Raw genomic sequence first — 288,358 nt, forward strand, 5'->3', positions numbered from 1 at the left:
AGGAACAAAAAGAAATAATTATGTTCCCAGAACACATTCATAACAGAGAGACTCAAAGAGGGCAGGGGACTCCTTCCAATTAGGCCACTAAAATTCTAATGCGATTCAACCCTGGAAGCATTTGACCCTCTTTCATACTCCCTCCCACCCTCACCAGGCCTGACATCATATATTTCCTTGGAGCTTTGGCCTCATGCTCTTCCCTGAAAAAGTTGAAGTCAGAGACGTTTGAGCTTAGAGCTAAATGGCTCAATGACTCAGTTAATGATTCCTTTCTTCACTACACTTCCTGATGGGCATGGAAGTCCTCCCAATATTCATTTGTGGAAACACAGAAAAAGCATCCAAGTTATTGATAACTCTCCTGGTAATGCTCTTAAACTTGATCACAGAAACTATGGAATCTAGATCTGAAGCTGAAGGACCAGCCTATTGCTCACTCACCTGGTGAAGAACGGAGATCAAATTTAAACATTTCCCCAGTGGTGGTCACCTTCCAAAAAGCAACTTTAAAAATATGATTTTCAACATATGCCCATTCACCCCTCACCCTCAGGTAAGAACTGAAGGAGCTAATGACTGCTGACTGGTGAAGGCTTTATGAGTATGAGTTAGAATATTATCCAGAAGGAAAATGTTTGGCTTTGGTTAGACACGACAGGAATCAAGAGAGCTCTGGGAAGTACAGACCTGCACTCGAGTTTGGAGTTATGTGCCTCCTAAATCAGAAGGAGGTTTTTTCCTGGAGCCATCTTCCTCTTCCTCATAACATTGTCCCATACATTCACACACACAAAATGTACACGTCAACATTTCACAAGGCAACTGTGCTAGTCCGGGTGGACTAGAGAAACAAATCCAGGGAGACACGCATATGGGTATGAGAGAGGGGGTTAGATACAAGAGCAAGTGAATATTGAGAAGACATCCCAGCCCAATCCAGAGCAAGTCCAAAAATCCAATATTAGCCCATATGTCTGATACCAATTTATGAAGTCCTCGTCAGACTCACGAGACACATGCAGTGACACCGAATGCAGGAAGATCACAGGCCAAAGCAGTGGGAGTCTCTGGATCCAGTGGTGGTGGAAGCATCTCAGCTCTGGCAGCTCCAACACTGACTGCCTCAGGGTAGCTTCATGTGGCTTCTCCTCAGAAAAGTCGCCCAGGGAGTGAGCAAAAAGAGAGAGTCTCCTGCCTTCAAGGAGGAAACACCGCAGTTCCCAGAATCCTCAGGACAAAGCCATGCCACACAGAGGCCTCACTGGCTGTATCCTGATTGACTGGCCAGACCCCCACCCCTTCATTCTCAATCCTCAAATTGACTCCAGATTATGTAACTACCACAGCAACCAAAAATCTAACTGAGACTGACAGCAAACTGAGACAAATTATTCTTTAAAAAGTGGGGATGGGGAAAAATTGGGAACAAATAAAACAGTATGCTTGGATGCATGTGCCTTATGTAGACTTTTCTCTAAAAGTACACACTTTTAAGTAGATGCTTTTTTTTTTTTCTTCTCATGGATCCGGCCTGTGGAAACAGGAGAGAAGGAAAATGGCTCACTGAGGGAGGCTGTGTGCTGGGAATGGTTCGTGGATCCCTGGCATAGCCGGCCTTCTCCCAACCCTCAACAGAAACCGCACATGCTTTCCTCTTAGCACAGAGTCTAAGATTGCCCACCAATCTATCTGAGACACAAATGAGATTCTAGAGTTCTTGAGATATCCTAATTTTCTGATTAAATTCAAGAGTAATAAATGATTCAGGCCTACACTTGGATCTGGTAGATTTTCACCATGATGGATTAAATTATGTAATTACTTCAGGTGAATTGAAGGTGTATATTACTTAACAGTTTTGCCTAAATCCAATTCCATAAACCTTCAATGTATTTTAAATTTTCCAGTGATTTTTTTCTGAAAAAAATTATACAAATTGCCACTGTCTTACTTAATTTGCCCCCTCATCTCATTACCATATCTGTTCATATAAGTAGTATAAATAAAAATCAGAAAAGAGGGACAATTTCATCCACTGCTTAATTTTTTTTAAGTTTTTATTTCAGCGTGTCTAATTAATAGCCATTGAAGTATGAATATGCTATACATTTCTTATGGTAAAACATAATTTCCTTTTAAACTCTTCAAACTGTTAAATAGGGTATGTGGCAGCTTCTAGTCCAAGTTTCTTTTATAATTATTATGATGGATAACATAATAATTAACCACCTTCAATTCTTGAATAGGCAATACTTGTTCTTTTTTCCATGAATAGTGATGATGTGGGTAATAATTAGCCATATTGACTTCCTTTCTCCATCAGCAGTGATAAAATCAGTATTCCGCACAAGCTGAGAAGGAGATATTTTCCCCAAGATTAGGCATGACATCACTTTAAAACCAACATTTAATGTTGAGTGTGAAAAGGCTTTCATCAAGCAAAGCCCTGGACCAGAAGACGAGAGTATGAAATACCTAGATGAACTATTACTCAGTGAATAAGTACATTGGACGCTTTTCATACTTCCTTAGTTAATGAATAAAAGTATTAGCATTCTAAAGGAAACAGACAAAACAGAATTATGTGAGAAAAATTCGCACAAGGCTTCAGATGCCATTTCCTTGTTAGTGGGTCTGAGAAGAATAAAAAAATCATTAAAGACTAATGTACATAAACTTCATACCATTAAGTGAGACATTAGACAGCAGAGCTTTAAAAAATCTTCTATATAACAACCTATACAACAGAGTAGAACTGACTCATAGGCTTTTCAAGAATAATAATATTTATTAAAGTAGACTGTGACATCTTTCTCCTATGGGTTGAGCCAGTGAATTCGAACTTCTGACCTTTCGTTAACAACCAAGTGCCTTAGTGGCAAATCAATCTAATTCTCCAAAATTAGGTTGTCTCCATTTATGTAGAATATAATCTCTTCAATCCATTGTAATTTCCTCAACCATTTGTTGTTGGTAGTGGTTAGAATTCTTCTTTTGACAAATAACTGAAACCAGGTTAAATTAAGGAAAAACAAGTTGTTTGTTGAAACTGACAGATGGCACCAAACCAACAAATCATGTTGAAAATGATGTTAGATTAATTAAAGCCAGAGAGCGCCACACAATCAGAAGTTCCTGTCTCTCAATCTTTCTTACTCACACATGCTCATTTGTTATCCTTTTCTCACTTCAATGGCAAAAACTTAGGTATTAAAAACTCCCATACTTGATATCAAATATGGATAATTATAGAGATGAATTGTCTGTAGGACTACATCCAAGAAGTCCCGGGCTTGTCTGCTTTCACATTTTGAAAATACTATCTTTGTGATCTAACGCCTTTCTGATTATTCTATTCTGAGTGTGATGTATGTTTTCTCCTGTGAACTTGCTTGATGTTAGCATGCAATCAAGTGTCATTAGAGATGATAAACAGCAAAGTCACAAAAGAGGGAAAAATAATTTCAACAAAGAGAATCATTTATATATCAGGCAAATGTAATTGGCATATCAAGGAAAGTAGGCCTTTAAAATATTTCCTTTAATACCTGTGCAAAAATATTGCATTCTTTCAAAAAATTAAGTAAGGGAATCTTTTGCTTGCAGATATGATGGGATAGCATTCATCTGTCAATCCCTTTTGACATGAATAATTATAAAACTGGATAAAATAAGATTATTGGTTTTAGACATGGTTAACAGGTAGTAATACATTGAAAGCCTTAAGGGAGGAAACCCCATGCTATGAAGCCCCCTCACAGTCTCGTTTCTGACTGAGGGCATTTCCTAATCATAGCCCACGAGGGTGGGATGCAGAGCAAATACAGCAAGCTTGATGAGCTCATCATGTACACATTACTATTTAGGATAACTGGAGCACCTGGAATCCGAGGTCAAAGTCCAAGAAAAACCAAACAGACAAAAACATACAAGAGGTAAGCAAGTCACTGGGGGGAGGGGCGGGGGACTGAAAACATTTCCCCTGAGAATGGGGACATGAAAAGGAAGCCCTCACTCACTACTCATAGTCAACATTCTATAGGAAGCCTTAGCCAGAATTATTGGATGAAAGAAAGAAATTAAAGGAACACAATTGGGCAAAGAAGCAACACTCTTGCTATTTACTGTCGACATGAATTCATTTATAGAGAACCATAAGGATCTACATAAAGGCGCTTGAAACAGTGAAGGGATTTGGTAAAGTATCAGGATACATGATTGATAGTCAATTGGATTCCTATATACTAGTAAAGAGAGCTGCATCCTAAAAAGTCATCAAGAGAATAATGCCAATTATAATAGCCACACGAAAGAGGAAATACTTAGAATAAACCTAACCAAAGGCACAAAAGACCTATACAAAGAAAATTAATGAACATCGTTACAAGAAACCAAAAGAGATCTACACAAATGAAAAAAAATATCCCATATCCCTGGATAGGAAAACTTAGTATTGTGAACATGTCAATACTACCTAAGGCAATCTACATATACAAATTCATTCTTTAAAGACAAGGAAAAAGTACCGTACATACGCGTGTATAAGACGAGTTTTTCAGCACATTTTAAAGAAGTTTTTGTAGTAAAATTGGGTGCCTTGTCTGATACTCGGTTTGCCTTATACTTGAATGTGTACGGTAATGACCATCTTAATATAGAGAGGGAAGGGGCCCCCGGATGAGCTAAGGACCCTCCAAAACAGTAACAAAGTAGGAGGGCTTTCACTCAATAAACAACAAACTTATTGACGTCAAGTAGATTCCTACTCATGGTAACCCTTTAGGACAGAATAGAATTATCCCTGTGGATTTACAAAATTGTCACTCTTTAAAGAGCAGGAAGCCTTGCCTTTTCCCCCTTGAGCCACTGGTAGTTTCAAACTAGTGACTTTGTGATTAGCAATCGACAGCACAAAGTACTATGCCGCCAGGCTCCTCACTCCCCTATCTCAAACCCTGGGACCGGTACAACGATAAATAGACCAATGAAACAGAGTAGAAAACCCACACAATAGGCATCCATAAAGGCAATTGATCTTTGACAAAGGACCAAAAAAGATATTTAACTGGGAAAAGGACATCCTCTTCAAAAACTAGTGTTGAAAAAATTATATCTTCTTTTGCAGGATAATGAAACAGGACCCATAACTTGCCCTATGCACAAAAACAAAGTCGAGATGGATTAGAGATCTAAATAGAAACCCCAGGGCTATAAGGATCATCCGTGAAAGAATGGGAACAAACCAAAGAGCCCCAATGCAGGGCACACATAGACGACCAAGTATATTACAGGAAGCACCTACTATGGAAGATAAAATAGAGGACTGAAACCTATTTAAAGTAAAACATGCACATCAAAAGACTTCAAATGAGAGCCCACGGCTGGGGGGAAAACCCTTTAGCAATGACACCATGGACAAAGGACTAATTACTAAAATCTATAGAATTCGGCAACACTTCAATGAGAGAAAAGCAAATAATCCGAATTAAACACGAGCACACAAAAGGCTAACAAACACATGAGGAGAGACACACATGAGAATTTGAAAATTTCTAATAAATCTCAGATGCACTTAGAAAATAAACCTGTAGCTGTTGCTTCCCACTCACAGCAACTTTATAGGGCAGAGTAAAGCCACCCCACAGGGTTTGCAAGGCTGCCCATCTTTAGAAGGAAAACTGCAACATCATTTTCTCCTGAAGCAGATGGGGCTTCAACTACGTGCCACCAGGAATTCATATTGAAAGACAACCAGCCTCTTAAAAATATTGCTAACACCCTAAGAACCCCAGCTACCTACTACAGTACAAACTATTCCAGGCTCTTCTAACAAAACCAGAAACCGAGTTCTAGTAAGAACTTTATGGAAGATTGAATTTGAAGAAAATTGAACTTTCTAAAGTTAGAGGAGTTTTGGAAATGCCCAGTTCTTTTGTCAAATCTGCACTAACCAAGTGGAACTAACACTTATACAGGTTAAAATTGCTTAATGAATAATTAAACTTCTTACTAGAACTAATATCCAGGTTCTTAGAGGAAGGTTAAAAAAAATCAAGATTTTTTTTACAAGACATTACTCAAAATCTTCATTATGCAATAAAAATTTATGAGCCATACAAAGAAATACGAAAATTTGACCCATGGAAAAATAAGGAAGCAGTCAATAGAAACACACTCTATTGACATTTACAGATAAAGACATTAAAAGAATTATTTTAAATTTGCTATAAGAATTCAGGGAAAAGAAATTCACTGAACTAAAAGAAAACATAAAACTGACTGCAAAACTGAAAGCGATCCTCTGAGGGAAAATGAAAACTCAAAAACAAAAATGGTGACATGGAAATCCTATTACTGAAAAGCGTAACAAGAGATTCTTTTTTCTCTGCATGGGCTTACTAGTATGTTGGTAAGGACCTAGTAAACTTAATGATGAATCATTAGAAATAATCCAGTCTGCCATACAGCCAGTAAAATGATTAAACAAAATGAGCAGAGCAAGAGTTACCTATGAAATAATATAGATTTGCCTAAGAAATATAATCAGTGTCCCGATAGTCAATAAAACAACCAATTAGATGGATGTTATCTGATTTTAATTAAACATTGGGGTCCTAGAACTGCCTTCTAACTACTTGTGACCATGACTCAAGGGGACATGATCCTGACATATACCAAAATCAACAAACAGCTGGGTAATTAAAAGATCAGCACTAATCTTAGAATCTTTTAATTTTACAATTATACACATATTTCAATAATGGCCCCACTCATATTCTCACCTATGAGAGTAATGACTTGTCACCAATCAGGATCCTAAGATGATTTTAATTCTTCTCTACCATGGATAGTGAATGTCCTAACTGCTTCTGCAGATTCCATCGCCTTCTGTAGGAGGGAAATACTGAGTTTCCCTTCTTTGGATGATTGTCTTTGTGTTTTGTCTGTTTGGGGTGATGATATAGTGGCTAACCGTTGGACTGCTAATACAAGGTCAGCAGTTTGAAACCACTAGTTGATCCAAGTGAAGATGAGATGTTATGCTGCCCTAAAGATTTACCAAACCCCCCCCCCCACCTACCCAGGGCAGTTCTAAAGTCCTAGGGCAACACTATCAGTCAGAATCAACTCAATGGCAGTGAAGTTTGAGTTCTATAATTTTTTAAAGTTTTAAACCAAAATATAGAAATGAACACCATCACTTTATAAAGAAGACCTCCTAAAACTCATCAGCTAATATCAAATCTAAGAGAAGACTAAATACCCAGCCTTTAAGATTGAGAAGAAAGTAAGGATGTAACCCTCGTGATGTTAATTTAATTTAATTAGTAGTTTTAACGATGCATTAAGGCATGTGAAAAGAAGGATCTGTATATTATAAACCAAGAAGTAAGACTGCAATCTTTATTTGCAGACAACACAGAGCATTCTGTTGTGGTTGTTGGTGAGTGTGTCAACTCTGATGCAGAGCAATCCTATGGACAACAGATATAAACACCATCTGACCATGCACTGTTCTCACAGATGTCCTTATGTCTGAGTGCCTTGTTGCCACCACTATGTCAATCCATCTTCTCAAGGGCCTTCCTCTCTTCCGTTGCCCTTCACTTAACCAAACCACGCATCTTTTTCCAGAGACTGGTCTCTCCTAATAACATGTCCAAAGAACATGAAATGCAGTCTTTGAAATACCATCCTTGCCTTTAAGGAGCATTCTGGTTGTACTTTTTCATAGACAGAACTGTGTGTTCTTCTGGCAGTCCATGGTGTTCCAGTATTCTTCTCCAAGACTACCATTCAGTGGCATGATTTTTTCTTTAGACTTCCTCACTCAATGTTCAACTTTCACATGCCTGTGAGTCAGTTGACTTCCAGAGACACTGAGAAGTATTACCCTCTTAAATTTAGGAAGCTTGAAATATAGCTGGTTAATATTAAAGATACAGACCACCAATGAACATCTAAAATAGCATCAAAAAATGAAATAATTAGGGATGCTTATTTATTTGAAAGATATTTAGGGCCTTGTGGCAGTTACATAATCTGATGTCAATTTGATACTATTAAGATGAAGAGGTACAGTTTAACCTGTCAATCAGGTCACAGCTTGATGACCTCATTTGGAGGTACTAAGGAGATAAATAACTCACTAGAGGCCAGATACACACATCCCCCCTGTGAGACATTCCTGTTGACAAGCCACATGGAGCTAAGCTGATGGAGCCACATGGAACTGGAGAAGCCTCATGGAGACCCAGCCAGCACTGAGATGTTTCCACCACCGCTGGATCCATGAGACTTTCCACCCACTGGCCTGTGATCCAGGGAGACTGGATTTGTTTCTCTAGTCTACCTGGACTGACACCAACCTCAACAATGAAAACTTACAACTTAGCAGAAAGTAATGAAAATAGGAATTAAATAAGAATGTAACGCATTCATGGATTGCTGCTGAGAAGCACTGAATTATTGCTGACTCATAATTACCAAGCATAGCAGAGCAGAACGATTCCTTCACAGTCAGTAATCTTCTCCCATGGACCATCTTGTGGGGTCCGAACACCACGTGCTCAATGTTTAGCTCCAGGCTTAACCCTTATGCCACCAGGACTTCTGTTCGGGCATTCGTAGACTCAATAGTGTTAAGATATTCATTCTCCCTAAAATGATCTATAGATTCCATGAGATTTAAACATAAGCTGATAAGACTTTCTTGTAGAAATTAACAAATTGACCCTAAACTAGAGAGAGATATGCAAAATCCTAGAAAAGGCCAAATAATTTTGGAAAAACAGAGCTAACAGATTTATAATATTTATTTTTTAAATTAAAAAATCAAGAATAATATTTCTGCATGTGTGAGGGGACTTTGAAAAGTTCATGGGAAAATTGAATTAGAAGATAATTGTATTTTTACAGGAACTATTTGAAGTCTCTTCATATTCACACAACTATATCCATGAATACAGTAGAGCAAAATTGTGAAAACTTCCTAACTTTACCCCAACACAGAGTTTGGAGGTCCAGGACCATAGTCTAAGGGACATCAATGTAATTGGCACAGTATTGTCCACACAAACACTGTTCTACATACAATTTTGAGGCATCCTTGTGGCATAGGGGTTATGTATTGGGTTTCTAACTGCAAGGTCAGTAGTTCAAAACCACCAGTCACTCTGCTGGAGAAAGACAGAGCATTCTACTCCTATAAAGAACTAGAGGCTCAGAAAATCACAGGGATTGTTCTACCCCCTTATATAGGGTCCCAATGAGTTGACATCATCTTGATGTGGGTAAATTTGGTTTGGTTTTGGCACCCTATTTAAGTGAGTTGTGACTAGAGTTCTAAAAGGCTGAATGACTCTGCAAGTGCAACTATTGATCTCTACCCTGCAAGCAAAGAAAAATGGGGAAAAACCAAGGCTTTATTGAAACAGTTCCAAGGATGCATGGACCATATAAACCTTGGACTCATGACTCTGACTAAAAGAATTAGACGATGCCCCAAAACCAATTCAAATTCACTGTCATCTGGTCCACTCTGACTCCTAGTGGGTCAAACTACTTCATGAGTTTCTGTGGCAAACTCTTTGGAGGAGTAGAAAGCCTCCTCTTTTTCATGTGGAGCAGCTGGCAGTTTTGGACCACCGACTTTGGGGTTAGCAGTCCCACAGGTAACCGCTATGAACCAGGGGCCCTACGAATGGGGGTAGCAAGAGGAGATACTGCATAAAGTGGGCAAAACACGTGGAACGAACTTAAAATCATAGAAAAGATCAGGCTTATTTATCTGAAAGAAAGTGCTAAAACCCCCAAGATTATGACTCTGGTTCATCCTTTAAGCCCAGAACTGACTTCATCTCCATGGGTCAGCTTTCAGCAAAGTCTCAGGTCTCTAAAGGGATCAGTAACACCAAAAGTGCGACCTTTGTACTATAGCCAACCATATTAAATCAAAGACAGCCTTTGCCATGGGATAAAGTCAGAGGAAGAAAGGGGTAGTAAAGAATAGAGGATGGAAAAGGTAAACGCGGAGAAGTGGGAAAGGTGCTGCTATGTTGTGGGGATTGCAATCAGTGGACAGAATAAACAGAGGGATGAATTGTTGAATGGGAACCAATCTTCTCTGTAAACCTATACCCAAATCATGCTAGGTTTCTCTTTTTCTTCTTCATTTTTTCAGATAAAATGTATCAGAATACAGATAGGCATATTGATAAATGGAAAAGAATCATCAGCCAATAAATATGCCTATATGCATAAGAGTAATTGACTTTCATCAAACATGGCCAATACTATAATGTAATTTATATCGTGGTTTTCTGCTATAGAGCTGTTCTCAACTCATGACTTCCGGACACAATAGACTGCTGCACAGCCCTGTACCATCTACGTGATGAGTTGCGAATCCAATTAGCTTTATGATTAGTTTTTAAGGATAATTTTCATAAATATATCACCAGTCTTTTCTTCCTAGTTCCTCTTAACCTGAACTAAAAATATCCCCAAAACAAAACAAAACAAAAAACCACAAGCCCATTAGTATTGAGTCCATTCCCATTAAGAGTGACCCAGTCATGGAAACTCTAAATCCTTTCCAGAGCAGCGAGTGCCACATGTTCCCAGTGCTTTCCAACAGCTGCCTTTGTGGTTAGCAGCCCACCTGTGGATCCACTGCCACCCCGGGGCTCTTCCTTTCAGCAGCATAGCACCATGGAAGTCTCCACTGACACATGGCGGTAGCTGCACACAGAGTGAATTTGCTCAGCACCAAGCCTGGTTTCTCCCGTGTTGTGTTGCTCAGATGCCATAGAGCTGGTTCCAATTCACGGGGACCTCGGATGCAACAGAATGAGCACTGCCCAGTCCTGCACCACCCTCGCATTCGTTCCTATCTCTGAGCCCCTTGTCGCAGCTGCTGCATCAGTCCACCTTGTGCAGGGCTGCCCCTGGACGCACTGAGAGCATGCCGGACTTCTCCACGGATGAGTCTGAGAATGCCTGTCCTGCGCATCTTGCCTCTCTGGTTGTTCTTGTCCCAAGACAGATTTATTTGTTCTTTTGGCCGTCCATGGTACTTTCCATGTTCTTCCCTAGCACCGTAATTCAAATGCACCAGTTCTTCTAAGTCACCTCTTCAGTATCAAACGTTCACATGACTATTAGGTGATGGAAAAAAGCATGACTTGCATTAGGCACAGACCTCTAAGTAACATCCTTCGGTTCAATACTCTACAGAGGTCATGTGCAGCAGTTTTCCCCAACATCATGCATTGCTTGATCTCTTGACCACTGCTTGCATGTGTATTGATTCGGGATTCCAGTAAGACAAAATCTCTGACTGCTTTAATCTATAGCTACACTTGGGGGGGATTTTTCTTTTCTTTACATTGAGTTGTAATCCATTCCTCACTTTAAGCAAGCACAGTTCTGTCATCTGTATATCACTTGTTATTAATACATTTTCCTCTATTCCTGATGCCATATTCTTCTTCAGACAAGTCAGCTTCTCTGATGATTTGCTCAGCCTCCAGACTGAATACATATAGTGGGAGTATACATCCCCAATGCACATTTTTCCTGATTTTAAACCATAAAATATTCTGTTCTGCTTACACAACTGCATCTTGATCCATATACAGATTCTGAATGAGCACAAGAAGTGTTCTGGAATTCTCATTCTTCTCAAGGCTACCCATAGTTGTTTATGCTTCATGCAATTGAATGCCTTGGCATAGTCAATAAAACAAAACACCTTTCTGGTATTTCTTGCTTTCAGCCAAGATTTACCTGGTATCAGTCCTGCACTATCCTCAAAGTCCTCGTCTAAATCCAGTTTGAACCAGTGGCAGCCCCCTGTCAGTGAACGGCTGAAATCATTGTTGGATGATCTTCAGCAAAATTTTACTTGCTTGTGACATTAGTGATATTGGTCAATAATTTGTGCTCCTGTTGGGTCACCTTTTTCTCTCACATGGAAGGTGAGAATTCTGCCCAGGGACCACTAATAACTCTCTTAACAAAAGATATTCCAATTTTGGATTTGACATACTTTTCCAAGCAGACAGGGTTGGAGGTGGGAGGTACAAGAATGACCTTCATAGAATGGCATATTCTGCCACAAGAACAGATGTAACTGGTAAGTGGTCATGACATAGATAAGTGTGGAAAGAGCACATTGGTATTATGATTTCCCAGTCTCTGTCCTTGATTTAGTCCACTGAGCTATGCTGTGCCTGAATTTGATTTAAAGATCGCATTAAGGTGTCTCTAATTGGCTTTGAACTGTGGTTCTGGAGTAGAATATTGGAAGTACCATGGATTACTAAGACAAAAAACAGATCTGTCTTGGAAAACGTAAGGCCACGGTGCTCATTAGAGGCAAGGATGGCAAGACTCCGTCTTACATACGGTGGCCATATTGCCAGGAGAGACCAGGCCCTGGGAAAGGACATCATGGATGATGCAGAGGGGCAATGAAAAAGAGGAAGACCCTCGATGAAACGCTTTGCCACAGAGGCTGCCTCGGTGGGCTCAGGCATGGGAGCAGTTGTGAGAATGGCACGAGACGGTGCAGTGTTTCCTTGTGTTGTACATAGAGCCACTCGAGGCCAGACCGACTAGATGGGCCCGCACAGTTGTCTTGCAGATAGTTGGCAGCCAACTTAGAGTTAACAGATAAAGTATGGGTATGTCTATGAAAAAAGCAACACAGAAGAGGAGGGAATTCCTTGTTCTTTCAATCGACTGGATTTAGATTTCACTTATTTACTTCTTATTTGATGATAGAAGACTTTAATAGAAACAATACATATTCCACTAATTACATCGAACATTTTTGAGTTTTGAAGGAAGGACCTTTAACAGAACTTGATTATTTTATACAATAAATAAGTATAATAACATAATGGTTTTTCTTTTAATCAAATGGAGTCTCTCTAAGCTGAGTTATATTTCATTGCAGAAGCTTATTTTGGTGGAATCATTTCTTAATGCGAGCTAGCTTGATTTGAGTGTGAAAAAATAAATAACTGCATAAATGTCTCATTTGTTCCTTTTCGTTTGAATACCAGACAACGTAGTACTGTCTCTAAGAAGATATTTTTCCTAATGTAATGTATGCACTAATAAGTTATCGATGCTAACATTTCCAGTCATAATTACTACAATGTTCAATGTCACTGAAATCCATTCATTTCTATTTGATTCACAAGAATGTGGTCAAGGTTGGCAGCCTGCATATCGAGCATATTACATTTGCCCTTTATTTCATCAGAATGTCTGATCAATTTCATTTTATCATATCCTTGTTTGAGCGTGTTAGTATTATAAACAACCTTCTTCCAAAAGAACTAAGAGAAATAAAATCATGCTGTCACTATTCTTGCTAGGTTTGACCAACAACCAAAAAAAAAAGTGATTTTTTTACTCAAAGCCACCACCTGTGACACAGTAGAATTGCCTCCTAGGACTCTCTGGACTATAATCTTTGTGAAAAACAATAGCCAGGTCTTTCTTCTGCAGAATAAGGGAGTAAGTTTGAACCGTTGTGGCCAGTGAAGTTTTCATTCTGGAGACCTTCAACCTTTGTTGTCTCTTGCTAATAATACAAAACTAAGTGGAACTACAGGAGTTAACTATTCCAGAGAATTGGGACTGTGGAAAGAGCCAATTTGGAACCTGGCTCATTGAATATGAGCGATTAAAGTTGATGCTTTAGACTTAACTGTCTGTGTGAATTCTTTACACAGCCATTTCATGAGACAATTGTCAATCCTCCCATAGCTCACATCCTCTCAACTTTCCAGAATTCTTGCTTTCTCCCTGCCATCATTTTGATTCTGACTCATAGCAACCCTGAAGGGCTGAATTGAACTGCCCACCCATCCCCTGTGCCTTTCCCAGAAAATGTCATTACTCCAGCCCAGAGACTGGTGGGTTGAATGGCTAACATTTCTGTTAGTAAGTCAGTGCTTAAGCCATCTTGCCACCAGGGCCCTAACGTGTGAGGAACATTTTAATCTATTGTCTCCTTGAGCATTTTAATTTTTAAGGATCCTATTGTATGCAAATGGCACCATTCCCATTGTTTTACTTTATAAAGGGGCAGCAATTCAGGAAGGACATGGAATGTGGACATGATACACATGTATTTAAGCTTATTGGTATTTTATGTAAAATCATCTATGGGAATCAAGGCATTGTGGAACCATGTCTCCTAGCCTGTTTCGCTCTCACAGTCAACACATAAGGGCTTCGGTGACCTTAATGTAATGATCCAAGGGCGAGGCATGAGGTACTGGCCCTCAGAAAAAGAAGTCAACTTGTGAAGTCACTGAATTCCAAGTTTCAAATAATGTAAATGTGCATGGGTATATCAATGGCTTCATCACCCAGGAGTTTTTCTCTGATGTAAGTAGATTTTACTGGCCATTGCATCCTGGGAACTTTTTAAAGAGAGGGAACCTATTTTAAGAGAACATTAGTGAAAATCACACACGTATTTCAGGGGGAAATTCTCTGCCAGAGCTCAATTTTAAAAATAATAAACCACCAGGATCTGGAATTCATCTTTTGCCATGATAATAAAAACCACCCACTGAGATGCTGAAGAGTTCTTCTCTACAGTGAAGTCAATCATTTCAGCTGCCAATCTTCTCCCCTTTAATCCATCTCTGTGTCCTTCCAGCTTAGAAACCAGGAGTCATACTGTAGTCTATCACTGCAGCAGATTCCCTCGCTCCTGCCAGATTTCTTCCCTTTATGCATGCTTGATAATTGTAAAGAGAACCACCCCCCTCGCCTTAGAGAATTTAATTCCTAACTTAGTTATTCATCACGCAATATATTATGAAGATAGTTTTATCTTTTATGACATCATCGAGGGTTCTGGAAATTCTTCAACTTCCAAATGACTGTTCTAAACTTCAAATATTTTGTAAATACACTGCCGAGGGACTTTAAAAAATACATCATGTCATGTCGACAGAAATCCCTCAGGACCACTACCTGTTGAGCACAAGCTTGGGGAAAAGCCCGAACTGTGCTCAGGAATGGGCATTAATGGAAATAAAGGGAACTTACCTTGTCAAAACCAAGAGAAGAGTTCTAGTTTCTCCTAATAAGGAGTCAGGTTGGGCCCAAGATTCCCTCGGGTCTGTAGTGTCCGTCCACATTCCAGTGGATGAATTCTTCTCTCATGGAGTTTTCCCTTTTTAGAGGGATGATTTGAGAGTAACCGTGTCAGGATTACACAATTTATTCACGGGCAATTGCATTTGAGTACCATCTACATACAGAAGCTGTCAGAGGAAGACAACAACCCAGACAAGAAACAATGGCCAGAGTTAGGCATCACTAGTCCCAGGGGAAGCTAAACTGAGATGCAGCTGCTTGCCCCAGGAGCAGAGGGGAAGCCCAGGTGTCCCTGCCGCCCTATTGTGCAGGCAGCACCGATACAGCCACGGCATCCGCTCCCCACAGCTACGCTTACTGTGCCACACATGCTCCTCCGCACAGTCCTTAAAGCACGGTAGCAGGTGTCCAAAACCCAAGGTTGATATGAAAGTTTATTTCAGGAATTGATATTAAGACTCAATTATTACTAGAACTTCAGCAGTAAAATGAATGCTCTGATTATCCCCGAAATAGAGACCGAAAGGTCTCAAACTATCAGTGTCTTTATGTTGATTTTTCTCTACCTGTTGGCAGTTATAAAACACAACATATCCCCTTCTCCCCAAAATACATCTAATTAAATTCTATACCATTTAATTCTTAAACAAATGATTACCTTTGAGAAATGGGTATTCAGTCCGTTTTACATGATTACCCTTCTAATCCAAGGACCAGAGCCCTAACAGATCTGGCATGATAGCTGTGTCTTCATTTTTGCTTGTTTTATTGCAATTTCTTGTTTGTACACTATTACACATCTTTCTACCATTTGTTGACAGTTTGAGTAATGTAAGATTTTTTTTAAAGCAGGAATTCTAAATAGACATTGCTTTTCATTTCCTGGAACCTTCCTGGCTGGAAAATGGCTACTTTGAGTATTTTTATACAAGGGTAAGTAGAAAAGTACTGCTACAAAATCATTTTTTAAAACTCAGCTTTGATGTTCTTAATGAGGTGCCACAGAGTGGACTCCGATGTGTACCATCCTTTGGCACCAAAGCAACAAATAATACTCAATTCTGTGCCATCCTCACAAAAGTTCTCACGTTTGGGCTCATCACTGGGGCCACTATGACAATGCATCTTGTCATGGTCTTCTTCTTATACATTGACTACTTCATCGAGAATGTTGCTGTCCCTGCCCAAGGACCTCTTGACTACACATGCAAATTACATGTGACAAAGTCTCACCAGCCATTCTTTGAAGAAGCATTTTGGCCGTACTTTTCCCAAAACATATTAATGCCTTGATGGGATTAACCGTTACCATCAGTTGATGCTAAGTAAAGGAGATTCCATTGGATAATATAAATAAACCTGATGCAATTGATTTTAGAGCCAACACTGGGGTTTAAATTAAGAGAACCATTCTGATTCAAGACAGTAAGATCCAAATCTTGCCTCAGATTCCAGCTAATCTGGATTTTTTGGATTTGCCAACCTCTGTAATCATGTGAGCCAGTTTCTCAAAAACAGCCTCTCTGTGTCTCTTTCCATGGTTATCTTGCAAGTCTGACTTCTCTGGAGAACCTTACTCATCCAGTCTCCAAAGCAAATTTGATCCCTCCAAGTAATTCTTGCTCCACACAAATCATTGTAAGTACGTTCAAAAATAACTACGGCATGCTTATTGGTTTACAAATCTGAGATCGGAGGATAGTATCTCCTGCCTCATATTATATAGGACGTAGGTCATCTCTTTCCAAAGGGGTGTGCCTGCTTTTAAAATAGCATTTGCAAAATTGCTACACGGATAAGGCTGAAAGAGAGTGCATCACATTAGCGTTTCTGACTGAGAGTCACATTCTTTGTATTGATGCTTGAGCTGTTCAGCCCCTAAACCAGGATGTCTCTGTTTCGATAGACCATCGCATGAGTCAGTGCTAAATGGATGCTACAGTATGTAATGTTCCCAGATTGACTGAGGCATCATATTACGAGAGTGATTAGGTTTTCTATTCAAAATGCTATGGTGTCAACGATGTTGATGTTGGCTCAGAAGCCATTGAAATGACCATTTCTCGGGGGTGTTTCCTTTTAATATATCAAGATGTTGCTCATAATGGCAATATTGAAGAAAATACTTCTTTAGTAGGTGTCACAGGACATTCCAACCGTCAGAGGAACTGATTAAGCAGAATTTAAAGGCGGTTTGTGAAAAACAAAAGGATGAGGCTTTAGGAATTATGTGATCATTTACCAGTGACTGTTTCCAAATTCTCACGTTTATATCTTTACTGTAATTTTAGGCAGTGTTTACGTTATGAAGATATAACTCCTTTAATGCTCTTGGATTTTGTAGAAGCTTCTTTAGGCACTTGCATTAGGAATTCAGTCTTGAAATGTAACTCATACCAAATTAGTCTGATGCTATTTATTAAAATGAAATTCATGCCCAAACCCCCAAATGTCTCTGAAGGTAATTAACTAAAATTGACGACGGGAATCCTGTAATTTTTAAAACCAAACTGACAATCAATTTTTAAGAAGATACAATCACTGAATATTGATCAGACTTTAATGCATTTACTTAGTCAGCCATCATTTTAAGCCATGCTGGTACTTGGCTGCTACCCAAAACGTCAGTGGTTCAAACCCACCAGCTGCTCCTAGAGGAAAAACGTTAGGCGATCTTCTCTGGTCACGATTTACAGCCTCAGTTTGGGGGCACTTTTACTCTGTCGTACAGGGCATCATTTCAAGAGCTTTGTCAAACATGTCCTAGATTCCCCTGTGGAAAAACACATTAAAAGCAAGTTTGATACATCTTTGCTGAAACATATATCCAGTCGGGCTTTTTTATATTAGTTCTTCGCTTCCAAAATCTCATTGCATTTCATAATATAATCTAATTTTCATAAACACAATGCGTCTGTGGCATTTGAGTAAATGGAAAACATCACACCAGTTTCTATTGAAAGATAGGATAAGTTGCTTTTTTACAGCCACTCAAACAAACAAGAGAGGGCATAAGTATATGAACAGAATTACCGTGTATATTCATCTATAAGCCAAGTTTTTCTGCACATTTTAATGCAGTTTTTGTGCCAAAATTTGTTGTCTCGGCTGATAGTCTGGTCGGCTTATACTCGAGTATAATACGGTAATAGATAAAGAGCCTGAAATTTCTAGAACATGCCTCACAATTCCACGGATTTTTCCTTTCACAAGTTGTGAGTGGATAAAATGCCGGTCATTCCATAGCACTTTATAGTTCACCAGGCACTTTAACAAATAACACATTACACAAAACCCTCACAACCCTGTGAATGTGGGCATTTCTATGTCTTGCTCATGAGGAAAAGAAAAACTTTAAAAGAGAGACTTTGGCTTTCCCAATTATCATACAGACAATCATTGACAAAGCTGAGAAGAGGCCAGCTGGATTTTATGAATAGAATTGTCCTTCTTTCTCATAGTAACATTTGCTTCTCCCATCTATCTTATCTTTCAGTATCCCTCTCAATGTCACCGACTATTCAACATTTCCAAGTCCCAACTATCCCCACACAGCGTATTGCATGGACATCTTGCACACAATTTTCATATGTGTCTTATCTCTTTTTCTGGAAGTAGACAGTAAAGGGAAAGGACACACAAGAGCCATGCTATTAATTCCCTGCTACAAAGTCAATTCCAACCAATGGCGACCTTGTAGAATAGGGTAGACTTTGCAGAATAGGGTAGACTGCCTTTGTGAGTTTCCAGGACTTTCAACTCTCTATGGGAGTAGAAACGCTTGGGTTTTTTCTGTGGAGCAACCAGTGGTTAAGAACTGTTTCCACCTTGTGGTTAAGCCACTGATTCACCTCTATGTCACCCTTAGCAGTTATTGAATGAACATTGATTGTGAAAATCACAGATGAAAAATGGAATAACTACAGAATTATAGTCAACAGTCATCATAATAGGTGATGATCTGTTTTGAATAATATCTGATCTCCACTTCAAGAAAAAGTGTACTCCAGCCAGTATATCTTGGAGCCTGCTAATATTCTCTATTGATAGATTTGTTCATTTACTTAAATTCTGTGTTAATATATTGAACAAGATAACCTGCAGATCTTACAGGATCAGAGTTTGCCTTTTGGATTTGTTGTTGTTGTTATTGTTGTTTATTTATTTGGTCTTTTTAATTTTTTGCATATATCAGTTGTATTGACATTAAAATTTAACTCTCACGGGAGGGAGGACGATTCTATTTTCCATTTCAGATTATTTTTGGTTGTCCCTCTGGATCTCATTATGTATAAGCACAACTAGATATAGAACAATTAATAAGGAAAGGAAAAAGAGTTCCAGGGAATTCTAGGAAATTAATCTCTCATGGTCAAGAGAAGCTGTTGAGTCCTGTGTGGTCTTGGGTCCTTCTCTAAATTCACAGATGGTGCCAATGAACACAACTGTCAAGCAGACAGCTCACACAGGTCTATTATTATAGGAGAAATGGGTTGTTGCCTATCATTCTGTAGTTTAATGTAATTTACATGTTGTCCATCATCGCTGTACTTTTACTACAATACAGCAATTAACATATGACCCTGGTTAGAGGCTAAGCCCATGCCACATTAGCCAGCAGTGGACACTAATTTTTTGAGAGAGTCTATTTCCAGTTCTGGTCTAACAGGATGTACTATAAAGCGATGCTACCAGTTATTCTGCATGTGAAAGCTGGACCTGGGAAAAGGGAGACTGAAGAAGAATTCTGCTTCTGACAAAGAATATTGAGAGTATCACGGACTGCTCAAAGAACAAACAAATCTGTTTTGGGGGAAGCACAGCTGGGATGATCCCTAGAGACAAGGGTTGTGAGACTTCTCTCAGTTGTTTCGGACATATTGTAAGAAGAGACCAGTCCCTGGAGAGGGACATCATACTTGGTAAAGTGGAGGGGCAACGAAAAAGAGGAAGGCCCCCAAAGAGGTGGAGAGACACAGTGGCTGCAACAATGGGCTCAAAGATTGCAATGATTATTAGGATGGCATAGGACCTCGTAGTATTTCCCTCTGCTGTGCATTGGGTGACTTGGCATTAGAACCAGCTTGATGGCAATTAAAAACAACAACAATAAGAATCGGTGATACAGGGTGTCATCAATTGAAGTTCAAGTAGAAAACATGTCCCATTCCAACTAGGATAATTCCATACACATAGGATAAACTAGATTAATAAAAGTAAACTTTAAAATGCTTGGAAAAGATGTAGGGAAATCAAGAGAGGCTTTTTATATATATAAATATGGGGAATTGATGAGTTACTGAAATTTGAGCGATAAAGAGGGATGGATAGAAAGTAAGACCTGTAGAAAAAGGTTCCAACTGGGGATAAGGGAAGGTGGAGAGAGAAATATCTTGACCTCATTCTTTTCTCTCCTCTAATGGCCTCTTAAGGAGAACTGGTGACTGGAGGAATATTGGCATATGATTTTGACCACAAGGTCAGCAGCAGCTGGAAACCACAGGCCACTCTGCAGGGGAAAGACAAGGCTTTCCACTCCCATAGAGCGAGAATCCCACAAACCCACAGGGAAACTTCTGCCCTGTTCAATAGGATCACTACGAGTAGGAATCAACTCGATGACAGTGAATTTTTGTTTATTTGTTTGTTTGATTGGTCTTGGTTTTGAATCCCTTCTTTGAGTAAATCCCCTTAGGGCAAAGGAAGGTGGAGAGTTGGGTGCAGAGAGGATCTAAGCGGTTAGTCGGACCCGTGTGGAACACCAAACAAAGCTGCAACCAAGAACCGTGATCTCAGTCAAGTCCATTGCTAAACCTCACTTTTCTTCATGGTAGAACGGGATTAGCAATCAATATCAGCAAAATTACTGCAATAATTAACTGAACAAGTTGATGTAATACCAAAGATGCTTACCTGTGTTTTAGTGACTAGACAAAAGTACTTGATCGTGTGGGCCATAACGAATTATGAAGAACACTTCAAACAATGTGAATTCCAGGGTATTTAATTGTGCTTAAGCAAAGGTCTCTCCTATAGATAGATCAAAGAGTAGTCTTTCACACAGAACAAGGGGATGCTGAATGGTTTAAAATCAGGGAATATGTGCAATCAGGGAATATGATTGCCTCTCTTCACCATATATACTCAGTGTGCATGCTGTGCAAATAATCTGAGAAACTGGGCCATATGAAGGAGGAGCTATCAGTATGGGAGGAAGGTTCATTAACAACTTGTATTATGTAGTTCACACAATCTAGCTTGCTGAAAACAGCGAGGACTAGAAACACTTACTAATGAATATCAAAGAACATAGCCTTCAGGGTGGGTTACAACTCAATGTGAGGAAAAAATAATCCCTCACAGATATCATGATCAACTAAGAAGAGATTGAAGCGAAGACTTTCAATTTACTTGTATTCTCACTCAAAGATCATGGAAGCAGCAAGCCAGAACTCAAGGGATTAATCTGCAGCAGAAGACTTCTCTAGATTAATAAAGAGAAAAGATGTCTCTGGGAGAGCAAATGTGTACCTGATAGGCCTCATGATATATTTAATAATTTAATATGCATATGAAAACTAGACAATGAAGAAAGAAGACAAAAAAAGAATTGATACATTTTAATTATGTGCTCTACCTACAGGAACGATTTTGAGGATGGTGCAGGGCCAGGCGATGTTTTGCTCTGTTGTGTATAAAATCACTGTGTGTCAGAACTGACTTGGAACCTAACAACAAGAACTAACTTGTTAGTAAGTAATATTGAAATCATGATGAACTGTCAGAAGAAGTAACACATAATTTAGGGAAGTCCAGCAAAATTCTCCTTAGTAGCAAGGATTCTATGACTTCATGTCACCTGCTTGGACATGTTCTCGGGAGGAACCAGGCTTTGGAGAAGGACATCATGCTTGCTAACGTGACAAGGAGGAAGACTCTCAATGAGGTGGAATTATACAGTGGCTGCAACCGTGCGTTCAAACGCAGCGATGATTGTGACGGTGGCACAGCACGGAGTGTGTTTTGTTCAGTTGTGCATTGCATTTCTGAGGCAGAACCAGCTGTACAGTGCCTAACAATATCACAGTTCATGTCACAACATTTTGCAGAGGAGCAAGTATATATTACGAGCTTTAAGTATGCCATCTATAATTATTGCTTTTTTTTTTTTTACAAACACTACCCTCGGCTGCACCTTTGCCCTGACTAGGTTGAGGTTCCTGTGCACGAGCCCTGGCCGATGATCAACACTGCTTACTTGGTGATACAAATACTCCATCCCCCGGTCTTGAGTAGGAGCCTCTGGACTTTAGTAACCTTGATTTCATCTTTCACTCTCCTGATCACAATCGCTTTACTCAACTAGTATTTTACAAACAGTGTCCCTTCTATTGGATACCTCGAGAGTTAGGGATAGAACTCCGCCCTAGGTTTGAAATTTTCTAATTCCATATCATTGTTCTTACAGGATATCATTGAGATATTTAAATCTATGACAAGGAAAGGGATTTTATTTTTATCATAATATTATTCAGAACCCAAAGCATTACCGTAGCCGTTAAGAGTGACATTTAGCGAATGAGAGGAGGCAACATTAGGAATGATGGGTGTATACAAATGGATTCAAATGCAAGCTCAAGATGCCTCGGTTGTTCTGGTTTCCTTCCTAACTCAGTGGTATATGCGTGAAAGCTTCATTGGCCACACAAACATTTTGGAAGGATCGTTACCAATTGCATAAAAGTTTTACAGTAAAAACATATTAGAAGGTTGTTGGCCATAACTTACTGAAAATAAAGGGCAAAAGTAAGGCAGAGCTGAGACCAGGTCTGAGGTTCAGAATACTGACAATAGATCTGAATATAGAAATTATCTGTTACTGATTTCGTATGATTTGATGGAGCACCTAAATTTCAATTTCTATGGCTGGCTAACATGGTCATTTCATGGCTGAGGGAGTTTTGTCTTATTTTTCTAAATAAATATATATATATACTTTCCCCTTGTCAACAAGATTCTATTTGTTTATTTCCTTCTCCAAACTCTCTAGTACCTAGCTTAAGATGGTAAGGAATAAGTGGAAATTTATTTCACCTTTATTCTAGAATTATGTCCAAAGAATGAGGCAGAAAGGCTTGTTTTGTTTCCTCAGCAATCAAAAGTCCAAGAGAATGCTCAGCTTTTGACAGAGAAAAGGGTGGAAGTGGGAGTATGGCATGTATCGCTTGAACTGGGTACCTTCAATATGCCTAAATGGACATAATTTACACCCCAGGATTTTTCAACAAGATTTAATTTCTTGTCCTCTAAATTGCTAGCTCAGTGTGATAAATTGGAAATATTCCCTATGGAAGGGAACATTGTAGGAATGTAATTGGAGAGACATAAATAATCATATCTGTAATTATGGGTAATCAGAAGATGTGAAGTCCTCAGACAGTGCTGCTGGTTCCTAAGGTAAGGTTTGCGTGTGTCTTTTAAAAGTATATGTTTATGTTTTAAGATCAACTTCTTTGGAAAGTGTAAAATGATGCTATAATTTAAGGTCGATCTTAGTTTATGTAAAAAACCCAAGGGATGCATGGATTTAAGTGTTGAGTTTGACAGGAAATTGCCAGTTCAGCTATATGTTTGTAACATGAACAATTTCCATTACCTTTCCTTGTCTGCTAATTAGAAGTTGTGAGTAAGGTAACAATCACTTGGCATGGGGCGGATGCATACAGCACGCAACTCGTAACGTTCCAGTGAAAGCACAGCATCTAGAAAACCCTTGTCTCCCTACACTACAAGATGGTCCCTCGTGATGTGATGCAGGATCTAGACACTACATGGTTGTGATCTTAGACGATTTACTAAGCTTTATCCTTCTATTTTGAAATAAGAAATTTAGAGAAGATGGGCTTACATTTCCCTACAGTTATTATTATATTCTAGGGTGCATCTGTTACCTTTGTGATGTAGTACCTTGGTGATGTAGTGAGTTATGCATTGGGCTTCTACCTTCATAGTTTATAGTTCAAAATCGCCAGTCTCTCTGTGTGAGAGAAAGAAGAAGCGTTCTAGTCCCATGAAAAGTCGCAGCCTCAGAAATCCAGAGGGCCTTTTCTACCCTGTCCTGTAGGGTCACTACGAGTCAGCATTGACACATTAGCAGTGGGTCGGTTTGGGTCTTTGTTAAAGTACATTTACTGGCTGTCTCTAGCATGGCAGGGAAGATAAAGGGCAAGAGTGTGTTGGTAATGTAAATGCAGTTCTAATGTTAACAATCACACATTTTATTCTCTCTAACATCTAATTTCTTCAAGAATCAATGAAAGAATATGCCTATAAATTTGTATTTATCAATGTCAGTGTAAAACAAAATATAAAATGAGTACGAAGCTTTAATTTTGCAAACCTTTCTGAAACTACTTATTCCTCCTTCTCTCACCTTTCTTTCAAACCACTCTTCATTAATTTCCTGGAATCTGCTACAACAGAAAATTATAAATAAATAAAAGTAGTCTCTAATTAATGACGGCATTATTCTGTATGTTTGGCATACTGTAGTTGTTTGAACATGTGATAGCACCAATATTTCAGATTCCAGCAGGGACATAAATTTCAGGAAAGCCTCTAGAGTAAGACAGTCTATGGAGAATTTACTTCCAAACATTAGCCAATAAAAAGCCTATGGATCACAACAGAATATTACCTGGCATAGGTGTGAAGATGAGTACTTCAAAGTGAAAGGCACTCAAAATCCACAGCGGGTGCAACCATGTACTTGCTCCTACCCATGATCATGAAGATGTCAGAGGACTGGAATACTTTCTATTTGTTGTACATGAGACGACGGTGAGTAACAACCAACTGGATAGCAACAACAGCAGCAATAGCATGTAACTGAATATGCTCAAATCTAATGCATCTATTACTATACTTTGGATCATGTAACCCAGGAGACCTGTTAAAATTGATCACTAAGCAGAAGGCAGTCATTCTTAAAATGACTTACATAGCCAGTGAGATACCTTGGACTTGAACACCTTAATGAGTGTAGACCATGAGTTTCTAATTGGAATCTTGAAAAATGTACATTGGAGACTCAAAAGATACATCGAAGAAGAGACACATGCAGAGTTTGGCCTAAACAGAAGTCGTGAAGCAGGAGGAACCATGGCAAATATAAACCAGAAGGTATCCAGAGTCGTTGTATTAGTCTGGGTAGACCAGAAAAACAAATCCATGTACGCATATGTGTAGAAGAATGATTCATATACAAGAGCCATTGAACATCCCAGTCCAGATCAAGTCCATAAGCCTGATATTAGCCCATATGTCCAATACCAATCTATAAAGTCCTCTTCAGACTCACGAAACACATGCAATGACGCTGAATGTAGAAGATCACAGGCCAGAGGGTAGAAAGTCTTTGGATCCAGCATCATTGGAAACATCTCAGCACTGGCAGAGGTCTCTGCATCAGGGTGGGTCCATGTGTCTTGTCAGCTGCTATGTCTCCCAGAGTGTGAGAAGAGAGTCTCCCACCTCCAAGGAGGAGATGCCAGATTTCCCAGAATTCCCAGGAGAAGGTCACACCCACACAGAAGCCTCATTGGCTATGATCCGATTGACAAACTAGCCTCTACCCCTACGCTCATATTCTCTCAAATTGACAATTATATAACTACCACAGTCATCAACCAAAAGCGGCCATGGAAATAGAAGAATGATCAGAGAACAAGAGAAATGGAGTTGAGGAATAGTTTGTTACTCACTTGATCCGGGGGCCCATAGAGCACCTTGGAGTCTTACTGAAGTCCCCGGCTAACCTAAAGCTTAGTTGTGCATCCTGACTCCCCTGGACTTATCCTGTGGAAAACCTCATGATCTGAAAAAAAGAGGAAAGAAAGAAAGAAAAAGCTGCATATCTTTCTGCTCTTTGCTATTTGAAAGATATATATATATATGACATATATATGACATATATATATGATAGATATATATATATGTCAATTCAACTGGTCCAAGACGGGCTTATGCCTTAATATACAAAATGTATGACCATAAGTGGTAGAATTCTCACTTTCGATGCAGGACATCAAGTTAAATTCCCAGTCCATTCACCTCAGGTCCAGCCACCACCCTCTGTCAGTGAAAGCTCACACATTGCTATGATAAGCAGATTTTAGCTGAACTTCCAGAGTAGAAAGAAAATAATTTGCTCCCCAAAATTAGTAAATGAAACTCTTATGGCTCAGAAAAGTGTGATCTGCAGCTTATCATGGAGGGGATGCTATAAGACTGGGCAGCATATAGTTCTGCTGTTCAGGGGAGCAAATGAGTCAGGGGCCCACCAGATGGCAATCAACAACAAACACCGTTCATGAGCATACTCTAAACAGTAGGCAGGAGAGGGTGACAGTAAAGCTTACATCGGTCTGTTATATTTTATAGTTCATATTTCAATTAAGGAATCAACAGTCACCAAATTCCAACTAAAAGTTTAGATGAGATGAGAATCTATAAATTGCATTTATAGAAAGATGCCTGTTTCTCATTTATAGGGATAATCAAGATTGTGGTGTCATGAGATTATTTTGTGAATAGAGTTTAGTTAATATTATTAGCACTTTAATGAATCCTGGTATCAGCAGTATGGTTTATCATTCTCTACCAGAGAATGTCAGAATTGTATAAATTATCCACAGAATGCTTCCTCTGTCTGTTGGTTGTTGAAGTATTTATCAGTGTGTTGATTAGAGACCTGTTTATGAAGCTGAAGAGCTCAGGGCCAATTTCTCACATAGCTGATGTTGGTCGGCATAGATTCCAGAAAAGGACGGATACATCTGGTGTGTACTCTGTACATCAGCACTGATATTTTATTCATTTTTCAGCGAGCAGCAGTTGTGCAGACAATGTCTTTCTGAAGCAGTGGATTCAGGACAAATAGCAATGTAGCAAGGGTACAATTCTATCAGATGGAAAACCTGTGTGATTTGAATACCCGTGTAAACGGTGCTTAATGCCCCTTTAAATTAAAGGAGAAGAAGCGATCGCAGAAACAAAAGCACTCAATAAGTCCTTCTCTCATCATCTGATGCAAAGTGAAAGCCATGTGGTATCAATAGAATAAGAACCATAAAGCCAAGCCCATTGCAGAGCTAGAGACCAAAACAACATTTTGACATATAAGAGAGAGACAGAGACAGAGACATGAGGGGCTATATTTTCTCAGCTCTGATTTAGCTTACCAGTCAGGCTACCCATTTATTATTCCTAGCATAATAGTTAGCTTGAGGAAGAATACACTTTCTTTGTTTTAATTAAGAATACATATTCTTTGTTTTAATTAAGATCCCAAATAAGAGGGATTAAGATACTGTATCCCTAGGAGGAAAAAAAATGACTCATTTTATTTTCCATTTTCTAGGTGAGTTGAAATAGATGGCTCTGACTGATTTTTGAAAGCACTAAAGGGATAGTCCTATTTTCCCCTTTATCCTATTTATCCCATGAAATATATGTAAAACATGTTAACAGTAGCATCTTGGTACTACGCATGGGCACTGCGGTCTCTGGTAATCATTTCCACTGCATCAGTCATATAGTTCTCAGTGAAGTCCTGTCACTTACAGGAAAGATGAAAGCGGATTTGAGAATCCGGAAGAAGTCCCCGGGGTGCTATCTGACAGATGTGGGAGACATGAATAACCCTACACCTAGATGGTGTTGAAGACCAACCTTCAGCATTTCCTCAGAGAAATCATTCCCTGATAAAGAGAACCAGAAATTATTAGGCTAGAGAAGCCAGCTAGAAAACAAGGAAACAAACAAGCAATCACTGCGAAAAAAATGGCATTTTGTTCAATGGTAAATTTTTGTCTTACTCTACCTAGCTAATTACAATACAGGTGGTTATCAAATAAAAGGGGAAAAAACAAGAGGGTTACAAATGTACATTTTAATTTTTTTAGCTCATGACAGTAGAGATTGTCGTGGGTCCTTGTGATAATTTGAGAACAAAGACTTGGGTCTCTAGCGAACCTTTTGGCTTGGGAGGAACTGTGGTTTTCCCTCCATATTTTCTCTCTGATCCTATCTACCATTTTCACCCTCTTGAGTGCTGGTTCAGATAAATATCAAAAGGCTGTGCAGCTAACATGAGACATTAAAAGTGAAGTGCGCATCAAAGCCAGTCTCCGTCCCCTTTGGATGTGAAGATTTTTGTGGGTCCAATGATCGCTTTGTCTTTTGTCCCTTTCTTCCTTCATCGCAGCTTAGTGTTAGCAATTACATCTGTAGGAAAAAGATATGTCTTCTCCCGATGATTTAGCATTCTGCATGGGAAAATATTTTGCTAGACATTGTGAAAAGTTCAGGAAGCATGACAACCCAATCTCTGCTTTCCAGGCTCTCAGACTATGTGTGTGTGGCAAGCGGAGGTGAAAGGAAGTTGTGATATAATCTAGAAAAAGAAAAATGGGGAGGGAGATGCTCATTCCAACCTGGCTGCTCTGGGACACGTCTTTGATTCGTAAGGTTTCTGTCACAAAATACCATAAAACGGGAGGCTTTAAAAAATAGAACTTACTGCAGCTAGCTCTGGGGCTTAGAAGTCCAACTCCAAGCATAGGCTCCTTTAATTCCTTCAGAAACCTCTGAGGGAAGAACTATTCCATCTCTCTCTCCAATTGCTACTTTCTGTCAGCAACACTTTGCTGCTTATAAATGTCCTTGTCAAAAATGTAAATTGCTTAGAGAATCATCTCATATCAGTCTAGCAGAATACACTTCGGGTGTGTAAATAGGATTTGGTAATGCCATCCAGCATGTTGGATCCTGTCACTCCAGGTTGGAGAGGTGCCCCAATGAGGGCATCGTGAAAGTGGGTTCCATAGGCCATCATTATGTTAATTCATCACATCACAGGCGTGCCACAGATCCTAAAATCTCTAATCAGACCCTGGAGTTCCCGCCTCCAGAAGCTGGCTGCTTTTCCGAAAGACTAATCGATTATTCAACCTTAAGGTGACTCTAAGGAAAAAGTGCCATTGGGTTTAAACAGAAACCTATGGGCAGATGACCTGGAGGGTTACCCAAGTTCCATGACTCTAGGTGCCAAGAAAATCTAAACCGTTTTGTCCTTCACATGGTGTTTCTTCCCTGGTGTGTGACTGACTCTGGGTCTGTTCTCTTGTTTTATGTGAACTCTTACAGAAGGTAGGAGGGCCCACTCTACTCGGGAATGATCACATTTACAAATCAATACTCTCACTTTTAAGCAAGAAAATAGATATAGAAGTTAAGAAGTACAAATTTGAAGGGATATAATTGCATTCCTAAACAGAAGCTGCAGAATTTATGTAGTGTTTTATAGGATTGTAATCTGAACAGTGGAATAAGAAGTAGGTCACTTGATACAGAGAGTAGGTGTATGAAAACCTCTCAGTCAATATTTGCCTATTAGTCAAATGGATAATTAATATACGAAGCAAGAGACATCCAAAGAAATTCAGGAAGGAAAAGGATGTTTGGAAACTGATTGTGGTAACAATTGTACAATGCCGATAGGCATTATTGAACTAAGGAGTGATATGATATAGGCATTCACTCCCAATTCATAATAAATTTAAAAAAAGAAGAAATTCAGAGAAGAGCATCTTGATGAGGTATTAAATAACAAGGTGTTGTAGCAGATATATAAATTATATATATAATTTAATGCAATTATGTGGTACGACTCTTCTAACCTTGGTTTTGTTCACCTCACCAAAGGTCTGGGCAGGATCCTGTAAATAAGGCACAGATGACTAACTTGGGGGTCAATCAGTTGTGACATTCTGCTGGCTTTGACCGTGAGCCATCTTAAAAGCAGGAACAGAGGAATCCCACAGCCATCAGGAAAGAAGAGCCACTAGTGAAACTCCTGCAAGATCCCTGTCTGAATTAGTGGGAGGCCACAGGGGCGTCAGAGGCCACAGCACCCAGACCCTGAAACAGAGCAGAGAACACAGTGAACCAGAGCAGCAGGTCAACGTCCTGGACCACAGAATGAGCAGAGGACAAGGAGCTAGAAGGTTGAGTGGTCAAGAGACATGCCTGACAACAGAACTATGGAGGCACTGTAGACAAAAGAATGATACCCTTATCATGTTATAACGTGTTACCTTCGCTACCAAACCCCATAATTCTGAGTGTCACCGGCGAGTTTTGTGTGGCCATTGCTACAAATGATCAAGCCCATCATAGAAGTAAAGTGTCTGATGTCAGAACAGGATAAAGAAGGTTGGAGAGCAGAGAGGCTTGAGTTCCTTCCACCTCACAGGAATCATCCTGGGGCAGATGTGGAGTAGGATTCTCCTTGCTCCTGGTGTAGTGGGAGGAAGTGGTCCCCATGCCACGTTCTCACGTGGAAAGGGACATCGTGGAAGATAGGGTTTCAGAGTGAGACAATAATCGTGTTCCATAAAGCATTATCTATCAGCTGCTTTTGAGGAAAAGAGTAAGCCAGACAAACATGGTTTCCAGCTTAACATGCCTGGCAGCACTGCTAAAACTAGTGCTTATGTCAGTGGGGAGAAAACCTTAGAAAAGGAGAGTGGGATGGCCACTTGAAGAATGTCATCCTGCCACTGAATTGTCTAGGAATTGAAGGAATTGGTGTCTGTTTTACTGGATGTATTCTCAAGAACAGTATAATTGTTTTTAACAAAAGAATCACTTTTCATTTGGCTCTGGTTAAGTTTCAAGAAAATGTTACTATTGATGATTCTACCGTCCTGGGGTTCACAATTTGCTCTCACATACCCATTCCATATAAATGGAGACTGGAAATTAAGCACAGGTGTAAGGCATATGGCAGAGGGTGAACTGAAGGATCAGACTGTTAATATTGGCCATGAGAGAGTGCAGGCAGGATTTGTGTCTCAGTGGAGAGTGACTCATCATAACCACCACAGACATTTAGTGGATACCAAATGTTACATCTCTCGCTGAGCAGTTATATCAGGTGATTACATTTAATGCTCATGACAACTGTGTGAGGTCACCTCCATTTTTAAATGAGGATACCCAGGTTTTGAGATTATAAGATCTCCTAGCTAACTAATAACTGGCAGAGCCAAGATTTGTCTTAATCTGAAACTGTCAATCATATAGTCTTCTATAATACTGGCTTTGGGTGGATCTAGAGCAATCTCTCTATTTATGTCCACATGTGCTTTTATGAGATATAAAGATCCTGTAAAAATTAATTTGATTTTTTCTATTACTCAGTAGTTGATTCCTGTTAGACAATACCCTCTTTCAAAGTATGAGGTACAGACCTGTCAGATTTGATTAGAACGGTAACAAATCCTATTTAAAGGAACTTGGCAACCGCTTGCCACACTTGATTTTCATTATGATTGTCGGTAAATAACGGAAACAGTTCCGCAAAGATTCTGCAGCATCATGATAGGGTCACCTTGAATCTTAGACATTTGTTACATCCAGATATCCTTAAGCCTCCAATGACAAACATCTTTTTCTCCTAATACTCATTCATATGGGACAGAATTTGCATGACATAGTTATTTTATGAAGCCAAAAGTCATCTCCAGCATTCCTGATTCCTCTTCCTCTTAGCTAAACAATTGTGGATTTCTTTTGGAGACTAACTTAAATATTTCAAGCCACTGGGACCACGTGTAAAGGTGACTGCTTCAGTGCACTAAGTGGGCCCTGGTGTCATGAAGCAATTAATGAAATGTCAAACCATGCCTGTGAGCAGCTGAAATAAAGAGAATGAGGCCTGCCTTCACTACTCTTCCACATGTATTTTTATGCAACATACATGCACATATTTCAGATGAATTCTCTATGATTTCTACGAGGTGCTTGAACCATAGTACCACGAGTGAGGACTTCTTATACTCCATGGCACGTCACTTAATTGTGCAATTATATGCTCTAGAGAAAGGTGGCATTTGAAATGACCTACAAATGGAAAGGAATAATTCAATGTGCAGAGCATTATTATCATGGGGATTTAGGACTTCTGCTGGAAATGATAAAGCCACTAAGGACAAGTGTTAACGAGAAGGATAAGCATCTTTCTCAGCACACGCTGTGCTTTCTTTGCGATCACTCTTGTTTCTCTCCATGGCTTTCCGTGGTGCTCATGTCTCACCTTATTCCCATGTTTGTCCTGAAGTCGAAGAGGAAATAAACAGCAGGCTTGCAAGGCAACAGGGAAAGTCTATTTAAGAATATTGTCTCTTTGGTAAAGCAGGATATAAATCTGTGTGAACCCTCTTTGATAGAATAGAAGGTAATTAAAATCTAATGTAGGATCTAATCATTTAAATTGCAATTTAAATTGGTCAAGTAGGATTGAAATCAGAATACTTGACAACCTTAACATGGGACTATAAGAGATACACTGTGTGCATATGAAAGGTTTGACTTACTCTGGATTGAAATAAGCATTGCATGAATGAAATGAAATAGTTTCTAAATTTATATGACTTTTCAGTAGTATAAAAAGATAGCGGTGGGTGAGGATTTGCATCTTATCAAATATAATGACAAAGAGAACAACTGGCATAAAATTAAATGCTTTCAACAGCAAACAAAAGATGGTTAGGGGCGGGGAAAGATGTTAGGTATTTCCTGTTTATGAGATCTTGTTATTCCAGCATGTTTAGTTTATTATATAAATCTGAAGATTGGTATTTTAATGTATCAAATAATATTTATTGCTTATGTAACATATAAGAAATCAACACAAGATTAGGTTTAGTAGTTAGTCTCTTCCCAAGTGTGGAAAATGTAAAGATGTAATGCACATGTTTTCACTCATAATTATGTTGTTCTTATTAACATATTAGCTTATCACCATAGCTCATACACAAAGTAGAAGAAATGCTCTTTGTCATGCATTGTTGAAGCATGGCAAAAAAGATTTAATATAAATGTATAGAGACTAGGATTTACCAAAGTGAATGGTTTTCCAATTTTTTTCCCCTGAACATTCTTTTTAGTATATTGCTCATTTCTACTAATCTTCAGGTAACCTGAGGTCTCAGGTAAAACTATATTAAATACCAAAGAACAGATGTCTAATTCTGTTGAGGATGCAATCCACTATGTAGATCTGTCAGGGTCTACCTTTTTCTAGGTTACTCAGAAAAAGACTTTCAGGCCACCTTGCCTAAAAAAAAAGTTGTGAATCAAAATACATAGATTTTTTAAATGGCTAATTAAAGCTTTTATAAAAAAAGACAGATACGGGTGCAATTAGGTTTTTTCCTGGTTATGTCAGTATTTTTTAATTAAACCTATCTTGCAGTTAGAAGATTTGACTATAACACAATTATGCATAAAACATACTGAACCTCTCTACGTCGTGTACATGAGTACCTATAGTACTAAATTATGTTAGACTATGCACCATTTTTATGGATGGAACTATGCACACACACAGATACACACACACACAGAGAATACATGTTAATCTCTGTGCCTGTGGTTATAATTACATTTGGAAAGTGTAATTCCACTAGGAAACTGATCTTGAGTCAGTTCCCACTTTTTTTTTTCTTTAGATTTTTAAAATCATTTTATTGGGGGCTCGTACAACTCTTATCACAATCCATACATCCATCCATTGTGTCAAGCACATATGTACATTTGTTGCCATCATCATTCTCAAAACATTTGCTTCCTACTTGAGTCCTTGGTATCAGCTTCTCAATTTTCCCTTCCCTCCCACTTCACAAACCCTTGATAATTTATAAATTATTATTATTTTGTCATGTCTTATACTGTCTGACTTCTCCCACGTTTCTGTTGTCCATCCTCCAGGGAGGGGCTTATATGTAGATCTTATAATTGGTTCCTCTTTTCTACCCCACCCTCCTGGTATCGCCACTCTCACCACTGGTCCTGAGGGGTTCCTCTGTCCTGTTTGAATCAGTTTCTTATGAGATGTATAAAAGAGGTTAAGCAAGCAAGCCAACAAGCAGGTGTGAGGAAACATATAAATACCATACAACAGGAAGATTACCAAAGAGCTAAGGAACAAGACCCTTCCCCAAACACTGACACAGAGAAAGCCTTAGCTTAGAGCAGGGACACGGATTTTGGACTTCTAGACTCATAAACCATGAGAAAATAATTTTTGTTTGGTTAAGTTAACCACTTTGTAGTATTTCGGCTTTAGCAGTACTAGATAACAAAGATGGTAACAAAACTTTCATCAATTCAACAACTGTCACACATACAATTGAATGACATTGATTAAATTCTTTGTGCTATATAATTATTCTCATTATATTTTTCCAAGTAATCATTCTATTATTATAACTCAATGTACCACTTCCGTTTTCACTCCTGTTCTTAACCCTTCCGATCTCTCTCTTTGTTGGCATTGTTGAGTGCAGACCAATCTGTCCAACTCACACAGCCCGTGAGCACAACAGAACCAAGCTCTACGAGCCTGTCCCCACACGAGCCTCGTAATCTGTCTTCTGTCTGAGCCCACGGTTGTAGTCCAGCTGTCAGTCCATCTTGCCAGGGGTTTCCTCTTTTCCACTGTCCTTCTAGTTTACGATATCTGTTTTCAAGGACTGACCTCTCCTGATAAAACGCCAAAAGCACATTGTATTCTCACTTCTATGAAGCGGTTGGGCTGTATTTATTCCAAGATCAATCTGCTTGGTTTGTTTTGTTTGTTTATGTTTGACAGTGCATGGTACTTTTAATATCCTTTTCCATCACTATAATTGCAATACATCAATTATTTTACAGTCTTACTTATTTAATGACCAACTTTCACATGCAATTGAAAATGCCATGACTTGGGTCAGGTGCACCTGAGTCCTCCAAGTAACACCTTTGATTTTCAACACTTTAAAGTGGTCTTGTGCAGCAGATTTACTTAATGCAACGCATCATTTGATTTCTTGATTCTGCGTCTGTGCCCATTGATTGTGGATTCAAGCAAGAAACAAACCTTGACAATGTCGATCTTTTACCCACTTACCGTGATGCTGCCTGTTGGGTTAGTTGTGAGGAGTTTAGTCTTTGCGTTGAGTTGTGATCTCTCCCGAGGACTGCAACCCTGATGTCCATCAGCAAGTGCTTCAGCCCTCTTCATCTTCAGCAAGCAAGCTTGTCGTCTGCATACCAAAGCTTGTCCATTGTCTTCCTCCAAATCCTGATACCATATTCTGGTTCATAGAATCTAGCATCTCTGACGATTTTATCAGCACACAGATTGAAAAAGTGTGCCAAGAGGATATCACCCTCCTGCACACTTTTATTGATTGTAAGTCATGCAATATTCCATCATTCTCTTCACACAACTGCCTCTTGTCATAAAAAGGTTCTGCGTGGGCACTATTAAGTGTTCTGGAATTCCCCAACTTCTCAAGGATGTGCATAGTGTGTTATGATGCAAACAGTATTTATGTCTGTGTTATGTGTGGAGTCATATGGTATTTGTTGGGTTTTTTTTGTAACTGACTTCTTTCACTCACCATAATAGTTTCTACGTCCATTCATGCGATGGCATGCATGAGGGCTTTGTTTCTCTCTACTTGCATAATTATCAATTGTGTGTATTTGCAACGTGTTGATTATGCATTTATCTGTCTATGGACATTCTAGTTGCTTCAACCTTTGGGATATTGTGAAATGTGCTGTTAAAAATATTTATGTACAGGTTTCTGTTTGCATGGCTCATTTAATTTCTTTTGGGCATATAGCTAGCATGGGATTACTGCATTGTACACGTACTTTTTAAGAAATTCCGTTTCCTGAAAAATCTGTATCTAAAAAAAAATTGTGTGCTTAAATTGCACTAAGTGATTCAACCACGACTCGGCAGCAGTAAATATAACCCCAGAGAAAAATCAAATTTCTACAAGTAAAATAGAATGGAAAGAACTACTGATGTGACAAGAAAATCTAAGTCTCCATCCTTTAGCTTCATCGCGGTACAGAAAGCCGATGTTTGCGAGAGCCAACATACAACAGGCTTCAAAACGTTTGCGGAAACAAAAAATTTTTAAATAATGGAATTTTTTCCATGAACTTGTTGAATTTCCCTGGAATTTATGTATTTTCCCACAGGCACAATGTTATAATTGAGAGCTGTGTTCTCAACAAGAGATTTGGGCATAAAACTAAACCTAGCGGAGTCCAACAGTGTCATAAAATTAATCATAAAATTCTTCCATATATTTAATAGTAAAATTGTGCTCTGAGTCCAATAAAATGTGCATAAATATCATACACGCATTGACTATATGACAGGGCCCTCTATGCTATAAAGTATACATGCTGCACATAAATAAAATTGTATTATATTATAAATTAAAGCTACTTAAAATTAATATGCTACTTGTAATAAAGATTAAACATTTAATTAATAATACTTTTTGCTTGCCTTCTTAGAATTTTTACGATTTAAAGGTCTGGTACTTTTAAATTGCTTCCTAGGGAAGTTTGAATTTATTTTCTTTTTTTTCCAGTTTGGAAGATACTTGCCTGAAACCACTGTAAATGATCCTGAGACTCCTCAGCAGAACATCACTCAAACTCACTGCCACCACGCCGGTGCCCATCAATAGCCACTTTTTAAGACAGGGTAGAAATGCCCCGTGTGAGTTGTCTGGACTGTAGCTCTTCAAGAGAAACCTGACAAGGGCCCTAACTAATGGACAGGGGGGTTCGATCCACTGACTTTGCCGAAAGCAGCCTAATATGTAACCGTTACACCACCAGGCCTCTATAGTGAAGGGTCAGTGAGCCGATTAGGGCTCATTTGCTTTGGAGAAGGAAACACTAGGTTTGGCTCCATTGATCCCACACCCAGATCTGCAGTAAGCTTCGGTTTGGCATCCCGGACCATTAAAGAGATGCTCAATTATCTATCGGTGACTCTAGCAAGGGGTGTTATCACAGTGTAATCTAAATACCGCGTAAACATTCTTGCCAACAAGGAAATACAGTTACAAAACTCACTTCCATCGCGTTGGTTCTGACTCATAGTAGCCGCAGAGTATAACTGCCTCTTTGAGTTTCTCCGTCTCTACATCGGAAGCGGGCAGAAAGCCTCAATTTTCTCCCTCGCATTGATTAGTGGTTTCCAGCTGCTGAACTTGTAAGCCACCACACTACTGACTTGGTAAGTCGCTGAACCTGTAAGCCGCTGCTCCACCAGGGCTCCGTATTTAATTACAAATATATGCAACATATGTAAATTATGGTCAGAAGGTGGAATTTATCCTTTGGAAGAAAAGAGAGATCTTATTAATTTGGTCCTTGTTTCCATTTTTTAACCTGTCACTTGGCCTTCTCCATCGTCGCATTCAAATAAGAGGGTAGAGAAAGCACACGGACGGAATGGGGAGCTGGGGACACAAGCTCTCCTCCACTGACTTGATGATACCACGTTCAATCTGTGGAAACATGAATGGTTTGGGCACTTGTATGTAGCCTTGAAGTTTTTAATTTTAGTTTTTGAAGTCGTGCGTTTTTATCTCATTTTATTTCCAACACTCTAGCCGAGTGTCCCAGTGGGTGAAAGCAGTTAACACACTGAACTTCCCCTGAAAGGTTGGAAGTTCAAATTCAAGCAGCAGCATCTTGAAAGAAATACCTGGCCAGCTAATTATGAAAGAAAAAAAATCTGACATTGAAAACCCTACAGTGCAGTTCTGCTGCGATGCACATGGGGTTATCATGAGTTGAACATGATTGGACAGCAACTTGTATTGGTAATAGAGGTAGAAAAGGAAATATTATAGAGTATAGATGACAGATTACAGGTGAGGAGACCAACTAGATATAGTAAGCGATAAATGCAAACATGTGCTTCAAAATCATGAGGAAAGAGCTCTGTCCATGTGGAAGTCCGTTCACAGAGCAAATGCTCCAAAATATTTGTGCAATAAGTGAATGAATAAATATATAAATGCATGATTTTTTTCCAACAAAAGAATTACTTGCCAGGGTACAAACAATATGAGGGAGAAAAATGAAGCTGCAAAAGACGGAGGCTATGGTAAAAGTAAGTATAACTAGCAGTCACTTTATGTCAGCCCTTTGATAATCACCTCATCTCATTAGATAAAGGAGCAGTACTCCCCCGCTTTTCAGATGAGGACACTGCCCCGTGCGGTCCAGCACTGTGATTAACCCCTGGACACGACAACGCATGCATGCAACTGGCTACCACGGTCACTGGGGACAAACCGAGAAAGCAGGGATCCCAATAATAACAAAGAGGAGTTGCCTTCACCCTTTCGTGATGGCATGATTTTCTGCTTTAAATTTTTGGTGACACAGTGTATTTTCAATAAAGGGAGGCATGCTGAAATCAATGGCGGGGAGTGAGATAACATCAATTTTGACACAATTGTGTGGAACACATATATTCTAAGTATACATTGGTGGTAGGAAAATGGGATAACCTCAGTTTCTTTAGACTCGGGTCCTTATACAGATGCCCATCGGGCAGTAGCATGCCCAATAATTAGGAAAGAAGCTTCCCGCAAGGAACTGTAGAAACTAAAAGTGTGTGTGGGGGGGGGGGGACCACATATATCACCTTGGTCACAATAAAGGATTCAGCTAGATACTGTGCCTGTATTGTTGCCAGTCCTCCAGTTAACCCCACAGATTGGTATAACTCTCTTCACTTCTAAAGAAGGGAACAGAAGATCAAAGATGTGAAATGATTTCCAAGGTCAATTAGCTAACAAATGACAGCACTTTGAATCAAATCACGTCCAATTCCAGAATATGTACGCTTTTGTGTTATATACTAGGGTCAGAGACACAGCGCACACAATCTACACACAGACATTGTCTGTGTTTGGGAGCATTCATTGTCCATAAAGGGGTGAATTGAGATAGTTAAGGTTTATTGTGCCAACCTGGCCAATAAACACATGTGGGATTCATTGAAGGGCAGAGAGATAAATGGCTTGGTGAGCCTCGCCTTTCTAGTTATTCAGTCTCTTGCTTTATGATGGTCAGACCAGGGTGCAGCTGCCTTAGCCAGTTCCTTGCTTCAGCTGGCAAGGCTCCCTTCCTGTAAGACATCCCTGAGGAGAAGCCACATGGACCTGCTCTGATGCAGCCCTAGGTGCTGGAGCATTCGTGTAGAGACCCCTGCCAGCGCTGAGATGCTTTACACGTTCACTGACTCAGCTTTCCTCCTGCATCATTTTGTGTGTTTTGTGAGATTGAGGAGGATTTCGTAGCTTGGTGTCTGACATATGGACTAATGTTGGGCTTATGGGCTTGTCCAGCACTGAGTTGGGATGCTTTCTTAATGCACACTTGCCCTTTATATAAATCTCTCTCTTATACATGAGTTTCTATGAATTTGTTTCCCTAGTTTACCTAGACTAACACAGGTACGGTCAAAACCACAGAGGAATTCAGGCTTTTTTTTTTTTTTACCAAAACACAGTCTGTCTAGATATAGAAAGACCACTTCCCTTTAACTGCGCATATGAATTACTACCTTCAGAGAATAAACAAGGAGTGATGAGGGAACAAATGTATACCTGCCTACCCAGATCAGCCTTGTTCTTAAAGAACAGGTAAAGTGCCATCTGTTTAGATTAACATGCTTTATGAAACAGAAAAAAAGTGATTCCAGAATGAAGGTGTATTACCAGATCTAGCCCTGTGATAATGTGGAAATGACCAGTCTTCTATGCATTTCAACGGAGAGGAATTTTCTTTAATCTGACTTGAGAGAAGTTATTCGCAAACATCAGCATACTAGAATCACACAGAGGATCTGTTAAACACAATAGGAGCACCACCTCCCTGTTTTTTGGTATTGAGTTAAATTAGACTTGGTCCTAATACACGGAATTTTTAACAAGGTCCCAGGTAAGGCTGATGGTGTTAGTCCATGGATTATTTTTCCAAGGATCACAGTTTGAGAAGCATTACAAATGCCCAATTTCATTTCTCTTACACCAGCCAAGGTTGGTCAATATATAAGTGGTAGGAAAAATGATGTAGCACACATACCAAGAACTTGAAAGACTGGTGGGACAGAGAACAAGGCCCTGGCATGCTCACCAAAATGTTGAGGCTGAACCCATCAACTGATCCACAGGAAAAATGATGAGGCCATCTGCCTTCACGAACATTTACAGACTCAGAAAGCCTGTGGAGCAAAGTCTTTTCTGTCCTGGCATGGCTGTATAAGGTAGAATCAACATCTTCCCTAAGTATAGAATTTATATATGCATACCTAAAATGAATGGAGATATATACTATAGAATATATGTACACATGGCAAATAAGGTAAACGTTTTCAAAGAGAATGCGTATAACTTTGCAATGTGTGCACCGGCAATCAGACTTCATTTTTGCTTCCTCTTGTATGGTTCAGATTCCTTGGGTTCTCCCTGCATAATTGATATAACCTTGAAAGATTCACCTGATCAATATTGTAGAACTTGTTCGTTTTTTCTGCTGATAAGCAGATAGAAATAAGGTTTTGATCATGCTGTGCAAATGATTTAAAAAGTAAAACAAAACATTACATAGCTTCCGTGTAAGCCTTCCCCGTGCAGAGTTGCAGAGCTAAGGAACGCCTGCTTCATGGTGACAGTTTCCCTACGACAGTGATTCCATGTGAGCATTAGTTAAATGTGAAAGTGAAAGGAATAGATCCTGGTGGCTTAATCCTTTTTTCATCTCAACACCTTATCTTCCATCTACATTCAAAATAGCACATTATTCGCTGCTTCCTGCTTTCCATTTAGAGTTATCAAGGGGATTAGGTATTGGGGAAGTGATTGCAAATGAAGGAAAAGATGCGCATGGATGTGCTGTCCTTGGCTCAATTGTGCTCTGTGATAGGTAGCTTTATTGTGCTAACCTGGCCAAGAAGCACATGTGGTGTTAATAAGTTCACAGTTTAATTGAAGGGCAAAGAGATAAATGCCTCTGCAAGCCTCATCTTTCTGTCTCTTGCTCACTGATGGCTGGACCAGTGTGTAGCTGCCTTAGCTAGTGCTCTGCCACAACGTGCAAGCTACACTGCCTGTGGGACACCCAACCCATGTGCTTTAGCTAGGTCTCTGCCACAACGTGTGAGCTACACTGCTTGTGGGACACCCAGCCCATGGACTGTGTCACTATACTTTAAGGTTCCTTCTAGACATGCTTCACCACACTGCGAAGTGTATACATCACTTGAACTGGGGACTGTCAGACCCTGTCAGCTGGCTGACTATTGATGACCTACCCTGCTGTCTGTTTTCTCTGCCCAGACTGCCTGTACAGCTCTACAGAAGACTCAGCTGTCTACTTCCTTGACTTGTACCCAGCAGCCCTCATGAGTTGAAGGACTGCCAGTGTATTAACTCTCTCATGGAAGTGAGTTGTACTGAGCCCTCTGTACTGCTCTGTGGATTAATTATCTGTTTGGTTTTTTTGTGTTGCATGTGTGTGTATACATATATAAAATCATAAGTGTCCTGGTTTTGTTTCTCTAGCAAATCCGGTCTAACAAGGAAACATGTTGATTTTAAATCAAAGCAAAAAGGGTAACTTTTGACTGTACCATTTACTATTTAAGAAACCCACGCAGTACTCGGGGCATTGTTCCAGAGCCTGGGTGTTTGAAAGGTACTTCCTCTTGTTGCCATTTTGAGGAATGATCCTGGTAGGAAGAAGCTAATGAAAAAGAAAGAAAAAGGGAAAAAAAGGAAAAAAGAAAAGAAGAAAAAAAAAGAAAATGATTAGGGCAAAGAATGTACAGATGTGCTTTATACAATTGATGTATGTATATGTATGGATTGTGATAAGAGTTGTATGAGCCCCTAATAAAATGTTTTTTTTAAAAAGAAAAAATATGGCTGTAGCCTTTCTCCTCAGACTGGTTGGAATTCAGGCCCTGTAAATGGCACAAATAGTTACACTGCACTAACCAGGAGGTTGGGGGCTCAAGTCCATTCAGTGGCACCATAGAAGCGCCTGCTGACCTAGTTCTGAGAATTCAGCCATCGAGAGCCCTACAGAGAACATAGTTCTTTCTACTTTGGCACACAGGACTGCCAAGAGTCAATGTACAGTACACAGGTTTTCCTTTTTTCAATTATGTTTATAATAGGAATCCTCGTCACCTGGTGCAAGAAATATTTCATTGGCCGTGGATGAAATTTAGAGAGTCGATGAAACAATTATCATTTTTCTGGTGGGAATAATCATAGAACACGATTATTCGTATACTTTTAAAATAATACAGGCAATATTCAACGGAAAGGGATAATCTAGAGTTTCCATCTCTCTTTCACAGGCGAGTCCTCTCAAGAAGAGCAGGCAGTAAACTTCTCATTCTGATAATTGCCTGTGCGTACAAATCGCATCCATCATACGCAGCCTTTTCAGCTGAAAGGGGCAAAGGGAAAGCAAGATTATTTCCAAAAATAAAAATGATGACATGGATGCATACCATAGCTGTGTGTGTGTGTGTGTGTGTGTGTGTTTTCCTCAGAGTAAGAGAGGAAATGTCTAACTACTATTTTCAAGCATTCTAGCAATCGATTCCAGGGAGCGTGGACAAACATAGTTTTCACTGTTGACGCAACAAAGATGAGGATGCTTTCCAAGCCTGTCCCGGAGCAGACACTTACGGTTTGAGTTTGGCTGTGTGCCCCTACTGATGTAAGCCATGTCAAAGGTGACCAGACGCCCCGCTTTGGGCGGGACAGTCCCGATTTTGAACAATTTGTCCCGAGTCCCGCGGCATTTTTGTAAAAAGCCCCGATTTTTGGAAAGAATACACGACAAGCTAGGGATACGGTGTTCGGCTGCCATGTGGCTATTTCACCAGGATATGAGTTTTATCAATGGTGTCCCGCTTTACCAGTGTTAAAATACTCGCTGCAAAACAAGGAGAGAGCATTCAGTGCAGCCAAGAGGAACCAGAGCCCCCAGTCTGCTAATGCGCTGCCACTGTGTACTCAGCAGTGCAGCGAAGACGACGGGAAAATATTAAAATAGCTTAGGAATAAACAGAGCAGTTGCCTTTTCACTATCTCTCAGAACATTTTGTTTTCACTTTACTTGTATATTTTATTGGATTAGAGACGAAGGTGTTGTTGTTTTTGCTTTAATAGATGAAAATAAAAGTAGTAGAGAACTGATGTGATTAATTCAATAATGTATTCAAGGTCATTTTTTCAAATTTTGATTTATCAGATAACCAAAATTATTTTTCTGGTTTAAATTGGTTTTTAATCATGTATTTTATTTGAAAATTTTAAAAATTAACCGTAGAGATTAGTACAAGAAGACTGGTATCAAAGTGAATTTTTCCCTATAACTAACGCTTCTGCAGATTTCCTTCCTGTTCTTTCTTTCGATGTGAGTTCACATTACATATGCAATCCCTTATCCCGCTTCTTCTCATTTTACAGCACGAGCATTTCTCATTTGATAAAGGTTATTAAAAATGTTTTCAGTGTTCACCTAACATGATTTCGCAGAAAAGTACAAGGCATTTAAATATTTCTGTATTCGTAAAGGATCTCTTGTGGTGTAGAGAATTCTTCACTGGCCTGCTAACCGCAAGGCCAGGAGTTCAAAAATACCAACTGTCCTGCTGGATAAAGAGGAGGCTTTCTATTCCTATAAAGAGTCACAGTCTTAGAAACCCACAGGGGCAATTCTACCCTTTTCTATAGGATCTCGATAATTTAGATTTGACTAGAGAATAATGAATTTATATTTGGAAATGTAAACATCTATTATGTGGGGGTTTCAAAAAGTTCGTGGAATAACAAAATAGAAAGGTAATGAAATTTTCCATGAATTTTATAAACCCCCTCCAATTTTTTATATAAAAATATATATATAGTGGCAATCAGTTTCCCCTAAAAATCAGTGTAGCATTCAACCATTCAACACTGTGAATAAATAATCATATCATTTGAGTAGCATAAAATTATATTGAGCTCTCTGATGCTTAATTGGGCACCACAATAAAGCCTACCTTTTCCAAATACCCTTGCACGTAGTGCAATTATATGACAAGAAAATGTAAGCAAAAGTGCTCTGAAAATATAAGAGAAAGTTTCTAAGGACCTTTCTTAAGCTATCGATAGTGTATGCTTTTTGCTTATATATCTGGATACTGCCTCCATTTTGGGCTACGAGAATGCATTTACAGAGCAGGGAAGGAGGGGCAGGGGAGTAGAAGGACCATGGACCTCTGTGGACTTTCCAGAGGAGAGGCTTGAACCCACAAGCTGCTCAGCAGAAGATGGTTTATTCCCTGTCTCATAAAAAGATCACAACCCAAGAACCCTCGAGGGCAGTTCTGCGCTATTATATTGCGATGGGACAGATTTGAACTGAAGGAACCTTGAAACACTCCTATTTTGTGCCTTATTACTTGCAACCAAATGTAACTTTACCCTTCCTTTTGAGTGTTTGTGGTGGGGGGGGGGCACCTACTTTTATTTGTTATTCAAGTTAGGGTTTAGAAGTCATCTGTGCTTGCTTGTGGGTATTTTTTCAAATTTTGTTTATTTTTAGTCAAATATTATTTGTTTGGGTGGTCATATAGTAGTTAGATTAACCCACAACAATTTCTACCCAAATTGTTCAGTGATATTGGTTGCACTCTTTACAATGCATGAACATTCTTATTATTTCTGCCCTGGTTGTTCCAATTCCACTAATATAGATTCCCCAGCCCGCTTACATTCTTATCTTTAATTTAACATAATTGCTGACTGTTTAGTCTCATATAGGTGAATTATCTTATTTTTTAATTAAACAAGACTAGCCTAAGAGTAATGTAGAACATGGTAATATTATATATAATCATTGTAATTTTATTATAGACAAATAAAATTTTTAGTTTGCTTTGTTGACTATTAATGATCCAATATTTATAAAACCATATCCGTGTTAAAAATTTCCCTGTAACTCATAGCAATTCTTGATCTTTCATTGTTATCGCTTACTAAGATACAGCAAATAATATTTAAGAAACCATGTTCAACTACATAAAATCTGAAATTCTTTATTCACTTCATTATTTCTCTATCCCATGGGACCAATCAAAATATGGTCAAGAATGTGACTTCACAAGGTAAATTAACTAATTAATCAAAGTTCAGATATATTCAAATAAAAACATGACTGAACCTCCTCCAAATGTTTTTTTAGGAAAATGACATTTGTATCAGGTTATTTTGTGTGTTGCTGTGATGCTGGAAGGTATGTCATTGACATTTCAAATGCAACAGGGCCCCTCAAATGAACAGGTTTCAGCAGAGTTTCCAGACTAAGAGTAGACAACCAAAAAGGACTTGGGTCCCACTTCTGAGGAAGAAACCTTTAAAAATCTTGTGCATAGTTTCAAGCACTGCCAGAGAGTGTGCACCTACGCAGAGGAAAGAGAACACCGCCAAAGGTACTGCCAGAGGAGGGTGAATGCCTCCATTCTGAGCCACTGGAAATGTGAGTGAAGAGGAGGTAATTTCTTGGGGCAATGTTACCATGGTGACTGAGCGTTCAAGCCTTCAAGGTCTTCATTTGCTGATGGGATGTGACTGCAGGTAAAGAGAAAAATCTGCAGGGAAATCTAATGATTGGAACCTGAAGGTGAAAAGTATGAATGTAGAAAAATTGGAAGTGATCAAAAATGAAACAGAATGAATGACAATCAATAGAGTAGGCATTGATGAGCTGGAATGGACTGATATTGGCTATTTTGAATCAGAAAATTATATAATTTACTCTTCGTAGAATAACACATAAAAAGCAATGGTGTGGCATTCCCTGTCAGAAAGGATCTTGCTAAGACCATCATAAAGTACAATGCTATCTGTGATAGGATTATATCTATTTACTTCAAATAAATCAAATCAATGGAACTATTATTCATATTTGTGCAACTACAAAAGCTAGTGTTGAAGAAATTGAAAATTGTACAGATGACTTCAGTCAGAAGTGGATCACACATGCAATCAAGATGCAATGATAATTATTGGTGATTGGAATGCAGAAGCTGGAAAATAAGAGGAAGAAACAGTAGTCGGAAAATATAACCTGGTTATAGAAATAAAGCTAGAGATTATATGATAAAGTTTTGCAAAGCCAATGACATTCATATAAAATATTTTTCCAGCAACACAAATGATGACTTTACATGTGTACTCCAGATGGAATACATAGAAATAAAATTGATGACATCAGTGAGAAGACACGATGGAGAAGCTAAACATCAGCAGCTTTAACCAGATCAAGGTTCAACTTTGGAGCACACCATCAATTGCTCATAGGTAAGCTGAAGAAAATTGAAACAAGTCCACAAGAGCCAAAATACAACCTTGAGTTGATCATATATGAATTTTGAGGACATCTCAAGAACAGATTTCATGCATTGAACACTAATGACAGACAACCTAATGAATTGTTGGAGAACATCAAGATCATTATCCATGGAGAAAGCAAAAGGAAGAGCCAGTTAGAGTGTAGTGTAGAAACTATGAAACACAACTTTCCTCTAGTTTCTAAATGCTTCCTCCTCCCCCACTATCATGATTCCAATTCTACCTTACAAATATGACTAGATGGAGGATGTACACTGGTACAGATAGGAACTGGCAGCATAGGGAATCCAGGGTGGATGATCCCTTCCAGCACCAGTAGTGTGAGTGGCGATACTGGGAGGGTGGAGGGAGAGTGGGTTGGAAAGGTGGATCCGATTATAAGGATCTACATGTGACCTCCACCCTGGGGGATGGAGAACAGAAAAGTGGGTGAAGGGAGACATCCGACAGTGCAAGATATAACAAAATAAGGATTTATAAATTATCAGGGGTTCATGAGGGAGGGGGGAATGGGGAGGGAGGGGAAAAATGAGGAGTTGATGCCAGGGCCTTAGATGGGGAGCAAATGTTTTGAGAATGGTGAGGGCAATGAATGTACAAGTGTGCTTTACACAATTGATGCATGTATGGATGTGATAAGAGTTGTATGAGCCCCTAATAAAACAATTTTTAAAAGACAAAAAAGAAAGAAAAGTCAGTGTGGATATCAGAAGAGACTCTGAAACTTGTTCTTAATCATAGAGTAGATAGAGCAAAGATGAAGTCCAAGAACTGAATATAAAACTTCAAAGGGCAGTTGGAGAAGACAAAGCCAAATATGATGAAATGTTCAAAAACCTAGAGTGAGAAAACCAACAACGGGGAATGTGATCAGTAGATCTTAAACTAAAGGAACTGAAGAAAAATCCAAGTCTTGAGTCTCAATATTGAAAGATTCTGTAGAGAAAATATTGAATGATGGAGCCTCAAAAGAATTTGGAAAGAATATAGAGTCACTGTATCAAAATTAACTAGTTGATATTCCACCATCTCAAGAAGTAGCAAATGAGCGATAAGTAATGGTACTGAAGGAAAAAGTGCAAACTTCACTGAAAGCATTAGCCAAAAGCAAGGCTCCAGGAATGGATGGAATACTGATTGAAAGGTTTCAGCATGATGAAGAAGCACTAGAAACACTCACTGATTTGTGTCAGGGAATTTGAAAGATGATAACTTGGCTGACCGGAAGAGGTCCATACTTGTACCCATTCCAAAGAAAGGTGCGCCAACAGACTGCCCAAACTACAGAACAGTATCCATGAAGAAGGGTAAGGTCCAGAACAAGATGGATTGACACAGTAGCTGCATCAATGGGCTCAGACACAGGTATAATTCAAGGAATGGCACAGGACTGTGCTGGTGCTTCTGTGATGCGTGTGGCTGCTAGGGCTTGTCGCTGATCCTTAACACCTTATAAACATGATTGTTCAAGCTACACACACACATACCAATAAACAAATAAAACTCGGGGGGGGGGGGGGAGAAGCCTTTGTAAATAACTGTTTGCCACTCTTAACCACCATTGACCTGTCTTTTGTTGTTCTATGGTGGCTTACTCGGATCCTGGAAACTATCCCACTGATATTTTTCAGCAGGATCATTCACAAAGAGCTAAGAGTATAGGATGCAGAAAGAATAGGATATCCACTTCAGAAGGAGTAGTGAGTGGAAATCTTACGAATTACAGTGGAACACTGTCAGAGAAAATACAAGGAGATGAGTCCTCAAATTGGGATCAACCTTGGCGATCTTTGTGGGAGAAAGATATGCTATCTTGGCAGCATAGTTTGCATCTCCGTGACCCAAGGTTTCTTCCACTCACTCTCCTCACTGCATCCATCCTGCTAGTAACCTGGTTCTGCTGGCTCTGCTGCGGCCACTTCTGACCATATTTTGCCATCCCCAAGGCCACACCTCTCTGTCTCTTTAATGATCAAAGGTCAGCTCGGGGATTTCAGATCTAAGGAATTAGCCTCACTCTCAGCTCTTCATTCTTGATGGTAGTGAGGTCTCTTGTATGCCTCTAGGATAACTCATTCTAGGCCTGACCAATCCCTATCCCATGCACTTTATTCACTTTATTAGCAAGCTACCCAATGACCTTGATGGGTGACAGGAACCTCACATTTACAATTTCACCCAGTCACTTAGCAAGGCTTACAAAGACTATTGGAAGAAGGGTTATGCTAAAGAATTCACAGCACCACACAGACATATATAGGTATATCAATTTTACACACCCTCTTTTCTTCTTCTTCTTTTCTTAGCTAATACAATTTCTATTGTTCAAGATGCACAGTTAGTTGGACCTGCTCATGCATCTCCACCGGCTGCTAGATGCCTCCACCCTTGGTGTCCCTGGTGAAAGTTACTTGAGCCCTGGGTTTGGAAACCAGCTTGATAAATCCTTTTCAGCAGCTCCTGGAGTGCTGCCCTGGCCTGGGAACCTCCAATCTTCAGTCTTCTCTCAGAGACACCAGCTGGGTGATAATCTTATAGCTGGGAGCTTCTTTACAGAGCTTGTCATGTGTGGCTTTGTCAACCAAGACCAGGTTATTGAGCTCATCCTGAACTTTGCCTTTGGACCACTTCTTCTTCTTCGTTCACTGGGTATTTTTCCTTCTTGGTCAACTTCCCAGCCTCCGTCTTCTTCTTGTCATCTTTGGGCGGCATCCCGAAGCTCGGAAAGCAGCTACCACCACAGCAGCCTCGCGAAGATACCGAACAAAAAAGCACATCCCTTATTTCAATAACATCAATAGCAACTATTCATGTATACTTCATCAGATGGAATGCACAGGAATTGAATTACTTCACTATGGGAAGAGATAATAGAAATGTCCAATATCACTAGCCAAAATAAGGTCAGTGGCTGACTGTGAAACAGACCATCAATTGTTCAAGTGGAATTTGAAGAAAATTAAAACAAGCTCGCAAGAATGAAAATAGGACCTTGAGTGTAGCTTACAAAGTTTTCAAGGCCATATCCAGAACAGACTTGACACACTGAGAAGTAACAGCAGAAGACCTGACAAGCTGTTAGGAGGGTATCAGAACATCATATATGAAAACAAAAGGTCATTACAAATACAGGAAAAAATGAGGAGCTGATACCAAGGGCGTAAGTAGAAAGAAAATGTTTTGAGAGCGATGATGGCAACAAATGTACAAATATGCTTGACCCAATGGATGGATGTTTGGATTGTGATAAGAGATGTATGAGCCCCCAATAAAATGATTTTTAAAAGAAAACAATGCAAGAACGAAAAGATCAAAGTGGAAAGATCAAAGTGGATGTCATAAGAGACTCTGGAACGTGCTCCTGAATGCAGAGCAGCTAAAACAAATGGAAGAAATGATTTTGCTGAAGTTAACTAAGCAATGGTTGCAGCAGGATATTGAAAGGCAATTGCCTTAAATTCAAGAAAAAGGACATGGAATGGAAATATGGCTGACATCAGATGTAACCTAACTGAAAGCAGAGAAAACCAGAAACACGTTTACTAAGCAGACATCGACTCTGGATCACAACAAACTGTGGATCGCATGAAGAGCAAGGGAATTCCAGAAGGCTTTATTGTGCTCATGTGGAACCTGTAACTCGAATAAGAGGTAGGTGCTCAAAAGAACGACAACACTGTCTGGTTTAAAATCAGAAAAGGGGTGTGTTGGCGCTGCATTGTTTCAGCATATGCTGAGCAAATAAGCTGAGCCTCTGGCCAATATAAAGAGCAATGTGGCAGCCCAGGACATGCAGTTGTCACCATCTGCTTGTTGAAAGGGAGGACTTGATGTTCTTGTTGACGCAGATCAAGACCAGCGTCTCAAGGAGGGATATTGACGTTGATTGGCACAGCATAGTGCCAAGGAACACTGTTGCACACTCTATGTTAGTGAGTAGGGATAGCGCTTAAGCAGCTTGTGGGTTGGCATCTAAAGAGCAACTATTGATCTCTCCTAGTTGGGAGCTAAGAAGATTAATTATTTCAATGCATATGAGAAGTTAAAAGTCAATTAAAAGAAAATTAAAGATACTTGGAAAAAGTGGTCCCAGAAGACTAAAGAACAAGCGCACCTCAGTCTCCATGACCCCAAATTAGATTATGTGAGCTGTCTCTGCTGACTATTCTGAGAGGCTTTACAATAGAAGTACCTAGATCGAGTCAAAGAAAAATGTGTAACAAACCTCAAAATCGAATAAAAAATAAAACCACCATCCTTTACAATGATATGATTCTTAGATCTTTGATGCCTGATACCTGGTCCCGTCTACACCTCGTGGTCACACAGGCTGGTGTGTTTCTTCCATGTGGGCTTTGATGTTTCTGAGCTAGATGGCCACTTGTTTACCTTCAAGCCTTTAAGACCCCAGATACTATATCTTTTAATAGCTGGCACCATCGGCTTTCATCACCACATTTGCTTATGCACCCATTTGTCTTCAACAATCGTGTTGGGAAGGTGTGCATCATGGAATACCAATTTAATAGAACAAAGTATTCTTGAATTGAGGAAGTACTTGAGTGGAGGTCCAATGTCCATCTACTGCCTTAACACTAAACCTATAAATATATGTACGTAGATATATTTCCCCACCATCCTCTAAAAATATATTTACATATGTACATACCTGTATTTATACCTGTATAAATACCCTTTGCCTCCTAGTTCTTTTCTCTATTCCCCTTTTCTTTCCTCTTGCCTCACTGTCATGCTCAGCCTTCATTTTGGTTTTAATAATTTCTCTCGGTTACATTGCCCTTGCTGAATCCCTACCAGGCCTCTCACACCCTCTTTTCCACAGTAAACCTACTATTGGGGAGAGGATCCAGTCTTCCAAGTCCACAGAGAAGTAAAAAGAGAGAGAGAGAGGGACTAGACCCCACACTGGCACACTAGGCACACTAAGCCCAAAGGATGACATTCCTTCATGGAGCTGCTAAGGCACAGAGAGGACGATAGGGCTGAAAATAGTCCCCTTACTGGGGTTTACTGCAACAGATAGCAATGCTGGGGGCACAAGGCAGGGATTGTGTCTGTTCTGATCACCCCACAATGGAGCGAACCAAGAAGGGAACATACCAGACCAGAAATGGGAGCAAAGCAAAGCCACAACACCCCTAAGAAGTCTCAAAAATAGACTTCTGGCTAGGAGGGGCAGTTCCCAGAACCCTGCAGGACCAGTGGGGAAATGGTCATAAAGGTCAGCAAACTGACCGGGAATTGTGTATGGTTTTTAATTTTGTTTTGTTTTGAATTTTTTAGCTATTATTTGTCTTTTTTTTAATTCTCTTTTTTTCAATCTTTTGTTTCTTTTTGTTTGGTCTCTGTTATTGTTTCACCTACCAATATAAGATAGGCATGGGAAGCAAGCCTGAGGAGAGTACCATGGGACTGAAGTTTCCAGAGGGATTTGGAGTAAAAGGAGGCAGGGAAAGGAGCAGGCAGCAAACAAGGCCATAGACAGGAGGACAACTAGGGAATGAAAAGCAACAACAAAGAGCCCATAAAGATTCCGGTGGAGTTGGAGCAACAGCAATCTAGCTGAGAGGAATTACTACGAGGCAAAAGAAGGGCGAGTGTGATGGTGGGGCAGGAGGAAACTGAGCAAAGATCTAGGAAGCAGAGATCTGTGGGGGGAGATGGCAGCCACCCACATCTAACCATGGGTTAGATAGGTGCAATTGTCTGGTTAATATATATAAAGATTAGAGTAAAGTCCTAGAGACCATGAGAGATAGAAGAGAGATTGAAATGATGGAGTTAGACACATTTCATAGTAGCATGCTCACCTCAGTCCCCCTTGGTGGTGCACATGGAGAGCGGGGAGGGGAAGGAGGACAAGGGGAGAAGGAAAAGGGGAAGGAGGATGGGAGAGGAGAGGGGAAACGGATGAGAGGCCAAGAGGGGAGCCTGAGAGAGCTCTTTATTGCCTACATAACTTTGGAGGGGCATACAAGCCCACTAATTACAGGTAAAGACATACATCCCAGGAAGGGGTTGCACTATAGGCTATACAGCAATGAGAGGGGACGATCTAGGGAGATACACTCAATAGGAAGAGGAGGGATTGGGGGCACGCATGTGACAAGAAGGGAGGATCTTAGATTCAGGATGGCAGCCTAAATTTGGATGTAACTGAGCAGATTTTACCTGTTCTCTGGATCTCCATAGAAATCATTATTAGTGGGGTGTAAACCCTACCTACAGAAACCAAGCTAATGCTGCCAAGCCTTTAGAGAGAAGTAGCCCATTTTCCTTAAAAGCAGTGAGTGGACCTACCTGTGGTGGGACCAGACAGTAGTCTGGCAACTGACTGCCTCAGGGAGGATGTCTCTAAGCATCTGACCTCCCACCATATGCTGGCAAATAGCCTCTAATGTTTGACATGTCTTTGTGGGAGACAAAACTGGGGAAAGTCTCTTTATAATCCCACAGATCCCCCTTTTGTTTTATATATAAAATTTAAAAGAGCCACATGGGTGAAATAGTTTATTGTGCCAGGCTAGCCGATAAACACAAGTGGGATTAATTGAAGGGCAGAGAGATAAATGGCTTGGTGAACCTCGTCATTCTTGTCTCTCTCTCTTTGATCATCGGACCAGTGTGCGGCTGCCTTGCTTATTCAGTGCCTCAATTTACAGGCTACACTACCTGTGGGAAGCCTAACCTGTGGACTGTGTTACTGTAAGTTGAAGTCCCTTTGAGAGACTACACAATTGGAATTTACATCCCTTGAGCTGGGGACTGACTGTTGGTAACCTGGCTGACAGTTGGGCACCTGCCTTTGCTGCCTGTGCTGGAATAGCCTAGCTCTCTCTACAGAGGACTACCTGACGGCCCTCAATACTTAAAGGACTGACAGTGTCTCAGAACTCTCTGGAGTGAGTTGCACTGAGCCATTTGTACTGCTTTATAATATAACTGTTCATTTCTTGTATTATGTCTCTATCTGTTTATAATTTAACAGTTCATTTCTTGTGTTATCTATCTATCTATAATTATTAGCCATCTGGTTTTATCTTTCTAGAGAACCCTGTCTAACACAATGGGTGACATGGTTATTTTCCACACATTAAAAGCCAACAAGGCAAAACATCATGATCCAATTAATATAGCCAAAAATTCAGGCTTATGGTAAACATTTTGAATCCAGGTACAGGGATAAAGTCCCACTATGCACATCTGCTATTGGAGGAAGGTATGAGAGGGGCTGGATGCCGTGGTGGGAGAAAATGGAGCCAATAGTGTCTGCTTTTGTAGGGAGAATGAATCAACCATGTGCTCACTTTTAGGGAGCACAGCTTTAGAGGGACAAACTGTGGAAAAGATAGATTACTGCAGGAACATGTTCTCAGACTATATGTTCAACTGCCAGCGTGACAGTCTTCCTGCCATGGAACACTAGTCTTCCAGATTCCCTCCATACCAGTCAGGGAATTAGTCCCAGTTCTATTTCCCTCAGTGCTAGTACCCACATTTCCCCTTTCTGCATTACATTTAAGATTTGATAGTGTCATGGAGGCAACATGGTCTCTCTTCATCTCTTGGCTTCCTATAGAAGTGACACGAGACTGGAAGCATCAAAGTTATGATGATAAGCAAAACAGTCAAACTGGAACTTAAGCTATGTGACATGCTTTTAACCCAAGCACATGGGATCCAGCCCCTTACTATGCCAACCACCATTTGTTTACTTACCTCAGCTAGTGGAATGCCTTAAATCCACCCTTGAATGGATAGAAAATATCCTTTTAGCTAAATCACAAATAATGAAATGCTTCCCTTAAACCCTTGCAAATGTTTTTTTTAATCAAATCCCAATCATGTAATATCTTATTATATGGGTAAGGGGTTATTCAAAAATCAGTTACATTCCAAACACATTTTAGCATTAATTGACAAGTCCAAAATATTGATCTTCCAGCAAAAGAACAGTCTGTTGTAATAGTCCAGTCACTGTTGTATGAAGTGTTAAGTTATAATAGCGTCCCAGAGTGTCCCTTAGACAGCATCAGCAATGGAAGGAATATCTCAGCGGTCAGTGATCGCCATTCTCTGGAATCTGCGAGATCTTCTTGATATTTTGAATAACTTCAGTAAGTAGGACAAGGTCAGGTCACGCATCAGTTTCCCTGCTTTCTTCTGGGCCTTGCTGGATGAAGAGAAAGCCACCTATTCCCTTTGTTTGTGAAAACATAAGCAAATAGCCCCTCTCTTCGGCGTGTCATTGATCTGGAAAAATAATTATGATTAAGATTTGATGGATTCTTCATTTCTTTCTTGTCCATCTTTCTCTAAACATGATTATATCCTTCTAAGGGGAGTCCATCAGCTTATTCTCCAAAAACATAAATGTATAGCCCTTTCTCCAGGTGACAAATGGACCTGGATCCCAAATGCGATTCCCATCTTCCTGGGACTCCTTAGGGTCAGCTTTCTCTGTAGAAGTGAGAATGAGTTGATCTGCCCTAATTTTGTTACAATCTTTTAGTCGGGAGAAAGGGTTTTTTTCTTAAAATGACTAGATGAAATTTGTCACACATATGATTCCTCTTCTCCCCTTTCTGTTTTAACAATTCAGATTTCAAAGCATTGCTAACAGTCTCAGTAACTTGCTTGGTTTTGAGCCAGTAAAACTACTAGTTAGATCGCCCGCCTTCGTTATTATGGAAATGCTGGCTGCCAGCTCTCAGAGGAGCAAGCGAGCTGACTAATTGGGAGAACTTCTTACCATACTTGGAAAGACTGAAAAAATTCTTAATAAATTTGTTCTGCTGTTCTTGAAGCAACTTACCAAACAGACATTTTTTTCTCCAAGTTTACCAATAAGGTTACAGGTTCATTTAAGCCCTATTGCTCTTTAGGTTTCTTACACTGTAGGATTTTACAATCTTGCAACATTCTGATCTGGTTGCCTTCTTGCATTCCCTCCAAATTGGATTTAAGGGGAAGTTAATGGGCGGGTCTTCGGCTCTCCTGGATGTGTTTAGGAAATAACCCCATATCCAGAGCTTAAAAACCTATTTCCTCCAGTTTCTAATTCCATGTGAGGGCGCTGTCGTTTCCCTAACACAGCATTCCAAAAGACCCCTTGATTTAAAGGGTGGTCAGGTTTCTCATGTACTCTTTCCTGATAGACATACAATTTTACTCTAGAAATGCAGGGAAGCAAAAATTGGCTTAAGCGATCTTCCTTCCTTATAAAACCACGGTATATCAGATTTCATCACGACCTTAATTTCTCCTTCATAATCCTGATCAATAATTCCAGCAACAATCAGAACACCTTGAGAATTTAGATTAGACTTTCCTATTAAACGCCCCATAGTCTTTTAGATAGCGGACCCAATTACCGCTCTTAATAATTTCTGATTTAATTACAGCTATTGGCTTTTCCTCACAACTCTGATCAACTCCAGTATCAATTTGAATTCCTTGAGTACTTAACGTTATATCGTCCTGATAGAAACTCTACTGCAGTCAGAACAAAGGCTGGGGTTTTGTAGGTTTGGCCTGGTCTGTTGTGAGATTGGGGGAAACCTGCAATTTCTGCCATTCAAAGATTCTTTTGCTGGATTAGGAAGATGCTTTGCCTTCTGAGCTCTGTTGGGCAGGACTTGGATCAAGTTCCTTCCTCTATTTTCCTGCCAGGAAGCCTTTGCTAATGGCAACCCTTTACCGTTGAATCTTGAGCGACATTGACTCGCCCAATGAGTCCCTTTCCCGCAGTGGGGCAAAGCTCAGGGTCTTTTAAACCCGAACGTGGAGGCCCTGACCCATTCTCTGGTGCAGGCCACAGCTCGATCATTGGCCTGCGCTGCCTACACTCTCTTTGAAGATGACTTGACTTCCAGCAACTAAAGCACGTTCTTCTTGGTCTGGTGCAATTTGCCAAGACAGCTGCCATGAGGTCTGCCTGTCTCTACATTCCTGCATATCCTGAGATAATCTAGCAGTGTGCCCTGCTCCCTGTAGGGACACAAGGCATTTTTACAGTGCTCATTAGAGAAATCAAAAGATAGCTTATGCAGTAGGCCTCTGACTGCCGGGACATTCTTCACATATTTGGAAATAGAGTCTTCCAGTCGGGACACAAAGTCAGCTCAGGATACATCATTCCTCTGTCTTATAGCCGTGTAACTCGGCTGTCTCTCTTCTGATGGAACTGCCTTTTCCCAGACACTTACGCAAACCTCACGTATCTGTCCTATCGTCTGTTCAGTAAACTGCAGTTGAGACTCAACTACATTCTCATCCCCTAGCAATTGGTAACTTCCTATATGGACCCCGTCCTGGGCATTCTTCTGAGCTTGGGAATGGGCTATAAAACCCCACCACAGACCATCTTGTAAAAATTCTGAAAGGTAAAGACAAATTTTCACTAGGACCCTCGAGTCAGTAGGGGTCCAGCTCTCAGAATCTGCTAAAACCCTTATCATGCTAATTACATAATGCGAATCTGGGCCATAATCATTGACTGCCTGCTTGAGATCTTTTAGCAACTGAAAGGGGAAGGCACTGTGAATTCCTTGTCTGTATTCCCCCCCCCCCCTCGCAAGGCTGTCTGCTAACAACTCTGACAGGATAAGACATTCTAAATTCTAAATCTCCTTCTGCAATCCCTCTTTCTACTCTTGAAAGTAAAGGTGCTTTCCTACACTTTGCCTCTCTGCTTTGATTTTCTGAGCTGGTCTTCTCCACTGGTATATCTTGAAGCTTCACTCCCTGAACCTTGTCTTCTGTGCTAGCTCTTCTCGTCAGCATTTCTTTGGAGCTAATCTCTCTACTTCGAGGGCTGGCTGGTTTACTTGTTTTCAATCTCTGGTCTTCTTACACTAAATTCCAGCAGGGGAGCAGATGCTTTTACTATGTCCCCTTCTGACTCAGGCTAATTTTTTTTCCAGCTCCGTCTAAAATCTTCTCATCTGCCTCATACCCATTTTGCCTGCCTCTCACCTGATTTAAGTTTGCGTAGCTTAGATGCTTCCCACTATTTTGCTGGTCTTGTTCCTTTGCTTTCCCTGCCTTTGAAAACAAGGGAGCTTCTTGGGATTGCTTAGTAGCTACACTTTGGGTCTTGGAATTCACTTCCTTTAGTGCTTTATCACCTTTAAATCTTCAGAGGCTGCAGGCCTCTGAGGGCATGTAGGCTTTGGCCACCAGGTTTCTGTTAGAATTGCGGGATCCTTGTTTACAACTGCCAACACCAGCACCGTGACAGGCTGTATAAAACCAAAGTCTGGGGAAGGCTTCAGCTTTAATTTCAGATTCCTGAACACTGAGGTAATTCTGTCAGAGAAGGCATCATCTGTCCCTGACTGACCAGTAGGGTGCAGCGCCCACAACCCCTGTTGACCAGTCAAGGAGATACGTGCGAAACTGCTCACCAACCACCACTGGACAATGCTGGCACCAGAAGTTTTCTCCAATAAATTTAAAAAATAGCAACACTGGACTGCCCCTGGTCCCCCTGGCCCATAAAAGCCCAGGGAACAAAGAACTCGGGGCTGATGCCCTTTTGGACGCTGGGTCCCCGCTGCTCTGGGCAGTGGAGGGAGGGAAGCCCTAGCTCGAGCTAGCAAATAAACTCCTTTTGCATCTCAACTGGTCATAATTCTTCCCTGCGCCCAAGGTGAGCTCGCGTTCCCTTCCCAAATCTAACAGAATCAGAGGCCTTAGATAACAAATCAATCCCTGCTTCTTCAGTTTTACCTAAAGTTTGATCACCTAAAGTTTGCTCATTCAAAGACATTTGAGCTTGCTTTTCTAGATTTGGATAGCTCACACAAGACTTCTCACTAGACTAATAATCCTCACTCTCTTCCTCCTGTAAAGATACTAAGACCATCTTAACTTGAACCTACAGAGACCATGTCTCCATGGGGATATTCTCTTCATCTCTGTGTGCTTCCTTTAAGTTTACAGTGACTTCCTCCCAGGTCTCTAGACCAAAAGTTTCTTCCTCTGGGAACCATGGATTATACCTTTTTACTACTTTTAGAAAGCATTGCATCTTTTTCTTCATTACTTTTAAACCTTGTCTTTTCAGAAAGAGGAGCGTAGTATCCTAAGTTTCAGATTTACTTGTACCTTGCCCAATTGTTATCTTTAAAATACTCACTCACTATTTCTACTACTTATCTGCCAATCACCATACTGGATTCTCGCGTCACCCAATTTTCAGACTCACTCTATTCTAGTGGGGCCGTACAATTATTACATGGAGTGTAACTCACAAGAGTTCTTTTCGTACTGCCACATGATGGGCACCATTTGTGGGGGAAAGTGCCAGGCCTCCACAACTAATTGCGGGTTTGATAGGTGCAATTGTATGGTTAATATATACAAAGATTATAGTAAAGCTCTGGAGAGCATGAGAGATAGAAGAGAGATTGAAATAACGGAGTCAGACACATTTCATGGTAGCATGCATGCTCACCTCAGCCCTGCTTGGTGTTCCATGTGGAGAGAGGGGGAAGGGAAGGAGGACAAGGAGAAAGGGGACAGGGGAGTGAGATTGGAGAGCAGAGGGGGAATCAATGAGAGGCCAAAAAGGGAGCCTGAGAGAGCCCTTTATTGCTAACCCAGGCCTAAATATCTTTGGGGGACATGCAAGCCCACTAATGATAGGTAAACACATACGTCACAGGAAGGGGTTGCACTATAGGTTATACAGCAATGAGAGGGAACAATCTAGGGATATACACTCAATAGGAAGAGGAGGGAATGGGGACACACTTGACAAGAAGGGCAGATCCTACATTCAGGATGGCAGCCTAACTTTGGATGTAATTGAACAGGTTTGACCTGTTCTCTGGATCTCCATAGAAACCATTATCAGTAGGGTGCAAACCCCACCTACAGGAACCAAGCTAATGGTCCCAAGCCTTTAGGGAGAAGTAGCCCATTGTCCTTAACAGCAGGGAGTAGGCCTACCTGTGGTGGGACCAGACAGTAGTCTGGCAACTGACTGCCTTCAGGGAGGATGTCTCTAAGCATGTGATCTCCCACCATATGTTGGAAAAAAGCCTCTAATGTTTGACATGTCTTTGTGGGAGACAAAACTGGGGCAGACTCTCTTTATAATCTCACATTTATGTAAATATATTAATTCATTAAAATAGAGGTATTGGCCCATGTACCTCTATTTATATGGCAATCATTGAGGAAGTGGATAGACTTTGGGCCTCCGTATATGCCTTCCCTGAATGCAAGAAGCCTCTGTCCTGACAACCTGGCATTCTGCCATGCTCACCCTCCTGACACAATTGCTGAAGACAAAATGGCTGCGTAAACAAATGTGGTGAAGATAGCAAATGGTGACCAGCAACCAAAAGATACAGTGTCAGGGGTCTTAAAGGCTCGAAGTTAAACAAGTGGCCATCGAGTGAAAGGAAACAAACCCACACGTGAGAAGCACACCAACCTGTGACAGCATGAGATGCTGACAGAATCAGGCAACAGACCCAAGAAGACCCAAAGCAAAACATGTTTTTAAAAAATACATGATTTTGAGAATGAGGGGGTCAGAGCAGAGGCCCCAAACCCATCTGTGCACAATAGGACATCCCCTCAGAGAAGAGTCAACAAAGAGTGGATGAGTCAACCAGGTTGCAGTACTTCACCGATAAAACACAAAATATTCCTCTGGTTCTTTGAGGGTTCCTTTACCCCCATTATCATGACCCTACTCCCACCTTTTAGCTCTGGCTAGACCAGAGCATGTACACAGGCACAGATAAGGGCTCATGACATTTGGAATTCAGGTCAGATAAACCCCTCAGGGACAGATACGGGAATAGTGATATCAGGAGAGCAGTGAAAGGTGTGTGTGTGGGGGGGGAGGGGGGAAATCCATCTCAATGATTGTCACATAACCGCCCCCACCCCAGCCCCTGGCATGAACAACAGAAATGTGGGTGAAGGAGACAGCGGTTGCTGTAACATATGAAAATAATAATTTATCATGGGGTCATGAGGGGGGGAGGGGAAGAGGAGCTGATACCAAGAACTCAAATAGAAAGTAAATGTTTAGAAAATGATGATGGCAACATATGTACAAATGTGCTTGATATAATTGATGTATGGATTGTTGTAAGAGGCCCCATAAAATGATTTTTTAAAGAAAAATATGCACAGAAGTGGTTAACTTGTGAATAAGCAAATCTCCCCTTATACATCCATTGGCAAACTTCAATTTAATCATTTACATTTTGACGGGTTTCTTAATGCAAGATATGAATTACTTTTGCTGTATGTTGTGTTTAGAGCATGCAGTGGATGCAAACGTATTATCTTGATTAATTCATTTTTATAAAGGCCAAGAGGGGATCCAATTCAAATTCCAATCATTTCTCACACAAAGGGCACTTGGATCATCCTCTGTCATCTCATTTTGTCAGCAATGAAATATATACTCGCAAAACTACAGCTCTTTAAAAATAGTCAGTTGTTTTGCTTTCAATATCCCTATTTCCAAATAGGGCATACTTTCTGAAACCAACTACAGCTAGTTCTTATAGGGTAATTTTCCATTTTAGTTCATTGTCATGCCTGTAAAAACTAAGAAAGAAAGAGAAAACTCGCGGAACCACATAGTCAAGGGGAAATATCTTTAGGTTTCAAATATGCAGCTTTGAGTTAGCACTGCAGTGACATTTTCCGACCTTAAGTCTTGCAAAATCTGTAACCAAGGCTGTATTAAGGCATCTGAGCACCCTAAATACTGATAATCTGCAGTAAACCCTTAGGTGTGTACTCATACATTTGAAAAAGATATGAGTTCTCTATGTATAACTATACGTGTATGTTAGCTATCTGACATAATTTGTTTTAAAACAAGAATATTATATTAGTGATTAATTACAGAATTGGAGTGTGCCATTTTAGAGGATTAGAAACGCTGAATTAGGAATTGATTAGTTAGTACAGAGTATGAAAATTTTTACTCTAAGTCACATTTTCTTGGCATGGTGGGATCCATGTTGGGTTTCCAACTGCAAGGTCAGCCGTTCAAACCCACCAGCTTCTTCTCAAGAGAAAGATGAGTCTTTCTGCTCCTATAAAACTTTACAGTCTTGGAAAAACACAGGGGCAGGTTTACTCCACCCTGAAGGGTTGCTGGGGAATGAAATTGGCTTGATTAAAGTAAGGGTTTTGTTGTTGCTCTTAGACCATATTTTCTATAGAACGAGTATTCCACATATCTTACAACAAAGGAAATGAGTCAGTGAACTTAGTTGTTTCAACAATTGATGTAAACTTCTGATGATCTCAAACAGGAGAAGTTGACATTCACCAATTTTGTTTTAAAGGGTTCATGTTTTCATTCTTGTTTTGTAATAAATGCTATAATAATAAATGAACCAATGAAAATTTCATGAAAGGAAATTTAATAATCAGAAAACAATATTATAATAAATATTTTATTTTTAAATAGATTTTTATCTCTAACATGTTATTTAAAACATTTCTTTCTATGCTTTCTTCTTAAAAATTCTTCAATGATTTTGTCATAATTTATTTTCCAAACAATATCTACTTCCATGCATAATAACCATGATAAATCTGATCTTCTTGAATCATTGTTGTATGCTAAGCATTTGTTAGTCTCTCTATGGCTGAAATAAGAATTCTAGTATGCAGTTTTGATCATTAAAGTTAGGAATATGCATAAAATCATTCCAACATTAGGAAATAAACATTATATTTTATCTTTTAATATCACATCATGCCATATTTATGAGTGAAATGTATCCTTCCTGAATCTCCAAACTTCATTTCATGTAAGGATTAAATTGCTGCACATCACCATAAAGGTGGGCATTTACATCATTGAGATAAGCCCGCGCTAATGTCCTGGGTGGCTTCTTCAGGTATACCTGATCACGTTTGAGGAAGAAAATCCATTGGAAACAAAGCCATACAGTTTTGCCTTTCTTTAGCATAAGATTCAAGTGTTGCTGATGGGATGTAGTATGTGGTTATGTAAAACCTCTGACACTCAATACTTGTGGCCCATTACCATCATTCACTTTTTCTTTCCAATGTGGCTGAGATGGTATTTGACAGTTTGTTTTTGTAACTGCTCTAATAGATTGTGTCAATACTCTGTTAATGACTGGCCAAGATCTAGTCACATCTTTAAATTCACTTCTGAACCTTGGTGATATGGACTCGTCTACCAAACAGAACCGCACTAATTACTATAAATACACTCTCTGGTGTTTGCCTGTGGGGCTGTATGTTCAGCTTCTCTTTGGTCTCTTTTTCCACCTCTAGTTTTTAGCAAGGTTATCTAAGATATCTAGAATTTGAGGACTATAATCAGTACAGTATGTACTTCCCACCGTGTATTAGAATGGCATTTTCACACTCCCTCATAGCCTAAATGTTTTCAGAGCTGTTCATGGAGGGGAAGAGGTAGTAAGAAATGTCTAGATTAAATCAAAAAAGAAAAATACTTGCTTTCCTATAACAATCTGTCATACTACATCCTATAGGCTTCAGTGGGTGCAAACATACCGTAGGACACGGGCATATTCATGACATTCTAACATGTTCTCTTGTATCTCTTGATAAGGCTCTGAGCTATTGATAGCATTTGGTGCACAAGTGACCTCTGGAGTCAGGAAAAATCAATTCTATTAACTCCATATATAAAGGGAAGCACTTGATTTACGATTGCTTCACTGTTTTGGTTGTTGTTGGGTGTCTTCGAGAAGACTCCGGCCCATAACAACCCTCGGCCCAACAGAACAAACACGGCATGATCCTGCAGGCAGCCACTGTGTTAACCCAATTCCATGAGAACCTTCTTCTTTTTTCCCTACCTTTCCCCGTCTGCCAGACATGATGTCCTTCCCTGGAGATTGGCCTCTCCTGACAACATGTCCAAAGTCTGTAAGACCAAGTCTCCTCATTATTGTCTCTGAGAAGCCTTCTGACTTTATTTTTTCAAATACAGATCTGTTTGTCCTTTTAGCAGTCCTTGGTATTTTTAATATTATTCTCCAGCACCATAATTCAAATGAATTGATTCTTCTAAGAACTTCCTTATTCAATATCCAATTTTTATAGGCATACTATGGCTTGGGCCAGGCACAGCTAAATGCTCAAAGTGACATCCTTGCTCTACAATACTAATCCAACACATCTTTTGATAGCTTGACTGCTGCATCCTTGAGCACCGATTGTGGATCCAAGCATGACAAAACCCTTGACAACTTGTACCTTTTCTCCATTTATCACATTACCTATTTGTCCAGTTGTGAGAATTTTGATCTTCCTTACATTGTTGGGATGTGAGCCACATGGTTGGAAGTTCGAAACCACCAGCAGTTCTGTGGGAGAAGGACTCAGTGTTCCAATCCTGTAAATAGTAACAGTCTTGAAAAACCCACAGGACCTCACTTAGGGTCAGAATTGAATGGATGGAAATGAGTTACACGGAGATAGAATCCGGACTAAAAGCTACAATCCTTGATCTCCATCACAAGTGAGTCAAATTATCCTCATTTTCAGGAAGCATAACTGTGTCATCTGCATACCGCAGGTTGTTAATAAACCCCCCTTCAATCCTATACCATACCCTTCTTCATAATCCAGCTTCTCGATGATGTGCTCAGCATGCAGATTGAAAAAGTATGGTGAGAGAATACAACGTTGATGTGCATTTTTTTTCTCATTTTTAACCATGCAGAAGTCCCTTGTTCTCTTTGCTTAACTGCCCCTTGATCCATATACAAATTCCGAATAAGCACCATGAAATGTTCCATAATTCCCATTGTTCTCAAAGTTATCCACAGTTTATTCTGGTCCACACCGTGGAATGCCTTGACCTAGTTTATGAAGCACAAATAAACATCTTTCTGGTATGTTCTGCTTTCCAGCAAGATCCATCTGACTTCAGCCATGATATACTTTGTTCCATGTCCTCTCCGGAATCTGGCCAAAACTTCTGGCAGTTCCCTGTCAATATACTGCAGGAACCTTTGTTGGATGATCTTAAGCAAAATTGTACTTGACTGTGATATCAGTGATATTGTTCCATAATTGTAGCATTCTGCTGTATAATCTTTTTTTGAATAGGTACAAATATGGATCTCTGCTAGTCATTTGGTCAAGTCGTTGTCTTCCAAATTTCCTGCCACAGATGATTGATTGCTTCCAGTGCTTCTTCAGCTTTCTGAAACATTTCAACGAGAATTCCACCAATTCCCTAAACCTTATTTTTGGCTAGTGCATTCAGTGGAGTTTGAACTTCTTTCTTCAGCACCATTGATTCTTGGTCATATGCTACCTCCTGAAATGATGGAATGTCAAATCCTGAAGTGATTCAGTGTGTTCTTTCCAACTTCTCTTGGTACTTCTTCTTGTATCACTCAATATTTTGTCTACAGAATTTTTCAAAATTGCAACTCGAGGCATGACTGTTTTTAGTTTTTCGGTTTCAGATATGCTGAGACTGTTCTTCCCTTTTGGTTTTCTAATTGTAGATCCTTATGTATTTTGTTGTCTTCTCAATATGCCTTTGAAATGTTCTATTACACTCTTTGACTTCATCCTTTCTTCCATTTTTTTAAGTTATTCTATGATGAAGACCAACTTTAGAGTCTCTCCTGACATCACTTTGACCTCTTCTTTCTTTCCTGTATTTTCAGTGACCATTTGCTTTCTTCCTGTATGAGTATCTTGATGTCCTACCACCGCTCATCAGGGCTTCTGCCTTTACTGTTCAGTATTTCAAATCTGTGCTTGAGATGGTCTCAAAATGTAGATGGAATAGACCCAATGACATATTTTGGTTCATATGGAATTGTTTTCACTTTCTTCAGCTTTACTCTGAACTTTTATATGAGCAATGGATGGTCTAGTCCCCAGTCAGTCCTTAGTCTGGTTTTAGCTGCTGACATTGAACCTCCCCTTTGTTTCCTTCTACACATGTAGTCAGCTTAATTTCTGTGTATTGCATCTGGGGAAATCCATGTTTAACATATGTCTTGTTTTTGTTGAAAAGGTATTTGCTAGAACAAGTCATTGGTTTTGCCAAATTATGTCATGCGATCTCCAGCTTCATTTCTATCAACAAGTCCATAATTTCCATATACGGTTTCTTCCTCTCTGTTTGCATCTTTTGCATTACAGTCACCAATAACTCCCAGGATATCTGGATCACATGTTTGACTGATTTTTGACTGAACTCATTAGCAGAATTTTTCAATTTTTCTTCAACTCCATCTTTCATGGTTGGTGCATAAAGTAAAATTATAGTTGAATTGACTTTGATGATTGTAGATATAATCTGATCACTGAGAGCACTCGTACCTCATGATGGATTTAGCAAGATCCTTTTTGTCAATGAATGCCCTGCCACTCCTCTTGCTTCTGTTATTCCAGCACAGTAAATCGGGATTTTCTGATTTCAAAATAGCCAATACCAACCAATTTCAGCTCACTAATGCTTGGGATAGCAACCTTGATGCATTCCATTTAGTTATTGACCATTTCCAGTTTACCTAAATTCAAACATTGCATATTCCAAGTTTTAACCATGAGAAGATTTTTTTCCCCCAGTCATTTCTGTTTATCTCGAGTCAATTCCCATCAGCAAATGAAGATCCTGAAGCCTCCTATCCGACAGGCTCTACCCGACTCGTGTCGCCATGTCAACTCCCTTCCAAGAAATCATCTCCTCTGTGGTCACATTTCAAGTGCCAACAGATGTGAGGGGCCTGTTCTGCAGCAGCGTCTCTGCCATTGTCCTGGACAGTGCTTGGAAGCGATGCATATGGTTTTTAGCACCTTCACTAATTCCTTAGCTAGTAACTTGTTAAGCTAACAAATGTAATAAATCACTCAATAGTCTTTTATCTGCTGGAATTTCATGTCTTAAAGCAATACCGAGGTGATTTGCATGAGAAAGAAAAGGGATAGAATTTCAGAGACATGGAAATTCATATTTAGCACTAAATATTTCTGGAGCCCTTTCAAGATTTGCGTGTTTCTTTCTAACGCATCTGAGATGAGGAACCATCTGATAGTATCTGGAAATATGTATCTTATTGAAAATAGTTGATTAAACTTTATCACTTGTAAGTTTATCAGTTCTGCACACATTGTTTTAAATATAGATGATCTGTCGATTGTTTCTGTGTTACTATACATTTATATGTGACTTACTAAACAGACATCAAACTTAGCAGGAAATTAAAGTAATCCTTGAAATTTTCCATTTTGTCAAGATCCAAATACAGGCTTTCTTCCTTTGAAATAGATACAACATTCAGTGTTTCTTTAATAATGGCAACAATGGATTGCAAATCAAATTTTTAACTATAAAATCTTCAATTAATTTATGTTTCCAGTTTGTGTTAAGGCAAAACTATGTCTTTGACTTAAGTATGACAAATTACACTGTGTATTCAATGACCTGTTTTCATGTTTATCGATTATATGCAAATTGCAACACTCATTAAGTTGATAGAAATTTTAAAATGATAGCAAGTTGAGAATTCCATTATTTACAAACAATACACGAAGCCAGTGAGTGGCGAATGCAGCGGCCACCCCTCTGCTAATTTTCACCCTTAGCTTTGCGCCCTAGAAATATGTTCTGCCGACCGAAGTGGAAGCATGTTTTGACCATCCAGAACTTTTCAACGCAAATTTTCAAATGGTCCCCTCTGACCTTCTTTCAACCCATTAATTCACATCATTTGCAGAAATACTATTCTACAAAGCAGGATCTGTATTCCTGCTATTTATGAAGACTTCAGATAGAACAATTTCAAATTATTTCAAATCGTTTCAATTTCTACACCATTATTAGTATTTATTAAAGCATGGAAAGTTTGAAGAATTTAGGGAAAATCCCATTACATTATAATTGCTGTTAGTAATTTCAGCACTAGCTGAAATAGGAAAACAACTTACACCCATTAAATTCCAATGTTCAAAGTGAGAAGTCTCTTCTGGTTCACTTAGTTTTAAAAGCAAGCCAATTTTGATACTGTCATTAGGGATTCACAAATTATTTTCTTTATATCTTTTGTGAGCATTTATTTTTCACTGCACTTATTTGTTATGATTTAATTTTACCTGTCTATAAAATTTTGACAATTTAAAAAATTCATTCTACTGGAGCAAATAACGTTGATTGGTAACAAATAAAACTTATAAAAACAGAAAAATTATAACATAAAATTACTTTTAACTTGTATATAAGCACAAAAATATTATTCGAAAATGTTGCTGTGAGGTGTCATCCGGTCGGTTCTGATCTGTGGTGACCCAGTACACAACAGAATGAAGCACTGTCCGGTCCTCCAACATTCCCACCATTGTTCCTACACCCGAAACCATTGTTGCAGCCATTGTGCCAGTCCATCATGCTTTCATTTCCACTGTGCCTCCTCTTTTCCAAGGAGGATGTCCTACTCCAGGGACTGCTCTCTCCGGACAATATGTGCAAAATACATGAGATGAAGTCTTGCCATCCTTGCCTCTAAGGAGCACTCTGGCCAAATGTCTTCAAATACCAATTTGTTTGTGCTCTGAGCAGTCCACAACAGTCTCCATGGAGAATATTCACCTCCAGCACCCCCATTCAAATGCACTGATTGTTCTTCAGTCTTCCTTATTCAATCTCAAAATTTCACATCATGTGAGGCAATGGAAAATACCACGGCTTGGATCAGATGCACCGTAGTCCTCAAAGAAGTATCCTTGCTCTTCAACAGCTGAGGTCTTTTGCAGCAGATTTGCTTACTGGAACACGTCTTTTGATCTCTTGACTGCAACTCCGATGAGCGTTGATTTTTGTATGTGAAAATTAGAAAGTCAAAAAAGTTGGCTTATAAGAAGCAATCTTTTTTTTTCAGATATCAATGTCATGCGCTTGTTGTTCAATGTGTACATTAGTGGGCCCTTCACAGATTTCCAGGGATGCTATTTCATCTGGAAATAAAACAGAATAAACTCACCCACACACTTTCTTGCCTTTGAGGTTGCATTCTCATGTCTTCGGTGAACTGTTGCTGATACCCATGAGGGACAGAGGCAGCACAAAAAGAATACTAGAAGAGTATACTACATATACTCAAGAATACACTCAACCTGACATGTAATTTGGGTTCTGCTTTACTCAGTGGAAGTCCAAATAGATCATGAGCCACTTGATTAAAGTGTTGCTGAAAGCGCTTATATGATTGATGAAACAGAAGTGAATTTGAGGATGCTTTATTATCCAAAATGAAAAGAGAATAATAATTGTTCTCATACACATAATTTATAAAATGTATGCTTCGTTTCCTGTGGTATTGTTTAACTCCTGATATCTGGAGATTCAAACATAAATGATGTAGTATTAGCACTAATTTTTGATGAGCTATATTTTATGGGTCATAAAAATAGCAATCAGTTTCTTAAAATCAATTGGAAGGAAAATAGAAAATAAGTTTCTACATAATTTTAATCTATTTTTTAAGAACTGATGCATTTTGATGATGTGATTTTATATATTGAGAACCCCAAAGGCTCCACAATAGGAGTGCTGGAAGAGAGAGAGGAATATGGTAGGGTTTCAGGATGCAAGGTCAACAAGATGTCAATTGGATTGCCATAGACAACTGATGGAATTACAGAAAAAGAGATCAAGAAAACATCACTCTTCACAACAGCCAAGAATAAACAGAGCTATCTATGAATATACCTAATCTCCCCACCCCCAAAACAACCAAAACAATCTGTACAGAACATTAAGAAATCAAAAGGAGCCTACACAAATGGAATAATATCCCATACTTGTGGATCAGAAGATTCAATGTTGCAAAGATGTCAATTCTACCTAAGGCACTAGATAAGTTTAATGCAATCTTGATGCAAAGACCAAAATCTTTTTTCAAAGAAATGGAAAAATGACTACAACCTTCATATGGCAATGGAAGAAGCCCAGAATTGGCAAGAAGCTCAAAAAGAAAAATACAGTGCGAGGACTTGCATTATCTGACCGTAAAACTTATTATGCAAACAAGTTGTTGAAGCAGCATAGTGCTGGTATAATGGTGGATACATAGACCAATGGGTAGAAACAGAAAATGCAGAATTAAAATCAGCGGCATACAGACAACTGATCTTCGATAAGGGCCCCAAAAATATCAAGGGAGAAGTGGATGCCCTTTTAACAAAATGTGCTGGAAAACCTGGATATCTACCTACAGACAAATGAAACAAGACCCTTCCCTCACTTCATACAGAAGAACAAATCTGAGGATCATCTATGAGAAAATGGGGACAAAGCTAAAACCATCAGGAAGAGAATACATGAGCTATCAAAAATAAGGAAGGATGCACACACAGAGGAAGTTAAAATAGACAACTGGGACATACTAAAGATAAAACACTTGTGTACATCAAAAGACTTCATCAAGAGAGTAATAACAGAGCTCATAAACTGGGAACAGATAATTAGCAATGACATATTTGACAAAGGGCTTATTACTAAAATCTACAGAAGTCTGCAAACTTACAATAAGAAAAAAAAAAGAATTGCTCACTGAGGAAGTGGGAAAAATACTTGAACAGAAGATTCACAAGGGAGGAAACCAAATGGCCAATAAACGCATGAGAAAATATTCCTGATTATTAACCATCCAGAAAATGCAAATTAAAACAACTGTGAGATATCACCTAATACCCACAAAATAGCCCCATTCAAAACATTAGGAAGCAACCAATCTTGGAGTGGGTGTAGTGAGCTAGGGAGGCTCTCAGTCACTGCTGGTGGTCTGGTAGATATGTGCAGTCACTGTGGAAAGCGATTTGGTGATGCCTAATACAGATAGAAATTGAGTTAGCTTATGATCCAGCAATCCCACTACTAGACATATACCCAGAAGAATTAAGAAACAGACCCTAAGCAGACATCTGTGCTCTCATGTTCATCGCTGCACAGTTCACAATCACAAAGAATTGAAAACAGCCTAAATTCCCATCAATAGACAAATAGAATAAAAATCTCTTGGTATATATACACAATGGAGTTCTATGGATCCCTAAAAAATAGTGATGAAAAGATGAAACACCTCACCTCGTGGAAAGAGTTGGAGGATATCATGCTGAGTGAATTTAGTCAAACACAAAGGACAAGTACAACATGAGTCCACGGAGGTAAGTGGACTCTTAAGCAGCAGAACGAGCTTAGAGGAAGATGCACACACCATACAGTTCCCATACTAGGAAGAGCCAGAACAAACCCAATGATACATATGTCATAAAAAAAAAAAAACAGAAGGAAGGATATGCAGATAGCACCTCTGCTGAAAGACATCCTCCCCACACACATACACTCTCCATAGGACCTCACAGCCCACAGAGGGTGGGGGAAGAAAGAAGACAGCAATGAGGAACAGGGCACTAATCCACCCAGCGGGGGAGGGGATATTGTTTATGTCTCTACAGGAAAGGGAGAGACTAGAATTCATTCCAGTGTTACACTCCTTGAGTGTGATGGTCTGCTCAGAGCAGCTCATTCACACAGAGGACTGCAGTGCTGTCCTCAGTTCTAGACACGAAGTCCCCTCCCTAGATGACATCTCAATGGAGGTGCTGAGGATGCAGTTCTGGGAAGACTGCTGGTCTGACCCGCCGACATAGCGGCAAACCAAGAGGAGAGTGCAGCCAACCAGCAATGAGAGCAAAGCCAGGAAGCCCCTGAGGGATCCCAGTTGTAGTCTCCTGACTTGGGGTGGGGGACCATTAGCCCACTCCATCATGACTACTGCAGGAATAGCAATGAGGAGTTGTAGGATGCGCACCTTTCAGACATGAATGCTGAGGTCTAAAAGGACGTAACTGCTGCTAAGTAAGCAAACCTAAGGATATGAATGTCCACAGGAAAAGGAGATTGGGCTGAAGGATTATAACTGGTCCTGTTCGTTATTTAACAGAGAGATATTCATCTACTCTGGGTAAGGATACCAGTTAGACTTGGAACTATTTGTTCTCGTTCTCTCTCTCTCTCTCTCTCTCTCTCTCTCTCTCTCTCTCTCTCTCTCAACTGTGTATGTGTGTGTTTGTTGATATAAAAAGGAAGGATTAAAAATCCTAAAGACACAGTGTCTCCAGAGGGACCAGTGTCTCCAGAGGCCCATGAGAAGGGAGGAGGCAGGGGGAAGTGAGCTGTGAGCCAATAAAGAGAGGGACAAGGGAATAGCAAGGGTTTTAAAATTGACTGTGAGGAGGGTGTAGCATTCTGGGTTGTGTTTGATCAATCAAATGTGTCTTAGAGGAATTACTAAGAGGTGAATGATTAGTAAAGATGATAGTGGGGCAGGAGAAAAGAAAAAAGATAAAGAGGAAAGAAGAAGAAAGTAAAAATTATATATAGTTATAAATATAGATAGTGTAATTAAAATATTTAAATATAGGTATATTATTACATATGTATATGTATGTGCATGTATGTGTGTATGTATGTATATACATACATACACACATACATTGTGCATATATATATACATACACACATACATGCACAACAGGAAGCAGATGGACATTGGGTCTCTACTTAAACATTACCTAAGTACAAGACCGGTTTGTTCAAACAATGTGACACTCTATGGTACTCACCTTCCTGACATGATCACTGAAGACAAAAAGGGTGCATAAGCAACTGTGGTGAAGAAAGCTAATGGTGCCCAGCTATTAAAATATATGCTTTATGGGGTCTTAAAGACTTAAAGTTAAACATGTGGCCATCCAGCAGGGAAGCAATAAAGTCCACACAGAAGAAGTACACTAGCCTGTGTGATCATGAGGTGTGGCAGGAATAGGTATCAGAAGTGCAGAAACAAGCAACAAAATTGATGTGAAGTGGCAAGGGTGTAATGGAGACCCCAAACCCACCTGTACATAATAATTCGGCAGTCCCTCACAGAAAGGCCACATGGAAGGGATGATAAATCCAGGGTGAAATGTAGCACTGATGAAACACATAACTATCCTTTAGTTATTTCATTTTTCTTCCCCTTATTATTATGGACTTAGTTTTATCTCCTTAATCTGGTTAGACCTGCATATGTTCATTTGTATAATTAAGATCAATCAATTCATGAAAGCCAAGATAGATAACCCTAAAGGAATAGTAATGGGAGTACTGATTCCCAGAGAATACAGGAAGAGGGGGGAGGAGGGAAGAGGAGGAAGAGGGAGCAGATAGAAAGGATGACTGTATAACTCGAGGGGAGCAGATAACAGAATTGTAGGTGAATGGATATATTGGATGATGTAAGATACAACAAAACAACAAGCAAAATAAAGTTTAAAAAGAATATATAATAACAAGAATAAGGGTTCCTGGGAGGTAGGGTAAGAGAGGGAGGTGATAAAGGAGAGCTGATATCAAAGCATTCAAGAATGTAGAAAATGTTTTGAAACTGAGGGTGGCAGCAATTGTATGTTTGATCTAACTGAATTATGAAATGTTATGACATCTGTAAGAGCTCCCAATAAAATGATTTTTTTAAAAAAGAATTGATGCATTTGAATTCTGGTGGTTTTGAAAAACATTGAAAACATAATAGACGTCCAGAAAAATGAATGATATAAATGTAATGCTCAGATAAATACTATTTGTTATTTTCTTGGAAGAAGAAACAATCAACACACTTTTTAATGCCCAAGAGGCATTAATTAAATTCTGTGTCCTATCAATGTGGCCAATATCTCATTTATTAGCATACATAAAATAATATCAGGCACTGTGTTCTATGTAACAAACAATAAAGAATGATATTCAATACACAAATTAAAACTTTTTTCATATAAATATTACTATTTTTATACTTTGCATATCTGCTCATTAGCATTTTCTTAAATTGTTACCATCTTAGTATATTGACTATAAGCTAGATTGCATATGTGTAGATGTCAAATAATTAAAGTTATACAGGCAAAACTTAGGAAATAACTATATAAATGCTATATGGTTAAAATTAACTTTATTAAATTCATTGCAATGTTTAATTTGTTGGAGTTCTTTCACTTGCGTGCCTCATTTGAGACTGGAATTCTCATTGGCTGTCTACCAGGAGGGGTGCCAGAGCACACCCTTAAACTTACGCCATGCTGTGCCTCTGAGCATTGCTGATCTTCCTGGACGGATTTGCTGGATCAGCAACTGTGGGTGTGCAAAATGGCTCTCTTAAGATGAATCATGGACTTGATGTCAGTATATTCCATTCTTGCCTAGTAACCACTCCATTGGATCCAATTGCATTCTGGTTGAATACTGCTAGAGTTGTCACATGTAAACCAGGTTCATGAATAAAGTCCTAGTTCTTACAATGGACTACAGGGAGATTTTTAATGAAAATAACAAATTTCTGTTGAAACACTGCACAAAAATATTAACAGGCAGTCATTTTGGTCTCACCCACTCTGATTATATCACCCGGTGTGGTATCCACTTCCCACAACCCATTCCTGGAGACTGTCTCCATTCTTAATTTCACTTGGCCAAGTGTTCAAAGAACATTATAAATAAATTTTACTAAGCTAAGACCTTCAAATATCATGTGTAGTTCATATGCATCAAAAAATCTCAGCAAAAAGTGGCATTAACCAAGGTCATTTTAATTCTGCTGTACAATTCCAATGTTCAGAAACTGCTCTGTTTTGCCATACACTGAGAGCCAATACAGCCCATAGCATGAAAATGCACCTTTTAGTTATTCAGTTTCCACTTACCTCGGACCTTCCTCTGGAGAGATGGAGCTGTCTGCCTGAAGATTGTGGTTGACAGTTAGCAAAGGCTTAAGCCCTGGTCTCCTAATTAGTTAACGAGATCTCTTCAATAGGCGTTCTTCTTCTCATGGTCCAGCTCTTATGGCTGCCCTGTAGAAACTCTGCTATCCATTGCTAAGTCTGGCACGGCTCCTAGCCTGTTACCACTGCCGCTGTTCCCACTCCTTGATTAGTAGCACACACAAGGGCCGTCCTGTAGGACGTGTGTCTGTCCAGGGGTTCTTCCTGTACTGTATCATCTTCTGCCTTCTTGTTCTTGAAGAGATCGAGCACTCCGCCTGACTGTAGAGCTCATCATTGCCCACCCCATCCTGACCCATTTCATCCCTTCCATTTCATCTGTTTTGTTCAGCTAATGTGAAAGAGGGTCCCCCGCTGGAGAACACTTCTCTAGACACTAAATGCTCTGTAACCATCTCAGTTGTTTACTCTCAACATTTTCAACACCTTCATTGATTCGTTCACTCAGTTTACATGTCTTGATTAGGAATGTTTACATTTCAGCAGCGTGATACATGTGGACGGTGCTTTTTACAAGTTTGTCATGTCTTAAAACGGTTGTTTTTCTCACTATTTAAGTCTCCCCACCCTACATTGCAGATTGTATTTTTCAATATTCAACGTCTCCCCATCAATAGTTGATAGAGGAAATGAACTATCAAAACAGCTGACTTAAGAGCAGCTTGATCGCTTTCTTACCTATGTCAACGACAGTCTGTATTTCTACTCACTCCTAAAACATGACTATCTGTGAGGATATGGAAAGTAGCCTTATTTTTCCCCCATCTGACAACACCCTCCCGGAAGCACCGTGGATCCTGTGGTTCTCAAAGCTAATTGGCAACCCTTGAGTCCTTCCAGTTCAGTTCTGTAAGCCTGGATTCTCCGCAAACAAGACGTTGTTCTCTGTCAACCTTCCTACCAAAACCTGACGGAGCCCCACAGGAGACATTATGAAATTTCATGTAGAATCTGAACTGTCTAATTTTTTTCATTTTTAAAAAATTGTCAGTTTCAAGCTTTAGTCAGAGCTTAAATTCAGCTCTGCCATCTAACATATCTCATGGATATGTCTCCTACTCAATGTCTCAACTGGAAAGGCCCACACTGAGAGGACAGAGTCCATTCTGCGACAGCACCTTCCAAGATCATTGCCCTTTCCCTGTAGAAGGTGTAGGAGGACAACTTATTGTTGAAGTGACATTCTTTTCCATATTTATGAAAGGAAGAAGAGACTGGTGAGAGTAGGAAGTGTAAATATCTTGGGGGGAAAAATCAGATCAATATTTTAAAGAGGTTCATTTGCAATTATTTTATTAAACAATCATCTTTTACATATCATTAAACCTTACCCCTGAAGTACAAAATTTTTTTGAGGTATTGAAACTGAAGGAACATTTGCACATATTTTGTAAGGTTTTCACACTGCGGTTTCTCAACTATCAACTATATGTAGTTGATAGAACTCTAGATTTAAAAGAAAAAGCTACATGAAACAAATAGGTGTGTCTCAATATGATTCTTGTTCTCTCATTATGATGAAAAAGTGGCAAAAGTAGTATAAATCCTAAATTGCCTGTAAAAAGGTCTTTACTTGTAAAATAAAGTACATTCTTAAAATATAAAAATCAAACTTGCTTCAAGGGTATGAACCAAATTCAAATTTTGACTTACATTTGGGGTCAATGTCAGTTCATTCAAATGTCTTAAATACCTTAATCAAAATATTTTAATACTATCCATGTACAATACAGGGTCATAAAATTGAATGTTGCCTTTTCTGTATGATTGTGTTCTCTTAATTTGAAAGAAAGCTTTTACAGGAGATGAACTCAAAACAGCCTCTTGAAAATCATTTTAAAATAAAATAGGTAAATTGACTTTCTCATTGATTTCAATTTTTCTATGTTAAAGAAATTTTCCTGTAAATTTACAGATTCAATTTCCATTTAGCTATGCCTACACCATAAAATAGTATGTTGAGGCAAGTTCTCCTGAAATATTAGGGAAAAGTGAAGAAAACTTTGTTTAATTTGTTGATTGATTTAATTATTAACTGAAGAATTTGGTATCTCATTTTAAGAAGAGCTAAAATTGCATAGTGATTTGCATGTGGTGGTATAAATTTAGTCTTCCTAATGTGTCACAAATATTTCATCAAAATTTGTTTTTATAGCAACTTTTACAATTATTGTGGAACTTCTAGTAGCTGTAAATGGTAATAGTTAATGTTTCAAATTGAGTTGTTTTAATTATTCAATTGTGTGATCATGGTTTGGCTGGATTACAGAAAGTTGTGGGGGTTGTGTGTGCATGTTGAAGAACATGGGCTCGTTAAAATTTGACTTACTTTGCTTTGCAAAACTGAACAAGGATGGAAAGCTCTTGGAGCTTAGTACTATAGGGAAATACTGTTTATTACATGACAGTTATGACACCTTGATTTTCCTCTTTGTCCTAAAGGGAAGAGGAAGCAGGTTGTTGCGCACACACACACACACACACACTCACACACACACGGATACGGTGCTTAAGTGGTGATGACAATGTCCTTTCCCCCAGCCACAGTTTGTTTTCCACATAATGATTCCTGAATTAAGCATAATCTTTGCACAGTTGCCTCACTGTAGGAAGCACAGCTGTGAAAGCAACTGAATTGTTTACCTGGGAGGAGAGTTAACATGTTGGTGATGTTTTAACAGGAGCCAGAGGAGAAAACTCGTCAGAGCCATTTTTATCCAAATGAATAATGATGTAGGGTTCACTTAGTAGTTTTCAAAGGTAACATTTATTTCTGCCCAAATAGATGTTCCAGGTTAAAAACATTTCCCAAGAGTTTATTTCAAAATGAACGTCATCAGACATGGGAATCAGCCCAAACCACAGGAGGTCATTGAATAATTAATGAAATCTCAGCTGTCCAAAATGGCCAATCCAATTAAAACAAATTCCCAACTTCGAATTAGCTGGAATAAAACAGAAAACTACTTTTATTTAAGGACGACGTATGCAAATCAAAATGCCTTCCCATTGGGCTTTAATGCTTGGGGGAAGGTAGTACTTTTCTCCTAACCCACCTGTTATCTCTTTAACCAAACATCAAAAGGAAATTCAAACAAAAGGAAATACAACTGATCCTGGAAGATCTAAGCACGGAATATCTTTTTTTAAAAAAATTTCTTGTTAGTATTACCCATTTGGTGCCATATTAATGGGTCCGACCCCCTACCCAAGTGATAATAGCAATACTATCAAAATTCCTTCACTATTCTCATGCTCATGAGACACTGCAAAATCTAACAAGTACACACATATGAAGACTGGCTGGCATTCAGATGAAACACCGACTGAGTCACATACAAAATAGTCAGGGAAAGCTGCCCTGGAGAGCGAGAGCATGGCACAATCATTCAAAGACCGGGTTTCTTATACCATTCAATACCAAGCTGGTGGGCCCCTTCCTGTGTAGAAGGGCCAAGGAGCAGAGAAGAAGTGAAAAGCTCATGACTCCCATGATGACCATCCCCGATATCAGGGCACTGGTGATGGGGTTCAGCTGGAAAGCAGTCTCCCTTGGGGAACCTGCAAATATAAAATAAGTGCGATAAAGGCCCAATCTTCCCTTTCTCTCACCTCGTCACAATGTGTAGGTGCCACTTGAACATCATTTTAAAATAAAGTGGTTACATTGACTTTCTAATGGATTTAAATGTGTCTAGGTTAAAGACATTTCCCTGTGACATTTTCATCTGCCATCCCTATTTCCTAGAATTAGGCCCGCCCCCATGTCTGAGATATCTTATTGGAATGCGGTCTTCTGACAAACTGGGTGGGTTAACCCTTTGTATGGTTTACAGCTATGATGGTCCATGGATGTCATATAAATAATAAACAAACAAACAAATAAAATGCATATGCATAGAATGCTATAAAAATCGACCAAGGGACCACATGCGAATTTTTTAAATTACCTGTCAACTGTTATTCCAGTGTACCATACCAAATGTGTACCTCTAGGGCCCATTATGTACACTTGATTATAACTTTGTAACTGATCAACCCAAAATACTTTGAATAAACAGAAAATGATGTTGAATTTAACAATGTGTAAATTATCTTACCAAGTTGTGAATTGTTGGTTGGAGTTTCTTCTGTGTGGGGTGAAAAGGGGAGAAAAATGAACATGACATGGATTCTCCAAATATTTATCTTTGTTGATTCGGTCTCTATGATTGCATTTACCTAAATGTCCCCTCCGTCCCCTCCCCCACAAAGGTCACAGGGAAGTCAATAATGAAGGCCCTCTTCAACCATTCTATTTTCCCGTCCTCTGTTTTGCGGGTCCTGGGCTCATCGCCCCGCTGCTGTTCTGGGCATCCAAATGCACACAGTCTCTAAAGACACTGTCCGGTGTTCTTCCCTGCCATGTCCTGCTTCAGTGTGCTCTCTCCAGTCAGGTTAGTGGGGGTAGTGACTGTTAACAGCTATTACATTTTTATGGGTCCATAACATGCCATTTGTTAGTCTGTTACAGGGAAATATTCATTAGTCAGTGCCACCCGAGTTTAAGTGTTGCCAATTTGCCCATCCTCATCTGCAAAAGCATCGTTTTAAGTTCCAAGAAGATGAATTTACACTTAATAAGTAACTGGGATGAAAACGTGACTCCTGAGCTAGGTTTCTCGTGCTATTTGTCCGTGTAAGGGAAGAGATGAAGCAGTTGATTATTTTTGTGTTTTCCTAGCAACATAAAAACGAATACAATGAACACGTTAATTTGGTTTCTTGAATTGTGTTGCCCATTTTGTAACTTATAGTTATTAATCCTTTAGCTTGTAGAGCAGTGGATTTCATATTTATGGATTTGTGCTTGAATATTAGTGTGAATATTGTTGACGAAACCATAAAATGTGTACAGTCCACTAATTGGTTTGGAATATAAACATTTTTATAATTAATGTGTGTATGCGATTGTACAATTTAGAAAGTATGCACATATTATCACATGGGATCCTTACAGTAACCATATGGCTCTTATATTATTGCTACCCCTATTTTACAGGTAAAAGAACTTCTTTTGGTCACAATGTCCATGATAATGTATACATCTGTGTAAACCAAATAGTTTCAGATATTTTTCTAAATAAAAATAGTCTAAGTTTAGGAAATGCTTTGATCATAGATATGAATCTCTCAAGCTATACAAATTCACAATTAATATTCGATCCAAGTGCCCCATTTGTAAAATGCTCAGTGCATTTTTTTCTAGTTATATGTATCTTGGCAGAAATGTTGGTTCTGTTGTCTGACTCTGAAGGACAAAGCACCAAATTAACAATCAAAGAATGATTTAGAATGGTGCTGTGCATTACTATAATACAAAACGAAGACTAGTGTGAAGTGTTTTAGGAAACAGCCATAGGCATGCCCGAATCCCCAATCATCATTACTTAATAAGGAAATGTCTTTCTTATGAAACGAGAATGGGCCGAATGAACTGCGGCCCATCCATCCAGAAGATGGGCGAGCCCTTTCTCAAGACAGGCTGCCTCCCCAGAGCCTGGATGGAAAACTGGTATTGCTCTAAAATTAATCTTTTAAAGTTATTATTTGTTTGGGAAGAATATTTATTTGCATTTTAAAAATTATTCTATTACAGAAAGCCATCAGGATGTGGTACTCTGGATGGACACCCCACTATCAAATAAATGAGGTTACCTACAGAAACGTTTCTGTAGGGCTAGACATGCGTGGAAAAAATTACCAACAGTAATGAAAAGGTATATGCAGAATGTTTTCCCCCTTTTTTAACACAAATAAACTATTAAAAATATACTCTTATGTACTAAAGTGGTTGGGAATAGCCTGGTTTCCGACAAAGAGAATTAGAGAGACCATTATAGTAGATTAAAATGATAAATCTGACTTGAATGGTTAAAATCTTGTCATTTGATTTCCCTCTGGATACACTTTGAGTTTATTTTTAATATCTTCTGTGTCTTGTTTTCATATTAGGGCTTATCTCTGGGTTTTATTATCATTGATAGCATTCTTGATTCGTGGTTATGTATCTTCCTATGCTTGTCAGTATAGGAAACAGAGGTTGAGTGAATCTATAGAGACAATAACTGGAATAAGGGTTCCCGGGGGCTATGGCGGGAAGGGAATGAGTAACAGGGAACTGGTGTCAAAGAGTACAGGAAGGAAGAAAATGTTTTGAAAATGATTGTGGTATTGATTATACAACACTATTTGCTATGACTGACCTATGGAATGATATATGTCTGGATTATATCCTAATAAAATCATTTGGTGACATATATATATACACATACATGCATATTATATGTAGATAGATGTGTGTATATATACATAATATATGTATATATGTATGTGTATATATGTATATACATGATATATGTATATATATGAATATCTCCAACCATTCTACTTTCTATTTGCATTTGTTATGTTTGTTAATAGTCTCTCTTTTTCACTGAACTCTAAGATCTCTGAGCAAGAACCATGACCTTTCCCACTAGTGGAATGTCTCTCTCCAGAGGGGCTGAATAAATATGTTCAATGCATTGCTAATTATTCATAAAGTTCAATGATGTTGGCATGGGGTTGGGTTTCTCCATAGGATGCAAACAAAATAATCCTGTGCCATTGGTTTTTCAGTGTTTGCACATTTAAATTTCCAGAATTGTACCCCATGATAAGCATTTCCCAACCAAGTGGTTTTAGCACTCCCTTTAGCATTTTGAAGTCTTAATTCAGAATATTTGGGGAATATTGAGGGTTTCAGACTGGGTTAATTTCAGGCTTGATTTGTTTTTGCCTCAAAGCTCTGTGATATGTGGAAACTTTGCTCTCTTTCCTCATTGACCCAACTCTTTGCCCATAAACACCTGACTTATGTTAAGTCCTTTAAGTAGTTTAACCTAGAAAACATATTTTGTCTTTGCTATTGTTGTTGCTGTGTGTGTTTAATGAACTTAAGTCTACTGTGGTTATATTTGTCAGTATTCTTTTAATCTTCTTGTTAATTTTGATATACTTCTCACATCCCAAAATTCAAAATCTTGGATTTGGATATATGAAAATTTTCACTACCATTGAATCATTTTCAACTCATATAGACCCTATATGAGCTAAAATTGCTCCTATTGGTTTTTAAGATTGTAACTCATTAGGACAGTAGAATTCATCTCTCTCCTGAGCAGCAGCTGGAGGTTTCGAACTGCTGACCTTGCAGTTAGCAGCCCTGTATGTAACCACTACGCCACAGGCTCCACTATTTTGAATGTGTAGATATAAAATGTATCTCAAAATTAATTAACAAAAGGATTAAGAATGTTGGGGGAAATAACCACAATAGATTTAATTTCATTAAACACACAATGCAACTATAATAACAAAAACAAAACTTAACCAAAAAACATATTTCTAAGTTGAATAATTTATTGGATTTTACTCAAACCCGATGTTCACAGGAAAAAAAGGTGGGTCAATGAGTAAATAGAGCAAAGTTTCCAAATATCACAGAGCTTTGAGGCGAAAGCAAATCAAGCCTGAAATTAAACTCGTCTCTATGAAATTGCCCATGTCCACTCAGGGACAGACCTTCTAGCTGACCTGAGGCAAAAGCAAAGTGAAAATAAGGAAAGAGTGTAGTTCTGGCTATCAATTTGGACATACGTTCACATGACACTTGCTTGTGATATGATTTAACCAAATTCTGGAATTTTCATATTGCATTAGGTTGAACCAAATGAACTTGCCTGTTCTGTAGGTCATAGCTGGTTAAATATTGGCAGTTTCCTTTGATTTTACATAGTAGCATTTGTCATTGAACTCTATCCTTTCTATTACACTTGGGAACACTTGAATTAAATAATAATTTGATTAATGGTCAATATTAAGTACTATTCAAGACTGGGAGCCGTTGCAAATGCGCTACAGATTATTTTCCTTTTAACCCTAAAAGAGCGTGTAGATATTACAACTGCTATTGTTCTCCTTTTACAGGACAAGGAAATGAGGCATGTGAAGCTCTGGAAGTTGACACAATTCATACCAATCATAAGTGGCATTTGGGAAATTGAGCCAAGAAGACCACTCAGTGTCAGCGAAATTTACCACTACACTACACAGCTCCATCGCTGTCTAACCGCGTGGCCTCCAGCCTGTCACTAAGTTTCACCGAGACTGCTTGTTCGTCTGTGAAATGGAGGAAAATGTCATATTGCTAGGAAAAAGAACGTGGATGTGGAAGGGGTTCATAAGTATTATCAGCGCTTGGTTTATAACCAAACAATTGGTGATTGGAATCTACCAGCCACTCCTTGAAGCAACAATGTAGTCGTCTGTTTCTGTACAGCCTTACAAACTCGGAACCTCTAGGGAACAGTGCTATTGTGTCCCACAGGGCTGCTAAGAGGTGGATTCAACTTGATAGCCATGAGCTTCAGTTTGGTGCGTCTAACAACAGGGTATTGCCACAGTCAAATGCTTTCAGAAAAATGTAAGTTCAAAAAGGATAAACTGACTTTTATTAAAAACTTCAAGAATTCTCAGGACTACCTTTAACATAACTATACACAGAAAATCGTTGTCATATCTGTTTTATGGAATCTTTTTTAAGAACATCTCACAGAATTATTATATAGTAATATGGCTGTTTGTTGCACTGCTTGCCTTGTTTCCAGTTTTGTATGGTTGTTGCTTGTATGTAAAGACAAAGAAAAAAAAGATTCAAGTCCTCTCTGATGAAGAAGAATTTCTTTATTGACCTGTGAGTATAGGAGTTACTTTCACACATGCAGAGAGAAACTGTCCCTGTGTTTTAGTTGATATTTTAAACATCTTGCTGTATTTATTTTTGCTGTGTGTTTTTCAGTGTATGAAACCCAGAATTGATGAACCTCTAGGGACAGCAAGCAGAATAAGGGCTTCTGAGGGGTACAGGGGTGGGGTGGTGGGATAAAAGGGAGATGACATTAAGGATTTCAAGAAGGAACATAATGTTTTGAAACTGATTCGGTAGCAATGGTATGCTACTATTTGTGATTGAACTATGGAATGATATGTTATCTGTAACAGAACCCAAAAAAATGGTTTTGGAAAAAAAGATTTTTGTGTGTGGGTGGGTGGAACAGTAAAAGGAAATGAAGGAGTTTGCTTGATTTCATAGCTAAGCATTTGGTGGCTAACCAGAAGGTTGGACGTTTGAAGACACTTAGTAGCTTTTCAGGGGACAGTCCGGCAATTTAATTCTGTAAAGGTTACAGTGAAAGAAACTCAATGAGGGAGTTTTACGCGGACACAACGAATGGCTAGGAGGAATTGGAATCCCCCTTGATAGCACTCAGTCAACAAACAGCAAAAACACCCTAATTTCCACCAAGGGAGGTTCTCCTACTGCTGCCTAACAAAAAAGTTTTTTAAAACAAATCCACTGGAAGAGAGAGCAAAATCCAGCAGGTCTGGAAGGTTTTAGCATAATCAGTTGAGGATTTGACTGTTTTAGAGGTTGAAATAAGTAAAGTACATTATCAGTATATTGAGGAATTAGGTGCCATTTTGGGGTAGGAACAAACCAAAAATTGGAAAGGAAGAAAAGCAAGCATGATGTCATATACGTGTATTCATTGTTTTTAGTGTGGGTAATTGATCACGGTGTGGGTGAATCATAAGAACCTACCCCACTATCCAGTACTGATAGCATTGGAATTTTCTACTTGGAAATTACTTTCTATGAGTCAGGTGGTAAAAGAAAGACTTGCATAACCATGTGGAATTTTAGTGTTTACCTCATTTCAATTTCTAAAGTCCAGGAACAAAATTGCTGCTTTTATTTTGTTTATCTTAAAGTAAAACTTAAAAGTGGTATGTGATCAGGGCATGTTTATATATATCTAAAGCATTTCTTGACATTTGTATAAAATAGTTTATGTTGCTAAGATTTTCTCTATAAAATGTATTCCCCTCCATCCCCAATCTGTCTGCATTGTTCTGAATGACTTCTGAATCCTGAGCACTACGTCCAGTCTGAAGATGGGATTGCAGTCACAGCCACGCAATGATCAATGATAAAAGCCACTGGTAGCAATAAAAACATTGTCCTTAGCCAAAAAAAACCCCAAAAGTTCTACTGTATAACCTTCACTGGATTTGAAGCTCTACTTCAACAGTTTCCATTGAAACTGCTCGGGATCACAGTTCTGCTCGGGCACACCTGAGACCGCTGTGAGTTAGGGGATGTACAAAGATGCTGGGAACTCACAAGAGGAAGATTAGCGGTCTACATTAAAAGCATGACAATCCAAGGCCATCAAAAGAGGAGTGCCACCGGGAACTGTCTGGGAAGAGCAGTGTAGACAGCATTAGCTGGTGCTTCCCAGTCCCGGATTGTCACCCACTGACCAAACTCAAACCACGAAATGATGGCCAGGGAGAGAGCTGATCTACAGAAATCAGCTGATAGAGATAGGAAAGAGCAACTGTTGGCTCTAGGGCTGCAATGAAATATATTTCTTACTGTGAGTGTGTGTGTGTGTGTGTGTGTGTGTGTGTGTGTGTGTGTAGTAAATATTGGCTTAAACAAGAGTTGCCTTCATGTCGAATTTGACTCAATAGGAGACTACTGTGAAATTAAAGTTGCTTAGACTTTTATCTGGTCGCACACTTAGTTTGTGCTCTGTAGAAGTGACTCGAGGATCCCGTTAGAAGCCGAGTTGCAAGCCATTTTGGAAATGTCTATCCCTGAACACATCAGGAGACACCCTCTTACCGCTCCGTGTGATGATGGGACCCGCGGAGAGGACAGCATTCCCAGAGGCGCTCCCAGGGCTCCCCGTGGCCCTTCCGTCCGCACCCCTCCTTTTTCGGTGGCCGCAAATCTGAAATGTTAATGAAAACAAATGAAATTCCACACCGGCGCAAAATTGTTTCTTTATGGCCATTTGGAAAGCAGATTGTTTTGGAAGAGACGCCACATGTTTAATTTTATTCATTTCCTTCTGTGCATTTATTTAATTACTCTGCATACAAGTGCTACTGGGCTTCTTATCCTGGTGTGGGCTCCGTCTCTTATATCCTCCTGCTGTAATTGTGCTGCACCTCATTAATTTGCATCGCTCAATGGCTCTTCTGAAAAAGAGCTGTGTTTATCAAACTTTCCTACTTTTATTTCTCTCAAGCCTTTAATAAATCCTTCCCTGAAATGTTAGTCAGCACAAGCCATGGTAATGTGGGCTCCCTGTTTAGCCAAATGTGCAATGCTGGGTTAGAACTGAAGTAGTCAGTGAACGTGAAGACACGGGGCCCCGTTTAGGCATGAATCAAGAATGGATATAAACATAGAACTCTTTTCAACTTTACAGTATGTCTGCATTTTTCTCAGGTTATTATTGAGGGGACGCCCAAGGGGACCTGTCACAAGCATAACTGGTTTGTTGACTAATAAATGGACGTAGGCCTCAATGGTGGGTCTGTGCAATTGGCTACTGCTCTAACCCACCCAGCTGTCTGCTGATTGAATCTGTTAAGACGACACGATGGGGCGGTGTTGCTGCTGAGCCCAGGGAGTTCCTCTGTTGGCGTCACCTCAGTGACAAAGTGCTTTGTGTTGGGCTTTGGTTTCCAGTGGAGACTCACATCTTTCATACCTTTAAAATCAAAGCAACTTGAATGGGTTCCTGGATTGTTTGGCTGTCATCTACTTTGCAGGAGTCAGCCCGAAACCCTATCCAGATCTTCCCATTACTCCCTACTGTGCCGAGACTTACCAAAGGCCTGGAAGTTCACCAATCATCTGTGTGTGAGTGTGTCTTTGATAACAGGATCTCTCTCATACTCTTAAATGTGACCCTGTGGGAGTCTCTATCTTCAAAGTCATGGCTCAAGGTTATTCCATCTAGTAAACCTCCCAAACTCTCCTCCTGTCCCTCTAGCAATGTGATGTGATTTGGGTGCCTTTACACCACACCTTAATTCTTTCTTTTTCTTCCCATGACCATCTCAAGACCCTAAAGTGTAAGTGTATTGATTCAGAATCCATGCGCATATCCCCAGAGAACTGATTGGTATACAATAGACATTCAACAGCTATTTACTTGACTAGTGAGTAAATCTTTCCAATTGTTCACATTTGTCAAGCCACCAGGTGACATCACGTCCACAATTGAGAACAACGTTGTGGAAGCCTACCGGCATTAGCGAGGGGCAGTCATCGGCTCTGCAGAGCTTCGTCACACAGTGCAGGAAGACGGTGGACATTTTCTGGTTCTTGTGTTTCACAAACCGGAACACTTCGAATGAAAACCGCCCGTGCTGGCTCCTGCCGTTTTCAATGACGGTGGTCTGAGGATCTTTGTCACAGCTACGGGATAGGGATGTGAAAAGAGAACATCACAGGAGAGGGTCACACTTCGGAACCGGGAAAGCCATTTCTGTGGTATTACAGGAACTCCAGTATATTCTTGATGAACAAGCCATACCATGCTACACATATTTATAAGACCCCACGTTAATAGAACAGCAAAAGCAACAAACTGTACAGTATAAACAGAATTGTTTCTGATGATAATATTCCTATAAAACTTCATGGATATTACACGTTAAAATGGTTGAAAATCTGTTGTAAGGTGTCATCGAGTTTGTTCCAACTCAGCAATACTAAAAATCTAAACTCTGAAATCCAAAACCAAAAACCCAACTCACTGCCATCAAATCAATTCTGATTAATAACAACCTATAACTCAGGGTAGATGTGGGAATTTCCAAGGCTGAACCTGTTTACGGGAAAAGAAAGCCTCATCTTCCTCTTGAAAAGCACGTGTGTGTATGTGTATTAAAAGCCTCAGTCAGTCTTATCTTTGTCCTCGTTCACATCATTTGGAATAACCATACAATTCCTATCACGGGTGATCACATGGATTCTGTATCCTCCTAGGGAATATGCAATTATAAGCAGAGCAAATATGTTTTTATGGTCAACCCGAGCTTAAAAATATTTGCATATTATGTATACTATTTCATATCTTGCCTTGTTTACTGTGTATGCTATATCTTATCACTCTCTCCAATTAAGTATTAGAGATTTTCTTCATTCTTTTCCACAGCTGCATAATATTCCATTGTACAAATGTTCCCCAATTAGGTTTCCTTGAGTTGCTTGAGCACTTTGCTTTTTATTTTTTTTTTTACATGTTATTAGGGGCTCATACAACTCATCACAATCCATACATATACATACATCAATTGTATAAAGCACATCTGTACATTCTTTTCCCTAATCATTTTCAAAGCATTTGCTTTCCACTTAAGCCCTTGGCATCAAGTCCTCTTTTTCCCCCTCCCTCCCCGCTTACCCCTCCCTCATGAGCCCTTGATAATTTATAGATTATTATTTTGTCATATCTTGCCCTATCCGGCATCTCCCTTCACCCCTTCTCTGTTGTCCATCCCCCAGGGAAGAGGTCACATGTAGATCCTTGTAATCGGTTCCCCCTTTCTAAACCACTCACCCTCTACTCTCCCAGTATCACCTCTCACACCCCTGGTCCTGAAGGTATCATCCACCCTGGATTCCCTGTGCCTCCAGCTCCTATCTGCACCAGTGCACAACCTCTGCCCCATCCAGTCCTGCAAGGTAGAATTTGGATCATGGTAGTTGGGGGGAGGAAGCATCCAGGATCTGGGGGAAAGCTATATTCTTCATCAGTGCTATGTCGCACCCTGACTGACTCATCTCCTCCTCTAGACCCCTCTGTGAGGGGATCTCCAGTGGGCACTTTGCTTTTTAAATAAGTGATTCAATAACAAATAACTTTGTATATAAATTATATTTAAATCATGCAGGGTTAACTGTAGGATCTACTAAGAAACACAAAACTAAAACTCAATGCCATTGAGTCCATTCTGACTCACAGAACCCTTAGTCCCCTGGTGGCATCGTGGGTTTTAGTTGTTGTCGTTGTTGGTGTGCTAGCTGCAAGGTCTGCAGGCACAAACCACCAGCTACTCCATGGGAGAAATATGAGAGTATTGACTCCTGTGAAGAGTGACAGGCTTCGAATCCACAGTGGCAGTTCTACTCTGCCCTATGGGGCGACTATGATAATATCTAATCCATATTGCTATATTGCCCTCCTTAATGATTGTTCTCTTTTGAATCTATGTCGACAAAGCTGTCAAGTTGTTGTTGGACTGACTGTCAGGGACAGCAGTTCCAACCAAAATCCACTCTGTAGGGAAAGATGAGGCTCTTTGTTCCTATAAAGATTTACAGCACTGTCAACCCAACTCACTGTGAGTCCAAATACATTTTATGGCAGTGAGTTTGGTTTTAGTAGGGAGCAATGTATGAGAAAAACATCTGTATTGACCCCAGAGATAACAAAGTTATCTTTAACATTAACAAAGTTGAAGAGCTACTTTCTGCTGATCTTTCTTTTCTTTTTTTTTTAAATAAACATTCACATATACCTTGGAAATTCTAGGTCTTCTCTTTATTCCAGTTCTACTGAAAACGGAGCTTGGGGAAATTTCCAGTTTCCTTTTTTACTCTCTGATTTTTCAATAAGAAAAATTAAAAGATTCACAAGTAGGTTGTCCACATATTTATACCAGCATTATCAATATGCAATTTTTTAGAAACTTTAGGCAATAGGGAAAAAAACAAATGTCCCACAGTGCTACATAAATAACCACTGTGGATCTGTCAATATATTTCCTTATAGCCATTTATGTCTATCTATTGTATAAGTATTATAAATACAATTTTGCATGCTTATTCTATTTGTTTCTTAATGACAGTTTTATTCCCCATTTTTGTGATCACTTTATACACCTGTAGCACCTGTGATCCCTTAACTTACTGGCACGCGATAATTCTCTTCGCCATTTACTTATTACTGAGCCCCCACCGTGTTTCCGAGTCACTGACAGACCAGAGCATTATGAGTATGTTAGACTTGGCTTTCCAATTTGTAAATACAGATTCAGAGAATATGATAACTTGTAAGTGGTACTTCCTGACATTTTTCCCAGAAATTCTGCCAAAATTAACACTTCCAGCAAGAGGATCTGAGTGTCAGCTGGACTGTAACCTCAGGATATCATCTTAACCTTGATTAGCCAATGAAACATATTCTTTTGCTTTCCCATCATATTACTCCCATCATGTGTCAATAAGCCGCAGACAACTGAGCCAAGTGCATTTGATAAGCATGATTAGAAGCCGTTGTCTGACTCTCCCGTCTGTTCTACCGTCAGATAAAAATGCTCAAAAAGCACTGCGATGACTGAACGTTTTTCTGATCAACGTCTCCTTTCCCCCAAATGTAGATTACATTCATTCTATCATTGTCCTTTGGCGAATGAAGTTGGAGTTATTGGCTCTGATAGAAAAGGAGTACTAGGCTGTATTATCATTCCCTATGAAATACTGAGAAATGAACAAAAGCATTTTGGAGTCTGAATTACTCAGATCATTAATTTACTCTCCTCTTGACATGTGAGGAGATGGTCTGGCTGCAGATAAATGGTGACCTTCGACTGCCTTGCTTTTACTGACAATAATATCCAAACCACGTTCTTCCTGACAGAAAACATATTCCCATTTCTCCAAGACATGAATAAAACGTCTTGGATGGGTTTAACCAACTTGAACCACTCACTCAACAATAGCTTAATCATTATTTTAGGTAAGAAAATTGTTCGTAACTTTTACGCCTCCACCTTTATAAGTGCTCATAGTTAAACATGTAAAATCTTAAATTCAGAAGCTAGAAGAGTGCTGTCATTTGTTTGCTTGCTTTAGATTTTCCATTTTGATTAATTACAATAGAGTCTTTGATACAAATAGGAGACTAAGACACGTACCTAAGGAAGAGATCATATCGTGTGTCATCATTTGGATTCCCGGATGGAGTGGTATAGCAATAATCCATTAAGACATTCCATCTGCAGGAGAAAGTAAACATCAGCTAGGTCAGAATCTACTTCTCTCTAATAGTCAATAATCTAAGGAAATAAATAATGACAAGCCTCTTATAACATGAACTACGTATAGTTTTATATTAGCTGCTATTGACAGATGCTTCTCATTTATTAGAAATTTTATAACCTCAAGATCTTTAAAAGTCTCTAAGAGAGAAATGTCATCTATATCCAGCGGAATTAAGGTTAATGACCCAAAGATATTTGTGTTAACAGAATTAAGATCTTTTGTTGTGTACTAAGTAACTGAATTGTCAAATTTGGAAAGACATAAAACCCCAAAATGAAATCAATTGATGGTTATGGACACTGAAAACAACTCTTTTTTTCTAAAAGCCACTGTCTCTAATGGAAGACAGACAACAGTATAATATAGCAACGGTTTGGGGATATAATTGTACCATCAAAGTAACCAAATTGTCTGAAGCAAGAGTGGAAGGAATGTAGGAGTAGGATACAGACAATGTGCTTGGGTGGAAGAAACCTCTGAGGCAAACAAGCAACTTTCATCCACAAGACCAAGAGTGCCTAGACAGATACATCCAAGATATAAGCTAACTCTTGGAATAAAAAACATATTATCTAGCCAAAATGAAGTAATAACCCCCAAATAAGGAAATTTTTCCAGATTTATTTTTTAAATTAAGTAATCACATATTTCTAAGGAAAAAATGGAAGAGAAAATAGGACTAAATTTCTAGAACACACCGATTTTTTCAGAGTACAAAGTTTAAGTAATAAGGTACAAAAAATATTTTTTGAAGTTTTAACAATTTTTAGGACAGTTTTCAATTCCCTTTCAATTCTGACAATCTAGAATTTTCAAGTGTGACATGCATTTTTGTTTTTTGAAGATATGTTAAATGGAATTGATTTTAATAATTTTGACCCAGGCCCTTTTGCAGAGATCTATTTAACTTTTACTAAATATATTTTAAAAGGTACCATTTACACAGAGGGCTTTGCAAATCAGAAGTGCTCACGAAGTGACTACTGTCTGTTCTCCACCTCTCATGTAAAGAAGTAGGACATTCCTGTGTCCTAGATCTACCCATCTTGCCTCCTAATCACCACTCCTTATTGATGGGAAGAAATATTATCTCCAAATTATGAAATAAAATTCATGTTATCCATTAACATTTATAATTTGATGATTTTTTTCCCCTAGTTATTCTACACTAATTGCTATCAAATTGCTCTGGGCTCAATGGAAGCAGACATTTCGCATTGGTGCTCCTGGTGGATTCAAACTTCTGACATTCTAGTTTGTAGCTCACTGTGCAGCTCATTATATCACCAGGGCTCATTAGGATGTCTAAATTGTGTGGCCATGGTAGCACTTTTAAAACTGTAATCATAAAATAAATTTATGATTCATGAAGCTTTGTTTAACCAACACAAAATAAGTGTATAGAAATACCTGCCGTCCAGATTGGTGGCTTGTACAGATGCGAAAACTTTTGTTTTCAAAGGCAATCCTATGCTTGGGATAATTAACTGCTCTCGGTAGGTTGAATCCTAATTTTAAAAAAACAACATTTTATCATCTTCTCTAGCAAAAGCACATTTACACTTAGACCAACTGTGGTAGTCGGGGGTGGGGTGGTAAGTCAACACATAAATCCACAAACCAACAGCAAAATGGACAGTTAATCTTCTAGATCTCCGACAAGATGGCCCCCGTAACTATAACTCTTAAATGATTTAATATTCATGCACAAACCTTTTTCCTTGCTATAACTTTGCTTTATAATGTGGTTGATATGTATTTTCCTTAGATGACATGCAGTTATTAATAATATATTTGCGATATAATTTTGAGTAATCATTGCTATATTTATTTAATTAATCTTTCAGTTATCCAATTACACTCAGCAATTAATATTCAATATATTTAGATTGATATTACATTTACATAAATTATATTCATGCTTAGTATACAGCTTATTTTAATTACGTCTACTTTAGTTTAAATATTTTATGGTTGCAGTTCTAGGTCCTTATACATTTGATAATTGTACACTAGAAAAGATCATTTCTATGATAAAAATTACCACAACTGATCCAAAAGGTAATATCCATGATAAACGGAGAAAGGTTGACGTCGTCAAGGATTTTGTCTTGCTTGGAGCCACAATCAATGCTCACAGAAGTGATTAAAATGCTAGTTGTAGTAAATAAATCTGGTGCACAAGACCTCTCTAGAGTATTGAAGAGAAGGGATGCTCCTTTGTGGAATAAGGTGTGCATGACCCAAGCCATGATCTTTTTTCCATAGCCTCACATACATGTAAACGTTTAACACTGCATAAGGAAGACCAAAAAGAATTGATGCATTTGAATGGTGGCCCTGGTGAAGAATGTTGTAAGTACCGTGGGTTACTTAAAAGATAAATCTATCTGTCTTGGAAGAAGTACGACCAGAGTGCTCCTTTGAGGCAAGGACGGCAGGACTTGGTCTCACATCCTTGGACATGTTTTCAGGTGAGACCGGTCCCTGGAGAAGGACATCAAGCTCGGTAAAGTGGAGGGTGGAGGTAAAGAGGAAAGCCCTGCACGAGATTGACTGACACAGTGGCTGCACAAGGAGTTCACACTAGGAACAATGGTGAGGATGGTGCAGGCGCAGGCATTATTTGGTCACGTTGTGCATAAGGTCACTGTGTGTTGGAAAGGACTCTACTGCACCTAACTGAACCAACGAAAATTGTTTGGTGAGGAATAGAGGTGGGGGCATAATAGAAAACATGTTCACTTGGGTGAAGCGGAAGGCAATATTCAATGAGGGAGATTGGGAACTAATAAGGGCGGAAAGGAAAGACCTTGAGAGGTTGGCAAAACCTCAAGGCAATACAAAAAAAAGATACTATTATACACACAATCCTACAAAAGTGGCAATCTACTACCAGTAGATGCTTGGATAAAGACACAGGTTGTACAGGTGTGGGAGAGAGAATGAGAACATTCCCATGACTGTAGATAAGTCTGACAGAGGACATTTATATATGTGTGTGTGTGTGTACATACCTTTGCTGCAACTAGATCCATCAGGAGTTGGAACATACAGGGGGTAAAGGTAGGAAAGCATAAACGAATTCCTTGAGCAAATGGATTGACGGGTCTGAGGATGGGGAACAGAATTTGAGGGGACACCAGGTTCACTTGGCATCACAGAGTTCAAAAGACAACATTCTACACCCCACTGTGATGAGCAGAGATGGGGTTCCCAAAAGCTAGTGAGCAATTATCTGAATAGAAACTATTGATTTCCCCCATTTGCAAGTAAGAGAAATGATAAAAACAGATGAAATAATCTACTAGTCCATGAAAACAGTAGTCTATGAGACCCCAAAAAAACTAGATGCTACCTGGCTACACTACCAATGCCTTTGAAAGGGTCTAGAGTAGATGGAAGAAAAATGTGGGGGGAAACCATCACAGTAAAGAGAGAGGAGGTTTCCAGTCAGATAGAGACTGATTGGTTCCCAAGGTTATGGCTCTTAATCATCCTTCAAGGCAGGAAATGAAGTCATCCCTGTGAAATCAGAGGTTGGAGATCAAAAGGGCAGCATTTTCCAAGGATAAGTTTAGGAGGTTAGGAAAGAATGAGGGATGGAAAGGGAGACAAAGAGGGAAAATGGGATAAGTCCCGGTACAGTGAGGGAATGTAATGGATGATTAAAAAATATATGAAAGGCTGAATGTAAAGTTCAATACCTACTCTGTAAATTCACAGTAAAGAGTTTTAAAATGTACTGATAGCCTTCATAACTGTTTTAGATTTTCTGGTATAGTAACCACTCGGAAGATATTAATATTTTGATTCAACTCAAATATACAGAGACATCTTTCCTTTCAATTTCCACACAGAATAAAATCTGCTATATTTATATTACACAGAACTAAGGATACAGTTCAGCTTGAGCTAACTTGTACAAATAAGGAGCCCTCAAAATGTTAATGGAAATGTAATGAGAAGATAAAAAATAAAATATCAAAACGTTATCAATATACATTCCATCAATGTCAAGACCTCTTTTGTAAATTGACGTTTAATCCATCCCAGAAGAACTGAAGGCTATGGAAATTTAGCCATATCAGTGCTATCTTTTTTTTGCATTATTAATTGAAGTAAAACAGTGCCTTTTAAATATTTTAGTATTAAGAAAGAAAAAGTCCAAACAAGACTCTGAATCTCTTCCAAAATGGCTCTGATTTGATGAGAGGAAGAAGCAGTGTGGAAGGATTCCCTGGGGAAGGTTTCTCTGGCATTTTTCTATGTGATCTCTGGTTAACTTTCTGAAAACACTCTCTCAATAAACTGGTGAAGCCATGTTTCATCTCCAATTCCCACTCTTTGAAGAAATCCTTCAGGATCTTGAAGCCATTTGTTTAGAATGTCCACTGAAAGATCGGTTCATGTCCTAGCTGATTTGGAAAGAAAGCTTTTAGCACCCATTTGCTCAACTTTAATCTTTCGGTTAGAATTTTGTCAAGTGAACCAATTGAGATGTCTATGGCGTTGGCTATTGTGTTCCTTATTAATCATTGGAACCTACATGTGATGGTTAATTTTGTGTAAACTTGGCAAGGTGAGGTTGCTCAGTGGTTTGGCAATTACGACCCAGAATTACTCTCGATGATCTCTGACACAATATAATCACTTCCACAAGGTGATCTGCTATGAGCAACCAACCGATGAAAAGGCAATTGCTTCGGGGCCTATGACCTTTTTCCCAAAAAGTGGCTGTGGAGGGATAGGGTGTATATGCTGTTTGCTGGTCTGATTCAACCGTTAGAAAGAAAGTGTCCTCCATGGGTGTGGACCCCTTGTAGGACAGCTTCCCCGCCTCTTTGTAAACTAAATTGACCTCCAGGTTTTTTAACTTAAACTGAACGTCTGTTTAATGCCTGCTGATCCTGGGAATTAACAGTAGCCCCCGCCCACCACCCCAACTTGGATCATTTGCCTCTGTGGCCACAAGATGATTATCTGCCTGCTTTACTGGGGTTCATCAGCCCCTGGGGCTATACAAGTCAGGAGAACCTGCATGATGCCTGGCTACACCACCAATGGCTTGGGAAAGGCCTGAATGTGTCCTGTCGACTTCTACTGCTGTGTGAGTCATTTTCTTTATATAGATCTCTCTCTATTTCACACATACGCTCTACTGGTTTCTCTTCTCTAGAGAATGTGGCCGACAGTAAGCTTCTCCAGTTACAATGCCTAGAAGACAGTTTCCCCTCAAATGATTTTGGGCAACCTGACACTGAGGGTGTCATCTTCAGTATCGTCTCATCTCTTGTTAAAACGAGTTATCCATTTTGCAAACTGTGAATGTCTTGGGAACATTAGTCCCATCCCTTTTCTGTAAGGTATCAATTATTTCACCAAACTTTGATCATAAATTTGATCTTGTTCCGATTTTAGTAAAATCCATATTGCTCTCTGATTTTAGTAGAATCCATGTTACTCTCATAGGGGATAGGGGTTCTTTTCAAACTTGTGTCACATAGTGCTTCAGACTAGATGATGTCTAGATATATTATAAAAATATTGTATGAGTTTATTTTGGTGCAAAACCATTGATATCCCTATTATGAATTTCATGAATTTTTTAAAGGCCCCTCGATGAAGTCACATAAGCAAATTGTCATTAGTTGTTTAATTTGTTATCATTTCCCTGGGAGCACATATTGTTTCCCAAGACACCCAGACATCAACAGTTTTGCCGGATTCAAATTGGGTACATCATGTCCTTGATCGAAAACTAACCAGGGAATGAGAATAAAAGTGTAAGTGATATGTAATGCAACCTTCATCGGGCCTAAACATTAAAACTCAAAACCCTTGCATGCAGGGTACAAAGAAATGGTCCCAAATGGTCATTAATTGAAATTTAATTTTAAATGCTCCAATACATTAAATTGGCCTAGGGAAGTGTTACTGTACCAAAAAAATAACAAATGTGATTTTAGATCAATGAAACCCTAAACCTGTTTTTCTAAAATAAACTACTAATATATTTATTCATAATGTGGTAGAACACTAGGGTGCTGCCATGTTCAAAAGCTATTTTATGAAGATATGGTTCAATTTTATTTTAAAATAGGTTTTAATATTTAATTTTTAATTCAACCACTTAGTCACAATCTTAAAGAAAATATTTCACTTATATTATGATATTAAAATTGATTACCATGTTATTAATGAATTAATTGTTTTAGATAATAAGAGAATTATAAAAACTTGGAAGACTTGTGTAAATTGACTACAATAAAGGAAAAGAATTTAACAAAAGCAAAACCTACTACCATCAAGGCGATGCTGACTCAGAATGACTCTCTTGGGTTCTTGAAGGCTATAAGTTTTCCTGGGACTTATAGGCAGAGAGCCTCATCGTCCTCCTGGAAGTGAGTCTGGTGAGCCTCCAGGGCAGACCTCGTAGTAGACATCCAGTGCTTACCCAATGGCACCACCAGAACTCCACAACATCAATTAAGCACTCCTCAAATCCATACTTAAATTTTTAATTTTCTATTTTCAAATAAGATCGTCGATTAATGTGAAAGAAAATAGTGGTATCATTAATTAATGTGGATACATTTTTATATTTTTAAAGTCAGGAATTGCCATCATTGTTTTACTGAATTTGAACAAATAATATTGAATGCAAACTGGTCACCTCAGTTCTGCCTTGTGGCATTCATATATAAATCAATCAATGAAAACGGTGCAGAGGAAAGATTTTTATATAATGATTGCCCACAACAATGACGTATAACTTCCAAATGAGGAACCAACATTGTCACAGATTTCCGGAGTATGTACAACCAAGTCACTTGGCAGTTTCTCCTCGCAGAAGAAAGTTTGGAAATGACAGAAAAGCAATCTTCATTCCAACACATTTTAATTTGTTGTTTAGAACTCTGTTGTGTCAGAATACAAACGTATAAACATGATTTTTTAAATGCCTTTGGAAAATGTCCTGCTACAATATTTATAGCTCATTATATGCAAAGTATAAAGCCCTGACTTTTAAATCAGTTGCATGAATTATAACTCAGTGGCATGATGACATGAATAATAATGTAAAAATCAGATTCATAATTTACAAAAATGTTGGTTGATAGATTGAAAAATTGATATTTAAATCAGGCATTTAAAATGTATGAATAAAAAATTTTAATCAACATGAAAATATCATTTTGGGGATTAATGTTACTGTTATAAATAGAAATCCATGTATTTTTCACATTTTGCTGCCACTGTCCATATTTACATGACAAAATTTTAGACAATGCTATGTAGTCAATCCAAATTATTTCAGATATGACAGATTTTTCATCAGCCAAGATCTACATTGAAAACATTAATACATTCATCACGAAGCTTGACTCTAAAGGAGTTATCACTTAGGTTTTTCCCTACCTGTGAACACAAAATATTATTCCCCAAATCTTGACCTTATGCATACATACATGCACACACAAGGAGAGAGACAGAAATAGGCACATATCAAGGTGGAGAAGTGGGCACATTGAATAACTAGGTAGACACATTTATGAAATAGAAGTTAAATTCTTAACCAATTTTCAAAGAATGATTTTGCTATACCTTTATCCTCATGCCCTATGAAGGCGGTAATAAGGATGGATAAAGGTGACCAAAGTATAAAAAGGTTAATGTGACTCTCAGCAGGTTGTTTCATTTATAAAAGACATTTGCTGCTCAGAAAGAGAAAATAGAAGACAAGCTCCCTCACTCATTGACTTACATTATAAAGGAGCAGGTTCAAAGTGCTCACAAATGTGCCGTTGTTCTCTCGCACAGAAATAGCAGCCGAGGACCTAAAATGGGTTTAGAGAAAGGACAGCATTGATGAAATTCTAAATCAAAAGCCAAGTTGTGGGGGGCCGTTAGATTGAAGGCACGAACACGCTCACGTAAGCTCATCACACTTTTAGCTGCTTGGATATACTGTCTACAATCACGGAATAGATCAATAATTATAAGGGGAAAGTTAGAGAAAAGTTGTATTTTATGATATTTTAACATGTCATTGCATCTTTTTGGTTTTCATTTAAAATTATATACTTGAGACTTCCAACAGAAAACTTTGTTATATAGGAACTTGACTCTGCTGCTTTCATCCATCCCATTAGAACAGACCTTCAATGAGAACAAGCAATTTTGTGCCACTTTGTTTTGTTCTAGAATATTGAATAACATATAGTAGATATGCAATAAATATCATGTAAATGAATTTCCACAGCCATTACAGTTCAGGAATGTATTTAGTGGGGAGGAGTGCAGGGAGGGAGCGATTGATAACTTAATGACCTGCTTCCCACTACATCTTATCCTTTACAGCTGTATTCTGTCAGGGTTTCTTACGTAGCAGAGCAATCTATTGAAAGTCAGCTCTTGACACAAGGTTTGTAAAAAAAAAAAAATAAATAACAAAAAAAGAGCTGTATTCCTATCCATATCAAAGTATTACCTTTTCATAAAGATGTTTGAATTATACTCAATTGATATGATCATTCCTACCATAATCCTTTATATTATAACTCTGGGTTTCAAGTGCCTGTGACTATATTCCCATTGTGGAGTGGCATTATCTGCTATGAAACAAGAATAGGATGAGATTAAGATCGGACCTCCATAGAGGGGGTGAATCATACCACACTCTTTGTTTAATCCTTGTCTTGATGACACTTACTTGTAAGGATGGATATGTTCAAGCTGCGAGGAGAAAACCTGCTTCTGGAGTGTGTAGTGGGAAAAAGCCTGGTGGATTCACCTTAGTAGGAAGCCAATCCCTACTGGAAAAATTCTACCTCAGGTCCCAGGTCATATGTGCATAAATAAGCTGCAGGTTAGGGGTGGAGAAGAGATTGCTATATTTGAAAAAAGAAGGGTATGCATGCGTCTGGAAGATACTGATAGGATTCACCTGTGAATACCTGTTAACAGGGTTCATGTAATGCCATCCTACTGGACATAAAATGAGCCTTCTGAGCAGCATGGGGTGCATCCTCTGGCCCCACATCTATCTGGCTTATGGCTCCCTGACCTTTGGATCTGGGGCTCCACAGCACCGTAGCCCATGTGAAACATTTCCTCAATCTTTTGAGAGTTTCTGTGGGACATTGCAGTGATTTTTCAGAACCTAGACACCTGAGGGAATGTACTGAAGGGACGTGTTGGGGTGGAGAGACAGGACGCCGACTAGCATCATGGAAGAGTCGAACTTTTGAGATTTCTTTAGTCTCCAACTCCTTGGAACTAGTTTGGTATTAACTCTTATAAAAGAAATTATGACCAGTGTTTATCATCACAGTGCAATTAAAACCAACTGTGAGGATTTCTGAACCGAAGCAAAAAGTAACTGCCACATCTTCTTGGGTTCCCTGGGGACTTTCATTAAAGGATAACCAGGCCTTTATTACATCAAACATGAAAATTAGAGAGAGAATATTTTCACTTTCCTTTGTTTTGTCAAAGATATATGGCAAGTCTAGATGGTTATGTTGTAATGGCATACAATGTGGTACCCAAATACTTAATAAGTACATGACTATGTAAACTAAAAGCAATAACCCAGGTTCTATGTCTTGAGTCTGTGTCCTGCCTCTTTCCTGGAAAGTTATCAGCACCCATGCAGGGTCTGAAGAGCCAAGGGCAGTGCCTCAGAAGGAGGCCTGGAGACGTGGCTTCCAGAGAAATCAAGGTCAATAGTGAGTGTTGAGGAGCATGTTACAGAGTGGAAAGTCAACCCGAACCCACCAAGGCAGTAGAAGAGGTAGGCACTTTGGGGTTAGAGTATTGGGGTTTTCAGGCAATTCTGAGGGGAACAAGAAACATACAGGCAGATACCTGACTTTGAACTAATCCAGCAGTTAGAGTTTGAGCCAGTTTTAATTTAATTTTATACCTATACATATCCTGAGCTATATAGAGGGGTAATGATATTATATATAATAGTCTTGATATTGACAATAATGAATACTAATATTTAGCTAATATATTATATTAATATATTGTGTTAATATTAATATATATCAGACGAATACAGTTCTTATTAAATTCCATGTGTGTAATCATTCTCAACATATCTGGCTATCTTAATATATCCCTTAAGGATAAATAAAGATAGAAACATAATATGAGACAATATGTGAAATCAAGAATAAAATGTGAACTTACGAAGCAAGCTGGGTGTTATTAACCAGGTATTCCAAAGGATAACTACAACTAAATTTGTAAAGAAGCCCAGGTAGGTAGCTGATGATTGTTGGTGGATCTGGGGTATCGATATATCCTGAAATATTTCCTATTTGTACCGAAGATGCATTTCCATAAGCACTGGCTCCAGGAACTGTGGACACCTGTTGAAACGGGGGATCAACTTCAATGACACTGTGTAAAAAATGCATGTGCTTGAGATACAAAATTATAAACAGTGCACTACATAATTTCTAGAACCTGCTTCAACTATAATATGCAATGATTTTGAACTTATAATCTCTTAAGTGATTATCTCTTAACTAAATGAAGCTTTATATTTATCAAAGGACTTTATTCATGGTTCATAAATAAGACAGGAGACAGAGTTCACAAGTGCTACACAAGTAATTGAACAACACCCATAAACAACATACAAATTGGTTAAGGGCTCAGTGGCTAGGCAAAAATCAAACATCTCCATAATAAACATATTCTTTTTCTTGGCCTTCCAAAAAAATCAACAAAGAAAATACCTTAAGAAGCACCTCACCCCCCCCCTCCAAAAACTGTCTTTTCTTCTGAATTATTTTCTAGACAGCAGGACAAAGTGACTTAACTCTAGCAAAGAAAGAAGTACACAGGGAAGGCTGCAGGGCTTGGGAGGAGGAACGGAGAGGCTGCTGATCTCTACCTAAGCACTCTCCCTCCAACAAGGAAACACAGACATTTAATAATCAACTGGCAGCATTTCTCTGAGGCCCATTTCATAACCTTCTGTACAAAACCCAGGGATGAATAAATGTTTTTAATAAAAGGAATCAGCAATGCCAAAGCCTGCAGGCTTGGAAATGGTCCTGGATCCAATATTCTAACTGCCCTCTGGGAAGAAACAAAGAAGTAGAATCTAAGAAAAATCTTTTCACTGATTCCCGCTCCCACCAAGTCTTAGAAACCCTCTCTTTTAGAATAATCAAAACTTCTTGTTAAATCACAAGCAATAGCTGATGAGAGTAAAAGCCAATTTCTTATTCCTTGCTAAACTAAGTCGTCAAGTCCCCTTTTGTGTTCACTAGGACTGAACAATTAGATTATATTTAAACAAGTCAATGGAAAACATTACTAATTTAATCTCAAGGTAACAATTCGTCCTGGCTGCCAACAGTCCCAACTCATCTGACTCAGGGGCGACCAAGACTTGTGCTCTAGGCCTTCACAAGGAGCTAGCCAGGCCAACGATCAAGACAGTGCTACGTGAGTTTGCTCTACCACTCCATTAATAGCGAATTGTTCAATCATAATCTCCTCCCAGCGATTCCTTAATGTAACAAAACCAAAACCAAACCAACTGCCCTTGAGTGGATCTTGACTCATAGAGAGCCAGGACAGGGTTTCTACGACTGCAAACTAGTACAGGTACAGAGAGCCTCCTCTTTCTATCACAGGGCAGCTGGTGCGTTTGTACCACTCATCTTAGCTTTTAGCCGTGCAGTGCGTACACAGAGATGTGCTACAAGGCAGCTAGTCCGTCCCCCCACCCCACACTCCTAAATCCCTTTTTATACCATTATTTTAATTACTCAGAAGTACTACTGATAGGGTTCCAGTTCATGTATTCGGGATTTTTCCAAACAAAACAAGTTTAAATGTGTTTCTGCCATCAGGGGATGGCCGCAGAGAAGTTCTCTCAGAGACACACTTGGCTCGGTTTCAGTGGGACGTCTTCAGAAAGTAAAAAATAAAAAAGATGCTATCAAAACAGTGGCTTTCAGGCAGATAATTTCCAGGAAGAGACGTCCTATCCGCAGGCACTGGCGATGGGTTTTTGTAATTTTTAAGGGATGATCTTGATAGATTACACTAAATGACAAAGGACAATTACAAGGATTTATTCGGATGAGGCGGGTGGGGGGGGTTGTTGATGTGCTTTCAAAGAAGTTATTCCCCCCCCCAAATTTAAGACAATTAAAACCTACACTGGTGAGAAAAAAGGCCAGAAAAGTTGTGTCAAGAAAAAAAAAATGTTTCTGATGATGACAATGTACCTTTTTATTCTCTCAGAGTAACAAGGCCTATCCTAGGAACATTTCACTGAAAAATCTTTCACTGTCCACCTGAAACCATGGATTTTACCCCTTAAAACTTTTTTTTCCCCAAACACCCATTTTAAAAAACATGCCCAGAGGCCCTCGAGGATAATAAAACTGCCGATTTCCATAAAAGTTAAAGAGCACAGAAGTATTCAGAGAAGGGGAGGAAAATTAGAAGCACCACCTTTAAAAGCGTTTAGATTCAGATAAAGGCTATCTGCAGAAAAATACTTTCACATTGCGATATTTCTGTTTAGCAACACCTTTTGTCTTTGTAGCAAGATTTTCACTTGTATGACACTGAAATATGTTCAGACGTGGAAGTAGAACACCCAAATGAAAGAACACGCTGAATATTTTTAAAAGAACACAATAAATTTAAAACTCAAGTTGCAGTATTGAAGAATTCGATGGGCAAATTGTTGAACAACTCAGAAAGGAATACATTATGTACCAAAAAGAATGTGTGAGATGTTAAATCATTTCATCAGGGATTGTATGATCAAGAACCAGTGGTCTGGGGAGAAGACATTCAAGTTACACTAGAGGCATTGGTTAAAAAACAAGAAGCCACAAACTGAGACATTTTAATAACAAAATGAGAAAATACTGGAAGAACTCACACATTTATACCAAGATCTTTGAAAACAAATTCTACCTGGTCTATAGACCGGTAGAGATTCCTGTTTGTGTCAATAGCAGAAAAAAATTGTAATCCACAATATAATTATCAAAAATATCATTGCTATCTCACCCAAGTAAAATTTTGCTAAAAATATTTCAAAAGTGGCTGCAACAATAGATCAATAGGCAAGATAAATGCAAGCCAAATTTAGATGCTGACGTGGAATGAGACATACCCTTGCTGATATCAGGTGGATCCTCGCTGCAAGCAGAGGATACAAGGAAGGCATTTAACTGTATTTTATTGACTGTGCAGTGGCACTTGACTGTACATAAATAACGTGTGTTTAAACAGAACAAGAAGACACTGTATTGCCTAAAATCAGGAAAGGTGTGCATCAGGATTACACCCAGCACCCTACTTACTCTCTCTGCATGCTGAGCAAATAATCTGAGAGGCTGGGCATAACTGAACATAAAGGAGAAAAAGATTTTCCTCCCAACAGGACAAATAAGTAGCATCACGATAAAGGGGGAAATGTTATTAAGGATTTAATTTACTGGGTTCCACACTCAATACTCATGGAAGCAACAAATCAAATGGCTAATTGTGTTCTGAAAATCTATCAAAAATTACCACTTTAAAAAAGCAAAGCTATCACACACTAAGGTGTGTCTGATCCAAGTCATTGTCTAATTAGTCACCTCATCTGCTCGGGGAAGTGAGACCACGACTAAGGGAGACCGAAGGAGAAATGATGCATCTGAAGGATGGTGTTGACAAGGAATTTTGAATCTGACATGGAGCTCAACAGCCTGGACAAATCTGTCTTATAAGAAGTATAGTCAGAATGTTTCCTCAAGTGAGGCGACTGAGATTTGCCTCCTCTGCGTTGGATACGCCATCAGAAGAGACGAATCTGTGGCGATGGATCTTGTGCTGGGTAAAGTAGGGGGTCAGTGTGAACGAGGAAGACCTTCAATGAAACGAGATGACAGCCGTGTGCAACAACAGGCTCCACCATAACAACATTTGAGGAGATGCCCTTAGACTCAGACTGGGCAGCCCTGTAAATATGGTCGCTGTAAATGGAATTCGCTTGCACCTAACAATGACGCAATTATGCTTTCGTGTGTTCAATGCATGAATAAGGAAAAAGCACTCCATAACCCAGTGATCCTCCTCCAGGGCGGAAGTGTTTTGTTGTTACTGTTGTTGTTTTGAATAATGACTAGAGAGAGTATACTACTGGTGTGTAATAAACATTTTGAAATACAAAACCACGTCCCACAATGAAGACTGTTACTACAATCAGAAATGCCAACCACTCTCATTTACTGATATTCTTTATTCACTGGTATGCGTGAAACCTACAGGATTCCAAGTTCCCCTCTTTCAGCTTTCTTTCTGAATGAGGTCACTTAGAAGCAATAAGTCAAGTGGTTGGCTACCTAGCTTACTGTAACAATCCCTTTTGTGTGAACAGACACTTCTATAGAAAGCATAAGGAAAATGGTTAATGCAGGGAAAGAAACAGTCATACATAAACTGCATACATTCCCTGCATACATAAACTGCAGGGAAATAGTCACACACACAAAATAACGCTGTCTGCAGTTGCTCAGCCAATCGCCTACCAAATATCAGGTGTCCCTCAATCCCCTACCTACCATAAACAAAGCCATGATTGGAAATAGGATTGTATGTTTGGCATTAGAAACTTGAAAGCAACGATGAAAAGTGATTTGCTCGTTTTTATTGGCTTTTTTTTTCTTGAAAGATAAATTGGGCTTCTGATTATTTCATGAAGTGAAATAATTAAAAAAAAAATTTTTTAGGTATGACCCCAGCCAACGTACACTACTTCACATTCGTCTTACCACTAGGTTGTTTCCGCAGCCCTCCAAGGTGCTGAGATTGATGATGAAAATGACCACCGCCGGGAAAGTGTTGTTATTTATGAACCCCCTGCAGTGGGAATCCCCATGCCGTCCATTCAGTGCCAGGTCTGTTTCCGCATAACCCGAGAACAGTACAGTACAAAAATTAATCTTCATCGTGATGGCTTGCACCCCGCAGTAGACACTGATGTCTCTTTCAGCTGAAATAAAAATATATGAAGAATAATGTAAGTCACAAAAGCACAGTAGAGAGGACAAGGGTGAATTTAACATCCTTCACTTATTGACTCCTTTGTGTCTTAATTCATTTCTCCATTTAAATTCACCAAAATCCAATATGCATGTCATCGAGGAAAACAGCCAGGAAGGATCATCTTTGACACAGTTACATAGGAAGATATTTTGCATAGTAAGGACAATACTTCTCTACTCCTTCATGTCGTGTGTCCAATATATGTGCATTGTCAGTCAAGTATTCTTAAATTATTTGAGAACTAGATAGGAAGCAATCACTTACTGAAGAAATTCAGAACCAGAATTAACTGAGTTATCCTACTTACCTGTGCAGAGTAGTAAAACTTGCTAAAAAGCAGGCAGTTTTCCAAATGTATGAAAGAAACCTTTCGAATCTGTGCTACACCAAATTGTTAGGCATTTTGGTAATTAGGTAATACATCTTCCCCGGGATGCATAAACAAAAACCAGCCATCAGGTGTTAGGTTTTTTCAATCTGTTTTACTACTTAAATGAGGGATATGAAATGACCATCAAGCTTCCAAAATGTAGAAAAGAACAAAATGGTTAGACTCTTCAAAGAAAGACAGTTTATTGCTCAAAAGAGAAAACTAAATAGAATATATATTTGATTAATAATAGAATGTTCATGTCAACCTTATGTAAATGGCCTGTATCATTTTGTACCATAAAATTAATTGTCTAATTCAGTTACAGCATAGGTAAGAGGCGTTCAATAGAATATGTCTTGGAGCGATTTGATCTTAGCACTTTGTACACCGTGACTCTTAGGGATGTAAAGGAATCCATGTGGACATTTACGTTGTTTTTGCTGTTAGGTACTTCCGAGTTTGTTCAGAGCTTACAGTGACCGTAAGGACAAGAGAACAAACATTGCCCTGTCCTGGTGCGTCTCCCCGCTGTTATGTTTGAGGTCATCTTTGCAGCCAGTGTGTCAATCCATCTTGCTATGGGCTTTCCTTCCTCTCTGTGCTAAGCCTCCACTTTACCAAGAATGTCCTTTTCCAAGGAATGGTCTCTCCTGATAGCATGCCCAAAATGCACGAGATGACATGTCACCACACATGTTTCTTAAGAGGGTTGTGCCTATATTTCTTCTGAGACAAATTTGCTTGTTCTTTTGTCAGTGCATGATACATTCAATATTATTTTCCAGCATCATAATTCAAAGGCAAGTGTTCTTCCTCAGTCTTCCTTATTCAGGTCCTATTCTCACATGTTTATGAGTCAATTGAGAACACTAAGGCTTAAGTCAGGCACCTCTTAGTCCTCAAAATAAGCTTCTTGCTTTTCAACACTTTAAAGAGGTGTCGTGCAATAGATTTGCCCTATGTAATTCGTCATTTTCTCTCTTGACTGCTGCTTCCATGAATATTGATGGGGATCCAAGTAAGATTAAATCCTTGAAACTTTAATGTTTTTTCCTGTATCTGATGTTAACTATTGGTCTAGTTGCGAGGTCTGGGTTTTCTTTACATTGAGTTGCAATCCATACTGAAGGTTTCATTCATTGGTCTTTATCAGCAATGTTTACCTTCTGCATTACACAGGTTATTAATGAGTCTTCCTCCAGTCCTGGTGCTGCATTCTTCTTCATGTAGTTCAGCTTCTTGGATTATCTGGCCAGCATACAGATTGAATAAGTGTGATGAGAGGAGTCCATCAAAAAACACCCCTTTCCTGATTTTAAACCATGCAGTCTGCCTCTTGATCTATATCCATGTTCTACGAGAACACAATGAAGTGTTCTGGAATTCCCATTTTCCTCAAGGTTAGCCATAGTTTGTTATGATCCACACAGTGAACTACCTTGGTATAGTCAATAAAACACAAGCAAACATATTTATGGTATTCTCTGCTTTGAACTGAGATCCCCATGTCCTCTTATGAATCCAGTCTGAACCTCTGGCAGCTCCCTTTCAAAGTATTGCTGCAGTCATCGTTGGGATGATCATCAGCAAAATTTTACTTGTATGTGATGTTCATGATATTATTCTATCATTTGCACGTTCTGTTGGATAACCTTCATTTGGAATTGGTTCAGATGTGGATCTCTTCCCGTCAGTTCGGCAGGGGGCTGTCCTACACATTTCTTGTCATGGACTAATGAGTGTTTCCAGTGCTCCATCAGCTTGTTGAAACATAACAAGTAGTGTTCCATCAAAGCTTGAAGCCTTGATTTGGCTAAGACCTTCACTGAAATGTGGACTTCTTCCTTCAGTGTTATTGGTTCTTGTTCACCTGCTACTTCTTGAAACGATTGACTATTAACTAGGTCTTCAGGGGACAGTGATGCTAAGTGTCCTTTACATCCTCATTTGGTGCTTCCTACACCATTCACTAGAGAGTCGGAATCAACTCAATGGCAGTAAGTTTTGTATCAATCAATAGTTTGCCCAAAGAAGTTTTCAGCATTGCAATTAAAGGCTTGATTTTTTTTTCATTTAAAATATGCTGAATCTGTTCTTCCTTTTTGGTTTTCTAACTCTTTGCACATTTTAAAGTCTTCACACATTTCATTAGAATACATTTGTCTTATTAGTCAGCCCTTTGGAATTTCCTGCTCAGCTCTCTTTTTACTTCATCCATTTTTCCATTTTCCTTAGCTACTCTAGAATAAGAGCCAGTTTCAGAGCCTCTTCCGACACCCACTTTGGTTTTCCCTTCCTTTCCTGTCCTTAAAACGACCTTTTGCTTTCTTCACGTGCGATGGTCTTGACGTCCTTCCGAAGTTCATCCGATTATCTGTCCCTAGTGTTTAATGGATCACTTTTGTTCTTGAGATGGCCTCACAATTCGGGGCGGATAATATTCAGGGCAATGTGTTGTCTCTCTTGGGCTTGATTTAAATTTCTTCAGCTTCAGCCTCATCTTACATTTGACCAGTTGATGGCTGATTCCACAGTTGGCCCCTGACCTCTTTTCACCAGCTGATATTGAGCTTTTCCATGATCTCTTTCACAGAGGCAGTCGTTTTATTTCTGTATGTTCCATGTGTAGAATTTCATCTGCGCAGCAACTTTGTGTGTTGCTGAACAAACTTATTTTCAGAGAAGTTGATGGTTTTGTAAAATGCTATCATGTGATCTCCAGTTTTGTTTCTATCACTAAGGCCGTATTTTCCAACTACTGTTCTTTCTTCTTTGTCTCAAGCTTTTTCATTCCAATTAGCAGTAATTATCAATTCATCTTGTAGGTATGTTTGATCAATATCCAGCTGAAGATGCTAGTAAAATTCAAATTATTCATCACTAAGTTTAGTGGTTGGTGCATAGATTTGAATGATAGTTATATTAATGTATGTAGATGGATATTACCCTATGACACAAAGAATTATATCAAGGTATATCATGAAATATCCTTTTGACTATGAATATGATGCTAATGCTCTTAAATCTTTCTTTCCTGCTATAGTAAACCATGCCTTTATCTGATTCAAAATGGCCAATGCCCATCTGCTGCAGTTCAGTAATGCCTAGGATATTAATCTTCCTAGGGTCCGTTTCATTTTTGACAATTTCCAGTTTTCCTAGACCCATATTTTGTACATTCTAAAATCCAATTATTATTTGGTGTTTGCAGCTGTTTCTTCACATTTTGAGTTGTGTTTCACCAGCAAATGAAGATCCGGTGATCCACGTCATTATGGCCGACTATCTTGAGACGGCACCTCGTCTATAGATATAATGTGAGTGACTCCTGACATGAAGCACTTGTCTTCTGGAACTATCTCTGACAATGTTCTGTTGCTATTCATGAGGCTTTCGGGATCAGGCAAAGTTCCACTTATATCTCTAAGTTTCTCAGTGGCTAATTCCTCCAAAGTAGACAGTCTGCTCCTTCTTCATTGTCTGTTCTTAGTCTGGAATCCCTGATGAAATCTGTTCACTGTGGGCGACCCTACTGGTATTTGACACACCATGCCATAGCTTCTGGCAATGAAAGAACATGCAAACCAACATGATACAACAAACCGACAGGAAAATGGTGAATAGACTTTTCTGTTTGGTTATAATTTGCAACTCATTACAATTACTTATAAATGAAGACAGGATATCTTTTCCATATCATAAGGAAAATCCAATGGTAATTATTATTAAGATTTCTAAGCAATATTCCCTTTGTAAGTGTTGAGATAAAGTGAATAATTTATCAAGTACATTTTGCCAACATAGAAATTTTAAATACCATTTAGTACTGGGGGAAACATTTAGGCTTCAGTAAAATTAACTCCACAAAAATAATTAGGATTTTAAAAGTATACTCTTTACTTCAAAACAGTGGATTTTAATAAGTGTTTATTGAGTAGCTATGAACTTCCAAATCAATCTTAAATCTATTGATTTTTCTTTATTATGCTACTGCTTGCTTCATACCACCATCATATCCTCCTCCTAGAATATTATGGTAACTTCACAACTGGTTCCTTTATTTCTACTCTCAGTGTCACCCCACTGCCTCCCATCCCATTCCCAATCAACACAGTCGCTTCTAGGTATATCTGATCACGTGCTATTCTTGCTCAGATCTTCAATAGTTACTCATGTCACTTAGACAGAAAGCCCAGATTTGAGCCAGGACCTCACAGTTCTTCAAGTTCTGTTACCTATGTTCTTCGGCATCCTCCTCTCTCTCATCTACCCTCTTATTTCTCAAATTCATCATACTAACATTCTTTCAGTTCTTTAAAACATAATGTGTGATAGAAGTGAAAGCAATGCTTCCCTCTGGCATGGTATTATCTATCAGAGGAATACAAAAATATTTGTGGGTGTGGTAGTTACATAATCTGGTGTCAACTGTGAAGGGGTGGAGTCTAGCCTGTCAATCAGGTCGCAGCTTGGTGACCTCATTTGGAGATAAATGGAGATAAACCACGATACACACAGACTCTCTGCTTCGTCTTCCTACTGACAAGACACATGGAGCTACGCTAGAGCCCTAGAGCTGGAGGAGCCACATGGAGACCCCTGCCAACATAGAGATGCTTCCACTGTCTCTAGGATCCCAAAATTTTCCACCCACGGGCCTGTGACCTTCCTGTATTTGATGTCATTGCTTGTGTTGCATGAATCTGAAGCAAAGTTTATAGATTGGTTTCGGACATATGGGCTAATATAGGATTTATAAACTTGATCTGGGACTTGGCCAGGATGTTTTCTTAATATACAATTACTCTTTGATATAAAGTTCTCTACTACACACATATAAGTGTGTATGAATTTGTTTCTATAGTCAACTCAGACTAACACAGTGGGATAGTAAAATATTCTCTCAATCTGAGTGGGTGTTTATGAGTGTGTGTGTGTTTATGTTACAATTTCAAACTGCATCCTTAAAATTGAGATATTTTATTTATTGTCAATTACTCCACAATTAATTCCACTGGGTATTTTTGGAGAGCATAATACAGGTTCATACACAGGGCCTTCGCTCAGTAGTGTTTCCCATTTGGAAAGCTTTTATTCTTTTCTCTATGTACATCACTCCTACTCATCTTTCAGATCTTAAATTCAAGTATATTTCCCCAAAGTCTGTCCTGATTATAAATCTAAATTAATCATTCTGTGTTATGATATTGTAGTTCAGCTTGATGCTATTGGAGCCCTTTAGAAGCATGTGTGTGTGTGTGTGTGTGTGTGTGTGTGTGTATCTGTCTTCCCAATAAGAACTTGGGAAGGCAGGAATTATTAAACTCACTGTTAGGGATTGAATATATATTCTCTCTAGAATATATATTGAAGTCCTAACTCTCTGCCATCTACAGAGGAACATATTTAAATAGAGATTTTTTAGGATGTTATAGGTCATTCAAGAGTAGGGTGTGTCTTAAATCCAATAAATTATGAATGACAGGGAGAGTAGAATCGACAAAGAGACACATACATGCACACAGGAATGACGGACTCATGCAGAAAATATATTTATGCACAAAATATATTTACACACACTCCCAGGAATACCAAGGATTGTCAGCAACGACTAATGACTAAAATCCGAAAGAGGCAAAGGAGGGCTTTCCCTGAGATTTTCGATTCTGAATTCCTACCTCTAAATTCCAGAGCTATGAGAAAATAAATTTTGGTTCTTGAAAGTCACTCAGCCATGGTAGCTTCTGTTTGGCGGCATTAAAAATCTAAAGCACTCACCAATGTACTCTTGTGGGCATTTGATTAATAATAAATCACTTTAAGTGCCAAGGAATTATGAATTCATAATTAACATGAATCGGTATTTCAAAAGTAGTAGTCCTTTTTCTCCAATCGCTTATAGTCTTTTAAGGGAGAGAGATAACATGAGCACAGCCTACACTAACAGAAATGTTTGCCGAGAGCTTTGGGGCGTCACGGAAAGCAAAACCCACCCGCCCTACAGATGAGTGAAAGTTTCCAGAGGAAGCCACTGAGCGGAATTTTGAAGTGTCGGGAGGACTTGCCAACAGAAAGGAGCGAAGAATTTACAACGCAGCAAGGAGCACATAAAACATGTCCCAGGTGTGAATTACGTCCGGGCTATTTGGGAGCCTGACAGTTCTGTTTTTATTAGAATATAAAATGTGAAGGAGGAAGGGACAGAGAATGAGGCCAAGTGGCAGGCACTGGCAGAGTCTCTGAAATCAGTGGTGTCTTCAAGGTAATAAATGTCTACTTGAATGTCATATCGAATTCTCAACTATGAGAGAGTTCATGCAGAGCCTACTTTTAAGCTGAACAGAATAGAGAATAACTATCATTGCATTTAACAGTCATAATTACACCAGATGAAGATATAATAATAGATATACCACAAAAGAGATGCATATTTCATACCATAAACCAATGAAAGGGTTTAACTCATCACAACTGTTTAAGAAAATCGATACATATTTGAAATAACTTACCATGTCCAGATACAGAGCTACCACTTGTTACATATTTTATGGAAGAAGCCTGGTAACTTTTCTGGGGAGACTGAATTCACTACAAGTTGATTCCACTTGATAATGTGATAACACATTAAAAGAAGTTTTTTGCGGTGTAACGAAAAAAGAGAGGTCTTTTTAAAAAATCCTTCCTAACCCAGTTTTCTAAATAATGTCTAACACACCTTCAGGTGAATGTGTTTTATTTTGTTTATATATACTAAAGACATGTATTAAATATAACTTTACAATTTGTGAGGTTTTGAGAGGGGAGGGGGGAAATTATATTAAATTGCCACAGGGAAATTTTTGCTAGAGGGGGAGAAAATTGTTTCCTGTGTTACTGGATCACAGTTGCTCTCAGTAATTAAAATTTTGGAGATTTTTACTCTTTAAGCCTTGATTGGATTTTGACACCCTGTGGATGTTACTCACATGTGCACACTGACAACAAAACAGCAGAAGAACAAGGAATAACTTGCTATTTTTTATTGACAGAATATTTACAACATCGCATTCATATATCTTCTTAGTAACTAACCTTATTCTTTTCTCTAGTCTCCTTGTTTAAATGATAATATTAAAATGAAGTTAATACTTAGCTTTTGAGAAGCTGAAGGATTTTCATCACTTCTCATTATTGTTAAGTTTGACAGCTACATTTTCCCCGTTAGTATTGGAATTGTTATTTTAACACGCTCTAATTATTCCAAGGAATTGTAAGGCCAACGACCAATACAATTATTCCCATGATTTACGCACACATATTCTGCAATATGAGCAAAGATGTTGACACAGCAAAACGAGGCTGCAGACTAGTAGTCGGTGTTGGGATGCAGTGGTTGAAAGTGTTCTCTTGCCATTGATTTGAAAAAGTAAACTATCCATGAAACCCAGTTCTGGGAGTAGGTTTATAACATTGTCTTTAAGTTCGTACACAAAGTTGAAAATGTAGACGTCACAGCAAGGTGGAAGCTATTGGGAGTGCTGGGAGGTGTAAAATGTGTTATTAATTCCTTCAGCTGCTCATTCAGAAAGTCAGAAGAGACTCTGAAACTTGCTCTTAATCATAGAACAGCTAAGCAACTGGAAGAAAGGACGAAGTCCAGAAGCTGAACAGAACATTTCAGAGGGCAGCTCCAGAAAACAAAGCCAAAGATCGTTAACACAATGTGCGAGGATCTAGAATGCGCAGCTCAAGAGGGCAGACCACACTCAGCACATCCGCAACAGAAAGAACTCACGAAAAAAGTCAAGCCTCCAGCTGCAATCTTGAAAGATGCTGGAGGCAAACTATTGAGTGATGCAGGAAGCAGGAAGAGAAGATGGAAAGAATCTGCAGAGCCGCTGTCCCAAAAAGAACTAGTTGGCATTCCACCATTTCAAGAAGTAACGTAAGAGCAGGAATCAATAGTGCTGAAGGAAGACGTTCAAACTGCATGGAACCTATTAGTCAAAAGCCCATTTCCATCCAGCACATTGATGGAACACCCATGGAAAGGTCTCAGCAAGCTGAAGAAGCACGGCAAACACTCAACTCATCTCTCCCAGGAGATTTGTACGTGTGCCTGTCCCAAAGAAAGGTGACCCCGCCCCCTGCTCCCCAGAAGGCTCACACTGTAGAATGAGACCACCGATAGACATGCCAGTACAATTTTGTTTTCTTGAGCTCATCCAGTACCAGCTGCAGAAATACAGTGACAGGACAGTTTCAGAAGAGGATGTGGATGACGACTCTGTGGACCATAATAAAATATAAATAAGTTTGAGAAAAACGAGAATTCCAGAACACATCAATGTGTTCATTCCGAGCTTGTATATGGACTAAGAGGGAGTTACGTAGGAAATATGGCTAGTTTTGAAGTCAGGAAAGGTGTGTGGCAGGGTTAAATCCTCTCACTCTACTTGTTCAATCTGTATGCTGCGCAAATCATCGGAGAATCTGGATATGAAGGAAAAGGTGGCATCGGGATTGGAAGTAGCAGTTAGGAGATCTTTTAAGAATAGATAGAGGTTCTGTTTAGTTCAATTACTTGAGACTGTACCCATACGTTGGAATGTACACACTGAGAAGTAGTTCTGGTTTAGAACTAAAAGAATAAACAAAAACGTATACATTATTGAACAAGAAATCTTCCTGTGAGCTGATGAGTGCATCGCATTGTCCAAAAACCCGAACTCAGCGCCGTCGAGGCAAATCTGACTCACAGGGACCCAATGGGACAGGGTGGAACTGGCCCCTTTGGGTTTCTGAGGCTAGAAATCTTTACAGGAGCCGAAAGCTCCATCTTTCTCCCACTGGTGGGTTAGAGGTGCAGACCTTGTATTTAGGAGCCAAGCATGCAACCCATTACATATATCAGATGCTTGGTGCATTGCACTGTTGTGTACGGTAGCTGGAGTAGGGTGTGTGTGGGGTCTGCCTAATGCCTGCAATAGGGCCACGACAAAGGGGTTGGGGAAGAAATCAGGCACTCTAATTAGACACCTATGGAAAGATCCAAACTGAGCATGCTCAGACACAAGCCCCTTGCCCCAGGTGGAATCCAACCCGGGCGCACCCACCTCAGGCACCAGCCATATGGCATCATCACCCAGGTGCGCATAAACTCAGCAATTCGGTCAGCCAATACCTTTAACCGCATCTCCCCAGCCAGAGTTGATTCAAAGCCCCCAGGAGAAGGCCAAACCTCGCTTCCCCTCCGCTCTCTTTCAGGTTTGTCTGGCAGGTGGAGGGTGGGAATTACTCCCATGTGCAGGGGCCCGGGCCTGAGTTCCCACAGACACTTTTCTCTTGAGCTTTCCTGGCTCCACAAGAAAGGTTTTGTGGAGCAGTTCCTGCTTCTTCCACGTGGTTTTTCACGTTCAGCTGTGAACTGCTGCAAGGTTCCCGTGCAGCCTGTACACTCTCCTGAAACAGCGTGTACTCTGAGGCTGTACCACCTGAAACTTCCCTTTTCTCATCAGCGTCACTTCGATTACCGATGTGCTTCTGCCGCGTGAGTTCTTAAGCACAGCGAAACAAGACCTGACGTACCCCAGTCCAGTAACTTAACAGTTGTGCTATTGAAATCCTGCCTGCAAATAATTCTACATTCTGGAAATCAATAAATATCCCCAAACCAGTTTATGCCATTTTTGCAGATTATGAGAATAATTTATGTCATTTCCATTTCTCTGTAAAATGAGCACACTCATATTTGGCACTATGAAGCTTTCAAGTTGCTTAGATAACAGATGCGATATGCACTGTTTTAACTCACTCATAAGAGTTGCATTTCCTCGTCACAAAATTTTATACAATATTTAGGTTTGGGTGATAAAAATTCAAGAACCCCTAACGCGATATTGATATTTCATATATACAAAATGCCAACCGTTGATGGAGAAACTAAAAATGGATTAGGAATCCAAGTTTCCTCTTTCTGTTGAGCAAGTTTCTTGCCACCTTAGATTTTCATCACGACATCTGTTTCTCGTTAGCAAATGCAAGCTGTTGTTTCCAGTGCTGGAGGAAATTCAGATGCAAACTTTGTAACTCCTTTTGCACTGAAGGCTCCACATTCTTTGGAGTCCAGGGAGTTTGGATATCTTTTTCAAATAGAAATTTAAAAAAAACATATGGATTTTACTTATACCAGAAGAGGAAGTGGAAAGTTTACACAATTAGAAAGTTCGTTATAGAAGTAGAGCCGTCTCTGGACCCTGAATTGTTCAGTCTCCTTACTTGTCAGCAAGTCTTCACTGGAAGACCCTGAGGGAGACGGATTGGTCCAGCAACTCCAACAATGGGTTCAAATCGAGCAACAACTGCGAGGATGGGGCAGGACTCAGTAATATTTCGTTCTTTCGAACATTTGGTCCCTCATCGTTGGAACTGACTGGATGGGACCTAAAACAATAACCACTGCATATTATCGTTATAGATTAATGACAATGTGATCCGCAGTTGCCGCCTTCATCATTTTTCTGCATCATCTATCCGTTCTAGCAAGCAGTGTACAGCAGGCTTTGTCTTACCATCTGAAGACTGAGACAGTACCACCTAAGTAGCTCAAAAGAGGGCCAGAACCCTGAGAGGCTTCCATTCCATCACCCACTCTTACTTTGTCTTTGGCCAGAGAGTAATTCAATGGTTAAGCAAAACCAAAAACCAAACAAGGCAGGATGTTATACTTGACACCCCCATGGGTCCTTTCCATTGAATAGGCCACTTTCAACATGTTTCATGTTGAAATGAAACATGCTCAATAAAATATTAGTTATTCTGCGGGAAAAAATATCCCTTAGTCAAGCAGTTCTTGAAATGGCTAAACAAATTCCCCTAACATATTTGAATTGTTCACATCCTTTAATGTGGTGATTTCCATTAGTATTCTACAACTCTATCATAAGGCATCATAACTTGGTAGAAATAGTCCTGGTTATATGTTTCCGTCACTTGCTAAGTGGGCAACATTGGACAAATGCTAATGCTTCGCTTCCTCGTCATCAGATGGGGACTTCAAAAGGTACCATGGGTTCTTTTAAGGGATAATAGAGTGAATATTATAACGTGTCTATCACCCAATATACAAAACATATTGTTTTCATTCTTATTGTTAGGTCCTGTTCAGTTACCCCCAGTTCATGCCGCCCTCAAACGTGGAAGAATAACAAGCTTTCCAGTCTTGCACCATGCCCTGGAGCAATCACAGCTTATAATTCACAGGACATTCACTGGCTGGTTTTGAAAACTAGATCAACGGGTCTTTCTTGTTGGTTTGTCTTAGTCCACGCAGCTGCCCTGGCACGTGCTCAGCGTCACGAGCCCCTCATGATGGAAGGGTATGGTAGCACGTGAGGTCTTCTGGTTGGAAACCAAACCTAGATATCCCACATGGAAGGGGTCAAAATTCCATAGGATCATTACTGCCTCTCCATTAGTCTTTATTAGTGTTATCGACCTACAATTCAAGATGACAAGTTGTAAAACACTGGGTTCCATGCAATTTCCCATGCGTGGTTAATCCACCATAAGACTATGTCAGGCCACAAAATTTCTGATGCCATAAGGCCGTATCTGTTTTTGGTTGTGCATTTATCATGAAAGCATTCTCCAGATGTCTGGAAGTTTAGCCAAATCCTCACAAACTACCCCTTCCCCCAGAAGGGAGTAATTCCAGAAAGCGTCTCTCAAGCACAGAAGCCAAGTGCATTTGTCTGTCTGTTTTACCCAAGCTAGGCCGATAGCTGCTTGACACTGTAAAAGTCAACTGTGGTTTTGATTTTCATTCTGGGAAAAGCACAAGTGTAATTTTACTTGTTTGCGATTTTGTTCCTTGCCATTAGCCTGGATGACCAAGCGTTAATGACCTATAAATGTGGAATGAATTCGACCACAGTGGTTCTTTTAGGGCCAGGATAAATGTCATGGAAATGGAAGGAAATAGGTCTGGTGTCATGGAACAGCAAAGGTCAGATAGGGCCTGGTGAGGACTCTCATCATTATTAACACAGTTTGGCATTTAGATAGCTCCTCGCCTTTGTTAGCCTCATTCTCATCCCTTCCCATTGCCTGGGATCAGAGCAAGGAGTGGAGCTCCTGATGACATCGGTGGTGATCCTAATGTGGGAGAGAAACTGCAAGTGAGGAAGGGAGAGAGTAATTAACCTTTATGCTTTGTTTGCTCACTGTGGTCTTCTCTCTGCAAACATCAGGCAAAAAAAAAAAGACTTATTTTAAAATAATTTTCATAAAAACTTGGGTCAGTCAGGGTGCGAGGTAGTACCGATGAAGAACACAACTTTCCCCCCAGATCCTGGATGCTTCCTCCCCCCAACTGCCATGATCCGAATTCTACCTTGCAGGACTGGATAGGGCAGAGGTTGTACACTGGTGCATATGAGGGCTGGAGGCACAGGGAATCCAGGTGGACAATACCTTCAGGACCAGGAGTGTGAGGGGCGAGGCTGGGAGAGTGGAGGGTGAGTGTGTTGGAAAGGGGGAACTGATTTAAAGGATCCACATGTGACCTCCTCCCTGGGAGATGGATGACAGAGAAGGGGGAGGAGGGAGACTCTGGATAGGGCAAGATATGACAAAATAACAATCTGTGGATTATCAAGGGCTCATGAGGGAGGGGAGAGTGGGGAGGAAGGGGGAAAAAAAGAGGACCTGATGCAGAGGGCTTAAGTGGAGAGCAAATGCTTTGAGAGTGATTAAGGCAAAGAATGTGCAGATGTGCTTTATACAATTGATGTATGTATATGTGTGGATTGTGATAAGAGTTGTATGAGCCCCTAATAAAATGTTAAAAAAAACAAAAAACTTATGTCTCTCCTGGAACTTCTACTCTATCTGGGTTTTAGTCTGAAAATGTATCTTTAAAAATATTAAATTGCAGCAGTGTGTGTATGTGGGTATATTTGTGTTTGGAAATTGTGGATGTTTGTTGTCTAAGAATTATAATACTAAAAATGCTAACCTAAGTTTGCTTTTAGGTAGAACCGTCAACTCCAAAAGTAAAACAAATACTCGATGTCTGTTATTCTTAAAATGTAAGAGTGCATTGGACTCATCTTTACGCTAAAAAATACAGACTTTGAGCACCATACTGAGAGATTTAAAACTTGAGGTATTTGGGGGTAAGCAATAGAGCGCACATTCTTAGTCACTGCCCTAAGTGATTTTGAGGTTGGTGGTTAGTGAATGCCATTGCCAATGGATGTTTTAAATTTTTACAAGAAATTTACCCTATGAGAAATGCTTCCTTTTGCTCCACTAGACACTTGCCTCCCCACTGACATGTTTTCTTTACCTTTGTAGATATTTTCTGTTGAACAAACGGTTTTTGTTTGCTTTTCTTTTGTCCTCCTTACTCATCCACAGCAGAGTCACAGCTTGACCGAATTTCCCATGCTGAATTTCCCAAGGGCCAATGCTTCGCACTTCTCTGAGGCAGTGGCTACACTAAGCCTTTCTCAACGTCTAGCTCTTTCTCTCTTCTCCATCAAAGAAGTACTACTATTCTTCCAAGTTTAACGGTACCATTTTCTTGCTTGCTTTCATATTTTCTTTTTCTGCCACATCCATTTCCCCGCATATTTCCAATCTCTTTATTTCTACATCTCTCTCTCTATGTATATATCATCTACGATATCTATACCTTTATCCTCTATATAGATATAGAGATAGATAGATATCATCAGGCTTCTCGACTACCTTTTTCCTCATTTCAGTTACTGGCAGTCTGTGCATCTCTCCCTTCACCGTCAAAGTTATCGCAACCGTAGTCTGCTGTCACAGCCTTCATTATCTGCTCCTTCATCCCTGCCTCACTCACTGCCCAACGCAACTCTCACCTGGCTATCTGCACTTGGTACCTCCTCTCAGACATGGGTCCTTATTTCCTCTTAAAGGAGAGCTACCACTGGAAGTTCCAACACCCCTCAAACCCCTTTCTTTCAAACCCCAACGTTTTTTTTTCTAAAACATAGGTTTTAAATATATATTTTTGTTGTCAGTTAATAGTATCCATCAATATCAATAGTATCTACATTCAAAGCACCCTCTAGTCATCTCTTTTCCTCACCAAATCAATCAGCCATCATATTAGGCAGCACCAACCACAAAGTATCTCTTAATAGTTTTCTTCTGTTGCTCCCATTGCCCTACCCTTCATTTTTCCTTTGATCTTAAATGTATCTTTCGATCTTAAATGTATATTCGAATTTACATGTATCTTTCATGTTCTTCCTAGTGTCTTTTTCTGACTTCAAAATATGAGTGTGTCTTGCCAGAGCTAGGAAAGACTCAATGGCTCTGTCTTGCCTAAAAGGTAAAGGCAAAACACAGTCTTGCAGGAAGTATTTTTGACAAAACAATTAAACCTGAATATATTTAAACCTCTGGCTTTCGATAGTTTATAGGATACACCACAGAAACCTAGCATGTCCAAGGAAATCTCAACATTACAGGTAGCCAAATCCAGAGTGTCAGAATTCTATAAGACAAATAACCTCATGACTTAAAGAGATAAGTTGCATGTTTCAAAGTTGAGAGAGAAAACGATTACACATTACAAGAGATCTAAAAGAAGGTGGGCAGTGTCAGAAACAACTTGGTACCACCTAACAACAAGAGCCATGTTAGCAGATGTAATATGGAGATGTGTTACACCCAACCTGACTGAACCATCCAATCATTTTAAGAAATTATGGTTTATTTGATGTATGCATGAAGTATACTTATATTTTAAGTTCTTTTTCATTAAATATGTATATCAAAGCATGAACGAACAAAATAAACTTACTCTAAAATGTTTCTGGGATAGAAGTGATGAAAAGAGAAATCTGAAACAAGACTGATAGAAAATGTTGAGACTGATGAAGCAGCATAACCAGTATCAACATTTTTTAGTACTGGTCTCTCTTTTTGGATATGCTTGAAAATTTCCACAATAAAGATGTAAACAAAACAAAATGTCTCAGTTTTTGTATACAAAACAATCCCCTTTGACCTACATCCCTAGCTTCATCCTCAGACATTGTGCCACAACTTGCATACTATTGCCAACGTGGGAACTGCACACGTACTGGTGATGCCCAGTGACACTCTGGCATGCTGGCGTATTGTGCTGGAACAAGCCAGCTTTCTTCTCTCCAAACAAAATGTCCTAAGTAAGACCAGTGAAGTGATCCCCTACTGATGCTCGGTGGAGGCTTCAGAACATACAACAGGTCCAAAGGTATTGGGGCTTCCATAGCAAACATGGAGAGGCAGCTCAGTTCGACTCATCTTTATTTCATGACTATTCAGCTATCCTTTTATACCTTTAGTTATGATAAAACGGTGGATATTTAGCGACAATGTGTGCTCCTTCTCACCGAGCCCCAGCTGTAGGCGCACTTGGGAGATGTTTATTCGGTATGGCCAGCATCTCAGTAAAGTTAAAAATCCGCACCTCTCGCTTCATCTCCCCTTTGAGCTCCCATTTTAATTTGTTCTGGTTTTTAATATTTTCTGCTCTGTTTCCAAAGTTTTTCAACTATTTTGCTTTGCAGTTGTTGTTAGTTGTCTTGGTTTTTTAATGTTGTGCTGTACATGAAATCCAGGATAGTTAAATATATAGTGTCGGTAACCGGATCCAGGGTTCCCGGAGGGTTGGGCACCAGAAACTTGGGGAAATGGAGGATAACAACAATGAATACCCCCATGAAGTTGTATTATATGCTTTTCTGTGTTTTGGTTATGAAACTCAGGATGGATGAACTTTAGCACGGAGAACAAGGGTTTTGTGTGGGGGAGGGAGGTTACAGGGTAAAACGGAGATGAGGTTCAGGAGTCCAGGGAGAAAAAAAATTGGAAACTATGATAGCAATTGTAGAACTCTGCTTGACATGAGTAAAGTATGGAACGATATGACATATGCATTAACACCCAATAATAAATTTTTAAAATAAAAGAGGCATCAATAAGGTAAATTTTTGAAAGAAATTAAACTTTACCAATTTTATCACACACTAGCCAGTATTTTTCAAATCTGCAAGTGACCATTAGGATTTTCATTATGAAGAATTTTGTATGGTAATGTGGATATAAATTGTAGATCCAGGAAAAATGACCTTTTGTCATTTGCTTATTGTTAATAGTTACAAATGTAGAGAGTTTGCACTCCATTTTCCCCTATGTATTATTCAAACATCATCACGCTTTCTGGATACTATTAGAGACAATATTAGGTTCAGACTTACCAGGAAACCTACTGTGGAGGTTGGCATCACAATTGTAGCTATTGAACTGTGCGGAGCCTGGAAGCACTCTCATTGTTAGAAGCAGCAACAGCCATATTCGTTCCATTGCCAAACCTAGAAAAGATATATGCGTCATGTGGGCATTATCATTTTTTCACGTCTGTGCCCGTGAAAGTAGGAAACAGATCTCAATTCAATACTGGATTTGCAATTAACATAGATACAGTCCAAGTTCATTAAAGTCCTGAGACTCAGCGGAAATAATTGTTGTCAATGAAGATGGAAACTTTGATTACAATATTTCAATAATAGTTTCACACTTTGGCTTCAGTGTGCTAAGAGTTAAAAGGACAGGCTTTTGTAATAGAATACCCAATATAAACTATAGATGGAATTCTTAAAGTAAAATTTATCTATTATAAAATAGAAAGCATACCAAATATCTGATGGACGGAAGTCAATAGCCAGGCAGAACGGGGCTGTGAATTCTTATTCGGGTTGACCCACTACTAAAAATTTGCCTCCTCCCACCCCCCCACCCCACCCCCTGAGATAAACTGAATCAGAATCCACATTTTTACAAGATCTCCAGGATATTTGATTCTGAGTCAGTATATCTGGAACATGGAACAGAAAGGCACTTTTGCAATGGAATGAAATGAGGAGAATCCCTGGAAATGAATTTTGAATCAACTCTGCATTTTACAGTACCAGCTTCTTTAAACTTAGAAGGATTTAAATACTCAAGATCTTGTTGTAAGACCTGACAATTAGTGAATGACCAAATAATGTCTGAAAGCTTTATTCTATCACCAAGAAATTCCAGACTCATGTCACTTCTAGAAAGTTAATGGTTTGCGTATAGTTTTCTCAGGAAATAAAAGGAGGGTAGGAGGAAGAACAGAAAAAATACTTTGTGTGGAAATAGATCATGCTTTCTCCAATGACTACTCTTTGCTGAGTAATAAGGCCTGAGACAGAAAAAAATGAATCCTTATGAGAAAGTAATGGAAGATGTTGTTTTAAATTATCGTTAAGTAGAAATTTGTGGGGAGAGGTCAAACACTTACAGACATCCTCCACGAGGTTAGTTAGTCACCAGACTATACTGCAGGCCTCACTCCCTGCTACTGGGGACAATAAACCATTCCTCCTTGAGGCCTGTGACCAAGCATTCTCACCCTACCAATAATGATCTCTATCAACTGAGTCAGGGAACAGGCAAACTGACTCTGTGACATGAATTGCATGTATGTCCCTAGACCAGCCCCTCTCATTACTGTATTACCTATGGCACGACCCCTCCCTGTGATGTATGTCCTCACCTGTAATTAGGGGGCTTGCATGTCCCCAGAGAATATAAAAGCTTGGGCTAACATTAAAGAGAGACTCTCTCCCTCCACGTGGACCATCGAGTGGGGCTGAGGTGAGCATGCTACCATGAATCGTTGTCTGACTCCATTTGTTTCTATACTTCACTTCTATCTCTCATGCTCTCTATAACTTTACTATGATCTTTACTTATTATCGCTGTACAATTGCGCCTACTGGACCCGTAATAATGTGCTAGGGGCTGGCTTCCCCTGACAGAAATTGACATTAATATATCCATAAGGACATATATTTTGCTGGTTACCCCTTAATTGTTCTAATAAAATTAAAGCAACTTCCGTAGGGCCCAACTTATCTCAGAGCATTGGAAAACATCGTTGGGGTGGTTGGTCTTGATCTAGCATAAAAACAGAAAGGATAAAGTTATAAGTAGCTTAATCAAGCAATTTGGTACATTTTAAAAGCTTGAGGTTTTAGGGGGGAAATATATTTTAGCTGAATTTGCAAAATCAGCCCTGGAATGATTAATCAAATCTTCAGCCAAAGGAAGGAAATAAATATGGACTTTGAATCATCGTTTTAGAATACCAGGTTTATGGTGAACAAAGTTACTTTGGTGGGGATGTGGGAAAGGAAGGATATGTTTATCTCAAAAATAGATTAGAAAGAATATTAACTCAACCGAAACTTCCTTCCTTCAGCATTATGCCAAACTACTTAGGTGCAAAATGACTTTGGGAAGAACAGTTTTATGTCTGATCACCTGAGACAAAAGGCTCAACCGAAAGTCTGAGTCAGTCTTTCTTGGCCACAACGATGTTTACACTGTGTAACCCCTCCAAACTCTTAGGATAGAATTAAAACACAGTTACTTTGCAATCTTTGGAAGACCAATAGAGAAGGGAGCAACAGGATTCTAAAGACACACTTCTTTTCTATTCTACTTGACCCCTTGGCTCTTTTCTGTGTGGCAGATCTCATTAGTTCCCATTAGATACTTCAATCACTATTGTCTCTCAACTGAGACATCAGATCGCTAAGCTTTGATAGAGTAGGGGATTTTACCTGATGAGTTATTTACAATATTCTTAAAAACGTTCCGGTTTATATAGTCACTCACAATAAGAGACAAGTAATGCTCCTTGAGGACATACTGCACAACCATCAGTGTGCTAAAGCATCTGCTGTTAGTCTTTCAACCAGATTCCGCAGAACAACTGGACAAAGTTAGATTATTGCCCCATTCACAGTGGAAGAAATGAGTCTTAGAAAGGTTTAAGTACATGGAAAGCAAATGGAGGAACTGAGATTCCACTCTATGTAATAATAAATTTCTAATCATAAACTTTGCTTCACAAGCTAGTTAAAATTTTATTGCTATTAAATGTTTAGTGGTCATTCCATAACCATTTACAGTTTAGCATCTTTGTATTAAATTGTGTGATCTATTTAGTAGACAATTTGTATGGAAACATATAAGCATATTCTAATCTAACGTCATTTGCTTAATTATAAATGAATTTTAAAATATTGAAATTGTGAGAGCAAGGTGGTTTTTAAAATACGAAGACAGTGGAAATTTTCCTATAAATTAACTGAACACATCATGTTTCCACACTGAATGAGAAATCCATGTCATTTGAAACACCCAATTGATACCAATAATAAAGTGTTATCATTGCAACTTTGGATAAGTTCTGCTTCCTTTCTTAACACATTGGAGACAATCTATTGCAATATTATGGCATTCTATGATGCTCACCCTCCCAACACACCTGCTGAAGCCAAAGCGGGTGAACAAGCAAATGTGGTGAAGAAAGCTGACGGTGCCCGGCTATCAAAAGAGATAGCGTCTGGGGTTTTAAAGGCTTGAAGATAAACAAGCAGCCATCCAGCTCAAAAGCAACAAAGCCCACATGGAAGAAAACACCAACCTGAGTGATCACATGGTTCCAAAGGGATCAGTTATCAGACGTCAAAGAATAAAAAATCATATCATTGGGTCCACACCTCCATGATACGATCGCTGAGGTCTAACGAGTGCATAAACAAATGTGGCAAAGAAAGCTGATGGTGCCCGGCTATCAAAAGAGATAGTGTCTGGTGTCTTAAAGGCTTGAAGGTGGACAAGTGGCCATCTAGCTCAGAAGCAACAAAGCCCACATGGAAAAAGCACACCCGCCTGTGCGATCACGAGGTGTCAAAGGGATCAGGTATAAGGCATCACCAAAAAAAATAAATAAATCTTACCATAGTGAATGAAGGGGGAATGGCAGAGTAGAGCCCCAAAGCCCATTTGTTGGCCACTGGAGAGCCCCTCACAGAGGGATCTAGAGGAGGAGAGGAGTCAGTCAGGGTGCGATGTAGCACCAATGAAGAAAACAGCTTTCCTCCAGTTCCTAAATGCTTCCTCCTCCCGACACCCCCACCACCATGATCCGAATTCTACCTTGCAAGTCTGGATAGAGCAGAGGTTGTACACTGGTGCAGATAGTAGCTGGAGGCACAGGGAATCCAGGGTGGATGATACCTTCAGCAGGACCAGAGCTGTGAGGGGCGATACTGGGAGGGTAGAGGGTGAGTGGGTTGGAAAGAGGGAACTGATTACAAGGATCTACATGTGACCTCCTCCCTGGGGGATGGACAACAGAAAAGGGGGTGAAAGGAGACACCAAATATGGAAAGATATGACAAAATAATAATTTATAAATTATCAAGGGCTCATGAGGGAGGGGAAAAAAGAGAACTTGATGCAAAGGGCTTAAGTGGAGAGCAAATGCTTTGAAAATGATGAGGGCAAAGAATGTACAGATGTGCTTTATACAATTGATGTACATATGGATTGTGATAAGAGTTGTATGAGTCCCTAATAAAATGTTAAAATAAAAGAATAAGCACTTGCAGAAGAGGATTTCCATGTAGCAAATAACACATTTAAAAGAAAAAAACTTTCAATATTTTGAGGAAGGGAAAATAGAGGTAGAGATTAGCCTGCTGTAAAAGAAAATGAACTGATGTTGATTACAGGAGATATGGATTCAAATACTTTCTCAGCCATTTACTAGATTGGTCATTCCAAATGCAAGATGATGCTCGTAAGATTTCATGAAGCATAAGTGCATAGCACAGTCCGACACAAAGCAATCAGTGCAAGGGATGCTAACAGAGCCTCTGATTGATGCTTTAGGAAAATCATGTGTTCCAGAACCAGCTTGCTACCTACAGAGGTGGTGTGTCGATGAGCAAACAGAAGCCCTGATTAGTTGAATCTCAAAATGCAGAATGTTTGAATAGATCCGTGTTTAAATATTAAGGTATATTAAGGGAAACAGTATCCATGTTTCATGCCTCGGATATCGGTCAGTGCTTGTGGCATTTTCAGGATTTTCAGAGACTCGACATTTCACTTCGTCTTATACAATGTGGAAGTGTTCTTCAGAGATCCTAGCCCCTGGGGAAGGGCACATGCTTGGTAGAGTAGAGGGACAGTGAAGAGAGGCAGGGTCTCAGTGAGATAGGCTGACACAGTGGCTGCAACAATAGGCTAAAGCATAGGAATAATTCTAAAAAAGAAAAAGGCTCATGAGAGGGGAGGGTTTTATTCCTTGATGCCTAGGGAACTATGGGATGGAACCGACTCAATGGCACCTAACAGCAAATTAACAATTTCCCATAGTCCCTAAAGTGCTCTTCTGAAAATGAAATTGCTTTGAGTTTGTGGACTGTGTCGAAGTTTGCTTGTACTTTCAGCAGGCCATGGTATTTTCAATATTCTTCACCAACGCCACAATTCAAATGTATAGATATTTCTTCGGTCTTCAAAGTAATATCATTTATTTTCAACACTCTATAAACAGGTACTGTGTAGCTGATATGCCCATTGCAAGATGTCTTTTGTTCTCCGGACTACTGCTTCCATTTGATTGTGGGTCCAAGCTAAACAAAATCCTTTCGAACAGCAACCTTTTCTCCATTTCTTTTGATGTTGCCTGTTGGTGCAATCGTGAATATTTCCCCTTCTTTACGTTGATTTGCACCCCATACGGCTGCAGCCCTTGTTCTTCACCAACATCTTCTTTAGGTCCTCCTCCCATCCAGCCAGCCGGCTTGTGTCACCTGCATGTTGCATGTTGCTGATTCCATTCTTCTCCATGCGGCATCCTTTCTGATGGTTTGCTCAGCATACAAATTTGACAAGAACGGTGAGAGGACTTAAACCCTGACACACACTTTCCTGATTTTAAACATGCATGGCAAGACCCCCCCCCATAAAATAATTACAAAGAAAACGGGAAAGATAGACAGCTAGATATGTCATGGCACATTGAAGTGAGTGTAATGAATTGAAACGAATCGTGTATGAACAGTGGAGTATGAAATTGATGATCTACTCTGTACCTTCCCTTAATTCACAATCAAAATTTTAAGAGAGTAAGAGAGAGAGATAGAGAGAGAGGGAGAGAGAGAGAGAGAGAGAGAGAGAGAGAGAGAGAGAGAGAGAGAGAGAGAGAGAACATGCAGAAATCCCTTGTTCTGTTTGCACAGTAGCCTCTTGATCTATGTACAAGTTCCATATGAGCACAATGAAATGTTCTGGAATTTCCATTCTTCTCAAGGTTTTATGGTCCCTATAGTCAAACGCCTAGTTTATTATGGTCCCTATAGTCAAACGCCTTTGACTAGTCAATGAATCACAAGTAACCTTCTTTCTGGAATTCTCTGCTTTATGCCAAGACCCATCTGACATCAGCAATGACATCTCTTGTTCCACAGACTCTTCTGAGTCCAGCTTGAAATGTTGGCATCTCTCTGTTAATGTACTGCTGCAACCATTCACGATTGGATGCCAGCAACCATTTACTTGCATGTAATACCAATGACACCGTGCATTCTGCTGCATCCCCTTTCTATGGAATGAGTAAAATAAGATCTCTTCCAGTTAGCTGACCAATTAACTGCCTTCCAAATTTCCAGGCATAGATGAGTGAATGCTTCCAGTGCTTCATTGGCTTATTGAAATATTGCTATTGGAATTCCATCAGGTTCCTGGAGCCTTGTTTATGGCAAATGCTTTCAATGTATATTGAACGTTTCATTCGTTGCCATTGGTTACTGCTCTTCTGCTACCTCTTAGGATGAAATGCCGACTAATTATTTTTGGTACAGTGACTCCTGCAATCTTTCCATCGTTTTGAATGCTTCCTGTATCATTCAAATTTTGGCCATAGAATCTTTCGATATTGGAACTCGTGGATTGTCCGCTTTTTTGTCTGTTCGGGAAGTTGATAGACATCATCACTGGACATTTCACCTTTTTGAAATGAGAAAACCACTCATACACTTGAGTTGTTCCCATGGCACTGTTCTTGTACGTTGTGTTCAACCTCACAACAGTTTCTGAAGCATTTTTCTTGAGCAGGAAACAATATTTCATAGCCAGAGCTGTCCTGTTAAATCAGCCATCACAAAAAAATGAGGTTTGAGCTAAACTGCTTTTATGAAAAAATTCACTGCGACCAAAAACAACCTTCCCAGGTGACTCCACTGGGTGCACTAACTCAGAGCGAGCTGCTGGATGATTTCCTAATGGGATCAAAGTGTATTACCAAGGTTCCGCCCAGCTGAACTCTTTTCTGATATTTTAGGTGGTACCCCCTGGTACTTCTAACACAGACAGCATTGTACTTCAAGATAGACCGTGAAATGTCCTTTTTGCAATGTAATGTCATTTCTCTTGCATCATTCTGGGTAAAGTAAAACATTTTGTTTTCAGTTTTCTCTCTTTTTATATTTTTAAAATCATTTCATTGTGGGCTCACACAACTCTCATCACAATCCATCCATCCATACGTACATTGTGTCAAGCACATTTGTGCATTTGTTGCCATCATCATTCTCAAAATATTTTCTTTCTACTTGAGTCCTTGGTATCAGCTCCTCATTTTCCCCTCCCTCTCCCACCCTGCCCCCCTCACGAACCCTCGATAATTTATAAATTTATTTTCATATCTTACACTGCCCAATGTCTGCCTTCAACCACTTTTCTGTTGTCCTTCCCCTATGTGGATCATTCTGATTGGTTCCCCCTTTGTCCCCCACCTTCCCCTTCCCCTCCTGCCCCTCAGGACCAATAATGAGTGTAGTGATGCCATATTATCTTCTGATTCAAAATAGTCGATACCAGTCTATTTCAGCTCACCACAACCTAGGATAAGTCCAGGCTGGATTGACAAGTGGACGTGAAACAAGGGGTATCATGGCTGATGTCACATGGATCTTGATGAAATGCAGAGAATACCACCTAGATGCTGACTTTTGCTTGATTGACTATGACCAGACATTGGACTGTGTGTACCATAATAAAATTATGAAGAGGAATGAAAATTACAGAACAATTCATTGTGCACATTTGGAACTTGTACATGGATCAAGAGGCAGTGGTGTGAACAGAGCAAGGGAATTCTGCATAGTTTAAAATCAGGAAAGTGTGTGTCAGAGCTGTACCCTCTCGCCACACTTGTTAAATCTATATGCTGAGCAAATCATCAGACACGCTTGTATGAAGAAGAGGATGACATCAGGATTGGAGGAATGTTTACTAACAACCTGTGGCATGCCGATGACACAATCTACCTCCTGAAAGTTCATAGGAATTGAAGCACTTGCTGATGAGTACCAAGGATTGTAGCCTTCAGTGGGGATTACAAGTCAATTAGGGGAGAGCAAAATCCACCCAACTGCACCAATGGTAACATCGTGATAAATGGAAAAGGGGTTGAGGTTCTGAAGAATTCTGTCTTGCTTGAATCCACAATCAATTCTCCTGTTAGCAGCAGGTAAGAGAGCACAAGACACATTGCATTGGGTGGACCTGTTGCACAATACCTGCTTAGAGCCTTGGAAAACAAGGACGTTACTTTGAGGACTAAGTTGTGCCTGACCCAAGCCATGGTATTTTCAATTTCCGCATATGCACAAGATAATTTGACATTGAATAAGGCATACCAAGGAAGAATGGGTTCATTTGAATTGTAGTGCTGGAAAAAAATATTGAAAGTGCCATGGACGGCTAAAGGGACAAACCGATGTGTCTTCGAAGAAGGAAGGCCAGAGTGCTCCTGAAAGACAAAGATGGCGAGACTGTGTCTTGCATACCTTGGGACATATTTTCAGGTGAGACCAGTCCCTGGAGCTTCCCACATCCCAAGTTCTGATTATTGTAGATCTTCACAGCGGTTTCTGTTCATTTGGAGTTGAACCCCATAAGTAAGTGAAGACGCAAAGGTTTTGCCCCTTCACAGTTCACTCTACTTTGAGACAGTAGTAGCTCCTTCTCAATCACACCTGGAATGCTTTCAAGCGAAGTGGCACACCCATCCGTTCGGCTGGCAGTCCCTGACAATGTCGCCACGCTATGCAGAAGGCTTTCAGTGATGACTGTGGCCAAAGTTGGCAGGTGATTTCTTCTTCGTAGTCTGTTCTTCGTCTGAAAGTGCCGCTAAGATCTGTTCCCTTTGGGTGACCTTGCTAGCATTTGAAATACCAGGGATGTGGCTTCCAACATCTCCCCAGCACGCAAGCCACCACAATATGGCAAACTGACAGACAGGAGGTACTCGGATAGGTACAATGAAAAAAATCTGCATTCCAGGTCTGCTCCTGCCAGAGAAACTTCGTGGAGCTATGTCAGAAGATCCGATGTCTAGGATGAGCTGAGGTGCTTTCTAGCCCAGAGCAGTTCCAGCAAACACAGGCCAGAGAAGCTAAGCATGACCTAGTCCATCTCTGCACTCTACCGAAGTGCAGCAACCGGGGCCCCGCTTTTGTACATGGAAAAGCTTGCAAAACATCATCAAGCCCAGTTCATAATTTAAAATATGCTTAATCACCCCTGTCCAATAATAATAACTTTGAAAATCTGTGTACATGTTTCTTTTTAAAAGTTATTGCGTGGATTACCTCTCATGGCAACGCAATGTTCATCGGAATTTAACTAAGCTCCGCCGTGTTCTCATATCTGTGACCTTTTAGAAGTATGAGGAAATGTGAAAAGCGTTGCTTCAAAGTTATAGAAACCTTTATTAAGCCTTTATTAGATCTTTGAGTTTGGGGAACAAAAGGCAGTCATAAGGGCCAAGACCAGGCTGGAGTAAGTTTCCCCAAGGAAAATCTCAAAGAATGAGTAGGTTTGTTATTGTAATGTTAAAAAAAATCCTTGGTGCAATTTTTCTGGCCTTTTCCTTATCAATACCATTTTCATTTTCTTCACACTTCTTCGTAATACACCGCAGTGATCATCCTGTATCCTTCAAGATTATCTATCATGACTACTGCTTTGACATCGCAAGAAAACAATCTCAGTAGACTTCTAAGTCTTCCTAGTCTGCCTTGGATTTAACTGGCCCGGCAGATTCCCCCAGGCAGGCTCTTGATTGGACTTTTTTGTTACTCACATTAAAGAGACGAGGACAATGCTGCTATTGAGAGGCGGGGGTCTTCAGGCATCACCTGGTCTCAGGGACATGTGAAAATGTGTGCTGTGTTGAATACACCCATGCACATGTGAACTGGAACTCTAATAGAAATAGTCCCTTTCTTAGGCTTGTAGCTAAACACACTTTCCTGCTGCGTCACCTCTGGTCACGCTGCTCTAATAACCCGCTTCTCGGGTAGGAGCCAAAGGCTAAGCTGCCGTGCCACACACAAACCCTTCTTCCACCAGGACATTCATAAATACTTCTCATGGATTTGGGGTAGCAGGCAAAGGAGTCTATATACTAAATTGAGCTTCAATGATTTTAAAGTGATACCCACATCTAATAAGCAGATACTAATGGGCCCTGTTCTTTATTAACAATATACTAGGAGTCCTGTATTAAGTGATTATACTGTCAAATATGCCAATATCTTAAATATCCAAAGTTCTTTTTAAAATGATAACTTGTATATCTTCCAAAATATCAATTTCTAACTGACTTGCTTACGTTGGAATCTAGAGTCAGAAAATTTAAATTTCACTTTCAATTCTTAGTCAGTTTCTATAAATTAATATCATTAGCATCAGCACTATTATCTAGATTATCCATATATATAAAATAATATTTCCCCAACAGTTTTATTGGCACATCATTTACCTATCATACAATCCAATAGTTCAATTATTCAATCATATAGAAGGGAATTGTACAATTAAGATAATCTGACATTTCATTTTTGACATCTTCCAGGCACTGTGTTATGTTGATGACTACTGCTTTGACCTCTCAAGAAAACTTTCAATGGGCTTCTAAGTCTTTGTAGTCTTCCTTGAGTTTCACTGGCCCAGAAGATGCCCTAGGAAGCCTTTGATTGGACTCTTTTTGTTAGGCACTTTAAAGTAGGCACCCAAATGTCCCTTATCCACGACACAAATATGAAAATCAAGACTTGAAGCTTTCAATTGACTTGCCCAGAGTCACAGGCCTAGTAAATGACAGCAAAATTCAAGACCAATCTTGACTTTTGGATTTATTACACTAATCTGACTGATTTAGTTAGAGTTTGTCAAATAAATAAAACTAATGCTCTGCTAATTTTCAGAAAGAAAGTGATATTAATAATGTATGTTTGAAATACACTTTTAACTAGATGATTTAGAGGATTGAGGCAAAGTAATTTTTAAAATTATTTGCATAATTGTCATAACTATTTCATTTAGGTAGGAAACGCAGGAAGAATAATACTCAGCTCTCTCTCTCTCTCTCTCTCTCTCTCTCTCTCTCTCTCTCTCTCTCTCTCTCTCTCTCTACTAACCTGAGTTAGCAGTATACTAGTGAGTTTTAAGGGTTGACTATATACCATGGGGAGAGCTGCTAGTGGCTCAATGTGTTGAGCACTGCATTACTCTGAACTGAAAGATTGGCCACTTGAACCCAACTAGAAGCATGCCCCGGAGGAAAGGCCTGGCACTCTGCTTCAGAAGGGGCACAGCCTTGAACACGCTTTGCAGGGTTTTACTTTACACACATAGCGTCACCAGGATCAACTCAGCTGCAATGGGTATGTGCCAGGATGTTCTAAATACTTCATACATGCTTTTCCACCCTGAGAGAGGTCGTGCAATTTGCCTTATTGACTAGATGAAAAACTAAGGCACAGAAACACTAAATAACATCCCTAACATGAAATAGGCAGCTAGGGATAGAACCAATACTCAAGCCCAAGCTTAGTAACTCCACAACCCACCTTCAACCATTACATGGCAGTGGAAAGTTGGCAATTATTTTGTAAACTGGATCAATATAGATTTATTCCTATATTCACGTCATAAATGATTAGCGAAAGGACCTGGTACTGTCCTGGCAACAAAGTTCAGCACTAAGAAAAGTGTTTATCTGTTTAAACTTATATTCCACTGAGGGACATCAGATAGAAAATCTGTGAGTAAAACAGAATACATGTGGAATAAATGCTATGGGGGAAAACAATGTTAGAAGGATATTATAAAGTTCTGGAGGGTAGAAGAAATACTGGAAGTTTAATAGCCTAGTCAGGAATATAAACTCAATCTATATCTATGAAGTTTAAAGGAAAATGTTTGATGATGAACTAACTAATCTGTTTTTAATTTTACCTCACCTTTTTTTTTTCAATTTAGGCGCTACCCACATAGATATTTCTTGTAATGCATAAATTATTTTCTGGGGTATAACTTGGACATTTTAAAAACTGCATTAACCTTTTTAGAGGCATAAAGGTGATGCTCAGAGCCTGAGAAAAGTAATTTATTAAATAGCACCTTGTGACCTGAAAAATAAAAGTCATAAATAACTTTCTATATTCTCAAGAAATAACTTTTGCTGCAGAAAAAAAATGAGCTCACTGATATGTGTAAGTCCCATACATCCTTAATTTGATTGCTACAATATAGACTGATATACACGACTCTATTATGTTTAGAAGGAAAAATATAAGATTAAACCAAATATCATTTATTGACATATCCAATCACCATTCTAAGGTTTATACATTTTTTTACTAAACTGGACTGATTATTTTATTATTCATATTCACTAAAGCATGACATGCTCTCTGGCATTGGTAATTTCCACTGTCCTCTCAGTCAAGCTGTCCCCTATAGAGACCCATGGGTGTCAGAAGAGAACTGTGCTCCAAAGGGCTTTCGATGCTTTTTCTGAAGCTGGATGACAGCAGACCATTCTTCCGGGGAGCCTCTCGTGAAAGCGATTCTCTACACTTCCTATTAGCTTCCAGGGCTTTAACCATTTCTATCACCCAGGAGTTCCATCATGAGTCAGAGTCCATATTGATTGAAAGGTCCCTGCTGGTGTAGTGAGCTAAGCATTGGGATGCTAATTTCAATGCCAGTAGTTCAAACCTACCAGCCACCCTGCAGGGGAAAGATGAGACTTTGGGTTCCCATGAAGATTATGGTCTTGGAAGCAAGAAGGAGCCATTATACTCCTTCCTGTGAGTCTGAGTAGACTCTATGACAGTGATTAGGGTGCACACACGCGCGCGCGCACACTCACACACACACACACACACACACACACAATTATCCACTTCCGCAGTGAAACAAGAGGTTGGAAGTTTGCATTTCCCCAGACTCCATCTGAAGCAGCAGCCACTCAGGAGTCTTGGAGCACAGTGCTTCCATGGACACGAATAGAGTCGCCAACAGTCAGAATGGACTTCATGACAACTGGGTGTATTTTTTGGCTAGCTTCTCTGCACAGGCATGCCGGCTTTTATAGGGACCATCTCTTCCTCCTCCTGAGTTCATGTATCTCCCCATCTGAACCTCATCTGAAGAAAAGATGAGAAAGAGTTCATATTAAATATTAAATGAATGACTAAAAATAGTTCAAGGAATTCCAAGAGAGGAGATGAAAAATGAAATGTGTGTGTGTGTGTGTGTGTGTGTGATTTCCTTGAGGAGACCCAAGTTTATGTTGGACCTAAGCCCTACTCCTGCCTTCAACTCCAACAGACCGGAGGCAAGATCTGCAGCAAATGGCACTGCAGTTGCACAAGTAGGCAACTAACTGTCTTGTTCAATTAAGATTTATCGTGTGGGGCAGACTTGCATCTTGGAAAAAAGGCAGTTGGGGTCGATTTTCAATATCACTGGTTTTAAAGTGTTGGAGATCAGGACTATTTAATGAGGTAATGGGATTTCTGATGGGGTGTGAAGATTGAAGCTCTGTCATAGTTATTTCTGTTTCACTTGAACATTAGAAGTAATATATATATATGTATATATATATACACAAAGGAAAATGAAAATATAAAACCTTTATCAGAAATGTACATTATTATATACATATGCATTCCATCACATAGTATATCATTGTCTCACTAAACAGAGTAAAATTGCATAGCATACTTTTAGAGTCATACCTCAGACAAAGAAAGAAATATGTTTAGCCATCAAGAGAACATTTCGAAATTTTATGACTCTAAAGATGCTGATGTGTGCCGTAAAGAAATATGAATGCCAAAGGCAGCTCCTCAGAGAAAGACCTACAGCAACGGTCTCTGACACAAAGGGAAAGTTCATTTATTTCCCTCTGCCCGCTTGCCTCGTTTGTCTTTCAGATGGGAGTTTTCACTCGCAGTCTACAGTGTTTGAATGATCTTCAGCGCTTAGTTTAAAACATCCACTCAAGTACCTTAGGGTGTGTGTGCAGGTGTGCGTTATGTGTGTGAGTGGGCTTTGCTTTAAAAAGGGGCTGCATAGAACTTAATGACAGACTGAGACACTCATTCACCAGGTTCGTTTTCAATATATCGGTACATTTTTATTCTTCTGAGGTAGCTGGAAAGATGTTGCTATTGTTCTTGTTTTTGTTACATGCCATCGAGTCAGTTCCAACCCTTAGCAAGTTTATGCACAACAGAAATCGGTACTGTATGGTTGAGGTAGTTAGTTTATTGTGCCAACCTGGCCAATAAACAAATGTGGGGTTAATTGAAGGGTGGAGGGATAAATGGCTTGCTTTCTGATGGTCAGACCAGGGTACAGCGGCCTTAGCCAGTTCCCTGCTTCAGCTGGCAAGGCTCACTTCCTACAAGACACCTCCTGAGGAGAAGCCACATGGACCTATTCCGATGCAGCCCTGGGTACTGGAGCACCCGTGTGGGGACCCCTGCCAGCACTGAGATGCTTACACATTCACTGACTTGGCTTTCCGCCTGCAGTCAGCATCATTAGATCTGTTTTGTGAGATGGAGGAGGACTTTGTGGACTGGTGTTGGACGTATGGGTTAATGGGTTAATGTTGGACTTGTGGACTTGGGCAGCACTAGGCTGGGATGTTTTCTTGATGCACACTTAACCTTTATATAAAATTCTCTCTTATACATGAGTTGCTGTGGATTTGTTTCTCTAAAATACCCAGACTAACACAATGGTCCTGCGCCAACCTCAAAATTGTCCCTATGCCTGAGCTCATGGTTGCAGCCACTGTGTCAGTCCTCTTATGGAGGGCCTTCTTATTTTTCTCTGACCCTCTAGTTCCTCAAACATGATATCCTTCTCCAGGGGCTGGTCTGTCTGAACAACTTGTCCAGAGTATGTAAGGATAAGTCTTGCCAGTCATGCTCTTTTGGAGCACTTTGACCTTGCTTCTTCCAAGACAGATGTGTTTGTTATTTTGGAAGTCTCTAGTACTTTCACTATTCTTCTCCAGGATCGCAGTCCAAATGCACTGATTCTTCTTTGATCTACTTTATTCCATGTCCAGCTATCACATGCACATGAGGCGATTGAAAACACTGTGGCTTGGATGAGTTGCAACTTAGTCCTCAAAGTAACGTCCTTGTTTCAACAATCTAAAGAGGTCTTGTGCATCTAAATTTCCAGAATTGTACCCCATGATAAGCATTTCCCAACCAAGTGGTTTTAGCACTCCCTTTAGCATTTTGAAGTCTTAATTCAGAATATTTGGGGAATATTGAGGGTTTCAGACTGGTCGAATTTCAGGCTTGGTTTGTTTTTGTCTCAAAGCTCTGTGATATGTGGAAACTTTGCTCTCTTTCCTCATTGACCCAACTCTTTGCCCGTAGACATCTGACTTACGTCAAGTCCAATAAGTAATTCAATGCATCTTCTGATTTTTTGACTGCTTCATCCATGAACATTGATTGTAGATTCAAGCAAGACGAAACCCTTGACAGCTCAACCTTTCCCCCGCTTATCATGATGTGAACTCTTGGTCCGGTTGTGAGGATTTTAGTCTTCTTGACACTGAGTTGTGACCTCGACTGAAGGCTGCAATCCTTGATCTCCATATGCAAGTGCGTTGCGTCGTCCTCACTTTCACTAAGCAGAGCTTTCCTTGGATCTTCATGCAGCATGCTTCTCCATATCTGCCAGGTTCTCAATCATTTTCAGATCGAATAAGTATTTTGAAAGGATTCAACTCTTATCACCTTTTAAATATATCTTATATTCACTTCTATTTTCCTTAATGAGGTCTACTCACAACAAATAATAAAGTGATAATCTAACTATTTTAATTCAGATCTCTCTTTAGTCAACTGAGTAGTGGTATCATAATTACAGATTGGAAATATTTCAGTAGAGAAGAAATTCAAAATATTTATTTAATAACATAAATTGGACATCAGAAAAGACATTATCTGATATTCTGATTGGATTTGAACTCACTTCTCAATAACCATAGGAAATTGCAGTTGTACAATAATAGCAACAGAAATATAAACAAATATCTTGGCCACATCTTGCCTAGGCATAAAATATTTTCTTTTCTGGTAGTTTCACTATTTAATATTCAGATAAGTTTAAGCGCTGGGCTTGGAGGACTGAGCATAGAGTTTACACTAAACCACAGAGAAAACACAAGAGAACATTACATCACAAATGCAGTGCCCTGTACACGGCAAGGAGTGGGAAACCCAAGTGTGTACACTGGGTCAGGGGCTCTTCCTGGTCCCTACTTTGGATAAACATACCCAGAGAGCCACGTGGAAGAATATTGGAACTACCACAGACAGCCAAAAGAACAAACAGATCTGTGGTGGAAGAAGTGTGACCAGAGTGCTCCTGAGAGGCCAGGATGAGAGACTTCCTCCGACAGGCTTGGGACATGTTAGGAGAGACCAGTCTCTGGGGAGCATCTTCTTGTGTGGGAAAGTGGAAGGGCAAGATGGGCGGACACAGTGGCTGCAACAGTGGGTCCAAGCAGAGGGACAATTGTGAGGCTTGTGCAGACCAGGCAGGGTTTCATTCTGCTGTGCACGGGTCGCAGTGGTGCAGGACCAAATCGATGGCACCTAACAACAAGGATACATTCTCCAAAGCCAGGACACTGGCAGCATCTGACACTGGCTTAAGTTGTAGAGCTTCAGACCACATATAAGTTTTCCTATCTCTGTTTTTCATCTATCTTGTTTATTGTTGAATCCTTTACCTATAACTTATAGACAATGTGTTCCTTAATTTTATTAGCACATATCTTCCAAGAACTTTCTCCACAAAACCACAATACCACTACCAAATAAAACATATGTATATATAATCAATCAATGCAGTGCCCTGGTGGCACTATAGGGTAAGTACTGGACTGGAAACTTAAAAGCAAGGTTAGGGGTGTAAACCCTCTACTTACTCCTCAGGAGAAAATTGAGGCTGTCTGGTCCCATAAATCTTTAGTCTTGCAAATTCTATATAGGTGATTATGAGTTGGAATATCCTAATAACAGTGCGATTTGAGTTATAATGTTAATATCATATTCAAATGTCCCGATTCACAAATTTTTTATTTACAACCTGGAGGTAATAAAATATTTTGTATGAGGAAAAAAGTGGAAAAGTAAAACTGAAGCAGACTTGGTATCTTTAGTGACGACACACTAGTTCCTGCCAAACATATGGAAAAAATGTCCTAGGGGACGTAAGTTGCTCTCCCACCGTAACTTGTGGCCAAGGCCTCCCAAAATACCAAAGTCCTTTCTGTGTGTGTGTGTGTGCGTGCTGTGGGTGCGATTCATGTCGTGTGAGCTGCACGCCCGCTAGATTAACACTACACTGAGGACATACAACTTTAGGCCTGGCTTCTGCTACTCACCCTGTCACTTTCTGGGTGGCCTTGAGGAAGTCACCAATGGTCTTTCTTCTCAGTTAACACACAAATGAAAGTGCCCAGAGGAGAATCGAGATGTCGCAATTCTCAAGAAAGAGCCTATGAATCCTTGACTTCTGACAATTGGGGGAAAAATATCTACGCATTCTCTGAGGTCTTTGTACAGCCCCTTCCCTTATCACAATGCAGGTTCACTTGCTCAGGAAGCTCCAGCCATCTGCTAAGACCTTCTTGCCCCAGACAGAACTAGTGACGAAGTGGCATAGTGAAGAAGTGCGCCCAGAAAACCCTCAGGTCCTCCCCTTATCATCTTCACGAGACATAAAAGCAGCAAGAAGCCCCAAAGCCTGATCTCAACAGCTCAGAGAAAAGCCTTACCCCTTATGCTTTTTGGACAGCACTGTCTTTCCACAGTCACAACTGGTAGAATTAAAGTTACATGAAACACATACATAAGTTGATGTTGGTTCTGTACGTTTATTTATTTCTCCTGGTTGCTACATTTTTTGTGTTTTTCCCCCAAAGACCTCAAAGGCCTTTAGAAAAGTGATCACACACTCTCTCTCTCTCACACACAGACACACACACACACACACACACACACAAACACACACTAGGCTACAGGTAATATATAATAGTGCTTTATCCTGCCTCACCTATATTTTCAACCCTGCTCTAATTAATGTTCTTTTTTATTGCTTGGCTGTGTGAGGGTTGCAATATTCATCTTCATGGCATCACTCTGAAAAGATACATTGAAGCCAACAAAACTGCCTTTGTTTTTTATATGTGGTAAAAGATGCCAAATATATCAATGATTTTTTTCTGGATAGTTTAATGCTCTTTAAAGATAATATCATAGAAGTTTTAAAAAACAGCCTTTGAAATAATAATGTCTAATATAGTTAACTGTTCCCTAACAATCAAATTGTATCCACAAAGTGTAATACTTTGAGACATATTAAGGTGAGATCCATTGGGCCTCCACTCAAGTACTCCCTCAATGCAAGAATACTTGGTTCTAATAAACTGGCACTCAATGATGTTCACCTTCCCAACACAATCGCTGAAGACAAAGTGGGTGCATAAGCAAATGTGGTGAAGAAAGCTGATGGTGCCCAGCTAACAAAAGATACAGTGTGTGGGGTCTTAAATGCTTGAAGGTAAATAAGTGGCCATCCAGCTCAGAAGCAACAAAGCCCACATGGAAGAAGCACACCAACCTGTGCGATCACGAGGTGTCAAAGGGATCAGGTATCAGGCATCATCAGAACAAAAAAATTATATCATTGTGAATGAGGGGAGTGTGGAGTGGAGACCCAAGGCCCATCTTTAAGGCCACTGGACCATCCACTTACAGAAGGGTCTCGGGGAGGAGACGAGCCAGTCAGGGTGCGATGTGGCAAGGATAAAACATACAACTTTCCTGTAGTTCTTTAATGCTTTCTTGTCCCCCCTCCTATCATGATCCCAATTCTACCTTACAAATATGGCTTGACCAGAAGGATCTACACTGGTACAGATAGGAACCGGAAACGCAAGGAATCCAGGGCCGATGATCCCTTCAGGACCCATGGTGAGAGTGGCGATACTGGGAGGATAGATGGAGGGTGGGGCAGAAAGGGAGAATGGATTACAAGGATCTACATATAACCTCCTCTCTGAGGGACAGACAAAAGAAAAGTGGGTGAAGGGAGATGTTGGACAGTGCAAGATATGACAAAATAATAATTTATAAACTATCAAGTGTCCATGGAGGAGGGGGGAGCGGGGCGGGAGGGAAAAGTGAGGAACTGAGGCCAGGGGCTTAAGTGGGGAGCAAATGTTTTGAGAATGATGAGGGCAATAAATGTGCAAATGTGCTTTACACAATTGATGTATGTATGGATTGTGATAGGAGTTGTATGAGCCCCTAATAAAATGATGTTTTTAAATAAATAAAAAATAATAAGGTCATAAATTTTTTTGCCAGTAATGTCAGAAAGCATATACACTAAAAATTGCTTAGGAAGTGATATTGAAGTCATAGAGAATTTTTAAAATAGCAATTTTATGCTGAAATTCTTACCTAAAATACTTCAAACCAAGTCCATTACCATTTCGTCAATCCAGGCTCATTGCGACCCCTCTCAGGTAGAATAGAACGGCCCCATAGGTTTTCCAACATTGTGAATAAAGGAGCCTGGACTGGCTAGTGGGTTCCAGTTGCTGATCTTCTGGTCAGCAGCCAAGCACCTAACTCCTACATCATCAGGGCTCAACCAAAACTCACTGCCACCAAGTCAATTCCATCTCCAAGGTGCTAACCACAAGGTCAGCAGATTGAAACTACCAGTCACTCCAAGGGAGTAGATGCTACTTCCTACCCCCCTAACGAGTTATAATCTCAGAAACTCATAGGGGCAGTTTTACTTTGTCCCGTAGGGAGGACGCCATTAGGGCTACTCTTACTTAAGCATGGACCATAGTCATTGCTTCTATTTTTATGCATTAAAAACGAATTCATCCCTGGATGCCGACGTGCCAGCTCCTAAATCCAAAGAATATTTTCTTCTAAATGTGATATTGGAAATTCTATATCAATTAGCTTCTATTTATTTAAAAAAATCAGAACAATGGAATCAGGAACATATCTATTGTCATACAAACAGTACACCTACGGAGAGTTCTGTCCATACTCTTAGGTGTATGCTAGACATACTTATATCCATACTCTTAGGTGTACGCTAGACATACTTATATCCATACGCTTAGGTGTATGCTAGACATACTTATATCCATACGCTTAGGTGTACGCTAGACATACTTATATCCATACGCTTAGGTGTACGCTAGACATACTTATATCCATACTCTTAGGTGTACGCTAGACATACTTATATTCATACGCTTAGGTGTATGCTAGACATACTTATATCCATACTCTTAGGTGTACGCTAGACATACTTATATCCATACTCTTAGGTGTACGCTAGACAGACTTATATCCATACTCTTAGGTGTATGCTAGACATACTTATATCCATACTCTTAGGTGTATGCTAGACATACTTATATCCATACGCTTAGGTGTATGCTAGACAGACTTATATCCATACGCTTAGGTGTATGCTAGATATACTTATAAAGTCCATTGAAAAGCCTAATTGCAAGCAGTATTGCGTTGGGATGTTAGTTTAGTGGGTGAAAAATAGCATTTTTCATGAAATGGCATAAGATGGTAGAATAAGATGGAATAGAAGGAATTGGAAGATATTAGGGAGCACTGGATAAAATGAGTATGCCATGCCTCTGGGAGGAGGTGGCCATAAACTGGAGCTCAGGGTAAAGGATCATATTTTACATGGATACATGCATCTATCTATCTACCTATCATCTATCTTTCTATCTATGCCACCAGAAGAGTTTATATATAAGAGTTTATATAAATATATAATATATATATATTAAAAGAGTTTTCCATATTGCATCTACTTCGGTATATATATGGAAAACTCTTTTAAAACTCTTGTTTTAAAAAAGGTAAACAGGTATTAGTATCAAAAGAAAAATTCTTCACTAAGGTGAAACTAATGACAGAGAAGAACAATGCAAAAGAAAGCATCCAAGCTTCTGGAGAGGAGAATTTATAGCAATAGCATTTTCTCATTTGCTTAATAATAGATGTCTTATATTTACAAAAACCCTTAATCATCCTTTTCTTTCCATTTTCTGATAAATAAAAGGAAGATAAGTGTCGCCGTATGTAAAGCAAGTAAGTATTTATTTTCTAAACAAATAACTCTCCCTCACTATCATCTAGGGGATGTTGACTCCTAGTAACCCTATTGGGCTGGGAAGGCCTGCCTCGGTGGGTTTCAAGACGGCACGGCAGCTCTTTAAGAGAGTAGAAAGCCTCGTCTTTTCCTGCAGAGCAGCTGGTGGCTTTGCACAACTGTCCTTCGGATCACAGCCCAACGTGTAAGGGCAAGGCCACCAGGAATACTCGACAGAAGACTAACTCAAACACACTGTCGTGAAGCCCATTCTGACTCCAGGAGACCCTATCGAGCAGGATCGAGTGGACCCTGTGGGTTTCTGAGACTGTCTCTCTTTACAGGAGCAAAAGTCTTGCTCATGTAGGTAGCTTGGTGGTTTAGAAAAACTGACCTTTGGGATCCAAGTTCAAAGCAAAATCACTGGGCCAGAAGGGCTGCCCAAGAAATCACTGGGCCCAAGGGCTGCCCACTCCCGCTCCCTCTCCCACTCCCCTCATTCCGGCGAGTCAGCGTCAGTGCATTGAAGGTTTTCTGCACAGCCCTTTTGCCAGAAAGCCCTGTGTTTTCAAGACAGTTGCATGGGATGGACTGTGATCTCTAGCTAAAGACCAGAGAATGGACCAGAGGACCTTTTCCCTGCAAGTTACCAGATTGACTAGCTCATCTGCAAACTCATTAAACATTTGGGTAGCCCAAAATAAAACCTTTTTAGAAGTATAAATGCCACCGTTCAAGAACTCCACATTCGAATCCCTGGTAAACCTTCTTCTTCCTGAGTGAGACTTACTGATTGTCAAATTTTATGTGAGAAATCACAGACTAGTTTCCTTCTTGCAATTTAAGACTATCAGCAAGCCAGCCTTTGAAAGTCGATGCATGCTCAGAAAAATGCAAATTCACTTTAATATTTAATGGACATATAAAAAGGGGGTTTGCTAGAGAGAAATCTAAAAAAGGAATTCATTGCAGAACCAAATAAAAATGTGAGATAAATACTTTTTTCAAATCATTTTATTTGGGGCTTGTACAATTCTTATCACATACATCCATTGTGTCAAGCACATTTGAACATTTGTTGCCATCATCATTCTCAAAACATTTCCCTTCTACTTGAGCCCTGAATATTGCCTGCTCATGTTCCCCCTCCCTCCCCACTCCCCCTACCTCATAAACCATTCATAATTCATAAATTATTATTATTTTGTCATATGTTACACTGTCCGATGTCTCCGCCCCCCCTCCACCCGGCCCTCTTCTCTGCTGTTCATCCTCTAGGGAGGAGGCCATACATAGATTCTAGTAATCAGTTTCCCCTTTCTACCCCACATTCCCTGCACCCTCCAGATATCACCACTCTCACCACTGGTCCTGAAGGGGTCATCTGTCCTGGATTCCCTGTGTTTCCAGTTGCTATCTGTACCAATGTACATCCAGATATGTAAGGTAGAATTGGGATCTTGAAAGTGGGGGGGAAGGAAGTATTTAAGAACTAGAGGAAAGTTATATGTTTCATCATTGCTACCCTGCACTCTGACTGGCTCAGATAAATCCTTTTATCTGTAGCACGCTTTCTAAATTAGGAAGATACATTGGTTCTCTACCCTCACTGCTAATTAAAATTATGCCTTATATTTTAAGAAATACAGATGCCCAAATCTCTCCTCCTCGTGATTCTGAGCATGAGAAACTCTGGGAATTTAACTTTTCTGGACTTGATATTCCATTTCAACTGTCTTTTTTAAAGTGTATAGTTTTCTAAATCATGGCCTTTAGAGCAGTGGTTCTCAAACTTCCTAATGCCACGACCCTGTCATACAGTTCCTCTTCTTGTGGTGACCCCCACACCCCCAACCATAACATTATTTTCATTGCTACTTTATCACTGTCGTTTTGCTACTGTGAGGAATCGGGTGACCCCTGTGAAAGGCTCGCTTGACTCCCCCAAAGGGGCCATGACCCCCTGGTTGAGAACCGCTCCCTTGAAGGAACTAGAAAATGGAGAAGGATAGAGGATGCTACCTGATGCTACACGTCAGCAGCTGAAGCCCGTTCAGGAGTCAGCCAGTCAGCGACAACAGGCTGAGGAAGCGCCTGCAAGCAGATAGGATGGTTTTGTTTCAAGGCAAACCATCCCAGTGTACTGAGTCAGTGTCTCCCTTCACTTCTCCGTATAACCATGAACTACTCTCTAGCCATATGGTTGTTGATCCCTTTTCTTGTCATGTTATTGATCATACTCACAGCAAAGCGTACCCAGCTCCACAGTGGCTGCATGTACAGTTAGTTTGGTGACATTGATTATACTCAAGCCGTGCAACCACTCACAACCCCACTTCTGAGTTGTTTCTCTATTAACATAAGCTCACTGATTCCTAACTATTCAAGTTCCTGCTTCCAAGAGTAAAATTTCATCTCTGTGATTAATAAAAAAAGTGATTTCTGTTATCTAGTCAATTCTGATACCGTGTGCAGAGTACAAGCAAATGTTCCATTGAGTCTTCAAGGAAGGAGCCCTGGTGGCTTAGTGGATACAAGTTGGGCTGCTAATTTCTAGGCCAGTAGTTCAAAACCACTAGCAGCTCCAAGGGAGAAAGATGGAGCTTTCTACTCCTGTAGAGAATTATAGTCTCAGAAAACCACAGGGGGCAGTTCTTCTGTAGCCTACAGGGTCACCATGAGTCAGCACCAACTAGATGGCAGTGATTTTGTTTTTATTTGTTTGTTTTTGTTTTTATTTAGCCCTTTAGAAGCACTGCCAAACTTGATTCCCCAAATGCTTAAATTTTAATTTATTTAATACAGTTCTGACTAAAAAAATGGAAGTTGTTGAACTAGAAGAAAAACTTTATTAGGGAAAGAATCTTTCCTACTAGGAGACTTTTCCTCCCACAGATTTTTTGAGACAATGATATAAGCTTTTGTGTTTCTCTGAATTATCATGGCACTTAATCATAATGGTTGATGGATCTTATAAATGGCCTGGGCAGGTCAATTCTCCAATCACAGCTCTTCATCATTTCCAAGATCATGCATGAGAAAGCTGCACTCCATGACTTAGGAAGAAAGAAAAAGGAAAAACAAAAGCCCCCGTGGTTAAGGGTTTTAATTACCTGTCCAAAACTCACATTTCTACTTCTCTACCTGGTACCATCCATTCTAGACTTCTTACATTTCCAAAGATTATCTTAAACACCCGTGTCTGTGCTCATACAACTAGCTAGCTGGACCACTCCTATATGCGTGGGAAATTTGGACAATAAATAAGAGAGAAAAGAGTTTGCTCCATTTGAATTATGGGGTTAGTGAAGAATATTGAAAATATCATAGACAAAGAGGTATGTCTTGGAAAAAATATAACCAAAATGCTCCACAGAAGCAAGTGTAGCTAGACTTTGTTTCATGTACTTTGGACGTGTCACTCATGCTAGTCTCTCCAAAAGACCAATTTGTTCTTCCACGATATTTTCAATATTCTTCACCAATAGCATACTTCAAGTGAACCCATTCTTCTCCTGCCTTCTTTATTTATTGCCGAATGTTCCCATGCCCATGAGGTGACTAAAAATACCACGACAAACCTCAGCATTCAGGTCCTGAGGACTTAGAATATTAGGTCCAGTGTAGATGAAAACAACAAAAATAGTCTTTTTTGAGAAGTACTTGTTATTGGCTTTGGGTGTTGGCTGCATTCTTTATAGAAGCAGTTCTCTCGGCCTTTCTCGTACAAAGTCACTAAGTAGGTTTTAGTCCTGGTGGCACGGTGGCTACACGTGGGGCTGCTAAGTACAAGGTCAGCGACTTAAAATCACCAGCCACTGCGTGGGAGAAAGAGGAGGCTTTCTATTCCCACAGGAAGTTACTGTCACGTAGACCGCAGGGCAATTCTACCCTGTGCTCAGCATCACTATGAGTTGGACTCTCCTTCAGGGAAGGGAGTTTGCTTTCAGAACCTTACGTCAGTACCAGAACACTTAGCCATTCACTCACTTATTTGAAAAGGGACAGTACCTTATTGTAAAAGTGTGAAAGATCAAATTTAATAACAGCTAGTCCTGATCCAGATAATGCTTCTCAAATGTTAAGAGATGACTAAAATTTTTTGTTTTCTGTAATCAAGGAAATTATAAATCTCAAATCCATTCATTATTAGTAATAACTTATTGCTTTGTCTACATTTAATGCAAGAGAAAATCAGATTTGAGACTCTAGAAGTTGATTTGAAATTGTACCTCAATGTGTAAACTTATTATTTTAATTTTTGTTTGAATTTGGTTTACTAGTTGTTAGTGTAATTGTTTTAAATATTTAGCTAGTGTTTATAGTTCCTCTAAATAATCTCAATCAATAGTTTATATTTAAAAATTTTTGAACATTTTAGGCACTATAAATAAGGTCAATGACTAAGAACTAAAAAACATCAAGCTTAAATAATGTAATTTCCTCTGCTAAATTTTATTTTTGCTTAATTAACAGTGATTACAAACACTTCTATAATAAAATAGATAAAGCAATGAATAATGAGTACTATATTACTTTAATTTTAAGCAATCATTAAACATAGGCTTATTATTATCAGTGTTATGCCACAATCCATATACACATATGCTAATTTGTTTTTGAGACTTAAGCTTCATGAAAAAAAATTATAACGTTATAGATAATAAGTTATGGATCATAAGATTACCAGGTTTTAAACTTATATCAATAGTATAGCTTAATACAACATATTTAGTAGCAAACATTAGAGTTGAAAAATAAATAAAATTTGTCAATGAAGTCTTTAAAATATCATTAAATTTATTATCTAAAGGAAAACCTGGTTTAATTTGAAACTACAATCAGTGAAATGTACAGAAGATCCATGCTCATATTCCATGGTGTACTGAAGGCATGTTTACCTGAGAGATAGTGTAGTTCCATTAAAGGAAACTTAGCTATTTATTAGTTGAGCATATTTGAGCAAATATAATACTTTAAATTTCAATATAGAACAATAAGTAGATTAAACCCCTCTGGACCAATAATGAGAGTAGCAATACCAGGAGGATAAGGGGAAGGTGGGGGAACAAGAGGGAACTGATGACAATGATCTACATATAACCCCCTCCCTGGGGGACGGACAACAGAAAAGTGGGTGAAGGGAGACGTCGGACAATGTAAGACATGACAAAATAATAATTTCTAAATTATCAACAGTTCATGAGGAAGGGGAGAAATGAGGAGCTGTTGTCAAGGGCTCAAGTAGAAAGAAAATGTTTTGAGAATAATGATGGCAACAAATGTACAAATGTGCTGGACATAAAATATTTGTATATATGGATGGATTGTGATAAGAGTTGTATGAGCCCCCAATAAAATGATTTAAAAAAGAATTATAAGTAGTGTTCATTCATTTTTAATCTTTTGAAATGCAAAGTATATAAATGATGGTCAGGTTAGTGAGATTCAACTTAAGCACAATTTATAGTAAATCTTAAATTGACAACACATAAAACTAATAACATTTTAATTTGCTTTCAACCGTCTTTGAAAGTATTTTATATTTAGCATCTGAGTTAGTTAGCTTATTGTGCCAACCTGGCCAATAAACACATGTAGGATTAATTGAAGGACCGGGGATAAATGGTTTGCTGAGCCTCGCCTTTCGAGTTCTCGGGTCTCTTGCTTTGTGATGGTCGGACCAGGGTGCAGCTGCCTTATCAGTTCCTAGCTTCAGCTGGCAAGGCTGACTTCCTGCAAGACATCCCTGAGGAGAAGCCACATGGATCTAGCCCAATGCAGCCCTGGGTGATGGAGCAGCCATGTGGAGACCCCTGACAGCGCTGAGATGCTTACACATTCACTGACTCGGCTTTCCTCCTGCAGTCAGATCATTGAGTCTGCTTTGTGAGATGAAGGAGGACTTTGTGGACATATGGGCTAATGTTGAACTTGTGGGCTTGGGCAGCACTGGGTTGGGATGTTTTCTTGATGCTCACTTAAACTTTGGATAAAACTTCTCTCTTATAGATGGGTTTCTGTGGATTTGTTTCTCTAAAGTACCCAGACTAACACAGCATCGGTTGTTTTTTCCCCCAAATATATTGCGATAGGAATCACAATACTGTCATATGATTCTACTTTAGCTTTGTTGTTATTACAGTGTAGAAGCTATTTTTCTTCAAAAATCTTTGGCTCCAGGGTATTAAAAAAGAAGCAAACATTTTTCTTACTTCTAAAATCGTCATACAGATTCAAGTATATAATTTTAAAATATTTTAATGTGTCGTACATTTACTCTAAGTCTTAGAACATTAATACTTGAAACCAAGAGTTGACAAACATCCACTGCACTGCAAGTCGCATCCTGCCTGTCCTCTGTTAGTATGTTTGGGAGATATGACTAATTTTCACACTTCTAAAAGATTGAAAAAAAAACACTGGGTGATATCATTTGATGACTAGTGAAAATTGTATGAAATTAAACTCATATAAAGGAAGTCTAGTGGAACACAACTCTACTCACTCGTGTGTGCATTTTCTTTGGCGGCACAGAAGCTGTCGTAGCATTTTGAAAGAGTGGCGACAAAGCTCATATTTACAAAACGCATTTACTGTCTGGTGCTGTGCAGAGTAGTCGATTGACTCTGCTTTAAACTAGTATATCGCTTCCCACCCAGGCGTCACTTCAATCAAAGCACCGGGACTTTTAGAGTTTTCTTCCAGCAAACATAATCTCTTTTGCATATTTCCTCATGGACCTATTTTCTATGAACATCAATAAAGCCATTGATCATTAGCAGAAAATACTCTCTGTGCTGTTCATTCAGTATTTACAAGTGTTGAATTTGTATAATTAAGCGTCACTTCTAGTTTTGAGATGTACTTTTCTTTGACTCACTATTAAATTCACAATGACAGAATGTCTATGATTTTCTAATGGAAATATATTTGTATGTCTCTGAATAGCCAATAAAATTCAAGCTAATGGCTTAATCTGGCATATGTTGGTAGAACTACTATTTCTCATTTCCACCAGCACAATTTGTAACGAAGATAAAACCTAACAAAGCAAAGCAAGCATCCATTGTAGTCTTGACCAAGTTTACATTCCAACTTAAATCTAGAAAAAATAAAAGCATGAATGTGGATAATAAATTTGAAGAATTGAATTCCTTAAAAATAAGGTTATCAATTTCTACTGATGCAACTTAATCCTAGTCAAGAGATTGAAAACTTGATCCAAACAACACAAATCTTCACTAATTCACTGAATGATGCTATGACTAAATAGAATATAGTCTGAGCTCATGATTAGAAAAGTACCTTCACAATAGTTGCCACGCATGGGGAAAAAATGTTGTGAATTACCTCTGCAGTATCATGAGCCGTCTTTTTGAAGGAAGCAAAAATAATACTACACCTCTAGTATTTTTCTGCCATATCTACCATGATCTTGTTACTAAAGTATGTGGTCAATGACAATAATGATAACTCTATGTTATTTTAAGGAAGCTTCTGAAAGTCTTTAAAATGAAAGTACATATTTATAGAGTTCTATATTTATCTAGACAATATATAACATTTAAAAAATTCAAATTCACCTAGGAACATTAAGAATTGATCTAAATAAAAGTTCTGATATTTATCACATGACATAATGTTAAAAACTAAAAAGTAAAATGATAAAAAGAAAATTTTTCTATAGGTTTTAAACTAAATGCAACATTATTTTACTAACAAATGTATTTAAACAGAAACTAAGGGCTTTGGCCCTTAAAATAAATTGTAGTAGACCAATTTAGAGAAGCAAAATACAAAAGATGACATAATCCCAAAAGATTATTTTCTTAAACGCCTGAGTTTAAGAAGTGAGGTCTCTTTCTTAATGCCCAAAACAACTGATTCTACCAAAGACAATCTTAGACTAGATGGAGCATTAAAGGTCACTTAGCCTACAGGGATGGCAAGAACAAGAAATCAAAAGCAGTCCTGTAAGTCAAAGTATTCTGGGCTATCTGAGATTCCACGTTAACTCTAACAACACTAACTCTAATAACACTAAGTGAAAATAATGTCATTTACAAGAATATCAGACCATAATTCCATAATTATTTTCTATTATCATCTCATCTTCGTAATTAGAGTAGATGCCAGCCTCATTCAGCCTGCTTCTGTGCTTCAATGAAACGCTGATAAGAAACCTCAAACATAAATTGTCTGCTTTCTTCAATTAATTGGGCATTGACTCGTCTAGCAGACTGGGCTGTGGACAGGACTCATGTCTTGAGATTGAGTGCGGTGGTGAAGCCTGCAGACCTTTTTACTATAAACTCTAACCTCCAAATTGAACATGCTGGTGAAAGAATCAGCCACGTCTTGCAATTTAACCCAGATATTTGGGATGAGATCAGGGTGTAAATACCATTTTCGCTCTGCCTTTCTATATGCAAAGATGGTTTTCACTTCCCTTGGCCATTCTGAAGATTTTTCCAAACTCAAATCTTACCCACCATTGGAACCACAGCCACTACAAGTCACTTTCCTGGCCGTCACTTTGTGGCAAGAAAACATTCTTAAATTAAAATGCTCACCCACAAGGCAGCATTTGCAGTCCCGTTAGGTGGCTTCAGTGCCGGGCACTTACCCAAGTCCTTGGTTCTGTGGAGTCAGCTGTCTTCCATGTGCCTGGTCCTGCCGCGCGTCACCGAGTGTTCAAACGCCTGGGCTTACCAACTCTTTGAGAACAAGCTTCAAACCTCAAATGAGAGAAGAGGCATTCATTAGGAAAAGTCTTAAAGGAAAGAATAGAAACAGAAAGAAAAAAATAGAAAGGAAAAAAAATCTGGATTTTAAACAAGCACATAGTTCCACAGGTCCAAGACTAATCATCAGCAACATGAAAACTGATCTCAACTTTCATAGACCTTTGCTTTCTTCCAACTATGTCTCTTTCTGTTTTCATTTCATTCCCGGGCTCCTTTTTTATTTCCCTCTGCTGCTTTTGATCTTCTATTTTATTCTGTACAGATACCGTGAGAGCTATGTGTGAAGCGAGCCATCTTCAGCCTGCTAAGAGAAAGCCTGCCAGTATAGAAAAATCATAAACTAAGACATGATCCCTGAGATTGGATCAGGCGCTAATCCACGCGGTTATCAATGCCCCCTTGTACTTCCTGCCTGGCTCTTTCAATACGACGCTTCATGTAGTGATGAAAATGGGATATGGAGTATCATCATGAAGCCTGGTTTGATTGGGATAATATTTTCTAAGAGCCCATCAATGCAGAGAAACCCAACAGGGCCCGATTGTGAAGACTGAGCGGGACATCGAAAGAGCTTCATAATACCTGCTATTATTTAGGAGTCTCCAAGCGACTGCCACCTCCGTCGGCCTTTGGAGCTGTACGCCCAGTTTGGATTACCTCGAAGGATGTCGCCCCAATAGCTATGCTGATTTCTCAGCGGAGAGAGAGTTGTAAACAGGGACTTGGGTGTCACAGAGAACGCCATCTGAGTTGTTCCGGGCCATAGGAAAAATACGTTTAGTCCATTACTGTGCTTGAGATGAATGTGCTGAGCTTGAAGCCCATTGTGTGGATTTACAGTGCTCCATCTGCTGCTTAATAATCATGGTTGCTCTGGAAAGCAAATCACTCCATCTGGAATGGCCCTAGTGGATGCCTCTCTAAGATGCTATTTCACTCCATTGAATTATTGCAGTTTAACCTTCTCATTTGTCTCTGTAATAGAAGCAAGTTGCCTGTGGCTACCGTGAACCGGAACTGAAATCCTGGAGTTCAGCTTTGTAAGGTTTCTAGCCAATCTCCGGACTCACACACTTTCCTTAAATGATAACTGATGTTTAAGTTAATGTCACCAATAAAAACTAACAGCTTCGGCCTCTTCACGTTCCCTTAGCATGGAGTTTGGCTTTGCTTTGCTTACATAAGTAAGCTACTATCCTGAGTAAATAGGAGGTACATTAATCTACTGTTTTTTCAAATAACACTAAAATAAACTTGCTTGTCACTTCTGTGGCTAGAAACATTTATTAAAAGCACAAACACCTTCCTAAGACACCTCTTTCAGTTCTTCCTAATTATGTTGACAGGGCCTGTAGCCTTTTCCTGTTTTCCAAAAGCACATGTCTGTTTCACTCTAGTGAGATGTTTTCAAACCATGGTTCAGATTACAGAAGAATGTATCCCTGACAGGCCCACTATCATTTAAAAAGTAAAAAACTAAAGTGCAACGGATTCAAGTCACAAGAACTAAATTCTGTCATTTATTTTTTTAAATCAGTCTTTTCTTTCCTATGAGAAAATCAGCATTTCAGAAATATTGACTAACACTACCCACACACTCTGCAAGTTGCCTAACTAAAAGGACAGTAATTCTATTAGAGACTTTCAGCAAGGAAAAGATAAAATAGTTGAGAAAAAGTAATTGGTATTATTTGTATTTTTTATATCCATCTTAATTTTTTTACTTTTAAAATATGGTAGAAAGCAATTAAATAAATTCCAAAGCATCCCAAGAGAAAATTGTACTGGTCACCTGAAACGCTGAACCCATTTGGGATTTTTTTTTTATCTTATTGGCTCTTGGTCTTGGTTGAATATTTGGTTTGTTGTGTATGCTGATGTTTGTATCAGAGAATAATTTTAGCCATATAAAATACTCATCAGCACTAGAAGTGAAATCTGAGCAGTTACCCAGGCTAGAAAAGGACTTAATGCAATATTTCATCCTCAGAGGCAAAGTAACCAATGCGTTTTAGTTCCTAAAGTTGAGTCTAGACTCGAGTGGTACCCTAACTAGTAACTACTTCCTCAACCCATACACATCATTCTCAACCTCCTTTTAAACGTACATGACTAAACTTCCACTGACTTAAATATTTCAGCTACACAAGAAATGTGTAAGGTCTACCCGGTTTCATTCTAATAAAGCATGATTAATGCAACACTTGAGAATCTTGCTCATGGAGAACATCTTACATTTCATCCATGCAAGCACCTTTTCTATATGGAAAAGTAAAATTGGATTTTGTCTCTCAATGATTGGCCTAGGATTTTCCTTTGCACACTAGTTAAAACATTCAGCTGCTCCCCAAAAGCTCAGCCATTCGAATTAATGTGGGAGAAAGATGAGGCATTCTGCTTCCATAAAGATTTACAGCCAAGCAAACTCTACAGGGCAGTTCTACTCTGTAATGGAGCCACTGGGATTTGGAAGCAGCCAGACGGCAGTGGGGTTTGGGATTTATCATTCACCCTAGAGTACAATTTAGCATGATGAAATTAAAATTATCCCTCAGTCTATAATGGTTAAGAGATCAAAGCTGATTTCCACTGTAGTCTCACAAAAAGTCATTCTCAGTAAGGGACCACCCAGGGTCCAATCTTGCCTTACTCTGTGTACTCACTCTGTGGGTGAGTCAGTCTCACGTGGCTTTATAGCACTTGTAATTTTCTAACATGCTATGTAACATACTTATTGATTGATCTTCCCCCCAGCTCAGCACACACCTGAATGTAGGCTCCCTAATGCTTGGCACAAAAGAGGCGCTGAGCAGTAGTTCTCCTACAGACAATTGGTAGAGAGAGAGCCATGAAGGGATTACAGCGCATGTCCATCAACATTTACAAAAAAGGGAGGAAGGGAGAACATATGTTCTTTGTGACGTTGAAGAATAAGCTGGGACCAGCCTTAGCGCAGTCTTTAGATTCGCTTTGGAGAACGCCATTACAACACAAATATAAACGCTTTCTCTTTCTAAACCTCTGTGCTTGATAAAGTTTTAGCATCTACACAAACACCTGAATTCTTTCTTTGTTTTTACAATGAATACAAACTCACAGATATATAGGAATTCATAACACATCATTTTAAATTTGGGGGTTTAAATAAATCAAACCAGCAACCTCAAATACATAGATTGAAACCGTCTTCACTTTAAAAAAGAAAAACTTCCGCTGATACCTGAATAGCTCGGAGATGCCGTCTAATAGCTTTCTTACTGCACATCTGAACTACAGGGTGGCTAGAGTTGTTTTTTGTTTGTTTTTTCAGTGCTTAAAAAATCAGTGTGGGCTATGGGCTCTCATGAACAAATAAATTAGCTCTATACCACACAGCACTGTAGACAGATTATAAAAAGAAATTCAACAACACTTGATAGAGGGCCCAAATAAGCTTTATACATAAGAGCAATTGATTCCCAGCTCAACAAGTAAATTAATCAAATATTTCTAATCTCAGGAGCCTAGAGGCTGAATAAATTAGCCTTAGTTCTTGATCACCATAAATTGTTAGTTTGTAAGTTAGCAAATAGCTATATGACTAGATTAAAGTTTCATTGGATTGTAGTCATTACTGTACCACAGCAGGGAGAAATGTTATTTAAGGAATGCTGAATTTATTACTTTAAGTCCATGACTGGAAATACTGATATATTGTTGTTTATATATCACATAAAACGTAAGTCTCTGTTTCTTTTCAGATATTTTTAGAGAGTTCCCTTATATACAAGATTTACTGATGTATTGTTGATGCTTTCAATAAAGAATTTGTGGTAATTAGAGTATTTATGGTATATCATTTCTTGGCAGTTATTTATTTACTAAAGATCAATTCCAGGAACTATGTTAGGTATCTGATATTGAAAAACTTTAAGAAAGCTTTTAAATCATACCTATATTTGCAAGGCATTTCCTTGTGACTTGGATTGCTTAAGCACGATAATTTCTGGAAATGCTTAATCAAAAGCATTAAATCTAAAATAATTGTGGAATGGAGTGCTGTTGGCTATTAAAGAGAAATTACGGTATCAGCTCACCGATACAACTCTATTTACCAATAAAAGCACTGAAATTGTGGTTTATATTTCCAGCAAATCTTTGTCAAAAGCCACAAACTAAATAATGGTAGGAAAAATAGTTTTAATCATTTTTCTACTGTCATACAAAGGCAACCCTGTTCCCTTTTTAAGCTGAGGATTCTAAGCAATTTCTAAGCCAGAGATAAAGGCTATTGAGACAACTTTATATATTCTAGAATGATGGGAGCTTATATAAGGCCCATATTTAAATTAAACACACCTTCTTTTATAGAATAGGAAATTCAAACTTGATTCCCTACAATGGCTGGCAAATAACATAAATGAATGATCAGGGTACCTCATGAGGAAACATGTGAACACACCCAGGCAGTAATAGGAACCACATCTAATCATAGAGTAGATCTTCCTGAAACGAATCAATGGTTACACGCTTTCAATGGTCTGATACTCAGCAACATTACCCAATGTTACCAGTAATTCTTTTTTTCCCCTCACCAAACAAAGAGGTATTAAAGATTGCCAAATCAATGACATTTCCTCATTAAGGAAGTGGGATCATTTTGTGCCCAAATCTTCTCATTGTGGTTGTTTTAATGTGGGAAGGTCTGAAAGTGATTAGCATTTTCCAGAGTTAGAGAGTGAATCTTCTGTGCCCATTTATCTACTCCTGATACTGAATTTCAAAGAAGTCTAACATCCCAGCTTCATGCATTGTTTTTATAATACACAAAGTTACCACATCTTGAAAGAGAAAAATGTCTATCTTCTTGATTTTAATTTTGATATAATATTTTTAAAGTCCATAAATCACATGTCACTTTTTGAAATATTCAAAACAGTATTAAATATCATTACCCTAAGAAAACAAAAATGAAAGATGGAAAACAGAGTTAATCATCTCAGAAAGCTTCTGGTTTTTCTCAAACATGTGGGGTATTTACATATGGAAATGTGTAGTCTGGGGATGAGGAGGAGGAAAATATTGACACCTTTACATTGTCTCATGAATGAAGCATTATTAACTATTCTTTCATCAATTAAAAACTTCATTTTCTACTTTCTAACTACTGTATAGGACAGCTACACACACACACACACACACACACACACACACACACACACACAACCTCACTGCCTTTGAGTCGATTCTTATGGTGACCTTTTCAGACTGCATAGAACTGCCTTTGTGGGTTTCTGAGACTCTCACCCCGTATGGGAGTAGAAAGCCTCCTCTTTCTCCAGTGGAGATGGGTTTCAAACTGCTGACCTTGTAGTTAGCTACCCAACGCCTAACTATGCAGCACCGGGGTTCCTCATAAGTTAGGGTAAGATACCTACCAGTATCTGTGGGTAAAATATGATCTCTTTTTTTTTTCAGAAAAGTTACTTATCAGATTTTATAGAAAACAATGTTCATAAATGACTCTCTACTATACTAAAACTTAATTATATGGGAAACAAAATGTAATTATATCATTTATTGCTAAAGTAACTTAAACTGTCCATAACTTCCTGTAAGGCTGTTAAATTAAAAAGAAATCTTCAAAGTAACAAATTATTGTTCTTTGAAATCAGTTTAAGTTGGGCCCAGGATTTATGAACTTCCATGCATTTTGAAAAATTATGCTTACAATTAACATGCTATCTTAGAAAGTTGTAATTATAAAATGTTACGACAGTATCAGCTTCTAGAATAAGGATATTCATTTAATAAATGTGAATTCATTTATTTATTTTTGATAAAAAAATCAATATAATGAACATAAAATGTATGACCACTTGGGTGCTGACTCACTCTCTGCCACTGAGTGATTCTAATTCATAGTGAATTAGACAGAGTGAGATATCTCCTGCAGCCTTTAGAGGCTATAAACTTTATAAGAGCAGAACGCTGCCTCTTTCTCCCATTGAGGTGTGTTCTACAGCAGCAATTATCTTCTCTGACCAACTACCATATATATCAGTTTAGCTATGCAAACTTGTTTATAGCTTTTATATTCTTTAACTGTGAAAGAAAAATCAGATAATTGAAGAATAATTTTTAGAAACCTCTGAATAGCATTAGAGGGCATTTGACTAAAGCATTCATCCATCTGATATTTGAGTTTTCCCTAACCATTATTATATTATTATATAGCCACATTTATTATATAGCTATTATATAGCTCTCTCTCTCTCTCTCTCTCTCTCTCTCTCTCTCTCTATTTACCTCCCTCTCTCCCTCTCTCTCTCACACACACACATGCACACATACATTTAAACACACAAACACAATGTGTGGATCGAATGGTAGCTATTAAATATCCACTCATGAATCCCCCATAATGAACTTCTCACCATTTCCTAATGGAGTTTGAGGCAAATATGGTGATTAGAAAATTCATCTTTACATTGAAGAAAACTCTATCACTCTTCTTCTTTAGAATAACATAAATTATATATGATGGCACATCATATTTTACTATAATAATTTCATAATTCCCAAATTTCAGATTCTCAGACAAGCTACTTTAATTCCTTCAAACATTCTTTTTGTGATGATGCTTTAAATCCTTTTCAATGCCATGGTAGCTTCCAGATGTTCTACAGCAAGTCTTCAGCATCTTCCCAATGTGCGGACTTTAGAACTAAATATGATCTTGCTGCTGGGTCTAGTCAGCATACAGCTCAGGACTGAGCACAGTAGAGCACAGTTCTACTTCCTAGTTCCAAATTCTATACTACTCAAGATAATTTGCTTTGTTAAACAAATTCATTTTATGGATGTTTCATCTAAGGCACATTTCCTCTCCTATAACTTCACAGAGCTTTGGGGGAGTTATCTAGCCACAAATGAAAGAACTTGTATTTATTCACAATAAAATCATCTTACTAGATTGACTATTCATTCTTGGCTGATGAGGGCCGTGATTCTGGTCTCCCACATGTTTTCTACTACTTAGCTTTGTCTCAAATGTAGAAGTTAAAATTATATTTGTTTCAGCAAGCCCGGTTCTTTCAATTAGATTAAAGCAAGCTTTCGTTGACTTTCTAAGGAAATGAATCTATACCAGCTAGTCAATGCGTGTTGTTAATATTTTCCCAGATATAAAAGTTACCTTACTAATTCTTTGAATTGTTTAACTCAGAACAATTATAATACTGAAGCTGAATAGGTTATAGTTATTCCTACTCAGCTAACCAAATTCTCAAAAGGGACTCAAACCTTTGAATGAATAATCCTAAATCAGTATTCCGTGGGGATCACATACTCCAGGAGGAATTAAATATCTGCTAATCATTCTAGGCAAAGGCTTTCCTTTATGTACTCTCAGCTTTGGAGAAGTAGAATCCAATTTGCTTCCAGCTCCCATCTTTCAGCCAACAGTTTAATAGGATGCCTATGTAAAATAAACCATTGTGACCATTTTGCGTTATTTGAAACCTGATGTATTTTCTTCCTCACGATGAGCATAAATGGGGATATTATGGACATAGAAAGGATATTAACAATGCAGACACAATTCTCCCTTAGGTCCTGAAGCCCTTTCACATTTATTTCCTGAAACATTTGTACAAGAGATGATGTGAAATCATTCTTCCCAACCAGTATGATAAATATTTTGAAAGGTAAGCATTGTCACATTTTGAAACACAGTACAAGTCAATTGCTTCTCTTGTCTGATCACCCTCCCTATCCCTACTACCCTCTTTCTGAACACAGCATGTGGAAGGAGCTTCATAAACAAAGAACCCATTCAGGACTTTAGTACCTGAGCCAATCCCCACTCAACAGGTCTCCTATGCACCTGCAGGTGCCAGACAGCAACTCTTGTATTCCATTCTCCAAAAGGATTCCTAATAAAGAGCGGATTAAACTCTAAGTGGCTTCCTGACTTTACCATTCCTAAAGCCCAGTGTTAGGTCGCTGAAAGATCGCTTCACTTAGTGCAGTCAGGAGTCTAACAGCCTTTATAAACTGAATGAGTGATGTAATAATTTTGTGTGGGTGTGATGAAATTTCAGAGTAGGTAGACAGCTGTTTTATATACATATCTCTTCACTTTTTTGTTACATCTCTTCATTTCTAGAAAACAGTTCCTCCACTGTGTTTTGAATGCAAGGTTTTAATGAGGATTGTGAGACATAACTGATAGTATTTTTAATAATAATCTTATAGTAATTGAAAAGCAAAACTAATAAAATATATATATTTGCACAATACAAGTAAGTCATCAACTCCATTCTAGGCAAATATTTACTTGTCATATGAATATATAAGTTCTTCAGGGTGGGTAAAAGCTGAGCCTATAAATATAAAAAAATACATTGTGGCAATGATACTATAGACTCCTGTTCAATTAGATCAATATACAAGCAAGATGACAAAGGAAATACATCACATCGGATGGCAGACTCTCCAAATTATCAAACATAAAATTAAAACAGAAGAGAAAACACTAAATCTATTGCTTTTATGAATATAATCAGCAGTCTGGAAAATGAGTTTTATACAGACATAATGAGCTCTCAAGAAAAAAATTGTGTAAAATCTAATCAACGTTAATTATGACGAGTGCCATTGTTACCATGATTTCTTGCCCTAAACATTGTCCAGAGTCCTCCATGCTCCCTGAGGCATGACACTGCTGAGGGGCCACATTTCAGTCGTATAGGCGTACAGAGATATTTGTGAAGACTTATTTGATAAGGGACCAATAGTGGGCTCTGACATTGAATTTATGATGGCATTGTTCAAAGAAAGAGAATCACCAGAAGTAGCCCATAAAACCGACTTCATGAAAAAATAGAAATTCCATGGGCTAGAATCATGTATTTGTAGTCACCTTAAAGCATTGCTTGTTTTGCTTAGGGGAAGTATGATTGATCCAGCATTATGGAACGCAAGTCAGAAAAATTAAGATGGATCTCTTCCATATAATGCTAAAAATAAGTAATCACATAGTCAATATAATCTTATTTTGTATAATTCCTCCATTACAAAGGAACTATTTCGCCAGTGGCATATACATATATGGGTCTGTTTTGTCAACAGACTTTTTTAAATTGAGGATCATTGCATTAAGTAAATATTTTTTGGATTTTGTTAATTCAAAATAGATTAAGGAAATATTGTAAGGATCAAATACCAACCTCACTATTTGCTACATTTGTTTATTTTAAATGTATGACTTTCTTGTTTCTACCTATTTGGTTTGAGAGATCTTGTAAGTAAAGGCATTAAAAAAATAAGGGTACCTATCAAACAGTAAAAATGCAGTACATGAATTTAACTAAAATAAGGACAGCTATGGATTCAATAGACACTATAGAAAATGAAGAATGGAAACATTATTTTTAAGATGGTTTATTATCATTCAATTGTTTTAAGTTGAAAACAAAGATAAAATGGTAGGAGACTTTTCTTTCTTGTAAGTCTCTCAATGGTCCCCTGATCGGTTTTCTTTTTTTATAAGTCATATCTCTAATTTCTACAGCAATCCTCTTTGTGCCAGATACTTTTAATTGCCTTTCTAATATCTATTCCTTCAAATTTTTTTCCATTTGAACCTAAATTAAAAAACACTTACCCTTCCCACAATCTCATAGTTGCAATAAATATATGGACAAGTTCTCATAGATTTCAGCCAGCAATGCTGCATCACCTGCATGGTACAAGTTGTTAATGAGACAGCCTCCAAAATGATGCCGCTTTCTTTTTATAGCTAATTTTTCCAGATTAATTACCAAGCATAGAGATTGAATGATTAAGGTGAAGAGATATAACCCTGATACAGACTCTAATTAATTTCAACCACACAGTATCCTCCTGTTCTGTTCAAACAATTACCTCTTGCTCTATGCACAGATTCCACACGAGTACAATTAAATATTCTAGAATTCCCATTCTTCTCAATATCATGTAGAGCTTGTTATGATCTACACAATCAACTAGCTTTGTAAGGTCAATAAAACAAAAATAGGTGTCTTTCCAATATTCTTTGGTTTCAGCCAAGATCCATTTGAGTTCAACAATCGTGTTCCTGGTTCCATGTCCTCTTCTGAATCTTTTCTGAACTTCTGGAGGTTCCCTGCTGATGTACTACTATGGCCATTTAAAAATATTTTCATCAAAATTACACTACTATGTGATAGTATAGTTAACCGCTAATAGTGATATCATTCAATGGCGTCCACATTGTGTTGGGTCACCTTCCTTTGCACTGACACCTGTGAGATTTTTGTCTATATTCATATGCTTTAAATTGTTTAGCAGTTGACAGACATCGAGCCTCTAGTCAGGTACTCCTTCAACACAAGAAAACTTTGTTCTAATAACCTGGCATTCCCAACACAATCGCTGAAGACAAATGGGTGCATAAGCAAATATGGTGAAGAAAGCTGATGGTGCCCCACTATCAAAAGATAGAACATCTGGGGTCTGAAAGGTTTGAAAATAAACAAGTGACCCTCTAGCTGAGAAGCAACAAAGCCCACATGGAAGAAGCACACCAGCCTGTGTGATCATGAGGTGTTGATGGGATCAGGTATCAGGCATCATCAGAACAAAAAATCATATCATTGTAAATGAGGGGGAGTGCAGAATGGAGACCCAAAGCTCATCTGTAGACAATTGGATATCCCCGTACAGAAGGGTCACAAGGAAGAGATGAGCCAGTCATGGTGCAAAATTTCACTGAAGAAACATGCAACTTTCCTGTAGTTGTTAAATGCTTCCTCCCCCCACTATCATGATTTCAATTCTACCACACAAATCCAGCTATACCAGAGCATGTACACTGATACAGATAAAATCTGGAAACAAGGAATCCAGGGCAGATAAACCCCTCAGGACCAATGAGAGTAGCAATACCAGGAGGGGAAGGGAAAGATGGGAGGAAAAGGGGGGAACTGATCATAATAATCTACATAAAACTTCCTCCCTGGGGGATGGACAACAGAAAAGTGGGTGAGGGGAGAAAAATAGTAACAATTTATAAATTACCAAGGGTTTGTGAGGGGGGAGGTAAAATGAGGAGTTGATACCAAGGACTCAAGTAGAAAGCAAATGTTTTGAGAATGACGATAGCAACAAATGTACAAATGTGCTTGACACAATGGATGGATAAATGGATTGTGATAAGAGCTGTATGAGCCCCCAATAAAATTATTTTTAAAAATTACTTTAGTAGAGCTGTTTTGTAATTAATGCCAATGAGTCAGAGCTGACCCATAGTGACTTTTACGCATAGCAGAATGAAACATCACATAGTCCAATGCCATCCTCACCATTGGTCCTGTGCCTGAGTCCATCCATCTAATTGTGGGCCTTCCCTCCTTCACTGCACCTCCACTTTACTGAAGGTTATGTCCTTCTCCAGGGACTGGTCTCTCCTGACAATCTGTCCAGAGTATGTAAGGCAATGTCTCACTATACTTTCCTCTAAAAACAAATCTGACCTTATCACTTCCGACACAGGTAGGTTTATTTTCTTACCAGTCCATGGTACTTTCAATATTCTTCTCCAGCACTACAATTCAAATATATCAATACATTCCCAGTCTTCCTTATTCAATGTCCAACTTTCACATGCATATGATACAATAGAAAATACCATGGTTTGAGTCAGGCACACATTAGTGCTCAAAGTAACATCCTTGCTCTTCATTACTCTACAAAGGTCTTGTGTAGCAGATTTACTTAACGCATACATCTTTTGATCTCTTGGCTGTTGCTTCCATGGGTTTTGATTGTGGATCGAAACAAGATAAAATCCTTGATAATGTCAACTTTGTCTCCACTTATGATGTTACCTGTTGGTCGAACAGTGAGATTTTGGTTTTCCTTACACTGAGTTGAAGTCCATATTGAAGGCTACAGCTCTTGACCTTCATCAGTGAGTGCTCCGAGTGCTCCTTACATTCAGCAAGTGAAGTTGTGGTATCCGCATATCACATGTTGTTATTCTGGTGTATTCTTCTTCCTAGAATCCACTTTGTCTGATTATTTGCTCAGCATGTAGATGGCATGAGTATGGGGGGAGGACAAAACCCTGACACACATCCTCCTGGTTTTAACCATATAATATCCCTTTATTCTGTTCACACAACTGCTTCTTGATCCATCTACAAGTTCCACATAAGCACAATTGTTTTGGAATTCCCAATCTTCTCAAGGATATCCACAGTTTATTATGGTCCACACAGTCAAATGACTTTAGATAGCAAATGAAACACAACCAAATATCTTTATGTTATTCTTTAATTTCAAGCCATGAGCCATCGGAAATTAGCAATGCTATGCCTTCCTCTAAGTCACCTTCTACCTTTGGCCTTTCAATGTACTGCTGCAAATGTTATTGGATGATCTAAACAAAATTTTACTTGTGTGTGACATCAAAGATATTATTCTATAGTTTGAGAATTCTGTTGAGTCACCTTTTTTAAGAATGGGCACGAATATGGATCTCTTCCAGTCAGTTAGCCAAGTAGCTCTCTTCCAAATTTCCTGGCATAGACAAGTATGAAATATTTCAATGGGTATATTCCATGAATTCCTGGAGCCTTATTTTTGTCTAATGCATTCAATGGAGCTTGAACCTCATCCTTCAACACCATTGGTTCTTATTCATATGCTACCTCCTGGCCTGGTGGAACAGCAATTAGTTCTTTTTTAGGACAGTGACTGTATTCTTTCCATCTTCTCTTCCTGCATCCTTCAATATTTTACCTATAGAATCTCTCAAAATTGAAACTTGGGGCTTGAATTTTTCTTTATTTCTTTAAGTTTCAGACATCCTGAGTGTGCTCTTCCCTTTTGGTTTTCTAATTCTGGGTCTTTGAAAAGTTAATTATAATATTTAGCTTTGTCTTCTCAAGCTGCCCTTTTAAATATTCTTGTTCAGCACTTTGACTTAATCTTCCCTTCCATTTGCTTTAGCTACTCCCCAATTAAGGAACAGTTTCAGAGTTTATTATGATATCCACCTTGCTCTTTTCTTTCCTGTCTTTTTATTGACCCTTTGCTTTCTTTGTGAATGATGGTCTTGATATCCTCCCACAGCTCATCAGATCTTATGTTATTAATGTTCAATGCCTCAAACCTGTTCTGGAGATATTCTTGAAATTCAGAAAGGAGAGACTCAAGGTGGAGTTGGGGCTCCGGTGTTGTTTTCATTTTCTCCAGCTGTATCCTGAACTTACATATGAACATTTGATGGGCAGCTCCATACTCGGGCCCCTGTCTGGTTTTCACTGATGACACTGATCCTCTCTGTGGTATCTTCCCACAGAGGAACACTGTGCTCCATCTGGGGAAGCCCATATACATAGCCATTGTTTGTGTTGCTGGGAAAAAAAAGTTATTTACTATGAACTTGTTTTGCAAAATTTTATCATGCAATCTCTAGCTAGCTACATGTCTATCACTAAATCCCTATGAGTTAGTTTATTGTGCCAACTTGGCTGATAAACACATGTGAGGTTAATTGAAGGGCAGAGAGATAAATGGCTCAGTGAGCCTCGCCTTTCTAGTTTTCGGGTCTCTGGCTTTCTGATGGTTGCACCAGGGTGCAGCTGCCTTAGCCAGTTCCCTCCTTTAGCTGGCAAGGCTGACTTCCTGCAAGACATCCCTGAGAAGCCACATGGACCTACCCCGATGCAGCCCTGGGTGCTGGAGTAGCCATGTGGAGACCCTGCCAGCACTGATATGCTTACACGTTCACTGATTCTGCTTTCCCCCATGCAGTCGGCATCATTGCATCTGTTTGGTGAGATGGAGGAGGACTTTGTAGATTGGTGTTGGACATATGGGTTAATGTTGGACTTGTGGTCTTGGGGAGCACTGAGTTGGGATGTCTTCTTGGTACTCATCTAACCTTTATATAAAACTCTCTCTTATACATGAATTTCTGTGGATTTGTTTCTCTAATGTACCCAGACTAACATTCTTTTGTTAGTATTTTCCAACTACCGATCCTTCCTCTTTGTTTCCAGCTTTTGCATCCAAATTACCAATAATTATCTATGTATATTGATTGCAGGTTTAATCAATATCAAACTGAAGTCATTGACAGAAATCCTAAATTTCTTCACCATATCTTTTGTGGTTGCTGCATAAATTTGAATAGCTGCTGTATTGATTATATTTCTTTGAAAGCAGGCAGAGACAATCCTATTACCCACAGTATTGCTCTTCATGATAGATTTTGAAAGACCATTTCTGACAACGAATGCACAGACATTTCTTTGGATTATGTTATTTCCCTTGATTTTGTTATTCTGAACATAATAAATCATATGATGTTCTGATTCAAAATGGCCAATACCAGCCCATTTATACTTCCTAATGCCTAAAATATCAATCTTGGTGTGTTCCATTTAATTTTGACCACATACAATTCTCCCAAATGAAAACTTATCATACTCCAAATTAAGATCATTAGAAGATTTTTCAACAGTTTACTTTGAGTCATGCCTCATCAACAAATGAAGCCTCCAAACATACCACTCCCTCCCACTTTACCTGACTAAACTCACCTTGGTCAGCTCGGCTCCAAGAAATCCATTTCTTCAGTACATTTCAAGTGTCCTCAAACTTGAGAGACCCATCCTCCAGTACTAACTCAGACAATGTTCTGCTTCCTTTCTTCAGGTTTTCAATATCTGACAGTGTTTGAAGGAATGCATAAGGTTTTCTGTGGTTTCTTTCTCTTAAGTAGGAAGGTGAATCCTTCTTGGTTGTCTGTTCTTGGTCTGGAATCTCTGCTGAAACCTTTGGGAGACCTTGCTGGAATTTGAAACACTAGTGGTGGACCTCCCAGCATTACAGCAACACAAAAGCATTCACAGAACAACACACTGACCGACAATTGGTGACATAAAAGTTTAGCTGACATAATCTTGGATTTGAGGAGAAAGAAAATTAAGTACAGGCTACTGAAAAGTAAGAAAGAGCAAAATAGGAACAAAGGAAAAGAAAATGAAGTCTTTGCTACTGAAAGCAGCATCCCAGCCCAGTCTAGATCAAGCCCATAAGTCCAATATTAGCTCATATGTTCGATACCAATCTACAAAGTCCTCTTCAGACTCACGAAACACATGCAATGATGTCAAATACAGAAAGATCACAGACCAGTGCATGGGAAGTCCTGTGGATCCAGTGGTGCTGTAAGCATGTCAGCACTGGCAGGGGTCTCCACATGACTTCTCCAGCTCAGGGTACTATCCCAGGTCCATGTGTCTGGTCAGGTGCAATGTCTCCCAGAGTCAGCTTTGTCAATAGAGAGTCTCCTAGGAGTAAGCCAGTGCTCCTCCTCCAGCAAGCTACTTTCCTACTTAGCACCTCCAAATGAGGTCATCAAGCTGCAACCAGATTGACAGGCTAAACTCCACCCCTTCACTGGTAAGTCTCAAGTTGACAACAGATTATGTAACTACCACAGTTCCTTAGAGTCAAGGATGGCAAGATTTTCTCTCATGTGCTTTAGTCTTGTGTTCTCAAAAGACTAGTCCCTGGAGAAGGACATCATGCTTGGTAAAGAGCACCAAAGAGAGGCGAGAGTGTCAATGCTGGGAGGGCGGAGGGAGGGTCAGGTAGAGAGGGGAAACCAAATACAAGGATCTACATATAAGCTCCTCCCTGGGGGACGGGCAACAGAAAGGTGGGTGAAGGGAGACACTGGACAGTGTAAGACATGACCAAATAATAATAACTTATAAATTATCAAGGGTTCATGAGGGAGGGGGTTGCATGGGAGGGGGAAAATGAGGAGCTGATGCCAAGGGCTCAAGTAGAAAGCAAATGTTTTCAGAATGATGATGGCAACAAATGTACAAAAGTGCTTGACCCAGTGGGTGGATGGATTGTGATGAGTTGTCTGAGCCCCCAATAAGAGGATTAAAATTTCTTTTTAAAAAGAGGAAGACCTTCGATGAGATGGCTTGGGACAGTGGCTACAACAATGAGCTAAAGCGTCACGATTGTGAAGATGTTCCAGGCACAGGCATTGTTCTGTGCTGTTGTACGTATGGTTGGCATGAGTCAGAATTGACTTGGCTAACAACAGCAAGACGCAAGTAGTTATGATTATACATTATATAATTTGTCTATTGTATACGATGAAATATGACTGGGTGGCTAATGCTCTTTCCATTTCCTAATTCTTGTAAAGAAAGATGTTTATGAAGATTGGATGCCAGGTAATAATACATACATTGCAGAGCTCAGCATAAAATGAAAATTCTTAATCAAGAGACAGGTAAAAAATTTATACATAACCCCCCTTTTATTTTCTCTTTCATTCTTCTGTCTGCCTTTTAAAATACCATGGATTTTGTTGTTGTTGTTTTGTTTTGTTGCTTTTTAATATCAGGCTCTCTTGGATCTTTCCCTACAAACTTAAAAATAAGCCAAATGATCTTTCCCTACAAACCTAAAAATAAGCCATCAACAAACTATTGATTTGCATACAATTGCAGATTACAAGACATTCAATATGACTCATATTTCTGGGGAGAGCATCACAAAACCAACTATTTTTCTTAACTCCACTCTGATGTAATGCAACAAACAGCATCAGATAAAACAGTACCACAGCAGCTTTTCCTGGCTTGAAAGACACAGGTACGTTTGTTGTTGTTGCATGGACTAAGGAATGTGTCTACTAGATGGCTAGTGCAATCATTGAATGCACTCACTGCTAACCAAAAGGTCGTACGTTCAATTCCACCCAGGGGAAGCTTGAAGGAAAACCTAGTGATCTTCCAAAACCATATGGAGGAGCACAGTTCTACTGGGACACCGTGGCTCACTATGTGGGGGAATCAACTTGACAGCAACTATAGTAGGCTAAAGGCTTTCTAGAGAAACCTAGAAAGATTGTGGGTCTAACATGAAGTATCACACAAAATACATCGTGATATCTCAGGAGATCACATTGGCTTTACAAGTTCTTCACATGTGCACATATAAGGTCTTATCGCTAGACAGGAAAAGACCAGAACGCATATCTCTTCTTTAATACATTTAAGAATTGAAGAGCTAGTAACCTTGCTCACTCTTGGCTCTGGCCTATATTTACAGCTGAATTCCTGCTTAGACCTAGATAAGATGATGTTTCTTTATACTACCTGGGAGGAATTCTCCAGCATTTGTATGTGGGATCCTAACAGAAACACTGGGTCACAAAATGAAAGCAGAGTGACTATTAGCTCCCCTTCACCTAACACATTCATCTTAATTCTAACCACTTAGGTTTAGGCATGGTCACTTGCCATGTCCTTTAGAAAATTTCCATGCCCTCTAGAATTTGGAATTCTACTGGATGCTGACATTTCTACTGGTACAGGCAGAGTACTACTCATTTAAAGGCTCAAAATGAAAAAAACAAAAAACAAACCACTATAAAATAAATCAGTTGGACTACTTAGCGGTAAATGCCTCATCTTCTCATTGTGCTTACCCTTCTGACCCAACAGAAAAGTAATATACATCCTCTCACTGCTTTCTTAATAAGCATATTTACACTGCATAGCCAATGAGTCTGGGCCCTGTGCAAAAGCTCTGCAGCTCTGAAATGTGTGTGAGAGTGTAGGCATTGTTATTGTAGGAATTAACCTTGTAAATGAGGGGCACCCTTATGGAAACTCTGGATTTTGATTATTCAAGAATGACGCAGAAAGGCAGGCAGTTTTCTGCAGGATTATAAAGATCAGCTTTGCAAATCACAACTCCCTATGAATAAATAACAATATCTTGGCAATATGTGAAAAATTCTGACTTCATCATTTTGTAAAGCTATGTACTGGTTTGCAATTTTCACTTTCAAAAGAGAAAGAAATCCTGTGGCTATCTATGGTGCATACAACTAAGGAGCTGTTAATAAGATAGCCATGTGTTACCTGCAGGGAGTAAGAAAGGTAAGGAGAAGGAGAGTGAAAACTGGATGATCTTGGCAAGTCATATTTCTTGCTGCCCCATGTATGTTCTGCTTTGTTGAACAGTCCAGCACCGTCTCCCACCACCTTACCTAAGACAGAGCGGACAGTACTAGAGTTTCATCATTTTCTGATTTCTTTAAAGGCTTTAGGAATTTAAGTGTATCATTGAGCTACTAGGTTATATCTTAAAAATGAACGCTATGGATCAAACGCCTACACCTATCTGTCAGTTTGCTCTAGTGTAATGTTGGAAGCTATTTCTCTGGCATTTCAAAAACCAGCAGGAACATCCATGGTAGATAGTTTTTGTGGACCTTCAGACTAAGACAGATTAGGGAGAACAGCCTGGTGATCTATTTCCAAAAATGATCATATCTAACCTTTATAGATCACAACAAAATAGCATGTGGCCTATATAGCCCTGGCGGTGCTGTCAAGTAGGCATTGGGCTGCTACCTACAATCCCCACTTACCACTCCATGCAGAAAGAGGAGTCTCTCTGCTCTTCTAAAGTTGTACAGTCTTGGAAACCCTGTACAGCTTCCCTCTGGGTCATCAGCTACTCGATGACAGGGAGGTCAATGAGGCGAGAGATGAGTCCCTCTAGGAGAGAAATATTCAAACCCACAGTGCCTGCAACAACATGCTCATGAGGACAACGAGGGACTGGGGCACCATGGAGTCCATGAAGACTGGATGGATGGCACTACCAACAGGAGGAATTACACAGTATTGTTTCCATTCAAGCCTAAGGGATTCATACAACACTGGCCTTTCAGTTTAACCAGTCTTCTAAAGAAGAAATGCCCCTGCTGATTAGCACAGAGGGTTGAAAATGCTCTGCTTCTCCCTTTCCCAACTCATGAAGGCTATCTTCTCTCTTTGTACTTTGAGATAACACAAAACTTACCACCATGCAGATGAGGCTGACTTATTGTGGCGCTAGAAAACAGAACAAAACTGCCCCGTGGGGTTCTGAGATTTTAACTCTTTGTAGAGCAGGCAGCCTCCTCTTTCTCTCCCACAGTGACTGGTGGATTAAACTGCTAACCTTGCAGTGACCAGTCTACTTCATAACCCACTAGCCACCAGAGCTCCCAGGGGAAGATATTTATACATGACATACTTCTTTTTGATACTTTTAAAAGTATTCTTATTATTAGTTTGCAAGCAAAAGCTTATCAATCTAATGTTCATCAAGACTGTTCATAAAATCCAACTCCCATGCCTGAGTACCAGGAGCAAGTGAAGGGAAATTTTCCCTCTCTTCCATATGAATACCTAAAGAATTTATATATACAAAATAATAAACATAGCTTGTATTTATACTGTACAAAATATATAAAAATATTTTCATTGCTAATTGAATATAGTTGGAGTTATACAGATACACTAATTTGTGAAAATTGTTCAGTTAAGATTTGTGTATTTCAATGTCTATAAATTATGTCTAAAAAAATCTGTAAACACAGTCCTGTAATAACAGTAGTGATCTATAAGTGAATGCATGGACAGACACACCGCCTAAACAGATATGGTAGGAAAAGTTAGACTATACTCAGAAGTATATACATCATTTTGACAGAGGATATTTGTACCTGGGTATTTACCTTTGCTGCACATATGGCCATGAGTGTGGGGGAGCCTACATGGTACAAAGTTTTGGAAACTTAGACATAGCCAGACATTGGAACACAGGACCTAGAGCTGAGCACCACACTCTCAGGAGATACCAAGGACAATACCGTAATAGAGTCCACATATGCCATGTTACTCATCCTACTTTGGTGAGCAGGGACTCAGATCTTCAAAGTTCATAAACAGCCATCTAAGGTGCAGCTTTGCCTTCTTCACATCTGGAGAAAAGAATGGGGAAGAAAAACACTAATTCCAGGAAACATATTGTCTAAAGGATTAACAGAACATAAATCCCATCTGTCATCACCCAAGAACAAAAGAACTGGATGATGCCTGGCTACCACTACCAAAGCCTCTGACGGGTTCACATTAGAACCCCAGGTAAAGTGAAAGAAATATGTGAACCCTATTCAAACTCATGGAAAGGCAAGGCTTACTGATAAGACAGAGAGTAATAGAACCTGAAACTAATGTCCATAGATGCCTTTCAGGTCTAGAATTAAACTCACCCTGCTAATTAATGTTCAGCAAAAAGAATAGACAAGTCTATAAGGGGTCAATAAGACTAGAGAGGTGTACCTTTCTTAGAATAATCAACTATCAGAGACCAAAATGGCAATGATGAGACTACTGAGAAAAGAAGGGGGGATAAAAACAGGAAGCACAAGGAGGAAGTGGACCAAGAATATTATAGTGTGGTGATTGTAATCAATGATGTGAAACAAAATGTGTATACATTGTTGAATGGAAAAACGACTTGCTCTGTAAGTTTCTCCCAATTCACAATATTTTTAATAACTGAGTGGAGTTAGAGTAAGATAGAAGCAAGTAAAAAAGAAGTACTAGCTCCAAAAAGCAAAACCCAACTCACTTCCATAGTCAGTGCTGACACACAGTGGCCCCTGTGGATTTCTGAGACTGTAACTGCTTACAGGAGTAGACAGCCCAGTCGTTCTCTCTCAGAGCTGCTAGTGGTTTCAAACTGCCCACCAGAAAGAAAATACGGCCTTAGCAAGAAAAACTAAGCTGAGGATGGCATGATAAAATTTTCAAGATGACTTCTTCATTGTGAATATAAATAGCAGCTATAATAATGTACAGTAAACAAACTGATGACTCCCTCTGTGGGGAAAGATGACATAAGCCCAATATCATCAGCCAATACAAGGCCAGGGCCACACTGTTGAAGAGAGCGTCAATTGTTCACATGTAAGCTCAAGTTGAAGCTGAAAGACATGAAAACAAATCTATGCAAGGAAAAATACAATCTTGGATATGCCTCATCTGAATTTAGAGATCATATCAAGAACAGATGTGACACATTGAACACTAAGGACAAGATAATATGAATTATGAGATGACATTCAGAATATCTCACATAAAGAAGACAACAATCAACATCAAACTTATTGCTAGCTGGTCAATTCTGACTCATGGCATCTTACAGGACAGGATCGAGCTATCGCTGTGAGTTTCTGGGTTGATGAGATTAGAATGCTTCCGCTCGCCCACACGGTGCCTGGTGGTTTCAACATAAGAAGCAACCAAACATTTAGGGACAGACTACCTGGGGAAATAACCCAGAAAAGAAAGGTACTACAGCATATTTATTTTGGAGACAACATTTTGTTAAGGTTGACAACGGTGAAAATTGTCTAGAAAAAATCTAAACTTCAGAATCTCAAAAAATTTAAAAAGTGTTTTGTAGCTTTATCAGAAAAATTATTTCTTGTTTGTCATTTATTTTATTTTTGTTGCTGCACGCATTGTCACCTTCCTTTTCTGTGTTATTCCTCCACCATTAGCATAAACTCACAGCTCCCTATGTTTACAATAATATTATATGAGTTACTATTGTTGATCTCATCTCATAGAGATAGGTCTTAATATCAAACACCCTTTATTAGTTAGGCTAAACGATTGTTTGCTTTTGAAAAGACTTCAGGGTATGTTTTTGTGTTCAGCTTAAACATTATCTCAGGTCTTCATCTGTCTTCCTTTGCACCAGAAAATTGGGTTCCAGGAAAAATTTGAAATGATATTCTGCATTCCCCTTCTAGTCAGGATTCAGGCAATGAAGAACTTAGCTCCAGACTCCAGAGAATGGAGCCGCTGAAAACCTAATGGCTAGCTTAGAGAGATTGTCAGGTCCTGAAATCTGCACGGGTGGAAGCAGAACATTGCCTGAGATAGCGCTGGATGCTGGGTCCCTCAGGTAAGAGGGCACTCGAAATATGACAGAGGTGGATCAGATTTCTCAGAGTGGACTTGACCATGTGATGTGAGGTGAGTAATGCCTGTGGAAGTGCAGCCTTGAGCTCTCCAATTCGGGGCTGAGGGGGCATGATTCAAGACAAGGAGACACAGTTGCAAAACTCTTCGAATGATTAAAAGTTGGAATGTGTAAAGCATGAATCTCGGAAAATGGGAAGAAAGTTAGCCAGTGAGCTGAAATGGACTGGTATGAGTCTGGCCCTTTTGAATAAAAAACTCATATAATTTGCTGTCAGGAATTACACAATCAAGAAGAGTGGTATGACACTCATTTTCAAAGCAGGCACCACAAAATTGATCATGAAGTACAACGCTGGCTGTGCTAGGATTGTATCTGTCCACCTTCAGGGAAATCTAATCCATTCAACTAGTATTTATGTAGCAACCACAAAAGCTAGTGATGAAGAAATTGAATGATTCTACCAACAACTTGAATCAGAAATCAATCAAGCATGCATTCAAGATGCATTGTTAATTATTTGTAACTGGAATGCAAAAGTTGGAACATTCAATGGAAAATACAGGTTTGGTAATAGAAATGAAGCTGGAAATCACATGATAGCACTTTACAAAACCAACGACTTTTTCATGGCAAATATCTCTTTTCAACTGCATAAACAGCAATCATATGTATGGAATTCTCCAGATGGAATACAGAGGAATCAAATCAACTACATCTGTGAGAAAAGACAATGCAGATGCTCAATATCAGCACCTAAAGTCAGGCCAGGGGCTGACTGTGGAACAGACCATCAATTGTTCCTATGTAAGTTCAGGATAAAGCTGAAGTAAATTACAACAAATCCATGAGAGCCAAACTATGACCTTGCGTCTAGCCCACCAGAATTTCGAGGTCGTCTCAAGAACAATTGTTTCTCATTGAACACTAAGGACCTCAGACCTAATGAGCTGTGGGAGGACATCATTCATGAAGAGGCAAAAGGTCATTTATAGGACAAGAAAGAAAGATGGATGTCAAAGCAGATGTCAAAAGAGGCTCTGAAACTTACTCTCAATCATACAGCAGCAAAGGCAAATGGAAGAAACGATCAAATGAAAGAGCTCAATAGGAAACTTCAGAGACCAGCTTGAGAAGACAAAGCCAAATACCGTCATGAAATGTGAAAAGGCCTGGAGCTAGAAATCCGAAAGGGAAGAACGTGCTTAATATATCTTGAAATGCAAGAACTCGAGGTAAAATTTGAGCCTCAAATTGCAATCTTGAAAAATTCTATGGGCAAAGTATTGAATGACACAAGAAGCATGGAAAGAACTCAGGGTCACTGTACAAGAAAGAACTAGGCGGCATTGTACCTGGCCCACTGACTGGAAAGGATCCATATTTGTACTCATTCCTTGGAAAGGGGATGCAACTGAGCTTCCAAACGATACAACAATATCACTGGTATCACATGCCAATAAATTTCACTGAAGTTCACCCAGCAACGATTGCAAAAGTACATTGTCCCGGAGCTTCCAGCGGTTCCGGCCAGATTCAGAAGAGTGTATAATGAAGGATATCATTGTTGACGTCAGATGGATCTTGGTTGGAATCAGAAAACACCAGAAAGATGTTAAATCACATGTTACTGATTACTCAAAGTCATTCAATGGGTGGATCATAATAAGCTATTAATTGTCTTGAGAAGAATGGAAACTCCAGACCATTTCATTATGCTCATGTAGAACTTGCACATAGGTCAAGAAACAGTTGATCCAACAACAACAACAAAGGGAATACTGCCTGGTTTTAAATCAGGAAAGGTGTGGGTGCATCCTCTCACCATACTTGTTGAATCTGTATGCTGAGCAAATCATCAGAGAAGCTGGCTTATATGAAGAAGAATGTGGCATCAGAATTGGAGGAAGGCTAATTAACAACCCAGAATATGCAGATGACACAACCAGACTTGCTGAAAATCAGGAGCCCTTGAATTACTTGCTGATGAAGACGAAAGATTGCAACCTCAGTATGGATGACACCAATGCATTGAAGACCAAAATCTTCACAACTGGACCAATGGTTGCACCATGATAAATGGAGAAAAGGTTGAGGTTGTCAGGATCTTGTCTTGCTTGGATCTACAATCAATATTCATGGAGACAGCAGTCAATACATCAAAATAGGGTCTGCATTAGGTCAATCTGCTGCCCAAGACTTCTTTAAAGTAACGAAAAGCAAGGATGTCACTTTGATAACTAAGGTGCACCTGACCCAAGCCATGGTCATCTCCATTGCCTCACGTGCATGCGGAAGTTGAACATTGAATAAGGAAGACCAAAGAAGAATCGATACGGTATTATAAAATGAACTCCAAACAAACAACAAAGCTCATTACTGTCAAGTTGATTCTGACCCATAGCACCCATATAAGACAGAGTAGAACCACCCCTGTGGATCTCTGAGATGTTAACTCTTTACAGATAAAGAAGCCTCACCTTTCTCCTTAAAGTAGCTGGTGGTTTTGAACTTGACCTTTCATCTGGCAGCCCAACCAAAAACCAAATTAAGCCCCAAATAAGTTATTAGGCAAATTCATGGGGCTACTTCTTACAACTAAGATCCTAAACTTGAAAATCAAGGAAACAAGTGCCATGAGGGGTTTGGTTCGCATAACCAGTCTCCACCACCTTTCTTTCCTGTTGTTGTCAATATGTCTATACATTGTTACAGCTCTCTGTCTATGCATAGATCCAAAGAAGCACCAGCAGCCTTCAAAGCACCTGAAGAAAATATCTGTCAATCCAATAGAATGAGTGCTCATAGTATGTAGATCGTGCAGACGAGACTGATCAAAAACTTCCAAGCCATTCGTACACAGCCATTGAGCCACTTAGCTGCGCTGCACCGAAGCAGAGAATTATGCCAGCCTGTCAAGCACTACTATGGCAGCACATGAGAATATCAATAATGATGACATCCAGTTATTTGATTGAGCACCCTTTGGTGCATGCATAAAGAGAAATATAGAAATATGCATATATGTCCAGAGAAAGAGACCACTGAGCAATTCATTACAGAAAAAGTACTAACTGACAGGACATCCAGACTGACCATATAACCTCAATTTTCGATCACTGGTAACTTTTTGATGCTGTTTTCCTCCAGGACTATAGTTTGTTTTCTTCTTTGATTGAGATGAACAAGGAATTTTAATGGGAATTTTGCCCTAAAAATATTTAGTTGTAAGTTCACGCAGTTAGGAAACAGCTAATGAAACTAAGATCAAAGACTTATATGGGTGTGAAATCAATATGCAATGAAAATATTCCACAGCAGACTTCAACCTGGTGCTCCAAGATGAGAATGCAACATACCTGCGTGAAGCAGGGAACCAAGAGAGAGGTCTGAGGGGCCGGCCCCAATCCCAACTATGTGGACAGCTCCTCCTCCCTGCAGGAGAATGCACTTCAGAAGACAGCACTGAAGTTACAGCTCAGGGAGAGGGACATGTCTGATCAGAGCACACAGGAGCAAATGAAGGGGGAGGAAGAGAGAATGGAGTGCATCCTGGTCCACCAAGCCCTGAGGACGATATTCTCACTCAGAGCAGCCAGTGCACAGTGAGGACCACAGGGCTGAGACACGATGACCCTCAATGACCCCATAGTGCTACTGGGGACCACACTGGAGACAGAGTATGGGAATTGTTCCTGATCTGACCCCACCAAACCGAGGCAAAACACTAAAGGCATGCAACAGAACAGCAAGGGGAGCAGAGCGACAAAGTCCACGGGGAATACCGAAAACAGACTTTGGGGTCAAGGTGAGGCACCTGGAAAACATTCCCAAATGTCGGCAAACAGACTTGAATTATTTATAGGCTTTTCTTTGTATTCGTTTGTCAGCTATTAGTTCCGTTTTAGCATATGCTGATATACAACACGAAGACTTCATGACTTGGAATATCATATGGGCGTACTTCAATTTCCCTGTTCTCTCCTCATGGGCATTAAGATTCTGTCCATATTTTTTGCAGACTCACACATACAAAGTGCAACATAAATTTTCACACATACATATTCGCATGCCTACTGCCACTGAGTCAATTACTACTCATAGTGACCCCAGTATTGGCATACTCAAGGGATAGCACTAGTTACATAAATTGTTTGAGTTACAATGCTGGGGTTAAGGGTACCATTTCTGTTTTTGTAAAATAGAAGAGTGAGGAGAAGGAGCAAGCCCTGTGAGGGTGTTGGGCTCGAATGTGCCAGACTTGGACAACAGCAGGAACAAACGTCCTGGGCTGAGAATAAAGTGCTACTCAAGCGAGGTTAATGAGAAACGGGATGAACTCAGCGCAAAGCAGATGACGTGTATCCCTGAGGACGAGAGCGAGAGTAGGATTGAATATTAAATACAATGAGGACAGATAAAGTGGTTTAGACAGATTACACGGGTTGTATTTTAAAATAGTCACTCTGTAGTAAGGGGCTCTGTTGGCTTAATGGATTATGTGTTGGACTGTTCCCACCAAGGGCAGCAGTTCTAATCCACCAGCCACCATAGGAGAAAGATGGGGTTTTCTCGTGCCACACACAGTTACAATCTTGGATTCCAACTGGGGAAATTCGACCTGTCCTCTAAAGTAGCTATGAGAAGGATTCAGCTGCAATGATAGGGATCCCATCCCCTGGAATACTTTGAGTTGTAATTGTGTAAATATGTGGAAGTACATTAATTTGGGCAACATTAGGGCAATGAATGCTTCCCTCTCCTCTTTTCTTTATTTCCAATGTATTGATGTTGTACACTTAAATTTTGTTTTCTCATTTCATATCCTTTTTGAAAGCTAGTGGAACACAAATAAAACGTTCTAGAATTCTAAATAAAAATGTGCCCTGTGAGAGGTTATACATGAGTATGTGTGTGATTGTGCATGTGTGTGTGTATTCATGAGGTCATGGACAAAGTAGCCATACATGAATTTGCATGTGGAAAGAGCACAATTCAAGAATCTATTAGATACAAGTCTGGCTAGACTAGAGGATGTACACTGATACATATAGGAACTGGAAACACAGGGAATCCAGGGTGGATGATCCCTTCAGGAGCAGTGGTGTGAGTGGCGATACTGGGAGGGTGGAGGGAGGGTGGGTTGGAAAGGGGGAACTGATTACAAGGATCTACATATAACCTCCTCCCTGGGGGATGGACAACAGAAAAGTGGGTGAAATGAGATGTAGGACAGTGCAAGATATGACAAAATAATAATTTATAAATTATCAAGCGTTCATGAGGGAGAGGGGAGTGGGGAGGGAGGGGAAAATATGAGGAGTGGATACCAGGGGCTTAGGTGGAGAGCAAATGTTTTGAGAATGATAAGTGCAATGAATGTACAAACATGCTTTACACAATTGATGTATGTATGGATTGTGATAAGAGTTGTATGAGCCCCTAATAAAATGATTTTTAAAAGAATCTATTAGAATTATCTTCAAATTTGTTCTTTTGAAGAATTAATTTTGTTATATTTAAGAGTATAATCATTAATAAGTGTCCTCGTGGTAAAATGAAGATAAATAATTAATATTAAAATTGCACAGCATCATGCCTAACATATTTAAGATGGTAAAAACATTGTTGGATTAAAATAGAAAGAATCTTTTTTATCAGGCCCTGGGAACAATTTAGGTTATTTTTGAACAGGGGTCTAGGTTGTGCAGCAGTGTTTGGGGAAGATGTATCAGAAGTGTGAATACAAAGGGGAAAGGCCAGCTCATAGATTATTGCAATTTCACAACGTCTATATTAGAAAAAGAAAGAGCAGGTCCATTATCACCATTGACAGACGAAGAAGAGAATGAGTAACCGCAGGTCAAACAACAAACCAGGAGCAGAAATGAGAGAGGGCTGGAAACTCAAGCTTTCCCATCGAAGGACATGAATTCCCTAGACCCCTGCTGCCTACATTATTCAAATACAATAAGTAGATCTAGCTATTCACATGACCTTTCTCAAATATTAAAGTTCATTGCAACCCATTAGATAAATAATACACCAAAGGTCAGAGACTAGAGAAAATAATGGTTTTCCCCAATTTCTAAAATGTCCCTTCTTTGAGATTTGATTGACTCGTTTTTAATTATTTTCTAAAATCAGAGCCTTCACTTAAGTGATATCACATTACTCTTCTTTGCTCCTGATTAATATATATGTATACATGTGGGTTTGTGTACATGTTTTCATTAACAAACGTTGTTATCTCAAGTGTGAAAGTGATCTGTCTCCATTAATTCAACAGAGCAGAACAATGCTCTTTCTGAAGAGAACATATCACTTACTTTACCACATCTTTAGAACAGGTGCAACATTTCACAAATGCTTCAGAGAAAGTATAATAATTAGAGAAGGTGAGAAGATAAAGACCCTGGTTATTTGTGAAGGAAGCAGTCTACCATTCAGAAACAAAACACAAAGGCATTTAAAAACCTTCAATTAAACAATGCTTGCATTTCATTTAGATTCAGAGTACATTCAGACAAGGGAAGTGTGAGCGAGCGCTAAGACTCAGAACGGATGGCAGATGGTGTGACTGCATGCCGGGCAGTGCCTCCAGAGCTCCATGTCCACCCTTTGGTGGTGGTGTTAGCTGCTATCAGATCAATTCCTATTGATAGCCACTTGATGTTCAACAAACCAAAACACCATCTGATTGTATGCCATCCTCACAATTATTGTCATGTTTGAGTTCATCGGGCAGTCACTGGGTGAATCCATCTTCCTGTGAGTGGTCCTCTTTTTGGCTAACCCTCTGCCACCTGAGGTCCAATTTCAGGGAGCTGCTCTCTCCTAATGCCAAGCCTGATGTCCTCCAGGTATGAACTCATTTATACCAAATATGGATAATAGGCATGTGTAAAGAGACCAAAGCTTATAGTGGTTAACAGCGTCAGGTAGAAAGAGGATCAATGCGAGATTCTCTGTTCGGGGAACACTGCACTTCATTAAGGGCAAAAGAAAAAGTTAGGAACAGATAACAATGATGCCAAACAACATCATGAATGGCACAGAATCGCATGTTTATTGAATGCTGAAATAGCAACTCTTTTGTTACACATTTATCATTGCTATATATATATTTCTATAATGTATATCTTGTGAAGAACAGGGAATGTTATGGCAAAGAAATTAACATATATGTCAGTTCTTCGTCTTTCTCTTCTACAGGTTATTATTAGCCATAATTTATTTTATGCTTGCTATTTTTGCTAAGCACTTTCCCTGTATTATTTTACTTAATTTTCACTATGATCCTATGAGATTGGAGCTATCTCTGTATTTTAGAAGTGATGACACTAAGGTTTAGTTAGTAGATGGTGGGGCCAGGACACCAGTCATTTAAGTTTAGAAAACATTCCCTCAAAAACTGTGCTTAGAGAAGTTGAAAGGGGAGACATGAAGACTGTGTGCACAATTCCACACAGGCTGCATACAGAACAGTTTCATTGTGGGTCACTACAGGAAAGTGGGTGAGAGGAGGCAGTTATTATCTTCAGACAGGAACAAATTTCTCACATAAGCTGCTATGGAAATTAAACAAAATTTAGACTTGCTACAACATTAGTTATTATTCATAATATCATATTTCCTTGGTCAAGTTCCAAGGGCAAGTTCTTTACTCTCATTTTACAGTCAATGTCTTGGTCAGCTAGTGCTGTTAGAACAGAAATGCAACAAGTAGATAATTTTATGAAACAGAAATGGATCCCCTCCAAGTTTAGAAATTGAGAAGTCTAAATTCTGGGAAGTAGCTCTCTAAGTTAAGGATTTCTTTCTCTGGTGGCTCACAGTTTAGGATTAAGGCCTGTGTTAGTCTGGGTACTTTAGAGAAACAATGCCACAGAAACTCATGTATAAGAGAGAGTTTTACATAAAGGTTAAGTGCACATGAAAAAAACATCCCATCCCAGTGCTGACAAAACCACAAGTCCACTATTAACCCATCTGTCTGACACCAATCTACAAAGTCTTCCTCATCTCACAAAACAGACACAATGCAGGAGGAAAGCTGAGTCAGTGAACGTGTAAACATCTCAGTCCTGGCAGAGGTCTCCGCTTGGGTGCTCCAGCACCCAGGGCTGCATTGGGGTAACTTCTCCTTGGGGTTGTCTTGAAGGAAGTGAGCCTTGCCAGCTGAAGCAGGGAACTAGCTAAGGCAGTTGCGCCTTGGTCCAATCAACAGAAGCAAGAGACCGTAGAGCTAGAAAGGTGAGGCTCACCAAGCCATTTATCCCCCGGCCCTTCAATTAACCCCACATCTGTTTTTCGGCCAGGTTGGCACAATAAACTATCTACCTCAAGGCCTTTGTCACCTGTCAGCATCTATGACTCAAGCACTATTTGACCCCTTGGGCCAGCCCAATCACTGCCCTGTGTGGCTAAGTACTCTAAAGACCTTTACTTCTGCTGATAAATGCTCAGAGGCACCCCAATCCAGCAGGAAGTCTCCGTCTGAAGCACTCAACTCCCCCCACACCCCATTGGTCAGCAAGCTTAGCTCCACCAACAATAGTCTAAAGACAGCCCACTCCAACAAAAAGACTCCCACTAGAAAGCACTCAGCTCTCTCAGGAAATAAGTGTTATGTTATCTCCTACCAGTCTCCTGATTCTGTTGCTGCTGTACATCTGCCACTGCATCTCATCACAGTGGCCGCAACAGGAGGCTCCAGCAGAGGAACAGTTGTGAGGATGGTGGCAGTGTTCCATTCTGTTGGTCGTAGGGATGCTACAGATCAGAATCTACTCGATAGCCTCCAACAACTTATCATCTGTGCCATTTCCAATAACCAGATTTTCACAGCACCCACTCAGGGCACCAATTGCTGCCTTGGTTAACAGAAATAGTACCCGTAGATAGTTTCAACAGACACAGAAGTAGAGTTCGGCTAGTCGTCTGAATTCCTAGTGTCATATCTAAGGGAAATCTTTTCATCTCCAGCTCTAGCAGAACTCTGTTTCCTTTTGACATCTGTGGGCCTGATATTTCTTGGAAGGCTGCACGTGCCTTTTTGTCAATATTCCCTCAGATATGGGGTTCTAAATGCAGATTACCCATATCCACAAGACATACTCTGCTCTGGGCTCTTTCTTATTTTTGGTACTGAGCTCCCTCTGTCTCTGTTTATTTGTTTGATTTTTTATATCTAAAAGATATTAATCTAAAATACAACCTAATATTATAGATTGCATCCTGACTCATTAACATAACTACCTATAATCTTGTATTCGTAACATCATAGAGGTTAGTATTTACAGGACATAGTTAACTTATGTTAGATCACAAAAGAGATGATATTTGCATGATATTGAAAATCATGCACTGGCCAAATTGATACAAATGTGAGAGGGGCACAATTTAATCTATAAAAGCTCTTATAAATCAAAATTTAAGGTATATCTCAGTCACTTTTTGTCCCAAATACACAAAACTAGTTTGTATATAAAGTATTCATTTACTAACTAACCCGAGTTCTTTGAATTGGGAGCATTACGTGCAATTTGATTTTCACTGAAATGTGAATCTCTAATTATCACTTTAATGTCTTTGGAAAAGATTATACTACAGGCCTTTGAAGCAGCTTGCATATGTAGAACACTGCCTGTCACACCCAGGTAATGCAATTAGGAACAGAAGACATTGCCAATGTTTCGGAATAAATCTCCAGACTTTAAAAAGTAGTGAAGCATAGCATGGCTGATTCAGGCATCATGAAGGGCTATCACTCTGGCACCAACATCTGTCTGACAAATGTTTCTACTAGGTTATCAAGAGAATTTATTAAACTTCCTGCAACATGTAATTCAATTAAGGAAAATGGATCTATGAATTAACAAGTAGAAAATGTGAACAAAACACTTTGAAACAATAGCTCCCCTTAAAGGAATCATGAATGTGGGTAATGAAAAGCAGCCAGGCAAGTCCAAACTAAAAAAGTCCACGGGCCTACAGAAATGAAAAGAGGAGAGTTGTTACATTCTGACTGTGCAGAAAGCACGAACTACAAATTTGACTGAGATGGTAATGAAAATGATAATATGCAACTGAATGGATAAATATACACTATGTTTAGCTTATAAATCAAATATTTGAATATTGTGCTTCTCTATGACAGTATCTTCTGAAATCATCTGGTGTTCTACAATAGTTGCCGTCTTCAAGAAACAGTATTGTGTGATCTCTATGACTCTTTGGGGTGATTAGAGATTTATTATCTTACAGCTCTAGAGGTCAACAGTCCAAAATGGTCCTCTTGTTAGTTTTTGCTTTGTTCCTATCTATAGCATGTGTGGTAGTGACATAATCTGGTGTCAATTTGAGCATGAAGAGTGTAGGGGTTGAGTCTAACCAGTCAATCAGGATGTGGCCAATGAGGCCTCTGTATGAGCGTGGCCTTCTCCTGAGGATTCTGGGAACTTCTGAATTTTTCCTCCTAGGAGGTGGGAGACTCTCTCTGCTCACTCTCTGAGAGACATGCCTGTGGAGAAGACACATGGAGAGATGCTGTGGGAGCCAGACCCCTGGAGCTGGAGAAGTCACATGGAGACTCCTGCCAGCGCTGAGATGCTTACAATGCTGCTGGATCCACAAGACTCCCCACTCACTGGACTGTGATCTTCCTGCACTAGGCGTCATTGTATGTGTTCTCTGAGTCTGAAGAGGACTTTATAGATTGGTATTGGGCATATGCACTTGATCTGGGCTGGGCTGCGATGTTTTCTCAAACTCCAACTGCTCTTGCATGTCAAGTTCTTTGTTGTGCAGCACACATCTGAGTGTCTATGAAGTTGATTCTCCAGTTCACCCAGACTAAAATAGCATGCCATAAGTTAAGATTGGAATGACCCCAAAAAGTTTTCAAAGTTGTAAATATCAGACCATCGAAACCCATATATAGCACATTTCTATTCTGACACACACGGAGTTACCATTTGTCAGAATCAACTGTACTGCAAACAAAATTACCTGGCTAAGCTAAAATCATGATGTCCACAGAACTTTGTTCATTTTTATTTCCAGAGGCTTTCTGGACTCTTTGGCTTATGAAAGATTTTCACCTTCAAATCCAACAACCATATAACTTCAATTTTTGCAATTCTGTCATGTCCTCTTATAGCCCTCTACTTTCCTCTCTCCCTACATGAGTGGAGCAAATGTTTAGTGTGCTAGGCTGTTAACCCAGAGAGGAAACGCCTATCCTGCCAAAGGCACCTTAGAAGAAGAGGCTATAAATATGCTTCGAAGAATTCAGTAATTGAAAACACATGGAACCCAACTCTACTCCAAAATATACAGGATCTGCAAGAGTAAGAAATTGATTCCATGGCAACTAGTAAATTACGTTGAACACACCCAAGTACTCCAGGCTAATCTCCACATCTCATGATATTTAAATTAATTATATCTACCATGGGTAATGGGGATTAGGACACAGACATTTGGGGGGCCATTATTCTGTCTACTGTGAGGGTTAATATAGATGCAAATTGAGAAAGAATTGGTTTACCATGTCAGTTATCTGCATTTCAGAATATAAATCCTGAAGTCTCATGAAAGGTTTTCATCTACTTCTGGAAGTCTCTCTTTCTTCTATCCCATTAGTGTATGTGCAAATTTAATCCTTTGATTTGACCTTATATTTAATTTACAATCTCACAATATAGAAAAAAAAGTTAAGCTTTAGTGTTAGTCAGGGTTCTCTAGAGAAACAACCCCCAAACACTTAAGAGTATATAAACAAAAGAGGAGAGAGTTATACAGCAAGAAGGAATAATTAGTCCACACAGCAGTACAGAGGACTCAGTTCAACTCACTTTTGTAGAACAGCGAATATACCGGAAGTCCTTTGATTCATGTGGGCTGCTGAGTCCAAGGTCAAGGAAGCAGACAGCTGAGTCCTCCCTCAGGAAAGGCAAGCAGAGACTGCCCTCAGGCAACAAGCTGCAAGGTGGGTCAGCAACAGCCAGTAGCTCCTGAGCTTAGCGAAGCAGGCACAGATGGGATATTGAATTCAAACAATGCAAGGCAACAAGATCCACCCGCCGCAAGCTCAAGTGAAGTATGCACCAGCAGCATGATGAAACATCGCAGGAACCTCAATATCTAGTGACATGTTCCACAATCCATGGGTTGGCTTGGCCCACAGGTGGTGTAGCACACAGGTTGAGGCAGAGAACTAGCCATAGCAGCCGCACACTGCTCTGGTCACCAGAGAGCAAGAGAGAAGGGGGCAGGCCTTGCAGAGCCATTTATCTCTGTGCCCTCCAAACTGCAACCTGGTGAATGCCACGTGTTCCTATTGGCCGGCTGGCACAATAAACCTAACTATTACAGCTTTCTGTTGTGATTATTTGGCAAAACTTACCTTTCCATTTAGCAGTTTCTAAATATTTTAATTCATGGCACTGATCGCAGACCCCACAGTGCAGCAGCACTATTCCGACTTCTTCCCCGTGTGTGCCATTTCTATGTGTCCTGTCCTTTCCTGAGAAAGGTTACTAATTAAACATCACAGTCAATAAAATGTTTACTTGGGTTCTATTGACTCTGCCAAGGAATTCATCTGTGTAGCTCATTACAAACTATGGGTCGCCTTGAGGAGAATGGCAATTCCAGGATGTTTCATTGTGCTCATGCAGAACTTGGGCATGGATCCAGAGGCAATTGTGCCCCGAGAACAAGTGAATGCTGCACAGTTCAAAATCAAGAAAGGTGTGTGTTAGGGGTGGGTCCTCTCACCATACTTATTCAAACTGCAAGTGGAGCAAATTGTCAGAGAATCTGGGTAATATGGAGAATGGGGAATCGTGGTCGGAGGAAGGCTAAAACCATGTGATATGTGGATGACACAACTTTGCTCCTGAAAGTGAGGAGGACTTAAAGCTCTTAGGAATATCAAGGGTTGAAACCGTCAGGATGGATTATAACTCAATGTAAATAAGACCAAACAACTAGATCAACGGTAGCATGATGAATGGAGAACACATTGAAGTTGTCAAGGATTTCATCGTGTTTGGATCCACAGTCAAGGCTCATGGAAGCAGCAGTCAAGTAATCAAAGGACACAATGCATTGAATAATCTCCTGCACAAGATCTCTGTAAGAGTCCTGAAAAGCCAGGGTGTTACTCTGAGGACCAAGGTGAACCTGACCCAAGCCATGATCAGGCTTTTCAATCGTCTCATGTGCATGTGAAGGTTGGACAATGGATAAGGATGAGCAAATAATTGATGTGCTCCAATTCTGGTGCAGGAGAAGACTCTCACAAGGAACATGGACTGTCAAAAGCACAAACAAATCTGTCTTGGAAGAAGTGCTCCTTAAGGGCAAGGATGGTGAGATGTTAACTCGTGTGTTTTGAACATGCTGTCAGGAAAGACCGGTCCATGAAGAAGAGGAGCAGAGAAAAGGAGGGAGGCACTCAAGGAGATGGATGGCCACAGTGGCTATAACAATAGGCTTAAGCATAAGAACCATTGTGAGGATGTCGGACAGGGCAGTGTTTAATTCGGTTGTGCTTAGGGTTGCTATGGATTAGAACGGACTCTACAGCAACACACATGTTAATTCCTGACACTGATTGCACTCACCGCAATATAATGGAACTCTTCCCACTTGCCCCGTGTCTACGGGTTCCTTTTGTCTTATCCTTTACTGCCCATGAGGCTAGCAGTTTGAGACCACCAGCCACTGCATGGGAAAGGGATGAGGCTCGCTAGCCCTGTAAATATTTACGCTTCAGAAACTCATAGGGGCAGTTCTACTCTGCCTTGTAGTGTCGCTGTGAGTCAGAATTGACTCAATGGCAGTGTTTCCCCAACTCTGCTTTCTGAGCTTTTTGTCTCCCGCTCTGCTCAAGATCTTTGATTGTGATCCCTTTTTTTATAGCAGATCCCTGTGCTGGCTGAACACAATCTAGTTTTTCTGGTCTTAAAGTCATGGAGACTGGAGTTCATGCGGTCTATAAATCATTTGGACAAGTTGTTTTCATGATATATTTTTGTTTCCTTCACTCTCTTTGACTGCAGAAGAAGAGACTATAGTCGTACTATTGGACCGCTGCTCCAACCTAGTCACTAGTCACCAAGGTAGAATGAAACACACTATCTTTGTGGACTGTCTTCTGCCGATGGGTCTTCACATGCTCTGAGACTATGGTCTGAAGATCCCAGACCCAGTAACGAATTCCTTCCAGCGTTTGGTTAAGGTTATGGATATATTTACAGTGCATATCAATACATACATACAAATATCCTCTGTTAAACCTATACGAACTCATGAAGAAAGTCCCGTTACTTTGTCACCCTTGTTCAGCTTGAGTGTCTAGCTATGCACACGCTCACAGAGTGCTGTTGCTTCGGTTATTGCATGATTGTGAATGCAATAGTATTTATCCCTGTTGCTTTTAACTCCTGTGCTTCTCCAGTGCCACCCTACGTTATTGTCAATTCTCTAAGTGGTGAAGTGTCATGGTTTTCTCTCCTATCCTGGTGACCTTCAAAGAGGAGGTATTTTCTGTGTAAACCTTTCCTTAACTTTTTAAAAATAGTGATCTCATACATTTTTTGTCCACTGGGAATGAACTCATTTCATTCAGCATAACATCTTCCAGGCCCACTGACACTAGGAGGTGTTTTACATTTTATTTCGTCGCTGTGTTCTGAGCATAAACAGTTTGCTTCTCTCTCTTCTTTTCATTTTGTGAGAAAGTAATATTCTTACAGGGAGATTCAAGCATTTAAAAAAACAACCAAAACTCATTGCCATTGTGTCCATCCCAATCGGAGTGACTCCATCGGACAGGGTAGAACTATCCGCGTGGGCTTTTCAGACTGTGACTCTTTACAGGTCTAGAAAGCCTCCTCTTTCTCCCACAGAGTGGCTGGGGTTTCCAAGGCTGCCCTTGCAGTTGGCAGTCCAACCAATAGCCTACCAGGCGATTACGTCTCCTATTTATAAAAACAGCATTCATCACATCAAGATTCAACAGACGTGTACGTAGCTCCTATTCCCATGCAAATGATGTCTTATAAAATTTAGAAATTTTTAAGTGGTGCATAGAGTCTACGTATGTGGAGTCAGTAACATGTATAAAGAGTCAAACCACAACACATAGCTCATGCTACAAAATGTGAGTGACCACATCCTGAGGACAGTGGGCATTATATTTGGGCAAATGTTAACACTTTGAGTTAAAAATATTTTCTTCAGAAAGCTGTATGGAGTTGAGGGTAACCATCGACATTATTAACATGGGTGATCAATGAACATTACTTTTTTATTTTCTTCAGAAATAAAAGGAAGGAAATGAAAAATTGAAACCCATGTCAATGAAACTTTTAAAGTTACCAATTTAAACATAAAAGCCAGGAAATGAAAGTTAAGTATCTCCAGGGAACATTAGCTTGTTCATATTTCATGTGTTTCATTTTAAGGTATAACACTTAACAGTATAATTAGCAATCAAAAATATTTTATCCGTGCACTGTGGGTGTTTGGTGTTATTATGAGATCCTTGATTTTTGCATTTCCTGACTTCTGCGTTTAAATGTATAACCTTAGTGTGGCATTAGTGTCGTGTTTTACATTAGTTATTGATGGTTTCTAAATGAAATAAATGCCCTACCAAGTCTTTTCTACCTCTAACTTCCGTAGGTAATTTCTGCAGACACACATTTTATGAACCAATATTCAGAAGCTCTATAAAAACCGTAATGGAAAACATCACAATTCTTTCTGAAATGTATGGGGGTTCTAAAAGGTTTTTTACTTTGGAACAATAACGTGGAGTCTCTTTAAAAGGTTGTTACCTGTTTTGTTTCCTTATGTCATTGCATCAATTTTATCATGCACTGACAACAGTTTTCAAAAATTAGAGCTGCACAGTAATTTTCAATATTGCAGGGCATACGTGTCATCTTATTACCTGCATGATGGTGTTTTCTCCCAAATTTGCCAAACTCTACATAAACAGAAAAGTGAGTCCATTCTTAAAAGTATGCTAATTGTGAAGCATATTTCTCTGATTGTCATGATTTTCCCATTGCAGATAGTTTGTGTCAGAAATCAACCAATTTACTCTAAGCACAAATAAATCATAAGCTGTTTAAATGCCAAAAGGCATTTCTAATTAAAATTTTACCGAGTCAAAATCATAGTTTTCAAACATTTTGGTAAGTAGCTTTATCGAAAATAAAAGTAAAAATTCTTCTGCAGAGGAGATGCAACATGCAAGGATGGATCAGGGGGCCCACATAGGAGGTAAGGGTGATTTCTGCTCTGTTAGATGATGTGTGTGTGTGTGTGTGTGTGTGTGTGGTGTGTGTGTGTGTGTTTATTTCTTTAAATTGTTTGACACTCTACAAACTCTTTGAAGCCTTTTCATGTATTTGAAGCTCTCCTGTATTGCTGAGTGATCTTGTCTGCAGCGATCCACTGATCACAGAGACACACATGCTTGAACAACTTTTCTTATGAAATCCGTGCGTTGATGAACTGGAACTGCAGAAGCACTGCTGTGTTGCTTGCTCCTCTTTGTGTCTGAATGGAAAGAGAAGAGGGTGGGAGCGTGGGTCTTTCTGGATCTCAAGCCAGTGTTTGCATCAGAAGTTCCTACTCAGTAGTATTTAATTCTGATGTATGGAACACTCGTAATATATTTTCTTGAACTACAGTTTATAGTAAGGAGGCCTGGTGGTGCTGTGAGTTAGGCCGTGGGTGACTAACTGCAAGATCAGCAATTCAAACCTATCAACCACTCAGGAAAACAAGTGCTTCTATACAGACTTACAGTCTCAGGTGTCTGCATAGTCAATACAGATGCCATGGCAGTGGCTACTTTTAGTAGAGTGTATGCTTGCACAAGAGTTCTTAATAAAAGTCACAACTGATTTTGAAGTTCTGGCTGGATATTGGAAGACAGTTATATATAGGTATTTGGAAAGAGATTTCTGAGAGTATTTATTGTTGCTGAGTTTTTCTCTCAGCACAGTACCAGAGGCACTTAGTCACTCTAAGTACCTGAGCAATAGAAGATAGATTTGTAGAATATTACTACAGAGCAAGGTCAGCAAACTTTTCTGTGAAAGGCCAGATAGTAAATGTTTTAGACTTAACAGAGCACATAGGATCTGTATCATATATTATCTGTTTGCTTGTTTATTTAGGGAGTTTCTAAAGTAATTTTTAAAATGTCGGGGAAAACGTTAGCTAATGAATAATCAAGAAAATAAGTAACATGGGTGTCCAGGACCAATGTCTCAAGGTCATTGGCATAGCATAGTCCACAAGAAAACAATGTTCTACATCCAACTTTGGGGTCTTAAAGACTCATGAATGACCAGCTAAGGTGACGCTGTGTCTCTCTGAAAACTAAGGATATGTCAGAAAAGTAAGCACAGAGCAACAGACCATGCATACATCCGTCTCCAAGCCAGTAATACAAAGAGCAGCTGCTCAGAGAGGGGTCACATTACAAGGCACACACACACACACACACACACACACGCGCGCGCGCGCGCGCGCGCACGCGTATCTCAGAAGAAAATGCTTAAATAAATAAATAACGAGCTTCCCCCATCGACCCGGGGGCAACACCGATACTATGGCTCTTCGTCCTTCCCGTCTGGAAACGAACACACCACCAGAGCTCAATGTCAGTCACAGCATAAATAAGCCTGTAAGGGAAACAGTGGGAGGCAAGCACCCTTTAGAGCAATCCACCCAGGAGTTCTAGAGTAATGTTTTTCCAAAGAAAAAACAGATTAGGAAAGAAAGAGGAATCGAAGCAGGAAATACAGGAAGTAAATGGAGAAAATGATGCTATGCCATGGGGATTGTAATCAAGGGCAGACTATAACATGTTTATGAATTTTAAAGGGAACACAGATCTACTTTGCAAAACTTGATTTTTGTGTCTTTGTTTAAGCTAAAAATGAGAGAGAAAAGGTAACAGCTCTAAGGACCAACATCAAGGTGAAGGCAGGCCTCTGCTTTCAGATCACATCATCTTTTAATCCAGCGTCCCAAGCAACAAGGTAGAGAGCTTGCTTAGTGCTAAGAAACTTCCTATCATTCGCTTTATATTGGCACATAGGTACCTCATCTGGGGTCAGTATCTCCATGGGGGTTGGGGGAGAGACCATTCCATTGCTGCCATACAACACTGGGCTAAGCTCACCCCAAATCAAGTGACATGATCCCACAAGAGTGACGCAGGCTGGGACTTTAGGATCTGTCCTTTGGAAGCACACAGTGTCTTTCAGAGGCCACATCAGAAGAATTCGGTATGGAGACCTCACCAAACGAACTGAGCTTTCCCTTAAAGCCCTAGGTAACGTATTTAAGGAACTGACTCACTCCCGTGGACAGGGAGTATCATGCACCCTAGTGTGAGATGAAGCAGATGGCCGCTATCCCAAGATTATGGACTTGCTGGTCATTAACTTTGACCTTTATCTTTTGCTCGGAGGGTGCCCGATGGATGGTGGCATGGGACTGCCATGTATTTACTATTTTGATGCGCATCTTGCTTTCTTATGGCATGGTTAGTCTGGAACGCATGGTTCTGCCTTGGGGAATAAGTGTTATAGGAAGTTTCGCTCTGTCACCGCCCCCATTGTTTCTGTAAATCGTGTCCAGTCACTTAATGGTTTATTAATCTGCTCAAGCAAGCAACTCATGCATGACGATCTGAAAAGTCAGCCTGTAGTTATACAATTTCCTAGTCTCAACTGTATTTTACATTCTATACCATTAGCTAAATTAATGACGCTATCAGTAGAATTACCTTACACCCCAGGGAGATGATTTATAATGTTCTCTCTCGTAAAATGACAATGATGTCTCTAAAAGTGAATCAAAGACACGTATAACACATAGAAATAGGAGTGGATTTGGACATTCCATTTAATTCTAGCCCCAATCTAAGAACAATTAGTTCTCATGACAGGGTCCGACTAGATTCTCACTCTCATGAAAAGAGATCACAGATGATACAGGTGCTATGACAAAATGTGAGGAAGAAACCAAATTATGTCCACTTCTCAGAAGGAATAGTGTGCAGGATCCTAAAAGCTGTCTTAAAAGAAACAGCCACTTAAGTGAGGCACCAACTAAGTCCACATGGAAGAAGCACACCAGCCTGTGTGATTTAAGGATTATAAAGAATAAAATCCAAATCTGAAGGAGGGCATCGTATCAGAGCTTAGAGCATGAACATCCAGTCTGCAGAAGGATATTGCTGGCAGTAGAAGCCCAAATCTTATTTACAGGGTCCCCCACATGGATTAACCTGTGAATTTTATTTGCCCATACTCCAGGCATGTGGATAGTCTTATTATTCAGATAGAGAACACTATAAATTAAATTATGGTAGGTGTACTTAGGTTAAAATGTCAGACCTTATCATTTGATTTCCCTTTTGACCCATTTTGAAGTTGTTTCAGTTTTTAATATTTTCCGTTTTCTTTTTTAATGAGGGCTTTCTCTTGTTTTTGTATTTGTTGTCTGTTTTTCTTTTTAAATTTGCTTCCTATTTGTGTTTTCTTTGATTTCCTGTATACGCGATTTGCCTATTTCATGGATAGGTAAATCGACTGATACAGTAACTGGATAAATAATTACCTAGGGACATGGTAGAGGTGGTTGGGGGAAACCGTTAGCTAACAAGAATTAATATGTGAAGAACTCAAAACAGTGATGATTGCACAAAGTGTCTTAAGGAGCACGAACAATTAAAGCATATGATATATAAAGTATATGCCAATAAAAAGATTTATTCATTAAATTAAAATTTGCAAAGGTGGTAAGTTAGATTTAGTCTGTGGACCATTATTTGCCAACTATGTTATGTTATTGTTAGGTACTATAGCATCTGCCCATGGTGATCTCATGCCCATGGAGAGAGATGTGGCCGGGACCTATGCCATTCCCGTGATCAGGTGCAGATGAATCCTCACAATGACATCAGTTTTGATTGGCTGCTTTGGGGAACTAGGTCATTAGGCCTTTCTTCCCTGGTAGTGTAGACGCATCTTAGCAGCACACAGAACTCCACCTCAGTTGCTTTGATTGGTAACACGATTAAGCCTGGGTCTCCCACAGGAAAAGTGAGAGCTCTACCCGAAGCCACAAACGCCATAGCCCTGGTACAGAAGGAATGTAAGGCACCACCCCATGCTAAGTCCCCCTTAATTTATCTCTCATCCCCCATTCCAGGTATCTTTGGCTGCTTAACAAAGCACTGAAAAACCCAAACATGCATGTATTTAGTTCCCAAATCTGCAATTTGGGTCTGGCTCGGTGGTGACACTTTAATGCCGCACCGTGCAACAGGGAGCTGGGGTGGCTCGCCTGGGACCAAAGGCTCGACTTCCAAGATAGGGCCTTCTAGGGTCTTATAAGGCCGATGAGAAAGTTATGGCAATTAGTTCCTTGCACTGTGTTTCCCCAAAAGGTTGCTTATGTTTTATAACAGCATGATGACTATGTTCTAGAGAACTAAGTAGAAGCTGTATCACTTTTTGTACCTATTTTTGGAAATCATATTACATCAATTTTTCAGTGGTTACAAGCCCACTCATACTCACGGGGAAATATGTAGATGCCGACCTCTTGATGGGAGGAGTGCCAAAGAGGGGCATGCCGGGTGGAATGTGCCATGATGCTCAGCACATGACTTAAAAAGATCCACAAGAAACTAAAACCCAATGCTGACCAGTTAATTCCACCTCTAGCAAAACTAAAGAACAAAGCAGCCCCACAGGGTTTATAAGGCTGTAACTTTATGGAAGAAGGTTGCCAAAGCTTGCTCCCAGGATCTGTTGTGAGTGCCTGAGTACTTAACCACTATGTCACCGAGACTACATTTATCCCTTGGTAGCTGAAATTTAAATGTCCTCTCACTGCTTTCAGTGTGAGCAAGTTTGAGAGAAGCAAAAATAGATGCCTTGATAGCTTGGCCCGAACTATTTGAAGCTCCTTCTAACTTTCTACAAGTCTAATTCCTTTAGTTGAATTGCTTAAGCATGGTAACAGAGTGTCACACACTTCTTTCACACACACACACACACGTGCACGCGAGACAGGACGCTACCAATTTGGCTTGTGTTCAGTTAATAAAAAGAGTTAGACTGTTGTCATCATTGGGACCTGTTGCGCTAGCTCTGACTCATCTCAAGCCTATGTACCACACAATAAAACACTGGGAAATCCTGCCATCCCCATAGCAATTGGTAGGCGGTGACCCGTTACTTCAGTCCCGGGGGCAATCCATCTCATTGAGGGTTATTCTTTTTTTCGCTCACCCTCCCTTCTTCCAAGCAAGATATCTTTCTTTCTTCAAGGACTAATATCTCTTGACAGCGTGCCCAAGTATAGGAGAGAATGTCTCCCCATCCTTGCTCCTATGGAGCATTCTGGCTGAACTTCCTATGAAACATATTGATTTGTTCTCCTAGCACACCCTAAAGCGATTACCTGTTGAAAGATTTTCTTCCAGGGGAAAATGCAGAACAAAATCTCAAATATTCTTGGATTCCAAGATGGATAACTACAAAAGCATGGTAAGCATGGGATTACTTATGGTGAAAACACGTAAAATCATTCTTCACAGATTACACAAGTAAGCACATGTAATCCTGTGCATAGCTTGCTTACTGGGTATTCCATGCTTACCAAGGATTATAATTTGAAAAGACACATTGATTCTATGCAAATGTACAATATAGTTGAGAAGAAACAGATGCCAGCCATACCTAGAAGCAGAAGCTTTGATGTGGTAAAAAGTAAAAAGTCAAATTCTTCATTACAGATTAACTAGGAAGGACAACTAATCACATGCTTACCTTCTACTGGGTAATCTGGCAATCCCTAGATCCCAGGCTTTCTGAAGCCATGGAGGATGGATGAAGTTTTGAAACTATTGCCCGGAGATAATCTTGAAATTTTATACCAAACCAGTCCCCTGAAGTCTAATCAAGACAAAATTTAGTTTAACTAATAAGAACCACTGCCTTGAATTGTTAGTCATTCTGAGTCAATAGCTTGGTATGAAATGAAAAACAAATACAGGAGTAGTGGTGTCGCCTTCATTAGAAAAAGTTTAAAAATTACAAATCTACTTGCAAGTACAATGCTCTCCTTGACAGGACAGCAAGGGAATCTAGTTAACTTACTATTGTTCAAAATGACACAGCAGCCACTAACACTAGTGGTTGATTTTTTAAAAAGAAATTAAGAATTCTACCAGCTTCTTTAGTCCACAATTGATCAAACGTGGGATCAAAATGCAAGGAAAATCATTAGTAGTGATTGGAATGAAAAAAATTGGAAACAAAGAGGAAGAATTAGTAAAAAAAACTGTGACCTTTGTGTTAGGAAAAAAAGAGGAAATAATATGATAGAATTCTGAAATTTCAACAACTTCTTCACCGCAAATATTGTTCAACAACAAAAATGACAATTATACCCAGGGATTTTGCCAAATGAGGTCTTGATATATAGGAATGAAATTGATTGTGTCTGTCAGAAGATAGTGGAGAAGTTCAATATTTCTAACCAAAACGAGACCAGAGACAAACTGGAACTGACCATTAATTGCTCATATGCAAGTTCTGGTTGAAGAGAAAGAAAATCAGAACAAGCCCAGGAGAGCTACAATACAGCCTTGAATAGATTTAAAGAGCATCTCAGGACTAGATTGAATTCATTGAATACTAATGAGAGAAGATGGGATGAGCAGTGAGATGTCATCAAGAACATCACACAAGATGATAGCAAAGGCCATTGAAAAGATAAGAGAGATGCCAAACCAGAGGTGAGAAGAGACTCTGAAATGTGCTCTTGAGTCAAATAGCAACTAAAGCAACTAGATAAAATGATGAATTAAAAGAGTTGGATAGAAATGTTCAAATGGCAGCACAAGAAGATAGAGTATTATCATGAAATGTGTAAAGACCTTTGGTTAGAAATCCAAAGAAGGAAGAACAGAAAATATCTCAAGCTGAAAGGAATGAAAAAATCCAAGCCTTGAGTTCCAGTATTGAAGGGTTCACTAGGAAAAATGTTTAACGATGCACAAAGCATCAAAAAAAGATGGAAGGTATAAGATATGACATAATAATAATAATTTATAAACTATCAAGGGTTCATGAGGGAGGAGTGCGGGGTGGAAGGAGCAGATACCAGGGGCTCAAGTAGAAAGCAAATGTTGTGATAATGATGAGGGCAACCAATGTACTAGAGTGCTTGACACAATGGATGTATGTGTGGATTGTGATAAGAGTTGTATGAGCCCTCCATAAAATGATTTTTTTTTAAAGATGGAAAGAATTCACAGTCACTTTACACAAAACGATTGGTCAACATTGAGCCATTTCAAGAGGAAGCATAAGGTCAAGAATCTATGACAGTGAAGGAAGATGTCCAAGTTGCATTGAAGGCATTGGAGGACACCAAGGATCCAGGACCTGATAAATGCTCATTGAGATGTTTCAAAAAGTTGATAAAGCACTGGGATAACTAGTCCATGGGATAAGTCTACGCCAAGAAATGTGCAAATAACTGGAAGAGATTCAAATGGATGTCCATTCCCAAGAGAGATAACCCAAACAATGCAGAAATTATCAAAAATACATCAATAATATCACATGCAAGTAAATTTTTGTTAAAGAAAATTCAAAATCAGATCACCTTCAAAGAGCTGCCAGAAATCCAAGCCAGTTTCATGAGAGGACTGGCACAAAGGATATCATTGCTAATGTTAGATAGGTCTTGGCTAAAGAAGGGAACACTAGACAGAAGTTTACTTGTGCTTTATTGACTATTCAAAAACATTCTCACTCTGTGGATTACAACAAACTATAGAAAGCGCTGAGAAAATTTAAAATTATAGAATACCTAATTATCTCCCAGCAGAACGTGTATATAGTTCATGAGGTAGTTGATGGCACAGATCAAGGGAAAATCACTTTGTTCACATTCAGAAGGTGTGTCAGAGTTGCCTCTTTTCCACCACAATTGTTGAATCAGTATGCTGAGCAAATAAATGATCCAAGATCTCCTATGAGTATATGAGGACATGATTGGAAGACAGTTTATTAATGACCTGCAATATGCAAATGGCACAACCTTGCTTACTGAAAGCTAGGGAAAATTGAAACACTTGCTGATTAAAATCAAAGAATGTAGTTTTGGGTATGGATTGTGTGTTACAAAGGGTTCTCGAGAGAGACAAAACCAGATTGCTAATAAGTTTATATATATATATATATATACTTATACAGATAGATATATAACACAAGAAATGAACAGTTAAATTATGAAGCAGTACAAATGGCTCAGTGCAACTCACTCCCATGAGACAGTTGTGAGACATTGACAGTCCTTCAAGTCTTGAGGGCTGCCAGGTAGTCCTCTGTAGAGAAAATTCAGGCTATCCAGGCACAGGCAGCAAACAGCAAGGCAGGTCACCAACAGCAAAGCAGGTCACCAACAGTCAGTCCCCAGCTCAAGAGATATAAATTCCAATTGTGTGACAGAGCAGGTCTTGAAGGAACCTCAAATTACAGTGGCTCAGCCCCCGGGTTAGGTGTCCCACAGGTAGAGTAGCTTGCAAATTGAGGCACAGAACCATCAAGGCAGCTGCACACTGGTCTGATGACCAAAGAGTGAAAGACAAGAAAGGCGAGGCTCACAGCCATTTATCTCTCTGCCATTTAATTAATCCCACATGTGTTTATCGGTCAGACTGGCACAATAAATTACCTGCCTCAGATTGTGAATTCAATATAAAGAAAACAAAACCTACCCCTGGACTAAAAGATAACATCATGAAATATAGAGAAAAGATTTGAAGTTGTCTGGGATTTCATTTTCCTTGGATTCATCACCATCAATTTCTTATGGAATGAGATAGTTAAAGTGTATTGTACCAACCTGGCTGATAAACATACATGGGTTTAATTGAAGGGCAGAGAGATAAAAGGCTCTGTGAGCCTCACCTTTCGAGTTCTAGGGTGTCTTGCTTTGTGATGGTTGGACCAGGGTGCAGCTGCCTTAGCCAGCTCCCTGCTTCAGCTTGCAAGGCTCACTTCATGCGTGACATCCCTGAGGAGAAGCCGCATGGACCTACCCCGATGCAGCCCTGAGTGCTGGAGCAGCCGTGTGGAGACCCCTGCCAGAGCTGAAATGCTTACACATTCACTGATTCGGCTTTCCTCCTACTGTCGGCATCATAGTGTGTGTTTTGTGAGATGGAGGAGGACTTTGTGGATTGGTGTCGTACATATGGGTTAATGTTGAACTTGTGGGCTTGGGCAGCACTGAGTTGGGATGTTTTCTTGATGTGAACTTACCCTTTATATAAAACTCTCTCTTATATATGAGTTTCTGTGGATTTGTTTCTCTAAAGTATGCAGACTAACCCATGGAAGAAATCAAGAAATAAATTGACATATTGCATCAGGCAAAGCTACTTGACAGAACCTCCTTTTGTGTTGAAGAGCAATGATGATGCTTTGAAGTCTAACGTGTGTATGTCCCAAGCTAACATTTCCTGAATCACCTCATACACATATGCAAACTGGACATTGAACGTGGAAGACCAAAAAGGAATTGATGCATTTGAATTACTTGGTGAAGGACATTGGAAGTATCATGGACTACCACTACTATCTGTCTTGAAGAAGTCTAGCCAGATGCTTTTTAGAAATGAGTCTGGTGAGGCTTCAATCTCGTGTACTTTGGGCATGTCAGGAGAGGAGGGTCCCTGCCAGAGATAAAAGACTTGGTCATGGGGAGAGTCAGTAAAAGACCCTCACTGGAACAGGATTGACACAAAGGCTGCAATGATGGGCTCACACAGGAGAACTCTTGCGAGGATGGTGCTGGGCGGAGCCATGTTTGAGTCTGTTGTCCATAGGGCGGCTTTGAGTCAGAACAACTACAAGCCGTGAGCCTTGCTCTCTTTCAAGATCTGCCTGTTTGAGATCAAAGTGACACCTCCAAATACTAGATAAGAAATGCAGGGGGAGTTCATATTCATGGGGGAGGGACAGCTCAGAAAAGGAGAGTACGAATGGTTTGACAACTCCAAAAATGGAATCAGTGTCAATGAATTGGGCATATAGGATTGTTGAATTGGTATATATTTTGCCGTGTGTATTCTCAACAAAAATTGAGATTTATGACAGTTGCTGACATAGAACCCCATTGTAAATCAGGGTTTGCTTGCAGTATGAAAATAGATTATAGATAGATAGATAGATAGATAGATAGATAGATAGATAGATAAATGTATATTTTAAGGATTGTTGGTGACATTGTGGGGTCAATATTGGACAGTTAACTCTAAGGTCAGATGTTAAAAATACTTCATATTTATGCATGAGAAATATGAACCTAGTTGCTCTCATAAAGATTCACAGTCTTGGAAAACTTTTTTGGCAATTCTATCATCTTACAAAGTGTGTTTACAATCATTTGGTTTAGTTTTGTTTACAAATAATAATAATAGTAATAATAAAATAACTTGGTGAAACCTATGAAATAAAACTCTACCTTAGCACACCTGAGGTCATCGCCATGAGTTAGAACTGACTTGACAGCAGTTGGTTGGTCTGTAACTTAAAAGAGACATGGGGTCTCTTTCTAACCTGTTTTGGGAAGAATCTAGGATATCACTGGGCTCACATGTTTATTATTTGAGGTGTTATTCAACTTCAGCAGCTTGAATTTACCTTTAGATTGTTTCAGTTTGCAACATTGCAATAATCTTGTTCATGTTCGGACAATGATCTGGACACATGGCTAGTAGCAAGTGAAGCAGTGTGTGGCAGGGAAAAGACAAGCTGTGGTGTACACCACTGCCCATCTCAGCAATCAGTTTAGATCACCACAGCTTTATCAATTGTTTAGAGATCTATATCTGTTCTGAAGACCCACAGCAGCCAACCATGTGCATTATGTTTGTCAAGCTCTGATTTGATTTTTTTCCTCTCAGAGAGGAGTTGACAGGCTTAATGGAAACATCTACATCATGTTCAATAATTAGGATAAAATAAACCCCTAAAAACCCTGCTCTGTGCTCTTAATTTCTGAGCAGGCCCAATAGGACTGAAGAAAAACTTCCAAGCCATTTTTTATGGATCTTCAAGTATATATGCCATATACGTCAACAAATTGAAGTACAGAAATGAGTACAAATTGTGGATGCCTGCTGTTTTAATATTTCTATTGGTAAAAGCTAAAGTGGAGGGACTTGAGATAAAAATGACATTGAGAGTAGAAGTTGGGAACCTGTTTTAATGTACATTGAATAGAAAGGATACTTATTATAGAGGGTGCAATTCTTGGGGGTTAAAATTGTCTTTGTGGGAAATGTACATGGTTTTAATAAAATGATATATTTATTGGAGCGGTGCTTCCATCAAATAGTGCCTTGTAATTAACTGGAAATCAGACAAACTTGTCCCAAACACTTACCGTATGTCACAAGGAGAATATGACAAATTAATTATCTCTATCTTTTGTGGCCTATTTACAAGCAAACCTTCAGAGGTTTTTTCCCAAGTATAAAATGGATTTGTGTTTTTTTCAATACCCAATATAAAATATATCCAAAGCCAATCACTCTTCTTTAAATCAGTGGTTGATGACTTTGAAGATCTCACTGAGAGTATAATCACTAGTGCTTTCTTAGATTGTGTAGAGCCCAGACAAGGGACGTGAGATGAAGTGGAAGTGGCATCCAAAGTCTGCATCACCCATCCCATCCTCAGGTGATGTGTTATGACTCAGGTCTACCTTTAGATCAGGTTATAGAACCACATTAACCTAGACCCCTGTGAAAGCACTTTCTCTGAGTTATGTCTCAAAATTCTGCTCTGAATGCATATCTGGGATCCTGATGAGAAAGAGACATGAAGTGGACTTCCGTGACTCCAAAGTCAAGTTAGAACGGTCGCCTTGTAGACTGCTGAGGACCTCCTCTAAGGAAGCATTGGGAGTAGGAGATCCAATGCTTCCTTTTTGCCGTGGCTTGAAGTTAGTTGGGCATGACCAGAACATGGGTTCACCCAGCTTGTATGTTCGTGTAACATAGCTGGGACGAAGATGGAAAGAATTATAACCTAAAATTCTACATCCCACTCTGTAATGATTTTTAATACAGTGTAATACCTCTGAATATATGAGGCAAACTTACCGGAGGCCAGTCATGTGTGTTTAACATTTATGTCTCTAAAATAATATCATATTAGCTATAAATGGATAAAACACAATAACTAACCTTTAGTCCAGGCAGTTCTCAGGTGGCTAAAAAGATTTGTTCCTGTGTCTTGAAGTCATCGATTGAATTTTTAAATTAGAGATAACTAGTGCACATGGGTTTTCAAAATTACTAATATATCATCATATTGGGGGCTCTTACAACTCTTATCATGATCCATACATCAATTGTCACAAACACATTTGTACATATATTGCCATCATCATTTTCAAAACATTTTCTTTCTGCTTGAGCCCTTGGTATTAGCTCCTCTTTTTCCCCTCCCTCCCCCATCCTGTCACCCTCCTGGACCCCTAATAAATCATAAATTATTATTATTTTCAGATCTATCTTACACCATCCACTGTCTCCCTTCACCCATGCTTCTGTTGTTCATTCCCCTGGGAGTAGGGGGTAGAGGTTATACATCGATCATTGTAGTCAGTTTCCCATTTCTCCCTCTTCTCCCCCAGCACTTACCTAACCTCATGGTATCACGACTCCCATTACTATTCCTGAGGAGTTTATCTGATGTGGACTTCATGTGTTGAGTACTCCTCTTTGTACATGTACCAGTGCACATGCTCCAGTCTAGCAGATTTATAAATTAGACCTGGGGTCATGATAGTGGGGGAGGAAGCATTAAAGAACCAGAAGAATGTTGTGTGTTCTGTTGGTGCTATGCCAACCCTGACTAACTCATTCCTTTCTTGTGATCCTTCTGTGAAGGAATGCTTACCATTAAACATTTGGGCTTTGGGTCTCCTCTCCAACCCCCATCATTTGCATCAAGATATTCCTTTGTTTTGCATCTTCTGATGCCTAATACCTGATCCCATCCACACGACATGATCCCAAAGCTGGTGTGCTTCTTCCATGTGAGCTTGTTGCTTCTCTGAAAAGCAGTGATGAACACATGAAGCATATCATCGCATGGGAAGAGTTGGAGAAAATGATGCTATGTGAAGTAAATCAAGCACAAAAGGACAAGTACAACATGAGTCCACTGAGACAAGCTTAAAAAGCAACAAGGGGCAGAGGGGGAAAGCCACCAAATGCATACATTTCCCAGGTGGGGTCCGGGCACTGGGCAGGGGTTGGACCCAACCCAGGGATGCATATGGCAGCCAACTAAAAAAGAGGGGAAAGGGCAGGGGAGGAGGACATAGATAGTAGGGGAGCAGGGTACTAACACACATATGGGGAAGGTAGTGTTCATGTCTCCACATGAGACATGTGAGAAAGCGACCAGACCTCAACCTGGGGCGCCAAACCTCCAGGACAACATGCCCGCCTGAGGCAGCAAGCAAACAGAAAGGTCTGCGGGCGGCCCCAGTTCCCACTACATTGTCTCCTCCCCATAAGACGGCACTACAGAAGACAAGCTACAGCCCAGGAAAGTGGCATGGGAGTAAACTAAGAGGGGGCAGGAGGAGAGAGAGAAAGAGAGAAAGAGAGAGAGAGAGAGGATTGCATGATACCCATCAAGCCTGGAGGACGACATTGCTGCTTGGAGCAGCTGATGCACAGAGAGGACCACAGGGCTGGCCCCACCGTGAGACATGATGCCCCCTCACTGACCCACAGTGCTAGGGAGGACAGCACTGGAGGCACAGTGTGGGTGGGGTGCCCGGTCTGACCCCCCACACCTGAGGGAAGGGAGCATAGTAGAGCAGCAAGGGGAGCAAAACAATGAAGTCCCTGAGGAACCACGACAATAGACCTCAGCATCAGTGGGCAGGGGCAGCACTGCACCACGTCTGATTGGAAAACTGTCATAAGGGTGAGCAGATGAACCTGGAACTATTTATAGACTTCCTTTTTAAAAATATTTATCTTTTATTCTTTTCTCATGTCTATCCATAGAAAATAGGCAGTATAACCAATCCCGAGGAGAAAATGAAGGGGCCAACATCTCTGGGGGTACATGGAAGAGGAGGAGGGGAAAGAAAGGGAGGGGGAGCCAACATATCCAGGGACAGAGGAACAATAAGAGATGGAAAATCGATGGCAAGGAGGGAGCAGAATGCCTGGCGGGCTTTGATCAAGTAAAGTACAGGTCTTTAAAGATGCCTAACCGGCATTTCCATACTGTCCTTGTATAGGAAATAGGTCACATCTTCTGAGGAAATGTCTTTTCCTTTTTATTTATGTATTTATCTATCTTCAAAACCATTTTATTGGGAGTGAATATAGATACCATATCATTCCATCATTTAATCACATCAAGCAGTTTCAAAGCATCCTTTTCCTTCTTGAACTTGACATCAGCTACCTTTTATCCCTCTCATTCCCCCAACCACCACCACCATCACTGGACCCGCCCAGAAACCCTTATTCTACTTGCTGTCCTCATAAATTCACCAATCCTAGGTTTCATATACTGAAGACGAGAAAAACGCATAACAAAAATTCAAGAATGGGGGACCCCAAATCTCATAACACATCTATAACTGTCTCCCCAATACACTCTAATCGGTAACCTTCCTCCCGTTACTGAATTGTGGATAGAAGGAACTCACCAGAGGCTTATTTCCTGTGTAGATCCCACAAATGTATCTTGGGCTCCCAGGGTCATCCATTGATTTCTACAGACCAGATTCTCACAACTAAGGCTCTGATACTAAGCCTTCCTTCACCTTCAGATTATATGATTGATTTACAATCCTCCAGTGACTGATGTTGTTGGGCTTCTTCCCTGTGGCCTTAGTTGACATCTCACTTAAATGGCTGCTTGTTTGGAAACAAGCCTTTAAGATCCCAGGCATTATTTTATCTGGTAACCAGGCAGCATCTAATTACTTTACCTAATTTTTTCTCTAGCACCCATATTTTCTGTGTTCCCTTCCTCAGTGCGAGTATCAAGCAGGGCACTGATGTAAGAACTAATTGTTTTTAAATTGGAGGTAGGATTTAGTGCAAGGCCAAAACCCATTCCTGGATATATGTTTTTTTATTTTGTTTTGTTTTAAATATGCTTTTGGCTCCCTATCAAGATCTCCTTGTTAATTTATGGTAAAGAGTCTTATCAATCATCCCCCTGGGGCATAAAATTCTTCCAGAAAAATTATCTTTGATAACCCCATAATAATAATTTTTCAAAGCACTGCTGAGAAAAGGGTATTGGGCCAATGTAAGCTAACTCTATATCGCAGCATCTGAATTATTCTCTTGTGCAGAGTCAATCCTTTTGTGGCTGGATGCTATTCACATAAACAATGGGAGTTGATTGTCAGGGAAAATTTACAAGAATATTCACTGAGAATGTCAGGCACAGGTTTGCCAGAATAATATAAATCCTGATACAGCATAAATGGCTTTGATGTAGCAAGACCATGATTGTCAGCCTACCACAGTTCAACAATCTGGGTACAGCTGTCTTCTGCTTCCTCACATATCATGAAGTTTCTGTCTTAAGTCTTCAGGTTACAAGTGTGTCTGAAATAGAGTCAGTTCACTCAGTGGATTTTCCAAATTGAATTTCATGAATGCAGCCCCTTGATTATGCCGTGCACGCTGGAGATGCAGGATTCAATGCCCCAGCATTCCACATCACCCGGACTGGGTCCCTAGGATGCACCCAGAAGCCTGGGTCAATGTGGCCCATTCAGTGCATCCCACCAGCGACACTCTTCTGTAGGGTCCCCCAAAGCATTTTCAGTCATTCTTCCCCAACCTGAATGACCGCCCTCCCACTTCTCCTACCAACAGTCAGGTATTTGTGCTCCCCAAGATGTGTTTGCTTCCTTTCCCCTCTCCTGACTTGACTTTTCATCAATAGCCCTCATCCCTCTGATGGGCCAGGGCTCAGATGGACCTTGTTATAGTTTTGCATGGCAGCCATTCAGTAGAAGACATCTTCTTCCCCTTCCTTAACAATTTGATCTCAGCTAGCTGGAGGCATACTCTGGCCAAATGACCTTCAAGATACATACCTAGGGAGGATGGTGTGTGGTTCAGTGGCACCTGTCAGGCTGTCCACCAGGCTCTCTGGCCACCCTGGCCAGCAGACTGGTTGCTCTGCGTGCCTGAGCTTGTGCCCATCCTGCTGCTTGTCCCTACAGCTGCGGGCACCTATAGCATTTGTCCATTTGTGATTGACGAACTTCACACAGCATAATGTCTTCCAGTTCCCTCCATGTCATGAGGGGTTTCATGGCTTCATTATTGGTTTTTTAAGGGATGTATAGTATTCCATTGTGTGTATACACCATTTTTTAGCCAATCTTCTACTGAAGGGAATTTAGGTTGCTTCCATCATTTTGTTATTGTCAACTGTGCTGCAATGACATGGGGGAGCATACATCTGTTCATGATCTTTTCTTATCTGTTTGGGGTACGTGCCCAGTAATGGTATTACTAAGTCACATGGTGTTTCTATTGCCCTCTGTTTCAGGAATCACCATATCGTTTTCTACAGTGGCTGTACATATTTAGAAGCTCACCAGCAGTGAATAAGAGTTCCAATCTCACCACACCCTCATTATAATTTGTTGTTCCCAGTTTTGTTTTGTTTTTAAATTGAGCTATGGTTATGGGTGCTAGGTGGTATCTGGTGGTTGTTTGGACTTGAGGTTCAGGGCATCTAGTGAACAAGAGCATTTCATGTGTTCATTATCCATTCGGTGTCATCTTTGTGAATCGTCTGGGTTTTGACTTGAGTAAGGACGTTTCATTCCACACTAATCTCAAAACGGATCAACTGTTCACAGCACATCCCAATTTGGAGGGATTGCCCATTGTGTCACATAATGGGTAATTGCTAGGCCTCAACTGGCCAAATACTGAGAATCCCGGCCAAGACAAGTTGCCACAAAATAATCCCAATATTAGATCAATACCTAGGCCTTTGCTTTTCACCAAGCTTTCAATGCATCTCAGATTTTTTCTTCAATATCATTAGCTCTTGATCCTATGCTCCCACCTGAAATGGTTGAAGGTGGACCAATTTTTTTTTGCTACGGCAAGTCTGTATTTCTTCCATACGTCGTGGATTCCCTACAAACATGGCACCAAAACATTAAATAGCAAGACTTAAGAGAAATATGGTGCCTGGCCACCACCACCAACTGCTCTGAGAAATATCACCTTAGATGAGAAGGTGCTGTATGGAATGGGAAAAAACCATGAACCCAAACTCAAAAGAAATAAGACCAGGCTTACCTGACAGGGATTAGTAGAATCTATGGCCCCTTGGCCCCTGCAAGGTTTCTAAATGAGCTTATCCAAATGGCTCACTTTTCAGGCAATTAATAGCAATGTCTACAAAGGGAACAGAATCCCTGGTGATATAGTGAGTAATATGTTTGGCTTCTAACCACAAGGTCAGCAGTTCAAACCCACTAACAACTTTTAAGGAGAATTCTGAGGTTTTCTGCTCCTGTAAATATTTACAGCCTCAGAAACCTGGATAAGGTTTGCCCTATAGGATTGCTAGAAGGGGGAATTAACTCAAAGTTAGCGAATTTTCTGTTTTCCAGTAGAGGAAGCAGTAATAGCAGGCAGGTAGACATACCTTAGAACTGGGGTGGGGAACATGCAGTTAGTGAGCAACATGTGGTCCACAAAAGCATCAGTAACAGCTGGACATCACAAGCTTCCCCAAAGAGAATCAGTTAGACTCCTCAAACTAGGGTTGCATTTCACCAAATATAGCAGGCTTACTTTTAAGTTGACAAATTAAGAGGTTGATGAATGATGTTAAATATCCAAATGGCCCTTGGCAGAAGAATATCCCCCACTTCTGCCATAGAGTAAACAACCAGCTGAGCTCAAAGGAGCAGCATTTACCTAAGGACCAGGCTCCAAAGGGTTAGAAAAGATGACTGGAAATAGGAAACACAGAGAAAAGTTGAACCAGCTGCAGGGATTACAAGCAATAACGTGAAATAAAATGTGCGTGCGTTGTTGAATGAAAATCTGATCTTCTCTGTAAACCTTCATTAGGTTCACTATAGAATGTTTTATTGTTGTTGTTGTTTTGGTTTTTAAAAGGAAAGAAATACCACCGATGGGTGGTTCTAACAAAGAGGAATTAACTTTCCCACATTTTCGGGGTCGGAATCAGAATTCAGAGTGTCGGGCTGATAAAGATAATGATGGGGTTTGCTCCTCCCTACAAAGTTACAGTCTCCAAAGTTCACCGGTGCAGCTCTTCCCTTCCCCAGAGGGTCACACGTGTTAGAAGGGACTCAGTGGCTGTGGGGTTCTTTGCAGTTGGTCCTGTTTTCAAATAGCTGACATATCAATCTTTGGGATTTTCAAATTAAAAGATTGAATTCCAAGAAATTCTCGAGAATTTCCTCTATCCATTATCCATTATCCTTAAAAAAATTCCAATATTCTACATAATCTTCATGGAAATCCAAAGGATTATTTTAAAATATCTACATTACAATTAGTCGTATTGACAAAGAACTATAACCCACATATTCAGACACCAGTCACGGATATTCAAATAGTCTGACATTCAGATTTCCTAACAAAGTTAACATTACTCAAGATCTTGTGCCAAACGGCCAATTTAAGAACTTATTTTGCTTCTCAAGCTTGTTATTTGTGGACATCACTCATAGGAGTTACATAAATTATACTGTAGATGAAAATGTATTAATAACAATTTTTCTTTGTAAGCATGACTCACTGTTACTAGCAGATGAGGCTGTGGATACACACGGACAACTTGGCAACAGCTGCAAGCAAGGTGTCAGAATAGATCATGAGGTTCCCCTCTTTCCTGCTCCTGTCCTGGCTGCCAACATGTTGACCTCAACCTTTGAGTGGTGTGTTACCATTTCCTGATCCTGCATTGGACTTGACCGGCGTGATTTCCATTGACTCACTGATGTCTTTGTGTCAATTGTTTTAATTCTCGCAAGAGAACTTTCATACGTTTCTCCATTTTCTATGCTTTGAGCTGTTTTTCTCCCAAATTTGAAAAGAAAAAGAAAAACAAAAAAAATGGATAAATTACACCAGACTGTGTGATCACAAGGTGTCGATGAGATCAGGTATCAGGCATCTAAGACCCAGAATAAAACCATACTCAAGGTGAATGGAGGTGGGGGTAGGGGCATGGAGTGGAGACCCAATGCCCATCTGTAGACAACTGGGCATCGCCTCACAGAGGGGTCACAGGGAAGAGATGAGTCAGTCAGGGGACAGTACAGCACCAATGAAACACACAACTTTCCTCTAGCTCTTTGGTACTTCCTTCACCCCACTATCATGACCTTAATCCTACCTTACAAATCAGATTAGACCCCAGCATGCACACTGTTACAGATAAGAGCCTGCAACACAGGGAATCCAGGACAGATAAAGCCCTCAGGGCGAACAGGGAGAGTAGAGACACCAGGAGGACTAAAGGAGGGTGGGAAGAGAAAGGGGGAATTGATTGCAAGGATCAAACTAGAACCCCCTCCCAGGGGCACAAATAATGAAAAAGTGGGTGAGGGGCGACGGAGGACGATGTAAGATATGGAAAAATAATCATCTGTAACTTGTCAAGGGTTTGTGAGGGAAGGCAGGCAGGAGAAGGGGGAGAAGAAATGGGGAGCTGATATCTGGGGCTCAAGTGGGAAGACAATGCTTTGAAACTGATGATGGCACTTGGGCCTCAGGTCTCTAATCTGCACTTACCCCTTCATTCACTATGGTGTATATATATATATACACATATATATATTTATATATATATTCTTTTTTTTTTTTGCATGATACCACTGGAGATCCCCTCACAGAAGGGTTTAGGAGAGGAGATGGGTCAGTCAGGGTGTGAGGTAGTACCGATGAAGAACACCACAGCTTTCCCCCAGATCCTGGATGCTTCCTCCTCCCAACTACCATGATCCAAATTCTACCTTGCAGGACTGGATGGAGCAGAGATTGTACACTGGTGCATATGGGAGCTGGAGGCACAGGGAATCCAGGGTGGACGATACCTTCAGGAACAAGGGTGTGAGGGGCGAGGCTGGGAGAGTGGAGGGTGAGTGGGTTGGAAAGGGGGAACTGATTAAAAGGATCCACATGTGGCCTCCTCCCTGGGAGATGGACGGCAGAGAAGGGGGGGGAAGGGAGACTCTGGATAGGGCAAGATATGACAAAATAACAATCTGTGGATTATCAAGGGCTCATGAGGGAGAGGGGAGCAGAGAGGGAGGGGAAAAAAAGAGGACCTGATGCAGAGGGCTTAAGTGGAGAGCAAATGCTTTGAGAGTGATTAGGGCAAAGAATGTGCAGATGTGCTTTATACAATTGATGTATGTATATGCATGGATTGTGGTAAGAGTTGTATGAGCCCCTAATAAAATGTTTAAAAAAGAAAAAAAGAGAAAAATATGGCATTATAAAGAAAAAGAAAATGATGATGGCGGCATATTTGCAAATGTGCTTGACACACTAGAGGAATGTACGGATTGTGGTAAGAGATGTAAGAGCTCCCAATAAATGTATTTGTTTTAAAAATTACACACGAAATACTAGGAAGAAATTCTTTACTAAGAAATACTCCCCCGCCCACCCCACTTTTAGGAAGATGATTCTCAACCTGGTTTTGGCCTTTTCAGGGGAATTCTGGGAGATTTCCTCTTTTTCTCCCTGGATGAAGGCCACACACTCTGTTTCCCATTCTGTGGACAAGCCACATGGAGCTATGCTGATGGCAGCCAGAGCCCTGGAGCCGGAAGAGCCACAGGGAGAGTCTCGGCAGCCCTGAGAATGCTTCCACAAGACTTTCCACCCACTCGCCTGTGATCTTCCTGCTTTGGGCATCATTGCATGTGCTGCATGAGACTGTAGAAGAATTTATGGACTACTTTCAGACTTATGGTCTAATAACAGACTTGCAGGCTAATATCGAATTTAGGGACTTGATCTGGACTGGGCCAGGATGTTTTCTTAATATACGACTACTCTTAGATATAAAACTCTCTCTTACACCTAGGAGAGTCTCTGGATTTGTTTCTCTAGCCAACTCAGACTAACAAACACATCCCTCTTTTATTATTCTTATTTTACTATCCCTTTTTCAAAGATCATCACAGTTATCCTCCTCAGTAGGTTAGAAAAGAGAGAAGAGAAGACATACTTCTTGAAAACCTAAGACACTATGTAATTTGCATGCTGAAATTAATGCTCCTAACCCAAACTATGAAGTTGCCAGTAGACGTCACAACATTCATGGATCATTAGAATTAACAGTTAAAATGATAGCGTCAGTCCAATAGCCGGAGTCCAAGGTCTAATGTCAGACTTTTGCCTTTAAAGACTATCATAAGCACCTTGATCCCAGTACAGACTCAGCAGGAGTCCTTCCCAGTTACAGCTGACAGAAGTTCAGGATTTATGTGTGAAATGCCCAACTTATCTCCCACGATCAGGGCGAGTGTGTCATCACAGATTAGCATGTCCTCTCTTCCCTCCAAGGATAAAGCTTAGCAGAATGTTGCCTCTCTAAGGTAAGGATACCAGAGGTTGCTTTGATTTATGTCTCAAGGCTAGTTTACAAAGATTAACAATGGGAAGTTTTCTCTTATTATCATATATCAGGTCTAAGTCAACTTAAAAATTGTTGACATTTTTCCGCAAACTTGACCTGCTTCTAAATTCAGACAGGTTATGAACAACCTTCTAGTGACTTACTGGTTGCTAATAACTTAGCATATTATTAGAGAGCCTTACAAAGGAAAAGATATTTCTAGGCCCACATTGTGACTATCTTATAAGGCTTAAGATCGTTATGGAAGCAACATTACAGAGTCATACACACGTATGATTCAAGAACATGACAGAATCATACATGATTTGAGGATATTAAAAAAAAGCACATATCACGTTCTCCCTTCACACCTTTCTCTTTTTTAAATCATTTTATTAGGGGCTCATACAACTCTTATCACAATCCATCCATACATACATTATGTAAAGCACATTTGTATATTCAATGCCCTCATCATTCTCAAAACATTTGCTCTCCACTGAAGTCCCAGGCATCAGCTCCTCATTTCCCCCTCCCTTTCCATTCCCCCTCCCTCATGAACCCTTGATAATTTATAAATTATTATTGTGTCATATCTTAAACTGCCTGACATCTCCGTCCACTCACTTTTCTTTTGTCTGACCCCCAGGGAGGAGGTTATATGTAGATCCTTGTAATTGGTTCCCCCTTTGTACCCTACCCTTCCTCCACCCTCCCAGCATCTCCACTCTCCCCACTGGTCCTGAAGGGATCATCTGTCCCGGATTCCCTGTGTTTATGGTTCCTATCTGTACCAGTGTCCATCCTCTGGTCCAGCTGGATTCCCTTTGCACCTATCTGAAAGCAAAAATGGAGTCCTTGAAAAATGCGTACGGTGAGTTTGGTGTTTGCTCCAAATGTTGGCACCTGAAACCACTAAAATCGTCTGAAATTACTCTTCTGGTGATGCGTTTCTCCCAAAGAGGAGAAAAACTGGAAGATACGCCATTCCCGGGCCATGCTGCCAAAGCTTACTGGGACTATTACAGATCGAGAGGACAATTAGAATCGGGGTGAATCTGTAAAACAAATCCTTAATAAAAAAATCTGAAATGTTGTGAGTGGGACAAGGTAATTACTGAGGTATAAATTTTCTACAAATAAAACCTCTGCAGATTGCGGACTATTATGGTCTCCTTTTGAAAAAGGAAAACAAAATCACAAAGCTCTAGCTGTCCTTCATGTTGCTGGAAAGATAGCATGTGGCAGGCATTAGGGCAGCATACGGACCTTGATAATGACCCAGTCAAAGCAAGTGCTATTGAAATGAAATCGGAGACGCCATTGTAATTAGAGAAGCGCAATTTCAATAATCCATAAATTTTTTAAACGATAAAATATCCTTACAGGATTTGCAATTTCATTTGATCCCTACCCCATCCAAGCCGGTAAATCCGTTTAGCTCATATTTATTTACTTCTCAAAGTGCTTTAATCAAGAGAACCGCTCCAGAGTCCCTTCTCATTAAAGGTAGTCTTAAGCTGAGCGCTACTGAAGGAGGTCGTGCTTACACTGCGAAGCTCCCCCACAACGACGCACTCACTAAAATGAAAACGGCTCTACCACTGATTAAATACATTTTTATAATGAAATAGGCTTTACTGAACAAGAAAACCAGCAAAAAGACTTTCTTCTGTTTTGTTCCACATTAGGAAATCCCTGTTGCTTACTGTGCTTTCCATCGAGCTATTTTTAAGTATTTTTTAAAATTGGGGGGTAGGGGTTGGTTCTGTGTTTTTTACTAATGTATCCAAACAATTGTCAGTTTTAAAATTACTCCACTGGGCTCAATTAATCATTTTTATTGGCTCTTCTGGAAAGTGGGTCAAGACTACTTGTTCATTTGCAAATGGATGAGAGAGTATGTTATTTTTAAGCAAATTGATCAAGGTCAGATGATCAGAATCATTGGTGTTGTGGTTTTGAAACTCAACGTGCTACAGAAAAGCTTAAAGGTAATGCTTGAAATGTAGATATGTATTTATTCTTTGAATAAAGATGGATAGAGAAGAGAGCATGATGTTTCTGAAAAGGTTGAGGATGCCCAAAAGATATTAAAAATTGAGCAATTAAACAATTGTCATAGCAACTTTTAGCAAGTACAATCACCACACCCACACACACCCCACAAACATACATACAACACATATACCCATAGATCAATCCAGAGCCAGCATATGGTCATGACCTCCTTTTGAATTACCCATTAAATAAATCAACTTACAGATCCTTGCATGTAATTACAATGATCAATGGAATTATGCTCCCTAAAGATACTTGATGAATCCTTAACCTCTGTGCCTTTAACACCAGTTTGGAAATAGGTGGGGTTTTTATGGTAATGAGATCATCCAGGAGAAAAATAAATCCTAAATCTCATCATTTCAGAATTTTAAAGAGACCAGAGCAGAGACAGCAATGCATTCTGGGCAGGAGACAGAAACCAAAGAATAACAAGGAACCCCAAGATCGCCAGGAGATTCATAAAAGGAATCACTGCTGGTCCTGACTTGAACTTTTAACCTCCATATAAAATTATTTCCTGTTCTTAAAGCCACATACTGTTGACCCTTATCACACTAGTCCTAAGAAATTAAGACAGTAAACTAGCTCTATCACTTCTGTCACCAGAAAACATTGTTTTGGAAATTATTCTTGTTTCCAGGAATAATTAACAAAATGGTTCCATGGTAAAACACCTCACGGAAGCAGGGCATGTGGTGATGCCCACGTCTAGCCCCAGAGAAGTCTACTTGAAACATGCCATCGGGAACTACACATCATCACCCATGCAAGCGCAATTCTTCTATCAACAAAGACAGCTTAAAGAAAGTTGCCTAAGTTATTGTAGAGTATCAAGTCACTTCTAATCCAGATATGGAACAGTATTTCTTCAATGCTGATTAAAATAAACACATTAACTTATCGGGGGGGAAATCAAGATGGCAAATGAAAAAGCAACGAAAATTTGTTTTTTAATCATTAATCATTTGTTCTACAAATATTTGTTCATGTTGTATTAATATATAATAAAACCTTAAATTTCAACTGCTACCTTGACATCTTTGAGCACCACAGGGTCCTTGTTCTGGCCAACTGTACCTTCCCACCAAGCAATAAAGACTCCCCAGCTGACAGTTAACTAATGATAAAATACCAGCTACACTCTACCCAGGGCTCAACTTAACAAGTCTCATTTGCCGCTAAATGTAGAATTATTCAAGCAAACCAATCATATCCTTTCATGGGAATGAGGATTGACACCTAATACTCTGGTTAAGAGAAACACCTAAGGGGAAAAAGTAATTCATCCTTTGAAAAGAGAGACACTGGAGTCCAATAATTTGGTGCGTGGCTACTGGACCAGCATGAAGTGAGACGATGCTAATAGCTGCAAATGTCTGTCACTTAAATCGACGTTTTGTCCAGATCCCATGAATTCTTGTCCTAAAATGGAACATACAAATAACAGGCAAAAAGGCAATGTTCTTCCTCCACAGTCACATTTCCACAAGAAAAGTCAGCAGATGAGTGTCAACAAATCCCAAAAAGGTATTGGTGAGCACAATGGAGAGCAGTCAGGTCCCCTGCCAACTTCACTGGCCACAGATGGACAAGGCACTACGTTTGCCAAGAGAACTAGTTCCAAGAACTCTCATAAATCATCCTGATTGAGAAACCCAACACCTTCTGATGTGTAGTCGACAGGATTTCCAGCTCTGCAAGGCAGACATCCGCCTGCTTAGGGGGATGCTGATTCGTGTCTGTTTGTATGATGCTGATGTTACTTTTCAATTTGGTCACTTTAGACACTCTTTAAAAACATCATCCCAATATTTTAATGGCAAACATTGTAAAAATGTATTATTTAAGTGTTTGAATTTCGACCTATAGTTTGAAAGAAGCAATATTTTCTCACTTATTTTCAACCAAGAATAAACCTTCCTTCCTTTATTGGAAAGTAAAAAGTGCTTAGTGTCATTTTTATAGTAGATAAGGTTTACTGCCACAAAGCACTTCCCATCTTGCATCATTTTTTGGCACACTAATAATACTACTTTTAATTTAGGTGGTGGTTTAGTAACTATAAGCACAAAAGATATTGCCTTCTAATACTTGTCTCTAGGGTAATATAAATTAATCTGGGAGACGAATTTCATCCATGAGCAAGAGAGCATTCCTTCTAGGGTAAGCGAGGTCTGTAAAACTAAATTAGCCGCTCTCAGCTCAATGCATAGCTCTTAGTTTATTGCTAAAATGAAATATTTTTTAAGTAAGCAAAATTTCAACAAACATGCTGAACAAAGAACCCAATGAATTCTGTTCTTCAAAAGAATTAATATATTTGAGATCTATAACTTATTCCCATAAAGATCACTCAAAACATAATTTGATTTACTTTTCAAATTTGTTTTCAGTGCTAACATTACGATACTGTCAATTCTTGAAGACTTGTTTATCCAAAAAACACAAGCCCACTACAATCAAGTTGACTCTGACTCACAATGACCCTATAGGAGGGAAGCTCATGGGTATGAACCACCAACTTTGTGATTAAAAGTCCAACATTTATCTAGAAGAGCTAATAGGGATAATTTGCATACTAGCTCTGAAATTGATGACACGCCAATTTAAAAGCTTCAATGAAAGCTTCTGGAAGCATTCAATCCTCTATGCCAAGAAGCTTGGAAGGCAGCTATCTGGCCAACCAACTGGAAGACATCCCGATTTGTGCGCACTCAAAAGAAAGGGTCCATTTGTGTTTGGGGGGGGGTGTGTGTAGGCATTGGCTTGCTAACCACAAAGTCAGTGACAAGCTCCTCCATCCGATAGATATGATGCTCTCTACTCCTACAAAGATGTACAGTCTTAGAAACCCAAGCTTGAGTGGGAACATACCCAGGGGTAGTGGGTTCCAGGGCATCAATATTCCACACAAGTCACATTTTACCACAAATGGCGTTAAAGCCACTCTGCAGCACATGAGGGACCGCTGACAATCCAAGCCCGATTCAGAAGAGGATGTGAAATTAGAGCTGTCATTGCTGATGTCAGAGGGGTCTTGATGGAATTCAGAGACTACCAAAAAGATATTGACCTTTATTTTCAGACTGAGTGGATCATAATATATATATTATATATATGAATAATATGTGATGAATACCATTGAGAAAAGTAGGTATTCCAGAACACTTCATTTTGCTCATAAGGAGCCTCACATAGACCATGAAGCAAGTCATTCAGAGTCCCAAACCCAATGAAAAGTTAAAACACACACATGACCAGCACACCCTGCATGATTTAACATCAGGACAGAGGTGGGCCAGAATTGTACCCGTTCATCATATCTATTCGGTCTGTGTGCCGAGCGAATCATCAGAGCAGCCAGGCTATTTGAGGAAGAGAGCATCCTGAGGCGCCGAGGAAGACTTCCCAGCAGCCTTCGGCATGCGGCTGACCTAACCCTGCTCCCTGCAAGCAAAGAAGGCTTGAAACGTGTACTGATCGCAATCAATGTATGGATTGCATATCAATTTAAAACAAACTCCTCGCTACTGGACAGATGAGAAACATCACAGAAAAGTGAGAAAAGATTAAGTAAGGAGTTTGTTTACTTGGGTATACAACAACCACAGATGGGCCAATCAAGAAATCAAACAGGGTATTTCATTGGATGAATTCACAGCAAGATGATAAATAAGGCGCTTGACTTATCATTAAAAGTGTACTGTACAGTCCTGTCTAGTCTGATCCCTGCTTTGGGTCTGAATTCTTTCTTGTCGCTTCATAAGCGTGAAACCAATTTAAACCTAAATAAATTTGTAAAGCTTTTCATGAGTAGATATTCCGAAAAAGATACCTGAAGAAAGTTGTAACCAAGTCTTGGACTAAAATGGCCTGGTTAAAATATGTTTATAATCTCTTGATGATGAGTGTTTATGGGGAAAAATCCTTCCTGGTACAAACTTACATATATGCATAACAGAATGTATATAATTTTCGTAAGTCTCTCAAACATGAAAGGAGTCACAGCGGTTCTGTCTGTAAAGAGGTGGACCACTAGTAACAAGGTTGGTGGTTCAAACCCACCAACTTCTCCATGCAAGAAAGATGAAGAAACCTGGCCCCCTAAAGACTAACAACCTCAAACCTCTGTGGAAACTTACTTGAATTATATCATCTAACTGAGGAAGTGGGCTACGCAGAAATATGTTTTAGCCAGACTGAAACAAGAAATTGTATTCTGGGAGGTATCCATTTTAATATTTCTGAAACTATTGATATCCTTATATTGCTACTTTGGGAGAAATCATTCTGTGATTTAGTTTTGTGGTTGGGTATTTTCTGATCAGAAAGTTAAAAGCCAATACCATTCCATTATTTCTACCCTTCTCTCTCTTTTTTTAAAATCATTTTATTAGGGGCTCATACAATTCTTATCACAAACATACATACATACATTGTGTCAAAAACATATGTACATTTGTTGCCATCATCATTCTCAAAACATTTGCCTTCTATTTGACCCCTTAATATCTGCTGCTCATTTCCCCCTTCCTTCCCACTCCCCGCCACTTCAAGAAACCTTCATCATTCATATATTATTATTTTTTCATATATTACACTGTCTGACATCTCCCCCTGCCCTCTTCTCTGCTGTCCCTCCCTCAGGGATGAGGCTATGTGTAGGTTCCTGTAATCAATTCCCCTTTCCTACCCTATATTCTCTCCACCCTCCAGGCATCACCACTCTCATCACTGGTCCTGAAGGGATCATCTGTCCTGGATTCCCTGTGTTTCCAGTTCCTATCTGTACCAATGTACCTCCTCTGGTCTAGCCAGATTTGCAAGGTAGTATTGGGATCATGATAGTGGGGGGGGGGGGGAACAGAAGTATTTAAGAACTAGAGGAAAGTTATATGTTTCATCGTTGCTACCCTGACCCTGCCTGGTTCATCTCCTCCCCACAGGCCCTCAGCAAGGGGTGTCCGGTTGGCTACCCTTGGGCTTTGAGTCTCCACTCTGCACTCACCCACATTTTCAATGATATGCTTTTATGTTCCTTGATGCTTGATACCTGATCCCTTCAACAGCTTGTGGTCACACAGGCTGGTGTGTTTCTTCCATGTTGGCTTTATTGCTTCTGAGCTATATGGCCACTTGTTTATCTTTGAGCCTTTAAGACCCCAGATGCTATATCTTTTGATAGCTGGGCATCATCTGCTTTCTTCACCACATTTGCTTATGCACATGTTTGGCTTCTTTGATCGTATCAGGGAGGTAGGCGCCCACTGATATGGTTTTTAGCTCTTTGCTGTCTGATAACTGGTCCCTTCTGCACCTTGAGGTCAGACAGACTCGTTTGCTTCTTTGGTGTGGGTTTTGATGCTTCTCAGCTAGATGGCCACTTGTTTATCTTCAAGCTTTTAAGACCCCAGACCCTATGTCTTTTAATAGCCGGGCACCATTAGCTTTCTTCACCACATTTCCTTATGCACACGTTTGTCTTCAGTGGTTGTGTCAGAGAGGTGAGCACACACTGATATGGTTTTTAGCTCTTTGATGTCTGACAACTGGTCTCTTCTACACCTCGTGGTCAGCCAAGCTGGTGTGCTTCTTCCATCTTTTTTATTGCTCTTTTTGGGTTAAAGTTTGGTGTGTTTGATTTCGCTAATGGCATATATATATGTACCATATATGTGTACCATATATATGTACCATATATATATGTATATGGACCTGGTACTGCAGTGGCTAACCACTGGACTGATAAACCTAAAACTTTTCCATTTGGACCTACCAGTAATTTGTTTCCATAAAGATTACAGTCCTGAAAACCCTATGAGATTGTATTACTCATAACAATTGAAATCAACTCAATAGTAATAGGTTTGTTGTTGCTTATAATTTTTCTGTATATAATAGTCTCTTATGCGTAAATTGATTTTTACACCCTGGGTGTCTTTAGTTACTTTAAGCTTAGTAGTTTTACTTCCAAAAATCTTGGGACAAAAAGACCAACCCTAGAAGTTATGTTTTCTCAGGAGATTGCATCAGCATGTAAATCACTCTTAATGGGAAAGCAATTCCCTCACCTGGAACAAAGCATGTATACTGACCTGCGTCAGTCAGGAGATTCTGAATGCCAGGTTTCCGCTGAACGGCATGCATTGTTAGAAAGGAGCCATTCGTATCGAAGAAGGACGGGAAATAGGAAATTGGGCACCTGGCACAGTCATAGAGCAGTCGGCGTGCCCAAAGGCCTGAGGCGCCATAGCTTTATTACAAACACCAGGCTTACCACCATTTGTCCATGAATGTCAGCGGATTCGGCTGCGCCCAGGAAAGCCGAGGATGGCCACACCAGGGCTCCTCTGTTATCGACAGGTGGAAGACGTGGATGCAGCTCGCTGATCATCAAGGAGGAAGCAGGCGTTGCAAGAATACCCAAAGTACACAGCTTTCCATCTCGCTGCAGGCATTTATTCAAAATGCATCATTCCTGCAATGGTGATTAATGTTTAATACTCCTCTACGTCTCCTTCTAATAAAATAAAATGAATGTGCATCTTATGAGTTACTTATGAGACTGAATTCTTATGGCCTTCACGAAGGCTAGTTTACTATTTATGAGTGTGGTTAATTGTGGTGCTTTTTACAGCTCTTTAATGGCTTTGATAATGGTGGAGACATTCGATGTTGCAGTGTTTTCTCCATTTAGTGGACTTTATCTTCATCTCTCTAGGGGATGGTGGAGTGGAAGTAACCTCACAGAGACCCATTTCTTATGCTCCCTCCTCTCTTCTCTTCTTCCACCTGGTGGGGGAGCGATCCCTGCGGAGTTTTGCACAACGGTCAGCCCCACATGAACAATATTGTTGCTGGTCTGCTAACATTTTCATGTGGGGACAGATTTTATGGAACTACTACAGAGAGACGTTGGCTAGACAGTTTTCTACCTTTATATAACTTTATTCCCTGTCATTTAATCTCATTGATATTGGTATTCTGTCATGTAAATCACTTCCATAGATGACTTAACCAGGTTTGGATCCTCTTTGCATATCTCTAACATGAAACGGCGGTGTGTGGATGTCTGACATGTGGATGAGCTGTCACTAAGCTGTATCCCTTGACTCCACGCTCAGATGGTTTAGATACAGTGAATTACACACAGTCCCAGATCCCCTTCATACCATCCGAGTTGCCAGTCCTGCACCATCCTCACAATTGCTGTTGGTTAGCCCCTTATTGCAGCCACCGTGTCCATCAATATCATGGAGGATCTTCCTCCTCGTCACTGCGCTACTTTACCAAGGCTGATGCGCCTTTCAAATCTCTCATCTCTCTAAATCTCAGTTTCCTTTTCCATAGCATAATTGCAGTAAATATCCGCTTCATAATGTTTCTGTAGATGTTGTGCCTGAATCGTTTTATATGCCCTTTCTAGCTGTGCTTGTGTTGCTCCCACAAGATTATTGGCTGGCGTTATGCAAAAGAAAAAAATGCCTTATGGCCACCCAGGGGATTGGACAGTTTGCTAAAATTGTAAATAAGGTGCTTTGACCCTCAGAGGGATGGGATATGCAAATAAATGTAAGAAATTCTGATGAGGGAATTGATCAGAAGGGACCTTACTATTAACAAAGAGCCAGGGGCAGAGCACATCCTTTGACACCAAGGCCCCTCCCTTGTAAGCCCTTAAGAGACTCCGGAGCCAGAGAAAGCTACAACACGGAAAACATATGAGGCGGCAGTGCCATGGACTGCCAAGTTAGGCCCTCAAACCCACGGAATGAGAGAACTGAGAGCCTTTAAGCAGGAGGCTTCCTGCCACATGAGGTGATTACCGGTACTTAGGAGAACAATAGGGCAGAACAATAGGGCAGAGGCCTTAGAAGAACAATAGGGCAGAGAAGCCTGTTCTCAAGGGGCCAAGAGGGACCTCTTCTTACAAGAGAGAAAGAGGGGGCACGCCTGTAGGCACAGCCAAGAAGAAGCTAGTCGGATCAAAGACGTGTACCTTGGATTTTAGCCTGGTCATTTGGACCCTGCCACTTCCCTAATGAATCCCATCACTGTGAGCAATATCAGCAAATTCCGTGGGGTCATTGCAACAAGTGGCTGAACCCAGCAGGATAGTAGAGCATGCTACGTAAGAGGCAGCTGCTGTCAGAAACTTACCCACGCATGACCACCAAGTGGACGGGTAGGAGGGTGAAACGATATCTGAGTACTTCAGAGAAGTCCGTCTTGATCTCTCTCCTCCTTCAGAGAAGTTATGTGAAGTCTGGCATCGTGCCATTGTGCGACCAAAAGAAGTCAATGCATTTAAAGCATGGAAAACAGAGTAAATGCTTCACGTAATGTTCGTCGCCATCACTCGTCTGCCAGTGTGGTTTACTACGCAGGGAATGACACAGTTAAGAGGAATCATGCTGCATTCATGTCAAAGGGGTATTTTAAGATCTACCTTGAAGTGCTATGCTGTCTGTGACAGGATTATATCTATCCCACTTCAAGAATATACAATCTGGACAACTCTTGTTCATATATATGCAGCGACTACAAAAGCAAGTAGGGAAGAAACTGAAAAATTCTAACAGCAGCATCAGTTGGAAATTACTCAACTATGAAATCAAGATTCATAGATAATTGGTGATAAGCGGTGACAGAAATGCAAAAGTTGGAAACAAGAAACAATAGATGGAAAATATGGTTTTAGTAATAGAAATGAAACTGGAGATCACATGTGAGACCAATGACTTGCTCATTTTTAATAACAACACAGACACAATACACACAGACTTGTCCAGATGGAATTCACATAAGTCAAATTGACTCTCTCTGTGGGAAGAAATGGTGGCCAAGCTCAATATCAGAAGACAAAACAAGGCTAGGCACTAACTGTGGAACTGACCAGCAAATTCTCCTGTGTAAGTTTAGATTGAAGCTGAAGAGAATGGAAACAAGTCCTTAAGAGTCAACATTTGACCTTGAGCCTATCCCACCTGAATCTTGAGAACATCTTAAAATCAGATTTGTGGATTACTACCCAGGACGTAAGACATGATGAGCTATAGGAAGGTACCAAAAACACCCTTCATGATTAAATCAAAAGGTCATTGAAAAGACAGGAAAGAAAGAAAAGATCAAAGTCAATGACGGATGAGATTCTGAGACTCGCTATTAATCATATAATAATTAAGGCAAATGGAAGAAATCCTGAAGCCAAAGAGCAGAAAAAATTTTTTCCAAAGGGCAACCTGAGAAGACAAAGCAAAATAGTATAATGGAATGTTAAAAGCCTTAGCACTATAAAACTAAAAAGGAAGACCATGTACAATGTGCGCTATTGAATGAAGAAGTTTACGCTGTACAGAGAGCATTAGCCAAAGCAAGGCTTCAGGACTTGAAGCAATACCCATTGAAATGTTTCATCAAGCTGATGAAGCCCTGGAGCCACTCATTCATCTATTTCAGGAAACACAGAAGACTAACTGGCTGGAAGGGATCAATATTTGCATGCATTCCAAAGAATGGTGCACAAATTCTAGAAAAATATCATTAATAACACACAGAAGTGATATCAATTTTTCTGCATATCATTCAACAATGATTGCAACAGTCCATTGGCAGGGACCTGCCAGAATTTCAGGCTGGATTCAGAAGAGGATATGAAACAAAAGATATCATTGCTGATGCCAGATGGATCTTGGCTGAAAACAAAGAATACAAAAAAAAAAGATGTTTACTTGTGTCTTATTGGCTCTGCAAAGGCATTCAATGGAGTGGATAATTAAGTGTGGATAGCCTTGGGAAGAATGGGAAGCCCAGCAGAGTCCATTGTGGTCATGTAAAACTTGTACAGGGATCAAGAGGTGTTTGTGCAAACAGAACATGGGGACATTGCATGGTGTAGAATCAGGAAGGTGTGCATCAGGGTGCATCCTCTCACCTAACTTACTCAATCTGCGTTCTCAGCAAAAAATTAGAGAAGATGGATTATAGGAAGTAGAATGTGGCATCAGAAACGGAGGAAGACTTATTAGCAACCTGCACTATTCAGATAACACAGCCTTGCTTGACGACAGTGAGGAGATCTTGAGGCACTTGCTGATGAAGATCAAGGATTGCAGGCTTCCATAGGGGTGACACTGATCTGCAACTTAATGTAAAGAAAACAAAAATCCTCACAACTGGGCCAGTAGGTAATATCCTGATCAATGGAGAAGAGATTGAAGTTGTCCCTTGACAATCCACAATCAATGTTCATGGAAGCAGCGGTCAAGAAATCAAACAGCACATTTTATTGGGTAAATTTTCTGGACTGAGCCTCTTTAAGGTTTTGAAATGCAACAACATCACTTTGAGGTCTCAGGGATGCCATCACATTTTCCACTGCCTCAAACACACATGCGAAGTGGACATTGAATAAGGAAGCCCAGAGGAGAATCAATGCATCTGAATTATAATGCTTGCTAAGAATATTGAAAGGACCATGGATGGACGAAACAACCAATAAGTCTATCCTGGAAGAAATTCAGTCAGAGGCTTCTTAGAAACAAGGGTGGCAAGACTTATTCTCATATACTTTGGACATGTTGTCAGGAAAGGCAGTAACCCTGGAGAGAAGATCATGCTTGGGGAAGTAGAGGAGCAGGAAAAAACAGGAAGGCCCTTGATGAGATGGATTACCACAGGGGCCGCAACAATCATTTCAAACATAAAAACAATTGTGATGATGGTACAGGACTGGGCAGCGGTTTGTTCAGTTGTACATATGGTTGCCGTGAATGGAAATTGACTCAATGGCCCTTAAAACCACAATTGTCATCAAATTATTTAATTTTATATCTACTAATATCTTCATAAATTTGTAGATTCTTTATAAGTAATTTTACAACTGTATCTATTGATTAATTGGTACATTCTATAAGTAAAGAAAGGACATTCATGATTTGGTTCGTGAACCATCACCTGGCTCAGATAAGCATGAATAATATTGTAACTTAGTGAATGTGTTTTTAGAAAATTGCTAGAAACATGTACAATGTAGCAGAGAACAACACAAAATAGAACATAGTTCACAGATCTGTGTAGGTGTAATTTCTCAGCCTATGAATCCCCAAAAATCTAGATTAAAAAAAAACAGCCATAGTTTAGCACCCACTATGGTAGCAACATCCATGCAGACATTGTAACAACATCCATGTAGGCATTGTATCAGAGGGACTCAAACTTCCAGTTTCAGACTGTGAGCTTATTTTTGTACCATTCTCAAACATACTCTTATTTTTCAAATGTTAGATTTCAATTATGTTAGGTTTTACAAACTTCTCATTTTATATTTTCTAATATTGTGATGTGCGTAGGTATCTTTTAAATAAATAAATATAAGCATAATATAATTATAATAATTTAATCTAACCAGGTGATATCGTAGAGATTGTCAATCTATTGGTTATTTTATAGACAATTCTCATTGTCTAAATTATCAGAAGGAATATTACACTCATACACACACAAGGCGGCAGCAGCAGTCAGTAGGTTGCTATCCCAATTCCCTCTGCCAATATGCTCTCAAGTCTTCCTAAAGAGAAGGCTGCTGTAACCATCAAAAGTTTTCTATTATTGGGATTTCTTTCCTCCAAGTTCTGTGGAGATTTTGATGGCTGAGAATGATCACACTATGGTCTTGAATTTGAAGAATGATGGCTTAGTAACAAGACAGCTCGAGATGATGCTCAGGAAGGCTGACAGTTCTCCTGCTTCAAATGACTAGCTAAATCAAATATCCTTCACTTATGAGCACATAGCCTTTGTTTATCGAACAGTTGTGCATTTCTGGTTTTGATAAAGAGGGGTAACCATAAATATTACTATGTCATTAGAGGTGAGGGTCCCTGGTAAAACATAAATGGCATTTTAAATGATTCTGCCCTATGGTAGAGAGAAAGATGGGATTTCTATTCCAGTAAACAGTTACAGTCTTGGAAACTCACAGAGGCAGTCTGCCCTGCCCTATAGGCCCATTGGGTGTGAGTATTGAATGGATGGCAATGAGAACACTCTATAGAAAGTTTGAGTTTATAAAAAAAGAGTATATATATATTTACACATATATATATATGAAATATGGTTAGTGTTTCAGAATACGAACCAGGAAGAGTTGCTCTTACCTGGGGTCTAGTTGGAATAGCATGGCTGTTTCCTCATACTAAGGTGATGGTCAAGTGAAGGACAGTGGTAGTGGTACCTGACACAACCTGCGAAGCCGAAAAGTTCTGAGAAAAGACCTTGAGAGTCAGCAGACTCTAGAAAGGTAAAGGAGGGGACTGAGGGATCAAGCAATCTGAGACACAGGTGAATTTTCAATGTACTCTACAATATAGGCCAAGAAGCGGGTGAAAGATCGCAATGGGAGAATTAGTGGATACTCTAAAACCTAGACTGGCAAGAGGTACCAAGGAAATCTGGAGTTGGCCCGTGTCCCTAGTATGGAAGAAAATCCCAGACTTTGAAGGGTTACCGGGGAAGATGCAGGATGCCTATCTACAACGTGGGATGGTGATCAATGCGGAGTTCATTGCCATGAATTGAGGTGCACAAGAATGTTTCTGATTCAAAGAAATGTGCTGCAACAGACATGTCGTAGTTATGTGTTTGTCCATTTGAGAGGATTCTGCATGAATGGGTGGAATCAGATCATAGCCAATGAGGCCTTTGTGGGCATGACCTTCTCCTGAGAATTCTGGGAAATCCTGATTTCCTCCTTGGAGGCTGGAGAGACTCTCTCTCTGCTCACTTTCTGCGAGACATCCCTGAAGAGAAGCCACATGGACCTACCCCGACACATCCCTGGGAACAGGAGAAGCCACATGGAGACCTCTGCCAGCACTGAGATGCTCACACTACCACTGGACCCAAAGACTTTCTACCCACTGGCCTGTGATCATCCTTCATTCGGTGTCATTGTACGGGTTTCATCAGTTTGAAGAGGACTCTATAGATTGATATCGGAAATATGGGCTAATATTGGTCTTATGGGCTTGTACTGGACTAGGCTTGGACATTTTCTCCATGTCAATTGCTCTTGTATATAAACCTCTTTCTTACATCCATACTATGGATGTGCTTCTCTAGTCTACCCAGACTAACACAAGATACATTCTCTGTGAGAAGAAGCTGTGATATAAGATCAGCATGACTGCCTGAGTGATTAGAGAATAAAAAACATAGCATGCCCCCGTTAAGTTTGAAAGCAAAAATGACTTGGTTGTACTCTGAGAATAGCAGCAAGGGTGCCGTTATTGGGTTCTGACTCACAGTGAGAAAGGAACACTGTCTGGTCCTTCACTATTCTCATGACTGTATTTATGAGGGGCTACCCACCACCCCACCCACCACCGCCCAAAACAGAAAAAAAAAAAAAAGCTACACTGGGCAAAGCTTTCATAGTAAACATTTTTCCCACTAGGCAAGCATTAAGTAACTCACTCTGAGTTAGTGCCCCTAGTGGCGGCACCTGGGAAGGTTCTCTCTGGTCACTGAAATTTTTTCATAAGAGTGGTTTCACTCAAACCTAGTTTTTTGTGATGGCCAATTTAAGAGAACAGCATGTGGCTGTGAAATTTTGTTTCCTGCTCAGGAAAATTGCCACAGAAACTGTTGTAATGTTGACCACAACTTACAAGTGCAGAGCAATGGGAAAACTAAAGTGTATAAGCGGTTTTCTCATTTCAAAAGAAGGTGAAATGTTGATTGATGACCAACCTTATTTTGGACATCCGTTAACCCCAAGAACAGACAATAGTGTCAGCAAAATCCGTGCTTGGTGCTCAAAGAGCGCCGTTAGATCATTGAAGAGATGGGGACGTTACATGGACTATGCTTGGGCGTGGTTCAACGAATTCTAATGGCAGGTTTGGGAATGAGGAGGGTTGCTGCCAAGTGTGTGCCTCGCGTTCTGAAAAGTCGGGAGAAGAGTGTTAAATGGAAACATGCCATGCCCCGAGACCGCCCAGAATTCCCCGCACCCGCCATGGTCATTACTGGTGACCAGACATGGTGCTAGTCTCACAACCTGAAAGCAAACATCAGTCAAGTCAGTGGAAGATGCCATTTCACCACACCCCAAAAAGAGCTCATCAAGTAAAATCAAAGATCACCACGATACTCATTTGTTTGTTTTTTTTCTGGGTTGTTGTTTTTTTTTTTTTTTGCTTTGTTTTGGTTTTTGTTTTTATGTGAGGGGGGATAGTACATTTGGAGTTCATTCTACCAGGTCAGACTGCTAATCAAGCTTTCTATTTAGAGGCTCTGAAATGATAGCTTAACAATGTGTGACAAAAAAGGCCTGATGTGTGGCAGACAGGGGACTGATTCTGCCACCATGACAGTGCACCTGATCATGCGGCTATCTTAGTGTGCCAGTTTGGGGCAAAAAAACCCCAACTAAATAGCATGCCCCTTTTGCCCCACACACTTTACTCACCTGAACTCACACTGTGAAACTTCACTTTGATTCCGTGCATAAAGAGGGACATGAAAGGACAGGAATTTGATGATGTAGATGAGGTGAAGAAAAAAAACAAGGGAGGCGCTGACAACCTCCAGATGAGTTTGAAAAATGTTTTCAAGAACGGAATCACAGATTTAACAAATATATTAGGTTTCATGGAGAGTAATTTGAAGATGATAAGGCTGTTTTGTAAAAAATAAATTAATACCTAGCTTTGGGGGAAAAATCTGCTTTGAGTAGCCCCTCATATGTTTTAGCAATAATGGTCTAATGCTACTACACAGATAAACGGGACTGGACACATGGACCTGGTTCAGTTCTTTCTGTAACAACCTGGATTTGTCTAGGAACCAGAATGTGGCCCATCTGGACGTTCAGCATGCTCTGTGGGGATCAAACAATCGCAGGTTCTACTGGAATGAATAGACCTGGAATTTAAGATCTTAAACGTAGCAAGCTCAATGACTTCACCTGTAAAGAAGCTGGGCAAACAAAGGCAGGGGAGAGAGCTTTGAATGAACATACAGGATATGATAGGGTGGATCCACCTGCATGGAGATTTATGGCCAAAACAGAGCAAGTGAGACTAACTGCAAATAATGTATATGAATCCTGGTGTACATCGTGAGAAAATTCATGAAGAAAGGTGAAGACCAAGCAAAGGAGAAAAATTCAGAGGAAAAGTTGAGCATATGGATCAGATCTGTAGATGCAAATTTTCTCAGGAGCTTGTTTTAAAGAGATGTGAACATGACTTATGGCTCTTTCCATCATAGGAGCATCTTACTTACACTCCAAATGCTGATCCTGGGTAAACTGTGGTTAGTGATGATCCACCTTTTAGAGTATTTGTGACGTTTTACCACATTTTCATGGTCCCCTTGATATTCAGTGTGTGAGTGTGTGTGTGTGTGTGTGTGTGTGTGCGTGTGTGTGTGAAGCTGGAAAGACCAGCAGAGAAAAATTAGGAGAATTAAAGGCTGCCACTACACGAAGCATTTGATCATCCACAAACGTTGACAACATGTGATTTCAATTTATAGAAGACAGCTTGTGTATTGGCGGTCATGCGTCAATATTAATGATCACAGCAACCAAAGCATGCCTGGGGTGGAGACAGTGAGGTGGCAGTGAAATCAAAGTGGGCCTCACAGAACATTCTGGAAGGAAGACAGCTTGATTGTATTTCTCTGAAGTATTTATCTTATTTGCCACTTCTAATTAAGGTACTGAGAAAGAAAGGCACATTTCATCCAAACTACTGATCCCTCATAGCCACTAGAGTTGCTTTAATCATCATCTTAGAAGATGACAGAGTTATCAAAAGGCAGTGTTTTCGTTCTGATTTAACGTGCCTCTTTTTCCAATGGCGTCTCTGTTTTTCCCACACTACGTGTATTATACATATCGTGTGCCCTTCTCTTTTGGGAATATATAGTATGTCATCATCAAGTGCCTAAAAACAACAGATTTGTAAAATTTAAACCACAAAGACTAAGTAAAGTGGAGAGAGGAAGAACTCCTTTCTATGGAGATGGCATGTGAAGAGATGTGAGAAAACTAATGAGTGAGGCGATGATATGCAGGAAGGTGTCAGGTTCCTTTCACTGGATGAATGGAAATGTTCATTAAAGCATATTGCAATCGGCAATGAGATAATAAGATCAGAGGAAAGGCTGAACTTAATACAAGGGGGCTTCAAAAAGGCTGTGGGAAAATTCTGCTGTCATTCAAGTTTTTTTTTTCTACGAGCTTTTTGAACTGTATACCTTATACTGCACATCTCTGTAAAAGAAATCATCAAAAATGCAAAATGATCCAGAACATCTCCAGTGAAAAGCAACATAACAGATAGGAGATCAGGACTCAAACTTCCTGGAACTGGGGGCAAACCCTTAAAGACACCTGCAGGATAAAAGTGCAAAATGTGTAAGAACTTAGTTGATACAGACGCATAAAGAATGCAAATGAATGAGCCTGGGTTAAATGATTTTGAGGAGATGCCTACTCTGTGCACAGATAGGAAGAGAAAATCACCTATCTTATGAATTTGCCCTGGGTTCACCCAGATAACTTGGAGTTCAGAAACATGTGGAGTAAGTTGCCCAAAAAGCAAAAAAGAATGCACTTGTCATAATAATTAGATTTCTTAAATTTAAATAGAGAAGTTTTCCCTTTCCATCTGTATACTTATTGTTCATTGTCACTTAACCACAAACAAATAGAAATTCCATTTCTGCATGAATATATATTTTGTTTATTCTATTTTTTGGTCATTGTACATCTGATTGTAAAGTTCCTAGTAGTCAGTGTAGCCTGGATAAGTACCAGCCTAAAAGTTGGGGCAATATACAATTTGAACACACAACCATCATATTGTTGTAAGCAATTTCAATGTCAGGAGTTTATGATGGTTTCTCAGAGCAAGGTGTTTTAGAATTGCCTCAGGGGCAGCAGGGAAAATTGGGTTGAACAAAGAAATCATTGGAAAAATAAGAATGCATGTAACTATGAAAATCTGACTTGCAAAACTATTTCTTTTCCAAGCTACCTGCTCATTGTTTTACTTACTGAATTAATTGTGTAAGAAATTTGTAAGTGAATAGTGTTTTTCAGCTAACCAGTAGTTAGAATTAAATGGAATTTCATAATAGTTCACCTTTGGGGCATATGCAAGCAACAAAATCAATATGGGTCTTTATTACTTTAAACTACTCTAGGGAATTTTTTCACTTGCCTTTCTTTATTGGAGAAGACTTAGAGGAAAATGGCTAGCAAAAGTTCACTTGTTCCACCCAATCACTTGGCCAAGTGAGTATTTACTGAGTTGATGACTGAGTCCCTGTATCCTTTAGAGAGGGAGTCTCTAAAGAGGTAAGTGTGAGATTTAGGTTATTGTGATTTCTGGGTACAAGTGTGGTGAATCTGTCCTACCACTAAATACGGACTCAATTCCAGCAGACTGTCTGGTGGAATCAATAGTGGACACATTCATCACTTACTGGCATACTATATTAATTATTTCCTTTTTACATTTAGTGAATATTTTAGGTTTTGTCCAGGTAAAAGTAAACTCCATGAAGGCAAATATCTGTATCTGGTTTGTCTATTGGCATGGTCCACATACATGGAAGAGTATCCTGCAATTATTGTGTTGCTGTTAGGTGCCATTAGCTGACTCTCACTGGTGGGGCCCTTCTGGAAAACAGAATCATGCATAGCCCTGTCATGGGTCAGCTTCCTGGGCGTTGGTGTGTGAGAGTCCATTGTTGTGCTGATCACGTCAGCACATCTCCCTACAAGTTTTCCTCATTTTCCTGGACCCTTTCCTTTACCAGCACGACGTTCTCTTCTGCTGAAATGCCCAAATAAGCAAGTCCGAATGTCTCCAGCCTGTCCTAAGTGGTGTCCTCTGAGTTCTTGGCGCTTGTTCTTTTGTCAGGTGCTGCTGAACTAGTTCCCACTCCGAGTGACAGCATAATGAACCCCCACCCTGTCCTGCGCCATCCTCACAACTGTCTTACGTTCCAGCACACTGTTGCAGCCACTGTGTCAACTCCATTGTGATGCAAGCTCCTCCTCTTTCACTGCCGTCTCCTTTAGCAAGCACAATGTCCAACCCCAGGCACGGCTCTCAGTGACCACCTGCCTGATGAAATGGAGACAGTCTCGTCTTCCATGCTTCCTAAGGGGTATTCTGACTGTGCAGCTTCCAAGACAGATTTCTCTGTTCTTCAGGCGTGCATTTAATATTCTTTCCAACACCATCGTTCAAATGCATTGGTTTTTCTTTGACCGTCCAACTTTAACAAGCATATAAGGCTACTGGAAACACCATGGTATGAGTTAGGCACATGTTCGTCCTTGAAAGAACATTCTTGTTTTGCAGCCGTTTCAAGAGGTCTTGCAGCAGATGGGCCCACTGCAATGTGTTTGATCTCTCTACTGAGCACTGACGGGGAAGCCATGCGAGATAAACTCCTTGAGATCTTCTCCATCCATCACGATCTTACCTGTCGGTCCAGCTACGAGGATTTTGCTCTTATTTGCATTGAGTTGCAAGACATTCTTACAACTGAAATCCTTGATCTGTATCAGCAAGTGCTTCAAGTCCTCCTCATTCTCAGCAAGCAAGGCTGTGTTATCTGCCTATCACAGATTGCTAATATGCTTTCCACCAATCCTGATACTGCATTCTTCTTCATCTAATCCATCTTCTTTATTTTCTCAGTATGCAGATTGAATAGGTCTGATGAGAGGATGCACCCTGATGCATACTTTTCTTGGAACTTAGAATACATTTAATAAATTTGTGTTGAAAAATAGATAAAGTGAATAAATGAATGAATGCTTTACTGATTTATACTTCAAGGATATGTACAAATACAAAGAAGATATGGTTCATACCTTAAAATTTTTCCCATCTATTTAAATTGTAGCAATTTAGACACTCTTTAAAAGACATCAAATACCATTCTAAATACTTTTCACACATCAACTCATTTAATCACCACAGTAACGCTATCAAGAGAGCGATATTAAAACTATTTATCAACAGGTATAGCATGGGAATTGACCTGTATAGACCCATAATCGACACAGTGCTTGGGTCATATCTTATAGCCACCTACAGATTCAACACTCCCTTGATAAACTAATGGGGAAGGCAACGCTATATTGAAGCAGGAAGAGAATGGACAGGACACAGGCAAAAGTCTTGAGGCTGAATCTACATACCAATTAGTGTGAAATAATTTCAATGTGTTCACAAATGGTACCCAGATATACATCAGCTGCACATCAGCCATTGAGACTGGCGATATTAATCTGTCCATTTCACAGATGTAAAACTGAGGCCCAGATATTTAAATGACTTGTCAAAAGTCATGCAACCATTTTGTGAAGCAAGCAAAATTTAAACCCAAGGATCCTGACTCTAGAGCTTTTGCTCCAAACTGCCCTAAATACTGCCTGATCTTTACAAAGAAAATCATTAGCATTAAAAACAATCCATTGTTGTTCAACAACTAATGTGTGCCAGGCACTGTTGAAATCAAGATATAAATGGATTCACACATAAAGTCAATAAAATTTTAGAAAAGATAATAGTCCCCCCAACCCCAACGTGCTGGAAGACAGCGCTTTTAACAAGTAGATGGGGATTCTTCTTCAACGACCTGAAGGTGAAAATCTACTGTTTACTCCTGTTATCTGCATACATGCTCCAACTTTCACTGACATATGCCTGAGTGTCATAAGACAGCCATGTGGCAAGAGGGCTGTGTGAGGTTCCCAGTGAGATTCCCCAGGGATGGCACAACAGCAGTAGTCCAACTGCACCTTGGCCAACTCTTTCCTTCTGAAGGTAGACGATCAGCCATAATTGGCAACCATTGCTAATGACAACAAGGGGAGATTGAATCAGCCCTGCCAGCATTTCCCCTAAGCCCATCACAGCAGAATATCGCTTTAATGTGTTTTCCTCTTTTTCTTTGTTACCTTACCTTCCGTGTGACGACACTTTCCAGTGAGGCTCCAACAGCGAGGTACTGGCATACCTCCGGATGGGACCAGAGACTTATGTTCAAGGCACTTGTAAAGAACATGCCCCTAAAATGCATCAGCAGCACTATTTGGAAATAAAAGTTGACCATTTCTTTCCACTGCTAGATTGCCCTTTCTTTACAGTTAAAATAGCAATCTGGGTTCAGGGTACCTCTCTTCACACCCTTCTGAGATGATGATGATTCAAGATGCTGGCGACACTGCCTGTCTTACCACGGAAAGTGATAAACAGTGTAGATAAGACTAGTTGACGAGCTCAATGACATTTTTAAAAGATTGAATTACAACTCCCACTTTTTAAAAGGCAAATCCTTACATTAATAGATGTGATTCTCAAATTGCGAATAACACAAAAATTGGGTGAATAATTAGTTTCAATAAAATTAGCAATTGGTCAACATTCAATAAACTGGGAACCAACTCCATCCAAGTGGTGGAACCGAGGAACCAAATCCCCTCAGATCAGCTTTCATTGCAAATAATCGCCAGGTGGCTGCTAGCCAATTTGCCACCGCGACGAAAGCCTGACATTTATTGGAAAACAGACTCCAACTTTTTCTTTTTTCTTTTTTTGGTGGGCCACTCAGTAGAGAACAGACACCGCTGTGCTAAAAGTCTGTGTTACTGTGCCAGGAACACATTCGATCTGAGCTCCAGATACCTCTCCTCGTGTCTTTTGATCTGATGCAGCGCTCGTCCAAATGGATGGGCTCCCTAAAGGGAAAGCCCATTTCAAACGCTGAGGAGCTCAAATGGGGAGCACTCAACCTGGGGCTTCAATAGCCCAAATGGGCTCTTGCTGGTAATATGAGGACAAAAGTCTGCGTTTCGCTCAGTAGACCGCTTCCCCGGCTCTTCTCTTCAGTTGCACTTGTGCATTGATATGAAGATCAGAGTCATCAACTTCAATGCGATTTAGGATATCGACGCAAACAATGAGCCGCTAACCACATTTTTGGCCCTCGGAAAATTTGTATTCAGCCTCTTCTTTTTTCAGGATGTAATCAAGGGCCCATCAGTATTCGAGGGATTTGCGCACACAGACTGCCTCTGTCAAAATTGTAGCAAGTTAATGCCTTCGAATATAGTGCGCTTGTGCAAATTACTGCCTGCGAAGCAGGCTGTGACTGGTATTTTGACATATGCCAGTTTACATGGCGAACAGTAGCTTTCTTTAAACATTTTCGCTTCAACGGAGTCATTTGAAGATTTTGAAAATAAAATTTTAAATTTTAAACTGAAAAATACTAGCATCAAAGTCATGATTCACACTCACAAAGAAAGGAAGACAGTGACCAAGGATATTACCATTCTTTGGCCAAGGATATTATTAGTCAAGGGCCAAGAACTCGGACTTTACTTCTTGTCTCTTCAGACTGGGAAATAATGTGGCCAGCATTTACTCATTTCCTGAGATTTAACAACACATGCTACCTTCTTTCATCATTTTGCCAAATTTTTTCAGAGAAAATTACTGTTTCGAGTTCTTCATAAATCCTGTAACCTCCAGAGCTTAGTTTCCTCCTGGGTAAAGGGGGGTACAGCTTGTGAAGTTGGTGTGAGAGTTGGAAATAATATATTAAAATCCCCTAATGGTGCCTGGAACATAATGGAAGTCATCACACAACGATCATTCCCAAATGCTATATCTGGACATGCAAATTGGAATGAAACACTGAGGCCATTTTCAGACTAATCCAAACATAAGAACACATTTTCTTTCTGATTCCAGGTAATTGAGGTAAGTGTTAGAACATTCATTGGAATTACCAAGATACATAAATTGTTTCAATTTTCCACTTTACATGTCCAGATGCCTATTATACATAACTCAGGAATAATACAGAGACTTTGAAACTTTGTCCATTGTTACTTAAAGGCCTCAGCCTCGTTTCCACCATCCTTCATATATAACTGCCCACACACCAGGGTACACGTACCCATCGTTCATAGGGTTGCTGTCATAGATGTTAAAAAAAAGAAAGAAAAACAAGAATATTAATCTACTCTATAGTCTCAATCACTATTGCTCTTGTAATTGAAATCAGCAGATTAGCAATTTGCTGTGATGGAGATCCGATTCTGAAAGCACCACTGTTCAAAACCAAGAACAACTACTACACGAGGGCCCAACTGCTGCTCACGCAGCAGCCTTGCTAGTCACTTAGCATGCGGTTCACTGTGGGGAGCTCACAACCCATCATCTTCTAAGAAGGAGAATAATCTACAGGGGGGGGTGGAGTTTAAAAGGTTTACTCAGAGTTTCTATATAATCAATCCTTTGCATTTGGCTGACCAGAGATTGGCAAGAATATAAACTCACTTCTACTATAATCTCATTTAACTGTCTGATTAATTAAAGTTAGCTATTTCACCAGTACCCCAGCTCCCAGACAAACAGAACGAATAAGATTTAGACCAGGGGTTCACAAAGTATGACTCGCGAAGGAAGATCTTAGCAATAGATCATTGGGAACTTGCTGGAAAGGCAAACTTCTGTTCCTGGAACTGTGAAATCCAAATGTGCACAGATGAGACCTGGCAAACTATTTTAACACCAGTCTTTGTGATTTTCATACACTCCGGTATTGGAGAACCAGCCATCTGAAACCCAAAAAGAGTCACATCCTCCAAACATCACATTGTGTTCTTAGCTTTCCATAGCCTTTTTCTAGCACCCCAGAAATAAGGAATAATCCCAATAGTAAATCGAGTCTTTATAACTTGCCATGCCCTACCCCCTCTGGCTAGATGACAGCAGCTGCCCTGGTGGCAGCGTGTGATATGCATAGGGATGTGACCCACAAGGTACCTATATACCAGCCACTCCACAGCGCAAGGATGAGACTGTCCACTGTGCAAAGGGAACAGTCCTGGGTCCTGTACAGGGTTGCTATGAGGTGGAATTTACTTGGTGGCAGGGATATCTGATTGTCATAAGAACCTTAGAACAAATGAGGAAATCCTGCTTCTATTTAGGAGTGGGAAGGAGGTTGATGCTTCCAGATACGTAACATTCTCCTAGGGATAACCACCAAGATCAGCATCTTAATGTAGAAATAAAGGGAGCTACAGTTTCAAATATGTAGCCTGGTCGTATAATTTTAAGATAGTGATTTCCAGGAGAAAGGTTGGTCATTTCAAAGTAGCAGAGAAATAATCTCAGTTATCCCAAAATTTCACATCTTATACCCTAAATTAAGAAAACAGCCTAAATCCTTCCTACATTAAAAAATATATATGTCATGGTCTCTAGCTACAATGAATTAGAACTCTATTATGTATTTTGAAGTTCAAAGAGAAGATTACTTGTGAATATTAATTGAGTTCATGCTAACTTTGATTTGCGTGCTCATTAGCAAATTCAATCATATAAAATTGACCTTTGGTACTTGCAAAGCAATTCCGCTTTATCGAATCATAGCTTTCAATATTCGGTTCAGTAGTTAAATTGATATATGCCATGAGTCTTTAATCAAAGGTCTGAATTATTTTGAGAACATAAACTTGAGAGCCATCAACCACCTCCTCTGACCTACTGACCTTGGGTTCATCACCAGTGCAGTCATAATCTAGCCTGCTTAATCTCTAGGTCCCCCACCATGACACAGAAATTCCCCTTTTTAAAGGACACTCTAAAGAGACTCAGAACAAAGGACTTGTCTGCAGCCATCCACTGGTTGTAGGAAACTGCTTAAACACTTAAATATTCCAGTGCATGTTTGAACTGAAACTCTGATACCAATCCTTCTTTACCCACCCCCTAAAAAGTCAGTTGCAAAATAACAAATGTTGTAATTGTCATCCAGTATGTAATAGGAAAGTGAATGAAGATAAAGCTTGGAAGTTCTGTTTAGGTGCTCTGACATTCTGTTTACAGGCATGGAATCCTTTGGGAAAGAAAATTGGTGATGGTTACACACATGATTAATATAATCAATGTCACTGAACTGTGCCTGAAAAAATTGTTTGACTTTGAAAAAAATTACATATATATATAAAACAAAAGTTCTCCAATATAGAAAATTAAGCATATAAAATATAAAGAGAAAAGTTTAAATCACCAGATATAAGCTGAGAAACATTAATGAATGTGCTTCTGCTCTATTGCCTCAGATGTCTTCAATGGTGCCTTTCTTGGGTCCCATCGATTGGCTCTGACCCATAGCAGCCCTATGCACAACATAACGAAACACTGCGTGGTCCTTTGCCACCGTCACAATTGTTCCTTGGCCTGAGCCCCTTGTTTCAGCACTTGTGCCGATCCATTTCTTGTGGGCCTTCTTTGTCACTGCCCATCCACTATACCAAGCACACTGTCCTCCCCCAGGGTACCATAGAGGACCTTCCGTACCAGAGCTTTCCTAGAGATAAACAATGGGTGTTGCTCTTCATATCTGATACCACAATACTGGTTTGTTACCCAGAATTCATCCTATAGACATTTAGTGATTACATATCTCACTTAAATACCTTTCTATCTTAATTTTGGAGGTGTTTTCATGTTTTCACTATTTTAAATTAATGACATAGAAGTAGGTTTTTGCAATTTGTTTGGTTAGGTTTTGTGATGGGAGATCCAACCCAGATTTTCAACAGCATTTATCCTCAAGAGTGACATTTCTAGGTTAAACAGCATGAATATTTTAAGGTGCTCACATGTATTGCCAAATATGATAAACTGCATAAATTTAATACATAATCTACTCTTTAGCCAATGTATGTAATACTCTCTGAAAACCAATTTCAACCTAATGACTTACAATGATCTTATGTCAAGATTTGATATTTCCCATGATTCGCATTTTCATTTTTTAATACATAATTTGACCTCTCTAAATTTCTTAACAATTTTTATAGATATCTCAATAGAATCCAGAAGGCAGTGTGTGCCCTTTCTCTGAGTCTTAGAGAATATTTTATTTTTGAAGACTGACTTTAGAAGTGAAAAATCTTCAAACGATCAAAAGATAAATGCTGAACTTAAATATTTAATCTCATTAATTTCAATCATTTAAGGAAAAGATTCTTTCTCTTAAATCTAAATATAATTTATTACTTAATGTCTATGCATCTCTATTGTGTGCATGACACAATAAAACCTGAACTTTCCCACTAAGAAAATTGTATTTGCTTATATCTACTACGCTTTCAATTTTGTGTCCTTGAACTGCCTATGACGCTCCATGAGAAGAACCCATCAAGTGCAAAGAAGGCTAATTACAAACTGAAGCCAGATGAGAAGAAAAAGAGATCAAGAAGGCAGTACCTTTTACAATAGCCAAACATAAATTGGGATATCTAGGGATCGACTTAACCAAAAATACAAAAGATCGGCATGAGAAAAACTAGAGCACATTATTGCAAGAAACCAAAATGGACCTTCACAAATGGGAGAACATTGCATGCTCATGGCTCAGAAGACTCAATATTGTAAAGATGTCCATCCTACCCAAGGCACTCTATAAGTTCAACTCGATAACAATACAGATACCAGCATCTTTTTTCAATGAAATGAAAAACTTACTACCAACTTCATATGGAAAGGGAAGCAGCTCAGAATCGGCAAAGAACTCCTCGCAAAGAAAAATAGAGTGAAGGACTTGCATTGCCCGACTTTAAAACTTACTATACAGCCACAGTAGTCAAAGCAGCATGGTACTGGTATAATGCTTGAATCTTGGACCAATGGATAAGAACTGAAAATCCAGAAATAAAAGCAACAGTGTGCAGAAAACTGATCTTTGATACGAGTCCCCTAAAATATCAAATGGAAAGGAGATGCCCTTTTTAACAAATGGTGCTGGAAAAACTGGATATCTGTAGAAAAATGTAGAAAGACCCTTACCTCGCTCCATACACAAGAACAAATTCAAGGTGAATCACAGAGCTCAAAGTAAAACCCCAAACTATCAGAATCATCAGTGAGAAAATTGTGAGAAAGCTAAGAACCTTAAGGCAGGCCATCAGAAATAAGGCGGACACACACTCAGAGGAAGATACAATAGACAAGTGGCTGTGTACATCGAAAGACTTCACCAAGAGAATAATAAGAGAGCCCCGAGACTGGGAAAAATATTTAGCAATGATATACAAGACAAAGAGCGCATCACTGAAATCTACACGAGCCTGAAAGCTTACCATAATTAAAACACAAATTGCCCACTGAGAAGGTGGGCAAAAGACTGAAACAGAAGATTCACAAGGGAGGAAACCCAAATGGCCAATTTGCATATGAGAAAATGTTCCCAATTATTAGCCATCCAGGAAATGCATATTTAAAACAACTGTGAGATACCACCTAACACCGCAAAAGATAGCTCAATTCAACAAAACAGAAAGCAAGAAAAGTTGGAGGGGTAGTGAGACAGGAATTCTCACCCACTGCTGATGGCCGGTAGATTCATACAGCCACTGTTGAAGGTGATTTGGCAATATCTAAAACAGATGGAAATCAAGTTACCTTACAACCCAGAAGTTCCACTGGTGGGTATAACCCAGAAGAAATAAAGTACAAACCACAACCAGACACCTGTGATCCAATGTTCATCGCTGCGCAGTTCACAATCGCAAAGAATTGGAAACAGCCTAAATTTCCATCAACAGATGAGTGGATTTAAACACGCTGGTATATACACAAAATGGAGTACTACACATCACTAAAAAGCTTTGAGGAAAACATGAAGCATATCATCTCTTGGAAACAGTTGGAGGATATTATGCTGAGTGGAGTAAGCCAAGCACCCAAGGACAAGTACAGCCTGAGTCCATCATCCGCTGAGGGAAGTTCAAACCGCAGAATGGTCAGAGGGGGAAATGCACCTGTCACACAATTCCTGGGAGGAGGACCAGATACTCTGGCATGAGGCAGACCAAAGGTAATGATACACATGCCACTAAATTAGAACAAACATATAATTAAATAAATAATTAAAAATATATTTTTTAAAATGAGGAGCTAATACCAAGGGCTCAAGTAGAAAGAAAATGGGTTGAAAATGATGCTGGCAACATATGTACAAATGTGCTTGACACAATGGATATACGGGTGGATTGTGAAAAGAGTTGTACACGCCCCCAATAAAATGGTTTAAGGCACATATACATTTTAAATCATTTTAAAAATCATTCCAGGGTTTCAATCCTTGAGGTCAATGTTCCTGACATTCCCGGGCAGAGCAGCTTGTTCCCAGAGATGATGGCAGTGCTGAGCCTGGCTCAGAGACATGATGTCCCCTCCCTAGATGACAGCGCTATAGAGATGACACTGAAGATACAGTGTGGGGAGAGTGGCTGGTCTGACCCCACACATGGGGCAAACCCCACAGACCAGAACTGGGAGAGAAGCCTGGAAGTCCCTGAGGAATCCTGAATGTAGATTCTGACTCTGAGGCCAGCGCTTGGCACCTCATATGAACTAGTGGGGTTACTCATAAGGGGCCACACTGAAAATCTAAAGGCGCAAAGGGGCGGGGTGGGGGTAGGGGTGCTAGATTGCATCCCTGACTGCAGGAAGAGCCGTGGGGATTTATAGGCCATTTCAGACATGAATGCTGAGGACTGAAAGGGTGTTAGGTAAGTGGGTCCCAGGACAGGAAATCCTAAAAGAAAAGTGTATTGGGCTGAGGGATTATAACAGACCCTGCTCGCTATTTAGTAGAGAGATATTCATCTACTCTGGGTTAGGATACCAGTTAGACTTGGGACTATTTGTTCTCTCTCTCTCTCTCTCTTTCTCTCTCTCTCTCTCTCTCTCTCTCTCTCTCTCTCTCTCTCTCTCTCTCTCTCTCTCTCTCTCTCTCTCTCTCTCTCTCTCTCTCTCTCTCTCTCTCTCTCTCTCTCTCTCTCTCTCTGTGTGTCTGGTTATATAAGATAGGCAGGATAAACAATCCATGGAGACAGCAATGGGACCAACAGATGGGAGGGGGTGATGGAGGGGATAAGGCAGGGGCAGGCAGGGAGGTGAGTGGTGAGTCAATAATGACAAGGAAAGGGGAACAGCAAAGGTCATAAAATTGAAGGTGAGAGGGGTGTAGCTTTCCTGGTTGTATTTGACCAATCGAAAGTCTCTGAGAGGAATTACTGAGAGGTGACTGATCGGTAAGCATGATCATGGGACAGGAAGAAAAAAAGAGGAAAAAAGAAGAAAGTGAAAATTATATACATAGGTATAAATATAGACATAAATATGTAAATATATAATTGTATGAATATAGATGTTTCTGTCTATTCATGGACATATTTGAAAATACAATAAGGAAGCAGATGGAGTTTGTACCACTACTAAAATCTTACCTCAATACAAGAATCGTTTGTTCTAATAATGTGGCACTGTATGATACTCACCTTCCTGACATGAAAACTGAAAACAAAAGGGGTGCATAAACAAATGTGTTGAAGAAAGCTAATGGTGCCTGGCCATTTAAAGATATAGCACATGGAGTCTTAAAGGCTTATAATTAAACAAGCAGCCATCTAGCAGAGAAGCAGCAAAACCCACATGGAAGAAGCATACCAGCCTGTCTGATCATGATGTGCTGATGGGAAGAGTTATCAGAAGTTCAAACACAAGCAACCAAATAGATGTGAAGGAGCATGGGTGCAGTGGAGACCCAATTCCTAATTGGATCATGCCCCTCAGAAGGACCACACAGAGCTGATGATAAAACCAGGGTGAGGTAGAACACTGATGAAATGCTCAACAATCCTCTGGTACTTTAATATTTCCTATCCTACCTATTAAGGCTTATGTTTTACCTCATTAATATTGTTAGACCTACATATGTTCATTTGTTTAATTAAGATCATTCGATGCAGGAATGCCAGGATGGATGGACCTACAGAAACAGCAATGGGAATAATGATTGCTTAAGGATGAGGGAAGGGGAGTGGGAAGGGGGGAAGAGGGAAAGGAGGAGCTGATAGCAATGATGTCTGTATAACCCCACTCAAGGGGACAGAATAACAGAATTGTATGTGAATGGATATATTGGATTGGGTAAGATACAGCTATAAAATTATATATGCACACAATAATAAGAATAGAATAATAACATATAACAAGGGTTCAGGGGAAAGGTGGGGGAGGTAGGTGACAAAAGGGAGCTGATATCTAAGAGTTCAAGAAGAAAAAAAATGTTTTGAAGCTAATTATACTAGCAATTGTATGATTCTGCTTGATTCATTTGATTTATGGAATGTGACGACATCTATAAGCGTTTCCAATGAAGAATACAGCTTTCCTCCAGTTCCTAAATGCTTCCTCCCCGCCCCCCCGCCTCCCCCCACGCCCCATGATCCAAATTCTGCCTTGCAAGTCTGGATAGAACAGAGGTTGTACACTGGTGCAGATAGGAGCTGGAGGCACAGGGAATCCAGGGTGGATGCTACTTTCAGGACCAGGGGTGTGAGGGGCAATACTGGGAGGGTAGAGGGTGAGTGGGTTGGAAAGAGGAAACCGATTACAATGATCTACATGTGACCTCCTCCCTGGGGTATGGACTACAGAAAAGGAAGTGAAGTGAGACTTCAGAAAGGGCAAGATATGAAAAAATAATAATTTATAAATTATCAAGGCTCATGGGGGAGGGGGAAGCGGGGAGGGAGGGGCAAAAAGAGGACCTGATACAAAGGGCTTAAGTGGAAAGCAAATGCTTTGAAAATGATTAGGGCAAAGAATATACAGATGTGCTTTGTACAGTTGATGTATGTGTATGTATGGATTGTGATAAGAGTTGTATGAGCCCCTAATACAATGCTAAAAAAAAAAAAAGATACTCCAAGTCAAAAAAAAAAAAGAGTTTCCAATAAAATTATTTTAAAACAGAATTGCAGCCTTGAGTATGGATTTTAACGCAATGTAAACAAAAACCAAATTCTCCCACCTGGACCAGTCACTAACACCATGATAACGGAGAAAAGTTTGAGATGATCAAGGTTGCACCTTGCCAGCAACCACCATCCACGCTCATGGCAGCAGCAATCAAGAGACCAAACACCGCACCGCACCGCATGGAGCAAATGTGCTGCATAAGACCTCCTTAAAATATTGAAGAATAAAGACATCCTCTGAGGACTGAGGTGCACCTGACCCAGGCCAGGTGTTGGCAATGCCTCATATGCATGTAAAAGATGGACATTGAATAAGGAAGATCCAGAGGCACTGATGCTTTTAAATTTGATGCTGGCAAAGACTACTGAAAGTAGGATAGACTGCCAGAAGAACAAACAAGTCCGCCGTAGAAAGGTGCAGTCATAGTGTTCCTCCGAGGGAAGGCTAGCCAATGAATGGAGAGGAGCACAGGGCCAGCCCAGCACAAGACACGACATCCCTCACTGACCCATAGCACTATGGGGGACAGCACTGGAGACAGTGCGGGAATTGAGCCTGATTGGACCCCACCACACCAGGGTGAAATGCTAAAGGCTTGCAACAGAGCAGCAAGGGGAGCAAAGCAATGAAGTCCCTGGGGAATACCAAAAATAGACTTTGGGGTCAGGGCATGCCACCCCATCAGACTTGACTGGAAAACACTCCTAAAGGTCAACAAACAGACCTGGAACTATTTATAGGCTTTTCTTTGTTGTCATTGTTTATTTTTGTTGTTGCTGTTGTTGCTTTGTTTTTGTTTTGTTGTTCTGCTTTGCTCTGCCTTATTTTTTGCGTTTACTGTCTTTGCATGTCTATCTAGATAAGATAGGCAGGATAAACAAGCTGGAGGAGCAAACAACGGGACCAATGGTTCCAGGGGCCACCCGAGAGAGGGGGAGGCAAGGGAAAGGAAGAGGGTGTCAACCAACCCAGGAACAAGGGAACAACCAATGCTCTAAAATCTATGGTGAGGAGGGCATAGGATGCCTAGTGGGGCTTGATCGTGGTATTGAGGTAGTGGATGGACTTTGGGCCTCTGCTCAAGGCCTGCCTCGAGACACTTAATAATCTTTATGGAAGCTTACTGTCAACGTTTTCTCCCATGGAGCAACTACTGACCTTTGTGTTATCAACGGAGTGTTTTATTGCATTAACAGAGCTCCTTCTTTGCATAAAGAGAATCAATCTAAGCACAGTCTTAGTATGTGTCTACAAATCCTTTTGGGCATGAAAGCCACATTTTGATTTCACTAAGAACATAACTCTCCTAGGCACTGGAATTATCCTTTACTCAGATAGACAGACAATAATGATCAATGGCCCCATAGCTAGTGGTTCTCACTCTGTGGCTGATGTAGGCCTTGTGATGTGAACGACTCCCTCTTCAGTGCTGCAGGTGGAAGACCTTGCCTCTCACAACCACAACAGCAAGTGGAAGAGTGCAGGGCTTAGTTAGGCTACAAAAGAAGATTTACTGTGTGGCCAGAACTAGGGAGAACTTTTCCTTCAAAGGAAGACACTGAAGCAGAGGGAAATTCAGTATCCAGCCTAAATTATCAGGAAATGTTTCAGACCAAAAGGTCTAATTAAGCGCTCTAGGTGAAGACTGGTCCAGGTGCTGCAGATGTCTTCCCTGATAATTATTATTCTCATTGAGCAGATAAACACGGGCTCTGAGAGGGGCCAAAGATTCTACACAAAACCCTATTTTCACAATAAACACAATGCTCAAGATTTTGCATGTGAAAACAAGCCACTTGCAGGACCCTGAACCATTAGTGAAAACTTTAAAAATAATATATTTAAATAGTTTTGAATGATGATCATAAAAGAAATTCTCTCTTCTAGACACTTATTTCTTGGGCCCGTGGTTCACCCACACTGTCCCCCATTCGCTGAAGAGCTCATGCCTGTGATTGCTGTCTCTCCTCTGGATCAATACACCCTCCTTTAGCTATTGGCATAGTCTTGCTCCCAGTCACAGGGGAAGCTCTTTTCTTCCTCACTTCTCATTCATTCCCAGCCATCTCTCATCTGGCTTTCAGTCCAAGCACTGCACTAATTCACGTGCTCTCATCAAAAGCCAATGTCCTCATCTTATGGCCCCTCAGCTGCACTCAAGAAAAATTCCCAACCTCCCTGTTTCCTGTCCCTTATGTTCTGCCCATGGCACAGCTATCTGGATCATCATATATGAGTGCCCTTCTCCATTGTCTTTGATGGGCTTGCCTCTGGATGTTGCTTTTCTGTTTGTTTTGTTTTCTATGCTGTGGAGCTGGTTCCAATTTTGGTTCCATTGCATAGTGACCCTGTGTACACACTGCTTGGCATTGCACAACGCTCACGACTGTGGTTATGGATGAACCCATCGTTGCAGCCACAGATTCAAGCCATCTTGTTTAGGAGGTTCTTCCTTTTGGAGGATCCTCTATTTCATCAAGCATGATGTCCTTCTCCAGAGACTTGTTTCTCCCATTAGCATTCCCAAAGGATGAGACCATACTTGCTCTCACACATCAGTTCCAGGAGTAATCAGTTAAACTTCTTCCAAAATGATGTCTCTGTTCTTCTAGCAGAATATCGACTCAGATACATCAATTCTTCTTCAGTCTTCCTTATTCAAGGTCCAGCTTTCCATCTTAGGAGGCAACTGAAAACAGCATGGCTTGTATAGGCCAACTGAGTCCTCAAAGTGACGTCTTTGTACTCTAACGTTTAAAAGAGATATTTTTCAAGAGATTTGTTCAATAAAATACTTCCTTTGATGTCTTTTTTTCTGATTTTCTTTTTTAATCAATTGTGTTATAATTAACATATCATACAATTCCATGGTTTAATCATATCAAGAAGGACCGTGCAATCAGTCACAATCAAAATGGCCAATATAGTTCCATTTTTAGCTTATGAACCCAGGATACTACTTTTTATGAATGTAATTTCATTTTCAACAACTTCTGATTTTCCTATATCCATACTTTGTACATGACAACTATTAATGAATGTTTGCACCTGTTTCTTCTCTTCAGCAACTGAAAGGCTTGAATGTCCTTGGACATGCAGCTGACTTGCAGAGTGAGATGCCCTTTGGGCATTTATCAATGTCAAAGAAGCTTTGTCACACTTGAAGATTAGGGCAGAAGCCAAGTATTAGAAGCCAAGAACCAGAGAGACTTACCTGCCAGCATGGTTGGGAGGGAAGAAGAAGAATTGTATCATTAACATTTTGTATCCTGTTAGCTTCTGTTACCTATAGTCATGAGCACAGTCTGGGAGTTTTGTATGGCCCTTGGAATAGATTATCAAACCCAGAATCAACAACGTAAGATGTCAAGAGAACCTAGAGTTAGAGTTCAAATAAAGGAACTGCAATAAATGTCATTGGCCTTACAAAATTCTATTATGCAATCTCCAATGTTGTTTCTATCACCAAAGCTAAATACTCCACCTATTGAACACCTTCCTCTTTGTTGCAAACTGAGGTAGTTAGCTTATTGTGCCAACCTGGCCAATAAGCATATGTGGGGTTAATTGAAGGTCAGGGAGATAAATGGCTCAGTGAGCCTCACATTTTTGGGTTCTTAGTCTCTTGCTTTGTGATGGTCAGACCAGGGTGTAGCTGCCTTAGCCAGTTCCCTGCTTTAGCTGGCCATTTTAAATCCTTAATTTGCTTTACAAGGTGTTATTATGGCTCCTACCTACCTTCCAAACTTCTCCTTGAGCTAGGAAACAATTCTTGGCATTTAACTAATCTATACAAAGCAGGCAAAAATATCCTGTATTATTTAGAATTAGGGAAATGTGAAATTCTAATGATAATAACTTTAACTTTATTTTGTTACTTCAGTCTTCACAAGACACAGGATAAAAGACAGTGATAATACGCTAAGTCACATAACTTATAAAGAGTATAGTAAAACTCAGATTTCCTTTGAAGACATCTTATTCACAGCCTTTACACACTGTAAACACCATAATGACAATAAGAAGAGGCATGTTCACACAAGATGTCTAATTATATTAATATAAAGTATGCTTAAAGTAAAATTAATAGACAATGCCTTTCATGTGAAAACTTTGGGATGAATTTCTGAATGGTTATAATTAGTGGTATGGCAATCAAAGCGTGAACTTGTTCAAATAGATTGAAAAATCAAAACTTTTATATTTAAAAAGGCAACAGGCACAATTGATTTAAGACTGACTACCTTTAAAACCAAGAGGGGCAGCCTGCCATCTGGAAAAGCACTTAGCTTTGCTCATATAGACCCCAAAGGAAGAATACACCCTGCGTGATGTCTTTGTTTACCCAAGCCACATGCAATAGACAATCAGGATTTCATTTCTTTTCCTTAAAAAAAAAACATTTTATTGGGGCTTCACGCAACTCATCACAGTCCATACATACGTAAATTATTTAAAGCACATTTGTACATTCATTACCCTCATCATTCTCAAAACATTTGGTCTCCACCTAAGCCCCTGGCATCAGCTCCTCATTTTTCCGCCTCCCTTTGCTATAGCAAAGTGTGGGGAAGAAATCCGATTGTGCTCAGCAGTCAGCAAGAATAGCATCTGCAGTCTTTCTTAAAGGTTTGTCGTAAAGCAATCAGCTAGCTACGTGAAGTGTCGGCTAAGTTTGCATGAAAGAAGCACAACATCCTGTGTGATCCAAGATTTGTAAATGATAAAATCTATGACTGGAAGAGGGAATGGTATGGAAGCTTCAATTCTGAGCACCAGTTTGCAGAAGGCTGTGGATGCCAGTGAAAGGCAACAATGCATGTTTAGGGTCCCCACGTGGATTAAGGGTCTAGTGAGTGTCCTCTGACCACTGACGAGGAATGTGAATAACAGACAGAACATTGTCCATCTTCCCATCAGACAAAGAATTTAGGCAGGTCAATTAATGCAAATGCATGTAGTTGGCCAATTTTAAATTTGTTCAAGTTTCACTAAGTACTTTTTTTGGGGGATTGAGGTTTTTCTGTGTTTTATTGTTTGTGGGTGGTTGTTGTGTGTTTGTGTGTGTGTGTGTGTGTGTGTGTGTGTGTTTTCTTCATGAGCCTAGGATGGGTAAATCCATAAAGACAGTAACTGGATTAATAGTTTATTAGGCTTATGGTTGGGTGGAGATGGAAAGCTAAGCATAATGAATATGAGACCGGGGGACATGTTCTATAATTGTGGTCACAGCTGTACAGCTCTTCTTAATAGATTTAAGCCATTGAACTGTATTCTATATGAAATATATGTCAATAAACAGTTTACACTGGTACATATGAGGGCAAGAGGCACAGGGAATCCAGGGTGGATGATACCTTCAGGACCAAGGGTGTGAGGGGCGATGCTGGGAGAGTGGAGGGCGAGTGGGTTGGAAAGGGGGAACTGATTACAGGGATCCACATGTGACCTCCTCCCTGGGAGAGGGACGGCAGAGAAGGGGGGGAAGGGAGACTCCGGATAGAGCAAGATATGACAAAATAACGATGTATAAATTACAAAGGGCACATGAGGGAGGGGGGAAAGGGGAGGGAGGGGAAAAAAGAGGACCTTATGCAAAGGGCTTAAGTGGAGAGCAAATGCTTTGAGAATGATTGGGGCAGGGAATGTATGGATGTGCTTTATACAAGTGATGTATGTATATGTATGGATTGTGATAAGAGTTATATGAGTCCCTAATAAAATGTAAAAAAAGAAAAGAAAATGATTAGGGCAAAGAATGTACAGACGTGCTTTATACAATTGATGTATGTATATGCATGGATTGTGATAAGAGTTGTATGAGCCCCTAATAAAACGTTTAAAAAAAAACAGTTTGAGAAACATTAAGTTCACAATTCTATTCCCAAAATAATATATCATTGGGGAAAAACAGAATTAGAGTTTATTAATAATCATAGTACTGCCTTTAAATAAAATGCAAATTAATTTTTAGAAAGACTGAGCACCACGATGTCTTTCACCTCCCGATGTCCCGTTACATGAAGGTTTAGAAATAAAAACATAAATACCAGGTAAGAAAATGGGTTGATGGCCATCACCGAATGAAGAAGCGAGCACCTACAACAGTGAAGGATAGCCTAGACAGTGGGGACTGAACGGAGGTGCCTCAGTGAGGAAGGGGGGTTCTCAAAGGACCCACAGGTGGGGGGGGGCAGTGGTGGAATTTTCCTTATGGAATCTAAGCACCTCAACACTCACAAATGCCAGGTGCTAAAGGGGCGAGCTAAAGAAATGAGCCTTAAGCAATGGGAGATAAATAGAAAAGTTGTGCATAAATAATTGATTTGGCACCTAAAGTCAAAACTCAATAGCTAAATTTCCTCTCCTAGAAACAAATTCTAAAAAAAAATCCTCCCCAGAGAGACTGAAAATCCCCCACACATCCTAGCACTTACAGAGTTCCACGGCCAGATTTCCACTCAGTCTTACAAAATGACACCACCAACGGAAAACCTGATTCATACCAAAACAGACTGGTACTAGCCTTTTATTCTCTCTTTTCTAATAGAAATCACTAAACATTTTCTATTGAGAAAAATTAACACTATAAAGCAGAAATAAGCCAGCAAGGAAAAATTGCTCCACAGGAAACACTAGCAGGGCTAATTCAGGGAACAAAACAATAAAACAAAACCATAATTTAATTTTAAAGAAATTTAATTTGTGTCTTCAGACAGAGAGATAAGAAAATGATGTCACCATAAATATGAGTGATGTGAAATAATACCACTTTATGGAAATAAAAATACAATTACCCAAAGTATAAATTTTAAAAACTTTAATTGCCTCCCAGTCAATTTCAACTCATGTTGATTCCATGTGTATCCAAATAGAACGGTGCCATATAAAGGGGAATAAAGTTCAGGAAATGCTCTCACATCAAACACTAAGAAAACTCAACAGCAACAACTCCCTGCTATCAGGTTGATCCCAACTCCTAGTAATGCTATGGGGCACAGTTGGACAGTCCCTGGGGTTTTCTAAGGATGTAAATCTTCAACGGAGCAGAGAACCTCGTTTTTATTTCTTGGAGTGTGTAGATGTATAAAACTCTGAAGGCAGTTTTTCCATCTCTCTCTCTCTTCCCCCAGAGAATGTTGTCTTCTTCCACTTGAACCAGGTCAAAATGGCAGTTTTAGCATCCTCAGGATCAAAACTCGCTGCTATCCACTCCATCCTGCCTCACGGCGACCGTGTAGGACAGCACAGGAATGCCCTCTGTGTTTCTGAGCCTGTGCTCGTTCTGAGAGCAGAAAGCCCCACCTTTCTCCCTCTGAGCGCCTGTGAGTGTGTACTGGAGGTCTTTCAGTTAACGCCTCATTGTGCAGTCCACTAGGCCTCCAGGGACCCTTTAGGGGATTAAAGTGTGCTCTTTGAATTTGGAGGACATGAAGAGGGGCAGGGGTGAATGAAGTCAGGTCTTTCCAATGAAATTCTTGTAGGAAAGCTTTCAATATCTGGAATGAGTAAGCTGTTGTCATGATGAAAAAGAAATGGCAAAAGTTCTCAGCATTTTTATCACCAATTCACTTCTCAGTGTTCTTAAAACTTCTCCCTAAAAAGCCTGCCTTGAGGTCCTGTGTTTTTCAAAACAATCTCTCCAGATTACCCTTTCAGAAGTCCAGAAAGCAGCCTCCATAACCTTCAGAGCTCATCTGTCCGCTCTGACTTTGACTAGGCCAGTACGTCTCCTGGCAAGCCACTGTTTTGCTTGAATTTTTTTTTAATTCCGCCTAAAAAAACTATGACAAATATATTGCACAGATAACTGCCTGCAGCGATACACTTACTGATTATAGAGACCATGTTAAATATATTTATATTTTTAGAATAAACTCATGACTATATGCGTTGGAATCCTCATAGTAATATTTTCCTTATCCTCATATATACATAATTAAATGAAAATTGTAAATACATGGTTTTTTCCCTTTGAGGATAAGTGAATTTATATAAAAATCCAATACATGCACATGTAAAAGATCAAACAATATATAAAAGAGTTCGAATAAAAAGTGCCTGATACTCGCATCCTTCAGATCTAGAACCAGGCACAAAATAGTTTTACTCTTTGAGCTATTTATTCTCTTAACTACTTTCCTATCTATTATTAATGTGGCAATTCAAACATTTTTCATACTTAAATAATATATCTTTTTTAGATTTTACAATGATATTTTGTTGCTGTCATTGCTGCGGTTGAGAATAAATACAGCACAATACAGCAACTCAACTATTTCTTTACGAACAAGACCGTGACCTTGGTTACGATCTGCGAGCTGCTCATCATACCCCTGTCCTTGTCAGAGTTATTGCTCTTCCCTTCCTTATGAAATCTTTCTGCTTGCTCTTGTCAATTTGGAGTCCACCTAGATCTTTTAAAGGCCGAATTCTCAGAGCAGACGTTTTTAATAGCGCAGTTAGGCTTCACTCTTGTTTAGTTTTAAGACGATTTCGTGGAATATTTTTAAATGAAAATTTAAAGTAATCTCAGGGCAAGCGTCTCAGGGTTTCATTCATCCTCCATGACTCAAGAAAATCTGGACTCCCTGAGAATGTAAATAGTGACCGTTGGCATCTTCATAGGATACAAGCTTACTGTCACCAAATCTATTCTTACTAAATGGCAGCCCTATAGGACAGAGTTGAACTGCCATGCGGCCTTCTGAGACTGTAATCCTCACATGAGTGGACAGCCTCCTCCTTCTCTCCAGGAGTGGCTGGTGATTTCAACTGCTGATCTTGTGGTTAGCAGTCGAATATGTAATCCACTACCCCGTCAGTGTACCTTTCTGATAGGAAAGCACTGACTAAATCTCTATCTTCCCAAACGGTATGCTTCTGCTTGTAGTCAAACTGATAGTATCACTATATCATTATGACTGTAGAAATAGTTTTATTAAACATATGCACAGAATTTTAACATTTCTTCTCATGTGTGATTTTTTTGCAGGAGGCATAAGTAACTTTCTAAGAAAAAAATGGAAGAGAGATTAATATTTTAAGTCTGAAAAGGTCTTCATTCATTCATGTAGCTGAAGTTGGCACAGATGTAGCGCTCTAGGATATGTATCGATCACAGCCTGGAAGGCATGGTTTCAAAGTAGTCTCTCTAGCATTTAGTGTTGCCATTAGCAATGTTCTTCATAGTTCTTTTTTGGCAGCCTGTTTTTATTCAGCAGTGATTTTTTAGAATATTCTCTTTATTTTTTTTAACATTCATAATTATTTACCTAGGCTTAGGTCTAACATTCATATTAATTTACCTCAGTTTGGGTCAATTTTCATTAGTTTTTCAGAGCCCTGAACAGACCCTTTCATCTTAAGTGTTATTTGTGTAATAACTTTCTTTTTCTTGCTATTTAAAAAAAAATCTCTCTGAAAATTGTGATGCTTAGATACCAGTGTCCTGGCCTGGTCTTCCACACCTGCATGCTTGAAGCCTTAGCATTATCAAAAGAGATGGGTCTGCCCTTTGCTCTACGCGACTGGGACATTGTCTCAAGGGCATTGGAAAGCCAGGCCTCATAAGAGCGGGGTCTTTGTTTAGCTGGTACGTCGGTCACTGGGCAGTCTAACTGCATGCCTTCTGAAGGGGATTTCTAGCCATGCTGTATCAGCTCCACCCCCAAAGGGTCTGCAGAATCCAGAAGGCCGAGAGAGTCAAGATCTGCCCCGTGGCAATCGAATAAAGCTGCGGAGTCAAGACCTGAGTAAGCTCTCCTAGTTGGCAGGGCTGGGTGCGTCCTGTCAAAAATCATGGTCCAGAAAACAGAAAACACTTTGGCTCTTTCTTGCACTGTGTCCTCCGTGTTTCTCCCCTTGGTTAATTTTAATCCGCATTCTTTCCCAGTGACTTTGCAGACAACAGCTGTCAGTGACTTCCGTGAGTTTTTCTAACAGATTACTGACAGTGAGTGTTGCTTTGCGATTGATACCAGATGTGAAGGGAGTCTTATACGGGCACTGTGTCGAGTTTCCTGAACTGTCTCAGCCTCTTAACGGAAAAGATGAGACTTCATCTCCTTTTGACACTGTTCCAACGCCCTGCTGGGTTCACATTTTCACTTTTTAAACAATGTTTTCTGTGATTTTATAGCTCTATTTGGTCTTGCTCTTACACAACCACAGGTAAAAAGAGGGATTACGGAAAGGGAGCGAAAAGGATTGCCATCCTGTCCAACCATTCCTAGATCTTTGCCTCGATATTCCCTGGGAGGGCTGCCCATCTATATCGTTCCAGTGAGCTACACACTCCAGCTCCAGAAAGGACCATGGACAGTGTCCTCAACAGTCAGTTTAGACGCGGTTGGCTCAGGTCAGGAACCAAAGCATGACTCAGCAGAGGTCAATGAATATGCTGGAGAAAGATGTCGATAGTTTCCAATAAGTGGAGGGCAGATTTGGACTACTGGCAGCCGTCTTTTCCATTGTTTACTAAAAGCAAGCCAATGGAGCAGAGGAAAGCAAAGCCTAAACAAGGAGAAAGGAGAAGTCTGGATATCTCACATAAGCACCTGGGAATAGAGGCATCTTCATTTACAGATATCCCTCGAGTTAAGAGAATCAGTGAGATGCTTGTTTAGGCTAGCAAGAAATGTTTATCATAACAGAACAACATATACAGTATTAATTTGTTTCAGAGTTTAGTTTCTATTCTTCGAAATTCATGTATTAACTAGATTTGGTGTGAAGAAGGGAACAGATTTAGAGGAAAAACCATTTTCATTTAGAATATAGTTTTGCTGAATATTTTTGCTTCCTTGGATGAGTTAAAATTAAATTTTAAAAACTAACAGCAATATGACTTTTAAAGGATTTTAGAAGAATTAATGAAACCGATAAAGACAAACATCCTGAGGTGGATTTAAAATGTAGGCACACACCTAAACTCACTTTCAGTCGGGCAACATCCAAATTTGGACAAAGAAATGAGGATAACTCATTAAAAGTCTAAGAGAAAGTAGAGATGCACTCTAGAGAGAGCATGAGTGTTAAAACAAGAACAGAGAAGGGCCAGAAGACAGAGTTCCTCAGAGGAATTAGCATCCGGATTGATGAGGAGGAAGGAGAGAGAAGAAGCTTGCAGACTTACAGAGATTACAAACAGAAGAGAAAGTGTACATCTTGTTCAAACAGAATAAAAAGTTTACTTGGATCCCTTTGATACAAATTCCAAAATCCACTGCTGTCAGTTGATTGTGACTCCTAACAACCCTATCGGAAATAGTAGAATTGCCCCATCGCATTTCCAATGCTGTCCTCTCTATCCAAGCCGACTGTCACCTTCTTCTCCCATGGACTAGTTGGTGGGTTGCGACCTCTGTCCTGTTGATTAGCACCTGAGAGCTTAACCACTGCACTTCCAGGCTCCTTTGTTGCAAAGAAAGTCCAGAGCTAATAACTCAGCCCAGGATGTGAGCCTGGACATGAATGCCAAGGTTCAGAGGCTGCGCAAGGGTCACGGAGCCAGCTAGACCTGCAATGCGCAAATGAGAGCTGACAAGTCCCATCTGCAAGGTATTGTGCTGAATGGGAAAGTGGTGATCCTGCCGAGGCCAACATTCAGACTGTCAGCTCTTGTTGATCAAAATAGCTGTCAGTCCCCTCCTCACAACGGCAACCTTAATGAGAGTCTCCACGTGTGCGGAATCTGAAGCTGTACAAAGACGGGAAGGAAGGATGCCTTATAGACTGCCATCCTCTGATCTTGCCTCTGTCGAAGTGGGGAAGCCTCAGGCACAGACACGAAGCCTTCCCTACTGCTTGTGGAAAGTGTCAGGGCAAGTCTACCTCTCCGGGGGAGCTTCTGATACTTTGCCCTGAGGCATTCATTCATGAAAGAAGAGGAAACCAACCGGGGCTCCAGATTGTTGTGACAGATATTTGCTTAGACATCTAGACAAATTCACAGTAAACTCATTATCATCTCTTGTATTAAGAACATGGCAGCACAAATGTTGCTTTTAAATGTGCTGAATTAGCCTAAAGCAATAATTCTGGACTAAAAGGAAGGGAGAGATGAGAAGACGATAAGACACAGCTGTAGGATAGATGCTTTCAAAGTCATTCACAACATGTATCCATTGCAATCCTTAGGTCCTTTTGTCACTGACAGGCAACCAATTGGGGAATTGGTTGGAAAATGTAGTACATCCATAAAATGTAACAGATATGTATATACTGGCGTGGAAGGAAACCTGTACTTTGCAGCTTCGGGGGAAAAAAAGAATCACAAATTACAGAACAGACAATAAAGGTATACTAAAACACAGAGCGTCACCGACAGAGATATTTGCTATTAAAAGAAATATTGGCCTGTGGCTCTATGGAGAGCCTAATTATAGGGTGGAGTAGCATTCAGACTATGACAGTAATGTATACTGCTTTCATAATGTGGTTCTTTTTATAGGATTGATGGTGACTGATCCCGGTCATATTATTTTCAATTGCTACATTTGCATGTGAAAGCTGTGTGATTAGTAAGGATGACCAAATAATGATTGTTTCATTTAAATTAGGGTGTTGGTAAAGAATATTGACTGTACCGTGGATTGCTAGAAGAGCGAGCAAGTCTATTTGGAAGAAGTGCAGCCAGAATGATCCTTAGATGGGAAAATAGTGAGACTTCAGCTCATGGAGTTGGACCTCTTATCAAGTGGGACCAGTCCCTTATGAAGGCTATCCTGCTGGTTAAATAGAGCGTGGAGACACAAGAGGAATAACCTCAACAGGATGGAAATGGCCTTAAGCATGGAGATCGTGAGAATGCTTCAGGACCACCCAGTGCCTACCCAGACGACTGAGTTGGAGCCAACTCAATGGCTCCTAGCAGCAACAGAATAAATTTAAAATACTGACAATCAAAAAGACAGGGTGGTAGTTACATAATCTGGTGTCAACTTGAGGCGATTAGGAGTGAAGGGGTGGAGTCTAGCCTGTCAGTCAGATCACAGCCTGATGATGCCTCTTTGTGGGTATGGTCATCTCATGAGGATTCTGGGGACTCCTCTGTCTCTGCTTCACCTTCCTGTTGAGGAGCTACATGGAGACCCTCACCAGCATTGGGATGCTTCCACAGCCACTGGATCCAAAAGATGTTTCACCCAAAAGACGTTTCACCCACCTGGCTGGGATCTTTCTGCATTTGGCAACATTGCCTGTGCTGTCTAAATCTGAAGAGGAACTTATAGATTAGAGTCTGTACAGTTTTGATCTGGCCTGGGCTGAGATGTTCTCTCATACACTTGATCTTTGACATGAAGCTCTCTCTTTACACACAGATGAGTGTCACTACACTGGTTTCTCTAGTCAGCCCAGACTAATACAGACGAAATAGTAAAGACATTAAAAATTTTGGAAAAACAACAGTTTTACTCTTAAAATATGCCCTTTGTACTATACCGCAGCCAATGGAAACAAAAGCAGCTTGGTTAGAAAAAAAGATCGGGAATTCTGCCACGATGATAAAAGTGTTTAAAGTTTATGATTTGTTTATTATTATTTAATCTGTATTTGGTACTTAATTAAATACTCCTCTCCTCTTGTGAATAAGGAGCCCTGGCGAGACAGTAGGTCAAGGGTTGGGCTGCTAACTGAAAGGCGAGTGATTCCAACCTATCAGCTGTCCCAGGGAAAAGACGTGGCATTCTGAGTCTGCAAATCTTAGCATGGAGAAGACCCCTCGGGGAAGTTCCACTCTGGGGTGGAATTGTTGCAGTGGATTTTTTGGAGATTTCTTCAAAACACAAGTTCAAAGATAAAATTATCCAGAATTGCAAAGTGGTCACGGCAGATTTTTTAATGGGGTTCTTCCAAGAATGAGGCCCAGATGGACGTATTTGTTGCACATCCACAAAACCAGCCCCACGGTTTCACCTTGAGAAGGGCGGGACATTGCTATAATGTCATGCAGTGAAGAATGTTGGAAATAGAGTGATTTTAGGTCAGTTAGCTAAAATATATTGAATAAATAGAGGCTAAGCTACGAAGTTCAGTAACGAGCAGCCTGAACTCACAAACCACAGTGGTTTTGAAGTTCATTGCATCATGCTTGGAAAAGCTGTCTTTGTTTTGTTTTGATTTTTAGTGAATTCCTCTCACTGATATTTTCAAGGAAATATATATTTTTTCATATTTCCATCGAGTTGGTTCCAACTTCTCACAACTCTATGATTTCTAAGGCTGTTCATCTGTATGGGTGTGGACAGAAATATACACTTACACTCCTCTTGTGGAGTGTATATTAGGTTTGAACTACTGACCGTGGGGTTGGAGGTGCAGCCCCTCCCCCACAGCACTGCCAAGGTCCCCTTCAATGATAAATAACTTCTTTAAAAAGAAGTGTATATTTATTTTTTAAAATCAGCACTAATGTTTTCATTCTCAAGAAAATAGATGGCTTATGGGGAATGTGTAGTATCTACTCCCCTGCAGGTCCCAAGACCTTGATAGTGACATGGATATTCAGCTCCGGATAGGGATCCAAATACCGCTCAGTTGACAAGAGCTAGAGTGGAACCCAGGATTGTGCCGGAGAAAAATATCTGCCGTATTTACTCACCATCGATGTTTAGCGTGAAGGAGTTTTCATGGACTCCTGGAAACCAGAGTTGTCTAATCTGCTGAAGAAGCCGCAGCCTTCACTTCCAAAATTAATAGTTATTGTAAGAAAAATGACCTTAAAGCCAATAGTTTAACACGAATAGATGTGCAACTTTATGAAGCATAACTTTTCATTAAAATCAAAAGATGATTTATAAATTAATTTTTACTTCGTTCGGAAAATATGTGAAATGATAGCTGTTAGTGGGCTGGCTCCATTAACTGACAAATTCTGTAACTAGTTAAATGATGGCAAATATATATCAGAGTTATCACATGGCTACAGTGGAGATACAATTAATTCTGATAATGGTTTAATAATTTTATCTAAGTAAAGGAATCAAAGTTTTGGAAAGTTCATCCGTCAACGATGAAACATTTGGTGCTATTTTCACAAACTTTACTGATATGTAAATTAACTACAGTGAAAGTCACTCGTTAGAAGTATAGTAATAATGAATTTTGACAAATGGGTTCACTTAAGTAACTACTACCGTAATGAAGATAAAGAGCATTTTCACCAGACCAAAATGATTAAAACTAATCCATAGTAAGTAGTCATAGTAAGTCTCCTGGCCCTAGACAGTCTCAAATCTGCTATTACCATATGTTAAATCTTCCTGTTATATAATTTACTTAAAATGTGGCATATAGTACAGACTCTTCTGTGTCCCCTTTTTTTACACAGTCTGTCATTGTTGAGACTCATTTACATTGCTGTATTGTCATGACTTTGTTCTTGTTAATTGGCCTAGCTATTGATTGGCATTTGTTTTGGTTTGCTTTTTTCTGGGGGTATTACAGTTCAAGATATCATGGATATTCATTTGCAAGTTTTTCTATGAAGACAGGTTTCCATTTCTCTTGAGTAAATACCTAGAAGTGACAGGTCTGAGTCCTCTTCATCATACAAAAAAATTCAAAATATTTTCCCAGAGACTTGTATCTTTTTATACTCCCACAAGCAATAGATGAGATTTCTAATTGTTCCATGTCTTTGTCAACACTTAGAATTATCAATCCTTTCAAATCGATCCTCCCAGGAAGCATCTTGTTTACCGAACATTGTAGTTTTAGTATATATTGTCTGAATTTCTAATGAGGGTTGGCATATTTTTACATACCTGTTGGGCATTTTTACTGTTATATGAATTGTATATTCAAATATTTCACCAATCTTTTCTTGGGTTTTACATATTCATAGCATCACGGAGAGTTAGTTATGACCTCAATATAAATAATTTGTAATACAAATATACTAGAAATGATTCCTTGTCATGAATTATGTCTTTCACTGTTATTATAAGTTCAGTCTTTCAAAATGCAAAATAAAAATATTAATTTTATGAACTCCACTTATATATACTTTTGTGTCTCTTTTTGTTTTCGATTCATGTGTCCTAATGATAAATATTTATAGGCCAAAAGGTTATAAAGACTTTCTCTTGTGTCATTTTGCCTTTTCTTCTAAAGGTACTGTAGTACACTGTCAGGTACCACCTAACAGGTGGCATATAACTGACCCTGTGGGTTTCTAAGCAAGAGAGGCTGGGGGGCTTCAAACAAGCCACCTGACAGTGGGCAGTCCAGTGTCCATCAAGAATTTTCACCTGGGACTATTACAGCACAACCTAGAATCAAGCTACTCAATGAAACAGGAATCTAGGTATTTCTATAAAGACACATTTTAGGTGTGATTAAAAGCCATTATTAAGAAAATGAGGAGTTATTCTGAAATTAACAAAGCATGTGATCAAGATGCCTTGATAGTTATTGGCAAATGAAATGTGAAATTTGGAAGCCAGCCGAAAGGGTCAATCATTGAAAAATATGTCCTTGGTTATAGAAACAATGATAGCTCACATGAAAGAATTTTTCAAATGCATTTTATCAGCAGCATAAACAACTCTGTATGTGGACCTTGATAAGTCAATACACAAGAATGAAACTGGTAATATCTATTGAAAGAAGGGATGGAGAAGCTCAATATCATGAGCCAAAATTAGACCAGTCACTGACTGTGGAAAAGACTATTAGTGTTCGCATGCAAATTTAAGCTGAAACTGAAGACAAGTGAAACAAGTCAATGAGAGCCAAAATATAGCCTGAAGTGCATTTCACTGGATTCTGATGTGAGTGCCAGCTTACAAACTGACCAGGGTAAAGAGAGGCGCAGTAGCCATTGAGAAAATAGAGTAGATATAAAAGACAAAGTTGGTGCATGGGGGTTCAAGAAGAGACTCTAAGAACCAGTTTTTGGAGGCAAGTTTTTATACAGTAGGTGTCCCATACCCTGCCTCCTGTGACAAGTCCCTACACAAAGGAGTGTAGGAGGTCTGGTAGGGCTTGATCAACAACAATGTAACCGAGAGAAATTACTGAAACCCAAATGAAGGTTGAGCATGATAGTGCAACAAGAGGAGAGTTAAAGGAAATAGAGGAAAGAAGCAGGGATTTACATTTATAAATATGCTTATATAAGATGATGGAGAAATAGATCTATGTGCATATATTTATAGGTTTATTATTAAGGAAGCAGATGGACACTGGGCCTCTACTCAAGTACTCCCTCAATGCAAGAACACTTTGTTCCAATAATTCAGCTTTCTGAGATGCTTACCTTCCTGACACAATCACTGAAGACAAATGTGTGCATAAGCAATGTGGTGACAAAAGCTGATGGTGCCCAGCTATCAAAAGATACAGTGTCTAGTTTCTGAAAGGCTTGAAGATAAACAAGCGGCCATCTAGCTGGGAAGCAACAAAACCCACATGGAAGAAGCACACCAGCCTGTGTGATCATGAGGTGTTGATGGGATCAGGTATCAAGCAACAAAGATCCAGAACAAAATATCATATGAATTAGGGGGGAGGAGGAATGTGGAGTGGAGGCCCAAAGCCAATCTGTAGGCAATTGGACATCCCCTTATAGAAGAATCATGGGGAGAAAAACAGGGCAGTCAGGGTGCAGAATAACACCAATGAAACATACACCTTTCCTCTGGTTCTTTAATGCTTCCTCACCCTCACTATCATGACCCTAATTCTACCTTACAAATCTGGCTAGACAAGAATATGTACAAGGGCACAGATAAGAGCTGGAAACACATGGAATCCAGGACAGATAAACCCCTGAGGACCAATATTGAGAAATACCAAGAGGGGAAGAGGAAAGGGGTAACTGATCACAATGACTTACCTACAACCTGCTCCCAGGGAGCTGGACAACAGATAAGAGGGTAAAGGGAGACATCAGACAGTATAAGACAAGGAAAAATAATAATAATTTATAAATTATTGAGGGTTAATGAGGGAGGGAGGCCATGAAGGGGGAGGGAAGGAGCTGATACCAAGGGCTCAAATAGTAAGAAAATGTTTTGAACATGATGATGGCAACAAATGCACAAATGTGCTTGACACAGTAGATGTATGCATGGATTGTGTTAAGAGTTGTATGAGCCCCCAATAAAAATTATTTTGTAAAGGCAAGATAAACAATCCTAAGAAGAAAACAATGGAAGCAACAATTCCAGGGGGGCAGGGAGAGGAGGAAGGGGAAAGGGAGGGGGAAGCCAACATACCCATGAACAAGGGAACAACAAGGGATCTAAAATCAATGGGGAGGAGGGTACACAATGCCTGATGGGGTTTGACCAAGTGTGATGTAGTCAAGAAGAGTTATTGAGATCTGAATGAAGTTTGAACATGACAGTGGGACAGGAGAAAAGTAAAAGGAAATATAGAAAAGAACTAGGAGGCAAAAGACAGTTATAGAGGTACAAATAAAGGCATGCATATATGGTTCTATGTTTATATGGTTCTAATTTATATATTAAGCATCAAATATCAAGGTAGCAGATGGACATTGGGCCCCTACTCAAGTCCTCCCTCAATGCAAGAACACTTTGTCCTAATAATCTGGAATTCTGTGATGCTCACCCTCCTTACATGATCACTGAAGACAAAAAGGGTGCACAAGCAAATATGGTGAAGAAAGCTGATGGTGCCCAGCCATCAAAAGATATAGCATCTGGGTTCTTAAAGGCTTGAAGTTAAGAAAGTGGTGAGCAGCAGGAAAGCACAAAGTCCACATGGAGGAAGCACATCAGCCTGTATGATCATGAGATGTTGATAGATCAGGTATCAGGCATCTGAAAACTCAAAACAATCATATCAATGTGAATGATGGGGGTCAGAGTCAAAACCCAAAGCCCATCTGTAGACAATTGGACATCCCCTTGCAGAAGGGTCACAAGAAAGGGAAGAGCCAGCCAGTGTGCAGTATAGCATTCACAAAACACACAACATCCCTCTAGTTCTTTAATGCTCTCTCTCCTCCCACTATCATGATCCTAGTTCTAGCTTATAAATCCAGCTAGACCAGAGCGTGTTCACTGGTACAGATTAAAGCTCTTGACACACAGAATCCAGCTAAGCACCTCAGGAACAATAATGGGAGTCACAATACCATGAGGGTAGGTGAAAAGTTTGGGGGAAAGGGAGAGAAAGGAGGAACCAATCACAATGATCTATGTATAGCACACCCATCCCCACCCCCCAAGAGGGACAAATAACAGAAACATGGGTGAAGGGAGACAGTGCATGATGTAAGATGTGAAAATAATCATAATTTATAATTTATCAAGGGTTCACAAGAATGAGAGGGTTAGTGAGGGAGGGAAAAAGAGGAGCAGATATCAAGGGTTCAAGTAGAAAGAAAATGTTTTGAAGATGATAGCAACATAAGTACAGATGTGCTTCATACAATTGATGTATGGATATTGTTATAAGAGCAGTAAGAGTTCCCATTAAATTGATTTATTAAAAAAATAATAATAATTACATGAAGAACAATGAGTATAAGAAAGAAGAGAATGCTCTAAAATTGATTGTGGTAATGATTATACTATTGAACTGTGCAATGTGGATGAAATGCAAACAAAACTGCTTTTTTAAAAAAAGATAAAATATTATAATTAAATGTGCAAAGACCTAGAAATAATAAACCAAAAATAGTAGAATATAGTCAGCATTTCTCAAACTGAAACAATGGAAGGAAAAAAATTAAAATGAGTTGAAATATAAAGCATTCTGTGGGAATAATACAACACAAGGCAGGATGGCATCAAAGTAGATGGAAGGAATATATGGGATTGACTTGCAACCATTTCGTGAGATGGTGTTTTTTCAAAAATGGATAATGCTGAAGGATGAAGCCCAAACTGCACTAAAGGTATTAAAAAAAACAGGAATTGACAGACTACCAATTCAAACGTTTCAGCAAACGGATGCACGGGTGGAAGCACTCGCTAGTCTATGACAAGGAATGTGGAAGACAGCTACATGGCCAACTGACTGGAAGAGCCCTGTGTCCATGCCCATTTGAAGAAGGGAGTCCAAATGGAAAGCAGATGTTATCACATAACATCATTAATATCACATGCCAGGTAAATTATCCTGATTATCCATAAAAAATGATTGTAAACATTGAAACATTGAGAGTTGCCAGAAATTAAAGCCTATATTCAGACGACTTAGAATGAGAGCTTTCACTGCTGATATAGTATGCGTCTTTATTGAAAATTTAAAATATCAGAAAAATATTTACCTCTGTTTTATTGACAATTCAAAAGCACTAAACTGTGTGGATTACAACAAAGTATGAATAACATTGAGAAGAATTAAAATTCCACAACACTTCTTGATGCTCATGAAGAATGTGCACCTCAAACAAGAAGACAGTCTTTTGAACAGGCCAAGGTGATATTGATGTTATAGATCAGAGAAGGTATATACTTTCACCAGACTTATTCAATCTGTATCTGAGCAAATATGAGAGATGGTAGAGGGTGTGAAGAACACAGCAGCAGGAGCAGAGGAAGATTCATTAACCATGTATGGTACAGAGGCACCACAATCTTTCTAGCTGAAGACAGAACTTGAAGCACTTGCAGTTGCTGATGAATACTGCACCCACCAGTATGGCGCACAGTTCAACCAATGTACAGCCCCCAACCCTTATAACTGGATGAATGCAGCATCGTAATAATCTGAGAAAATATTGAATTTGTCAAGAATTTTATTTTATTTGGAGACACAATTGACACCCATGGAAGTATCAGTTGAGAAAGTAAATGATTTTTGAAAGAAATTAAATGATGCATTGCATTAGCAGAGAAATTCTGTCAAGAAAATATTTTAAAATTTAACAAAATAGAATTTAACTTTGTTCAGTGCAAAAGTATGACTCCTTTGAGAAGAATTTACGATGAAATTAGATTATTACTAAGTTACTGACACAGGTAATAAAATATGAATAAATACCATTGTGAAAATTCGTTATGCAGAAAAATCTGTTCCCAGTGATGTTGCTTCATGAAAAGTCAATGACCCAAACCCACCAACAGCTCCGGAAGAGAAAGACAAGGTAGACGACTTCCGTGGGGAGGCTCAGCTTTGCAAATGCTTTGAAGAACTGTACTGTCATGTCCTTTCAGGGTAGCTATCAGTCAGGATGGACACCACACAGTGTCAAACACATCCGGCCATGGAACTCTGGGGCCAACTAATAAATCTGTGTGGAACATTAGAAGTGACTCACCATTTATTTTACAAAATGGCTGCAACATTTTCCACTCCCAACAGCAGGGAATGGAGTTGCAATTTCTCTACACCCTAGCCAACTTTTGTTATTATTGCCTGTCTGTTTAAATTTAGTCATACTATGGGTGTGAAGTAGAATAATTGGGACTTAGATTTGCATTTCTCTAATTGTTCGTGATGCTAAGCATTTTTTTATTATTTTTAACCATTTCAACATCTTCTTGGAAAATGTGTCTATTCAAATCCTTTGTCCATTTTATAATTGCTGTACTTGCCTGTTTTATTTCTTTATATTCTGAAAGGAGACCTAGTGATTTAGTGGGTTAAGCACTGGACGAATGGTCACAAGATCACTGGTGAAACCCCACCAACAGCCCCTTGGGAGAAAGATGCTCTGGGAAAGACATGCAGTCTACAAACTGTTCTAGTCTGTCCTGCTGGGTGGTCCTGAGTCAGAATTAACTTGACAGCAGTGGAATGGGATCTATATTCCGGATACAAGTACTGGACCATATATGAGAGTTTTGAACATTTTTATCCCAGTCAGGGTGGTTTGGTTTATTTTGGTTTGGGGTTTTTGTTTTCTTTACATTACCTTTATGGTGTCCTATGAAGTGCAAAAGTTGTTCATTTTGCTAAATTCCAGTTTATTTTTCTCTTGTTGCTTTTTAGCAATATCTGAGATACAATCTCCTAATCATATTTTCTTCTAAAAGTGTTAGTGCTTTAGCTCTGACATTTATATCCTCAATTTTTGGTTAAATTTTGTATAACCTAATGTGAAGGAACGGTATCCAACTTCATCCTTTTGAGTGCAAATGGCCTATTTTCCCAAAAGCATCTGTGGAGATTACCGTTCTCTCCCCAGTGGAAGGTCGTGGCTCCCTGGATGGAAATCAATTGGCCATAAAGCTAAGGGATTATTTCTAGACTCTTAATTTTATTCTACTTTTCTATCTTTACCCTTATGCCAATACCACACTCTCTTAATTACTGTAGTGCTGAAATCAGACAGAAAGTATTAGTTTTCCGATCTTCTTCCTGATTTCCAAGACTATGTAAGCTACTTTGAGTCAGCTCATATTCCATAAGATCAGCTTGTCAATTTTTGCAAAACATTCTGTTGGAAATTTTAGAGGCATTGGATTAAAACTATTGACCACAATAGGGAGCATTGTCATCTTAACCATCTGAAATTTTGAAGCATTCATATGGATTTATTCATTATTTTTATTCATTTTCTTGAGGTTTATCCATTCTTTTTATATTTCCTCTTATGACAATACCGCACTCCCTTAATTACTGTAGTGTTGAAATCAGAAAGTATGAATCCTGCAATCTGGCCCTTCTATTTCAAGATCATGTAGGCTACTTTGAGTCATGTAAGTTTTTATAAGATCAGCTTGTTGATTAATGCAAAATTGTTCTGTTGGAAAATTTGAGCGACATTGGATTAAAAGTATAGGCCACATTGGGAACTATTGTCATTTTGATTTTTTGTGATGCATTCACAGGTGATCTTTTAATTTCAATCATATTGTTTGGCATGGTGCCTGCATCAAGAACAAGAACAGTCCTTAGGATGGCACAGGAGTGGTTATAATTTTGTTCTGTGTATATAGTGTCACCACGACTTGGAACTGACTCGATGGGCCCTAATAACAACATCTTTTCATTGATTACAATTATTTCAAGGTCTTTCAAAGATGTCTTCGAGTTTTCCAAAGGTAGGAACTTCCCTTTTCCTCACACCCTCCTGGTGACCAGAAATGCCATCAGCTCTCACCCTCAGGCACCCAGAACTTAGTGACAACCCTGTCCCACTGCAGCACCTGCTTGGCATGAGATCACAGCCGTGCCCTCATAGATCAGGTTCGACTGTGTCAGCACAGCCCCTGGAGGAGGGTGTACTCCCCTTCATGAGACTAGTAGAGAAGGTAGTGTGGTCACTCCTGTATGGGCAAGAGGTCCTGCCGCAACCAGATGCTCTGCCCCTAGCTGTCCTATGAAGACAAGCATGCTGGCCTCAACCACACGCTAAACTGGCATAAACTACTCAGGTTCCTGATGCCAACACATGTAGGTCAGCAGAACCGTCACTGGAACCGAAGTTCCCCATCATCACTATCTACTAATTCCTTGGCTGACAGAGGGCACCAGTGCATGCCAGGTGCCCTGCCTCTCACAGTGTTCACCCTCATTTTCTCCCCTTCCTTCACTTTCCCTTCTCTCATTTTTACCCTTTCTTTGTTTCCCCCTCTGTTTCTCTTCTCTCTTTTCCTTTGCTCTTAGTTCATTTTAACTATTCTCTTTTCTCCTTTATCTCTTTTTTTGCCTCTTCCCTATTTTTGCTACATATAATCATCAATTCAATACAAATATAAGAATACCACAATATCACACTGATAACAGATCATTTCGATTCATATGAAGAAAGAAGCTAGAGCTTCTCTCAAGCAAGTGACCAAAATACAGAGCAAAAGACCTTTTTCGGGAAGAAATGGCATTATAACTAACTGAGAAGGGATGCGAGTGAATGGCATCTAAACGCCTTCAAGTGACTGAGAGATTAATCAACAAAGGAAAAAAACCAAAACATTAGAAGAATTCAAGAAAACACTTCCAGAACAAATTGACAAAACAAATTTTAAAAACATTAAATGTACATAAACAAATCCAGAATGTTAATACTGAGATTTCAGAAATAAGTAATAAATTTATAAGACAGAGGAGTGGGATTAGATAGATAAAAGGATGTATGAATGAGCTTAAGTGCAAATATCTCATTACTAACCTGGTAGAGGAACAATCAGAAAAAAGTGACCTGAATAAATCCTAAGAATTATGTGGGAAACCATAAGGAATGCCTCACATGTGACAAGAATTCCAGAACAAGAAGAAATAAACCAACAAATAAACAAAAAGACAAAGACAATTGTCCAATAGTTATTGGAAGAAAGCTTACCTACTGTGTTAGTCTGGGTACATTAGAGAAACACACCCACAGAAACTCATATGTTTAAGAGAGAGTTGTATATAAAGGGTAAGTGCACATCAAGAAAACATCCCAACCCAGTGCTGCCAAAGCCCACAAGTCTAACATTAAACTATATGTCCAATACTAATCCTCAAAGTCCTCCTCCATCTCACAAAACACACGCAATGACACCAACTGCAAGAGGAAAGCTGAATCAGTGGATATGTAAGTATCTCAGCGCTGGCAGGGGTCTCCACAAGGCTGCTCCAGCACCCAGGGCTGCATCAAGGTAGGTCCATGTGGCTTCTCCTTGGGGATGTCTTACAGGAAGTCAGCCTTGCCACTGAAGCAGGGAACTGGTCCAATTGCTCCCTGGTCCAACCATCACAAAGCAAGAGACCCAAGAATTAGACAGGCAAGGCTCATCTTTTATCTCTCCGCCCTTCAATTAACCCCACATGTGTTTATCAGCCAGGTTGGCACAACAAACTTTAACCATCTCACTTACTATCTTAAAATACTAGAACATGTTCATTCAAGAAGCTGATGAACCCCGCTCAAGATAGACTCCCAACAAAAATGACCAAGAGATATCACAATCAAACTGTTCCATAACAAAGGCAAGGAAAGAATCCTGAAAGGAACTCTGGAAAAGCAAAAAATTACCTACAAAGAAGAACCAATTGCACTAACCTCTGATTCCTCAACAGAAGCCATGGAGACAAGAAGGCAATATTTGACATAGATAAAACTCTGAATTAAAAAAATGATCAACCAAGAATCATATGGCCAGCAAAATTGTCCCTCAAATCTGATAGTTAAATTAGAACATTTCCTTCCATATGAAGAAAAAATCAAGTAATTTTCAAAACCAGACCAATCATGCAAAAATTACTAAAAGGAGTGCTCTGGACAGAGAACCAATAAGAGCAAACAATAGCCCAAGATCAATATATATGTCAATGCCGCCCAGAAGTCAACCCAGTAAAGAAGTATTCAAAGTAAAACGGACCTACAAAATTGAAAATATGAACGCAGGGAGATCAGTTTGTCATGAAGACAGTTCTAAAGTAAAATGAGAGATATGTAGTTACAGAACTTCTAAATGGAAAGGAAGTCGCCATCAATTGGCTTGATGGCAGTGAGTGTGGTTTGGGTTTTGGCTTAGATATAATAGAGATGTTGAACAAAACTCAAAATCATGAAGGATGGTAGGGTTGCTAATTGGATAGAGACTGTGAAATCCCTAAAACTATGATCCTTCATTATCTGCAGGTCTGACACTGAATTCACACCCCTGGCTCAAATTTCAACCATTTGAAAGCAAGAGCACCACATCTCCCCAAGCACAAAGTTCACACGGGTCAGGAAATAAGAAGGAAGAGAGACAAGAAGCACAGGGAAGAGATAGGAAGAGTGATGTTATATTAAAAGGTTGGCAATGAATTACCTAGGAAAATTTATATGAATCATTGAATGTAAAACTTCACCCAATTCCCCAAAAAAGTTTTTTGTGTTTATTTATTAATTTTGAAACATTAAAAAATTAAGTAAATATCATTTATTATGATCATTTGTTAGAATTTTTCATTTGTCCTTTCTCCTGGTATATTAGGCTGAGTTCTCAAGAAAAGGAAAACCTGTGATATATACATATATTACAGATAGATAGGTAGATAGATAGATAGATAGATAGATAGATAGATAGATAGATAGATAGATAGATAGATAGGTATATAGATGTGGAGATGGATATCATGCTTGCTAAAATAGAAGGGCAACAAAAAATGGAAGACCTTTGATCAGATGGACTGACACCATGACTGAAACTCCGGGCTCAGACATGTTTTGAGGGTTCATAGAACCAGGAAGTATTTGTTCTGTTGTACATAGTATCACTGTGAGTCAGAACCAACCTGACAGCACCTAACAACAACAACAGTGTGTGTGTGTGTGTGTGTGTGTGTGTGTGTGAAATCCTTTTTTGATTTTGAGAGAAAGAAAGAAACAAACAAATTTATATCAAGAAAGCGGCTGACACAATTATAGAAAAGGGTAAGTCCAGTCTGATTGACATCTATGGGTCAGATGTTAAGGAGGAAGTTGTTTTCTGATTCACATCACTGTAGGGTTGACAAGTCACGCAGCAGGAAGGCCAACCAGGTAAGAGAAAGATGAAGCAAGAAAATTACAGACTGGTGGATGTGAAAGCAGACAAAACCAAGGTCACGTAGCAGTTCAAGCTTATGGCTGCAGAATTCAATGAATCCAGACTTGACACATTAGATAACAGCTTCTGATGGCCTGCAAGGTCAGGAGGCAATATGGTGACTTGTTGGCTCAAGTCCAAAGTCAACTGCAAAATCCAGACCAGCAAGAAGAAAGTTCCCCACCATATCTACTTATATAAGATGTTGGCCATAACCCCAAAGAAACTACATCAGGCTGTGAACTGAGTAAGGGAAGTGTATTCTAGACTAATCTAATAACTGATTGGCATTTCACAACAGACTCAATTATGGAGTTGTTTATACTATGTTAGGTGACAAAATGGGGGATTAATTACTAGACCTTAACTGTAAAACAATGAAGAATTTTGTCCCAGTTAAGTTGACACAAATCCTAAATATCACATAAGGACATATATATTGTGGTTCTTTATATGCAGACCTTTTAAAGAAAGTGCACTTATCAAAGTGGTTAGAAATGGGACCAGTGCATAGATGTTAAAGGAAGGATTTACAATTGAACTTTAATGGACACGTTTTAAAGAGTATAGGCTAGATGACAATCGAGTGGCAAGCTGGTGAGCAAGTGAGCCCCCTGTCATTAGAGATACCCAAGTAAAGGACTCAGATCCTCACCACCCTTGCAACTGAGGCGAGTCTGGAATCCAGTTCAAAGTTTGAATAGATGACCACTAAGAACATATCATACACCAATATTGAATAAATGTCAGTAATGTCCATTTCTCTGTCACCTAACACACTTTGCCAGGTTCTATGATACCTATAAAATGAAAGTACAAGTTTATATTATGTCCCAACATATGTACATATTGGAGATATTGCTCCACTTACTGGATAGAGCTGTGTGTGTGTTTATTTTATATGTAATATATATGTAATTATGTATGAAATCTTGGTCCTTTTCTAATATTCTTATCTATATATAGTATTCATATGATTTCAGAAAGATACACAGTATCATAAGTAAAATAATTCATTTTAATGTGTACATGTGCTATCCTGTTCTCGAGGAAGAAAAAAGTAACTTTTTAATGAAAATATAAATTTCTGAAAACTGGGTTTAAAAATAGAAACACCTTAACTATTTGAATGACAAAATATTTATAAACAATGAAAGCTCAAGAGTTCCTGATTTCAAACATCCTTTTTTTTTTTCTCAAAAAGTGATGGCTGCTGACAAAGCTGATTTAAGCACCACCAATATACTCAGTACTGAGAAAGAAATATGGGTAAAGGCTGGCCTAACATCTCCTCAACTTTGCTGATTACACTCTAAGGAAAGAGGCATCTGTTCCGCTCATAGAATGGATTGTAGCATCTAAAAACGGATATTCCAGAAATCTGTGGGATCCTGAGGCAGGACTGTGAAGCACAGAACTCAACGTATGTGGCTGTTTATTTGATGCTGTGTGAGCCTCACACACTGCTAATGTTCATCAATACCGTCTCTGAAGCATAGAAATTGAGATTTCATTTCGTTCTAACAGCTACAAAATTCTAAAAGCAGAGATTCCTGAAGACAAATGTATAATTTGGGCTAAAATATTGAGTGTTTATAAAAGCACTTCTTCCCTAGGCCCAGACTTGCTTATGTTTTTACCTTTGTGAAAAAAAGAAAACAACAATCTGCTACACTCTTTAAGATGAAATAAGGCAGTATAATTAAATAAGAAGTTCACAAGGGCATTGGTGGAAGCTAGAGGTTTGTTCAAGCTTAAAGATGTTCTTTAAAGCTGTCCAGCTCAGTCACCATTGACCGTGTGTGGCTATTAAAATTTTCATTTAACTCGTTTTAAAATCAAATTAAAATTAAACATTTAGTCTTAATCACACAAACCTTATTTTAGTTATCAACAGTAATATGTGGCAGGGGGCTACCATATCTGACAGCACAGATGCAGAATATTTCATAAGAGCAGAACATTGTTTTTGTCTTTTTTTTTTTACTTTTTGTGTGACTCCAGTGAAAGTTTGATAAAATGTACATTTTTTTCTAAAAACCTGTAGGCAGCAAAAAATAAGTCCTGTCCTATCTAATATAACAACATGTAATAAGAGATGACTTCCAAAAGCCCAAGGAAAATGTAATTAAAATATAATGGCATTTTTTCCATGATTTTTTGAAGCCCGTGTATGCAATATACTGACAGCTCCCTGGATGTTGAAAAGAAACTGAGGCATTCAATGACTGGCTGAACGGGTGGCAATTTGAACATAAGCAGAGGCACTTCAGAAGACAGGCCTGCAATCTGCTTCTGTAAGGTTACACATCCTGCGAGCACAATTCTACACTGATACGAAAAATTGACTCCATGGAAACTAACATACGCAATACGGTAGCATAATGTTCTGTCTTTCAAGTAACTCACACTCTCGGACATCAACTAAGGACCGCTTTGAAGGCAGAACTGGATTAGAAATTCTGTCTTCATTTCTCCACCTTCTACTTCTTGTTCCCAATTTGCTAGACAGAATCTGAGTCCTCTTAGGTTAGAGCAAGGAGTCCTGCTAATGTAGTGGGTTACTCACTGTGGGTTGACAACTCCAAGGTCAGCAGTTCAAACCCATCAGCAACTCTGCAGGACTTACAGCCTCAGAAGCGCACAGGGCCAGTTCTACTCTGTCCTGTAGTGTCACAGTGGGTAGGTGAGTCAATATCAACCCGCTAGCAGTAGGGTTTTTTGGCTGAATGTTAGGGCAGGGGAAAATGAAAACAGGAGTTAGAGTCATGAAGTTCTTATTTGATAGACTCTATGTATGTTAGATTCCAAGAGCTGATTGTCTTCTCTTGCTTGTTTTGTGTTGCAGATTGTTGGAAGGTGGTTCAGTGATCGAAGTACCGAAAACCTGAGTATAATTCCTGGCTACGCGCCTAATGTGCAACACATCTCCAATAGAATGTAGGGTGGTAGACAGTATAAGATTGATCGGTGTTTCACTTGATTACACCTGGAGTTAGCATACGCCAGGCATCTGTGGCATCGAACACCAACAACCATAAAAGCGAGAGACAACTACACTGTCCCCGACCAACTACTGCTAACTAGTCCTTCAGAGAAAGATGTGGCAGTCTGCTTCTGTAAAAGCTCCATCTTTAGAAAGCCTTTGGGCACAGCTACTCTGTTCCATAGGCTCACTATGAATTGGCATCAACCTAAGGGCCATGATTTTTGTTGCCCAGGTCTGCGCCATCTTCGTGATCCTTGGAGTATTTGAATTCACTGCCGTGGGTATTGTCTCCATCCATCTCTCCGAGGACTTACCTCTATCCTTAACAAACACCATGTCTTGTTCTAGTTTGGTCTTCCCTGATTGTGTGTCCAAATAAGTGACCCAAAGGCTCCAATCTAAGAATCATTCTGGTTGAATTTCTTCTTAATCTGATCCGTTTCTGCTTTTGGCAGCCCACAAAGGAGGGAATATTTTCACCAACCCAAGTATTCAGTAGCACCAACTCTTCTTCTGTCTTCCTTTTCCATTGTCCAGTTTTCATTATGCATAAAATAAGGCAATTAAAAATACCACAACTTGAGCCAGGTGCGCCTTAATCATCAAAATGATATCCGTGCTTTCCAACACTTTCAGGAGGTCTTGTATAGTGTTTTTATTGCCTATTTTAAAAAATTAAAAAGCTAATTCAATTCTAGCTTGCTGATTAAAAAAAGAAAATGCACACGAAGTGCTTACAAACATGCTATCAATTAGATGCTCCCTACTAGTATTGTTTTCTTGAATATTTTTGTTTTACATTTAAGCAAGACAATAATTGCAGGTAAATTAGTAGTGGGAAATAATGAGAGCTGTACTTGGCAAAAGCAAAATGCAAGCACAGGAAGGCTAGTTTTCATTAAACAACGAAAGAAAATGAGGGTGAGAAAAATTCTGTAACCTTTCCAAGGTCAGACAATACATCAGTTGCATAACAGGGGAAAACAATTTCCCACCAAGCAAAGAAGTTACAATTTACTAACTTTAAAGCTAAGAATAAAAATAACACACAGTCTTGGTTCTCTCTATGAAGGGGCGGACTTGTTTTTTCACATGCAGTTGCTTCCAAATCATGGATGCCCCTTTGGTTTTGAAGGAGAAGGACCTTCCAGGAAAGAGATGTCCAGGTCTCTTTTCGAAAATATCTCTGAATGGCTTCAAAGGCCAGTGTTTCTGCTAATAACCAAACACTTAACCATTTGTGCCATCCATGAATTGTAAACACAAAAAGATAGATTCTTCCAATAAAGGTCTCTGTCCACATTATATTCTTGCATCTCACCCTAAGATTTTTTTCCTCTCCCCTCTTCGTTTCCTCCATCTACCATGAGTTTATCCAAGTGCCTTGAAAGAGACTGGCCTTTGCTCCTTTTGTTTCCCTGTGATTACGCCATGTCTTCCACAGGAGAGACCGGGAAGAAGGCCCACGTCAAGTCCTATGTGGCTCCACAGGAGAACCTGTGCCCCTGTGCTGCAGACCTGCACTGGACTGCACCTGTCCTGTGCCTCTTCTGTCTTCCTGGTGAGTGCCCTCTGCACTTTATGAGGGAACACCTGTATCGGCATGAACAACCCCTTCGTCTGTGACTCTTAGTTATTTCACTCAATCAGAACCCACAGCACCAATCAACTCTTCCAGAATTCTCTTTGCAAGTGATAGCATCTGTCTCAGGAACACAAGTATTTTTGACCTTTCTATTCTTGACGATACCAGTCTCTTGGGTCATTTGAGGTTGTCCTGCAATCTCAGCTCTCCGAGAAGTCATTTTTAATGTTGTGGCTCCTTGTGAGCAAGTGAGAAGATGTGGCAGGGGTTCCAGCTCATTTAGGCATGGGCTCCCTCTAAACAAACTGTGTTTAAACAGGTCGCTGCCAAAAGGGGATGGCTGCCGACGTATTATTTCAAAAGTGCACTCAATCATGCACTTGTCTTTGTCTCATCCTTCAAAAACACAGTCTAACACAAAGCATTGCTCAAAGATCAGTGGGTTCAATGAACTGCCCTTTCCATCTGCCTTTTAAGCAAGGTTGAAGGTAATAAGGCAAATTTTCTGGAAGGAATCATAACTAGAGAGCCTTGAATTTACCAATATGTCCAGAGAAGACGGTCTAATCTAAACAGTGTCTCATGAGGGGATCTGCTGGCCCAGTTCAAGTTAAGGTAAAGAGGTCAGCTCAGAGTTTCTAGGGACTGATTTTGGCGATCACAGGTGGTAATCTTGAGGTGTTACCTTTTTTTCCGCAAATGACATAGAATGTCCATGGAATTTTTCTGTAAAAATGGTTTAAGAGAATAAAACTCTACATTGGGAAGAAAAAGTCTAGGAAATTTTCTCATTAAGACAACGTACCTGCTCATTTTTCAAAGGTATGAAGATTTCATTGGGACACTTTACCGTATCCAACCTGGTCTTTCCCCTGGCAATCATAAGATTTTATGTCAACTGGATGTACTTGATGAAAGCAGAGGTGGAGCTCAATCGATCAAACAAGTCAGAGCCTGAAGACATCTCCTTAGCAGCCTGGCCCTTTGTAGAATGGAGACCCTGAGCAAAACCAAGCTCTCTCTGGCCCTGTCACCTCTTGATGGTACTGGATGTTGTGTCTGGTTCGTTGATGTCCCTGCCAATCTCAGAAGTTTTCAAGGGACTACCAACCTTGGAATCTTTCAGCTCCACAATCCCCCACCCTGAGGCACTACTTCTTCATCTTCCTGCTCTCATTGGCTCCTGCAGTTGCACAAGTCATGATACGCCTCCAGCTTACATCTGACTTACAGACTTAAACTAGACTGGACGTGCCTACTTCTACAGCTGTGAAACACGTTTCTGGATATAGATCTCTTGCTATATACGTACAAGTGTCCCAGGTTGTGCTTCCGTAGAGAACCCAATCTGACACATTTGGCCCTCGGAATAGTTCCAGAGAAGCAAAATCATAAAGATGAGTTTTCTAAATTTGTTCTCAAGTCTGATTAAGCCCCAAAAACTCTGAAAAGTCCACCTCCTTCTCTGAAAGTACAGAAAGCTCATCACTATTAGCAGAGAGGGTGCTGTTAATGAATGCCATGAACTGACAAAGCTAATTCACAAATTAAGACCACCAATAGAAAAAGTTTGGGTGAGAAGACAGGCTCTGGTTGATCACGTGTTTAATATTGTGGTTCAATTTTATCAGAATGAGAATTTAGGGAAGTTGATTAGTTGGATTTATTATAATCCACTGAATGGTAAAGGAAAGATGAACTCGGAGCTTCCAAAGCATGGTTCAAAAGAGGAATAAAATGCCTCAAAGTGTTTCCTCATGCCTTGAAAGAAACCCTTATCTCTTCCGGTAACAGAACTGACATTGTTGAAAGCCAAATCCAGGGTCCAGCCATATATGTAGCTGAATTACAACACCGCCTTAATTCTCAACCTAGAAAGATGTCTGATACTAAAGTGAGAGCACTGATTGGAAATCAATGTGATCCTGAAACTTGGTAGGGAGCTATTTGAGTTTGTAATCTGGAAGTTAGGGACATTGAGCCAATAGATTCCATTGTGTCACTTCAGCCACCAGCACCAACCTTCCCATTTGAAGAGATTAATGCACTCTCAGTACATGGGTAAAGAGACAGTTACACAAACAGAAAAAGGGAATCCAGCATGGTTTAAAATCAGAAAAGGTATGAGCCAGGGCTGTATTAGCTCACCATACTTATTCATTCTGCATGCTGAGCAAATACCGTATACACTTGAATATAAACGGACCCGAATATCACCAGAGGGACCGAATTTTACCCCAAATGTCCTGAAAAACTCAGCTTATGCGTGACTATATACATAATCAGAGAAGCTGGATTATAAGAAGAAGGTGGCATCAGGATCAGAGAATGACTTTTTTTAAATCATTTTATTGGGGGCTCCTACAACTCTTATCACAATCCATATTTACATCCATTGTGTCAAGCACATTTGTACATTTGTTGCCATCATTTTCAAAACATTTTCTTTCTACATGAGCCGTGGTATCAACTCTTCATTTTTCTCTCCATCCCTCTCCCTCCTTCCCTCTGAACACTTGATAATTTTAAATTATTACTTTTTCATGTCTTATAATGACCTATGTTTCCCTTCATCCACTTTTCTGTTGTCCATTCCCCTGAGAGGGGGTTATAGATAGATCACTATGATTGGTTCCCCCTGTTTCCTCTGACCTTCCCCTTACTGTTCTGGTATGGTTACTCTCAATGTTGGAAGAGCAAAGCTTATTAACAACCTGTGATGTGCAGATGACTCAACCTTGCTTGCTGAACGGGAAGAGGACATAAAGCACTTGCTGATAAAGATCAAGGATTTCAGCCTTCAGTATGGATTATAATTCAGTGAAAAGAAGACCCAAATCCTCATAACTGGACCGATAGATACCGTGATAAATGGAGGAAAGGTTGAAGTTGTCAAGGATTTTGTCTGGCTTGGATTTATAATCAATGCTCTTAGAAGCAGCAATTTAAAATATCAAAATATGAGTTACATTAGGTAAATCTTCTACACTAGATCCTTTTCTAGTATGGAAAAGCAAAGATGCCCCTTTGAGAACTAAGGTGTGCCTGACCCAAGCCATGGTATTCTCAACTGCCTCATAAACAATGAAAGTTGGACAACGATTAAAGAAGACCAAAGGAGAATTGGTGCATTTGAGTTGTGGTGCTGGAGAGAAAATACTGAAAGAACCATGGAGTGCTGAAAGGACAAGCTGATCTGCTGGGAAAGAAGCGTGGCCAGCGTGCTCCTTAGAGGCAAAGATGACAAGGCTTCATCTTACATATTTTGGACATACTGTCAGGAGAGACCAATACGTGGAGAAGGGCAACATGCTCAGTAAGGCAGAGGGGCAGTGAAGAGAGGAAGCCCTTCAAAGAGATTCATTGACCCAGTGGTTACAACAGTAGGCTCAAGCATAGGAACGATACCAGAATGGTACAGAATCAGGCAGTGTTTCCTTCTGTTGAGCATCTGGTTGCTATGGGTTAGAACCAGCTTAATGGCACTTAACCAATTGCAGTTGCTGTTTCAGATGTGATTTCGCTGCTTGAGCAAATTCATCCTTCTCCTAGTTCCTGGTATTAGCTAGTGATCCATCCAATGCCCTGAATCTGCCCAATGACAATTCAATACCCTTTTACAGCTCTCTCTCAGGGATATGTCAGCTCCCAGAGCTATGACATCATTTAGTACACTTTTCCACAAATGTCACCCTCGTCCATTAAAGTGGTGATATGATACCGATTTGACCTCATAAGGAAGAAGTATCAATGACTTTAGACTTCCTGGTAAAACAACTACATGCTGGAGGGTGGAAAGTTAACCCCCCAAAAAAATTCAGGTACCTTTCCCCTAAGTGAAATTTCCCGGGGCCCAGTGATAGGGAGCATGCTGAGATAGCCCTACTAGAGTGAAGAATGTTATTGCATCTAGTCCCTTCCACAACTAAAAAGGAGGCACAATGCCCGGTGATGACTGGATTTTGGAACCAACATATCCATCATTAGCGTGTGCTAGACCAGCCTGTGTCAAATGTTTCAAAACCCTGGCAGCTTTGAGTGGGGATCAGAATAAGAGAACGTTCTGCAACAGGTTCAGGATGCTGTGCAAACCACTCTACCACTTGGACCACTACCAATGAGGTGTTAGTGGCAGATGGAGATGTAGTTTGGAGTCTTTAGCAGGCCCCTATTGGTGAATCATAGTGCAGAGTCTCATGACTTGGGAACAAAGTTCTCTCATCCAGACAACTGCTCCCCTTTTCAAAATCAGTTGAGAGCCCATCATTGGGCCCTAGTGGATACTGAACACCTCGCTATGGATTACCAAGTCACCATGCAACCTTAGATGCTCCTCATTAATTGGGTTCTGTCTGATGCACAGAGTCATAAATTTTTATGTGTATAACAACACTACATCATTAAATGGAAGTTATATATACACAATTGGACTAAAGCAGGAACTGAAGGTAAAAGTAAGTTTCAAGTTCACATGCTTATGGTACAGCCTATCCCGTCCTGTACCTATGGACTTATGGGGAGTTTCTTATGATAAATTGGCAGAGGAATATAAAACTCATCTTTGGCTCACTGATGGATCTGCAGGACCTGCAGGATATCACTCAAAAGCAGTCAGCATCAGAACTACAGTCCAGTTCTGGGCCTTCCCTGAAGGGCAGTAGTGAAGGGCAATCCTCCGATTTATGGAACTTTAAGTGGTACACTTGGTTGTTCAGTTTGCTTGGAAGGAAAAAAGGCAAAATGTGTGACTGTGTATAGATTCATGGACTGTGGCCAATGGTTTGGCAGGATGGTCAGGGACTTGGAAGGAGCATGATTGAAAAATGGGTGACAGGCGGTGTGGGATGTAGGTGTGAGGGTGGACCTCTATGCATATGGAAAACAAATGAGGTTTTAGTGACTCATGGGAATACTCACCAAAGGGTTATCTCTGCAGAGGGGAAATTTAACAATCAAATGGACAGGATGATACATTCCCAGGCACTCTTGCCCTTGCCCAAGGGATGAACAAAGTAGCCATGGCTGCAGGGATGAAGGTTATTCATGGATTCAGAACATGGACTTCCACTCACCGAGGCTGACTTGACTCCCATAATGGGCTGGAACATGTAGAAGCAAAACCAGTGACACTCATATATGTATAAAAAAGAACGTGAGGAACCAGACTTCCACCCAGTGCTCTAGGATGTGAGTGCAACATGCTGGCATGGAGTAGGGAACCAGTGGAGAGGTCTGGGGGCTGGCCCCAATCCAAACTACGTGGACACCTGCCCCTCCCCAGAGAAGAATTTAGTTCAGAGGACAGCACTGAATCTACAGCTCCAGGAGAGGGACATGTCTGTTCAGAGCACACGGGAGCAAATGAAGGAGGAAGAGAGAGTGGAGCACAACTTGGCCCACCAAGCCTTGAGGACAATATTTCCGCTCAGAGCAGCCAATCCACAGAGAAGACCATATGGCCGGCTCCACTATGAGACACGAGGCCCCACTATGAGACATGACATCCCTCACTGACCCATAGCCCTATGGGGGCAACACTGGAGACAGTGTGGGAATTCCGCCAGATCTGATCACACCACATTGAGGCAAAACACTAAGAGCATGGAACAGAACAGCAAGGGGAACAGAGCAACGAAGTCCCCAGGGAGTACCAAAAATAAACTTTGGGGCCAGGGCTTGGTGCCCCATCAAACTCAACCAGAAAACACCCATAAAAGTTAACAAACAGCCCCTGGACTAACTACAAGCTTTTCTTTCTTATCGTTATGATTTGTTTTGTTTTTTGTCATTGGCTTGTTGGTATTGCTTTGTTTTTATTTTGTTGCTTGGTTTTGCTCTGTCTTGTTTTTGTGCATGTTTTTATATCTGCAGGTCTGTCTAAATAAGATAGGCTGGATGAATACCTTGGAGGAGAATACAATGGGACTGACAATTCCGGGGGACATGGGAGAGAGGGTGGTAGGGGTAAAGGAAGTGGTGTTAACAAACCCAGGGACAAGAGAACAAGTGATCCAAATCGGTGGTGAGGAGGGTGTAGGAGGCCTGGTAGGGCATGACCAAGGGTAATGTAACCGAGAGGAATTACTGAAACCTAAATGAAGGCTGAACATGATAGTGGGACAAGAGGAAAGTCAAAGGAAATAGAGGAAAGAGCTAGGAGGCAAAGGGCATTTATAGAGGTCTAAATAAAGGCATGTACATATATAAATATCTTTATATGTGAGGATGGGGAAATCTATATGCATATATGTATAAGTTTAATATTAAGGTAGCAGATGGACATTGGATCTCCACTCAAGTACTCCCTCAATGCAAGAATACTTTGTTCTATTAAACTGGCATTCCATGATGCTCACCTTCCAGACAAGGTCGCTGAAGACAAAGCAGGTGCATAAGCAAATATGGTGATGAAAACTGATGGTGCCTGGATATCAAAAGCTATAGCATCTGAGGTCTTAAAGGCTTGAAGGTAAACAAGCGGCCATCTAGCTCAGAAGCAATAAAGCCCACATGGAAGAAGCACACCAGGCTATGTGCTCATGAGGTATTGAAGGGATCAGGTATCAGGCATCAGAACAAAAAATCATATCACTGTGAATGAAGGGGAGTGTGGAGTCAAGACCCAAAGCCCATATGTAGGCAATTGGGCATCCCCTTAAGAACGGGTCATGGGGAGGAGAGGAGCCAGTCAGGGTGCAGTGTAACAATGAGGAAACACACAACTTTCCTCTAGTTCCTAAATGCTTCCTCTCCCCCACTATCATGATCCCAATTCTACCTTACAAACCTGGCTAGACCAGAGGATGTACACTGGTACAGATAGGAACTGAAAACACAGGGAATCCAGTGCAGATGATCCCTTCAGGACCAGTGGTAAGAGTGGTGATACTGGGAGGATGGAGAGAGAGTGGGTTGGAAAGGGGGAACTGATTACAAGGATCTACATGTGACCTCCTCCCTGGGGGACAAACAACAGAAAAGTGGGTGAAGGGAGAAGTTAGACAATGTAAGATATGAGAAAATAATAATTTATAAATTATCAAAGGTTCATGAGGGAGGGGGAGGGGGGAGGGTGGGCGGGGGAATGAGGAGCTGATGCCAGGGGCTTAAGTGGAGAGCAAATGTTTTGAGAATGATGAGGGCAATGAATGTACAAATGTGCTTTACACAAATGACGTATGTATGGATTGTGATAAGAGTTGTTTGAGCCCCTAGTAAAATGATTTAAAAAAAGAAAGAACTTTATATCAATAAGTATTTTTATATCAAGGAAGCCTTCCAGCCCAGTCCCACTCAAAGCCATTGGTCTTGACGCTAGCTGGGGCGATCTTTAGACTCACAGAGCTGAAGGACAGTGTTGCAGAAATGAGAAGTCGGATGCAAGTCACGTGCATCCAAGGTTGGTGAAAACATGGGCAACAGCTCAGAGGTTGAGTTCCAGAATGAATGGCCCACAGCTAGCCACTGCTGGATGCAGACAGAGTCCCAGCCAAAATGAAGGTGAAGGTCAAGAGAGAGGAAGGAGGAATCCCTCAAGGTTTTTCTTATAGAAGTGGCCACATGCCTAAGGAGGCAGCCTCAGGATGTGAACTGATCTATATATAGGTTGGCCTCCCCACCTTCACTTCACAGCCTCAGGTTGACATAAAATCTAAGTGATAAGGCCGCTGCCTGCTAAGTTCCTCGTTTTCCAGCAGCAGAGACCAGCACTGAGTCAAAGAGAGGGGACCATTCCTCAGTGAGATCAAACAGCATGCTGGTAGCAGGCTGATTACATCGGATCACTTCCACCATGGAAAGGGCAATGCTTTGTTCTTACTAGAATAGACACTAACTCTGGATATGGATTTGCTTTGTTTGCGTGCCGTGCTTCTGCCAAAACTACCACCTGGTGATTTACAGTCTCACCGCCAGCACGACAGCCTGCACAGCATTCCCTTCACAGCAAATGAAGTGTGACAAGAGGCCCGTGCTCATTGAATTCACTGGTCATAATATGTTCCCCATACTGGCTTGATAGATGAGAGAATGCACTTCAAAAGATGCAGAGCAGTGCCAGCTTGGTGGTAACCCCTTGCACGATTGGAGCAGTGTTCTCCAGGCTTTTGAATATGCTGTAACCAGCCTCCAAATGCATGGCATTGTTTCTCCAATGGGCAGGAACCCGAGGGTGGAAGTGTGAGAGCACCACTCAATACTACTCTCTATTACTAAGACCCACTCACCACGTTTTGGCTTCCTGCCCCTGTAACCTTCTGCTCTTTGGCTCAGGAGCTCTTTGTTCCAAAAGGATAAGTACTCCCACCTGGAGACACAGCACTGATTGCTTTAAACTAGAAGCCAGGGATGCCTCTTGGCCATTTTGGATTTCTCATGCCTCTATATCAATAGGCAAAGAGTGCTACTGTATAGAACAGTGTGATTGATCCTGATACACCCCTGAAGACTGCAGAGAACATTTGAAAGGTATATCAATGCACTCCCCGGAGGATGGCATAACTTCCGTTCGACGTGGTAGAAATAGAAAAGCACAGAATTCTTCCAGAAAAGTTAGAGAAACAGAAACACCGACTTCAGAACTGAATAGATCTAGAGAGAGTGTGATTGTGGAGTTAGGTTTCGGTCAACTTGGGTGGGCCAGGACTCTGCAGGCTGTGATGTAACAGTGTGGTGAACTCCAGCATGGGTTCTTCTGTGAAGCAGCCAAGCAGGGGGGAAGAATAGGGTAAAATACCACCTGAATCTGATACATTTGAGGGAGGCTTCCTTCAGGGTGTGGCTTACTGCTAGTATAGATTGACACTGTAGGAAAACTAGCTCACTTCTTGTGGAGCCGGATCTGGCCTCTGGTTCATTAACCTCCTGTCATATTGCCTCCCAATCCCAGAAATCATCAGTAGACTGCTCAGCTGATTTGGGGTTACTGGGCCTGCATCCACCGGCCTGTGGTCTTCCTGTTTCATCTTCCTGCTTCCTGCTTTGTCATGTGTAGGGGGAGCATTCCAGCTTGCCATGTGATTCCAGGACTTGGACTGGATTTACCCTCTTCTACAACTGTGTGAGTCATTCCTTGATAGAAATCTCTTTTGATATACATATATGCATATAAAGTTTTGCTTCTCTAGAAAACCCAGAATAAAACATGAAGGCGATGTAAAAAAAATGACTTCATATTTTGATTTTTTACATAAATTTTCCTTCAATTGTGTAGCAATGCTTTTTACTTACTTTCATATATCTGGCTTTTTTCCTTGTCTTTCTAGCTCATCTGCACCCCTCATCAGAAGTTTAAACTTTTCTAACATGAAATATGCATTGTTTTAATAGCTCAGACAAGATTTACCAAAATAGAATGGGCTAAAAAAACTCAAAATTAATATAAAAATCTCTCAAATAACTAGAGACTAAATAGCAGGCTTCTAGATAATGCAAGAATTGAGGGGGAGATCAGAGGTGAAATTTAAAAATACTTTGAACTGAATGAAAATATAATATGTCAACATTTGTGAGATAATGCAAAATAGTACTTAAAGGGAAATTTATATGTAAATGTCTCTATTAGAAAATAAATAAATCAATAAAACCAGCCTTGATCTTAGGAAACTAGAAAAAAGATCAAATGAAATTCAAGGTAAGTAAGAACAAGAAACTGAAAGAAAAAACAGAAAGTAAACAGTAGAGAAAATCAATGAAACTGAGACACGATTCTTTAAGATCAATAAAACTGATGAACTTCTAGCCATACCAAAAAAAAAATAACATACAGAGGAGAAACCACAACTTAACCAATAACAGACATGACAGATATTGGTCATTCTCCAAATTGATCTATAGAGTCAATGCAATTACAATCAATTGACTTTGGTTACTTGTCAGTTATTTTATATTAATCCTCAGATTTAATCCTTCCAAAAGCAATTCAAGAGAGAAATTATTGCCTCATTTTAAAGATGAAGAAACTAGAGCTAGTACATCATAGCTTGCCTGATTCTAAATCATATAGTAGATTCACACTAATATTATAGCCCACAGCTGTAATACAAGGAACTTGGTAAGGCTGATAAGAAAATTCTTGGTGTGAACATACTTATGGTTTCTAAAGAATTTGGAACATAATTATCAGTTAACTTTTAATATGATTCTAAAAATGTCATCCCCTGACAATCAGTAGCATTTCTCTGGGTACTAGAAACAAAGCTTTTTTTTTTTTTTTGTCCAATTTCAGACCTACTGTCTCAGATTCTGTGCAGGTGATGCCCAGCATGCTGTGTTTTAAGAGCTTTGGTGTGATTCCAATCCATATTAAATTTTGAGAACTAAAAAATGATGCCATCATTTTAAGAGAAGATTAGGCTAGCTGTTTTAGATATGTATTTGGAGATTATTTTCCAAAGCATGCATGCTCCTTTTAAGGTGCCCCCGTTAGAGGCTAAGCCCTAGTTTTTCCTGATACATAAGTGAAACCTTTGGTTTCCAACCGTAAGGTTAACAATTCAAACCCACCGGAGAAGAATGTGGGAGTCTGCTTCGCAGGGGAGCAGCATGGCAGGCTACTTCGGCATAGATTTAAAGTCTTGGAAAGGCTGCGGGGCAGGTCTATTTTACCCTATGATATTGCTTGGAGTCTGATTCAATTACAGTAGGTTTTGGATTTGAAGATGATACAAATGATTTGTTCTCAGCTGCTAACCAAAGTTTGGAGCGGTGGTGCCACCCCACAGCCCCCCAGAAGAAAGGCCTGGGGATATCTTCCATTAAAATTATAGCCAAGAAAACCCTAAGGCGTTCAGTTCTGTTCTGTAATAGATGGGCCCGAATCTACTAGAAGCAAAATATTTGTTTCTTTTTTTATCCACTGTTGAAGAAATGTATCAAATGGTATTTTGTAATTTAATCAGTATATCATGAAATGTTCATCTATTCATAATAATGTTTGAGAATATAACTGTTAGAGATTAAATTGTGTTCCCATAAAGGGATGCTGAAGTGCTAAGCTCTAATACTTGTGAAAATGCTTAGAAATAGGGTCTTTGAGGTTTATTACAAGTTAACATGGGATCTTACTGGCACAGGGGGGATACTAAACCCCTGTAGGTCGTCTAAGAAGGACAACAAACCTGGAGAGATAGGCAGAGTAAGACAGTCATAGGAAGATGCATCTCCAAGAGCAAGGACCTTGAGCTACCAGAAACTAGAAAAGACTTTGGTTCTAGAGGAGACAGAGGGAGTATGATCCCGCCAACACCCAGCATGTGGACCCCACCTTCATAATTGAGATCACAAATACATGTTCTCACATGCCACCCAATTGGGGCATTGTGTTTCAGCATCTCTAGGAAACTAATAGCAAAAAGTCTTGTTTTTAAAATTCTATAATTCTCTTGTTTTGCTTATATTAATTTCTTGGAAATAGAATTACACGGTCAAGATTTTCTTTAAGCTTCCTACAAGCACTTCATTCAAGAATTGTTAAGAGAAAGCCCGTTTCCCACCCATTATTGCCAACATTGTTGTTGTTGATGTTGTTGTTGTTAGTTATCGTCGACTTGGTTCCAAGTCATAGCAACAGAACAACAGAACGAAACACCACCCAATCCTCACAACTCCTCCGTGGCTGCAATCACTGTGTCAATCCATCGTTGCCAAGGACAACCCCTCTTTTTCTCTGCCCCTCCACGTTAGCAAGCACAATGACCTTCTCCTGGGACTGGTCTGTCCGATAACGTGTTCAAAGTATGTGAGATAAAGTCTTGCCTTCCTTGCCTCTGAGGAGCATGCTGGTTGTACTTCTTCCAGGACTGACCTTTTGTTCTTTGATGGTAATTGTACTTTGAATATTCCTCTCCAACACCATAGTTCAAGTTCATCAGTTTATCTTCAGTCTTGCTTATTCAATGTCCAAATTTCACACGCATAGAAGATGATTGAAAAGACCATTGCCTGGGTCAGGCATGTCCTCAAAGTAACATCCTTGCTTTTTAACGTGTTAAAGAATGCCTATATCAGTAGAATGTGGAAGGTTCTTAGAACGACCAGGTTATCAGAAGAGTGTTTTTGAGCCTGTAAATCTTTATGGGAGCAGAAAGCCTCAGCTCATGGTTTCTAATTGCTGATTCCCTGGTTATAACCCACTACATCCCAAGAATACCTTTCAACTCTACAATATCTTATCAGCATGTCTTTAGGGAGCCTATAATTATAATAACTCTTTTTGTAAAGATCATCCTGCTGAATAAATAAGGAATTATTTCCAATATAGCTTAGGATCAAACCAAACCAAGCAAGCTCAGGCCCATTGAGTCAAGTCCAGTCATAGCAGTTCTTACACCGGAGGAAGATCTAAGGAAAGTAGCAGAGTGCTGTGTTACATGGGCCTTGGGTCTTTGGTGCGCATTCCTGATGCTGTGTTCTTGCTCATCGCTAACTAGAGGGCAGTTCTATTGAAATGTTTGCCCATTTTTTCAAAGAAGGAATTTGAGCTGGTTATCCAAAACTTACTTTAGTTCACACGTCCCAATTTCTTTCGCATTGAAAATAAATGTGAATGTATTTCCTGAGGATATTTTATACTCCTGTGATATTAGCTATCTACAATAGAGCCTTACATTCCACAGAAGCATCACTGCCAGTGCAAGTCAAGAGGCGACCTCTCAGCTTGACTCTTCTTCCCCGCCCTTCTCGACTCCCTTCATTCTTCACTGCCAAGCCCATCTCCTCCGCTCCTTCATCAGTCTCTTCACCGACGACAGCACTACATCAGCTTCAGTCACCAAGGAAAGGCTTTATGAAGTCCCACTAAACTTCATATCATCATTTAGTTCCCCGTGTCCCTAATTCTAGCAGACAAAAATAGTCTTCTGATTCTTCCTCAGAATAAACCGTAGATTTCCCGAAAACTCTCTTTTATAAAAGGAATTTTATAATACATGGGTATAATAATCGCAATATTGACTGCCTTTTAGACTTCATACAAGATCAATGGTCTCAAGCACATATTGACCTTGACATTATATTAGATGATATTTAGCTCAGAACAATAAATCTGTGTTGTTGATCTCAACTGCAGGCTATCTCTCCTTGTTACAGTTAGACTACAAAAGAGGAAGCAAGACCTCCACTGGAGGTCAGCAGCAGCCGCAAACGTTTTCTCATGTAGAGATCGGAAATGTGGGGCCTATATATTTACTAGTTAAATTACGAAGGAGTCACAACATTAGGCCCTTCTTTCTGTTAAATGGCAGGTGTTGGATTCATTCTCTAGAAAGAAAAGACCTCTGCTGTTGCATTGGGAGAAAGATGGGGCTTTCTATCCCCATAAGCAGTTACAGTCTCAGAAACGCACAGGGCCAGTTCTACTATGTTCTACAGGGTTACGATGAAGTTGGGGTGGTGCCGTAGCTAAGGGCTCGGCTGCTAAGGAAGAGCTCAGTTGTTCAAATCCACCAGCCACTCCTAGGGGAAAATAAGGTGGGAGCCTGCTTCCATTGTGATTTACAGACTTGGAAACCTGTGTGACAATTGCACACTGCCCTCTCAGTTCTGTGAGTTGGGATCCCCTCTATCACCACCACCTTTTACTGTTGGTATCTAAGAATGATGGAACAAGTCAAAGAAGAAGATCTTCATATTTAATTATCATTTATAAAATGTGAGGCATTTGGGGGTTTATTGAAAATTCACAG

The 288,358-nt window shown here is 39.8% G+C and overlaps 1 protein-coding gene across 1 annotated transcript; it reads right to left on the minus strand.

The window, feature by feature from the left end:
- Nucleotides 1-77,114: 77,114 nt before the first annotated feature.
- ZPLD1 (zona pellucida like domain containing 1) lies at nucleotides 77,115-202,804 on the minus strand. Its single transcript, XM_075543475.1, has 12 exons — nucleotides 202,709-202,804; nucleotides 151,923-152,034; nucleotides 122,098-122,211; nucleotides 105,186-105,406; nucleotides 100,573-100,754; nucleotides 98,138-98,210; nucleotides 91,780-91,877; nucleotides 90,243-90,323; nucleotides 86,565-86,736; nucleotides 85,147-85,255; nucleotides 78,473-78,502; nucleotides 77,115-77,933 (listed from the first exon to the last, which is right to left on the minus strand). The coding sequence occupies exons 3-12, from the start codon at nucleotides 122,201-122,203 to the stop codon at nucleotides 77,758-77,760; spliced, it is 1,248 nt and encodes a 415-aa protein (XP_075399590.1). The 5' UTR covers nucleotides 122,204-122,211; nucleotides 151,923-152,034; nucleotides 202,709-202,804; the 3' UTR covers nucleotides 77,115-77,757.
- Nucleotides 202,805-288,358: the final 85,554 nt, after the last annotated feature.

The sequence above is a fragment of the Tenrec ecaudatus genome, chromosome 2, assembly GCF_050624435.1.
Source record: "Tenrec ecaudatus isolate mTenEca1 chromosome 2, mTenEca1.hap1, whole genome shotgun sequence".
NCBI lineage: Eukaryota > Metazoa > Chordata > Mammalia > Afrosoricida > Tenrecidae > Tenrec > Tenrec ecaudatus.

What these genes read in the sequence shown, in the direction of transcription:
- ZPLD1 (XM_075543475.1), bottom strand. Translation starts at nt 122,203, where the DNA reads ATGGAACGAATATGGCTGTTGCTGCTTCTAACAATGAGAGTGCTTCCA. An exon ending in GCTGCGGAAACAACCTAGTG is followed by an intron (nt 100,755 to 105,185) that starts GTAAGACGAATG and finishes CCGTTTCAACAG; the next exon opens with GTGTCCACAGTTCCTGGAGC. An exon ending in AACCAACAATTCACAACTTG is followed by an intron (nt 77,934 to 78,472) that starts GTAAGATAATTT and finishes TTATATTTGCAG; the next exon opens with GTTCCCCAAGGGAGACTGCT.